The sequence below is a fragment of the Mirounga angustirostris genome, unplaced genomic scaffold (genome assembly GCF_029215605.1).
Source record: "Mirounga angustirostris isolate CCGP_5_RB_7025 unplaced genomic scaffold, mMirAng1.0.hap1 SCAF_1, whole genome shotgun sequence".
In the NCBI taxonomy this organism is placed as follows: domain Eukaryota; kingdom Metazoa; phylum Chordata; class Mammalia; order Carnivora; family Phocidae; genus Mirounga; species Mirounga angustirostris.
The window spans coordinates 213,650,014-213,933,768 of record NW_026991709.1 but is presented as its reverse complement, the minus strand read 5'-3'; the positions used below and the strand labels follow the sequence as shown (position 1 = coordinate 213,933,768).

Below are 283,755 nucleotides of genomic sequence, written 5' to 3'. Positions count from 1 at the left end.
TCTTGCAGGTGGGTGTCATTGGGCCTCCGCACTTCTGTTGGGACGTCATGGCAGCCCCACCGGGCTGAGAGACCAGCAGAACCCATGTCACAAGGACAAGTGCCCCACAGCCACGGCAGCCCCCACTCCCGCAGGAGCATCTGCTCAGCGCTCCCCAAGTCAGTTGCGTTTACTTTCAGTAAATGGAGTCACAGACAGACGTTTTTGTCAAGGCCCCCAGGTAGGTGCATGCTCACTCACACCTGCTGCCCCTCACTCACCCGCCCAGTGTTCTGGAATCTTCTGGCCTGAGGATTTAGGCTGCATGGGCACTGAGAGCACTGCAACTCCTCACCTCAGTTCCCGCCTCCCCACCACCCATCTCGGACCCCAGCGCCACCTCTCCAAAGCACATGCGCATTTCTCCTAATGCCTGCACCCGGGCTCTGCAGGGTCTCAGTCCCGGTTGCTTGTGGGAAATGGAGATCTCCGGAAGAGACTCCGCAGATGCCCAGAGCCCCACCCTTCAGACTCCTCCCAGCATGCAGCGCACCACATTGAGAACTGCGCCTCAGAGACACCTGGGATTGCCGCCTATGGGGAAGTACAGAAGTACGCAGGCGCATGTGGGTGGGGCGGACACGCGGAAAACGCTGCCCATGAGAAGAGGGAGGTGGAGTCCTCACCACTCAGGCTTCGGAGTGTGGTACCCCCTCGATTCTGCAGGGGTGCCTCTATGGCTGGGAGATGTGTGGGACGAGCTCCTGAGACCCCCAAGGCACCCACTGTCAGTGTCTTTGGGAGGTTGTTGGGGCCACCCAATGTGGATGGAGCAGGGTGTGGGGACACATGAAACCAGCATATGGAAGGGCTGCTGGGAGGACTGCAGTGCGGGACAGGGTGGCTGCCAATCTACAAGATCGACACCTTCGCTGCCCTCCCTGAGCTTCCATTTGGAAAGCAGTGACAAAAGGCCAAAGGAGTGATGAATGTGCTTCTCAAGAATCCTAAAGCAGCAGGAGGGGAGGGTGGGTGGGAATGGGGGAAGTGGGGGGCTGGAACATCATAACCCCAGCCATATCAGGTCTCTGACACTTCTTTTTCAGGTTCCTGTTTTGTGGGGTTTTTTTTCTTTTTAAGATTTTATTTATTTATTAGAGAGAGCATGTGCATGGGGAGGGGCAAAGGGAGAAGGAGAAGTAGGCTCCCTGCTGAGCAGGGAGCCCAGTGCCCAGGGTTCAATCCCAGGACCCTGGGATCATGACCTGAGCCAAAGGCAGATGCTTACCCACTGAGCCACCCAGGCGCCCTGAAGACTTTCTTGATCCTTTGTCAGTTGTATAAATTCTTTTCCTTCTCTGACCTTCCATTTCTATTTAATAAATGGCATATGTTGTCCAACATCTTGTTAATCGTGCAAATTTTGTAATTTATTGTAACTGTGTAAATAACTAGTCAGATTTTGCTTATGACATGCTGCAATAAGCACTTATTTTCATGTTCATAGGTCTGGCTTGTGTGGGTTGTGACAAGTGGTGGGTTTTCAGGAAGCTGAACTGGCTCTGATCCAAGTGTCCATTCTGGGACTGAAACTAAATGGATAGCCACCAGCTCAGGGAAGTTTCTTAATGATGAGCTACTAGAGGAATAGAGGAAAGCCAAATGCACAAATGTATTTCAGGGTTTCTCCCATAACATTTGTTGATCATAGCATTGACTTAAGCAAGTGACATGGTTCAACTGAAGGAGGAAAAATTGCAGTTTCAGTACCATGAGGACATGGCTAGATTGTTTCACAGGGGATTGAAAAATCTACCACACCATCTGAATATCCTTTTAGGAAAGAGATTGCATTAGACAGCATAATTATAGAGACAATACCAAAACTTCCTTTTGTAAGTAGTTTTTCATCATTTATTTTTATTTTATTTACTTTAAAAAAAAGATTTATTAAGAAAGAGCATGAGCAGGAGGAGCAGAGGGAGAGAAACTCTCAAGCAGACTCTGTTGAGTGTGGAGCCCGATGCAGGCTTGATCTTACCACCCTGAGACCATGACTTGAGCTAAAACCAAGAGTCAGGCACTTAACCAACTGTGCCACCGAGGTGCCTCCATCATTTATTTTTAATATTTTATTTTGTTAAATCCAAACTCTGTAAAAGTAGAGAGAATAGTTTAACAAAATCTGATATACCTGTTACCTGCCTTCAATAATTTTCCATCAGTTTTTTTTACAACACCCAGTTTCCTCTGGATAATTTTGAAGCAGTTCTCAGTATATCATTTCATTCTTAAATATTTTTTATTATGTTAATCACCATACATTACATCATTAGTTTTTGATCATCCTTAAATATATTTTTTTAAGATTTTATTTATTTATTTGAGACAGAGAGAATGAGAGAGAGCGAGCACATGAGAGGGGGGAGGGTCAGAGGGAGAAGCAGGCTCCCTGCCGAGCAGGTAGCCCGATGCGGGACTCGATCCAGAGACTCCAGGATCATGACCCGAGCCGAAGGCAGTCGCTTAACCAACTGAACCACCCAGGCGCCCCCATCCTTAAATATTTTTGAATGAATCCCTTAATATATTCAAATAAATAGGCAGTGGTCAATTTCCCTAATTGTCTACATAATTTTAAAACTTTTGGGGCGCCTGGGTGGCTCAGTCAGTTAAGCATCTGCCTTCGGCTCAGGTCATGATCCCAGGGTCCTGGGATCAAGCCCCGCATCAGGATCCTTGCTCAGCAGGGAGCCTGCTTCTCCCTCTCCCTCTACCTGCTACTCTGCCTGCTTGTGCTCTCTCTCTCTCTCTGTCAAATAAATAAATAAATAAATCTTTTTAAAAAACCCCAAAACTTCTGCTGTTGGATTGTTTGCATTGGGATCCAATAAGACCCATACATTTCAATTTACTATCTCCTTTATATCTGCAGTTCCCCTAGCATATATTTTTCTTTGTAATGGAATTTTTGAATATAATAAATCATGTAGAAATTTTCATACAGTGGGTCTTCTAATTGCATCTCCATGTTGATCTTCAACATCTTCTGTTCCTTATATTTGCAGATAATTGCAAGTTCACCCTACAGGTGTGACCATATTCAGGTCTGATATTTTGAGGAGAATAATTTAGATATTGAGTATTTCCAACAGGAGGTACATAGAATCTGGCGGTGTTGTATACATGAGACAAAGATGATCGCTGTATATTGGCCCTATGTGGTTTATTTCTTCATTGTGAACTAGTAGCTCAAGAGCCCACCTGTGCCAAACTCAAATTTTTACATATCCAGTTGTTTTAAACATTGCTCAAATAAGTAGGCTTTTAGCTATTTAGAGCCTGCTTACTTTTCATACCCCACAAAACTGTGCCCAACAGCTGCTGGCCATAAATGGGGTAATCCCTGTAGTTATAAAAGATCCAGGCTGCTGCTGCCCTTTGGATCTCTCTGATCCAAAGACTTCCATCTGGGCTACAGAGCAACATCACCCAAACATATAATAAGTTTCTTGATTCCCCTCTTCCCTGGGAGTTTTCTTGCATGCCTCCCCTTCTGAGTAGTAGCCCCTTTGCCATTGCCTCTGGATGGCCTCATGCTATGAGGGACTTTCCCTAGAGGCAAAACTTTCGGAGTATTGCCCAAGTAAAGCTCATATGTGCTACTGCTCTCTTGCTCATGCCCTTTGCCTGGATCAGCCTCAAAATCTCAAAAAGGAAGTGATTTATTTTTTTATGATGTAAGCGAGCCTTGATGACCATTACCTGGAGCATTTAAAACTCTTGTGAAGGGTTACTTGAAAAAGAAGGCATGTATTTCCAGAATGTAGGGCAGACCATGGAACTAGGTGGCTTAAACGTATTCTCACAGTTTTGGAGGCTAGATGCCTGAAATCATTGTGTCAGCAGGGCCATGCTTCTTCTGAGACTCTGTGTAGGATTGTTCTTTGTCCCTTCCTAGCCTCTGGTAGAAACCCTCAATCTTAGGCATTTCCTGCCTTGAGCTGCATCACTCCAACTTCTGCCTCCATCATTACATGGCATTCTCCCTGGGTGTCTTTCTTTTCATATGATATTATCCTCACTGTATAAGGACACAATTCATGTTGAGTTAGGACCCACTCTAATGACTTCTTAACTTGTAAAGACCCAATTTCTAAATAAGTTCATTTTTATTGGGCTGTTTCTCATTGCTTTGCCAAAATTCTTCATGTATTCTGGACACAAGTGTTTTATCAGCTATATGATTTGAGAATATTTTCTTGTCTGTGGCTTGTCTTTTTATTATTCTTATGGGGTCTTTAGGAAAGTAGTTTTAATTTGAATAAATTCCAACTTATTTTGTTCAATCTTGCTTTTGGTGTCATCTGTTAAAAAAACTTTGTCTAAATGAGGTCACAAAGAAATTCTTCCTTTTGTTTCATCTAGAAGTTTTATTGTTTCTATCTTGCATTTAAGTCTATTATAAATTTTGCGTTAATTTTTTATGAACAGTGAGGCAAGGGAATAAGAGTTTTTGTTTTGTTTTTATATATGGATATCTGATCCAACACCATTTGTTGAAAACACTACACTTTCTTTATTGAATTAGTTTGACACTTTTGTAAAAAATTAGTTGGCTTTAAATAAGTGTTTATTTCTGGACCCTGTATTCTTTTTCATTGATTTACCAGATTTAGGAAGGTATAGAAGTACAATTAATTTTTGCCTTTTGATCTTGTATCCTGAAACCTTGCTGAAGTTGTTTATCAGTTCCAGTTATTTTAGTGTACAAGATATTCTATGCACAAGATCATGCTATCTGCAAATAGACATAGTTTTAATTCTTCCTTTCTAATCTGGATGCCTTTTATTTTCTTGCCTGTCTTCTGTGGCTAGAACTTACTTCATTACAATGGTGAATACAAGTGGCAAAAGCAGACATATTTGTCTTGTTTCTGATGCTGGGGGAAAATCATTCAGTCTTTCAGTATTAGATATGATGTTAGTTTGGGATTTTTTTTGTATCAGGTTGAGGAAGTTCCCTTCTAGTCTTAGATTACTGAGTTTATTAGTTTACTGAGTGCTTTTATCATAAAGGGGTATTAGACTTCATCAAAGGTGCTTTTCCATGTCTGTTGAAATCATCATGTGGTTTTTTTAACCTTTATGATGTTGATATGGTGTATTATATTAATTTTTAATGTTAAGTCAATCCTGCATTCCTAGGGTAAATCCCACTTGGTAATGGTATATAATCTTTTTAAGGTGGTGCTGGATTTAGTTTGCTAACATTTTTGTTTATGATTTTTGTAATTTTGTCAAATTAAGCATTATAAATTTTTAGTCAGTATTACCAGTGCATAAATGTTTAGGCACTCTTCTTTCAAATAAATTTTATTTTTATATACTTCAACTTTTTGTCATTAAGATAACTTCTTATTAATAACAGTGAAAAATTAATGGTTTTGTCATTGCCCTCTAGAGAAAGACCACCAGGATCACACCTATAGTAAAAGGTGTTGGGTGTACTGAGTTCTAGGAATGCACCATTAATGACTGTGGGTTAAAACAGTGCTCAAAAAGACTTATATGACTTTTTTTTTTTTTTAAGATTTTATTTATTTATTTGAGAGAGAGAGAATGAGAGACAGAGAGCACGAGCGGGAAGAGGGTCAGAGGGAGAAGCAGACCCCCCGCTGAGCAGGGAGCCCGATGCGGGACTTGATCCCGGGACTCCAGGACCACGACCCGAGACGAAGGTAGCCGCTCAACCAACTGAGCCACCCAGGCACCCATGACTTCTGCTTGTATTACTTGATTTGGGTTATGTTCAAGGAAGTTGAGATTTGCTCTCTATTGGATGCTATCCGCAGCTGAATGTAATTTTATCATTGGGAATCTCAATAGTTGTTATCTAGAAGAAGAAGAATGGAACGGTGATAACACTAATTGTTAAAGAAGCGGCAGTCAGTTGTATTAGGAAGAGGGGAGTTTTTGGACTTTTTTTTTTCTTGAATTTTTACAGACTTGTTTAGAGTGCTTTTTTTTTTTTTCTTGATCCATCCTGGTCACCAAAAGGCATTGTTTAATGATGGTGTTGTGTGAAATTGTTTATTTTCAACAACAGAAGACTAGGCCTACCAATGAGCACCAGGCCAACTCTGGGTTGTCTGGGATGCTTAGATATACACGGAAATATGCACCAGACACTGTTTTTAGTATTTTTCATTAGAGTAACTCATTTTACATATAGAAATTTAGTTAATCCTCAGCAAACTCTATCAGTTAGGGCATTTATTATGTCCTTTTATGAGTTAACTGAGAAATATGTTTACATAAATTACCAGAGATCTCAAGAAGCAAAGGCATAATCAGTTTTCAAGCTCTTATTGCTCAGAGACCAAACATTTACTTGATGCTAATGTTCAGCATCCATATATGCCATGCACTCTACACTCAGCATTTAAACAACTATGGTCAAAGTAATCAATGTAGTCTATGTTGTTTTATGTTGAATGAAGAGGCATGAAACACACAGTGGTTGTTGCAGTCCTGGTACTTATGTTTCTGTGGGGAAAAAGTAATGGTTAACAAATGGTATAACTTAGGTTTATAAGAGGTTTGTGAGGTAAGGAAACAATGACAAGAGAGATAATAGAGAACGCAGAGAGGCTAGTGTGTAGTTTTTAATGTATAGGTAAGAAATTCATTGAAGGGAGCCTGGGTGGCTCGGTTGGTTAAGCGTCTGCCTTCAGCTCAGGTCATGATCCCAGGGTCCTGAGACCAAGTCATTCCAAGGTCCACAATTTTGAATACCATAATGTCTCATACTCTATCCTCTGTACTTGCCACCAATTTTGCCTCTCTGGGTTCAATCTTGACATTTTCTTCTATGTTATCTTACTTTCCACTAAGTATCTCTTCAGGTGTATGTAAATTGCTGGTACTTCATCCTTGGAGTTCTTAATTTTGCTGATCTATTCACAGTCATGTTTTCCATTTGTTCCTTTTAACTTTTTATATAAATGCAACAGGCATACCGAAAAATGAAAATATTATAAAACAGCTCACTGAATTGTTATAAAGTTAATGCACCCACATAATCAGCACCAGATCAAGAAGCAGAAAATTGCCAGCACCTGAAGCTCCATTTGTGCTCCCTTCTGGTCACTATCTTCAAAAGATAAGAACATGAATGAATTTCACCTAGTTTGTATTTTCTTTTTAAAATTTTTTTTTATTTTTTTATTTCTTAAATTTAAATTCAATGAATTAACATATAAAGTATTATTTGTTTCAGGAGTACAGGTCTCTGATTCATCAGTCTTATATAATACCCAGTGCTCATTACAACACATCTCCAATGTCCATCACCCAGTTACCCCATCCTCCCACCCCCCACCCCTCCAGCAACCCTGTTTGTTTCCTAAGATTAAGAGTCTCTTATGGTTTGTCTCCCTCTCTGGTTTCATCTTGTTTCCTTTTTTTTCCTCTCTTATCCTATGATCCTCTGCCTTGTTTCTTAAATTCCATGTATCAGTGAGATCATATAATTGTCTTTCTCTGATTGACTTATTTCGCTTAGCATAATACCCTCTAGTTCCATCCACATCATTGCAAATGGCAAGATTTCATATTTCTTTGATGGCTGCATAACTTTCCATTGTATATATATATATACCACATCTTTTTAAAAAAGATTTTATTTATTTATTTGAGAGAGAGCACGAGCAGGAGGAGGAGGAGGGGCAGAGGGAGAGGGAGAAGCAGACTCCCTGCTGAGCAGGGAGCCTGATGTGAGGCTCAACCCCAGGACCCTGGGATCATGACGTGAGCTGAAGGCAGACACTCAACTGACTGAGCCACCCAGGCACCCCTACATCTTCTTTATCCATTCATCTGTTGATGGACATCTCGGCTCTTTCCTTAGTTTGGCTATTGTGGACATTGCTGTTATAAACATTGGGGTGCAGGTGCCCCTTCAGATCACTACATTTGTATCTTTGGGGTAAATACCCAGTAGTGCAATTGCTGGGTCATAGGGTAGCTCTATTTTCAACTTTTGAGGAACCTCCATACTGTTTTCCAGAATGGCTGCACCAGTTTTCATTCCCACCAACAGTGTAAAAGAGTTCCCCTTTCTCTGCATCCTTGCCAACATCTGTTTTTTCCAGAGTTGTTAATTTTAGCCCTTCTGACAAAGGTGTAAGGTGTTAACTCATTGTGGTTTTGATTTGTATTTCTCTAATGCCGAGTGATGTTGAGCATTTTTTCATGTGTCTGTTGGGCATTTGTATGTCTTCTTTGGAGAAATATCTGTTCATGTCTTCTGCCCATTTCTTGACTGGATTATTTATTTTTTTGGTGTTGAGTTTAATAAGTTCTTTATAGATTTTGGATACTGGCCCTTTATCTGATAAGACACTTGCAAATATCTTCTCCCATTCCATAGGTTGCCTTTTAGTTTTGTTGACTATTTCCTTTGCTGTGCAAAAGCTTTTTATCTTAATGAAGTCCCAATAGTTCATTTTTGCTTTTGTTTCTCTTGCCTTTGGAGATGTGCCCCATTCTACTTTTCACAGGTGTAATTTCCATATGGATATATTTCTAGCACATTAGGGAAGAGAAAAAATGCAACAGTATTTTGCTTCATTAAAGAACAAATAAAGTCTAATCTGTCCATTTCTCCATGTTAATTTATGGTTTCATAGTGCTGCATAAATTAATGTGATTTGATAATCATTAGTATCTCATTTGATGCCTTACCACCCCACATCATCTCTGTCATCATACAAATGAAGATAGTTAAGCAAGGGAGCACAGTGTCTTTTCTGATTTCACATGGCTCCTAATAATAATGAAATTTGTCACTTTGAATGTCTAATATAGGCCACCACTATGCTGGGTATTGTTCAAAAACTTAAAACTCAGAATACTCTGTAAAGTAAGTATGCATGATTTTACAAATAAGACATCAAAACTTACACATAGGACTGGAAAGGCAATGTAGTGTTCCATTTATATGACATTCTTTGGAAAAAGGCAAAGGTATAGAGATTTAGAACAGATTAGGGATTAAGGGTGGGAGTGCTGACTACAAATGGGCACCATGAATTTTTTTGAGTGGTGATTAAGTGTTCTGTACCTTGACTGTTGTAGTACAATTGTGGAAAACTGATATAACTACACTTAAAATAATGAATTTTGATGTACATATATTGAAACTGAATTACTAAAAAATGAACAACCACCAAAAACCTCCTGCTTTCATATGCTAAGAGGAAATTTAAAATTCTCCTCAACCTTGATAGATACATATGCAACAAGACTTGTTTCCATCACGCTGGGATCACTCTTGGGAAGAATTATAGAACTTGGGAAGGATATATGCCTTATCAGGCCCTTTTTGGAAGCTGGTTAGAAAACAACCCCTAGGGCCTTACCTCACACACATACCTGGAGAGAAATAAGACCTCCTCTGGAATCTTTTATTTTATACCAGGGTCTTTGGGTCAGGCTTTGCTAGCAACGTCCTGGTTCCGAAATCTAAAGGTGGACCTCTCAGTTGTTCCCCAATAAGGACCCTGCTTGGGGACTCCTAACCCTTGGGCACCGGCATCGTGACTTTCCGGCTCTAAACTTGTCATCAAGCCAGTCCCATGCCTTCTCGCCGGGAAACCCCATTACTGATCCCGACATCCCTTGGGAACATTGGGGCAGCCCCATGTGGCCGTGAGGTGAGAGGTAAGAAGCAGATCACACATCGTGAGACCACACGACTCTCAACCATCGCCAACTCCTGCTGCCACATACCCATCTGCTCCTGACCCGCAAGCACGAACACAAAAGACCCTCTCAGGGTCACAAAGACGCCTATGGGCACTCACACCCATTGTCCCAGCCACTGACGCGACTTGTCTCCTAGCTCAGGTCCCACACTCTGAGCCTCCAAGTTACCGACTGCCCACCTTCGCGCCCTCCTTATCCGCAGCCTCCGGGGCGAGTCTTCGTGGCCGCCAGCCACGGCGCATGCGCACTTCTTCCTGCGTGGAGTTCCCCACGGCACAGAACCCATCCGGTTGGCCTATGGGAAATGTAGTTCCAAAAAGAGCCCCCCCCCCCAGCTCCGCCCCCTCAGATGTAGGGAGTCCAGCCACTCAGCCTTTTCCCAGCATGCAGCACGGGCCTCCGTCTAAAGCAGCTGCGTCCTGGAGACCCCTGGGAATCCGTCTTCGCTGAAGTGCGCAGGCGCACCCCCTCAGAGGTGGAGACAGCCAAAGGCGACCGAGGCGCGAGCGCAGACGCAAGTGGTGGGGGGCCCTCCCCTCCTTCCCCGACTCCAGCTTTTGGTACGCTGAGCGGCCGGATGTCGGGAGTTGGTGGCGGTTCGCCTGGTGGCCCTAGCTCCCGAGGCTTCCGTCCTCCCCCATCCCCTGTGCTCGGGCGGCGTGGACGGCCGGGGAAGGCCCCGGGGGTCCCACGGAGCCTCCGCGACGGGGCGATGAGGGGACTCCGCGGAGGACATGGTGGCCGAACGAGGGGCGGACGCCAGTGGCGCCCCGACTGGGCTGTGTGCGTCTGGAACCGGGGGCCTGTTCCTGGAAGACTCGCGGCGTCCGCGAGGGGCCTGACATCATCGCCGCCGTCGTGTCTGACCCCTGGGGCCCGGCCGGGGGCTCGGAATCGCCCTCCTTTAGTTCTCGGGCGGCCAGTGACGGCTCAGGAACACCCCTGTGCACCGGGATGGCCGACGGGCCTGCGTTTGGGTTTGGGGGCTTCTGCCTGTCGGGCGGGCGCGGAAACAGCCCCTTTACCCGAGCTCCGGTGGATGAGGCGCTCGTGACGCTCGTGCTCAGCCCCTGCGTTCGGCTGTGCGTTGGGCCTGGACGCTCGGTGAGTACTTCTCGGTGGTTCCGTGGAACACCGTCCTGCAAGTTCTGCAGTGAGCGGAACGGACAACGTACCGGCCCTGCCTTGAAGCTGACGTTCTAGGCCACGCGGCCCAGAAGGGAGGTGAGGGAAGCGCGCGGTGGGGGTGCTGGTGATTCCCGAGAAGACGAGACAGAGCTGGGGCAGGGGTGCGCGGGGAGCTGAGCTGCGTGCGCCAGGGCGAGAGGCGGGTGCCGCCTGTGGGCACGTGCCTGTGGCGTGTGCCTGGGGGGGCCCTGCGTGCCTCCCAGGGGCGGTCCCGCCTGTCTGGCGAGCCACGTGTGTGGGTCCTAATGAGGATGCTCCTGTTCCCGGGCGGGAGCGTCGGATCTCAGTGCGCGGCCCTACCGTTTGGGGGTCTCTAAGTGCTGCCCAGTCTGCGTGTAACGAGATACAACGGCCTGTCAGGTGCAGCTTTACAAGCGCGTGCTATCTAACCTCTAGGAGGTGCACAGTTATTTTATTACTAAACCGGAAGGCTTCCCAATTATTTTTATTAAGTTGGTGTGATTTTGATACTACATGAAACAGAAAGGTTGGGACCAAGCTAACTTTCTAGGTTTATTGAGTAATACCTGAAATACAATAAAATTCAGATATAAGTAAGTTTTGATACATGTATGTGTCCATGAAACCATGACTGTGATCATAATAATGAATGAGAAAACTCAGTTTGGGGGCGCCTGGGTGGCTCAGTTGGTTGAGCGACTGCCTTCGGCTCAGGTCATGATCCTGGAGTCCCGGAATCGAGTCCCGCGTCGGGCTCCCTGTTCTGCGGGGGGTCTGCTTCTCCCTCTGACCCTCCCCCTTCTCTTGCTCTCTTTCTCTCTCACTGTCTCTCAAATAAATAAATAAAATCTTAAAAAAGAAAACTCAGTTTTGAATGAGGAATAAGTCATAAATGGAATATTGGACAGTATAATTCCCAACTTATTAGATACCTATCAAGGACTGGAGCTCATTTCAGGGATAAAAATGAGCGCCTGGGTGGCTCAGTGGTTAAGCGTCTGCCTTCGGCTCGGGTCATGATCTCAGGGTCCTGGGATCGAGCCCCACATTGGGCTCCCTGCTCTGCGGGAAGCCTGCTTCTCCCTCTTCCACTCCCCCTGCTTGTGTTCCCTCTCTCACTGTGTCTCTGTCAAATAAACAAATAAAATCTTTTTAAAAAAATGTTTCCATGTTATAAAATGCAAATATCCCATCATATTTTACCAAGAAGATGCAGCAGGCATTGCTGCACAGTGGTAGAAATTATGGACACATTAACACATGGACAGTAACCAGTGGTTGTCTACAAGGGAATAATGAATCTTCTGGCAACTCCATGTATGATAAGCAACTTACTGAAGATTTACATGTGAAGGAAGAAGCTAGAACACTCTTAGAAGTTACAGCAAGATTTGATGACTTCAGAATATGGAGAGGTTTTTTTGTATAAGAGAAAAGAGTAAGCTACAAAGGAAGAGAATGAGAAATTAAACACAAACCTATAGACCACTGAAATGTAGAATAAAGGGAGTACAAAGGTAAACACAGTCTGGGAGACAATATTTGCAATACATACAAATGAAAAAGATTCATGTCTAGAGTATATAAAGATATCAGAAGAAACCAATAAACATACAAATGAATTAAAAGTAAGAAAATGACATAAATATTTCATAGATGAAAGACAAAAAGTGCTCAATATCATTGGTAATCAGTAAAAAGCAAGATGTAATCACAAGGCAATCCTGTTTCACATGTACTATAGAGGCAAATATTCAGCAATTGCAGTGTTGTCAAACGTGGAATAAATAAACGTATGCAAGAATAGTGGGAGAGTCAATTCACACATTTCATTGGTACTTCCTATAAATTTGAAATTATCCATAATCTCCAACTCAGTAATTTTTCTCCAATGTATAGAGAATTTGTTGTGCATGGTCATTTGGAAATTGAAACAGGAATGATAGGAGCAGCGTTTTTCACAAGAGGAAAACAAACGAAACAGCCCCAAAACCATAAACACTGGAATGGATGAGTAAATTGGGTGACCCCCAGCTTCAGATGCCTGCACATGTGAAAAAAGACCGAGGCAAAGAAACCAGTGATGACCATGTTCCTGGTAATTCTATTATTACCCTTTCATGAAAAGCTAAAAAAAAAAAAAAAAAAAAAAAAAAAAACCCACAAAAAATGGCAAAGTTAAACAAAACACTATTTAGTAATGAATAATAGATGGCAAAGCTATGAAGAATAACTATAAAGTTCCCAATAGTGGTCACATTAGGGAGTAGGAGGGAAATGAAGAAAGGTGGACACATTGGGAGTCTAATATCCGCCCAAAATCTATTGAGGATTATGTCCAATCTACAGGGTTTATACAGTATTAATATTTAAGCTTAATATAAGACATTTATGCAATGTTTTTGAAGTATGAGATACCACACTATAAAAATTTAAAGAATTATTTACATGTGAAAAAGGTACAATTTTAAAAATATTTGTTTTATCCTGTTATCTAACCGCCTATCTAGTTTTGGTTTCAGTCACTTTGGAGGTATTCACAAATCTTTTAACTGGGTCCATTTAACTTGCCTTTGTATTCATTTGAATAGCAAAAGATTGGGTATGGGGCCAGTTTCTAAAAAGAACTGGTTACACAATATTATAGCATCATATGAACCTTGCTATGAAAAGAGCTGCAGGAATTTATTTCCAATTGAATAGAATCAAAGCATATATCAGTGTGTAAACCATGTTACCTTAGTATGTCTAAGGGAAGAAAAAATGTAGTTGAAATTGCTTCTCTTTACATAAAGAAACTCTGATTGTATGTACAAAAACTAATAAAATTGAAATTTGGAGGGGCAAAGGGACATGAATGCTAGAGGGTGTGCTAGGAGAGAGTTTTAAGTGAGATTTCTAAATCTCAGACTGGTTCTTTAAAACTCGGTGTTCATTTAGGGGCACCTGATGGTGCAGTCAGTTAAGTGTGGGATTCTTGGTTTCAGCTCAGGTCATGATCTCAGGGTCCTGAGATTGAGCCCCTCCCCAGACTCCTGTGGAGTATGCTTGAGATTCTCTCTCCTTCTCCCTCTGCCCCTCCCCACCATGCGCTCTCTCTTTCTCAGATAAATAATCTTTAAAAAACTTGGTGTTCATTTATAACAAACAAAAGTAAATTAACCATATTTTATTTTTAATACTTTATAAATCAAATGAGTAATATATGTATTTTTAAGATTTTATTTATTTATCTGACAGAGCACAAGCACGGGGAGCGGCAGGCAGAGGGAGAGGGAGAAGCAGACTCCCCACTGATCAGTGAGCCCAATGCAGGGCTCGATCCCAGGACCCTGAGATAACCTGAGCCAAAGGCAGACGCCAAACTGACTGAGCCACCCAGGCGCCCCGAGTGTGTGTGTGTATATATATATATATGTGTGTGTGTGTGTGTGTATATTTTAAGATTTTGTTTATTGGACACAGAGAGACAGCGAGAGAGGGAACACAAGCAGAGGGAGTAGGAGAGGAAAAAGCAGGCTCCCCGCCGAGCAGGGAGCCGGATGGGGGGCTCGATCCCAGGACCCTGGGATCATGACCTGAGCCAAAAGCAGATGCTTAATGACTGAGCCACTCAGGTGCCTCCCGAGTAGTATATTTTTAATGAGAACCCTCTTTTGTACATGCTACGTCTCTGAGCACTAATTTTTATGAGAGTGGACAATACTTTTTAAAAACCATAGAACATGATTTCTTTCAACTTTGTAAATAAAATAAGCAATAGATTTCCCTTCCACTGGCTCTTAAGCTGGGAAGTATTTTCTGCACAGAGAAGCATATTAAATGCACTAGGAATTTTGACTCAATCTGTTAAGCATATTAAATTTCTGGGTCCATTCCAAATTTATTTAAGCTTTTGCTGTTTTCTTCTGTCAGTTAGGGTGCCTGAGGGATATCATAGCCGTTCACTATTCGAAGTCTCTAGGGACATACTAAAACATGGATCTGCAGTTAATTTCCCTTTAGTGTAAAACGTGAACCTGGGAATTCTAATAAACACATCTGGTAACTTGTGGTTGTTCTGGGAAAAGTTCCTGTGCCCAGGTTCAAGCTGCAGGGTTCAGATTTCCGGCAAGCATTGGCCCTCGTTGGCTGGACTTTGCGGATATAAAGCAGCAGGTGAGTGGGGTGGGGCAGCATAGGTAAGGCCTCAAACGGAGACAACCGCCGAACATCAAAACGTATCCAGACCCTGCACTGCACGTGCTGAAGTCACTGTCAAATACCTGTGTTCTTAAAGAGCGCAGACCCATGGATGACCTTGCGGTCCCAAGCCAACCTCTGGCCCCTGGAGGACACCAGGCCCTCCTGGCCTGTCCCGTCGTGTCCCAGCCCGGCCAGGCGCGGGCACCCCTCCTTCTCTGGACAAAGAGGTGTTGCTCCCAGGGGCAACGGGGTCTGGAGACAGGCGGCGCCACCGAGCTGCGGGAAGACCCGAAATCCTCAGGGAATTAGAGCTAGTTCTACGTGGGCACAGATGTCCCTGTCGTGAGCAGCCGGGAGAGGCCAGCCACGTGTGTTCCAGCTGTGCGGGATTATCCCATCAGGGGCCCTGGGGCAAGGGTGTTGGGCTGTCCAATTAGGAGGGCTGGGGCGGGGTTCGGAGCGCTATCCAATGAGGATCCGGGGGCTCGGAGCACCGTCCAATCAGAGCCGGGGGCGGGCGCGCTCCCCCCCTAGCGGCCTAGGCTCTCACTGCCTGAGGCACCAGTGTGCACCTGCCCCTTGGGGAGCAGGTGTCTTGAATCCGCATCGCTCTCACCCGCACGGGCCGCGGAGTCACCGCGAGGACGCCAGGAGAGCCAGGAGCGGGGCTGAGAGATGGTGAGCGTGCGGGGTCGGCCGACACCGGGAGGGGCTGGTTCGAATAGGCCGGTACAGGCTGGAGGTGGCCCGGCCCGGGTTCCTCCCCCCAGCCCCTGTCCAGGTTCTGACCCGCGTTTCCGCTCTTGGCTGCGGGGTGAGGTCCCCGCGTCCTGTCCCATCCGCGCGTGGGTCTGGGTTCTCAGAACTTCCTGGGGTGACCAGGGGAGCGGGACTGCTATCCACCCGGGGCTGGGGGGGTCTCAGTCCCGGGTCGGCTTCTCCCGGAGGACAGCCTTGGGGGGCGGGCGAGGAGTCCCGGGAGACCCGCTTAGGGCCCTGGCTCGGAGAGATCTCCTGGGAGGTCCTGGATCCCTAAGTGACCCCAGTTCCCTCCCCTGGAGGGACTTTAGTCGTCAGCCGGCAGATGCTGCTATTGAGGGAAGAAAAATGGTTCCTGCCCTCTGGGTTCTCACAGTGAAGGAAGCAAAACCAAAGAACAGAGACAACCCACCCGGTGAGCTAGTGCGGCAACCTGGAAAGCAAAATGCGCTGGAGACCTACGGTGGGACAGGAGCCTGTGCCCTTTGGGAGGGTGTCCCGGGAGCATTTCAGAGAACAGGTGGTGGGGGGGTGGGTGTCCCACGTGGTAGGATGGCCCTGCTTGACCCCTGAGTCATCTATGTCTGTGTTCCAGTTCTGCACTGCCCCTCCCTGGGTTTGTCACCTTCAAAAGATTTATTTGGCTATTCGAGCCTCAGATTTTTCAGTAAATGTAAATACATTTAACTAACAGACTTTGAAAGATTAGATGAAATATTTGCAAGGAAAGAGGGAGTGGTCAATTTCAGGGGGGGAAGAAAGATCTAGTCTTGCATTTGTTAAAAATTCTTTTGTGTCTTTTTTCTCTCCTGGAGCATGTGTGGTTAAGTTTCTCACATCTGTTGTTTTCTTTTTGGTGATGACTAATGGAATTCCAGAGCTTAGCCTGGAGAATGCTACTGGGGAAAAGAATCTAAGGGAAATAGAGAAACCCTCTGTCCCATTATGAATGCATACAAATGAGTGCATTTCCGCACACAAAACGTTTGGCATATTAGTTGGTGAATTACAAAGACTCACCAAAAATGTCAGTTATTTTTTGACAGGGTGGGGAATTTATGACTGCAGATAATTCTATTCTGCCTGGTATTATTGGACTTCAGAGATTCATGCTAAATCCCAACTACCTGGAGTGGGGATAGGGGCCCTGCCCAGTGACTCCAAGCTAAGTAAGGCCAGCCAAGCAACAGCAGAGGGAGGGAATGAAATGGTTTCTTTCTGGAGAGTCTCCTGTGCCTGTGTCCTGGGCTGCCCACACCATCTGGAGAAGGTGTGTGTGTGCCTAGAAAAGCTGCAGGGCACTAAAATGTGTGTGGCTGGTGGTGATGCCCTTTCTGAGGTTATGCTTGCCACTGCCTTGGGGATGTTTCTAAATAGTACATTTGGGGTGGGCATGCACAGAGGTGCACACTGAGAAAGTCTATCAAGGTCAGACTTAGAGAAAGACTCTTTTGGGGTCTGTCTCCTAGAGAAAGAGTTATGAATGTGGGGGTTCATTTGGGGTAGAGCCTTAAACTGACTCCAGCCAAGAATTTCCTGGCTACTGAGAATTGAAGCCTGGAGAGGGAGCATTCCCACACTGCAAGGTCGGGAGAGGCGGGTGTGTGGGGCTCCAGAGTTCATCCCTGTGTCTGCTCGGGTCTCCCTGCCCTCCATCACTGGAGACTGACCAACAGAAGGCTGGCATTTCTACAGTGAGGTTCTGGACCCCAAGCCTGTGAATGTGTCACCTTCTGAACATGGTGGGTTTTCTTTGCGAATAGTGGATAAGTGAGTGGCTTTATCTGAGCCAATGGAAATGTTTGGTTTTCTTCCCTTCTGATTTCTATATCTAATGTTGCTGCTGTGTAACTCCAGTCTCCCTAAACGTTTGGCCTTTTCATTTCCCTGTTTGAGTGTGTAAGACTTTTATTTTCTTGGGTGAGTAGAAATGGATTGAAAGATAAAATATAAGAGAAGAGAATTCTGGAAACATACAACATTTTTCTTCCTTCTTTGACAAGAGAAAGTCCAGATAGGAGATGGGTGTATTTAAACTCTCAGGTTAATTTTTCACTTTTTCAATAATTTTTATATCAGTGATTGTCTCTATAGAGTTATGAGATTTAAAATGTACTATTCCTAAAACAATTCTTATTTTAACTGATATGAGAAAAATTACCTTTGGATATGCAAATCCTTGAAAATCATAGTGCATTGAATGGGTTAGGTCCAAACCTCTAACGTGTGAAGTATTCTACTCATTTTTTGAAAATATTCCCCAGTTTGAGGGGCCCTTGGGGGTGCAGTTGGTTAAGTGTCTGACTCTTGGTGGCAGCTCAGGTCATGATCTCAGGGTTGTGAGACTGAGCCCCACATCCGGCTCTGAGTCAGGCTCTGAGCTCAGCATGGAATCTGCTTAAGATTCTCTCAATCCCCCTCTGCCACTCCTCCCATTCACTCTCTCTCAAATAAATAAATCTTAAAAAAAAAAAAAAAAAACAACTCCCCAGTTTAAGATAGAGTGGAAACAATGACGATGTCACCTGTCATTTTAGTTGTAAAGAGGTTTGAGATATTTTATTTTTCATGGTTTACACTTTCATAAACTTTAGTTTTCAGGGAATTGTTAACCTTAAAAATTAATGTCAGTTACTTTAACAGCAAAAATGGGGTTATTCGGGAATAGCAGAGAATTGCAATTTGGGACATGCAAGCTACAGCAAAACCATAGACATGTCCAACAAAAAAAGAAGAGGAACATTATTTTCTCTGAGTTTTGATGACAGTTTTTCTTGCTGAATTATAGGTGTAGTCAATTTCTTCTCTCTCCTTTTTTTTTTTTTTAAAGAATTCTCCATTCTTATTTTTTATTTTATTTTTTAAATTTTTGTAAGTAGGCTCTATGTCCAGTGCGGGGCTTAAACTCACAACCTTGAGATCGAGAGTCTTATACTGTACTGACTGAGCTAGCCAGACACCCTAGGGGTAGTCAATTTCTTATAGGAGATGCTGTGGACATCTCTTCCTGTCAGGGCCTGTAATTGATGGTTCTTTCCTGTAGAGATTCTTCTGTTGGAGTTTGTAATGGGCAGTTCTTGTAATCAAGGTGGAATGCTCCCCCTTCTGGCCTCCCAGCTCCATCTGATTTTTTTTTTTTCTGGGTTTTTCTTTCCTTTTTTCTTTTTTCATTTATTATTATTATTTTTTCTTCCAACTCCATTTTAGTGAGGCTTACCTTTATTAATTTTCACAGGATTAAATATTAAAATGATTTCCTGTGTGGAAAAGTGGTTCCCAAGTAAAAATAAAAACTATTAAAAAGCAAAATATAGAGGTGCCTGGGTGGCTCAGTTAAACATCAGACCCTTGGTTTCAGCTCAGGTCATGATCTCAGGGTTGTGGGATTGAGCCTTGTGTTGGGCTCTGTGCTCAGCGTGGAGTCAGTTTGAGATTCTCTCTCTTAAATAAATAAATAAATCTTTTTTAAAAAGCAAAATATAACTTATATAGATTTCTCTTTATGTAAAGTAAATAATGTATGCAAAGGTTTAAAAACCTTGCAAAACACTGAAAATCTAACATAAAACAACTCTCTGCCAGCGTATTCTGGTCCATGACAGTCCTACCCCAGCCACCCTCAGACAACCAGTTTTAATAATTTCTTGTGCATTTTTATCAGTGTTTCTTTCTATAAAAAGAAACAAAAGGCAAAGTTTTTCTTTTGTTATAGGAAAGGTAACATGATATACACAGGGCAACATACTTTTCTTATTTGTTCTAATGATAGTCCTGCAGAGCTTTTCCTATAATGTCAGTTGTCTTTGATTTTCAAGTTTATGCAACTAGTTCTCTTTAATTAGGCACTTGATCTGCATCTAATATTTTTCTACCAAGGTTTGTTAATCAAAACTGACTTTTTCATATTACATGGTAAGCAAACATAAGAAAAGTGTTATTTTCCAACCTTGATTAATGCTTTAACTTTTATGGTGAAATCTATCATATTTGGAATGCATGCAAAGTTTTATTGGACATCTAAAAACTAATCACGGTGTAAACATCTGTGAATTCACCACCTAGATTCATAAATGGGCTTTGGGTAGCTGTAAGAGTCTCCTGACATGATCCTCCCAGAACTCACCACTGTCTTGTCTCATCGATGACCACTGTTTGCTTCTTTGCTTAATATTCATACCTTTACCTTTTATGTTTTTGTTGTTGTTGTGTTGTTTTTTTTACTAAGCAGTGTTCTGCTTTGTTCTACTTCTTTGGGACGTTCAATAAATAAATATTAATGGAATTACACTGAAAAGGCTTTCCTATGGTTCTTTGCCATAGCGTGTTTTGTACATGCTACTATCTGAAAGCTGCATTCATTAAATTCTTCCATTCCAGTGCTTATGGGGTTTGGGTTTTTCAAGTTTGTTTTTCTGCTTTTGCGAAAAGTGCCACTCCTTTGAGTCTTGTTTCAGTGTCCAAGGTCAGATGTGTAGTACATTTGCCCACATATTGGAGGAAAATCTCTAGATTGTAGATCATGGCCAAGTTCAAATTTATGAGACAATTCCAATGAAGTGTACCAATTGATTTTCCAAACATGTGTGCATAACTGCTTATGTGTTCCATGTGACCATCAACACCTGAGATTATCTAATTTAGTAATTTTGCCCTTCTTGGTTTGAAATAGGATCTGTTTGAGATTTTATTTTTCTATTTGCTCATTACCAATGAGATTGACTCTTTTTTCATATGTGGTCTTACATCTTTTGTGATACATGTTTTAGTCATTTTCCTATCTTTTATTCATTTGTTTGACCATTCATTTTTATTCTGCACACATATTTTTATATTTGTATGTGTTGCAAATATCTTTATCTCAAATTGTCGTTTACCTTTTTGGTTTCTTAATTTTATTTTTTTAAGATTTATTTATTTATTTGAGGGGTGCCTGGGTGGCTAAGTCAGTTAAGCATCTGACTCTTGGTTTTGGCTGGGGTCATGATTGCGAGGTCCTGGGATTGAGCCCAATGTCAGGCTCCCTGCCCAGTGGGGAGTCTGCTTCTCCTTCTGCCTCTTCCCCTGCTTGTGCTCTCTCTCCCTCTCAAATAAATGAGTGAAATCTTTAAAGATTTATTTATTTATTTGAGAGAGAGAGAGTGGAGGTAGGGTCAGAGGGAGAGAGAGAGAATCTCAAGCACACTCCCCGCTGACCACAGAGCCCGACCCTGGCTCCATCTCACAACCCTGAGATCATGACCTGTGCTGAAACCAAGAGTTGGGCGCTTAACCAACTGCACCACCCAGGTCCTCCTGTCTTTCACATTTAAGTGGTTATTGTTTGTGGATTAGATGGGAATACAATGCATTTTTCTCAGTTGGATACCAATTTCTCCCTGCCCCATATATTACCATGTACATCATTTCTGCCACTGCTCTGTGATGCTTGTTCTGTCATTTATCAAATTTCCATTACATCGGGGTCTCTTTAGGAGTCTTTTCCTTTCCATTAATCTATTTGTTTATCCCTATACTAATAACATATTGCTCAGATTACTCAAATTCCTTGATGTATTTGAAGAGCCCCCCTACTTTGTTCTTAAAATTTTTTTGTCTTTTTTGGACATTTGTTCTTTCTATTAGGTTTGGAGAAGTTGTTTTTGTGAAGTCCTGGGAAATCAGGTCTGAGGATTTACTGGGATTTTATAAAGACTACAGGTTTCTTTTTGGGGAGCTGACATCTTGGTGACACTGAGTTCTTTCTAAGAACATGTCCCATCTTTCTATTATTTAATTCTACTTTGATATTATCCAATAAAGTTGAGGTTTTGGTCCATTAGAATCTTTTTATACCCTTCATTAGAATTCTTTATTATGTGTTAGCTTTTTTTAAAAAAAGCTTTATTGAGATATAATTTACATACTGTACAATTCACCAGTTTAAAGTGTACAATTCAGTGCTTTCTGTTTATTCACAGATATATGCAACCATCACCAGAGTCAACTTTAGTTCATTTTCATCACCTCGAAAGAAACCTCATACCCTTTATCTATCACCCTCCATCCTGCTTCCAGCCATAAATAACCACTAATGTACTTTTTGCCTCTTGAGAATTTCTTATTCTGGACATTTCATGAGAATGGAGTAACATACTTTGTAATTCTTTCTCCTACAAGTTCAAATCTATGGTTGAGTCCCTCTAGGGACATTTTTCAGTTATTGTGCTTTTTGACTCCAGAATTTTCACTTGGTTCATTAGAATAACTTCTCTTTATTGACATTATTTGGTGCATCATTGTTATCATATATTACTTTACATCTTTAATCATGATTTCCTTTAGTTCTTTGAACATATTTATAATAGTTACTTTGAAACCTTCTTCTGTTAAATCCAATATCTATTTGCTCTCATCAGTTTCTGTTGCCTGCTTATTTTTCTGCTGTAAGGATCACAATGTCCTTTTTTTTTTTCATGCCTTGTAATTTTTTGTTGGAAACTGGACACTATAGGTAATATATTTTAGCAACTTTGGGTACTAGCCCCTATCCTCTGGGGCCTGTGACTGTTGTTTATGTCTGCTTGGTGACTGGCCAGATTATTTTAGTCAAATCTATTTCACTCTCCTCCCAACCCCTTCAGTGCTCTTAAGCTCCACTAATGGTCCGCTGACTGCTTTATTGTTTTGAACCTGCCATGGTGCATACATTGCTCTATAGAATAATCCAGTCAAATTTGGACTCCTTTGAAGGAATAGTTTCACAGGTCAATGTTTGTTAGTTGTTCAGACCCTTGGAGGTTTCCTCCCCACCCTCCTCTTTCCCTGTTTCTCCCCTGCAAACAAGGTGGACTACAATTTTGCCTGTACCCTGAATCTCTTCCTTGTTGCCTTTCACTACAACTTGCACTGTTTTTGAGAGCACCCTTAGGCTTAAGATTCTCCATCTTCTGTTGTAAATGAAGTCAGTTCTTTGGCAAAAGGCCAGGACCTATCTCTTTTACAGCCTGCTTTTCCTCCTTGTCAAAATCTTTGAGCCAGGGAACTGCAGTGAGCTGGGGACAATGATACACTTCTTTCTGAGTGACACCCCACTTTAAGAGCTGAGCATTAAGTGGAGGAAGGGCAGTTGCCTGATGTCTTCTCAGCTTGCCTCTCTTGGATGTGGAGCCTCTGCCTTATGAGGCATAACAAGAGCAGTCAGGTCCCCAGTATTCTCATCAGCCCTGTACCCGCTGTAGATCCCACATTCCACAAGTGGGGGCTGGTGTTAGTAGAGAGCCCTCACCTGTCAACTGCTCTCGCTTGGAGCTTAAACTCAGTAACAACTAACTGGGGCAGGATGAGAAATGCTGACATCCTCCTCTGGCTAGGAGCTGTGGGGATAGGGAGCCCGTGGCTGCAGTCTGAAAAAGAAGTCTAGGGAGAGAGAGAGAGTAGTCTTGGTTCAAATACCAGACTGTTAACTTTTCTTACTGAATTCTCATAGAGTTTCTTGAATACCTGGTTCCTCAGCTGTATGCCCTGAGGACTATTTCCAGAGGCTTGAAATGATGGTTTTAAAAGTAATTTCAGGGCATCTGGGTGGCTCAGTTGGTTGGGCGACTGCCTTCGGCTCAGGTCATGATCCTGGAGCCCTGGGATCAAGTCCCACATCGGGCTCCCTGCTCAGCAGGAAGTCTGCTTCTCCCTCTGACCCTGCCCCCTCCCATGCTCTCATTCTCTCTCTCAAATAAATAAATAAATAAATAAATAAATAAAATCTTTTTTAAAAAAGTAATTTCACCAGTTTCACTGGGGAGCAGGTCCACAGGGTACCTCATATTGCCATACAGTTGTGTTCACTTTTTAATGTGAGTTTTCCAACTTAGTATTGTTATTAAATGGAAAGGTAATGAGTTTTATTTTCATCTTGTGTTTTTATTTTAGAATCTTGCTAAATCTTTTTGGTTCTTTTTGTTCTGTTTTGGTCCTATGCATATGCTTGTTGGTGCTAAGGATAACAATGATCTTTCTATTATTTTGTAATTCTGCATATTTGTTTATTTTCGGGTGGCACTGGATTGGATCTCTAGTACAGTGTTGACTAGGAGTGAGGCAATGGGAACCTAGTTTTGTACTTTTTTTGATAGAAAATAATGAACTTCACTCCATTTGTATGTTCCTTTTTGAATAATCTTTTTTTAACTATTCCCTTTATTGGGCTATGTATCTTACCATTGATTCCCCTACAGTATGAGTTTTTTTCATGTGTTTTCTATATTGCTTTCTATGATTCTTAAGATGATTTCAGGTAAATTGTATTAGTTGATTATAGAGTTTCATTGTAAAGTATAACATACATGCAGAAAAGTACATAAGACATATTGAACAGTCCATGGAAATCATAAAAAATAAACAGCTATGAAAGAAAATCCAGCCCTAGATCTAGAACAGTTCTTGACATTAGACACTCCACTGGAAGTGATTCCCTCCTCTCCAGATGTAACCAATATCTTGAATCCTGTGATGGTACTATCCATGCTTTTATCGCCTGTGTATGCATCATTAAATAAAGACACTCTAACTTTGGATGTTTTATAATGCATGTAAATGGAACCACAGTGTATATGCTACCTTATGTCAGACTTCTTTTAAAGTTATTTCATGGTCTTCTATGGAGTAATAATAAACCTTTACTGCTCTCTTGTATTCACTTGTAAGGATACGCAATTATTATTTATTAACTCTATTACTAGTGGTGATTTGGGTGTTTTCAGATTTTTGCCATTATGACCAGTGCTCCTAAAAACATTATTATACATGTATTTACTTGGATGTCTTATTCTTATTCCCATCTTGGTATACTCTATGGTGAATTTCTCTTTCTCTCCCCAAGAACTTAATCCACATAAGGCCTTCTACATCTCAGTTGATGGAAACTCCATTATTCCCGTTTCTATGGTGAGAAGTGATCAGTCATTAAATCTCCTCATTCTGTCTTGCCCCAACTTCAGTCCATCAGGAATCTGTAGCTCTTATCTATGCTTTCCCTGCACATTCCACTGTGAGCACCCAGGTTGACCCACCTTCTTCTCACCTGGTTATGGCTTTATTTTCCTTTTTTTTTTTTTTTAAAAAAAGATTTTATTTATTTATTTGACAGAGAGAGACACAGTGAGAGAGGGAACACCAGCAGGGGGAGTGGGAGAGGGAGAAGCAGGCATCCCGTGGAGCAGGGAGCCCGATGTGGGGCTCGATCCCAGGACCCTGAGATCATGACCTGAGCCGAAGGCAGACGCTTAATGACTGAGCCACCCAGGCACCCAATGGCTTTATTTTCCTATCAGGTGTTCTCGTCTCTACATCCATCCCCTGCAGTCTAGTCTCAGCATAAGTGATGGGTCATTAAAGCTATCAGAGGACATCACTCCTCTGTGCAAAAGCCTGAAGTAGTTCTGCATTTCTCACAGAGTCAGATCTGACTAGTTCCCCACAAGATGATATGCTCCACCTCCCATCACGCTCCACCATCCTTGACTGTTATTCCCCATCTCAATTTGCTCCAGTCTCTGGCAGTGTGTCTTAGCCCATTCAGGCTGCTATAATAAAATACCAAAAAGGGGCGCCTGGGTGGCTCAGTTGGTTAAAATACCAAAGAGTGGCCTATAAACAACAGAAATTTATTTCTCACAGGTACAGAGGCTGGGAAGTCCAAGATCAAGGCAACAGCATGCCTTGGATGGAATGAGCTGTTTTGGCATCTTATAACCTCAGTGTGTATGTGTGTTTACTAAAAATTAATGCACACCAACACCAAGGTTTATGAATGTGGATATTATGGAAAGGTCTAAGTTCTCATGTCTTCTTCCCGCCTTCTGAATTCTCATGTCTTCCTCTTTCCTCGTCTTTCTCAATACCGCTTCTGTCTCAAATTAAGGGGGCATAAAGTAAGAAAGAGTAGCAACTGATTCTGTGATAAATAATATATGTAAATAATACACGTATGAGTTAAAATTAGCATTTCTCCAGAAAAATGTCTTCTGGCACCCAGTTGGATTTGTGTATTTCGAATGGAGTACATCAAGACAAAGGGTCAGTTGGCCCACATTGTGAGTTGGGTTTCTACCTTGGGCCTCTCACTGTTGGTGAGAGGAAATGAAGGAAAAGCTCCTTCAGTGTGTTTTTATTTATCAGAATCTCATCAAGATTTGAACTTGTGGTTTATGCAGTGCTGAGAGATGTGGTAGGCAATAAGCAAAGAGATGAAATCATTTTTGTCATAAGGAATTGATACTCATAAAACAGCAGTATTTGTTTCATTTATATAGCATTTCTCTAATTTCTCCAAGTGTTTTGGACCATTCTAGACTCTGTGAAAAGGCAGGGATCACACAGGAAGGGCCACAGTAAAAATGGAGAGAGAGATAAGTTCAATGTGTTAATGTGTTAAGACTATGATACAGAGGGAGCCTGGGTGGTTCAGGTTGGTTAAGTGTCTGCCTTTGGCTCAGGTCATGATCTCGGGGTCCTGGGATCAAGCCCCACATCAGGCTCCTTGCTCAGGAGGGAGTCTGCTTCTCCCTCTCCCTTTGCCGCTCCCCCCTGCTTGTGCTTTCTCTCGTGCGCACACTCTCTCAAATAATAAATAAAATCTTTTTAAAAAGACAATGATACAGAAAATGAGTGTGGACATAGATTAGATGTGAAGAGACCAAAGAATCTTGTTTGAACTTCCTGTGAATTTGAGTCCACTTTCCCTGTGTTGTCAGTGTTGCCCACTCTCCTACAATGATGTGGTTTGTTTTAGGACTCAGTGGTCTTCGAGGATGTGGTTGTGGACTTCACCCAAGAGGAGCGGGCCCTGCTGAATCCTGCTCAGAGGAAACTCTACAAAGATGTGATGCTGGAAACCTTCAGGAACCTGGTCTCAATAGGTAAGGAGGCAGCAATCCTTCACTTAGTTATTTAGAGAGTAAGTATTTCTTATTCATTAAGCCTACTTCAAGATTTGGAATAAGAAGGAAAACACACTGATAAATAAAACAGGCATGATCACAGCTGTCATGGATCTAGAATCTAACAGTTTCTCTGTGACAGTAAAAGTCCAAATATTAACCTGTGTTTTTCTTTCTGTCTTCTTTAAAATACTTAGGGTCCTTCAGTGTCATTAGTCTGGGTATATATTCATGTGTCACTTTGTGGACATGGAGAAGTTTGTTGTTTGAAATCTTGTGGTTTTTCTGTTCATATTAAATCGCCTCCAGGGGCAACTGGGCAGCTCAGTTGGTTAAGTGTCTGCCTTTGTCTCAGGTCATGATACAGTCCTGGGATCAAGCCCCTGCACTGGGCTCCCTGATCCACAAGGGGCCTGCCTTTCCCTCTCCCTCTGCCTGCTGCTCCCCCTGCTTGTGCACATGTGCACTCTCTCTCTGTCAAATAAATAAATAAAATCTTAAAAAAAAAAATCGCCTCCGTTTTGACCTCTTGTGCCTCTTAATAATGAAGTTTTGAAACAGCTAAACTGTAGTTCTTTGCTCACAGGTGCCTTCCTTATAAGATTTATTCACTGTTCTGTTTTAGATGATGAGACTCAACTTAAAACCAATGGGTCCATTTCTCAGCAGGATATTTTTGGAGAAAAATTATCTAATGAACAGAAAATAGCAATGTTCACAAAAAATGATTTCTGGACCTCCCTTTTTCAAGAAAATTGGGAAGACCAGTGCATTGAAGATAAGCACAATAATGAGTGGAGACATTTGAGGTGAGTTGCACTTAGGAGAAAACACAATATTCCAGTAGAGAATCTTACTATTTCATGAAATTAAAAAACAAAAACAAAAAACTGATAAACCTTGTTCCAGAATTTGTTTATTCACAGACCATTTCCTCCTTTTTTTCCTTCATGTGACTCAGACATTGAGCATTTGAAAGATAGTTCAGTGGGAAACAATGATCAGGGAACCCTGTATGAGAAACACTGTTGTAGTAATGGGCTATGCTTTAAGCCCATTCCCAAAGCAGCTAGTTTATTACACTTTGAAATAATTCAAACAGGACAGAAAAGCTACATTTATGGGGCACCTGGGTGGCTCAGTTGGTTAAGCATCTGCCTTCAGCTCAGATCATAATCCCGGGGTCCTGGGACCAAGCCTCACATCAGGCTCCCTGCTCAGCGGGGAGTCTGCTTCTCCTTCTCTCTCTGCCCCTCCCCACTATGGTACTCTCTCTCTCTCTCAAATAAATCAATAAAATCTTTAGAAAAAGAAAGCCTACATTTATACAGAAAATGGTAGAAATATAATCCTAGCACTCATTAACAAATATTAATAAATTATGAATATACAAACCATTAATATTGTGCTCCCCCCCCCTTTTTTTTTGCAGAAGTCATATAGTGGAGAGACTCTGTGAAAGTAGCAAAGGTAATACATGTGGAGAAACTGTCAGCCGTATTCCAAATATTAAGCTATATAAGAAAACTCCTAGTGGAGTAAAACTGTATGAATGCAGTCAGTGTGGAAAAGTCTTCAGGCATCGTTCATCCCTTAAGAGGCACAAAAGGAGTCACACTGGACGCAAACTATATCAGTGTGAGGAATGTGGGAAAGCCTTCAGTTGTTCTTCATACCTAAGGAATCATGTGAAAACTCACAGTGGAGAGAAACCCTATGCATGTAAACTTTGTGGGAAAACATTTATTCGTTCCCATTCCCTCACTGGACATATAAGGAGTCACACTGGAGAGAAACCCTATGAGTGTAAGCAATGTGGGAAAGCCTTCAGTTGTCCTAAATCCTTTCGAGTACATGTGATGATGCATAATGGTGGGAAACCCTATGAATGTAAGCAGTGTGGAAAAGGCTTTAGCTGTCCCAAATCCTTTCGAGTACATATGATAATGCACACTGGAGAGAAACCTTATGAATGTAAGCAGTGTGGGAAAGCCTACTGTTGGCTCACATCCTTTCAGAGACATGTGAGAATTCACAATGGAGAAAAACCCTATAAATGTGAAAAATGTGGGAAAGCATTTGGTTGGCCCTCATCCTTACATAAACATGTCAGAATGCACACTGAAGAGAAACCCATAAATGCAAGCAATGTGGGAAAACTTTCAGTTGGCCCTCATGCTTCCAAAAATGTAAGAATTCCGACTGGAGAGAAACCCTATAAGTGTGAAAAGTGTGGGAAAACATTTGGTTGGTCTTCATCCTTACACAAACATAACAGAAAGCACACTGGAGAGAAACCCATAAATGCAAGCAATGTGGGAAAACTTTCAGTTGGCCCTCATGCTTCCAAAAATGTAAGAATGCAGACTAGAGAAAAACCTTATAAGTGTGAAAAATGTGGGAAAGCATTTGGTTGGTCCTCATCCTTACACAAACATGTCAAAAAACACAGTGGAGAGAAGCCTATAATTGTAAGCAATGCGGGAAAGCCTTCAAATGGCCCTCATCCTTACAAAACAATAAGGATGCAGACTAGAGAGAAACCTCATATATGTGAAAAGTGTGGGAAAACTTTCAGTTGTCCCAAATCCTTACATAGTCATGTGAGAACTCACAGTCAAAAGAAAACTTATAAGTAATGTGAGAAAACCTGATGCAAATTAACTCATCTAAAACAGTTTGGAAAATCCACACCAGAAGAGAAATCTTACAATAGTTACAAAGATGGTATTGCTCAGTATCTCATCCTTAATGGGACTTCTAGCAAGTGAATTTCCATATCTTTTTCAACTAAACATTGACATGAAAATTCTCAAGTATTCTAAGTACATATATATAGTACATGAATTTTGATATATTATGGGTTTTTTTCCCTTATGAATTTGGGTAATATTTCTGTTTCCATTTTGAAGTGTGATACAGCCATGGGTGATTTGATGTGTGTTTTGAATATGCATCAGGTTTAATTTTATATAGTTTTTAAAATTGTTTTATAAGTATGGAGACTTTAGACTAATGTAACATTGGTATTAGTTTAGATTTTCTTACTGGGGGCGCCTGAGTGGCTCAGCCGGTTAAGCGTCTGCCTTCGGCTCAGGTCATGATCCCAGGGTACTGGGATCGAGCCCCGCATTGGGCTCCCTGCTCCGCAGGAGGCCTCCTTCTCCCTCTCCCACTCCCCCTGCTCGTGTTCCCTCTCTCGCTGTGTCTCTCTCTGTCAAATAAATACATAAAATCTTAAAAAAAAAAAAGATTTTCTTACTGGCCCAGTGTGTTCCAATCTATCACTTTACCATTACATGTATTTCATTTTATTATCTTCCTGAGAGAACCTATGACTTTTAAAGTTGGCACTTCTTTGCTTACATAAAGTATGTATTCTCAACACCTTTTTTTTTTTTTTTGGCCAGAGTTTCATTATTCCATTTTGCTCACTTGCAGTTTTGTAAGTATGTAAGTTGGCAGAAATTTGTAGGTATGCAATGGTCTTGAAAGAGTATAGTTTCATATGAACTATTATTTCCATCTGTTGCTCTATACTCTGTCCTGGCTTCTGGTTAGGAAGTGGACAATACATTTGAATTAAAAAGAGAGAATGAAATCTAGAGGTGGAGATGGTTCTGTTGGATTGTGTTCTATCAACGTAGGTAAGGCTAGGAACTACATTTCCCAGGATGCCTCCTCTATATGGTTCCATGATAGAATTCTGTAAGAGCCCGGCTTGCAAGAGATCTAGAAGAAGCAATTTTCAGTTTATTGAGCCACCGCTATATAAGAGATAGATGCATAGGGACTTTGTGGGCACCATCTCCAGCTTATTTTCCTGATTGCTAGTCTTGCTGATCAAAAGTATCCTCAAAACAAATACCAACTGCGTGACTTCCATTTTGTCAGAGGGGTGGGCTTTCACAGACACCCTACCAGCTTTCCCATCATGGATGTACCTCCATGGTTAGATGTCCACAGCTTACATTTTCCTGAAAGCCCTATACTGTCCACCAGGCCACTGATTAGGATGTCATGGCTGTTGATATTATCTAGTGCTCTGACCGCTTTTCTCTAGATCTTAACATATTCAAATAATGTCTGAATTGTATGGTGAACGCCTCATTCTCTTATTAAGTCTCATGTTTCTGTGTTTCTAATTTCACTAGAACAGAGGAAATGGTGCATCCATAACAACATATGGGACTGTGTTTCCCTGCAGCATCATTGAGCCCCTGCCCTCAGTATTTCTGTGAAATAAATAAGCATTACTGACATACTGGGCAGGTTGTGTGGGTATTCTGTTATTCAGCACTGAATACAATCCCTCAGGATATGTTGTTATTAAGATTGAGTATGTATGGTTAGACACAATGTATATATTTTTGGTTGAACAAATGCTGTGTTTCTGAGAAATATTCTATTAACTGTTTTCATATGAGTTATGTACTTTATAAATGTATGTTTCTGAGAAATATCCTATTAACTGTTTTCAAATGTACTAATAAATGTCAATCTATTTAATTTACTGAAAAGATATAATATTGCAACTCTGAGCTGTCAAATCAACTTTGTAACTGTGAATTTAAGAATTATACATTCTGGGGCGCCTGGGTGGCTCAGTCGTTAAGTGTCTGCCTTCGGCTCAGGTCGTGATCCCAGGGTCCTGGGATCGAGCCCTGCATCGGGCTCCCTGCTCGGCGGGAAGCCTGCTTCTCCCTCTCCCGCTCCCCCTGCTTGTGTTCCCTCTCTTACTGTGTCTCTCTCTGTCAAATAAATAAATAAAATCTTTAAAAAAAAAAAAAGAATTATACATTCTGAGGCAATATTACCAGGTGCATACAAATTTAGGCATTTTTAATGCTAGTAAACTTTATTTTGTATATTGTTACAATTTTGTTAATATAATTTCTTATTCATAATAGTAAAAACGTAATAGTTTTAGCAATTTTATTAAGTAGTAAATAAGTCTAGCAAATGATATAAAAAGATTCTGATGAGAAAATATTTTAAACTTCGTTGGATAATATAAAAGCGAGTGAAGTAAAATATAAACTATGACAAGAGAGATAAAAGGGGATGAAGAATGAAACAGGCCTCAGTGAATGAGGATATCATCCACTCATGGATGCCTTAGATCCCTTCTGGAACTGTTCAAAAGTGTTAGTAAATAGTGGGTGGTGATACAGAAACATTCCTCCACTCATGGAATTAACAGTAATTATTTCCCATAAAAGTGAAGATATAGTTCAGCCACATTTTTCAATGGTTAAAAATTTTAGGGCATGTCATATATGTTTATGAGACTAGACATGGATATTTGGGATCAGACAGTTCATATGGATTTGGAACACATTGTATAGGTGTTTGTATTTAACATCCTTGTGAAATAATTTGAAATGGCCCCATGTATTTGGCATTATCATTTTGGGGCTCCTACCTATTGACCGAGATTTGTTCTGCAGAAAACCAGAGTTCCTCATAGTTTAAGGAAACTTTATGGTGGTGTTTCTTTTCTTTCTTTTCCTTTCTTTCTTTCCTCCCTCCCTCCCTCTTTCTTTTTTCTCTTTCTCTCTCTTTCTTTCTTTTTTGAACATTTAATGAGGCTGGGATGCACCATTCCTGGAAGTACTGCAATACCAGGTTGACACATGGAGTGGAAGGAGCGAGCTCCTATTCCATCTCCCTGTTCTAGTGCTCACTTCGGCAGCACATATACCATCTCCCTGTTCCAAAAATCCAATTTAATATATTGTCCTCAGATAGAGCACATATCAGATATTAAACTGATAAGAACAGATACTACACTTGATCTTAGCCAAAAGGCCAAGAAGTGATAGGAAGCTTTATGGTTATCCACACAGTTTTGTTTTTTTTTAAGATTTTTATTTATTTATTTGACAGAGACACAGCAAGAGAGGGAACACAAGCAGGGGGAGTGGGAGAGGGAAAAGCAGGCTTCCTGCCAAGTAGGGAGTCCAATACAGGGCTCGATCCCAGGACCCTGGGATCATGACCTGAGCCGAAGGCAGACACTTAACCACTGAGCCACCCAGGCGCCCCGATTATTCACGCAGTTCTAACCCCTCGACGAGCAGAGCGATATCTATGCAAGTCACCTATGATTTCCTAATAAAAGCAAAGAGAAGAGGTATGGGTGGTAAAAGGGAAAACTACCCAAGGAATAAGTGAAGTAAGCGCAGACTATGGACATCCTTTTGTGTGACATCCCAATTTATTAGACAACCTCACATAGGGAAAATTTTTAAAGATTTTATTTATTTGAGAGGGGGAGAGAGAGCCCATAGGCCAAGAGCAGGGGGAGGAGGAAGCAGACTCCCCGCTGAGCAGGGAGCCTGATGAAGGGCTCCATCCCAGGATGCCGAGATCATGATCTAAGCCGAAGGCAGACGCTTAACTGACTGAGCCACCTAGGTGCCCCTAGGGAAAATTTTAATAACCATTTATAGCAGGAGAATGTGTAAGCTTTTGTTTTAATAGTCCACAAAGCCCAAAATGTCCATTTTGCTTGTTACAGGTATTCTTTCCACATGCTTAGACTTCCAATACATATTAGGAAAGAAAAATATAATAGTATTGTGTTTAATTAAAAAGCAAATGAAGTCTGGTCTTCATCAGTTTCTCCATGTTAACTTTTTTTTTTTTAACGATTTTATTTATTTATTTGCGAGAGAGAATGAGAGAGAGCACGAGAGGGAGGAGGGTCAGAGGGAGAAGCAGACTCCCCACTGAGCAGGGAGCCCGATGTGGGACTCAATCCCGGGACTCCAGGATCATGACCTGAGCCGAAGGCAGCCGCTTAACTGACTGAGCCACCCAGGCGCCCTCTCCATGTTAACTCTTGTTTTCACAGCACAGCAGAGATTAGTGTTATTTCATGATCCTTATTACTTCATTTGATCACTTCTCTTAACATCCTTCCAATTGTACAAGTGACAGAAGTTAGGCCTGGAAGCAGGGTCCTGTGTTAAGCTTATGCACCCAATAATAGCGCATAATGATAATGGAGCCTCTCTATTTTGAAGGCCTAATGTGTGCCATCACCTGTACTGGGCACTGTTGGAAATTTGAAACCTCACAACAATTCTGGAGGACAAATATAATTACACGATTTTCAAAATGTAACATTAAATTTTTTTTTAAGATTTTATTTATTTATTTGACAGAGAGGGAGACACACTAAGAGAGGGAACACAAGCAGGGGGAGTGGGAGAGGAAGAAGCAGGCTTCCTGCCGAGCAGGGAGCCCGATGCGGGGCTCGATCCCAGGACCCCGGGATCATGACCTGAGCCGAAGGCAGACGCTTAATGACTGAACCACCCAGGCGCCCCTGTAACATTAAATTTTAAACACAGTATTCAAGGGGTACCTAGGTAACTCAGTTGGTTAAGCATCTGGCTTGTCTCAGGTCATGATCCCAGAGTCCTGGGATCAAGCCCCACCTTGGGCTCCCTGCTTGGGGAGGAGTCTGTTTCTCCCTCTCCCTCTGTCCCTCCCCCTGCTCCTCTCTCTTTCTCTCAAAATAAATATAATCTTTTAAAAAATAAAGAGAGTATTCAAGAGACTACGTTTTTGACATTCTGGAAAAAGTAAAGGTATAAGGAACTAGAATAGATTGGGGGGGGGAGGAAGTTTGCCTACAAATGGCCACTAAGAGGTTGTTTCCTTGGGAGGATGGAATGTTCTGTATTTTGACTATGGTGGTACAAGTAGGAATTTATGACAACCCACAGAAGTATACTTACAATGGCCAGTTTCACCTTTTAAAATAAACTATTGGAAAACAAAGAAACAAAAATACCTTATGAACTAAAGGGAAATTTAAACTCACCCACACCTTGATTTTTAGGTGAGTAACAACAGGGCTTTCCACCTCCTAGAGACTCGTGACCCATCAGGCCTTTCTTGGAACTCATCTGAAGTTAGCAAACACTCCAGGGCCACACCTGTCCACACCTCAGTCACATTACCTGAGGGAAGTGAGAGGGAACCAGCACTGTCTCTCTAGGTTTACACCACGTTCCTGGGGCCAAAACCCTGGAAATGCTGTGGCTTGAGATTTAAAAGTAATTCCAGAGCGTTCTCAAGGGGACCCTCGGGGTGGGGGCGCAGTGGGCACACACATTCAGTCCTGTCCTGAGGCCATCGGCAACTCAGTTCAGACTACCCGACATCTCGGGGCCAAACCCAACTCTGACCCGCACTGCTGCAAATCTTCGCTACTGACGAACACTGGAGGTGCTCCGCCATTCACTCCCCCGCAGAAATTCCACATGGCTGCGATGGGAGTCCGGGGGCGAGTGTGACACGGTGACTCACACTCACTCTCCAGAGCAACGGCTCCCCAGTGAACTCAGCACACTACTGCCCGCCAGGCAACCTCGACTTCGAACGGATCCGGCCTCAACACCTACCACGTGTGCGATGCACTCAGGCGGACGCGACGTCCACAGCCGTGCGCATGCGCACACCTCACACCCGCCGTTCTCACGTACTCGCCGAGCAGCGTCGTACATGCGCTGTCGACGCCGCGGGCTTCCTCCGTTCCAAACGCCTCAACGGCTCCAGGTCGAATCAGCAGAACCCTTCCCGCTGCACACCGTATTCACCTCCTGACCGCGAGCTAGCGCGGATCCCACGTCCTTGGCGGAAATAGTTTAGAGCAAGCGCCTCCTCGGAGCTCCCAACATGCAGCCGCGGAGACACCTGGGAGTTCTGAACTGGCTGGAGTGCGCAGGCGTAGGCTCCGGCCGCCGAGAACTCTCCTGTGGCAGAGCTGAGACCACAGGTCTTCCGGGAGCCGGAGAATGCGCAGTCGATGTCTGGGTGGGGCGGGGGCGCGGAGGAGCCCGCCCGCAAGTCCCGCCCCCACGCCTAGCCACCGGCTTCCGGTTTGGCTCCTCGGTCCCGGAAGTCGTCGCCTGTAGCCCGGAAACCCGATGCCCGAAGTTGAGAGACGCTGGCTTTCACCGGCGGGATGCGGTGAGTGCGCTGGGCTGCGCCCGCGGGCGGAAAGGCCGCAGCGTCGGGGGCGGGAGCCCACCCGGGGAGATCAGGGCGGGATGCGAACGCCTAGGGGAGCGCGGCAGAGAACCCTGCGGCCGAGCGGGAATGCGGGGGCGCAGCTACCCGCCGCCGGGCTTCGCGTGGAAAGCGGAGGAACGAAGTAGGAGCCCCCCTCCAGGTGGTAGGGGGTGAGGAGCCCTCTCCCAGCAGAACCCCACAGCACAGCGAGGCCCTGGAGGTTGTCGGCTCTTGACTGTCGGGGTCGCAGGCTCCTGGGTACCGGAGGCTGACGACACCACCACCCACCTCGGGTCGTGGAGACCAGCGAGGGTGGGTGCAGGCGGGCTTTGTGCACAGTGTGATCGCCTCTTCCCAGCAGGTCAGCCCAAGGATCCTTTGGGGATTCCTTTGGGGACCAGCGGAACCCTGTACTGTTCGGCGTGGGGAACAGAATCACTCCGGGCAGATCCAATGGATGTGAGCCCTTGAGTGTTGGGATAAATTGTAAAAGCCCCCTGGGGACAGTGTGTGTGTCTGCGTGAACCTGACCTTTCAGTAAGCATTTAGGCTTTGAACTGGGTGCTGTTGATCTCGAAGTGATCGAGACAGAGGGATCATCTCTTCCCACTTGGAGCTGAAATTCTAAGGACACCTGCGAGAAATACCAGGTGAATGGGACGGTGATAAGTTCTAAAGGGAAAAAGAAAGTAGGGGAAGGGTGCAGAGGGTCTGGGCTGTGTGGTGTCTCTTGGAGGTCAGTTAGGGTTCGTTCTTTCTTTCTTTCTTTCTTTTAAATTTTTTTAAAATTTATTTATTTGACAGAGAGAGACACAGTGAGAGAGGGAACACAAGCAGGGGGAGTGGGAGAGGGAGAAGCAGGCTCCCAGCTGAGCAGGGAGCCCAATGCGGGGCTCGATCCCAGGACCCCAGGATCACGACCCGAGCCGAAGGCAGCCGCTTAACAACTGAGCCACCCAGGCGCCCCAGGGTTCGTTATTTCTGAGTGTGTGTACCTTTATCCCAGGTTTCAAAATCTAGGTGATTGTGTCTGTCTCGGGGGCCACATGGGATATGGCTGGGATTGTCCGTGTGGCGGAGTTGTGTTCAGGCAAGAGTGTCTGTGAGTCTCCTGCATTACTTTGATGAAAACGGTTCTTCGTCTCTGTGTATGTTTCGCATTCTGTGTGTAATAACCTAATGTTGGCCATTTAGATTTCTTTGGAAAAAGTATTCAGTTCTCCCCATTTTTAAATTAGATTGTTTGTTTCTTATGCTATTGGGTTGTGTGAGTTCTTCATCAGATACATGAGTTGCAATTATTTTCTCCCATTCTGTTGGTTCCCTTTTCATTTTGTTGATGGAGAAAAGTTTACAGTAATTAAAAATACAACTGTCTCAACCACCTAACACCCATTAGGAGGCTACTTTAAAAAAAAAAAAACAAACCAGAAAATAACAACTGAAGATGTGGAGAAATTGGAAGTCTTGTGCACTGTGTGTAGGAAGGTGATGTGCAGTTGCTAAGGAAAGTAGTATAGCTGTCCTCAAAATATTAAAAATAGAATTACCGTATGATACAGCAATTGTACTTCTGAGTATATACCCAAAAGAACTGAAAGCAGGGACTAAGAGAGATATTTGTATATGCATGCTTATAGCAGCATTATTCATAATAGCTAAAGGATGGAAGCAACCCAGGTGTCCATCAATGGATGGATGGATAAATGAAATGTGGTGTATATATACTATGGAATATTATTCAGCCTTAAGGAAGGAAATTCTAATACATGCTACAAAATGGATACGTCTTGAAAACATTATGCTAAGTGAAATAAACCAGTCATAAAAAGACTGGTGCATAGTGGGTGCCAGTAGTGGGGTGGTGATGGGGGGCAATGGGGGAGTTCTTGTTAAATGGGTATAGAGTCTCAGTTTTGCAAGATGAAAACAGTTCTGGAGGTGGATGGTGCTGATAGTTGCACAACAGTGTGAATGTACTTGGTAACCCTGAACTGCACCCTTAAAAATGGTTAAGAGAGTAAATTTTATGTTGTGTATTTTACCACAATTTTAAAAACACGTAAGTATCTGAATTTAAGAATCAAATTCATGCTTCATACAATAATAGACTCCTCAGGAATGGAGGAAAGGGCATGTCATCTTATGCTAGAGTATTTGTTACCTGCTGCTGCATAATATCACTTTAAAACCTACAGGTTAAAAAACATTTATTTTGCTAACAAATCTGCTATTTGACCAAGACTGGGTATTGACCTGCTCCACTTCACCACCACACTAGAAGTAGTTGGAGTATACTTTTGGCCAACTAGTTTTTACAGTTCCTACTATCTCTTTTTATCTTGGAGATCATAGGGGACTTTACAGCAAATAGCAGTGTTGACACATAAAACATTACAGTATCAATTTTTATCCCTTTTAGCAAAAGTGCCCTTTTTAGTTCACCATTGGTAAATCTGGTCTTTATTCTGAAAGAAAATCAAAACCAAGTCATAAAAGACAAGGTTATTATCATTGGTTGGACTCTGAAAATCACCATTCATTGTCTTTTCCTATCTTATAAAACAGTGTTTCTTTAGTTTCATTTTCTGAGGTTTGAGGATATGCGTTATCAGTACTCCTTGATGGCAGAGAGCATCAGTCAGATTTCAGTAGAGGATGAAGCCAGTTCAGGTATCTCCAGGCAGCATATGTTTTTGGAGGCTTTAGGATGTTGCTTAGGCCAAGGCTGCTGCTGAGAAACACCTCCCCTTTGCACACATAAGGGACTTGTGTGCCCCTACAAAAGCCTCTACTTATGACCCTTGGGTTCTGCCAAATGTCTGCTAGTGTGCCTAATGCTCTTTTGGACAACAGGCTACTATTTTGTGCCATCTGGCTTTGGGATCACAGCAATTTTCCCACTTTTACATTCTTGTCTGTATGTGGACCTGAGCCAAGTCAACTTGGTGGCTTCATTCCATTTTTCTGAGAGCATTCCTAGCCATTAATGTGGGTCTGCTAGGTTGTGTGTTTATCTCTGTCCCTTAGGAATTTTATGTGGAAGTGAAATGTATCTAAATTGCCATATAATGCCCTACATATAACTTCTTTCCAAACAAACTAAAGATAAATGTGAAAACTTAAACAATTGAAGAAGAAACCATAGAGATCATCTTCATGAATTTGGAATAGGCAAAAATATCTTAAACAGAACACAAAAATAATCGTGGAGAATAGACTGTGCTATAGGTAAGAAGTATATATATTAAAAAAGACAACATTAGTAGAATAAAAGAGCAGCCCATAGAATGGAAAGAGGAACTTTCAATTTATATATCTGGCAAAGGACTTGTACCCAGAATATATTACATACCCCTACAAGTTAATAAGAAAAGTACAGGCAATGCAAAAGAAAATGAATCATTCACAAAGGAAGATATTCAAATAGCTAATATAGATTTAACTAAGCTATAATTAATGATAATAATAATATAGATGTATAACTAGAATAGGGATGTTCAATTTGGTTAGTCATCAGGAAAATGCAAATTAAAAGCACAGTGAGAGGGCACCTGGGTGGCTCAGTTGGTTAAGCGACTGCCTTCGGCTCAGGTCATGATCCTGGAGTCCCGGGATCGAGTCCCGCATAGGGCTCCCTGCTCAGCAGGGAGTCTGCTTCTCCCTCTCCCGCTCCCCCCTCTTGTGCTCTCTCTCTCTCTCAAATAAATAAAATCTTAAAAAAAAAAAAAAAGCACAGTGAGATACTAGTACATCCCAACCAGAGTTGATAACATGAATATATATAAAATACAGGTAGGAGAATGCCAGTGAAGATGTAGAGCAACTGGAATTCTCCCACACTTGTGGAGTGTAAGTTGATATAACCACTTTGGGAAAGTGTTTCCACTATCTACTAATGCTGAGAACATGCATTCCCTATGTCCCATGTGTATATATAGGTATATATCTCAAATAGAAATGCATATATACTTTTACCAAAAAGGTGCTTGCTAGAATGGCCAATGCATTACTATTTATAATAGCCCTAAATTGGGAACTACTCAGATATCCATCAACAATAGAATGGATATTGTGGGGTAATAACAGAATGAGAATCAAAACAAACAAACAAAAAAAACAACCAGAGACTGATTTACAGTGTTGCTTGGAAACCCAGATACATAAAAATACATGTTGTGCAATTCTAATTAAAGAAAATACAAATTAGCCACATGCAGAAGAATGAAACTGGACCATTTCCTTACACCATACACAAAAGTAGACTCAAAATGGATGAAAGGCCTAAATGTGAGACAGGAATCCATCAAAATCCTTGAGGAGAACACAAGCAGCAACCTCTTCAACCTTGCTCGTAGCAGCTTCTTGCTAGACCCGTCTCCAAAGGCAAGGGAAACAAAGGCAAAATTGAACTATTGGGACTTCATCAAGATAAAAAGCCTTTGCACAACAAAGGAAGTAGTCAACAAAACCAAAAGACAACTGACAGAATGGGAGAAGATATTTGCAAATGACGTATCAGATAAAGGGTTAGTGTCCAAAATCTATAAAGAACTTATTAAACTCAACACCCAAAGAACAAATAATCCAATCAAGAAATGGGCAGAAGACATGAACAGACATTTCTGCAGAGAAGACACACAAATGGCCAACAGACGTATGATAAAGTGCTCCACATCACTCGGCATCAGGGAAATACAAATCAAAATGACAATGAGATACCACCTCACACCAGTCAGAATGGCTAAAATTAACAAGTTAGGAAACAACAGATGTTGGCATTTATGATCTCACTATTATGTGGAATTTAAGAAACAAGGCAGAGGATCATAGGAGAAGAGAGGAAAAAATGAAACAAGACGAAACCAGAGAGGGAGACAAAACATAAGAGACTCTTAATCTTAGGAAACAAACTTAGGGTTGCTGGAGGGGAGGGGGGTAGGGTGTGGGGTAACTGGGTGATGGACATTGGAGAGGGTATGTGTTGTAATGAGCACTGGGTATTATATAAGACTGATGAATCACAGACCTCCTGAAACAAATAATACTTTATATGTTAATTCATTGAATTTAAATTTAAAAAATGAATAAATAATAAAAATTTTAAAAAAAGAAAATACAAACTAGGTGAAACTCATTCATGCTTTTATCTTTTGAGGATAGTGACCAGAAGGGAGCACAAATGGAACTTCAGTTGCTGGCAATTTTCTGTTTCTTGATCTGGTGCTGATTATGTGGGTGCATTAACTTTATAACAGTTCAGTGAGCTGTTTTATAATATGTTCATTTTTCTGTATGCCTGTTGCATTTATATAAAAAGTTAAAAGGAACAAATGGAAAACATGACTGAATATATCAGCAAAATTAAGAACTCCAAGGATGGGGGCGCCTGGGTGGCTCAGTTGGTTAAGCGACTGCCTTCGGCTCAGGTCATGATCCTGGAGTCCCAGGATCGAGTCCCACATCGGGCTCCCTGCTCAGCAGGGAGTCTGCCTCTCTCTCTGACCCTCCCCCCTCTCATGCTCTCTATCTCATTCTCTCTCTCAAATAAATAAATAAAATCTTTAAAAAAAAAAAAAAAGAACTCCAAGGATGAAGTACCAGCGATTTACATACACCTGAAGAGATACTTAGTGGAAAGTAAGATAGGGGCACCTGGGTGGCTCAGTCGTTAAGCGTCTGCCTTCAGCTCAGGTCATGATCCCAGTGTCCTGGGATCGAGCCCCGCATCAGGCTCTCTGCTCAGCAGGAAGCCTGCTTCTCCCTTTCCCACTCCCCCTGCTTGTGTTCCCTCTCTCACTGTTTCTCTCTCTGTCAAATAAATAAATAAATAATCTTAAAAAAAAAAAAAGTAAGATAGCATAGAAGAAAATGTCAAGGTTGAAGCCCAGAGAGGCAAAATTATGGACCTTGGAATGTGGCAAAAGGGAATAAAATTATACTTAATGGCAAAACTCAGTTCCAGTACCTATGTAAAATATCATTTAAATGTTCAAATGCTATCCAACTCCAGTAAACCCAACAGCTCACTCTGTCCTCCCCACTGGAATACAAAATCTTGCCTATGAAGAGCCTGGAGTACAGACTGTCCTACTTTCAGTAAACAAGTCAGTCCAGCAGGAAAATTCTTATTGTTCAGAATATCCTACTGCTCCATATACATTTTTCTTCTAAGGAGCCAGGTGACCAGTGCTGTTATTAAAATAGTTCTTCCTCAGAGGAAGAGGAGCTAAAAAGAAATGCATAATTTGTAGAGGAAAATAAACTGAGGAAAGGAAAACATTTAAGATTGAGACATAGCTTTGTAATATTTTATTTGATACACCAATTCATGATCACTTACTTCCAGCAGACTGAAGTGTAAAAATATCTAATATCCATAATATCTACAATGTCCATTACAATTTTGTGAAAGTCAAATGAGACAACATAATAAATGCATGGTAAACTAAAATGGTACATATCAACACATGAAAATGAGACATTAAATTTATATCTATGTGTTAATTGAAATGCCATGTACTCTAATGCTCCAGGACCATGTATAATCTATGAATGTAGTGTGGCTTCATTAAAAACCTGTATTTGAACCCAGGCAAACCTGTGACTTGGGCCTATGATCTTGAGTTAGTTGAATTACTCCTTTTAGTTTCAGTTTCATCATCTATAACTGGAGAAGGCGATAACTATCACTGATGGTATAGTGAGGTAAATTATGGAAATTGGTCCACAGAGTTGTTTCACAGAAGAGTTCAAAGGACTCAACTTTTTTGTAGAGTCATTTAAAGACATCATAGGTAGGATTGGGAAATTAATGACATTGGGAAAAGAAGTTTTGGCTACACTGGGCAGTGACTCCTCCATTACAAAAATTGCTCCAACCAGTGATACCTTCTGTTTGATGAAAATTCCAACATAAATGAAATTAAGTTAAAGCTACTCATGTTCTTGGGAACTTTTTACATTGTGAAACATGTATGGATACAACTGTAACACTGGAGAGAGGACATCAACCTATTTTTACCTGAGCTCTTTGAACTTTTCAGGACTTCACAGTGAGGATCATGTACCCAATAAATTACAGACTTGGGGCTACGAAAAGAATGGGAATCATTACCTATCAGGGAACAAACTGTGAACTCTCAGCATTCTCCACATATTCTACTTCTGTTTCAATGAGGAGCATCTAATGAAGGACATCGTAGACCGTGTAACTGGCATCCACAATGGTCCTGTGTAAAGGGTACAAAGGCATAATCCTCAAGGAAGCAGCCAGTGAACATTGCTCTAAAGCTTCATGGTCAAAACCAGAAAAAAATAGCACTGGAAACAGAAAGGCCATAATTCCCCCAAGGAAAAAAATCTGGGTATTTAGAAGGATCAGCTGTCTATAGAAATGTTTAAACCAGGAGTGTCATGGTTCAGACATGAAAAAGAGTCCCTTTGAAAATGGCATGAACTCTTTCTTGCTGGTAGGGAAATCCCACGATGCAGTCATAATCTACACCTCTCATATTGTGATAGTGTTCAATGCAGCTGTATGGAGCTTATTAGTGTACTAATGTCCCCATAAACAGCCAACATTGGTTGGTGAATCTATGACTCTGGAAGTGAAGTTCATTATCACAATGATTAGAATCACTCAGTAATTCAGGCATACTTGGTAAAGCTGTACAGATATCGCTCCTAACCATTTCCTCCCTTAAATCAAGAGAACCTGCTCATCTTTCATAACATCTGAGGCAAACAGCCCAGCCAGGTACAGCTAAAATGCAGTGATAATGCCATCATGCCCAGGGCCAAAGAAACACCCATGAAACCTATAAAATACAGAGATGAAAACTGACCTTTGGCAATCAGAAAGTGACAAAAATCACAGGTGATCTGAATGAAAAGGGAAAAGCAGGGTCCATTTTTCAACTACTGTTAATAATGCAGTGGGGAACATTGTAGGTAGTAACATCATCAGACAATCACCCATAAGAACTCCAGGAAAAATTTATAGAAGTTCAGGAGGGTGATTAGCAAAAAGAATTAAGGGAGAAAATGTTCCTATTTCATTATCTGTTTGTCTTCTAAGAGTTACCTGAAAAACTCAGGTAACTCCAGGTAACTCCAGGAAAGCAGTTTCCTGGAAGTCATTGTTACTTATTTAAATCAGTAATGCTTGCTTTTTCTGTTTTATCTCTTAACATCTCATCTCTAGCTTACATAAAGGGCTCCCCACATCAAGAATACAGTGTTTTCTAGTTGTTCCCTGGGAAAAGTGCATAGGTCTAGTTCCTCCATACACTGTTGAGCTGCAAGAGCATAGTACTGAGGATGGAGGGGGGGAAGATGGCAGAGGAGTAGGGGACCCTATTTCAACTGGTCCCCGGAATTGAGCTGGATATCTACCAGACCACTCTGAACACCCACAAAACCAGCCTGAGATGTAAGAAGATCTGAATCTCTACAAACAGAATATCACAGGTGGTTGGTTTTGAGGTACAAAGCAGGGAGCCGTGATTCCATGGGCAGATATCGGAGGTTAAATGGCAGCGGGAGGGTGCCTGGCCATGGGGATCCTACACTGCCGGTGAGTGACAGCCTCACACGCTGCAGACGGGGTGCAGACTCACAGACCAGTAGCGGCGGGGAAAGGACTTTAGGGCAGCCCCTGAGGTGGAAACCTGGAGCAGCAGGGTCGCACGCATGAACTGGGAGTGGCTGGTGGTTTTAGAAGCACAAAGGGCAGAGACGTGCTCCGACCTGGAGGCAGAACTGGGAGTGCTGTGGAGGGGCGCACAACCCAGTACGCTGCAGTTTATAGCAGCATGGACAGAAACGGAGACAGTGTGGCCTGGAGAGCTCACTGAAGAACAGACTGCGATCTCTCTGCTCTGAGGCAGAGGGTTGGAAACGGTCTCTTCTGCTCTGACTCACAGAAGAGACATGGAGAGCTGCCAGGGAAAGCTGCCAGAGAACAAAAGCCCCCAAAACTGATTTCTGCTGAGCCCATCCCCCACCACAGGGGTGCAGGGCAACTCCGCCCGAACAGGGTTGCCTGAGTAACAGTGTGGCAGGCCCCTCCTGCAGAAGACAGGCTGGGGAAACAAGAGGCCAGCAACCCTAAGGTCCCAAGAAAACAGGTGCATCTTGCTTGGGTTCTGGTCAATAATTTGGACTCTATACATTCCCTCAAACACCCATCAACAGAATGACTAGGAGGAGCCCCCAAAATAGAAAAGACTCAGAGATTATGACTTATGCTGCAGATTTACAAATGGATGCAGATATAACCAAGATGTTGGAGATGGATTTCAGGCTAGCAATTGTGAGGACAATGGCTAGAATGGAGAAATCAATTAATGGCAACATAGAGTCTCTAAGGGCAGAAATAAAAGGTGAATTGGCAGAACTTAAAAATGCTATCAATAAGATCCAATCCAATCTAGATAATCTAACAGCTAGGGTAACTGAGGCAGAAGAGAGAATAAGCAACCTGGAAGGCAATATAATAGATAAAAAGGGAAAAGGGCCAAGGAAAAACAACTCAGAATCCATGAAAATAGAATCAGAGAAATAAGTGACACCATGAAGCATTCCAATGCAGAATAATTGGAATCCCAGAGGGAGTGGAGAGAGAGAGAGGACTAGAAGATGTATTTGAGCAAATGGTAGCTGAGAACTTTCCTAATCTGGGGAATGAAACAAACATTCGAGTCCTAGAGGCAGAGAGGACCCCTCCTAATATCAAGGAAAACAGGCCAACACCCCGGCATGTAATAGTAAAACTTGCAAATCTTAGAACCAAGGAAACCATCTTAAAGGCAGTTAGGGGGAAGAGATTCCTTACGTACAGAAGGAGGAACATCAGAATAATGTCAGACCTATCCACAGAGACCTGGTAAGCCAGAAAGGCCTGGCAAGACATATTCAGGGTACTAAATGAGAAGAACATGCAGCCAAGAATACTTTATCGGCAAGGCTTTCATTTAGAATGGGTGGAGAGATGCAGAGTTTCCACGACCGGCAGAAACTGAAAGAATATGTGACCACTAAGCCGGCCCTGCAAGAAATATTAAGGGGGGTTCTATAAAAGGAGAAAGACCTCAAGAGTGATATACAACAGAAATTTACAGGGACAATCTATAAAAACAACGTCTTCACAGGCAACATGATGACAATTCATATCTTTCAATAATCACTCTCAACGTGAATGGCCTAAACGCTCCCATAAAACGGCACAGGGTTGCAGATTGGATAAAAAGACAGGACCCATCCATATGCTGTCTACAAGAGACTCATTTTGAACCTAAAGATATATCCAGACTGAAAGTGAAGGGATGGAGATCCATCTTCCATGCCAGCGGACCTCAAAAGAAAGCTGGGGTAGCAATTCTTATATCAGGCAAATTCGATTTTAAACTAAAGTCTATAATAAGAGACACAGAAGGACACTATATCACTCTTAAAGGGTCTATCCAACAAGAAGATCTAACAATTGTAAATATCTATGCCCCCAACATGGGAGCAGCCATCTATATAAGTCAACCGTTAACCAAAATAAAGAGTCATATTGATAACAATACGTTAATTGTAGGAGACCTCAATACTCCACTCTCAGCAATGGACAGATCATCTAAGCAGAAAATCAACAAGGAAACAAGAGCCTTGAATGATACATTGGACCAGATGGACCTCATAGATATTTACAGAACATTCCACCCTATAAAACAACAGAATACTCATTCTTTTTGAGCGCACATGGAACTTTCTCCAGAATAGACCATATACTGGGTCACAGATCAGGTCTCAACCGATACCAAAAGATTGAGATTATTCCCCGCATATTCTCAGACCACAATGCTCTAAAACTGGAACTCAATCACAAGAAAAAATTTGGCAGAAATTCAAACACTTGGAAGCTAAAGACCACTCTGCTCAAGAATGTTTGGGTCAACCAAGAAATCAAAGAAGAACTTAAACAATTCATGGAAATCAATGAGAACGAAAACACATTGGTCCAAAACCTATGGGATACTGCAAAGGCGGTCCTAAGGGGGAAATACATAGCCATCCCAGCCTCACTCAAAAAAATAGAAAAATCCCAAATTCACCAACTAACTCTACACCTTAAAAAACTACAGAAAAAGCAACAAATGACGCCTAAGCCATGGATTAGAAGAGAAATAATTAATATTAGAGCAGAAATCAATGAATTAGAAACCAGAAACACAGTAGATCAGATCAATGAAACTAGAAGTTGGTTCTTTGAAAGAATAAGATCGATAAACCACTGGCCAGACTTATCCAAAAGAAAAGAGAAAGGACCCAAATTAATAAAATTATGAATGAAAGGGGAGAGATCACGACTAACACCAAGGAAATAGAAACAATTATTAGAAATTATTATCAACAACTATATGCCAGTAAACTGAGCAATCTGGATGAAATGGAGGCCTTCCTGGAAACCTATAAGCTGCCAAGACTGAAACAGGAAGAAATTGACAACCTGAATAGTCCAATCACCAGTAACGAGATTGAAGCAGTGATCAAAAACCTCCCAAAAAACAAGAGTCCAGGGCCTGATGGATTCCCTGAGGAATTCTACCAAACATTCAAAGAAGAAATAATACCTATTCTACTGAAACTGTTTCAAAAAATAGAAACAGAAGGAAAACTTCCAAACTCATTCTATGAGGCCAGCATTACCTTAATCCCCAAACCAGGCAAAGACCCCCATCAAAAAGGAGAATTTCAGACTGATATCCCTGATGAATATGGATTCCAAAATCCTCAACAAAATCCTAGCTAATAGGATCCAATAATACATTAAAAGGATCATCCACCACGACCAAGTGGGATTTATCCCCGGGATGCAAGGGTGGTTCAACATTCGCAAATCAATCAATGTGATAGAACACATTAATAAGAGGAGGGAGAAGAACCATATGGTCCTCTCAATTGATGCAGAAAAAGCATTTGACAAAATACAACATCCTTTCCTGATTAAAACTCTCCCGAGTATAGGGATAGAGGGAACATTCCTCAAGTTCATAAAAATCCATCTATGAAAAACCCACAGCAAATATCATCCTCAATGGGGAAAAGCTGAGAGCCTTTCCCTTAAGATCAGGAACACGTCAAGGATGCCCACTCTTGCCACTGTTGTTCAACATAGTACTAGAAGTCCTAGCAACAGCAATCAGACAACAAAAAGAAATAAAAGGTATTCAAATTGGCAAAGAAGAAGTCAAACTCTCTCTTTTCGCAGACAACATGATACCTTATGTGGAAAACCCAAAAGACTCCACCCCCAAATTGCTGGAACTCATCCAGCAATTCAGTAATGTGGCAGGATACAAAATCAATGCACAGAAATCAGTTGCTTTCTTATACACTAACAACGCAACTGTAGAAAGAGAAATTAGAGAAATGATTCCATTTACAATAGCACCAAAAACCATAAGATACCTCAGAATAAACCTAACCAAAGAGGTAAAGGATCTATACTCTAGGAACTACAAAACACTCATGAAAGAAATTGAAGAAGACACAAAAAGATGGAAAAATATTCCATGCTCATGGATCGGAAGAATAAACATTGTTAAAATGTCTATGCTACCCAGAGCAATCTATACCTTCAATGCCATCCCGATCAAAATTCCAATGACATTTTTCAAAGTGCTGGAACAAACAATCCTAAAATTTGTATGGAATCAGAAAAGACCCCGAACTGCCAAGGAAATGTTGAAAAAGAAAAACAAAGCTGGGGGCATCACGTTGCCCGATTTCAAGCTATATTACAAAGCTGTGATCACCAAGACAGCATGGTACTGGCACAAAAACAGACATATAGGCCAGTGGAACAGAATAGAGAACCCAGATATGGACCCTCAACTCTATGGTCAAATAATCTTTGACAAAGCAGGAAAAAACATGCAATGGAAAAAAGACAGTCTCTTCAATAAATGGTGCTGGGAAAATTGGACAGCCACATGCAGAAGAATGAAACTCAACCATTCTCTAACACCATCACAAAGATGAACTCAAAGTGGATGAAAGACCTCAGTGTGAGACAGGAATCCATCAAAATCCTAGAGGAGAACATAGACAGTAACCTCTTTGAAATCAGCCACAGCAACTTCTTTCAAGATACATCTCCAAAAGCTAGTGAAACAAAAGCAAAAATGAACTTTTGGGACTTCATCAAGATAAAAAGCTTCTGCACAGCAAAGGAAACAGGCAACAAAACCAAGAGGCAACCCACAGAATGGGAGAAGATATTTGCAAATGACACTACAGATAAAGGGCTGGTATCCAAGATCTATAAAGAACTTCTCAAACTCAACACCCAAAAAACAAATAATCAAGTCAAAAAGTGGGCAGAAAATATGAAAAGACACTTCTCTGAAGAAGACATACAAATGGCTAACAGACACATGAAAAAATATTCATCATCATTAGCCATCAGGGAAATTCAAATCAAAACCACACTGAGATACCACCTCACACCAGTTAGAATGGCAAAAATGGACAGGGAAAGAAACAACAAATGTTGGAGAAGTTGTGGAGAAAGGGGAACCCTCGTACACTATTTGTAGGAATGCAAGTTGGTACAGCCACTTTGGAAACAGTGTGGAGGTTCCTCAAAAATTTAAAAATAGAGCTACCCTATGACCCAGCAATTGCACTACTGGGTATTTACCCCAAAGACACAGATGTAGTGAAAAGAAGGGCCATATGCACCCCAATGTTCATAGCAGCAATGTCCACAATAGCCAAACTGTGGAAAGAGCCGAGATGCCCTTCAACAGATGAATGGATAAAGAAAATGTGGTCCATATATGCAATGGAATATTACTCAGCCATCAGAAAAGATGAATACCCAACTTTTACATCAACATGGATGGGACTGGAGGAGATTATGCTAGGTGAAATAAGTCAAGCAGAGAAAGTCAGTTATATGGTTTCACTTATTTGTGGAACATAAGGAATAGCATGGAGGACATTAGGAGAAGGAAGGGAAAAATGGGGGGGGATTGGAGGGAGAGATGAATTATGAGAGACTATGGACTCTGAGAAACAGTGTTTTAGAGGGGAGGAGGGGGGATTGGTTAGCCCGGTGATGGGTATTAAGGAGGGCACGTATTGCATGGAGCACTGGGTGTTATACGAAAACAATGGACCGTGGATCACCACATCAAAAACCCGTGTTGTATGGTGACTAACGTAACATAATAAAATAAAAAAAAAAAAAGAATTGAGAACAATGAAAAAAGAGCATAGTACTGAGGAAACACTTCATCCCTTCCTCTCTTCAACCTACCTTCAAGTGCACCTGTGGGGATTTGTACAATTCCAATAGTGTCTTTCCTCCACCTACTCCAAATCTGTGCAAAAATGGCTGATGGCATTCCTAAAGTGATGGCCATGAACCTATTGTTTCTCATAGGTAAAATTGGGTAAAGTCTTGCCCCTTCCCGTAAGCCACATCAGGGTGCTCTCCAAGTTGCTTTGATTACCGTGGTAGGCATTGTAGTCATGATATCCTAAAATTGTGTGGTTTAACCAAAGGGGATTCCTATTGATCTCCTCAATGGCAGACACGAAGGCCAGAACATTGTTGTTGAATCCCCCTGCATTGAGGGAAGTGCGTTAGGAATCAGAGCCCATCCAGGGCTTTCTCAAAAAGAGAAACAACTTTATTCTTACCCATTCGCTATAGTAAGGTCCCAATTGGGGAATAGATTGTGCTCTACCCTTGGATGAAATCTTAAGCAGGTGCCACCAATTGGTTTCTTTTTAAAAGTCATTTTCAGGTCTTAAAAGTCCTTTGGCCACTTTGAGACATAGTGACTGCTGGGCCAGCTTAAGTACTCAAAACAGGGCCTGAGAGACTTCCCGTTGAAAGGAAGAACCAAACCAAATCAATGGAAAACCAACTATTTTATTTTTGTTTTTACCCCAAATATTTATCAATACATTAATCCATGATGTGATGTCAGAAAACACAACGATGAATATAATTGGAAGGAAGAAGCAAATATTGTTACTAGAGATGATAGCAATTTTTAAAAATATATATATAGAATCTTACAATATTTGTCCTTTTGTGACTGGCTTATTTTTTAAAAAAGATTGGTTGATTTGAGAGAAAGAGAGAGAGAAAGCACGAGCACAAGTGGGGGGCAGAGGCAGAGGGTGAGGAAGAACAGACTCTCCACTGAGCAGGGAGCTCAATGTGGGGCTTGATTCCAGGACCCTGAGATCATGACCTGATCTGAAGGCAGATGCTTAACCAACTGAGCCACCCAGGCACCCCGCAACTGGCTTATTTTATTTATCACAATATCCTTAAGGTTCATCCTTGTTGTAGCATGTGCCAGCATTTCCTTTCTTTTAAAGGCTGAATGACATTCTATTTTATTCTGTTATTTGAAACCTTGAGCATTCCCCAGGTGAAATTTAAAACTGGGCCCCATATAGAGGGCAAGGAGAGACCAAAGAAAGAGGCAGATCACTCTAGATTGGTTGTCAGGTTAAATAAACAAGGGAACTTACATATGAGGCTTGTCTTGGGTGGCCACAAAATAAGCAGGTCTCCACATTCATCCTTAAAAGTCTTTATAGAGGCCTTACCTGGGCTCAGTTACATACTCAGTCCAGATGGTCTCAACAACATCTTATTCTCTCAAGGCTGTATCCTTTACATTGCCAGTTGTCCAGTTGCCCAGGTTCAGCTTGAGGATCAACCAGTGGTCACATTCTCTTGATGACCTCCTCCAACAATACCATGTTTTTGGAGTTGATTTTTATATAAACTGTGAAATACCAAAGTTATATACACATGTAGGTTTGATTTGGGGCTTATTATTCTAGTCCACTAGCCAATGCCTATTTGATATGCCTATCCTTGCACCCATACCGTATCCATGTGCACTGTCTTAATTATTATGATTTTGTATAATTGCTGATATTTGATAGGACAAGTCCCTTGTCTTTGATTTTCTTTTTCAGAAGTGCCTTATTGTTTTTTCTTTATTGCATTATTGCCTTATATATATTTTGCAATCATTTTTTTCAATTCCCATAAAAAATTCTATTGCATTTTGTGTGAAATTTCTTTGATCTATAGATTAATCCTTAATCTATAGATTAAACAACTGACATCTTGATGATATTGAGTCTTTCTAGTCATGAATATGGTATATATATCTATTTATGTAAGTCTTTTAAACACATCTTAATAAGTTTTGTGACTTTGAGTGTTGCATATTTTTTGTTATATTTATCTCTAGGTACTTGGTATTTCTTAATTTACAGTGGTGCCTTCTCTTTATTTAAGCTTTTCAGTTGTTTACTGATAGTATAATGAAAACACAACTGACTTTTAAAGTATATTAATTTTATAACCAAATTGCCAAACTTTGTTTTTTCTAATTGTCTGTAGAATTTTTGTGTGTTTTCAATCTAAATCATGATATCACCTGCAAATAACAAATTTCATTTCTTCTTTTAAAGAGCTTATGTCTGTAATTTCTTTCTCTTATGTTATTACACTATCTAGAACTTTCAATACCCATTCAATAGAAGTAATTATAGTGAACATCGTGGTATTATTCTTTATTTTATTTTATTGAAATATAGTTGACATGTAACATTGTATTTGTTTAGGTGTACAACATAATGATTTCATATATGTATATAAAATCACTAAAATAAGTCTAATTAACATCCATCTCCACACATAGATTGGAATCAAACATTTTTTTCTTGTGATGAGAACTTTTAAGATCTACTCTCAGCAACTTTTAAATTTACAGTACAGTATTATTAACTATAGTCATCATGGTGTACAGGACGTCCCTATGACTTAGGGTGTGTGTGTGTGTGTGTATTCATTGATGCATCTCCAGCCCATAGCCCAGGATCTGGCACACAGGTGATCAAGAAGTACTTGTTAGATGATCCAGGTTTGGGATGCTTATACATTCACACACAAATAATGGGGCTTTTGTTCAAACCTCATAAAAGATGCATATCTACTTGCACTTTAAAAGTGGACAGTTCTCACTCCCTTCCTATGTGGCTACGTGGTGCTCCCCCCCCCCCCCGGCACCCAAGACAAATCACAAGTGAGTGTCTTTTAGCTGGCCCGGTGGGAAGGGACCTCACACTACTGAGTTCCCATTGTGCATGAAATTTGACTGAACCGGCCCCATCCCTAAGAAACTGTCAAGGGGGCATCACCACTACACGACAGGAGCCCGAGGTCCTGAAAGTCAAGGGCCAGTATCCCTTGTGAGGAATGCTCCTGCTCCAGCCGGTCACTCTGTTTTAAGGTTCTTCCACTGATGCGCCGCTCACTATCTGACGGAGTTTGGGATGTCCCTTTTGTTTCTAGCAGCGAACCGCCGGCAGACTGCGGAGTCTGTCGCCTCTTCAGCCGTCGTGTCCTCCTCTGGGTCTCTCCGAGTCAACTTGGCTGCGGTTCCCTTCGCACCTGGCGGGCTTTGCGCTCTTCAGCGGCCTCCCCCCGGCAGCCAGTCAGAGGAAGGGAGAAGGTTGAAGCTGAGCAATGGCCCGGAGCCCTTGCTGGGCACCGACCGGAAGCGGCGGCGAGTTCCCCGGGGCGGGGCTTTCTGCCACTTCCGGCCGGCCGTCTCTTCCGGGAGACCCGCGGGCGCCGCTTTGGCGGCGGGAAGTAGATCCCCCTGCGCGGGAATGCTCGGCCAAGGTCTGAGCTGGCAGCTGCTTCCGGGAACGGCTGGTCTGGAGCGGCGCGGTGTGTGCTGGGAGCAACCCGAGGGCCAGATCCTGGCCTTGGAGGCCCGTCTTTCTTTGAACTGCTTTTCCTAAGGGGCTGGGGACCCCCGGGGTGTGTCTCAGGAAGTGAGAGACCAGGGGCACTAAGGAGTGGGCTCTGCAGACCTCGCCTGGAGTCTGGGCACGACTAGGGAACCAGATGACGGTGCTGTGCTTCCGGACGTGGATTGCACGTGTGCGGCCCTGAGTCTCCGGGCGAGAGCCCGGCCAGGAGAGCGCGGGCTGTGGCGCAGGGCTGCGACTGCGCATGTGCGCACCTGCGCGGAGGGGCGAGGCGGGTGAGCCCGTGAAGTGGGTGTGGCAGCTGGGGGTTGGGCTGCTGAGCTGCTGGAGCTGGAGAGCCGTTTCTCCCACCAAGGGATGTGGACAGAGGGGTCAGCTTTCACTGACCCTTTTCTACTCCGTCTAACCTCACTGCTGTGTGGTGCTGCTCCAGGGAGGTATTTCCTAGATGGGGAGAGATGTGGATCTCCTAGTGAATTCTTACAGTAAAAAGCACAGAACTGGGTTTGGGATGGGGGTGCCAGAGCTGCGGTGGCCTCAAGGCAGACCCTGGATTATGATGCAGATGGCCAAAGATTGGAATCCTGCCCAGGAGAGCCCTCCTTGAGAATACTAGGTCTGCCTTTGTCTCAGACCCACGGTTCTCCCAGAGCTCAGATTTCCAGGACTCTGTAGGACAAACGCCGGGTCCTTTATGATGTGGGGCCATGGAGTGGACAGTCAAGAAAGAATTCTTGAGAATTTGCATGAATTTTCAGTGCATAAAGGAGTTTTTTATTAAGCACGGGGACAGGACCTGTTGGCAGAAAGCTGCACTGGGATTGCGAGGAGTGACTGATGATGTACTTTTTAGTTAGTGGGGTTTAAGGATAGCGTTAAGTCTCTAAGGTATTTGGAAGCAAGGCTTCCAGGACCTTGAGGGGCTAGCTGCTGTTATGATAAGGTTATTTACTACTGTCTAATAAAACATTAGTCATGAGACACTTCAGATGTGTCTTAGTGGGCCATATATTTGAAGGATGACTGCTAACATATCTTCTGGGTGTCGGGGGGTGAAGTTACAATAACCAGAGCAAAGCTACAGTGGTAAAACATTGAAGGAAGTCCTTGAGGGAGGTGTAGGAGTGTTACAGTCTTTATGCCTAAAGAATCCTGCCTGGAGACTGAGACACAGCAAAGTCTGGCCTTTGCACCCTTTTCTGCCATCACCTCCCTCTGGCCAAGTACCTGAGGTGAGGGCAAGCATGGCCCAGGGGGGTGTAACTATTTTCCAACTGGATTCCAAGAAAGGCCTGATGGCTCAAGATTCCTTCTTTCCTTTATCTGCCATTCTTTGTAACATTGTCCAGGAGGTGGACAGAATCGTTTTGCTTACCTAAAAATTAAGATTCTGGTGTTTGTTTTTTTTTTTTTTTTTTTTTAAGACTTTATTTATTTAGGAGAGAGTGAGAGAGAGCGGGGGTCGGGGGGAGATAGTACTCAAAAGGACATACTGTATTTGCCGCTCACCTTCATTTTTCTTAGGAAAAATCACCTCGCCAGCTACAGTTCTTTTCCTTGCATCTACTGGATCACCAAAAGCTTGCATAGATTTCATTCTGCTTATAGGAAAGGACATATGCTGGGGTAAAACTATGCAGATGATCCTATCCCTTTTTCAAACTAGGGACAACTTTTATGATTTCCAGGATACAAGTTCTGTTATTTGGACTATAATAGCATCAAAATGATAATGCCAAACATATAATGCAATTTACAATTTTTTTTTTTTTTTAGATTTTATTTATTTAACAGAGAAAGAGAGAAAGTACAAGCAGGGAGGAGCAGCAGGCAGAGGAAGAGGGAGAAGCAGACTCCCCGCTGAGCAGGGAGCCCAACATGGGGCTCAGTCCCAGGACCCTGCAATCATGACCTGAGCCGAAGGCAGACACTTTACTGACTGAGCCACCCAGGCGCCCCTACAATTCTTTGAAAAGAATTATAAACAGCCACATTCTCTAGCCCAGATACATGTGGACTCTGGTGACTGTTGAAATTCTCAATCATACAATTACATTCACTTCTTGTATCAAAAGTCCCCAAGAGCTTTCTCAGGCTTCATGATTCTCTCAAAGGACCAACAGGATTCAGAAGAGCCATTATACCATAATTATGGTAAAAGGATAGATTAAAATAAGCAAAGGGAAATAGCACATAGGGTGAATGAAGCCTAGGAGAAATCAGGTGCAAACTTTCAGTTGTCCTCTCTCAGTAGTGACATAGACAGCACTCTCAGCAATGATGTATGACTACACATGTGAAGTGTCGACAATCAGAGCTCACCCAACCTTGGTCTCCAGGGTTTTTACTGGGGGTCAGTCATGTAGCCATGTAACATCCACATAACTGAGCTTAGCTACTTAACCTCCAGCTTCCTTCCTCAGAGGTCATACTGGTACAGCATCATCTGTAGCCTCATGCATACAAAAGCAGGCATTCACTCTAAGTCACATTGTTAGCATAAACTACCCAAACTGATACAGTGTGGTCCAAGAATGTAGACTTACAAAACACTCTTATTAGGCAGAATGTTCCAAGGACTCAGAATTTATCTCCCAGGAGCTGGTCAAGGGCTAGTGTTTTCTTTGTAAAGTGCAGAATTTGAGTAACCAAAGCCTGCTGAATTAACATTCTACTCTACACTTTCTGACAGTGTCCAACCCAGTGCAAAGTCTACTTTTGTGATGCCCTCCCCCAAATCAACTGAAATAAATCCACTTCCTGTAGGTTCTTTCTACTATGCAATTTCTGAGATGTTCCATTGTTCCTCATGCTAAGCAGTCACCTATTGCAGGAATTTTGTTCAACTGCACATGTTTCTCATGAGTTCTGGCTGGTGGGCATTGACCTAGCCAATATATAAGTTTTTACCCTTACAAATGGATTAAGTTGTTTTAAAGGGGAAATTGCTTACCATTATAAGAATATGAAAATTCACATAAAAAAACTAAAATCTGGGGATGCCTGGGTGGCTCAGTTGGTTTAGCGTCTGCCTTCGGCTCAGGTCATGATCCCAAAGTCCTGGAATCAAGTCTGCATCAGGCTCCTTGCTCAGTGGGAGGCCTGCTTCTCCCTGGCCCTCTTCCTGCCCCTCCCCCTTCTTGATCCCTCTCTCTCTCTCTCTCTCTCTCTCCCCCTGACAAATAAATAAATAATCCTTTTTTAAAAACCCAAAAAACTAAAATGTGTCTTAGGGCCTCAGAATGTATGTTTAAAAAGACAAATTTATAGTATTGTTTTGACAGTCCATAATTGTATTGGAATACTGTAACATATCCTTTCAGTACATGAAAGATAATGTTTTAAATATACAGAAGATATAAAATCAGTTTTACTAGGATTCTTCCAAGAATTAAGTACCAAAAAATTGTTTGACCAAAGAGCACAAATTATTTTGCAAACATAAAAATTGTAAGTGAACACATATTATCATTTAGAGATCGCATTCAGCTGTAACAGAAAACTCCTACAATCTGCTTCATGTATTTATAAGGTACCTATTTCTCATATAGAATTGTCCAGAAACAAAAAGTACAGGGTAAATGCAACCACTTGACAATGCAATCAGGAAACAAAGTCCTTTGTGTTTTCTGACACAATTATAAATTTCAGAAGTTCCTGTGGAGTCAGGTACACAGGGCCACTGGACATATTACAGGAAAATGTTTACAACACAAATCCAACCTAACACAAATACGGTAAAATTGGAGAAATGAGGGAGTGTCAGGAAAGGTCACCAACCAAAAAACAAACAAATCAGTGGCCTGGGTGGATGTATTGGAGCTTGCAGGAAAGATCTAAATTATGGATATGTGAGAATGGAAGTGGATACATGACAGGAGAGCTATGGGAGATGCCTGTGGATGACACCAACTCTGATGAAGTCAAATAACTGATTTTTGGTTTGTAGACACTCCTGATTAATGGGCCCAGAAGGCAGGAAAATCTGCTAGAAACTGATGCTTACCAAGCTCTGATGCATACATTTTACTGTACAATAGTTCACAAAACTAAGTATGACATGTTCATTTCTGCCTTTCTGATCTCATACAAAGTTTGCCATCTTTACCATTTCTAATCTGGGACGATATGGGGAAAAGATTCTGGGAAATGTTCCCAGGCTTACCCACATTGATACATCACAATCTATCACAAAATAGCTACTCTAGCTTTTATCATAGTCAAAGCTCTGTATCCAATTCCCGCCAAGAGCTAAGGTGAGCAAAAATGAGCAAAAGAGGAAAGTAAGTCAGATGATGGTGTCTTCATTCAACAGCTTTACACTGAGGAATCTCTGCCAGAAAATAAAATATTGTGTCCACTACCTAGAAGAAATGCCAAACATACATTTTTTTTTTTAATACAAAAGACTGAGAACCTCAAAAATACTGTTTTTCTTAGAAAGGAGAAAAGAGAGATTAGATGTCTGGTATATAAATCCCAGTATGTGCAAGAAACAAAATTCCAATGACACCAAAGTATCATTATCATAATAACCACATGCTTGAAACCTAATGAAAATTAGAAATAAAATGGATCTAAAATCCCAAAGATTACATATTTAAAAATAACTTCAAAAGATCTACTGGTCCAAAGACTTATAGGATAAATAATTTCTATGTAAACAATTCATAATTAAAACACTGTATATCAAAAGGTATGTCTTGGCTGACCGGGTATATAGTGGGTAAAATGGTGGCCCCCCCAAAAGATATGTCCACTCTGAATCTGTGAGTGTGACTTTACTTGAAGAGTCCTTGCAGATGTAATAAGGATCTCAAGATGAGATCATCCTGGATTAGGGTGGGCACTGAATTCTATGACACATGTCCTTACAAAAAAAAGGGATCAAGCAGGTAGAAATGGTGATGTTAAGACAGGGCAGAAATTGGAATGTCTATAAGCCAAGGAACACTTAAGTGTTGTGGTAGCCACCAGAAGCTTGTAAAGTGGCATGGATCAAGTTCCTCCTCAGAAGGAAATATATTTTATATATATATTTTAAGATTTTATTTGACAGAGAGACAGAGAGAGAGGGAACACAGGCAGGGGGAGTGGGAGAGGGAGAAGCAGGCTTCCTGCAGAGCAGGGAGCCCAATGTGGGGCTTGATCCCAGGACCCTGGAACCATGACCTGAGGCAAAGGCAGACGTTTAGCAACTGAGCCACCCAGGTGCCTATATGTGTGTGTGTGTGTGTGTATACACACATACATATATATATACACACATCTATATATATACTTTTTTTTTTAATAGAGCATAAACGGGAGGAGGGGTAGGGAAACAGAGGGAGAGGGAGAGAATCTTAAGCAGGCTCCACACCCAGCATGGAGCTCCACATGGGGCTCAATCTCACAACTCTTGAGATCACGACCTGAGCCAAAATCAAGAGTTGGACGCTTAACCAACTTAGCCACCCAGGAGCCCCAGAAGGAACCAATCTTAATGACACCTTGATTTCCAACTTCTAGCCTCCAGATCTGGAAGAGAATAAATTTCTGTTTCTTTATCAACTTTGTGGCAATTTGTTGGGGCTGCCTTGGCAAAGTAATACTTAAAGGAGTATTTATCTCCTAAATGTATTTCTCAGAAAGAATTGTAAATAATGTGGGGCACCTGGGTGGCTCAGTCAGTTAAGTGTCTGCCTTCAGCACAGGTCATGATCCCAGGGTCCTGGGATCGAGCCCCGCATCGGGCTCCCTGCTCAGCGGGGAGCCTGCTTCTCCCTCTCCTGCTCCTCCTTCTTGTGCTTTCTCTCTGTCAAATATATAAAATCTTTAAAAAAAATTGTAAATAATGTGATAGGAGCCTATTTTAAGAATAAGGCACTAATAAAGCCAACAATATAAGATGCTTATAAAAATTTTCTAATAGTAAGCAATTTTTGTACACAATAAGTGATATTAATTTACATGGTTTTGCCACATTTACTGACATAGGGTTTCCCTCCTGTGGGAGTTCCTGTCTTTTTTTTTTTTTTTTAAGGATAGGGGATTACAGAAATCTTTCCCCACACTGCTTACATTTAGAGTTTCTCCCCACTGTGATTTCTCACATGTCTTTGTAGGGATGAGAGTCTACTGAAGATTTTACCACATTCCTTACACTTACAGGGTTTCTCTCTACTATGAGTTCTCAAATGTCCTCGAAATGATGATGACCAACTGAAAGCTTTCCCACATTGCTTACATATATAGGGTTTCTCTCCAGTGTGAATTCTCACATGTGTTCTAAAGTATGAGAGACTGCTGAGGCTTTCCCACATTCATTACATGCATACGGTTTTTCTCCTGTGTGAGTTCGCAGATGTCCCTTAAAGGATGAGGGGGAACTGAAGGATTTCTGGCACTGTTTACATTCATAAGGCTTTTCTCCAGAGTGTGTTCTCATGTGAATCCTAAGGTCAGAGGGCCAACTGTAGGCCTTCCCACATTCCACACATTTATAGGCTTTCTCTCCAGTGTGCATTCTTGCATGTATGATCAAGTAAAAAGAATGAAGAAAGGCTTTCCCACATTCCTTACATTCATAGGCTTTCTCTGCGCTGTGAACCTTCGCATGTTTTCTAAGAGACGAGGGAGAAGAGAATGATTTCTCACATTCTCTACAGGCATAGAGTTTCTCAACAGTATGAGTCTCCCTATGTGTCCAGAGGTTTGAGGGAGATCTGAAGGTTTTCCCACACTTTTCACATTCATAAGGCTTCTCTCCAGTGTGGATTCTTATATGGACCCTAAGTTTGGAGAAGTATATAAAGGCTTTTCCACATTCTTTACATGTATAGGGTTTCTTTTCAGTGTGAGCTCTTATGTGTGCTCTAAATGATGAGTAACAAATAAAAGTTTTCCCACATTCCTTACATTGATGGGGTTTCTGTCCATGTTGAGATGATGTTATGGGACTCTTTAGGGGTGTAGTATCCATGATGGCTTTTTCAAACATAATGTATTCACAGGAATTTACTCCAGTAGGAAGTCTCTTATGCACAATAAAATTTGAAATCTGATTGGTTTCTCCACATTGATTACTTCCATTATTTTCTGAGGGTATCCCCACCACATGACACCTGTTAAAAATAGGCATCATGTTACCAATGATTAGCTAACAATTCATTGATGGCTTTTAATGATTAATAGGATTACATTTTTACCATTTTCAGTGAATGTGTACATTTTCTGCCCTGTCAGAACTGTTCTAAAGTGGTATATAAGCTGAATGCTCTGACTGAGGGCTCAAGCCCTTGTACCATTTCAGTGTTTTTTACATACTGCATTTTGTTTCCTGATAGCTGTTTACAGTGGAACTGTCTCAAATAATCAACATGTGCACCACTTTTATAAAACTGGTAAAAATGCTCTGAATACCTAACATCTGATGTATACCTACATATGTACACAGACACATACATTACTATCATGGCATACTCAGACTCTCTCCTGAGACCTCCTTTCTCTCAAGTCTATGCCACTCACCTCGTACATGTCCCCGCGTTCTTGTGCTGATGTTCAATGCCAGGGCATTTCCAGTTTTCACCTACAATGAGGAACCAGGAATATTTCTTCTGAATCTTATTATATTCCATTCATGTCATATTTCTTCCCTAAACATATGCTATAGAGGATTCGACCTACTGATTTTCAGTGTCATAATATGAAAAATAGCAACAAAATTTACTTACTTTCTTTGGAAAGAACTGGTGAGATGAAGGCAAAAAAGATAAATTGGAAACATTCATTTCTTTTCAAATAGTGATCCAAAAATTAAACAAATATTATAAGGAAGAATGTACTTTTGAGCAAAAAAACACAACAAACTTTGAAGAGTTTTGTCTATGTCAGGACATTGACAACAATAAGGACAAGAGGTCAAAATGGTGGGCAATTTACTGGAAATGCTTCCATGAAGATTGAGACTTCTGGTGACATAAATGCCCTATTGTCAGAAAAGCAACATGGGAAGGAATTGGACAAAATGCACATGCTCAATACTAACTTTAAAAGAGAAAATATGGAAGGTTCTTCAGTGTGAACAAGGACCTTTGTGAGGATGGATGAAAAGTAAAAAAAAAAAAAAAAAAAAAAGACACTAAGATATCTGACAAAATTCAACTTCCTCAGGAAGAAGAGTAATTTTTTTTATTAATATTTCCAATTGTAATGCTTGCTCCTCTTAAGGCACAGAGTTATAATCCTTACAGAGGCTAAAAGCATTTAAGAGAGAAAGCGGTTCAAATATGTACAGTAGAAAGTTATTAGACTATATGCTCTAGTACTGTGACCATGTCTGTCTGTCTTCCTTAGCAATTAATTCCCATTGTTCAGCTCAAGTTTTGGAACAAGCTCAGTAGCTTGCAGGTAAGTGAAGGGGTGGAGCCATGCTTACCCAGTGAGGCCAGGTTCCTGCAGGTCTCCAGCATCACATCTTTGTAGAGCCTCCTCTGACCAGGATCCAGCAAAGCCCACTCCTCCGGGGTGAAGTCCACAACCACATCCTCAAAAACCACTGAGTCCTGAAACATCCCACAAATTCTGGTTCAACAAGGTACCATTCTCCACCAGTGTGTGCAGGAGGAAGGAGGAGGCTGACCGGGGAACCAGGACTTGATTCACAGCAAGCTGACACATAGTTCTGTGGCCCCCCATCTACTCTTGGGCTTTGTCATCCTATCTCCTCCCCTGTATTAAACACTCACATCCTCAGGGATGCCAGCTGGCCTTATAGATTTAACAGCATCTCTAATGATTTCATCCTGCCACAGTTTGTGACTGTTTTCACTCTTTCCCTCCATCCAAAGGGTCCAGAACAGTCCACAATATATTGGAGATATGAAAGAAATACTATACAAATAAAACAAGGATTTCCTCTTTAAAAACATCAGTTCCTGTGATGAAAAGGATTTCTTCTCTTTCTTCACTGTCCTCTACAGGCCTCAGCACATGAAGCCAACGTTGGACCTAGATGAGGTTTTTTGTTTTTGTTTTTGTTTTTGTTTTTAAAGATTTATTTATTTGAGAGAGAGAGAATGAGAGACAGAGAGCATGAGAGGGAGGAGGGTCAGAGGGAGAAGCAGACTCCCTGCCGAGCAGGGAGCCCGTTGCGGGACTCGATCCTGGGTCTCCAGGATCATGACCTGAGCCGAAGGCAGTCGCTTAACCAACTGAGCCACCCAGCTGCCCCGGACCTAGATGAAGTTTTAATGAATGAAAACATGTTGAGGGTCTGAGAGCATTTCCTGCTTTTCTGCTCACCAACAATTTGATTCTTAAGGGGTCTGCTTATGCCCAACCTTCAACCCAGGCCCTGAGATAGATATATTTCCTTGAACGCCAATGCACTATAAACTGGCAGGTCCACCTAGTGGAATAATATTCTTTTGAGAGGCATTAATATTTACTTATCTGTCTCCTGTTTTTCTATGAAACAGCAATCCTTCCCTTCCTACATTCTCTCTAGGAGACAGGCAGTGTACTGACAAACTGGAGCTAGGCAGGAGTTCAGACCTCACCACAGGGCCTGCATTCATGGTGTGGGTGCTGACAACCACCAGTTCTGGGTGATGGCTCTTCCTCAACACACAGACTGACATCCCAAGATGCCAGAACAGCCTTGTCTGTCCCAGAAAAGTGTGCCCTGGTTCTTTCTGCCTGTGAAGAAGCAGTTATGAGTTCCATGTAGAAGTGAATTAAGTGAAGTCCAGAAGGGTTTGCCTATGAATTTGCTGAGATCATAAAATTCATAAAGGATCAGGCAGCACTTTCCTCCAGAAATTTGTTCCCACTGTCTGAAAATCCAGAGGCACTGATTTATACACCAGCCTCTTGGGTCTCTACACACAATAAGCATTCCACACCCTTTGGCATGCAGACAAGCATAACTGCCCAGCCCCTGAACATGGATTCCATTGGCCTGCAGGATCCCCAGGAAGCCTGGTCTTTGAGAAAGTGCATCATTTCACTGGCTTCTGCGTGCAGAGGTGTGAATATAGGCTACCTCACTGCCATACAGGGGCTGCAATTTGCCTGAATAATAAACAGCAGCACAACTTGAAGGCTCCAGAATGGGAACACACTTCTTGTGAGGTCAGTAAGTAAAGCTGCACTGGGTCTCCTAGTTTCTCAGTACACTAGTGTCTAATGTTGTCTCACAACAAATTTTCATCCACAGACAAATTCAATCAACTCTTCCACTGCTGTGTGTCAGGTGATATTTTAAAGCCATCAAAGCCCACAACAGCCTCAAGTCAATCTTAACAATACAGTGTACTACTGAGCATCCCTGATGTGTGAAATACTTTACACAGAGATTTCCAACCATTAGCTTATTTGTTTCTCATAAAAATCTCCCAAGTAGATATTATAATCAGTATGGGGAAAGCTAAAAGGACAGTCAAGAACACACTCAATGTTACCCAATTTGAATGTTGTAAGTCGGCTTGCCTTCAAAGCCTAAAGTCCTAGTAGCTGCATTTCTGGACATACATACACCTTACGATAATATGATTATGGCTGTTATTCAACATGAGTAACAACCTAGAGCGGGGGTCAGAAAGCTGTATACAAAGGTCAGATAGTACATCATTTAGGCTTTTCCAGCCATGTGGTTTCTGTTGCAACATGCTCAGCTATGCCTTTGTTTAGGCGGTAATTCCTACTACATGCAGCTACAAAGGTAAAGTGCTTTTAAAAGAGGAAAATTCTGAACCACTTGTGTCTTAAATTCTCATGGGGGAGGAAAATAAGGAAATCTGCTATAATCTAGGTGAAGGGTAACCGCTCTAAATAAAATACAGACAGTGAAGGCATATGGAATGAGAAGGTGAGCGAGTCAAACTGGGACAGGGTAAAATCAAAACAGTAAAAGATCAACAGATCCATAAATCCAGAAAACAAACTCATGGATGCCAGAGGGGAAGGGGGTAGGAAGATGGGTGAAGAGGAGTGGGAGGTACAGGCTTCTAGAATAACTCATGGGGTTAGAAGGTACAGCATGGAAATATCGTCACTGGCATTGTAATAGCTTCATATGGTGACAGATGGTGGCTACACTTGTGAACATAACATAATGCATAGCATAGCATATAGACTTGTGGAATCACTATGTGGTAAACCTCAAATTAATGTAATGTTGTGTGTCAACTATACTTAAAAAACAAAACAAAAAAAACCCCATGGGGTGCCTGGGTGGCTCAGTCAGTTAAATGTCTGCCTTCAGCTCAGGTTGTGATCCTGGGGTCCTGGGATCGGGCCCCACACTGGGCTCCCTGCTCAGAGGGGAGTCTGTTTCCTCTGCCTCCCCCCCTCTTGTGCTCTCTCTGTTTGCTCACTCTCTCAAATAAATAAGTAAAAACCTTTAAAAACAACAACACAAAACAAAAACCCAAAACAATAAAATAACCATCTAAGTAACACTAAAAATTGAGACCTTGACTTGACTGTTGTTGTTTTTTGGCTTGATTTGTTTTTAAATACCACTGCATTTTTCAACTCTTAAGAATTAGAAACTGGGGCGCCTGGGTGGCTCAGTTGGTTAAGCGACTGCCTTCGGCTCAGGTCATGATCCTGGAGTCCCTGGATCGAGTCCCGCATCGGGCTCCCTGCTCGGCAGGGAGTCTGCTTCTCCCTCTGACCCTCCCCCCTCTCATGTGCTCTCTCTCATTCTCTCTCTCTGAAATAAATAAATAAAATCTTTTTTTTTTAAAGATTTTTTATTTATTTATTTGACAGAGACAGCGAGAGAGGGAACACAAGCAGGGGGAGTGGGAGAGGGAGAAGCAGGCTTCCCTCTGAGCAGAGAGCCTGATGTGGGGCTCGATCCCAGGATCCCGGGATCATGACCTGAGCCGAAGGCAGACGCTTAACGACTGAGCCACCCAGGCGCCCCAAATAAATAAAATCTTAAAAAAAAAAAAAAAGAATTAGAAACTGAATGTCACAATTTCACAAAGTCTCAGGAAAGATTTCAAGTGCTGGTCAACTTCACCATGTCCCAATGGAGAGACACTGGAATCAAATAAGTCTGGTCCAGGGGGCACTGGAATCAAAGTGCCCTGAGCCAAGAGCAGAAAGATCATCTGTATCAATGGGCTACAAATGAGCTGAAGGGTTTGAAAAAAGAGCAGCTGCATAAAAGAAGAAAGAGTAGAAAGAAACATCCAGGGCAAAATTAAAGATATAAAAAGAAGGGGCGCCTGGGTGGCTCAGTCGTTAAGCGTCTGCCTTCAGCTCAGGTCATGATCCCTGGTCAGGGTCCTGGGATCGAGCCCCGCATCGGGCTCCCTGCTCCACAGGAAGCCTGCTTCTCCCTCTCCCTCTCCCCCTGCTTGTGTTCCCTCTCTCGCTGTCTCTCTCTGGCAAATAAATTTAAAAAAAAAAAAGATATAAAAAGAAGGCTAAAGATATATCTCCTGAGGTGCTAGGGTTGCTGTGTGGGTGGGTTTTGGTGGCAAGCTCCTTTGGTGGGTGGCTTGCACTCACTAGGGCAGCACCTCAGAGACGATGGTGGAAGGAGATAATTGCAACACCATCCAGCTGGCTGCAGAGACTGCAAGTCTGGAAGAGCAGCTGCAGGGATGGGGAGAAGTGATGCTGATTGCTGATAAAGTCCTCAGATGGGAAAGAGCCTGGTTTTCACCTGCCATCATGGGTGTGGTTTCTTTGGTGTTTCTCTATCTAATATCTAGATCCATCTGTTCTGTCCGGTGTTTCCTGTTTTGTTATGTTTTTATGCTTGGCTGACTACCTTGTTCCCATTCTAGCTCCTAGAATTTTGGGCTCCAATAAATGGACCCTGAGCAACAGCAAAGATTCCATGAAATTTGTAGCAATCTGGTAAAAACTCGACGCAGAGGGGCACCTGGGTGGCTCAGTTGGTTAAGCGACTGCCTTCAGCTCAGGTCATGATCTCAGGGTCCTGGGATCGAGCCCCGCATCAGGCTCCCTGCTCAGCGCGAAGCCTGCTTCTCGCTTTCCCACTTCCCCTGCTTATGTTCCCTCTCTTGCTGTCTCTCTCTGTCAAATAAATAAATAAAATCTTAAAAAAAAAAAAAAAGACGCAGAGCTGTGGGCTGGTGGAAACGCCTCTTTACACTAAAGGAAGAAAAGCCTAAAATGTACTTCGTGACCATGATTGTTTCTCTTGCTGCAGTTGCTTGGGTGGGACAGCAAGTCCACAGCCTGCTGCTCACCTATCTGATAGTGACTTTCTTACTGTTGCTTCCTGGATTAAACCAGCATGGAATCATTTTGAAGGGGAAAAATAAAAAAAGCTGGAATCCTAAATATATATATACACACATTACTACCCTAAATAGAGTAATGAATAATGTGCATAATAAATCAAAACCAAGCTGCACACACATTTTATTTCAGGAATGCAAGAATGTCTAAAAATTGATCCATCAATTAGTACATTTTACTTTAAAAAAAAAAGAGGCGAATGATCTAACATTTTAAAATTCTGAGTACTGTAAGGGGCACCTTGGGTGGCTCAGTCGGTTAAGTGTCCAACTCTTGATTTTGGCTCAGGTCATTATCTAAGGGTTGTGGGATCCAGCCCCATGTCGGGCTCCACGCTCAGCGCAGAGTCCGCTTGTCCTTCTCTCTCCCTGCTTCTCTTCCTGCTCACAGGTTCTCTTTCTGATAAATATGTGAATAAATGAATAAAATCTCTAAAAATAAATAAGCAAAATTCTGAGTACTTCTCTAATATTCAGATGTTGAAAGTTTAAAGTTGCTTAAAGAAAATGAGAGTGTTTTTTTATTTTATTTTATTTTTTTAAGATTTTATTTATTTGACAGAGAGAGACAGCGAGAGAGGGAACACAAGCAGGGGGAATGGGAGAGGGAGAAGCAGGCTCCCCGCTGAGCAGGGACCTTGATATGCGGCTCAATCCCAGGAGGCTGGGATCATGACCTGAGCCAAAGGCAGATGCTTAATGACTGAGCCACCCAGCACCCCTAAAAGAGTGTATTAAAATATTAACAGAAAGAAAACAAAAATCCCAAATTGTTTTACAGGCCAGTTGTACTAAATACTAAAAGGATTAATAATTCTACCTGTAGAAAATAATTCCTTTTTCAGAGATATGCCAAGAGCAGAGCAATATAACTGGGGGGGGGGGGCGGGGAAGGGGTGAGGGGGAGGAGGTAAATATAACATTAACAAATATAAGTGCAAACGTCTATAAAAAAAAAACAACAAACCACACATTACTACCCTAAATAGAGTAATGAATAATGTGCATAATAAATCAAAACCAAGCTGCAAACTCATTTCAGGAATGCAAGAATGTCTAAAAATTGATCCATTAATTAGTACATTTTACTCCATTAATAGAAAATATAGAAAAATCAAAATTCATGTCCTTACATCTTAAGCAATGAGCGATATATTACTATTATTAATGTATAGCAACATTTAATACCCTGGAACTAGAAGGACATGGCTAATTGTGAAAGATGGTGCATGAAAACACCTACTGCAATGTTGAGTGAAAAATTTGTAGTAAAAAGAGTTCCCTTGTCAAGAAGGCAAGACACACAGTGTTCCTTATTGTACACTGAACTGGATGGAAGCCCTGGTGAATCACGAACAAGAAATGAAAGGCAAAATGATAGGAGAAGAAAAAGACTGAACTATCATCATGTGCAGATAAGATACTGCATATAAATATTCAAATAATTTACAGATGGTTAGTAATTAAAATCTCTACCTGCACTTCACAGAGACACCGGTTAAACGAATAATGCTCAAACATGAATTTACTTCTATGTACCAGTAACAGTATTCTTAAAGATACCATTTAAATCCGCCCAATACTGGATGCACAGTAATAAACCCAACAGAGGTTTTGCCTTTCAATCCAGAGACATACCAAGTCCATGGATCGGAAAGCTCAATTCGGTAAGACGTAAATCTACAGATTCGATGCGATCCCGACTCCTCCTCTGTCCTTGGACTTCAAGTGCTGACCCTGATCCTAGCTTTCCACATGGGAGAAACTCAGTCCGCGGGCACCGCAATCCATCCACCTCATGAAACGTCTCTCAGGTGCGCAGTGTGCCAGACCCTCTCTCCGTGTAAGGGACCTGACGGGGCGCCGGGACCCCCCACCCCCCGGCCGGGGGCGGACACACCCGGGACCGCGGAGCCTCGGGCCGCCTCCAGCCGGTTCGAGCCAGCCCCTCCGGATCTCGGCCGGGCCCCGCACACTCACCATCTCGCGGCCCCGATCCAGCCTCCCGGGCGCCCTGCCCGCGCCTCGGCGGCTCGGGCGGGCGAGAGCGGCGTGCACCGGACAGCCGGGGCCGCGCGGGGCAGGTGCTCGGGGGCCCGCGGCGCGCGGGGAGCGACGTCCCGCGCGGGCGCGATTGGGCAGTGCTGATTGGACAGCGCTCCGGGCGCTCCCTCTCCCGCGGCTCCGGATTCGACACTGCCCCTGGTCGCAGCGCCTCTGATTGGGCAATTTTCCCGTCTGCACCGCCCCGCAGTCTGAGTGACGGGCGGGGCGGAGGTCACGTGGCCGAGCTGGGCGGAAACGCTGCTCTGGCCTTCGGCTCTTTCCCTGCCTGGACTCCCCCGGGATCCGCGCTCGGAGCCGACACCGCTCGCCCCGCTTTGCGCCCGGCGTCTGTCCGCAGGGCGGCGCCCCGCCTGCGTCTTCCTCCTGGGCCGGGAGGTCCTGACTCGGTGTCCTCGCGGAGCGCCCGCTGCCCGGAGTGGGACAGGACGGGAGGGCTCGGGGTCTCCGGAGTCAGGGGTCGGCCCCGCGGCCTTGGGGGCCACCATCTCCCGAGTCAGGCGCCCCAAATCTGTTGGTTTTTAAAAATCTGTATTAACTAGGGCGCCTGGGTGGCTCAGTCGGGTAAGCGTCTGCCTTCCACTCAGGTCAGGATTCCGGGGTCCTGGGATCGAGCCCCGCATCGGGCTCCCTGCTCGGCGGGGAGGCTGCGTCTCCCTCTGACCCTCTCCCCTCTCATGTGCTCTCTTTCTCATTCTCTCAAATAAATAAATAAATAAATAAAATCTTTAAAAAAAAAATTTGTATTAACTACACTTAAAACACCTGAATCTGATTTGCTGCTTTAAGATTTCATTTCTGTCGTTTTAATATGTGATCAGGGTTTTTCCTGACAATGTTCCATTTATACTCTTTGTCCTTCCCTCGGTGGCTTTGTGGACAGTCTGTGTAGCGGCACCTCGGTTCCCAAGTCTCTGCATCCATAGGGATGATCAATATAAACGATAGGACCGAAGCAGGTGTGGAGGTTAGAGGTGATAGCTTTGCTTTCTTGAGGAAACTAAAGAGTCTTCAAACAACTATAAAAGTGTTAGAACTGGGGCGCCTGGGTGGCTCAGTCGGTTAAGCGTCTGCGTTCGGCTCAGGTCATGATCCCAGGGTCCTGGGATCGAGCCCCACATCCGGCTCCTGGCTCAGCAGGAAGCCTGCTTCTCCCTCTCTCTCTGCCTCTCCCGCTGTTCATGCACTCTCTCTCTCTGTATCTCTGTGTCTCAAATGAATAAATTTTTTTAAAAAAATTAAAAAGTTAATTCTTAAAAAAAAAACAAAACCTGTTAGAACTGATGAAAGAGTCAATTTAGTAGGGATGTCTGGGTGGCTCAGTTGGTGAAGCGTCTGCCCTCTGCTCGGGTCATGATCCGGGGGTCCTGGGACTGAGTCCCATATTGGGCTCCTTGCTCAGCTGGAAGGTTGCTTCTCCCTCTGCCCCTCCCCCTGCTCGTGGTCTCTCTCTCTCACTCTCTCAAATAAATAAAATGTTAAAAAGTCAATTTAGCAGATAATGTTAAATATTTACAATAGATGATGTATTATTGGACTAAAATTGCATTTTCATGATATATACACACATATGTAGGTATGTATAAAATATCGAGGAACAGGCTTAACCACGTGCAGGATCTGTGTAAGAACAATTACAAGTGTTTCCCGATGAAGTGACAGAGGTGTCATTTTCATGATACATAAGCAACTTTGTGGGATTGAAGACTTCTCAATGCAAAGATGCACATCTCTCTAAACACAGCCATAAAATTTAGAGAAATTTCCAATGAAGTTTTCATCAGGAACTTCTCTGTGCCTCATAATAAAATAATTCTAAAAGAATCTCTGAAAAGTGTGGGAACCTGGGTGGCTCAGTCGGTTAAGCCTCTGCCTTTGGCTCAGGTCATGATCCTGGGGTCCTGGGATCAAGTCCTGCACCTGCTTCTCCCTCTCCCTCTGCCCCTCCCCCTGGCTCATTCTCTCTCTCTCAAATAAATAAATAAATAAATAAATAAATAAATAAATAAATAAAATCTTAAAAATAAAAATCTCTGAAAAATAATGCAAGGAGTAGCTAGGCAAATATTGTAAATAAAGAATGAAGAGGGGCGCCTGGGTGGCTCAGTTGGTTAAGCGACTGCCTTCGGCTCAGGTCATGATCCTGGAGTCCTGGGATCGAGTCCCGCATCGGGCTCCCTGCTCGGCGGGGAGTCTGCTTCTCCCTCTGACCCTCCTCCCTCTCCTGCTTTCTGTCTCTCATTCTCTCTCTCTCAAATAAATAAATAAAATCTTAAAAAAATAAATAAAAATAAAAAAATAAAGAATGAAGAATTTTCTGATCAGATGTACCAATTAAAATAATGAATAAGTACAAATAATTGAAATGGTCTGTTGCCATTATAAGAGACCAATAGTTCCCAAGCAGGGCTGATTTTGCCCCTCAGGGACATATGGAAATATCTGGAGGCATTTTTGGGTCACTGCTGGGGATGTGGAAGAGCGAGTGATAAAAGCAACTAGTAAGTAGACACCAGGGATGCTGTAAACATCTTAAAATACACAGGATCGGCCCCCCACCAGAAGAATTATTTGACCCAAAACGTGAATAATGCCAATGTTGAGAAATTCTGCAACAGACAGAGAAGTCCTTGGAACTGTATAAACAGATGCAAGAATATAATAAAATATTGGGCACCTGGGTGGCTCAGTCAGTTTAGCCTCTGCCTTCGGCTCAGGTCATGATCCCAGGATCCTGGGATCGAGCTCCACATCAGGCTCCCTGCTCAGCGAGGAATCTGCTTCTCCCTCTCCCTCGGCAATGACCCCTGCTTGTGCGCACACTCTCTCTCTTCCAAATGAATGAATAAAATCTTTAAAAAAAAAGAATATAATAAAATATATAACTTATGGCAAGAGATGATTCAATCTATAGCCCTCTCTTCTAGTAAGAGGGCCAAATAAGTTCCAGATGGATTAAAAATTTAGACATAAGAAAACAAAAATCCTAAAAGAAAACACCAATATTTCTATATACTTAGGAAGTGAAATTCATGACATCCAAAGAAAAAATATAAATAAAATGATGATTATTTGAAAAATAAAAAGTTAAAATGTCTAATAGTGGAAGATGAAAGAAATACCAACTGGGAAATGTTTTTAATTATAGTAACAAAGGACACTATCATTTTTAAGAGCTCTTCTAAATCAAGTGCAAAATGTAGAAATCCGATAAAATGTGCAAAGGCTATGCACGGAAAGTTAGAAAAATTATAAATTACAAACACCTAATAAAAATGTGAGAATAGGGGCACCTGGGTGGCTCAGTTGGTTAAGTGACTGCCTTCGGCTCGGGTCATGATCCTGGAGTCCCTGGATCGAGTCCCGCATGGGGCTCCCTGCTCGGCAGGGAGTCTGCTTCTCCCTCTGACCCTCCCTTCTCTCATGTGCTCTCTCTCATTTTCTCTCTCTCAGATAAATAAATCTTTAAAAAATAAAAAAAAAATTTTTTTAATTTAAAAAAATGTGAGAATAGGTTAGTTCTTCAGGCCCAGAATGGATAATGGGAATAGATGTACATATTATCTAGCAAAATAGACGTTTTGATTTCCTAACTCATTCCTTGAGGTTTATTACTAGGGGAAGGTCAAAGGGATGCTTCTACAATTGCTCCTTAAGGTTGTAAAGCTGAAGTAGCACCTCATTCATGGAGGGTTTCAGATATTAGTACTGCCATCCAGATACTCAGAGATGCAGGTTGGTTTATTTATCACAGCTGTGTCTCAAATGTGGCATCTTTGCTGGTGCAGATGAACCAGGCTCCTGGCGTCTGACAGACAGCTGTTGGGTTAGCAAATGCTTTCTGCCCATTCCGCTAGTGGATACAGTCAGGATCAATTTCCCTTTATTTGGCAGGTACTTCAGTGTACTTGTCTGTGTTGTCTTCATGCTAGATCAATAGTCCTGATCTCTGTCCAGATAGAGTACAGACATGTGCATGTCTGACAGTGGGAACACAAGGGAAATGCAGGGAAAGCTTGTGAGCCTATTATGTTATTGAATTGTCCCATATATCCCATATCCAGTTTGTCCTATGATTAATATTTTATCTTATTTTAGCACAATTGTTAACAATTAATGAACAGTGTTGACACATAATTATTAATTAAAGTCCATGCTTTTTCATACTTCCTCAGTTTCCACCTGATGTCCTTTTTCTGTCACAGAACCCCATCTAAGACCCCATATGACATTTAGTCATCATGTCTCCCTAGGCTCCTCTGGGCTGTGACTTTCCTTTCCTTGTCTTTGATGACCTTGTTTTGAGGAGGACTGGGCAGGTATCTTGTAGAGTGTCCCTCTATTGAATATGACTGATATTTTTCTTCATGATTAGAGTGGGGTTTTGGGGTTTTGGGAGGAAGACCACAGAGGTAAAGTTTTAGCCATTTTCATCCCAGCATATCAAGAGTACATGCTACCAACATGACTTATCAAGGTCATTGACCTTGGTCACCTGGCTGAGGTGTGTTTGTCAGGTGTCTCCACTGTAAACTTAAAGCCCTTCCATCCTGTACTCTTTGGAAGCAAGTCACTTAGGCTTCACTTAGGAGTGGGGAGTTGTGGCTGAGGGCTTGAGTATCTAAATAAGTTTTCTTGAATTCTTCTGCCTAGAGTTTTGCCTATTTACCCCTTTATGTATTTATGCAATTAGTTATATCAATATGAACTCATGGATAATATACTTTGGGTTATAATCCAAAACTTCATTATATATTTGTTGCTCAAGTTTTTCCAGCTTTGGTCATGGGGGCCTCTTTTGTTTGGCTTCCCATATTCTTTTGACATGCCTCCAACTTTGTGGTTTGTTCTATAATTACTGGCTGTGCATGCTGCTCCAGGTTCTCCTCATCTTATGTATTTCTTGCCCCAGTCCTAGAATCAGTAACTTCTCCAGGGAGCCCTGATTCTTTCTATTGGAGAATGGTTTGAGAAACCAAAATCTGGGCACTGGGTGTGCTTATGGCTATTGGAGTGCCATTGGTTCTCGGCTATTATAACTTCTTATAATTACGTATATTTTGTATCATTTGCTATGTGTCTTCCTCTACCAGAAAGCTATACTTTGCTCTCTTATTAATACTCCCTTTTTGCTGTTTAACGATGTTTGTAATTTTGTTCTTGCTGTTGTTTTTGTACTTAGTACCTTTTTAAAGCACTTCATTCTGTATATTTTTCTTTATCTTTTTACTGTCTGATTTATCAGGTTGCTTTTGTATCCTTTAGTGTCTTCCCATTGCCTGTGCATCAGTGAGTTCTGTTACTTCCTTTTCTCATCTCCTTTCTCCCATTTTAGTTGCATTCTTTCTTCTTTGTCACGATCCATAACATTTGCACCAAGTCTTCTACTCCCTTTCCACCTTTGCTCTATTATTAGATGTATATTTATGTATTTTTAAAATGCTCACTATCAGTGCCTTGGATGAATTTTCTCAGATATCACTTGCTTAGATGAAGTTCATGCTCTAGTGGGTCACAAGAGGGGCCAAAGGGGACAGATTTCCCTAAGTTCCTGTAGGTTGAAGTGCTTTTCTGTAGCCTTGGTATTTGAAGGACTGCCTGGCTGGATATAGAATCCTTGGCTCACACTTACTTTCATTAAGTTGTTCTTGTAAAAATGGTGTCTCATTGTTGCCTTTTTTATATGTTAGTTGGAAACTCCTGATTCCAGTCTCTTTTGCTTTTGTAAGCTATTTGATCTTTCTTCTTATCCTTCTCCTTCTTCTCCTCCTCCTTCTTCTGCCTAGAGTCTTGGGGATTTAAATTTATCCTTGAAATCTAATGTTTTTTCTTGGCTATGTGTTGGAATTGATTGCTCGAGGTTAATTTACCCAATGGCCTTTTCAATTTGCAGATTCATGTCCTTTTCTATTTCTGGGAAATTTTTTATTCATTCTATCAGCTCTGTTCCATTGTTTATTTTTCTTCCTCAGGAATTCTGATAATGTGCATATTTTTTCTTGTCTTTCATTTCCACTACCTTCTCTTTGATCATTTTTATTTCCGTTTTTTAAATATCATTTTCATCTTTGTTTCTCAGCCTGTCTTCATTGAGACTATGAAAATCCTGTGTTTCCTCAAACTTCTTCTTTTAAGATTTTATTTTTAAGTTGTCTCTATACCCGATATGGAGCTTCAACTTACAACCCTGAGATCAAGAGTCCCATGTTCCATCGATTGAGCCAACCAGGCACCTCTCTTCAAACTATTCTCAATATTTATTGATGGCACTTGCCTGAATCCATTATGAGTATGACATGTATGAAGGGATTTTTCTAACACCATTATTTTTTTTCCATTCTTTTTTTATTGTATTTAATTTATTTATTTGAGAGAGAAAATGAGATAGAGCATGAGAGGGAGGAGGGTCAGAGGGAGAAGCAGACTCCCTGCTGAGCAGGGAGCCCGATGAGGGACTCAATCCCGGGACTCCAGGATCATGACCTGAGCTGAAGGCAGTCACTTAACCAACTGAGCCACCCAGGCGCCCTATTTTTTTTTTTTCCATTCTTTAGTTTGCTGTCTAGTGTGTAGAAAACCTTCCTTTTCCTCTATTTATTTATTCCTATTGGTTTTTGGCTCCTGGTTTCTTATATTATTCAATAGGCTGTTGCTTCCATTGTTGATTTTGACAATCAAAATTTTTCAAAACTTCCCAGTGGGAGCCCTTTCAAAATAGTTTTTATTTCTGGGGCACATGGCTGGCTCAGTCCGTAGAGCATGTGACTCTTGATTTGGGGTTGTGAATTCAAGCCCCACATTGGGCATAGACTTTACTAAAAAAAAAAAGAAAAAGTTTTTAATGTCATATCACTAGCAGAAGTAGTTAGGAAATAACTGTTCAGACATATCTCAAAGCTATTGCACGTTCAGTTCCAGACCACCACAATAAAGCAAATATTGCAATAAAGTGAGTTAAATTAATTTTTTGGTTTCCCAGTACATATTACAACTTATGTTTACACTACACTGTACTCTGTTAAGTGTGCAATAGCATTATGTCTAAAACAATATACATACCTTAATTAAAAATACCTTATTGCTAAAAATGCTAACCATAATCTGGGCTTTCAGCAAGTCATCACTTTTTGCTGCCAGAGGGTCTTTTCTTGATGTTGATGGCCGCTGACTGATCAGAGTGCTGACTGCTGGAGGTAGGTATGGGTGTGGCATCTTAGTATAAGACAATGAAGTTAGCCACATCACTTGACTCTTCCTCTCATGAATGATTTCTCTATAGCATGCAATGCTGTTTGATAGCATTTTACCCACAGTAGGACTTCCAAGATCGGGGTGGATCTTCTCAAATCCTGGTACTGCTTTAGCAACTAAGTTTATGTAATATTCTAAATCCTTTGTTGTTACTTCAACAGTCTTCACATCACTTCACCGGGAGCAGCTTCCATCTCAAGAAACCACCTTCTTTGCTCATCCATAAGAAGCAACTCCTCATCCATTCAAATTTTATCGTAAGATTGCAGCAATTCAAATGTTAAGAGTAATGAAGAAGTTTGAAATATTGTGAGAATTACCAAAATGTGGCACAGAGACATGAAATGACCAAATGCTGTTAGAAAAATGGCACCAACAGACTTGCTGAACACAGGGTTGCCACAGAACTTCAATTTGTAAAAACAATGTCTGCAAAGTGTGATAAAGCAAAGCAAAATAAAATGAGGTATGCCTATATATAATTAAATGCTTAACATACTCTTAGTTTGTTAGGGCTTCTTCCATAACAAAATAACACAGTCATAGGTGGCATAAAAGTAGTAATTTATTTCTTCACAGTCCTAGAGGCTGGAAGTCCAAGATCAAGGTATCCAAGGGCTGGTTTCTTCTGAGGCCCCTCCTTGGCCTGCAGATGGCTATTGTCCGTATCTTTACATGGTCATCTTTCTGTGTGTGTGTGTCCTTATCTCCTCTTTTTATAAGTACACAAGTCACATTGGATTAGGGCCCACCCTAATGGCTTCGTTTTAATGTAATCCCCTCATTCAAGGCCCTATCTGCAAACATAGTCACATTCTAAGGGCCTGGGGGTCAGAGCTTCAAATTTTGGGGGCGAACACAATTAAGTCCATAATATATTCTAATGAGGCATATAAAAAACCATAATGGGATAATAAAAACTTTCACTGATGTAGGAAATACGTTAGGGTTTGGAGCCGACAGCCAAGAAAGAATTCCTGAGACATCTTTGGTGCAAAAAGGTGGTTTTATTAAAGCACAGGGACAGGACCCTTGGGCAGAAAGAGCTGTACTGGGGCCATGAGGAGTGGCCCATGATATACTTTCAAGTTGGAAGGGGGTTAGGGATAGCATAAGTCTCTAAGGAATTTTGGAAGCAAGGTTTCCAGGACCTTGAGGGGGCTAGCTATTGTTGGGAAAGGGCATTTATTATTGTCTAATAAAAGCTGAGTCATGAGACCCTTCAGATGTATTTCGGTGGGTCATATGCTTGGGGGATGACTGCCAACATGTATCTTGGGGGGTTTAGAGATAAAGGAGGTTTCCAAAGGAATTTTTATATGTTAAAGTAGACTTACAGGATCCTGGAGATTGGACTGATTGCCTTTTGCCCTTAGCAGAGTATTAACATTGAGGCAGCTGAGTCCCTAGAGGAATGTCACTCTGCCTGTTTCAAGGACTTGTTAATGGGCTGTAAATAGTAAGGAAATTTAATAATTTCTCTTTTGCCTTTGTTTCCCACATCATTCCTCCCTGAACAATTTTGACCCTTAAATCTTTAAGGTTGCTAAGGGTGGAAGGTCTTGTCTCCTGTAATGTCGTCCTGCTGAATAGGGGCATAGAGATGTCTCTACCTATGGGTCAACATTGGTCAGTTGGGGCTTATATAGATATAGGAGTTACAAAAGGCAGAGGCAGTTGAATCCAAGGGAGATCGCATGGGTGGATCATCCCGAGTGGAAAGGATCATCTGTTGGCTTGAAGTTATGGCAGTGAGGGAGTCTCAGTACCAAGTGGAGAAACAAGGGAGAAAACAACAAAACATGACTAGTGTAACAAAAAGAAAAAGAAGCCCAAATAAGAGTCCTTTGATAGTTGAAGGAAATCTTCCAGTCCAGGAGTTTAACCAATCATTAAAGGAAAGAGAGGGATTATTTAAAGTGCCAATTTGGGGGCACCTGGGTGGCTCAGATGGTTAAGCGTCTGCCTTCGGCTCAGGTCATGATCCCAGGGTCCTGGGATCGAGCCCCGAGTCGGGCTCCCTGCTCCATAGGAAGCCCGCTTCTCCCCCTCCCTCTGCTTCTCCCCCTACTCATGTTCTCTCTCTCTCTCTCTCTCTCTCTATCTCTGTGTCTGGAATGAATAAATTTAAAAAAAAAATCTTTAGGGTGCCTGGGTGGCTCAGATGGTTAAGTGTCTGCCTTCGGCTCAGGTCATGATCCCAGGGTCCTGGGATCGAGTCCCGCATCGGGCTCCCTGCTAGGTGGGGAGCCTGCTTCTCCCTCTGCCTCTGCGTCTCTCTCTCTCTCTGACTCTGACTCTCATGAATAAATAAATAAAATATTAAAAAAATAAAATAAAAAATAAAATAAAAATCGTCAAAAAAAAAACACCCTTCCATGTGCCAAACAACATCATCCAGAGTCTGCTTCTCCCTCTGACCCCACCCCCTCTCATGCTGTATCTCATTCTCTCTCTCAAATAAATAAATAAAATCTTTAATAAATAAATAAATAAATATCTTAAACAAAAAAGAAGAAGAAGAAGAAGAAGAAGCTCTTTTTGTTGAAGGTCCAGCCTTAACAGTATCCTAATTATAAGAAATCACTGGGAAGTGGGAGAAGACTTGTCTCAAGAGGTAACAGCCTCCCCAAGTTCATCATCCAGTCCAGTTATAAGGAAAGTGGGGTCATCCATTATCTCCACAAGTCCATAGTTAACCCTATGGAGTGGGACATGCTCTGGCTTTTAAGGAACGATTTTGTCATCCCAGCCACACAGAATTGGTCAAGGTGATAGCTGAGTTATACAGTTGTTGGGGGAATCAATTCCATTTTTCAGTTGTTTAAATAAACATGTGCCCATGGGTTCCTGTTATTATCCCCACAGAATAAAAAGCACGAAGATTGTCTATATGAGCTATTGTGGCAATTTCTCTGAAGTTTACCTCAAGTTGTCTAGCTTAGGTAAACAACAAACATTTAGACAATCAGAGCTAGGATTTAACATCCACAAAGATCATTACTGAAACATAATTTTTCTCTCTAAAATAATCCTTATTTCCAGAGATAGCAAGAATCTGCTTTGCTGGAACTTTTTATGAGGAACCTAGATTGAACTTTTAGTAGCCTTTCCAGGCCAGAAGCCAATCCAAGTACTTGCCATCAGATATGCCTGCAATACCTGTAGATGTGGGCGAATTCCTCTTCTCGAGGTTCCCAAAGTATCCTGAGGTCCCTGGACCTGCCAGAAAGTGACATTCTTTACTCACCTGGGGAGGCTCCTGGGAATTCAGTAAGCAAGGTATCAGGCCAACATTTCCAAGGGGCTTTATGGCTCCATGGTTTATAAAGTAAACCTTAGTTCCTTAAAGCTGTTTGGTCATATCTGAGTCTACGCACATCTCTCAAATGTGACATTCCAATCAAAGCTCTGGTAAAATAACCAATGTTTCCAATGGTGTCCTGTTATAAGGAGAACAGATTCTTATTGAACTTATGCAAATGACTATGATTGCCACGGAAGAAAGAATACTTACTAAGACCTTTTGAATTTCAGAGGGTTCAGGAAGAGGGAAAAGTTAAATGCTTCAATTTGTTCACAAATGAATACTTTATCACATTTCTGTAAGTGATTGATATCTTAAGAGAAAATTTCCTTAATCTGGAAGGGCAAACAGCAGAGAAACAGGAATGTTTCAAACAAGAGTCACAAAACTATAATCATCCTTTTAGTTCATTTAGTCCCATGTTACTTATTCTTGTTTAATTTGAATGCAGCTTTTTTTTTTAGTAGTTCTGGAAATTCTTACCTATTTCAGTTTTATGATCTTAAAGATATTGAATACCTGTATTTGTCCTAAAAGTCCTTTATATGAACTTCCTTGAAGATGAAACTCATTTTGCAAGACAACAATGACAAAAACTCAGAAATGGACATTGTTAATGATCCGATATGAGAGTTCAGTATGTTGCAATTGACAAGGAAATTCAGTTATTTCTGTGACACATAACACTTCAATAATCAGAATATCAGGTGATGATTGTTGTAAGAAAGAACGTTAGGGTTCGAAGCCTATGGCCAAGAAAGAATTCTTGAGACGTCTCTGGTGCAAAAAGGTGATTTTATTAAAGCAGAGGGACAGGACCCATGGGCAGAAGGAGCTGTCCTGGGTCATAAGGACTGGCCCATTATATCTTTTTTATGAAGGATAGTTGGAAGGCAGGCTGGCAGGGACAAGCGACCCCTCCCCGCAAGAGGAAACCACCCTTAAAAGGATTTTACACCACCCTGGAAGGAGCCCTCCACCCTTTCCCATATGATAGATAGGTGACAAAAACCTGATTGGATGACAGGCACAGGGAAGGTTAATCAGATTAATACAGTCTGTCAACAAGCCCATAAAAACCCTAGACTTAGAACTTCTGGTGGCAACCCTTTCAGGTCCCCTCCCTCCTCTGGAGCTTTGTACTATTACTTTGCTATCAATAATAAACCTTGCTTGGTGCCTGGGTGGCCCAGTTGGTTGCTTCCACTCAGGTCATGATCTCAGCGGGGAGCCTGCTTCGCCCTCTCCCTTTGCCTGCCAAATAAATAAAATCTTTAAAAACGAACAAACAAACCTTGTTTTGCTTCCCACCATTCTATCTGGTCTACCTCTTCATTCTTCGAAGCAGCGTGACCAAGAACCATGGGTACCGATGGAGAAAAAAATCCTGTAACATTTTTAAGTTCGGAGGGGGTTAGGGATAGTGTAAGGTAGTAAGGAAATTTAATAATTTTTCTTCTGCCTTTGTTTCCCACATCAATGATGACCTTATACCAGAAGGTAACATACCAAACAAGCCTAATTAGTCAATGAAACTTCATTTACAATTTAAATCTTGGGGAAGTTTATTAAAACCTTAGAAAGTTTTAAATCACATGTCTAAATAGGATTACAGATCAATAAGGACCTAATAAAGGCAAAACATAGAACTGGTTTTTCTGGGTAGACAAAGAGAAAACAACCGTTTACATTTTCTTATCAAGAGCAGACCAACAATTCAAGGAAACTTTGTCTTTTTAACTGAGAGAAAGAAGACTTTTAATCTTATACCAGTGAACTTTAAAAAATCCATTCATTTCAATCTTAGTCTGTCCTGACCATACATAAAAATCCTTTACAGAGATTTCCCATCACAAACCTTCTGCAAGTCTCCTTTGCTTTCAGATTTTGTTCCAAACCATTCCTCCAAACAACCAGTCTTATTTAGGACAAAATCACCTTCTTTGGGGGCACCTGGGTGGTTCAGCCGGTTAAGCGTCTGCCTTCAGCTCAGGTCATGATCCCAGGGTCCTGGAATCGAGTCCCACATTGGGCTCCCTGCTCAGTGCGGAGCCTGCTTCTCCCTCTCCCTCTGCTGCTCTCCCTGCTTGTGCTCTCTAGCTCTCTCTCTGACAAATAAATAAATAAAATCTTTTTAAAAATTACCTTCTTTTGCTTTCAACAAAGATGCATTCCCATTCCTCATATCTTTCTTACACATACAGAGTTGTTTTTCTTATTTCCATCAATCTTAATTATATTTAGCAGAATTTTTTACTCTTTGAAACACCTTAGTCTCCAGTGAAAACTAAGTAGTAACCTACTGTGAACTGTTATACCAGAATTCTTTAGATGGCAATTTTATGAACCAATGAAGCACAAAGCATGTTTACCAACAGACCCAAATATCCTTAGTTTCTTTGCAATAAGAAATCAAAAGCACAGGGGCACCTGGGTGGCTCAATCGTTAAGCATCTGCCTTCCGCGCAGGTCATGGTCCCGGGGTCCCGGGATGGAGCCCCGCATCGGGCTCCCTGCTCAGCCGGGAGCCTGCTTCTCCCTCTCCCTCTCCCTCTGCTTGTGTTCCCTCTCTCGCTGTGTCTCTCCCTATCAAATAAATAAATAAAATCTAAAAAAAAAAAAAGTCAAAAGCACAAACCTACATTGAGTAATCAATGCTTAGGCACTATATCCTATTTGGAAAAGACCTACATTATCCAACAAATTCAATCCCACTTACCATCCAAACAAAATGTTAAGGTTTCAGGTTACCAAAGACTTCGAAAGCTAGCTTAACAATTACCCATGAAAACTTTGATGAGATGGACAATTAACCATCATTTTAGTCATCTTTTTGCTAACAAATTGCAGCAGAGATAATATGAGCTTATTTGACCCTCAGCAAACCTTGATAGAATAAAAGTTTCACATTTACTACTGTTAACTTTAAAGACATGTCTAGCTTAATTAAACCAACAAACTTAGTTTAAATACTGAATTTTGTTTCACCTGGATCCTTCCCATTGTCAATTTTTACCTGAGACACTGGTGGGGAAATCTGGAGTGGGTGGTGGTGTTAGGTCCAGGGCGTGCTCTCTCTTCTTGCTCCTTGACAGTGAGGGGAGAAGGAGCCCTGGTGCCTGAGGCACCGAGGATGGTACCAAAGCAAGATATCAGGCCGCCCCCAAGGTGGTGCAGAAACAGGAGGAGGCCAAGTGCTGCCAGAAGGCAGAGAAAGGGTTCCCAGTTCTAGAGCTCATCAGCTCCAACAGAAGAGCAGACGCCATGTTTTCCCGCCAACAAGGGGGAATAGGCAGTCCATGTCAGGCTAGAGAAGACAGGGAATTTCCCTGAAACAAACGGAGTTTCGGGGAATAGTCCTTAAAGTCCCCACCCCGAAGTAGACTAACCACAGTTGGCTCCAATTATAGCCATTAACCCAGGAAATGAGTGAGGGAGAAGCCCCCACATCTTTTAGGAAGAGAACAGTGAGAGAGTGAGTCAGTGTCCCCTTTGCTAGGGAGGGCCTGTGTTTCCTCTGGCAACCTGGGTTTATTTGGAGGAGGTCTATTTAGATAATTATCATCCAATATGTCAGGAGAGAGTTTACTAGACAGACACATTCGGGCAAACACATTCTGCCCTGTTTCCTGCAGAAGAGATCTAGCTGACAGATCCTACTGAGGCCATGCAGTATTACAGATCAGTCCTTTCCTAAATTTTGCAATCCAAATTGTTTCCAGTGTTTAAAAAGTTATCCCAAGAGATGGTCCTTGGGGACTGAAGAAGAAGCCTACTGAGGCCATGCTCCTGGAAAAGTAGAGAAAGTCCTTTACCAAAAATTCCTCCTGACTCTTGGGTGGCATCCCACACAGGATATGTCAGAGGTTCCGTGTGTCAAAAACGATCAGAGGCGTCCCTCAAACAAAAATTCACTATTGAGGGGCGCCTGGGTGGCTCAGGTGGTGAAGCGTCTGCTTTCGGCTCAGGTCCTGATCCCAGGGTCCTGGGATCAAGCCCCACATCGGGCTCCTGGCTCAGCGGGGAGCCTGCTTCTCCCTCTCCCACTCCCCCTGCTTGTGTTCCTTTCTTGCTGTGTCTCTCTCTGTCAAATAAATAAATAAAATCTTTTTAAAAAATTCACTATTGATCACCATCCTGCCTTACCATGAAGGCATTCCTGTCATAAAAGACCCTGTAGGAGGGATGCTGGTGTCCCTCCCCTTCCCCACCACATCCTAGGCTACAGATGGTTGCCTGGTAAATGGGCTGAAATACCATATCGTGCTGTCCCATACCCTGAAAGTCGTGTTTTGCCTTGCCATTTTTAACCCATGGAGAACACTAAAAAAGTTTTCCAAGGGGAAATTACCCAGTTTTAATTTAAGTTTTAACTTAAGTAGTTAGCAGAGGACATTGATGGACAGTAGTAAAGATAGAAATCCATCATGGTCTAAGCGACATTCCAACACATGTAGTCTTTCCAGCCATCTTCTCTAGGAAATGGCCCATGGTTGGGTTTTAATTCAATCAGGTACTGGTTTTGGCCAGCTCTGAGTGGAGGTCCCATGGCCAGATGCAGCTAGACCAGGGATGTGAAGGGGATCACATTAGACCAATGAGGAAGAAACCTCACATGGGAGTCTTAAGATTGGCAGCCGTCCTGGTGACTTAGGTGGCTGCCCCTGCCCAAGACAGACAATTTTGTATAAGGACAGGAATAAGGAGTATGTTAAAGTAGGCTTACAGGATCCTAGGGATCGGGCTAAGATTGCCTTTTGCCCTTAGCAAAGTATTAACATTGAGGCAGCTGAGTCCCTAGAGGAATGTCACTCTGTCTGTTTCAAGGACTTGTCAGTGGGCTGTAAATGGTAAGGAAATTTAATAATCTCTCTTCTGCCTTTGTTCCCCACATAATCATGAGTGACAACAAAGCCAACTGAAAAAAAAAAAAGAGACATGAATAATGCTCTTAAAAAAGAGAACTCAATGCTGCCATGATATCAGTTCCAAACAAATAGATCTATAGTTTTCATTAAATTTCATCAAAACCCCAGCAGGGATTTGTAGTACTTTACAAAAACTCTCTAAAATTTACATGGCAGAATAAGTACCCAGGAATACTGAGACGTTTCTAAAGAACAAGGTAGTAGACTTTCCTTAACACACATCAATTCTTTTTAAAATGCTGTAATTAGGACAGGATGGTATCGTCAGAGGGATGGACAAATAGGCTAGTGGAATAGAACAGAAAGCCCCGAATGTTTTGGAAGGCCCACCTATTTTTGGAAGGTGAATCTATGCTAAAGCAGACATTGCCAGGCAGTGGTAGAAATGACATTTTACGTGGGGGCAGTGAGGACTGATTATCTACAGGGGAATAAGGGATCTTCCTATCATCAGTGTCCTGTATGATAATCATTTCATTGCAGATTTAACTGTGATAGACAAAAGTGGAATAGTTTCAGAAGAAGTTATAAGAAACACTTTTATAACTTGAGTTGGGAGTCCCTTCTTAGAAGAAGAAAAAGTGTAAGCTACAAAGAGATTGGTCAACTCAATGCTATTAAAGTTAAGACCAGTCCATCAGCGTGTAGAATAAAAGGAATGAAAAGATAAGCCACAGTTTCAGAGGAGATATTTGCAGAATCAACGAATGAAGAAGGATCCACTTCCAGAGAATGTAAGCACAGTATGAAGATGGAAAGATGACTGAAAACTTTAACAGATGATGAAAGACAACCGAGGAAAAATGTTTGATCTTTTTAGCAATTAGTTAAAAATAATGTAAAGTCACAGAGATCCTTTTTCACATGCTCCACGGGCAAAAATTCACAAATTAGGTAACTGCAAGTGGATGGTCATAGGAAGTTAATGAAGACATATACATAATGGTAGGGTGTCAAATCACAGATTCCATTGGTATTTCTTTTTTTGTGTGTTTTTAAGATTTTATTTATTTATTTGACAGAGAGAGACACAGAGAGAGAGGGAACACAAGCAGGGGGAGTGGGAGAGGGAGGATGCAGGGTTCGATCCCAGGACCCTGGGATCACGACCTGAGCCGAAGGCAGATGCTTACCGACTGAGCCACCCAGGTGCCCCTCCATTGGTATTTCTTAGTAAATGTGAACATTATTGATGTGGCTTGGACTTTGTTGGGGTCCAGAGCTGACGGCCAAGAAAGAATTCTTGAGACATCTGTGGGGTAAACAGGTGATTTTATTAAAGCACAGACAGGACCTGAGGGCAGAAAGAGCAGCATTATAAGTATGAGGGGTGACTGATTACATACTTGGGAGTTGGGGGTGATAAGGAGAAAGGGAGGTTTCCGAAAGGACTTTGATATGCCAAAGAAGACTCACAAGATACTGGAGTCCTGACTATTGTCATGCTAAGGTTGTTTTTCCTTCTAGTGAGACATTAACGTTAAGACAGTTGGCAGCTTCCTGGAGGAATGTTGTTATAATCTGCCTATCTCAAGTATTTGTCAATGGGCTGTAGGTTATAAAGAAATTTGATTTTATTTACATTCCCTCTGCTTTTGTTTCCCACATCGCTACGGAGGGGAAGGTGATGCTAGGGCTCCAGGAAATCGAGTTTATGGGTCTCTGGAAGTTAGGCTATTGATAAGAATGTTTTTTCCTTGTAAAGTCACGGAAGACATTGGTAAGCTGGTGGAGACTCATGTCTTGCAGGACTGTGATCTCTGTCCATTAACCATTTAGTTTTTTTCCCCTTCCCTTAGTTTTAGGGCAGGCAGGAATGCCTGAGGAATGTCACACTTATCCCACCCGGGAGGGAGTCATGAGTTGGGGTGTGGGGTGGAGGAGGGTTGTTGTGGGGTGTCAGCTTGTGCTTTGCCCTAAGTTTCCTTCTGCTCCCTCATCAATTATCAATACCTACGGCACAGCAGTTTTTCTCCAGGATGTGGAAAATTTTTAAATCGTTCACACCTGGAGACAAAACCAAGCATGATTGTCGCAGCAAGAGTCCACAAGAAGTGAAAATAGTTTTTGAAAGAGCACATGCTCCAAAGAGCTGGGATGGAGGAGTTCGGTGGGTGACCAGGGCCTCAGACACTAGCAAGACAGACCAGGCTGAGGGGCCACAGAACAGACTTCCTTGTGTAATTCGGCTCTTTTCCTGAGAGTTCAAGAGTCAAAATTAAACCAAACTCCACTTCCTGATAATCAATAGGTGGTGAAGATATAACAAATAGGCACCACATGCAAGGGGGTGCTCCCCTGTAGGAGGGAGATGGGCTCAGGGTGGGAAACACCCGTGAGGTGGGGCCACAAGCGAATGGTCAAGAAAGAATTCTTGAGGGCGCCTGGGTGGCTCAGTCGGTTAAGCGACTGCCTTCGGCTCAGGTCGTGATCCTGGAGTCCCGGGATCGAGTCCCGCATTGGGCTCCCTGCTCGGCAGGGAGTCTGCTTCTCCCTCTGACCCTCCCCCATCTCATGTGCTCTCTCTCTCATTCTCTCTCTCAAATAAATAAATAAAATCTTTTTTTAAAAAAAGAAAAAAGAAAGAATTCTTGAGACATTTTCTGTGCAAAAAAGGTGCTTTTGTTATAGCACACAGACAGGACCCATGGGCAGGAAGAGCTGTGCTTTTGCTATATGAGGCTGGTGGTTATTTTTATTTATTTATTTATTTTTGACAGAGAGAGAGAGAGAGAGAGCAGGAATACAAGCAGGGGGAGTGGGAGAGGGAGAAGCAGGCTTCCCGCTGAGCAGGGAGCTGACACAGGACTCGATCCCAGGACCCTGAGATCATGACCTGAGCCAAAGGCAGACGCTTAACGACTGAGCCACCCAGGCGCCCTAGACCAGTGTACTTTTAATATCCATTCATTTCAACCTCAGTCCTGACCACACATAAAATTCTTTTCCAAAGCTTTCCCTTCACAAACCTTCTACAACTTTCTTTTTTTTTTTTTTTTAAGATTTTATTTATTTTATTTGACAGAGAGAGAGATTGCAAGAGCAGGAACACAAGCAGGGGGAGTGGGAGAGGGAGAAGCAGGCTTCCCGCCGCGCAGGGAGCCCGATGCGGGGCTCGATCCCAGGACCCCGGGATCATGACCCGAGCCGAAGGCAGATGCTTAACGACTGAGCCATCCAGGCGCCCCTACAACTTTCTTTCTCAATCAGATTTTGTCCTATGCCTTTTCTCTCCAGACAACCAGTCTCATTTTAGGACAAAATTACTTTCTTTTTCCCTCAACAAAATGTATTCCAGTTTCTTACACCTTTCCTACACATCTACTTTCCTACATACAGAGTTGTTTTCCTCATCATTTCCATCAGGCTTAATTACATTTATTAGAATTTTAACTCTTGGAAACCTTAGTCTCTGGTGAAACCTAACCAGTTGTGAGCAGTCGGTTACACCAGAATTCTTTAGATGGCAATGGCCTTTACAGCCAACTGTATCTGGTTGTTCTATCTGAGGAAGGGGGCTTTAAGGAATATTCCCAAGCAGCTGCCAAAACTCCTTTTGTTTCAGGGAAGTTGCCTGTCTTTTCTGGCCTGATGTGGACTGCCTATTTTCACTTTGGGGGAAAAACATGGTGTCTGCTCATCTGCCTGAGCTGAGGAGCTTTGGGCAGGGAATTCTCTTCCTCTGCCCTCTGGGCTTTTAGGCACCTCACCTCTTCTGCCCTGCCCCCCCACCCCCATTCCCCTCCTGTTTCTGCACTACCCTGGGTGTGGGCTGACTCTGGTACCATGCTCAGTGCTCCTTGCACGATTGGCTCTTGCTTCTTCCCTCGATGTCAAGGAGCCTAGAGCACCCCTCCCTGGACTTACATCCCCCAATTCAGATTTCCCCACTGGTGCCGCAGGTAAAAAATTGACGATGGGGAGCAGACTGATTTAAGCTTCTTAGTTTAATTAAGGTAGACCTGTCCACAGAGTTATCAGCATTAAACATAAAACTTATTCTACCAAGGTTTACTAAAGATCAAATAAGCTCATGTTATCTCTGTTGCAATTGGTCAGCAAAAAGATGACTTGAAATAATGGTTAATTTTGTCTGTCTCATAAAGTTCTCATGGGTGATTGTTAGGATAGATTTCAAAGTCTTTGGTAACCTGGAGCCTTGAAGTTTTGCTACGTTAGATGTCAAATTGGGTTAACTTGACTGGATATCTGCCTTTTCCAAATAACATAAAATACTAAAGCGTTGATTATTGAACATAGGTTTGTGCATTTGGCTTCTTATTGTAGAGAACCTGAGTATACTTGGGTCTGTTAGTAAATATGCTTTGTGCTTGACTGAAAGATTGTACTATGGGAAAACATATGTTTTTAGAAATTATGAAATTTATTTATAAATTTGCCATCTAAAGAATTCTGGTGTAACCGACTGCTCACAACTGGTTAGGTTTCACCAGAGACTAAGGTTTCCAAGAGTTAAAATTCTAATAAATGTAATTAAGCCTGATGGAAATGATGAGGAAAACAACTCTGTATGTAGGAAAGTAGATGTGTAGGAAAGGTATAAGAAACTGGAATACATTTTGTTGAGGGAAAAAGAAAGTAATTTTGTCCTAAAATGAGACTGGTTGTCTGGAGAGAAAAGGCATAGGACAAAATCTGATTGAGAAAGAAAGTTGTAGGGGCGCCTGGATGGCTCAGTCGTTAAGCATCTGCCTTCGGCTCGGGTCATGATCCCGGGGTCCTGGGATCGAGCCCCGCATCGGGCTCCCTGCGCGGCGGGAAGCCTGCTTCTCCCTCTCCCACTCCCCCTGCTTGTGTTCCTGCTCTTGCAATCTCTCTCTCTGTCAAATAAATAAATAAAATCTTTAAAAAAAAAAAAGAAAGTTGTAGAAGGTTTGTGAAGGGAAAGCTTTGGAAAAGAATTTTATGTGTGGTCAGGACTAAGGTTGAATATCATAGCCATTAACCCATGACATGAATGAGGGAGAAGCCCCCATGTACAAGAGTAACCTGGGTCTGTTAGGAGGAGGAACAGAGAGTCGATGTCCCCTTCCTTAGGGATGGCCTGTGTTTTCTACAGCAACCTGGGTTTATTAGGAGGAGGAGGCCTGTTTAGACAATCATCAAATAAATCAGGAGGGGTTCTACCACCCCGGTTACTGCACACATTCTGCAAGAGGCCCAAAGGCCAGGGTCCTGATTTAGGGCCATGCTGGGCTGAACGTGAGGTACCTCCATCCATTTGCCCTGTTTCCTGCAGAAGTGTTCTAGCTGATAGGTCATATTGAAGTTTAACGTCCCATTAATGGGCCATTTTTCCTTGTCTCCTAAGGATTAGTGAGGCCATGCAGTGTTACAGAAAATCAGTCCTTTCTTTCAATCTGAGTTGTTTCCAGTGGGTTAAAAGGCATTCCAAGGGAGATCTGTGGGAACTGAGAGAAGGTCCATTATCAAGAAGATCCCCCCTTGAATCCCAGGTGGCAACCCATGCAGGATATGTCAGAGGTTCCTGGTGTCAAAGTGACCAGAGCCGTCCCTCTAAGAAGCCGCTGTGAACACTGCCTTGCCCTGTAGGAGGGATGCTGGTGCCCCTCTGCTTCTCCATTGCATTCTAGACTAGAGAATGGGTGCCGGTGACCAGAGTGAAAGACCCTGCCATGAAGAACCTGCAGTTTTTAACCCATGGAAAACACCAGAAAAGTTTTACAAGGGGAAATTACCCAATGTTGTAATTTAAGTAGTCAATGGGGGCACTGATGAAAAATAGTAAAGAAAGAAATCCATCATGGTCTAAACAACGTTCCAACACATGTAGTCTTTACAGCCAACTTCCCTAGGAAACCATCCCCAGTGGGGTTTTAGTTCAATCAGGTACTGGTTTCGGCTGCCTCTAAGGTCTCCCAGCCAGACGTGGCTAGACCAGAGATGTGGAGGGGATCACATTAGCCCAATGAGGAGGAAACCTCAGATGGGAGTCTTAAGATTGGCAGCCGTGCTGGTGATGTAGGTGGCTGTCCCGTGCCCAAGACAGACAACTTTGTATAAGGACAGGAATAAAGAGAGGGCGTCAAGTTTCTGGGTCTTATTACCATTCCAGCCTGGGTACTAACTTCCAGCCAAAAGGTGGGCTTTCTCCTCCCCATAGAACAGCGCTGGGCTAGAGGATCACAGGCTAAGCAATCATCATGAGCATGTTCCAGTAAGACTGTACTCTTTGAAGAGCCCCTGGAGTGAAAGTAAAAGAAGAGAAGAGGGAGTAACTCACCAATTTTGCACCAAGATTCAAAGTCCAATGAGAAGACAGGCCCCACATTGGGTGCCAAGATGATGTGGGGCCATGAGCCAACGGTCAAGAAAGAATTCTTGAGACGTGTTTGGTGCAAAAAGGTGCTTTTATTTTAGCACAGGGACAGGACCCGTGGGCAGAAAGAGCTGAGCTTTGGCTATATGAGGTTGGCAGCAGCCTCATAGAGCCAAAGCTCAAGGGGGAGGTCATGCTCAGGAAGTATTAGATCACGAATGCCTTTTTCGAATTTCTACTCCTAAAACTACTTTTGCAAGATTTCTCTGGTGCTTATCATTCAGTTAGATATTAACTATGGTGCTTATCATTCAGTTCGAGATGTATAGGTAATCATGAGACCCTTTAAGAATATAGCAACCAGCACGTATTTGATCCTTATCAGAATGATGCAGGCTACATATAGGTCAGCCTTCTGGGCTATACGTGAACATTTTTCTGCTTCTATCCCTCACTACCAGGACACTAACAACTGCCTGAGTCTGTTCACAAATGTGGGGGACCCAGTCTAAAGAACGTTACCCACTTTTATTAAATTAAGCACAAAATACCTAACACATTCTTTTCTGAGAGTGACATAACGTCACAATAACCTTTAGCGAATTACCTAAGCATGTACAAATATACAATTTTTATCATATGACCCAGCAATTCCACTTCTGAGTCTATACCCAAAAGAACTGAAAACAGGGTTTTGAAGAGAGGAATTTATACACCCGGGTTCAAAGAAGCATTCTTTAGCTGTGCACAGGAACTTCAGACTCAGTTTCCCTATGGAGTAACCCCTTGTCCAGAGCAGAGGGGCACCCAGGCCAGTCCAGGCTGAGACAGGAGGGCCTGGTGTCCAGGGGGTCAGGGATTGGCCTGGGAGGGAGGCCACCGCTGGATCTGTGCTCTTTTATTGGGAGCTTCCTGGGTGTAATCTGAAAGCAGCCCCTGTATGCAGAGGGCAGAGAGAGACCCAAGAAAGAGGCAGGCCACTCAGCTTGGTAGGTGGCTGTTTTCCTAAGCAAAGGGAACTTACATACAAGGCTTATGTTGGGCGGTAGCAAGGTGAATGGGTCCCCTCACCCACCCACCAAAGCTTAGAAGTTTATAGAATGGCCCTTTGCACAGCCTCTGGGAGCAGGGCAGGCAAGCAGAACCCACATTCCAAGGACAGAAGAAGGGGTGCCTGAGTGCCTGCGTCTGGTTCATGGACCATTTGGAGGTCATGTCTTTTTTTTTTTTTAAGATTGTACTTATTTATTTGAGAGAGAGAGAGCACAAGCAGTGGGGAGGGGCAGAGGGAGAGGGAGAAGTACTCCCCACTGAGCAGGGAGCCCTGCATCCCAGGACCCCAAGCCGAAGGCAGACGCTTAACCACAGAGCCACCCAGGTGCCCCTGGAGGTCACGTCTTTTGGATGATTTCCCCCAACATCTTTGTTTAAGAACCAACACATTAACAGTGATGTCACCACCTGCAGTGAAGGCGCTGAAAGGAATCTATTTAAACTCCCCTCCCCCCACCCCCAGCCGCACTTACAGGCAAAACTCTGAGGCGTCTGCACTTGGCACCAACTCTGTGTTTTTCTAGGTCACGGTGCCCGACATTCTCAGTCAGAAAGGAGACCCCAGCTACAAAACCTACTCTTCTCTAGCCTGAGCACACCTGCTTCCCAGACGAGCCCTGTTCAGAGCCCCTGGGAAACCTGCCCCCTCCTGCTCCCCCTGCCAAGAACCAACACCCCCCCCCCCCATGGACACAGCTGCAATCCTGTCACACCCTTAAAAGGCCTGGCCCAGCCCGACAGGAACTCGGCCGACTTTCTCTAGGTGTCTGGCCCCTCTCTATCCTCCTTACAGAGTGAATCAACTCTTCCGTGTTTCTCTCCTCTCTCTGTACAATTCTTTGCCACCCATGTCACCAGCCCACCTAACAGGGATAGCATACCTTTTACACTTCAGAGTCCTTAAGGGACACACTCAAAAAGTGATCTAAAATAAATTTCTTTCCGGTGTAAAATGTCCTACTTGAACACTTTAGATACATCTCATGACTGTGGTTGTCGGAAGAGTTCCTGCTCCAGGGCCTGGGTGCTGTTAAAAATAAGACAAGACCAAAATGGAGTCCCTCATACTCAACTCCTGTCACCAAACCAAGAGTTAACTTGATTGCAGTTTCGGCCTCTCCCAGCAATGGAATCTTAAGCCCGTCCATCAGGAATGAGCTGGTCAGCAGTAGCGAGGTCTTCCGGCTGTTAGACCCCTGCCGGCCCGGAAAGGAAGGTGACCTGCCACGACCCATCATCCACTTTTTTTTTTTTTTAAGATTTTATTTATTTGTCAGAGAGAGAAAGCACAAGCAGGGGGACCGTCAAGCAGAGGGAGAAGCGGTCTCTCTCCCCATGTGGCACTCGATTCCAAGACCCTGGGATCATGATCTGAGCCAAAGGCAGACACTTAACCGACTGAGCCCCCCAGGTGTTCCCCCCCTTTTTTTAAGATCCCATCCACTTTTTGTCTAATATAACTTCCTGCTCCCACTCCTTGTGCCTGTAAAAGTCTTTCATTTTGTGCAGCTCCTCTGAGCTCCTTTCTATCGGCGAGATGGCACGCTGCCCGATTCGTGAATCATTGAATAAAGCCAACAAGAGGGGCATCCTGGGATTGAGTCCTGCAGTGGGCCCCCTGTTCAGCGGGGAGCCTGCTTCTCCCTCTGCCTGCCGCTCCTCCTGCTTGTGCCCTCGCTCTATCAAATAAATAAGTAAAATCTTAAAAAAAAAAAAAGCCCATTTAAGATCTTTAAAATGTATTCAGTTGGGGGCACCTGGGTGGCTCAGTCAGTGAAGCGTCCGACTCTTGATTTCAGCTCAGGTCATATCTCACGGTGGTGACATCAAGCCCCACGCTGGGCTGAGCAGTGGGTGTGGAGCCTCCTTAGGATTCTCTCACTCTCTCTCTCTCAAACTCTCTAAAAAAAAAAAGTATTCAGTTGAATTTTGCTTTTTTTTTTTTTTAAGTAGATTCCACACCTAGCATGGAGCCCAACGCGTGGCTTGTACTCACAACCCTGAGATCAAGACCTGAGCTGAGATCATGAGGCAGATGCTGAACTGACTGAGCCATCCAGGCACCCAGTTGAACTTTGCTTTTTAAATAGTTCCAACTTCCCATGAGCGCCAAGCTCTCCAGAAGCAGTGGGTTCTGATTTAAAATGCCTGTCTGTCTAATAACAAACAGAACTGTATTTGGTATAAGGAGAAACTTGACTCAAATAACAACAAACTGATCCAAGAGGTACAAGGATCTCAAATCAGACAGGAAGGGGCTTTTCTTTTCCACATAAGAAGGGGAAGTCAGACTGATAGGGGCGCCCAGCGGACTGCAGGGCCATCGTGGCTGGACACGACAGGGCCTCCTATGGTCAACCTGTTTTCATTCTCGGGAGAAATGGACTGATATGGGAAACAAAGACAGAAGAAAAATTATTAAATTTCCTTACTACTTACAGCCTGTTGACAAGTCCTTGAAACAGGCAGAGTGACATTCCTCTAGGGACTCAGCTGCTTTGATGTTAATACTTTGCTAAGGGCAAAAGGCAATCTTAGCCCAACCCCCAGGACCCTGTAAGCCTACTCTAACATATAAAAATTCCTTTGGAGGGCGCCTGGGTGGCTCAGTTGTTTAAGCGACTGCCTTCAGCTCAGGTCATGATCCCAGGGTCCTGGGATCAAGTCCCACATCGGGCTCCCTGCTCTGCGGGGAGCCTGCTTCTCCCTCTCCCACTCCCCCTGCTTGTGTTCCCTCTCTCGCTGTGTCTCTCTCTCTCAAATAAATAAATAAAATCTTTAAAAAAAAAAATTCCTTTGGAAACTTCCTTTATCTCTTACCCCTCCCCCCACCCTCCAAGATACATGTTGGCAATCATTCCCCAGCATATGACCCACCGATATATATCTGAAGGGTCTCATGACTGAGGGTTTACTAAACAGTAATAAATGACCTTCCCCAACAATAGATAGCCCCCTCAAGGTCCTGGAAACCTTGCTTCCAAGATTTGTTAGAGACTTACACTATCCCTGACCCCCTCCCAACTTGAAAGTATAAAATGGGCCACTCCTCATGACCCAGAGCAGCTCTTTCTGCCCATGGGTCCTGTCCCTGTGCTTTAATAAAACCACCTTTTTGCACCAAAGACGTCTCAAGAACTCTTTCTTGGCTGTTGGCAGGGGCGCCTGGGTGGCTCAGTCAGTTAAGCGTCTGGCTTTGGCTCAGGTCATGATCCCAGGGTCCTGGGATCGAGCCCCACGTTGGGCTCCCTGCTCGGTGGAGAGCCTGCTTCTCCCTCTCCCTTTGCCTGCCTCTCTGCTTACTTGTGCTCTCTATCTCTCTGTCAAATAAATAAATAAAATCGTAAAAAAAAAAAAATTCCTTCTTGGCCGTTGGCTTCAAACCCTAACATCTTTCCTACATCACAGACCAGGAGCTGGGTCCCAAGTCCCAGTGTTTCCGCAGTCCCAGAGGCAACCCAAACTTTAGGTCTCCTGAGTGGAGAGAGCCTGATAACTGTGGGGTAAGAAATGGGTTGCAGGGAACCCTTGGTCAAGCACCAGAGGCACAGAAGGGGAGGGTGAGGCTTCAGGGTATCCAAGGTCACAAGTCAAAACAGCGGGGCCCTTGCCTTGCATGCGGTGACGTCACTGCTGAGTGTCTTTGTTCTTAGAGGAAGGGCACAGGGCCGCGAGGACCTCATCCCCAGACTGACTCCCAACACCAGAAGTCACCAGGCCCTCCTGTCCTATTCAGGCCTGTCCCTTCTTGTCCCAGCTCCGGACAAGGGGCCGTTCTGCGGGGAAACTGAGCCAGGATTTCCCAGTCCGGGAGCAGGACCGCACAGGCCGGGAGGCTCTGAGCTGTGGGCAGCCGAGTCCGTGTGCTTGTCCGCAGCAGCATCCTGTCGCAGCAAGGAGGCCTGGCGGCGGGGGAGGCTGAGACCAGAACCCTGCACTTGTGGGCTCAGCCACGTGCCCCGCCTCTGCCTGTCTCTCAGGACCCACGGAGCACTATCCAATCAAGTCCGCCAGGGGCAGGGAGCCAGGAGCTTGGACCAAACCCAGCGCAGCCCATCGGGAGATGTGGGGCCGAGGTCCGAAGCTCTATCGGAAAACAGGTTCTAGCAGGGGAGCTCAGATTGATCAGGGTGCGGGGGCCCAGGACACCACCCAAAGGGGAGCACTCCCAGCCTCCTCTGAGTGGCTTTGGGTGGGTCTCGCCTTCATGTGCACCTGCCCTTGGGCCTCTCATGGGGGATGAGATGGTGAGTGCGTGGGCGGGGAGCCTGGGAGGGGCTGGTTCCCACCCAAATGGGCGGGTCGTTGGCCGTGGCTGTGGCCGCAGCCTGGGTCTCCTGATACCCTTAGGGGTCCCCACCCCAATCTCCGGCAGGAGCCAAGCTACTCATGCTGTTTGACAAGGTCCAAGTATGGGGGACGATCCTGAAAAACAGGAGACTCCACAGCTGGCTCCTGCTATTCTCTTTCATTTTGTTTGTGGCAATCTTTGTAATTGTGGGAATATTTTTGGGGTTTCATGATAAAGTGACTACTCATCTTAGTTAGGCCTATCTAAGCAATCATAATGAAACTAATTTCCTGCGCTATAGAACAAAATAACAAGACGGTCACGCTCTGTCTAGCACCTTTCTCTTTGCATACTGTTTTTTAGTTTCCGCGGAAGTCAGTAAAGGTCATGTTAATCATTACAAAGGAAAAATGAAAGAAGGCTATGTCTGTAATCCAGAAAATGATCTAAGATTATCTCGATAAATTGTAAAAAAACATAATCACATGTTACGAAAGTATGGAAAAACAAAAATATCCTAACATATAAATAAAGTTCCTCCGAGGCTGTCAGGAGGAGATGCTTGCAACCTGATCCTGTGTCTGCGTCTCCTCATTAACCGACGCCGTCCTTTCCTACGAGAGACCCACCCCGGCTGGAGCTGGACTCCGGCACTCCACCCTTGGCTGTGGGCTGGGGTCCCCACTTTCCCCAGGGGTCCGCGCTCTAATCCTTGGCCAGATGGCATCCGAGGGAGCAGAGGGCCACCAGCACTGCAGCCAGGGGTTGGGCGGGGGGTGGGTCTTGGAAGGACCTGCTGTAACTGAGCCGGAGGTAACGGAGGGAGACTCAAAAGACAAGTTGACCCATGTAAAGCCATTTTGGTTTTAGGCTAACCCTTAACCTAAAAGTTATCAGGTCATAAAAAGAGTCACAAGATCTGACTCAAGGAAAACCACAAGACCCCACTCCCTACAGCAGTGAAAGCCACAAAGCCTGGACATGCTCAAAATTGCTCCCTGTGGGTATCTCCACAACCCTAAGACAAAGGAAAAACCTCAGTGTGAATGAGGAGCCCAAAGTTAAAAAGGAAGCCCCTCGGGCGCCTGGGTGGCTCAGTCGTTAAGCGTCTGCCTTCAGCTCAGGTCATGGTCCCAGGGTCCTGGGATCGAGCCCCGCATCGGGGTCCCTGCTCAGTGGGAAGCCTGCTTCTCCATCTCCCACTCCCCCTGCTTGTGTTCCTGCTCTTGCTATCTCTCTCTCTCTCTGTCAAATAAATAAATAAATAAATAAAATCTTAAAAAAAAAAAAAGGAAGCCCCTCCCTGTAGGGCTACCTAATTAAAAAAACAAAAGGGGGGCACATGGGTGGCTTAGGTTGTGATCTCAGGGTCTTGGGATCGAGCCCCATGTGGGACTCCACACTCAACAGGGAGTCTGCTTGAGAGTCTCTCTCCCTCTCCCTCTGCCCCTCCCCCCAATAAATAAATAAATCTTAAAAACACACAAAGCCTTTGGTTAGAGGCAAAGGGAGGTCCTCTTTCCCATCTGGAAGGAGAGACCACCTCCTTTCTTACTTCTATACTTAGTAAATCCTTGTTCCTCTCTCTAAATGGCTTGCCCTTGAATTTTCTTTTTTTTTTAAGATTTTATTTATTTATTTAACAGAGAGATACACAACGAGAGAGGGAACACAAGCAGGGGAAGTGGGAGAGGGAGAAGCAGGCTTCCCACTGAGCAGGAAGCCTGATGCAGGGCTCGATCCCAGGACCCTGAGATCATGACCTGAGCCGAAGGCAGATGCTTAACAATTGAGCCACCCAGGTGCCCCTGCCCTTGAATTTCTTGCACAAAGACAAGAACCCTCTTGGTGAGAGACCTGAGGCCCTACTTCTCAGGGCCTTGCCCCTCTGGCATCATAACTGAACCCACATCCTTTTCCCCTTTGGCAGCAAGGCCAGTTACTGAGTCTTGGAGCATGCAGCCAGGACATAGTTTATTAGAGGTAGCCAAGCTACCAGAGAGGAAGCGGACTAAAGTCTGTCTCCCAAAGGGGCAGTAGAATATTTTGTCCATCAAAGGACCTTACCAGGGGAGTGATAAGACACCCACAAAATGGGAGAACATATTTGTAAATCACACATATGATAAGATTTTATTAACCAGAATACACAAACAACCCTTACATCTGAATAGCAAAACCTGTAAAAGCTTGGCTAAAAGTGAGCAAAACCTTCACTAGACATTTCTTTTAAGATGACACACAAATGTCTAATAAACGCATGAAAGGGTCCTCACCATCAAGGGGAATGCAAATCAAAACCACAATGAGATACCACTTCCCACTCCCTAGGATGGCTAGAATCCAGAATTCAGAAAACAAGGGTCAGTGAGGATGTGGGGAACTTGGACCCGTTGTGCATGGCTGGTGGGAATGTAAACTCGGGCAGCTGATGTGGGCAAAAGTCTGGTGGTTCCTCAAAAAGTTAAAACACATGGAACACTTCATCTAAAACTAATGATGTAATGTATGGGGATTAACATAAGAATAAAATTTAAAAAAAAAAGTTAAAACAGAATTACAATGGGACCCAAGTATCCCAGTCCTACCTAAATTGAAACAGATACATGTACATGAATGCGAGGTGCAAAACTATTCAAAAACCACAAAAGTGGGAAACGTCCTATTGGGCACCAATGCATGGATGGATGAACAGAGTGCAGCATATACATGGGATGGAGGATTATTCAGCCACAAAAGGGAATGAAGCAGGGACACATGCTGTACTATGAATGCATCTTGAAAATATGCTACGTGAAAGACATCAGATGCACAAGACCACAGAGCATGAGTGAACTTATATAAAATATGCACAATAGGCAAATCCATGGAGACATAAAGTATTTCATTGGTGGGCAGGAGGCATGGTTTCCTAGCTATTTTGGCCTTTAAATTCGTGTTGACAAATGTGGATATAATTCACATACCATAGCGCTCACACTTTTTTAAAAAGATTTTATTTATTTGTTTGTTTGTTCAAGAGAGGTAGTGAGAGAGAGCACACGAGCAGGAAGGAGAGGGAGAAGCAGGTTCCCTGCCGGCAGGGAGCCTGGTAGGGCTGGTCCAGGACTCTGAGATCATGACCTGAGCCCAAGGCAGACGTCTAACCGAAGGCGCCCCAGCACTTCCACTTTTTTTTTTTTTTTAAAGATTTTATTTATTTATTTGACAGAGAGAGAGACAATGAGAGAGAAAACACAAGCAGGGGGAGTGGGAGAGGGAGAAGCAGGCTTCCCGCAGAGCAGGGAGCCCGATGCGGGGCTCGACCCCAGGACCCTGAGATCATGACCTGAGCCGAAGGCAGACGCTTAACGACTGAGCCACCCAGGCGCCCCAACACACCCGAGTATTCTAATGTGTCCCACCTGTGGCCGTGCCCGGCTGGGGCCGCAGGGTCCCACGTCCCACGGGGGCGGCGGACAGGGGAACGTTTGTTTGGCTGACCTGAGGCTAGAGAAGTGGAGGGGAGGATGGGGGGCGGGGCCTCGCGGTGTCAAAGGGTCAGGTCCAAACCCAGCGAGACCGCGCCTTCCCTGCGATGACGTCACCGGTTCTGGAGATGTGCTTAAACACGGAACAGGTGCACTGTCCCTCGCCCCCGTGGCCACCACGGACATAAGGATCACCGGGCCCCTCTGCTCTGTCACATCCTGATGCGGCGCCGCACACGGGAGGCTCCGCGGAGAAACTGAGTCAGATTCCCGGGACAGAAGGAGGACGCAGGCGGGTCGGCCGGCCAGGAGCCCATTCTGTTGGGAGCCGAACTGCCGGCAGGCAGATGAGACACGCGGGGAGCGCCAGCCTGTCAGTCAGGACCCAGGAGGCGGGGCCTGGGAGATCTGCCCAATCGGGGACCACAGGGGCGGTGCCGGGATTACCGTCCAATCAGAACGTGAAGGGCCGCAGGCCGCCCTATCACGGTGCGGGGAGCGCGGTGTCCCGGAGAAACGCCCAATCAGGGCCACGGGGAGTTAACTCCGAAACCCCATCCAATCAGGCCTCAGAACCTGAAACATCGCCCAATCGGGGCGCGGGGCCTGTATACCATCCAATCAGGCCCGAGGGAGGGCCCTGGTGGCCTGGTAGGTGCGGCTCGCAGCCGGTGCCGGCCGCCGCGCTGCAGTCCCGAGCAGCCCGGGTGCGGCTGAGCGCGGCGGGGCGGACGCCGGGAGATCCGGGAGCGGGGCCCCGAGATGGTGAGCGCGGGGGCCGGAGGGGTGGCTCGAACCCGCCAGAGCGAAGTGGAAGCGGCCGCGGTGGGGGGCCTCCCCATGCCCGTGGGTCCGCAGCTGCGTCCTCGGCGGGTGGGACTGGGGAGGGAGGCAGCGACGAGGGGAGGGCGAGGCTGGGATTCGGGCGGGTGTGCAACCTAACGGGAGCCTGCTCCTTGGTCCGTTACAGGTAGAGACTAACCAGGTGAGTTGTCCCACGAAGGCAACTTGACTTGCAGCAGATGAGCAGACCTCAGGGAGTGACTCCAAGTGCGCTGCTCCCCTGCCGGGTGTGATGGGCTGCTTTGATTCAGGGTCAGGATGAATATTCAGAGGGGAGCTTGGGCATTGCCTGTAAAGGGGTTTTAGGATTTCTTTTCCTTTAGTGCCTGTGGTTCTTGGTCACGCCTTTTCGAAGAATGAGGAGGTAGATCAGAGGAAGAGTGGTGGGCAGCAAAGCAGTATTTATTGAGCAATAGTGTAAAGCTCCCAGAGAGGGTGGGGGATCTGAGAGGGTTGCCCTTGGAGTTTCTAAGTTTAGGGGTTTTTTAGGAACTCTTTGGCAGAACTATCTTAAGCAACCGGGGTGTGCCCAGTGGTGCCAGTCCGGGCTTTGATCACACATCTGTCTACCTGTGAGGTTAATGTTTAGGTGCTGATGGTCTTTTTGGGCTGACACCTGTGGGCTTATGTCTTAACTGCCTCTCCGTCGTGATGGTGACAAATGCTTTGTAGTTAATTGCTTCATTTGGGGACATTTTGCTGAAGTCATTTCTGCAAAGGCTGCAACACTGAATGCTGATGTGGTCCTGTCTAAGCTGCAAAACAGGATGTTAGTGTGGTTTTGTCTTAGCTGTCCCCGCTCCCTGTCTTCTCGTTGGGGACCCTGGCTCTGACTACCTGACTGTCCAACTAACTCCTGACACTAACTCCTAACAAAGGCAGGCATAAGGTTGCCCAGAGGTAGTTAGAAAGCATTTCTAGAACACCTGCACCCAAGCTGAGGGTAATGAAGCCAGTGCTCCGCTGGGGGACTGAGACTTCACATTTTAATCCCGCAGAGGTGACTCTTGGGAGTGGGGAAGAGGCCCTTGAAGGGCCTGCTCTGAGAGCCGGGATCCACTGCTTGGGGTTTGGGCTCTTATCTCGGGGAAGGAATGCAGGACTTCGCTTACTTTTGAAGCGGTGGTGAGAGATGTATTGTCTCTGATGCGGTTTGGCTCTTTCCAGGCCTGGTAGAGACGGTCTTTGTGATGTAATTTTGGAATGTAGGTCAGGTTTGGTGGGGTGATGTCCGGAGTCGAGGACCAAGAAAGAATTCTTGAGATGTCTTTGGTGCAAAATGGTGGTTTTATTAAAGCACGGGGACAGGACCAGTGGGCAGAAAGAGCTGCAGCCCAGGAGGTGTGAGGGGCAGCTGATTATATACTTGGGTGTTGGGGGAGGTGAGGAAAAGGGAGGTTTTTAAGAGAACTTTCTTTCTTTTTTTTTTTTTTTTTAATATATTTTTTAAAGATTTTACTTATTTGACAGAGAGAGACACAGCGAGAGAGGGAACACAAGCAGGGGGAGTGGGAGAGGGAGAAGCAGACTCCCTGTCGAGCAGGGAGCCCGATGTGGGGCTCGATCCCAGGACCCTGGGATCATGACCTGAGCCGAAGGCAGCTGCTTAACGACTGAGCCACCCAGGTGCCCCAAGAGAACTTTCAAATGCTAAGGAAGACCCTCAGGATACTGGAGGCCTAGCTGTTGTCAAGTTAAGGTTGGTTTTCCCTCTTGCAAGGCATTCACATTAAGACAGCTCATAGCTTCCTGGAGGAATGTCACACAGATCTCACCCAGGAGTAGCGGGGGGGAGGGCTTTGTCCTCAGCTAGCTGTCTGCACCCTCATCATTTCCCCCCTTGAACAGTTTTGACCCTTCAGTCTTTAAGTTTTGAATGTGGATGGTCTCATATGTAACTTCTTCCTGCTGAATAGGGGTATAGAAATGTTCCTACCTGTGGGTCCATATCGGTCCGTTGGGGAACATATAGGGGAGTTACTAAAGGGGGAGGCAGCTGAATCCAACGTGGACAACATATATGAAGCTCCTTTAGTAGAAACATTGTCTGTGGCCTGGATGCTCTGGTAGTGAAGGAGTCTTGGCACTGGGCAGAGAAACACCAGAAATGACAACAAAATAAGGTTAATGTTATAATGAGAAAGAGAAATTTGACTAAAAGATCTTTGATAGTTGACCTTTGATAATTTTCCTCCAGTCCAGGAGTTTAAAGCAATCACTAAAGGAAAGAGAGATCATTTAAAGCATCAGTTTGAATATTCATGTCAGTTAGAAACCCAGAAATATTTTCTTTTTTTTTTAAAGATTTTATTTATTTATTTGAGAGAGAGAATGAGAGAGAGAGAGCATGAGACGGGGGAGGGTCAGAGAGAGAAGCAGACCCCCCGCCGAGCAGGGAGCCCGATGCGGGACTCGATCCAGGGACTCCAGGATCATGACCTGAGCCGAAGGCAGTCGCTTAACCAACTGAGCCACCCAGGCGCCCCCCCAGAAATGTGTTCGTGGTAATCTGGAATGTATACACAGCATTCTGTCTTTATGATAGCACAAGCTCTACTTTGTGCGACAGTTAAAACATCTAATGCCATTCTATTTTGTAAAACTGCTTCACGCATTTGCATTACTTTAGTATTTAATAGAGAAATGCTACTTTGGGTGTTACTTAGGGCTCCTGTTATTATCCCCAAAGAATAACAAGCAAGAAGATTGTCTATACGTGAGCTGCTGTGGCAATTTTTCTGGTTTACCTCACGTTGTCTAGCTTAGGCAAACAACATTTAAGGATAATCAAAACTAGGATTTAATATCTGCAAAGGTGGGTTATTGAAGCATAGTTTTTCTATAAAATAACCCTCATTTCCAGAGATAGCCAAATCAAGACTAATTTGTTTGCGGAACAAGTCCAGTTTTAACAAACTTGGCTTAATTATTTACATAAGCTCAGCAAGAATGTTTGATCATATCTTTTAGAATCTGCTTTGCTAGAATCTGCTTATATTGAACTTTTAGTAGCCTCTCCAGGCCAGAAGCCAAGCCAAGCACTTGCCATCAGACATGTCTGCAATACCTGTAGATTTGGGCAAATTCCTCTTCTCGAGGTCCCCAAAGTATCCTGAGGTTCCTGCACCTGCCAGGAAGTGACATTCTTTACTCACCTGGGGAGGCTCCTGGGAATTCTGTAAGCAGGGTATCAGGCCAGCATTTCCAAGGGGCTTTATGGCTCAGCCCATGTTTCATAAAGTCAACCTCAGTTCCTTAAAGATGTTTGGTCATATCTGAGTCTATGCATGTCTCTCTCAAATATGACATTCCAGTCAAAGCCTTGGTAAAATAACCAATGTTTCCAATGGTGTCCTGTTACAAGGAGAACAGATTCTTACTGAATTTATGCAAATGACTCTGATTGCCAAGGAAGAAAGAATACTTAACTGGGATCTTTTGAATTTCAGAGGGTTCAGGTATGCTTTAATTTGTTTTATTATTATTTCTTTATATCACTGATGTCCTAAGAGAAAGGTCCCCTAGTCTGGAAGAGCAAATATTAGAGAACCAGGAATGTTTCAACCAAGAGTTACAAAAAAACTATAATCATTTTTCCCAATTCATTTAGTCCGTGTTACTATCCTTGTTTAGTTTGAATACAGCTTTAGTTAGTTCTGGAAATTCTTACCCATTTCAGTTTTATGATCTTAAAGATACTGAGTACCTGTATTTGTCCTAAAAGCCTTTTTTATGAATCTCCTTAAAGATGAACCATTTTACAAGAGAGTAAGAACAATAGCTATAAATGACAAAAGACTCAAAAATGGACATGGTTGCAGATCTGATGAGACATTACAATATGGCTGGCAAGGAAATCTGATTATTTCTGTGACACATAACACTTTAATAATCAAAATATTGAGTAATGGTCTTTTACCAGAACATAATAAAACTTTAGGAACTGTATATCATCTCTAGAATAGTTATAGCATTTACCCAAATGTAACCTAAGGCTTATTATTTGTTCAACAATGTTTCCAGAGTAACTTAACATACCAGGTAAAAAGGCCTAATGAGTTAAAGAGACTCCATTTACAATTTAAATTTTGGGAAAATTGTTTAAACCTTAGAAAGTTATAGCACATACCTGGATAGGATTACAGATCATTACAAAACTCAATTATTTTTTTTTTTAATTTAGCCAATATGACAATAAGAGATTCCAAAGGCAAAATGTAGGGTTACCTAGTTGTTAGCAAAACTTAGCTCTTTAATATTGAGAAGTTTTAACCAAGTAATCGAAGACCTGATAACCACAAAACATAGAAACTGGTTTTCTGGGCAGACAAAACAGAAAAAAAAACCTTTGTTTACATTTTCTTATTAGAAGCAGACCAGTAAATCAAGAAAACTTTTTTTTTTTTTTTAAGATTTTATTTATTTATTTGACAGAGAGTGAGAGCAGGAACACAAGCAGGGGGAGTGGGAGAGGGAGAAGCAGGCTTCCCGCTGAGCAGGGAGCCTGATGCGGGGCTCGATCCCAGGACTCCGGGATCATGACCTGAGCCGAAGTCAGTCGCTTAACCAACTGAGCCACCCAGGTCCCCCCCTCCCTGTCAATTTTTACCTGGGGTACCTGTGGGAAAATCTAAAGCTGGAGGTTTAAGTCCAGCAGAGCCTTCCAGGGGCAGGGGAAAGATGATGGGATGGAATAAAAGAGAGGTCATCTCGACTGTCTGCAGGAACAGAGGGGCCATGAAAGTAAGACACATCCTACAGTTTTTGTGGAGGTTGGGATTTGGGGGACAGTGCCATGAAGGCTTGCAAATATGGGACCTCTGACCATTTGGAGTGCTGGGAATAGAGGTCAAGCTAGAAATATTTATTTGCCAGAGCAAGCGTAGAAGCAAGCTTCCCACTGATCAGGGAGCCCGATGCGGGGCTCGATCCCAGGACCCCAGGGTCATGACCTGAGCTGAAGGCAGATGCTTAACTGACTAAGCCACCCAAGTGACCCTACACAAGGATTCTTTAGATGGCAAATTTATGGTTGTTAGGAAGTGCTTTTTTCTTTTTTCTTTTTTTTTTTTAAGATTTTATTTATTTATTTGACAGAGAGATAGCGAGAGCAGGAACACAAGCAGGGGGAGTGGGAGAGGGAGAAGCAGGCTTCCTGCCAAGCAGGGAGCCCGATGTGGGGCTTGATCCCAGGACCCTGGGATCACGACCTGAGCCGAAGGCAGACGCTTAACGACTGAGCCACCCAGGCGCCCCAGGAAGTGCTTTTTTCTTAGTATAGTTTCTCAATGAGGCTTGTCCTAAGGTTATTCTCTCTAAATGACCAGTCTCGTTTTAGGACAGAATTACTCTTTCACCAGGGTTCCATGGAGGGGCCGTACCCTTTGATCTGGGAGTTTGTACTGAGGAAACATCACATGAAAAGATGAGATGTTTTTCCTGAGGTATTGAGGGACAATTTTTTTTCCACTTTTTAAAAATACATCCCAAGGGTGAGTCCAAAGGGATAGCGGGGGTTTGCTCATAGTGGGAAAGCACTTCTGCCGATTCCCCAAGGGGCATCCCACCAAGGGGAATGGGCTCCAACTCAAGGTTATGATTTCAGTCAGGGCATCCACTGACCTGAGGAAGGACCAGACCTTACACGGGGTGACTGACCCTACTGGGGTGTCCCACTAAAGAGAAGGTCATGAGAAATAGCAATAGGAATCCCTGCTGGGGTGTCTCCTGCAACAGGGAGGGCTGGGCACTGGGTGGCTTTAATCTGGGTCCGAAAAAGGAAGGGAAGACTCACCACTCAGACGCACGGGAGCATGGAGGGCTGTAGATCAACGTGGCAGCTGGATACATGGGAGCAAAGGAATGAAGTGGGGGGTCCAAAGAAGCAAGGAGTCTGAGAGTCAGCCAGCATCAGGAAAGGACCCCAGCCACATCTGTAACATACGCAGATTAGCCCTGGACCAGCTGCCCTTGCCAACTGGACCACACATTGGGAACAGAGTGAGAACGCAAGGAAAGGGGTCCCTTCACCCTCTCAGATGTGGGCCAGAGACCTTCAGTTATCTGAAGAATACTCAGGTTAGACCTGCTGATGGCCAAAAAGAGAAAGGAGCGGGAGGGAAGAGTCCCCTCCCCAAGGGCAAGAGGGGAAATCCCTCACACTTTCAGGCAGGTGTGGTCCTGTGGGTTCCCTCTGGGGCTTCAGATCCTCATTGAGGAGTAACATCACCCAAAGGTCGTCAGTTCCCCAAGGAGTACTGGAGTCGGATCACTGAAGGAAAGTCCTGAGAAATTCCCGGAGAATGTGGGCAGAGCCCCAGCCCCGCAAGTCAGATGGTCCCTGTAAAGACCACCAAATGTGGGGCGCCTGGGTGACTCAGTTGGTTAAGTGTCTGCCGGAGTCCTGGGATCGAGCCCCGCATGGGGCTCCCTGCTCAGCGGGGAGTCTGCTTCTCCCTCTGCCCCTGACCCTGCTTGTACACGCTTTCTCTCCCTCTCTTTCTCTCTCAAATAAATAAATGAAATCTTAAAAAAAAAAAAAAAAAAAGACCACCAAATGTGGGGCAACCTGATCAGGTGGAGCTGACGGAAGGAGATAGAAGTTTATTGAATACACCACAAGGATTGGCAGGCAGGACAGCAGAGGAGAGTCTGTCTGCCACGAGGTGGTGATGAGGGGCTATAGTAATGGGGGATTGTGAAGGGATATGCAATCCTATGGAATTTTCCCTGTTTTGGTAACTGTGCATTACTTTGGTAAGAAGTCCATTGGTTACTTAGGGCCTCTGGCCATTTCCAGGTAGGTCACTTAATGAGCCTGTTAGCATTCAGCTGTGTAGTCACTGTGGGCCCTTTGCCTTGTTGCTTATCTTTCCAATCCTCAGGCCTGTTGCCTGAAAGCAGCCCCTACGTTATGTCGTTCCCCACCCCCCACCCCCCGTTTGCTAAAGTAACCCTGGGCTCTGTTACCATCAATCCCTCAGGGGCTCTTCTTCCTGTTGCCCTTCTCCTTGAATTCTGGGCACTGGGGTATATATTTGAGGCCCTGATGACTTCCATGATTCTTCCAGAACTGGAACTTCTCTTATGCACCAGGTGTGCCAGGTCCCTGGTCCCTGTGTCCATGCTCACAGTCCACCTGATCCAGGGAAGGGGTTGTGTCTGCTTCTGCCAGGATAGAGGGGACTGCACCAGGCTCCTTGACCTTGTTGCCTTCCAAGGAGGGATCTGCTCAAGTCAAGTGTCCACAACATTCCGAAATTCTGGTTCAAGTTCTTGGAGCTGACAAGGCTATAAATCTTTGATCAAGTCAAAGATGTGTTGTCTGGTTTTTGTGTTGCCTGAAAAAGTATTTCATTTTCCATTCTTTACCGTGCTGGTCTGCATAGATCTGCTCTGTGTCAGCAAAAATAGCCTATATTTGGGTGTATGTAAGTCTGTATCAGCCGTTGTCGTCTCCCTCTGCTTCGGGTTCCCAGCCCCTCCCATCACTGAATGCGCGGCAGCGGATGTGCTCGCGTGTTGTCACTTCCCACACGGGTGTGACTCAGGTCCTAGGAATGGAGTGTGGTTCCCTGCGTGTCACCCCCCCCCAATCCTCCCACGCACATGGGTGAGGAGGGAGCGTTGCTGCAATAGGATACGTGGGATGTTTCAGGACGCGGTGGTCTTCACGGATGTGGCTGTGTACTTCACCCCGGAAGAGTGGGCTTTGCTGGATCGTGGTCAGAGGAGGCTCTACAGAGATGTGATGCTGGAGACCTGCAGGAACCTGGCCTCGCTGGGTAAGGACGGCTCCACCCCTTCACTAGAGTTTTAGGGAATGAACGTTTCTTACAAGAGTTTGATCTTACTGGGGCGGAGGAATGGGAATATATTGAAGAAGAGACAGCCATGGTCCAAGCCTTCATGGAAACTACCTAGGGTCACATACCTTTTCTGTGAAAACAAAGTTTCATGTGTTAAATTGACTCTTCATTAGTCTTGGTCCAAGTCTGAGACTCCCTAATTTTATAGACGTGAATGTGGCCTCCAGTGTGACTCTGAGGGTGTGACCAGCACCTGCTTTATCCCTCCTTACTCATGTCTGACTGTCTTCCATTCCTCCCTCAAGAGATTGGCCCCAAATCATTGGGAATTGGGGTGATGACCAGTCTGGCTTTTTCAAGCTTGTGTTGTGTGGGGTATTGTGAAGATCTGGGGAGTCCATCACTTGCTGAGTATCAAGGAGAGAAGATGGTGGTGGCTCTTGGTGTCTTTCAAGGAACTTCCAAAAGGGAAGAAGTTGTAGGCATCTAAAGGTTGATATCCTTGGTTGAGGACCAGTTGGAACTTGATGGCCTGTAGCCTGGAGGAGACAAAGAATAGCAACATACTGATTAGTTTTGGTCCAAAGAGTAACATTAGGAGAACTCCTAGAGTGAGGGGAATAAAGGGAGTAAGGGTAAAATTGTAAGCACTTGTGGACAGATCACCCAGGAATGCAGGTGTTCCCTTGTTATTAAATCTTTTATTTTTAAGGCAGAGAGGGAAGTGAAGACCCTGGATGTAGGGATTAGTAACCATGGGCCAGTGGGTGAAGAAGACAGTTGAGTTATAAAAAGGAAACGATGGCTATGGCAAGCCCTATTTCTAATAAGATGACACAGGAAAAAAAAAAGAGAAGACTTGTAGGTCATGGAATCTTTTTGGAGAGTGATGTTAGATCTTTGAAGAGATCACAGGATAGGCATCCGTGGTATTTGCCAGGGGATGATTCCAGGGTTTGACTCTGGAGCAATGGATCCAGTCAGGGACTCCTGGTACCTTGATGGCTGTAGGGGAAGATAAAAGAACCAGGAAAAGCCCTTTCCACACAGGTTTTAGTTGGCATTTAGAGAAGCCCCCTTTTCAGACCTTGATTAGACTTTGTTCATTAGGTTCATATAGAGAAGGTGCCTCTTGTTGGATAGTGGAAACTATTAGGCTGTATTTTTTAAAACCTGTTGAAATTTGGATAAAGAGATAATATGACTTTGTATCCCTAGAGTCTCTGGCTCTACCAGGAGGTCTGTAGTAAGAAGGATTGCTCATAGAGGACTTCAAAAGGACTCAAACCCAGGGCCTCCTTGGGAGCTACATGACTACAGAGAAGGGAAATTGGCAGGGCTTCTTTCCAGTTCAGTGATGTTTTTTGTGTGAGTTTTTAAATAATACCTTTTAGGTAGTGGTTGGCCCTTTCCACCTTCCCAGAGGACTGTGGCTTTCAAACACAGTGAAGGTGGTATTTGATACCCAGTACTTTGGAGACAGATTGAACTATGGTGGCCACAACGGAAGAGTCCATTGTCACTCTGAAGTGACTTTGAGATGCCAAATTAGGGGATAATTTCATGCAGAAGTTTGTTGACTACTCAACTGCCCTTTCAGTCCATGTCGGGTATGCGTCTATCCACCCTCTGAAGGTGTCAAGAAGCATGAGAGGAGGTATTTGTATCCTCTGCCTGGTGGCATCTGAGTAAAAATCCATCTGCCAGTCTTCTCCAGGGTAGGATCCATACCTCTGTATTGGTTGGATTAATCGAGGTTGATGGACACCCTGGGTTGGTATATGTGTGAGGCAAGAGGAGGTTATTTGTTGAACCACCTGGGAAAGTCCTTTACCTTGAAACATTCTGGAAATGACAGTTTGTAAGGCATCTTGTCCTAAATAAGTAGAGTTATGAAGGGCTTTAATTAGTTTCCATTGGCAATTTTGAGGAATGGCCAATACTTGAGTGGGGGAGCAAATGAGCAAATTGTCCACATATTGAAGGGTAGTTCCCCCCTCAAGTTGTTAGTTTTGTGAATCCTTAGAGATGGCTTGGCCAAACAGATGGAGGGGATGCTCTCCCTGAGTCCCTGTGGGAGTATTGTCCAGGTAAGTCGTTGGGTGGGCCACAAGGGGTGGCCCATTCAGATGCAAACAGAAATTGGGATTGTTGAGCCAATGAGATGGAAAAGAAGGCATCTTTAAGGTCCAGGACCATAAACCCAGAGACTGTTTGGAGGAATGGTACCCAGGATGACATGCGGATTTGGCATGGTTGGGTTAGGGATGCAACAGCCTCATTAATGGCTCACAGGTCATGGACTAGGTGATAGCTGTTTCCTTTTTTTAACTGCTAGGATGGGAATGTTGTAGGGTGAAGTTGTGGGGATAAGAAGCCCATGTTTTAAGACTTGGCTCAGGTTGTGATCTCAGAGTTGTGAGATTGAGCCCCACATTTGGCTCTGCACTGGGCATGGAGTCTGCTTAAGATTCTCTCTAACCCTCCCCATCCCTCTCTCTTTCTCTCTCTCTCTCTCTCCCTCTCCCCCTTCCCTCTCCCTTCCTCCCTCCCTAAAAAATAATAATAAAATAAATCCTTAAGACTTTACCAAATACTATTAGAACTAACAAATGAATTTAGAAAAGTTGCAGAACACAAAATGAATATACCAAAATCTGTTGCTTTTCTTTCTCTTTCTTTCTTTCTTTCTTTCTTTCTTTCTTTCTTTCTTTCTTTTCTTTCTTTTTCTTTCTTTCTTTCTTTTTCTTTCTTTCTTTCTCTTTCTTTCTTCCTTTTTTCTTTTTTTTTTTTTAAGATTTTATTTATTTATTTGACAGAGAGAGATAGCGAGAGCAGCAGGAACACAAGCAAGGGGGAGTGGGAGAGGGAGAGGCAGGCTTCCCACCGAGCAGGGAGCCTGATGCAGGACTTGATCCCAGGACCCTGGGATCATGACCTGAGCCGAAGGCAGTTGCTTAATGACTGAGCCACTAGGCTCCCTCTCTCTTTCTTTCTTTCTCTCTCTCTCTCTTTCTCTTCCTTCCTTCCTTCCGTCCTTCCTTCCTTCGTAGGTTCCGTAGCCAGCATGAACCCAACATGGGGGCTTGAACTCATGACACTGAGCTGAGATGAGGAGTCAGATGCTTAACCGACTGAGCTACCCAGGCAACCCTCTGTTGCATTTTTTTTAAAATATTTTATTTATTTATTTGTCAGAGAGCACAAGCAGAGGGAGAAGAAGGCTCCCCGCTGAGCAAGGAGCCCAATGTGAGACTCGGTCCCAGGACCTTGGGATCATGACCTGACCCAAAGGCAGACACTTAACTGACTGAGCCACCTAGGCATCCCCCTCTGTTGCATTTCTGTGTCAGAAAGAGAAATTAGGAAAACAGTCCCATGTTCAATTCTTTCAAAAACAATAAAATGCTGTGAATAAATGTAACCAAAGAAGTTGAAAGACCTGTGCTCTGAAAGCTATAAGACATTTAATGAAGAAAATTGAAGATGGACATAGTAAATGGAAAGATAAACCTTTGTCATGCCTTATAAGTATTAATATTGTTTAAAAATGCTCAGACTTTGAAAAGCACTCTACATATTCAATGCAATCCATATTCTATACAATAGAAATAGTGTTTTTCAAAGAACTTTAGCAAAAAAACAAAACCTCTAAAATTTACATGGAAACAGAAAACATTGCACCTAAACAAAGCAGTGTTGAGGAAACATATTCAAGTTGAAGATACAACAACCCCAGATTTCAAACTGTACTACAAAACTGAAAAATCAAAACAGTATGACATTGGCACAAAAACAGACACATAAACCAAGGAAACAGAATAGAGTCCAGGATTAAACCCATGTTTATATGGTCAAATTATCTACAAAAAAAAAAGGAGTTGAGTATATACAATGGGGGAAAGACTGTCTCTTCAGGAACTGGTGTTAGGAAAATGAGACAGCTACTTGCAAAAGCATGAAACTACCTTATTACACCTTACACAAAAGTAAACTCTATGTGGAGTCCATACCCAAGTGTAAGACTTGACACCCTATACTTATTTTTTTTTTTAAGATTTTATTTATTTATTTATTTGACAGAGTGGGAGAGGGAGAAGGCTTCCCGCCAAGCAGGGAGCCCGATGCGGGGCTCGATTCCAGCATCCAGGGCTCATGACCTGAGCCGAAGGCAGAGGCTTAATGACTGAGCCACCCAGCCGCCCCTGAAACTGTATACTTCTTCAGACAGAACAGAGGCATTAAACTCATGGACATCAGCCTTAGCTATATTTTTGTGGAATTATCTCTTCAGGCCAGGGAAACAAAAGGAAAAATATAAAATGGGGTAGAGGAACATAATAGACATTTTCCCAAAGAAGATATAGAGATGGACACTAGGCACATGAAAAGCTGCTCAGTAACAATAATCATCAGGAAGTGCAAATCAAAACCACAATGAGATATCACCTCAAAGCAGCCAGATTGGCTGGTGTCAAAAAGATAAGAAATAACAAGTGTTGGTGAGAATGTGGAGAAAAGGCAACTCATCTTTGCTGGTGGGAAGGTACTTTGGTGCAGCCACCGTGTGGGAAAGAGTATGGAGTTTGCACAAAACAGTAAGCACAGAAGGACAGTATGGTCCTTAACTGCACTTCTGGGTGATTCACCTTAGAAAAAAACTAACACAAAAAGATACGTGCACGACCACGTTCACTGTGGCATTAGTTACAGTACTCAACATATGGAAGCAACCCATGTGTCCATTGACAGATGAATGGATAATAAAGATGTGGTATTCACATACAAGGGACTGTTACTCAGCCATATAAAAAGGGTAAAGTCTTGCCATTTGTGACAACATGGATGGACCTAGAGGGTATTCTTCCGAGTAAATAAGACAGAAAGACAAACACCATATTTTATTTATATGTATAGTCTAAGTAGCAAAGTGAACAAGCAATAAAAGGAAAATGGAAACGGACTTAAAAGTATAGAGAACAGGGGCACCTGGGTGGCTCAGTTGGTTAAGCGACTGCCTTCGGCTCAGGTCATGATCCTGGAGTCCCGGGATCGAGTCCCGCATCGGGCTCCCTGCTCGGCGGGGAGCCTGCTTCTCCCTCTGACCCTTCCCCCTCTCATGTGCTCTCTGTCTCTCTCATTCTCTCTGTCTCAAATAAATAAATAAAATCTTTAAAAAAAAAAAAGTATAGAGAACAAATTGGTGTTTACGAGATTGGAAGGGGATGGAGGGATAGGTGAAATAGATGAAGGGGATTAGTCAGTACAGAGTGACACTTTTTAAATAAGTTGTAGGGGTGGTGCCTAGGTGGATCAGTCGGTTAAACATCTGCCTCTTGATTTCAGCTCAGGTCATGATCTCAGGGTCATAAGATTGAGCCCCTCATCAGGCTGTGCACTCAGTGGAGATTCTGCTTGAAGATTCTCTCCCTCTGCCCTTCCCCCTCCCGAACTCTCTAGCTGTCTCTCAACATAATAAATAAATAAATCTTAAGTAAGTCACGGGAATGAAAAGTACAGCAGAGGGAATATGGTCAGTAATATTGTAGTAGTTTTTTATAGTGACATGTTAATTACACTTAGTGTGGTGAGCATTTTGTAATGTATATAATTGTTGAATCACTGTGTTTTACACCTGACGCTAATTGATGGCCAATATACTTCCACAAAAGAAAAGAAAGAAAGAGAGAGAGAGAAAGATAGAAAGAAAGAAAGAGAAAGGGAGAGAGAAAAGAAAGAAAAAAGCTCACACTCACCATCATCAATGAAATTGAACCCTAAAGTAAGAGCCCATCTTCCAGATTTCTTGTCACCCTCCAAATCCTTCCTCACGCTCGGCTGTTCTCCAGGGGCTGGGCAGCAGCCACACACACCATCCAGCCTCCCAGTGGCAGTTGGGGCAGTCCAGGCAGTCTTCACCAAGGGCCTCTGTGCCTTCAGAACATCCCAGCAACCCTCAGTTGGACCAGGTTCTGGAGAAGGGAACAGCATTTGGACATGTCCATTAGAAACATGACTCAGTTATGTTCAAGAAGGGTGATTTTGTCACTCACCTGGCTTCCAAGTTGGACCGTTCATTCATCCTCACCCACATTGCAAGCCTTTCTGTATTCCTCTTAACAGAGGTAGAGTGCGGGTGTATCTTGCCCAGGTCCTTTCTACTTTCCTTTTCTGATAATACTTATCTCCACATTAGTCTCCATCAATTTTGAAGTATTTCTGAGTAAACGGGCTGCCCTTCATACACTTTTCCTCTTACTGCCAAAGTCCCAAATCACTAGGGTCCTCAGAATTTTTCTTCGGTCACTTGTCCATTCTTCCTGATGAGCTTCATTTACATTTTGTGATGAGTATATGAATAGAAATCGACATATGGTCTATTTTCTTACCTTTAAACATCAGATCATTCCCAAGAAATTACATTATGCTACCAATTTTTGCAGTTTGTCCCAGTCAGGATAAAAGGAGTGCATCGAGGACTCAGCAGAATATTTTGCAGAATGAGTTACCCAGTGAAGAGAAAATAGTCGTATTTACAAGAAATGATTCGTGTTCTGTTTTTGGAGAAAACCGGAAATTTCATAGCAGTGGAGATCAGACCCAAACCCAGGAGGGGCATTTGAGGTGAGTGACACCCCTGCAGGAGAAGGGGATCAGGGCAGATTGTGAGACTAATTTGAAATTAGAGAATAGCTGAAAACATACTTCAACAATTGTATGGTCGGAATTTTCATACAACAAAGCTTTTATGAATGCATTCTAGATCCTGATCATCTGAAAAACAGTTCAGTTGGAAACAATGGTGAGAAAAACTATTATCTGAGAAACCTAGAGTGTTATGACTGTTTGAGTCCTCAGCCAGTGCATTAAGCTTGTTCCTCTTTGTTACCATGGAGACAGTGCCACAAACATGCCCATTCATTGAAAATGGCCATTATGTAAATAAGCATTAATAAACATCAATAGGTCATTAATAAAGAGTTTGGTTATAATCATTATTCCCTAACAGTGTGCCTTCCTATTTTGAACAGACATCATTTGGTGGAGCGTGTCTATGAAAGCAATGAAGGTAATCAATGTGGAGAAACCGTGAGGCAGATTACAAGTTTTGCTGTGCATGAGGATTGCCCTCCTGGAGAAAAATCCCATGAATGCACTAAGTGTAGAGAAGCCTTCACAGATGGTTCTTTCCCTGAGAACCCAGGAAGATCTCATCCTGGACACAAACCTAGTCCCTGTGAGGAATGTGGGCCAGCCTGTAGCTGTGTCTTGAGCTTTAGCCCTCATGTTGGCGCAGACCTTGTAGGGAAACCCTATGAATGTCAGGACACTGGGAGAGGATTGAAGAGAGAATTGAAGAGTCTCAGTAGTAAAAAGTCTTTAGAGTGCAAGAAGTGTGGAAAAGCTTTCACTCACACCTCATCCTTTCAGGGTCATGTGCGAGGTCACTGTGGACAGAGAGTCCATGCGTGTGATGTGTGTGGGAAAGCTTTTATGTATCACTCCTGTCTTACACGTCATGTGAGAACTCACACTGGAATGAAACCCAGTGATTGTACAGACTATGGGAAAGCCTACATTTGCCTCTCATACTCTCAAGATTACTCAAGTAATCAAACTGGGAAACGAATTTTTAGATGTGGGCAGTGTGGGAAAGCCTTCACTCGTCAGGCCTACCTTCTAGTGCATGTGAGGACACACACTGGGGAGAGACCCTATGAATGCCAGCAATGTGAGAAGACCTTCACAGATCGTGGAAATCTGCGAGAACATGTGAGAACACACACTGGGGAGAGACCCTATGAATGTCAGGAGTGTGGGAAGACCTTCAAGTATAACTCAGGCCTGCGAGCACACATGAGGGCACACACTGGGGAGAGACCCTATAAATGTCAGCACTGTGGGAAAGCCTTCACTGGTCACTATTCCCTTCTAGTACATGTGAGAACACACACAGGGGACAGGCCCTATGAATGTGTGGAGTGTGGGAAAACTTTCCAGAAGTGTGAACATTTTAAACGTCACATGACCACGCACAGCACAGTGAAACCCTATGAATGTAAGGAGTGTGGCAGAGCCTTCCGGGATCGCACAGACCTGCGAATACATATGAGGACACACACTGGGGAAAGACCCTATGAGTGTCAGCAATGTGGGAAGACCTTCAGACATCTTGGAAATCTACGAGGACATGTGAGAACGCACACTGGGGAGAGACCATATGAATGTCAGCAATGTGGGAAGACCTTCAGGTATAACTCAGACCTGCGAGAACACGTGAGGACACACACTGGGGAGAGACCCTATAAATGTCAGCAGTGTGGGAAAGCCTTCATTCGTCGCTACACCCTTCTAGTACATGTGAGAACACACACAGAGGGTGGACGCGTGGAATGTAAAGAGTGTGGGAAAGCATACAAGTTTCCCTCATCCCTTCGAGTGCATATGAAGAAACACACTGGGGAGAGACATTCACTAGTCACCGCTCCCTTCAAGAACACGTGAGGATGCGCAGTGGACAGTATCCCTTTGACTCTAAGGACTCTGGTAAGATCTTCCAGTGTCCCGTAGACCTGCAAGTACGTGTGATGACACTCACTAGAGCAGAACCCTAAGAATATCTGCACTGTGAGAAAGCCTTCCATTGCCCCTCTTCTCTTCGAGGACACATGTGAAAAGCACAGTGATGTGAAACCCTATGAACTTAAGAACCATGGAAAAGCCTTCAGGTACCTCATCAATCTGGGAGCACAGACACGATGCGGGAAAGCATTTATTCTCCCTTAAAATCGTTTTTAAAATGCCACCCAGTACACTGGAGATGAACCTGAATGGACATAATTTTGGGAAGACTTCCAGTATAGAACTTCATATATTGTTCATGAAAATTCTGACGGGACAGAAACCGTTTCATTGTTATAAACATGGTTTTGTTTTTGCAAGTGCCTCTTCCTTGATAGAGATGCGAAGTGTCTTAATTCCTAGTTCATGTCGCTGATGTGAACGCTAATGATGGTCAGTGTCCTTTGTCCTCTGCATCTTTACAACATATACTTTGTTATCTCAGACTTGGAGTAATCACATGGTTATGTGAAACATGTCTCTTTTCCATTACAATGTCTCTTAGAACCAGGGGTGATAAGAATGTGTCTGTTTGGGGTGGTGAGGATAATATAACTTTATATAATTTTAGAAAAAGATTTCTTGAATTATACATTCCAAATGTTCCCAGTGTATGATCATGACACAAGACTTGTACTGTTGAAAGTTCTTTTATGTTGTCTGTTGCAGATACTGGAGTTTCCTGATTCTATATCACCTCTTTTCAGTCTTTATTATTGAAAGATATATTTTCAGGGCACCTGGGTGGTGCAGTTGGTTAAGCATCCAACTCTTTGGTTTCAGCTCAGGTTGTGATCTCAGGGTTCTGAGATCAAGCCCTGCATCAGCTCTGTGCTCAGCTCGGAGTCTGCTTGAGATTCTCTCTTCCTCCCCTTCTGCCTCTCCCCCCTCTAAAACAAATAAATCTTAAATAAAAAAAGAAAGATATATTTTCACTTCAGTTCTCTCTTTTTATTGAACAGTTGTTAAAATTCTCTTACTGGTTTATCTTGTCTTATCTGGGACTAACTTTTGATGTCTGTGGTCTTTCTTCCAAATTGTGGCTTGGAAGAACATCCCTTTGCACTATATGTTTCAGGTTTGCCTGTTTATTTCCATGATCAGTGATTGTGCTAGAAATACCAGGGAGGTGCTTTCCTCTAGCCCCCAGGAGATCATGTCTGGAGTGCCCAATACCCTTAACATTAGCCAGAACACCTGGCTAAAAGTTGGCATCTGGTTAATTTTGGACGTAGGAGCCTCTTCAGTTTTATCCACATTGGAGGTAAAAACCCATCATCATTTCCACAATATAACAGTCCTGAGGTACCCGAAAGGCATACCAACTATTGGACTAAATGTTTGTAGTTTTACCCTTGGATAAGGTATATGGCCAAGTAAGAGTGTGTAACTCATCCTATTGGGTTGGCTGTCAAGGGGAAATGTACTGCTGCCTTAGGACCTTCAAAAGAATTTGCAGGGCGATTGGATGACTCAGTCGGTAGAGCGTGCAACTCTTGGTCTTGAGCCCCACACTGGGTATAGAGATAACTTAAAAAAATATATTATAAAATAAAATCATAAAGAATTTGGAATAGCATGCCCAAGTTGTTATTTACTATTTTCATCCTTTTTAAAAGACACATCAGTAAACTATGAAAACTCTTTATTGTTTAGAGGAGTGACATGTAAAATGCCATAGGAAGTCAAAACATGATGTGTCCACATTAAGCAGTCATGAGGGGTTTTGCCTGCATCCAAATGTCTGGTTCTAAGATCAGCTACCCTAAGTATTGATCTTGAGTTTGAGCAAACTGCAAAATTTGATACTTTCTGTCCCTTTAAGCCAAAAGTTTAACAGATAGATGGTGTCCTCCATTGAAGGGAAGCAGAGAATGAAATTATCTCCATATTGTAACAAAGTAGAAATGCAAAAAACTCTGTCACCCAGAGCAACCTTAGCGGTTTGTGAAAAGGAAGAAAATTCTCTGTGGGTCCCTGGGGCATGACTGTCCAGGGGTATTTCTGTGCTTCCAAGTGAAAGGAAAAACTGGCTACACTTACCAACTGGAATACTAAAAATGTACTGCATAGATGAATTACAGTGGAAAATTTGCTTTCAGTGGCGATGGATGTCAGCCCATTGGGTTAGGAACAACAGAGCGTGGAGGGATGAAAATGTTATTTATTGCTGAGAGGTCCTAGACAGATGTCCATTGTCAGCCATTGGGTTTTCTCAGGAGGGAAATGGTGTTACAGGGCATAGCGGAGGGGATCGTGAGACACTGAGGCTTTTAAACTTCTATCATGGTCTTGATGCCCTGAAGGGAATCTTTATTTATAGAGTATTGTCTTGTTCTGCCAAGAGATTTTGAAAGATATAATTTTATCTTGATCGGAGGTACACTGTGGATTCTGCCAGTATCAGCTGAACATGTTGCCCATAAAGAACAAGGTAGCTGATCCAATAGGAACCAACGACCAGTGTTCCCAGGCTCTGCTGTGGTGCCATCAGAGACCGAGGGTAGAAAAGAGGCCATGGGGTCGTGTCCTTCCCCTGGTGGATTATTTTGATCACTGCTGCCAAATTCTGGAATTATTTCCCCGTTTGAGGGAATCAAATTCTGGCATGATACTTTTCTAAGAGATGTCAGGTGCACACATGAATAGAGGAGAAGTAACTAAGGAGAAGGTATCTCTCCAAGGGCCTAGACGAAAAGAATAGGCTGAGAGACAGGAACCTGTGGAGATTTTTAAGAGGCCCCCACTGTTAGAGCTGTTTTAGTCCTTGTGGGCAGGGGCTGCTTTCCATCAGGGAGTTGGCCACCAGGAGTGTAGTTCTGCTGTTAACAAGGACAGAGACTCATTCCCAATGCGGAGGTGGTTACATCAGCTGCTTACGAGGGAGGACTGGGAAGAGCCCCTGGAGGTCCCTGGAGTCCCATCATTGGGAATGAGGAGGACATTGGAACAGCCAGCTGGAGGGATGCAGGTGCCTGGAGTGCTTGTTTGTAACCAAGTTTTTTTCACTGTCCTGGCTCTTTGCAATAATAGCAGAAAGTACAGGTTTTTAAAATCTCGTGTAGTGGGCTTTCATATGCCGTAAGTGAAAATTGGGAATTTATTGGTCTTTCATGTTAGTGACTCATCTAGGATGTGAAGAGCTTGTCTGTCAAAGTACCTAAATCTGGAGTGGACATAGATTCCCATACACCCTGGTTCCTTTTACCTAAAAGAGAAAGAGCTCAGTTCTGCCCATAAATAGAGTTAAGTGCATTCAGTACCTAAAGTTCATCGAGAATTTTTTTTTTTAGGATTTTATTTATTTACTTGAGAGAGAGAGAGCACAAGTCTGGGGGGACAGGCAGAGGGAGAGGGAGATGCAGACTCCCCACTGAGCAGGGTGACTGATAAGGGACTCAATCCCAGGACCCTGGGTTCATGACCTGAGCCAAACACAGACACTTAGCTGACTAAGCCACCCATGCACCCCCAGAATTTTCTTTAAGGACAATTTGGAGTCCATTATGATCATCATGAAAGGGTCCATCAGGTTTTTGCGTGCAAGTCTGGATTTTGTTCCACTCGACAGGCTTAAGGAAAGATCCTACAATTGCTCAGTAGTATTTCCAGTGAGTGATATAGCATCCCTGCAGAAACATGGGTTTCTGTTTCCCCGATACTTTCTTTAATGTTCCTGTGGGGCCAGCTTCATCCAGTGTGTGTCTGGCCCTCACCAAGAAGCACATGAGCTAACTGGTATAAATCTGAGAAACCAGGTTGGTAAGTTTGAATAACAAATTCTTCAGCACACCTACGGGGATACTTCATCACTTTGGGGAAAGTCTCGCTTGCAGTTCAGCCTTAGTCCAGGCAAGTTTATTAAACCCCAACCTTATTGGGGTTTATTAAGATCCCCATTGGGGTCCATTTTGATAGGTTCAGGAGAGGAAGGACTGGGGCGGGAAACAGAAAAAGGGAACTTTAGTGGGAGGATTCGAAAGACGGTGGGGGGTACACAGGAGGTGGGGAGAAAGCAGAGGGAGGAGAGGGCACTGGAGGCCTGGTCTGCACATCATGTGGCTGCCACCTGTCTGGAGACAAGATGGGGGAGGGGAAAGTGGCTCAGAAGCCATTTTGACACCTTTCAATGGTTTGTTTACTTCTGTTAATTGATTTTTGCAGAGAGCAACTTAAGATCCTGATAATGTTTGGAAACCAAAATTCCCATTAAAATAGGCATCCCATTTGCTTTTGACAATTTTAGAGCCATGGCTATCCAATTTGGGTTCTGTAAGAGTCAGTTTGGGGAGATCAGAAGTCTCCAGTAATGGCCATTGATGTTCTAAGTTACTTCTGATAAAGTTAGTCCATTTAATTAGAAATGTGCATGAGGAGAGACTGTACTTTTTAAACATAAAACCAGAGGGGTGCCCTCAAAGCATTGTTATGACTGGGATCCCATTTCTTGGGTTCTTTAGAACAAAAAGAAATTCCTAAAAACCACTGCTTCAATAGGAACAGGCTGTTCCCAAAAGGGCTTGGTCCAAAGGCCAGCACAGTTCCAGGCAGGAACAGTCTGATTCCACACTTTAGTTGGACCAAAGGCCAACACTTTTCCCACACGCAGTTTATGACACCAAGTAAGTAAACCTTAACTGTTGGTTATTTCACCAGCAAAAATGGGTTTATACATAATAATAAGAATTGCAAATAAGGACATGCAAGAAATGGCAAATCCGGGGCAAATCCAGAGAACAAAAGAGAGGCCACTCTTTTGCAGGAAAGGGGAGAGTTGGGAGGGGTTACTGTCAAGACGAAGTCAACTTGGGGAAACTGGTCTTTTGAAGATGGTGGCTTCTCATTGTTAGAGCTGTGACCGTCTCTCATTGGCTGAGCTGTGACTGTCTCTCATTGGCTGAGCTCTGACCATCTCTCATTGGCTGAGCTCTGTCTCTCCTTGGTTGAGCTGTGACTGTCTCTCATTGGCTGAGCTCTGACCATCTCTCATTGGCTGAGCTCTGTCTCTCCTTGGTTGAGCTGTGACTGTCTCTCATTGGCTGAGCTCTGACCATCTCTCATTGGCTGAGCTCTGTCTCTCCTTGGTTGACCTGTGACTGTCTCTCATTGGCTGAGCTCTGACCATCTCTCATTGGCTGAGCTCTGTCTCTCCTTGGTTGAGCTGTGACTGTCTCTCATTGGCTGAGCTCTGTCTCTCCTTGGTTGAGCTGTGACTGTCTCTCATTGGCTGAGCTCTGACCATCTCTCATTGGCTGAGCTGTCTCTCATTGGCTGGCCTGTTGCTGGGCGGAGTAAAGCTTTCTCACTGTGGCAGGGGAAGTGAAGCTGTGTCCACTTGAAGCTCTGTTCCTCTTGTGTGTACAGCTGACCAGGGGTTAGATAGGAGAGCACCCACTGCTGGTCTCCTGCCTTCATCTTAGCAAGGGTTCCCTTTAACAACCACCTTTATTCGTAAAAACTAGTCCATCCTAATGGAGAAACCCTTAATATTGCTTATGTAATGGCCTCAGACAAAGAACACCAGGAGTCATGGTCTTGCCGCTCAAAGAGTGAGTGAGGGGAGCCTGACACACGCATCTTCCCTACTTGTCGGTCAGTGACTAGAACAAACCGCATTCCTGGTGAGCTGAGTCTTAGCAGTGATGGGAATGACATGACTGGGTGCTCCAGACATAAAGTAAACCTTGAGAAAAATAATTTCAGGAAATGTTGCTTCTCATTGTTTGTTGTCCAGATAGCTCTGAGATGTTTACGTGAAAATCGATACCAGAACAAAAACATCCCCATATCTCACTTCCTCTTGCTACTAATTGTGCTAAATAACCACAGGACGTTTCTTCCCGTGATGGATGGGTAAGGGGTTGGTCATGCTTCACCCAGTGGTGTCTCCTTGTATTAATTCCAGTGGAGGAAAGATGGGCCGTGCCTTTCTCTTTCCTTCCGACCACTCACATTTCTGTTGATCTGCCCCCAGTTGACACAGGTCAGTTTCTATCTCCATCAGACGGCCCCCAGGGATGCTCCTCCTGTTCAGCACAATTCAGCACAATCCCCAGCAAGAAGGAATGAGGAGGAAGACATGTTTCCATGTCCTTGCCTGGTGCAAGTATGGTTGTATTTTGGGTGGAGCTGGTTGGGCTCCATGTCTGAGAGGGTTTGTAAGGTGAGCAGGCCCACTGGGACTTGGGGAAGGAATGTGGTAGTGTGAATGCACAATAAGGATACCTGTACAGTCTTTGCAGAGAGGAGTGCTTCTGTCTAATTATTCCAACCACTGTGGAATGGGATTTGCTCTCTACTGTCCTCAGTTCACCAATACGACCAGTGATCGTGTGGATCCCACACACTAGTAAGGGTTAATATAGGTGCACTGAACTGAAACAGCATGGAAGGTGTGCATCACAAGCACATTTCAATGTCACCACCAGTGGGAAACAGTCCATATGTGACATTTTCCATGGAACTCTCTTTCTCATAGCAGAACCATGAAATCCAATTTCAAATATTTTACAAATTGTTAACCCTTCCATGTACCCAGAGACCATTTTCCCTGTGATTTTATGGTTCTTTTGTTTCCAGTTCTCTTCAGAACCTGAGAGCGAAGTTTTGCAGGGGTGCCCACTTGATGCTTGTTTGTAGGCTCCGAATCTGCACCTGTTCTGTGTCCTTTAGTGCTTGGCCAGTCGTATGTGGCCAAACAAGGGACACAGGAAGGTCCAGGGAGACAGTGGATTGTACTCAGGTCCTAGAAGGACAGTCAGTGCTTGTAAAGAAGGGGTGACATTGGGGAACACCTGGGGAGCAAGCAGGAGTGGGAGGGTGGGAAGCAATGAGCATGAGGGCGTGGGCAAGTGCCTGCAGTGTCTAGATCAATGTGGAGTGTTATCGTTTGCTTTGAGCTGAGTGTGTGGCACACGAGGGAGCGAGGGAGGCTCAATATTTAGCACCTGACACTGAATATAGAGTCTGGGAAAGAAAGGCTCAACTTGAATCATGATCCTGACTTGGTTCCTTTCTTGCTCTGTGGCCTTTGGAAAATCACCTGCATCTGTAGGCCTCAGGTAGCTCATGCAAGGAGATAAAAACATTATCTACCTTATAGAGTTTGCTGAGGAGCAACTGGGTTTATCCATGCTGAGTTCCTTTATGGAGAACATTTAACGCAGTGCCGGATGTGAGTAAGCAAGATGTCAGTGTTCACATAGTAAATGAGAACGCAAACATAGCCTCAGACAGTGGAAGCTGGCCTGGAGCTCACTACTGGGCTATGGCTTTCTCTCACTGAGCAGAAACAATATCACCCACCTGTCCTCCGGCGAGGCACTTCCTTGTCTGTGGTGAGTCAGGGCACATGAAGACCGTGTCACGGTCATGTCAGTAAGGAGGCTAAAAAATAAAGTCCAATCTGTAAAAATCAGCAAATATTCCCTGCCTCTAGCTGATGTGCCTGGTGCCTCTCCGAGTTTCAGCTGCACTGCATTTTTCCTGCTCTCTAGATAAGAACTATTAAGTTCTTCGGGGCACCTGGGTGGCTCAGTTGGTTAAGCATCTGCCTTTGGCTCAGGTCATGATCCCAGGGTCCTGGGATCGAGCACTATATAGGGCTCCCTGCTCAGCAGGGAATCTGCTTCTCCCTCTCCCTCTGCCCCTCCCCTGTGCTCTTTCTCTTTCTTAAATAAATAAATAAAAATTTAAAAAAAAACTGTTAAAAAAGGACTACTAAGATCTTCAATCATAAAATTACAGGTACCTCCTGACAGCATCTAATCCAGAGTAAGGGAACACTTTATATGTCAGAACATGTCCTCATGCTGTACCTGTCACGATGTGTCCCTCACACCCACAGCTCTGCAGTCCTTCATGAGTTGTGTTCATCTGATGCTCTAAGCAGTATGTTTCTCTCTAACTGCAGGTGTGGTCCTGGTGATCATTGGCTGGAGGGCATTGGCCAAGTCATTATCTTACTCTTATTAATGTACTACAAGTTGCGTTAATGACAAAAGTCATTATATATATGAATTTTTTTAAATTGACCCAAAAGAAAAAAAAATCCATAAAATACTATGCACCTGGTACCATGACTAAGAATTCATGACTGTAGAATGTAGAATGTAGGGGCGCCTGGGTGGCTCAGTCGTTAAGCGTCTGCCTTCGGCTCGGGTCATGATCCCAGGGTCCTAGGATCGAGCCCCGCATCGGGCTCCCTGCTCGGCAGGAAGCCTGCTTCACCCTCTCCCACTCCCCCTGCTTGTGTTCCCTCTCTTGCTGTGTCTCTCTCTGTCGAATAAATAAATAAAACCTTTAAAAAAAAAAAAAAAGAATGTAGAATGCAATACTGTAGACAGTATTGACCAAGAATAATAATAGCAAGGCTGAATTTGACAACCCATAAGTGCAAAGAGACATGTTGATAAAATCTCTCAGCCAATGAAAAGTAAAGAGAGTTCCATTTGTTAATATACAAGTGATATTTAAACACAGTTTAAGAAGACTTTCCTGGGAAACATGCATAGAATCTTCTGTTTGAGGAAACCAATGCACATTGTTATTAATCTCATGGAACTGGAATAAGTCAACACCGATGACTTGGATTCAGCTCTGTGTAAATGGAGAACTCCCACATTCAGCCTGAGCAATGAGGAAGGTGTTCATTTCTCACATGGAAGGATGGAAGAGTACAGGGAGCAGAGGGTCAAAGTCCCATGTGCCTGTTAGCTTTGCCATTATATCTCTTGTCCTGAAATCAAGATCCCTGATCTCAAATTACTGAGAAGATGGGTGTTTGCTCTACAAATGAGATATTTTTTCCTTTTTAAAATATTTTTAAGAACTAAGCTCTCTGCTCAATGTGGGGCTCAAACTTATGAAACTGAGATCAAGAGTTGAATGCTCCACTGACTGAGCCAGTCTGGCACCTACAAATGCTATCTTATATCTTCTACAGATATGATAAGAGCTAGAGAAGAGGGGAGTCAAAGTACCAGAGAAAATCAACCATGACAGCCCAGCCTAAATCAGTGGCCTGAGGAACACAGTGGGGTTGCTGGAAAACCCAAAGCTGTGGATTGCTGGTGATAGAATCCCATCCTTGATGGGGGAGATTTTGGAGATAGAAGTGGAAGTCAGGACCGCTAAGAAATAGAAGGAAAAGGTTGGTTTTTGGTTTGGGTACATGCCTGACTGACAGGCTATTCATCAGAACGATGGGCTGCAATCTGTTGCCCAACAAGCTCCCACATATTGGTCCATCTGTATGGTGACCCCAACCCTAGACTAGGGCATCTTTACTTGTACTTTCTTTTTTTCTTTTTTTTTTTTTTAAGATTTTATTTATTTATTTGACAGAGAGAGACACAGCAAGAGAGGGAACACAAGCAGGGGGAGAGGGAGAGGGAGAAGCAGGCCTCCCACAGAGCAGGGAGCCCGATGCAGGGCTCGATCCCAGGACCCCGGGATCATGACCTGAGCTGAAGGCAGACGCTTAATGACCGAGCCACCCAGGTGCCCCTTTACTTGTACTTTCAATACTCATGCAAGTTAGGCCACTGGTGAATTGTCACCTAGAATCATCAAGATGGGAATTCTGGGAAATATGCCTGTTGGCCTTATCCACAATGAAATCACACAATTCAGCAGAACTATAATTATCTATGTGTGCATTCATTGACCTTTCACACTCCCATGAAAAAATGTAGTACAGTGAAAGGATTAAAGGAAAATGTACTTGGAGATAATATATATATTCAGAAATATACATGTATATATAGTCTAAAATATGTATGTATATTTCAGAGACATATATGCATATGTGGTTGGAAGGACTAAGAAATCAAACCAGGAACAATTTCAGTTAATACTGCTACTTGATACCTAAATTGATGATAAGATCTATGCAGTACAAGCATACACATACTCTGGGCTCAGTATTGGCCCCCCAAATTTCATGCCAAATGGAACCTCAGAACACACCCTCATCTAGAAATAAAGTGGACACACAGGTAATGAAGATGAGACCATACAGGATTAGGGTAGGTCTTGATCCAGCGATGGGTATCCTCATAAAACTGGGAAATTTGGACACAGAGACCTGCACTGAAGACAGACAGGGTTTGACCATGTGAGACAGAAGCAGGGAGTGGCATGATGTGTCTACCTGCCAAAGAATGCAAAGGATTGTTGGCAACTGCCTGAAGCTGGGAGAGAAGCCTGGGACAGATCCTCCTTCAGAGCCTCCAGAAGGAACCAACCTTGCAGACAACTTGATCTCAGGCTTCCAGCCTCCTCAATTGTGACACAACAAATGTCTGTCGTTTCTGCCGCCCAGCGTGTGGCACTTTGTTATGGCAGCCCCAGGAGACGAATGCAGTTCTCAGGGAGGGAGGGTGCCTTGGATATCCGAAGAACAGCTGGAGGCCAGGGTGCCCACAGCAGAATGAGAGGGGGAGAAGGAACAGCAGAGGGAGAGGAGAATGATGGGGTTGGGTCGCATGCGCTGGCTGGACAAGAAGACTGACTTTGGTGGTGGGTGGCCTGGACCCTCAAGATGAGCTGATGAGGCAGCCTCACAGGATCCGTCTGTTACCATGACAACAGGCACTAGGATGGTGATGTCGGCCAAGGTGGTGGATCAGACTGGGTTGGTAGCAGTGACAGTGATGTGGAGGTTGGACCCCAGGTACAATTGAAGTTAGAGCCATCAGAATTTCGTTGCTGGGTGGTGGGCTGAGAGAGAGAGAGAGTGTCAAGGGACACTCCATTATTTTGTTCGGGAAAAACTGGCATGAGGGAGATGCATCAGCTGATATGTAGGTCTTCACACATGGAGAAGGTTTTGGTGGAGTGGCAGGAGAGCACCTTGAAGCCTGTTGAGTTGGAGATGAGATAGCTAACACGAAAGGAGAGGATAAGCTCTTCACAATGTTAATCAATTTCACTATAATTCAAAACAAATTTGAAAAGTAACTTATAAGAAACATTGGTTTTACAAGCAAAAAATATGGAATCACTAGGATAGCTGCAAACAGTTGAATCAACCCAGGAAAATGGTTGAGTCCTAGAAGGGCTGCACAGCTGAATACAAAAATGAATGATGGGTAAGGTACGGAAGACCAAGCATATTTGAACAAAGGAGGTTTGATATAGAATGGCATGAACCTTTTGACTCCTTTTTACATGCAATATAAAACAAGAACAAGTGTGCACACAGGTGATGAAAATAAGGGACCAAAAGGAAAGGAAGTTATTGGTGTCTTTCGGGGCACAGGGTGTGTTTTCTGACAGGACATCAGCCCAGGTAGGATGTGGGCTGTCACCACCTCTTTCTTGTCCGTGTTGTGATGTCATGTATGTTTATTTTGTTATATTTCTGTCAAATGTACATGTCATGCGTTTTTCTGCATGTATAATTTACAGGAGAATGTCATGGAATGAATATAACTCACCTCAATGCCACCTTTTATTTTATTTTTTTAATTTTTATTTTATTTTTAAAATTATTTATTTTGGGAGAGTGGGGAGGGGCAGAGGGAGAGAGAAAGAGGGAATTTTGAGCAGACTCTGCACTGATCTCAGAGCCCAACACAGGGCTCGATCTCCCAACCCTGAGATCATGACCTGAGCCAAAATCAAGAGTTGGATGCTTAACCAACTGAGCCACCCAGGCACTCCCCAATGCCACATTTTAAATAACCTATCTAAAATTATCTTAGTAGGCAGAGAAAGAGCATTTTGTAGTATCCAACATTCACAGTATGACAAATACACTTACTAATTTAGGAATACATGAGAACTCTCAAATCCTCTTGGAGGGCATCTCTAAAATGTGGTTTATGAAAGAATGCACTCGTATGTGTTTAGAGTCACTTGTTCAGTAGAATTCTATACACATCATGAAAACCCAGCACTCTGGTCCCCTTCAGCAGGATTGTAGATCTCCCAGCCAGAACTAGGACATGTCAGTGTAAGAGTTACATTAAGAAAAAAGGAACTTGGGGCGCCTGGGTGGCTCAGTCGTTAAGCATCTGCCTTTGGCTCAGGTCACGATCCCGGGGTCCTGGGATCGAGCCCAGCGTGGGGCTCCCTGCTCAGCGGGAAGCCTGCTTCTCCCTCTCCCACTCCCTCTGCTTGTGTTCCCTCTCTCACTGTGTCTCTCTCTGTCAAATAAATAAATAAAATCTTAAAAAAAGAGAGAGAAAGAAAAAAGGAACTTGTCCTGTTTCATAGCCAAAGCCAATGTGTATATAGAACCTCAAGCTTATCACAGTAATTAAAAAAAAAAAAAGATAATTAACAGGTTTTGAGGATGTGTTCAGGATGTCCTTCCATTTTCATTTCTAATCACTATCAAAAAATAGTATTTAAAGCATAACATGTATAAAAGTCTAAATAAGTTATTCAAGTATCAAATAAGCTTTATGAAGAGGGAGAACCTAACGTGAAAACTGTACAATTATATTCATTGACATCAAAAAAGACCAAAACAAATGCAAATCTGGTGCATATTCCAAGAAATGAAAATCAGTGTTGCCATGATGTGCATAATTGCCAAATAGCTGAATCATTTTAATAGAATTCAATCAATATTATAACCAATTTTTCCCTGGAACTCTGTCGCATCCTGATGGGGCGCCGCTCAAGGGAAGCTCCGCGGAGAAACCGAGTCAGATTCCCGGGGAGAAGGAGGACGCTGGTGGGTTAGCGGGCCAGGAGCATCTTGCGCTGGGAAACAACCTCCCGGCAGGCGGATGAGACGCGTGTGTAGCGCCAGCCTGTCAGTCAGGATTCAGGAGGCGAGGTCTCGGAGATCTGCCCAATCCGGGACCACAGGGGCGGTGCCGGGACTGCTGTCCAATCAGAACGCGAAGGGCCGCAGGCTGTCCTATCACGGTGCGGGGAGCTCGGTGTCCTGGAGCAATATCCAATCAGGGTCGCGGGGAGTCTCTGTATTACCAATCACGTCGCAGGACCTGAAGCAACGACCAATCGGAGCGCGGGGGTGCGCACCGCGGTGAAAGGCTCATCCTCCGGAAACTGTCCAATCGGGCCTGGGGGCGGGGGCGGGGGGCGGATCCCACCCCCGTGGACCTGTGTCCGCGCCCGCCGCCGGCTAGTGCTCACCTGCCCGGAGCTGGCCCAGGTGTGGTGTGCGCGGGGAGCCCACGTGCCCAGGCTGCCGTGCCGCGTGGAGGAGTCCTGCAGAGCTCGGAGCGGAGCCGCGAGATGGTGAGTCGCGGGCCCGGGCGAGACCGGGAGGGGCTCGGTCCAACCAGCCGCGTCCGGCTGGAGGTGGCGGCGGGGCCGGGTCTCCCAACCCGGGGGTCCCCTCCGGAGTCTCCGCCCTCGGTCGCGGGGTGGGGTTCCTGCGTCCTGTGCCCTCTCCTCGTGGGTGTCCCGGTGGTCCCACCCGATAACCTGTGGTGGGCCGTGGTTTCCGGCGTCCTGTCACATCCCCGCGTGTGGGCCCTGCGGTCCCGTCCCTAGTATCTGCCGTGGCCGCGGGGTGGGGTCCTGACATCCTGTCCCCTCCCCCCGTGGAGGTTCCCCGGGTCCCGTCCTGATTCTCTGACGTGGACCATGGGGTGGGGTTCCGGTATCCCGGTCATATGCTCGCATGGGTTCCTGGGGTCCGGAGGGTTCCATCCTGAGCCTCCACTCTCGGGTACGGGTTGGGGTCCTGGGGTCCAGGTGTGATGATGACCTGGGGGTTCCCTGAAGCCAGCCTGTCACAGGAGGGGCTGTGTGTGGCTCAGGCTGAAGGCAGGTCCACCACGTTCAGGGTCTGGAGGAAGGAGAGAAGCCAGACCAACGTGGAAGCAGCAAGCGTTTTGTGCCCATGGGTCCGTGGGGACAAGCAGCTGAGCGAATCGTGGATGAGGCACAGAGTGTGGATTGGGGGGGTCTGTGCCCGGCCCTGGGGTGGATGAACAAGGGGGACTTCTTGTGAGTCCTATCTTGGTGGAATGGGGAAGGGGCCCTTTTTGCAGCCTGCTGTTTTCCAGGCCCCAACAGGGTGGGGGAGGGAGTGCCTTTCACCTCCACGGATGCTTGCCCAGGAGCACAGGACTCAGGTGGAGCCTGCCTGTCACTGACCCCGGGGGCAGCATGTCCCTGTCTAGCTCAGCACTGACAGCTCTCTCTTAGGCAGCCTCACGTTCAGCAGATGGAAGATGACTGAATGCTTTCTGCCTCCTTCCTTCCCCTTCAGCGTGGAGGGTGGTCAGTGGGTCATGTCTTCCTTTTCCTGCTGACTCGTGTTATTCTGGGGCTTATCCGGAGAATGTCCGCTGGGGGGAAAGTGTCTCAGTACAGAGACTGTCCCTGGTCATTAGGCTTGGGGGGAATATGCACGGCCCACCTTCTTGCCAGGTGACCCCAGTGTTGCAAGCACTGAAGACTTTTGCACCACATTTGCAGGGGTAAGATTTTCATATGCTAGTGGGGGAGCAGCTCCCGGTGTGCTGCCCGCCAGCACGGCTGGGCTGCTTCTTTGCATTTGCAGCTCTGCTTGTTTCCCTCAGCAAGCAGCGTGTGGCTTGATTTTGCCTCTGTTGAACTTGCCCTAGTGAACGGTACAGTGTAATTAATCATTTACCGTCCCGGGTGTAGTGTGGCTCCTCAGCCCGGGTTTGTGTCCTCGTGTAGGCGTCCGCAGGTCGGGTCACAGTTTACTCCGCCTTTCTCGTGCTTCTGTGCCTTGGGGTATTTCACATACGGTGCGGTTTTTGGTTGGTCACTGCTACTTCATTCATTCTTACTTTTGCTTCCAAGTGCAAAATGCAACTTAATATTTCTACACTTGAGAGAAAAACTGTGGGATTGGAGATTATGGGTAACTTCAATTTACTAGGAAGGGATGGGGGCCTGTATGAAATGTCATGCCCTCTCTTTCCCCCATCTGTGCCTATGTGTTTAATCCTTCCATGTGATGTCAGCACCTAGAAATGCCTACTGTATTTTTTCTCATCCAATGGGTGAGCCAGGGTCTCCCCCTTATTATGTATAATTCTGACTTCTTATAACTGAGGCTGAGCATGTGGGGTTTCATCTTGTGTGGAAGAGTTTCCTGGCATATTCCCACCTCTACTTTGTGTATTGATTTATGTGTTCTTTACATACCCTGGACATGAGTCCTTTGTTATTTTTAGGTAGTGAAGGCATTTTCTCCTGGAGGGTGGTTTACCTTTTCACTCTCTTTACTCAGTGCTACTGAATGGACTCCTCTGAATTTTAAGAGGATCGTGATCGTCAGTGCCTTCCTTTGTAACTTATTCTTTTTCCCTTTATATTAGAAAACTTTGTAATAGCAAATCCTAGAACACTTGTGTTTACCTCCTTCTGCAAGTGTTCTGCTTGTAAAATCTGCATTACAGAGATGCCTGTTTCTCCTAGGGATGCCTGGGTGGCTCAGTCGGTTAAGCGTCTGCCTTCAGCTCAGGTCATGATTCCAGGATCCTGGGATCGAGCCCTACGTAGGGCTCCCGGCTCAGCAGAGAGTCTGCTTCTCCCTCTCCCTCTGCCTGCCTCTCTGCCTACTTGTGCTCTTTCTCTGTCAAATAAATAAATAAAATCTTTAAAAAAAATTGTTTCTTCTACATGAAATTGGTATGAAAGACATTCATCATCTCCCCTAGCTAACCTCTGGCACCACCTTCTGTGGGAAAATATCCAGCATTTCCACCACTGGGCGGAGCCTGCCGGGGCAGAGCCTGCCGGAGTGGGCGGTGCCTGCAGGGACTGGGCGGTGCCTGCAGGGACTGGGCGGAGCCTGCCAGGGCAGAGCTTGCTGGGACTGGGCGGTGCCTGTGGGAGGGCACTGGGCGGAGCCTGCCTTACTGGGCGGTGCCTGCCAGGACTGGGAGGAGCCTGTGCACCCTCTTCACGGAGGCCTATCTCAGTGGCTTCCATTCTTATCCACTGGTCCCTCTCTCTGCTCTTGTATACCAGCCTGATTCGGTTGTTATTCACATGCCTTGATATGTTTTAGGGAAAGTCTCTTCCCCTTGTTCTGTAGAAAACTTGGCTATTCATAGACATTTGCCTTCAATTTCAGTTTTTTGATGTTGTTTTTCATAAATTCAAAACTACAAAGCCCGACCTGGTTTGGGATTTCGTGGAACGTCATTAAAAGTCTGGAGTTGCAGGGCGCCTGGGTGGCTCAGTCGTTGAGTGTCTGCCTTCCGCTCAGGTCATGATCCCACATCGGCTCCCTGCTCCACGAGAAGCCTGCTTCCCCCTCTCCCCCTGCTTGTGTTCCCTCTCTCGCTGTGTCTCTCTCTGTCAAATAAATAAATAAATAATAAAAATCTTTAAAAAGTCTGGAGTTGCTGTCCTGGTGGTCGGTTTTCTTTCAGAGAACACGCACCACCCTTCCATTTCTGCCTTTCCACTCCGATGTCATCCAGGAGCATTTTAGGATGTTTCCTTTACGACCCTTTTATGTTTGTATTTGACACTGTATTTGGAAAGCCTACGGTTCTCCTACGTCTTTCCACTTTTACACAGAACACTTCAGTTCTGACACTTCTGGTTACCGGATATGCCGCTGTTTCCCCCACACCGATCAACTGTCTGCAGCGCTATCTGGGTGTCCTACGATCTAACTCAATTCTGACACTTTCCGCCTGGAGACAGCATCAGACCCCACACGCTGGGGTTCAGTCCCATAAGACTGCCTCCCTTCCATAAGCCTATTGCAGATCCTAGAGCCCAGTCACCCACAACCGTCCGACTTGGCTACAAGTCAGAGGTTCGCACGACCCCCTCCTTGGATTTAGTTGCTAGAGCTGCTCACAGAACTAAGGGACCAAACACTTAACAGTTACCAGTTTATTAAGGAATATGATAAACAGTACAAATGAACAGCCACATGAAGAGGTACATAGGGGGAGGGCCACGAGCACAGGAGCTTCCCTCCCTGTGGAGTTGGGGTGCATCATCCTCCTGTGTGAATCAGATCACCTAGCTGGATGCTTTCTGCACCCCATACTATTGGAATTTTAGAGGCATCCTCACCTAGGCATGGTCAGTGATTAACTATGACCCTAGACCCTCTCCTGAGACTAGAGGGATGTGGTGTGGGGCTGAAAATTCCAAGCTTGTGGTCATGGCTTGATCTTTCTGGTGACCAGCCCCTGCCACAAGCCACCCAGAGTCACCTCATTAACATAAAAGATGCTCCTAGTGCTCTTATGACTTCATAATTTACAAGGATTTCAGGAGCTCTGTGCTAAGAACTGGGGGCAGAGACCAATATATATATTTTTCTCTTACCTCACAGACATACTTTAGGACTTTAAAAATGTGTAATAAATTGAAAAGTTGTCATTAAAATTAGTTACATATATTCTAGGTTAGATTCTAAAATTTTTCTTTATTATTTTTTAATTTTAATCACCTGGTATTCATCACACTTGCCTCCTTAATCCCCATCCCCTATTTCCCCCATCCCCCACCCACATCCCCTCTGGTAACCATCAGTTTTTTCTCTATGGTTAAAAGTCTGTTTCTTGGTTTGTCTCTCTCTCTCTTTTTTCCCCCTTCGTTTTGTTTCTTAAATTCCACATGACCGAGATCATATGGTATTTGCCTTTCTCTGACTTATTTCACTTAGCATAATATTCTCCAGCTCCATTCATGTTGTTGCAAATGGCAAGATTTCATTCCTTTTTATGGCTGAGTAATAGTCCATTGTATATATACACCATATCTTCTTTATCCATTCATCAGTTGATCGATACCTGGGCTCTTTCTCTATCTTGGCTATTGAAAATAATGCTACAGTGGGGCGCCTGGGTGGCTCAGTCGGTTAAGCCGCTGCCTTTGGCTCGGGTCATGATCCCAGCATCCTGGGGTCAAGCCCCACGTCTGGCTCCCTGCTCAGGGGAGAGCCTGCTTCTCCCTCTCTCTCTGCCTGCCGCTCTGCCTACTTGTGCTCTTTCTCTGTCTCTCTGTCAAATAAGTAAATAAAATCTTTTAAAAAAAAAGAAAATGCTGCAGTAAACATCAGGGTGCATACATCCCTTTGAATTAGTGTTTTTGTATTTTGGGGGTACATACCTAGTAGTACAATCGCTGGATCGTAGGGTAGCTCTAATTTTAACTTTCTGAGAAAACTCCATACTGTTTTCCAGAGTGGCTGCACCAGTTTGCATTCCCACCAATAGTGCAAGAGGGTTCCCCTTTCTCCATATCCTCACCAACACCTGTTGTTTCCTGTGTTATTGATTTTAGCCATTCTGACAGGTGTGAGGTGATACCCATCTTGTTTTGATTTATATTTCCCTGTTGATGAGGGATGTTGAGCCTCTTTTCATGTGTCTGTTGGCCATCTGTAGGTCTTCTTTGGAGAAATGTTTGTTCATGTCTTCTGTCCATTTTTAAGTTAATTTAATTATTTAGAGACAGAGAGCGCAAGTGGGGGTGGGGAGGGAGAGAGAATCTTAAGCAGGCACCATGCCCAGCCGGAAGGTGATGTGGGGCTCCATCTCATGACCTTGAGACCATGACCTGAGCCAAAATCAAGAGGCTTAACCGACTGAGCCACCCAGGCGCCACTGCCCATTTTTTAGTTGGATTGTTTTTTGCATGTTGTTTTATATCTCCTATATATATTTTGGATACTAACCTTTTATGGGTCATTTGCAAATATATTCTCCCATATGTGCAGAAGCTTTTTATTTCAGTGTAGTGCCAGTAGTTTATTTTTGCTTTTATTTCCCTTGCCTCCAGAGACATACCTAGAAAGAAGTTGCTGTGGCTGATGTCAGAGAAATTAGAGTAGGCTATTAGTAGTTAAGTTTTAGGGGAGTCAAAAGATATATATGGATTTTTAACTATGCAGAGGGTTGGTGCCCCTAATCCCTGCGTTGTTCAAGGTCAACTATACTCATTAAGTTTCCAAGTTCTGGGGGTCAGGTAGGGAGAAAAAAAAAAATTTTTTTTCCATATTGTAATTAGACTAATGTGAATCTGCCCCTGGTCCCAGCAGAAACCAGGGAACTGGAGAGCAGAGCCTCAGAAGGACAACAGTCCCATCTCGGTCACCAAATTTGCAACTGAACTAACATGATTTTGCTTCTTGGTGACTCATAGATAGAAACTGCACCAGGTGAGTTGTTACACAAAGGAAACTTTATTTGCAGCAAATAAGGAGATCACAGGGAATACCTTCCAAATCTGTGACTCCCTGAGCAAGGGTGGATGGGTTCCTTTTGTTTAGGATTAGGGTAGATATATATATATATATATTTTTTTTAAGATTTTATTTATTTGACAGAGAGAGACATAGAGAGAGAGGGAACACAAGCAGGGGGAGTGGGAGAGGGAGAAGCAGGCTTCCCGCCGAGCAGGGAGCCCGATGCAGGGCTCGATCCCAGGACCCTGGGATCATGACCTGAGCCGAAGGCAGACGCTTAATGACTGAGCCACCCAGGTGCCCCAGGGTAGATATATTTTTTAAAGATTTTATTTATTTATTTGAGAGAGAGAGGGAGCACACAAGTGGGGGCGGGGGGCACAGAGGGAGAGGGAGAAGCAGACTCCCCAATGAGCAAGGAGCCCAGATCCCAGGACCCTGAGATCATGACCTGAGGCGAAGTCAGAAGCTTACTGACTGAAACACCCAGGCACCCTTAGGGTGGATATTTCAATAGGGAAATCATATGTAGAAGCAGGCATAAGGTCGTATGTGCACCCTAAGGCCACATGCCTATACATACATTGTATGTTATGTAAATGAGACTTGTGCCCCTCCTTGGGTGGAGATTTTAATATTCTAATGAAGTAAAGGTAATTGTCGGGTATTCCAGAGGTCACTCTTTGGTCCATCTGTGCAGGTGTGAGGGGTTTAGCTCAAACTGGTCTGGGGCCACTAGAGGTCTTCATGGCAGTCACTACCACCTGAGGGGTGGTTTGGGGTTTCATTTGTCTGAGTGAAGAGATAAGCCAGAAAGAAGAACTTAAGGAAGGTAGTGAGTACAACCTGGTGGGCAGTAGAGGTGTCAGGGCTTGGGGTCTAGTTGGTGACATTATTTGTTTGCAAAGGTATATTTTAGCTTCAGAGAAAGTTTCTATCTGGAATAGCAAACATTAAACAGTAATGTTTCAAACAAGAGTCATAAAAACTATAATTATCGTTCTCCGTTCATTCAGTCCCATGTTATTCTTGTTCTGTTTGAATCTGGTTTTCCCGCTAGTTTCATTAATGCTCACAAGTTCAGTTCCGTGATCCTAAGGTTATCAGAAACCTGTCTTGTCAAAAGTCCTTTCCATGAATCTCCTTGAAAATTAAGTACTTTTGTAAAAGCATCAGAACAAAACAATAGCTGTAAATTACAAAAGATAAAAAAATGGCCATGGATCTGATAAGAGTTCATGGTAATGTAGCGGACACAGAGATTTGGTTATTTCTGTGACACTAAACACTTCAGTAACTAGAATTACAAGTGATAACATACCAGGACATATCAGATTTCTAGGAGATTCATATAATTTCTAGAACATTTATGTATCCACACAAATACAGCCTAAAGAAAGCTTAGTATTCCTTCTTATTTGACAGAGTTTCCCATGTAATTTAATGTATCCAATAAGCCTAATTAGTTTAACATAACAAATCCTCTGGAATGTTCTAGGGACCCTTCAGGGGAAATCCCAAGTTTTCTTCCAGGTCAAGAGACTTCATTTAAAATTTGATTTTGGGAAGTTTGTCTGAAACATCAAAAGGAGTTTTAAAGCACTTGGTCAAATAGGGCCTTAGGTCACACTGTGAAACAGCACTTTGGTTATGAAACAAAGTGATAATAAAATATTAAAAAGCCAAATACAAAAGGTTACATGGTTATTAGCAAAACTTAACTTTTAATATTGAAAAGATTCAGTTTTGGGGCACCTGGGTGGCTGAGTCAGTTAAGCATCTGCCTTCAGCTCAGGTCATGATCCCAGGGTCCTGGGATCAAGCCAGCATTGAACTCCCTGATCAGCAGGGAGTCTGCTTCTCCCTCTCCCTCTGCCCCTCCCCAACTTGTGCGTGCTCACTCACGTGCTCTCTCTCTCAAAAGTAAATAAAATCTTAAAATAAAATTAAATTTAAAAAGCTGTGTGACCTAAGTAAGATACTTAACTTCTCTGGCTTGATCTCACAGAGCTCTTCCACAAATTAATTTTGGCAATACCATCCAGAGGTAGAAAAATACCATACAACACATATATAGGCATATAGGAATGGATGCAGACAGAAACCTTAGAGTCCCCAAGTTTAGTGGAGAAGGTGTTTCATTTGTCCAATTTCCAATTACTTCCTCTCTCTTTTTCTCTCTCCTTTTCTGTGATGAGAAACATCTCCCTAAAGTTTGTATTTCAGGGAATGGCCTTTAGATCCTAGAGAAAATGTGGGTGGATAGTCTACATTACAGAGGCACAGAGCAAGTATCCAAGTTTCTCCAAGGACTTTGGTTTCTCGGGACAATACTTTACAAGCCTTTTGAGATAAAGAGGGGAGGTTTTGAGGTTGGTCAAAAGGACAGGTTGAAGGACTTTGATTTGTTTCTGGACAATTCTGCGGCCATTTTCTAGTTTTGCAAAGATTTTAAAGATTGCATTGCAACTAAAATGACATCATAGGTTTATGTACCATCCAACTACATTATCCTCAATTTACTTCTTTCCCTCTGTGTACCTAGTTTTATTTTAGCTTAGGAGAGAAAACCTACTTTCCTATCAGACTCAAAATATGACCAATGTGGCCAAACTTTTGACTAAAGAGCTACTTAAAAACAAAATTCTTTTAAATATTTTGTCAATTTTCAGCCAAGAGAAACAGTAAACACTGCTGGCATTATTGAAGAACCTATCCCCCCTCCCAGGGAGGATGCAAAGGTTACTGCCTCCCCAAGATACAGAGTCATTCCCAAAGATAGCTATAAGGAAGAACTGACAACCTGCATGTCCCAAGCAGGCAGCTAAAATGATCCAAGCAAGAAAGCAACAGCTATCCCTGGGAGAGAAAGGATCAATAACCAGTGGGTCTGGATTTGGAAAGGAGGGGGCATAATGGACTTTCATTTTCCTCTCCTACCTGCCCCTGAACATTAGCCTTCTGCTGGTCATTTGTGGGAGAGCCTAGGAGAAATTCTGGTCATCTGTTTCTTCTCTGATGACAGGGAGGGGATTTGTGAATAGCCATTCATCTTTCTAATTCTTCTCTAAATTTGGTATAATCTGCTGAAAAGATCTGCTGCTGTCCAAGGGACAAGAATTCTTTGTCTGGGGGCCTAGGAGAGAACCACAAAGACCAGAAGCTGGCAAGCGCTGTCAGCCCTGGTGCTTCTGACTTCCAGCATTTACATGAGCACCTGCATACCCTAGGCCTAGAGAATGAAGAGAAGCTAAGACAGGCATATGGGGCCGGATTTTGAGAAGGGGAATTTACACTGAGTTTAATTTTTGTTCTAATCTCTGTTCTTTCATCTTGTTAAGGGAGTCCCTAAGGCTAGTCATTACATTTCTTTGTGCTAGGACTCTCCACAGGTGCCAATAAATAAATTGTTTAAGATGACAACTCTCTAATTTTTTTTATTCTTCTCTCAAATATAGCCAATTCAAAGGAACCATCATCTAGCCATTGATGAGTAGGATCATCAATAGCAGTTCAAACCATTAAGCCTTTTTGTGGCCCAAAGAGGCCTCACACAAGAGACTATGAAATATGCAGCACTCATAAGATCCAGAACGTTCACTCCCAGAGATAGTCTAAGAAAGCAAAGACCTTCATTGCTTAGGCAATAAGGATGGTGTAGTCCGATTTCCCATGAGAACATGAGACACCTCCAGTCACAAACCCCCTAAGCTGTGACACTGGGCAGGCGCTCACCCACAAAGTAATGAAGAATGAAATAACGAAGTCCCATTATGGATTGGGACACTTTATGACATTTCCCCCCGAGAGTTGGCATGGCCAAATAAAAAGTGCTGCTTGGAACCCCAGCCTATTCAACTGGATGCCAAGGTGCACCCCATTAAGTGCACTTTCCAGATGGTGGGGACCCAGAGCAAATGTTCTCACTGGTCACAAAGCCATGTTCTCAAGATATAGAACAAGACAAGAGTTTTTCTTATGTGCACATTAATAGCTTTAGCTAAGCCTTGGGTCTCTCAGAGCCAAAAGAATACTTTCTCCTCTTTTTTACCCATCAATTTTGTGGCTTTGGCTTCAGCAACAGCCTTTACCTCATGTGCATGTTAACCCAAAGCCACGTTTGTCTAAAAAAATACTGGTCTGTTGAGAACTATGAACTACCCAGTCTGTGAAGCTGGCTTGAACAATAGGCTTATATGCTGTGTTCTGCCCTGTGGTTTCCTTTCTAATGACAAACAACACAACAAAGTACGACCATCTCTGAGAGAAAAAGGACCACTAGAGTTGCTAAACCCAGGGAACTAGTTTCACTGATATTTTTTCCTGCTAATCTAAATTTAGAGAAGAAAAAAAGAAGGGGGGACTCTCACCACTGCTTCCACTGGACTGTGCAGAAAGACATGCAAGACTCTTGACGTAAGAATTCTTACTTTTTGCCAACTCTTGTCAGACATCCCAGGATCTTTCTATTGCAACAGCTTTGGGGGTGAGCCATGTCTAGTTGGTGAGGTCCAGTGGGCTTGCCAAAAGTGGTGGGGAGGAAAATTTTAACTGTACCATTAAAGGTTCTTCTGGCTGGTCTGAGAATTACATTGACATGAGATCAATTAGTAAGGGGAAATCAAACTTAATTTTGTAACATATTGAAACCCAACATACAAGAAAAGTTCAAAGACAGGTAAAATGAGGTATTTATGCCCTCCTGAGCATAGGAATAGGATAGGGACCTGGGGCTTCAAAGGGAGGAGGGCAATTCACAGGCTAATAAGAAGAGCAGATGTTTGTTAATCAGACATTTGCCCTGCCATACAGATGAGTCACTCAGATAAAAAAATTTTTTTAAAGATTTTATTTATTTATTTGAGAGAGAGAGAATGAGAGAGAGCGAGTACATGAGAGGGGGGAGGGTCAGAGGGAGAAGCAGACTCCCTGCCGAGCAGGGAGCCCGATGCGGGATTCGATCCAGGGACTCCAGGATCATGACCTGAGCCAAAGGCAGTCACTTAACCAACTGAGCCACCCAGGCGCCCCACTCAGATAAAATTTATCTCTGGTAATAACTCTTATTCTGGGAAAGACCCCCAACTTGGATTTTCCTAGGTAGTTAAGGGAGGGACAAAAGTTTCTCTTGAACCTGCAGGGTCTCAGTTGCCTTCAGCTCAAAATAGTCCACATGCCAAAGTAGCATGTTTTGGGGAGATTTGATCTGAACCCCTCAGGAGTAAAACATGTTGGGTAAATCTAGAACAGCAAAATAGGGGCCCTGAGCCTTTGGGATGTCCTCTATCATCTCTTTAACATCAGGAATGGGAGAATAAATGGCGAGAACCTACACATCTAAGATTCCATAGTCAGTTGTTGAAGACCATTCATTGCCACCCAGTTTTAACCTGGCAGATAGGCTATTACAGTGTGAGGTAGGTGGTAGGCTAATGACCCCAGGATTTAGCATATTTCTAATGATGGACGAAGGCCCTCTGTATCTTGCTCCAGCTGACACCATACTGCATTTACTGTTTGCATTGGCCGAGGCAGTTGATAATGCCATTTGACATTCCCTAGGGATGATTAAAAGCACGACCCATAAAAACTGTGGTGCCAGCTGTGATACTGTTAAGTCAGCATTTGTTACATGGAGTCCTAGGGTTTCTAATGAAGAGTCCCGGTTCTGCAAAATTCCACAGGGGAACTGAAGTAGAATTTATCACCACAGTCCTGGAAGTGGTACATGGCATGCTTGAGGGGCCAGGTGGGAGGTCACTTCAGGTGCAAAGCAGAGTGTCTCCAGTAGAGAGAATTTAGTTAGGTCATGTTTCATGATACACTCTGACCACCTCTGCCTTTTGTTGGGTCGTGTGATCCCTTCACACTTACTGTGATCATCATTGTGGTTGTCCTGTGTCCCCATTCACTCTTGCTGTCTTGTGCCTTTGTTTGCTTTATTTATTTATTTATTTATTTATTTATTTATTTATTTATTTATTTATTTATCAGAGAGAGAGCACAAGCAGGGGGGTGGCAGGCAGAGGGAGAAGCAGGCTCCCCACTGAGCAAGGAGCCTGAGGTAGGACTTGACCCCAGGACCCTGGGATCATGACCTGAGCCGAAGGCAGACGCTTAACCGACTGAGCCACCCAGGCGTCCCTGTCTCGTGCCTTTATTCCTATACTCCTCTACTACTTTGTTTTGCATTAATATTTTCCAGTAAAGCATTTCAATTAGTTTAATTACATTTTTAAGTATTTTTTTCCTTTTTTTTTAATTGGTTGCTTTAGGGTTACCAAATACACTTTATCAGATCAGCTTAGATTTATGATTGTTTAATCCCAGCGAGGTACAGAAATTTTGCTCCTGTGTAGTTTTATTCCCCCCCCTTATAAGGCATTATTTCTCTATATGTTACAGCTATTAATGTTACAAAGCCAACAATGCATATTTTAATTAATGCCTTATCATCTTGAATCATTTCCACCCCTTTTCCATTACAGTTTTGCTCCTACCCACCTCCTTTGTGCTTTTATTGGGAATCAGTTACAGCATAAGTTTTATATACCCAACAATACATTATAAACACTATTTTACACCATTACCTTCGAAATCAGTTAAGAAAATGAAGGAGAAGAGGGCGCCTGGGTGGCTCAGTTGGTTAAGCGACTGCCTTTGGCTCAGGTCATGATCCTGGAGTCCCTGGATTGAGTCCTGCATCCCTCTGACCCTCCCGACCCTCCCCCCCTCATGTGCTCTCTCTCTCAGTCTCTCTCTCTCAAATACATAAATAAAATCTTTAAAAAAAAAATGAAGGAGAAGAATACGCATTTATGTCATTACCTTTGCCCTTGTTCTTTATTTTTTCATGTGGATTCAGCTTTCCTTCTGGGAGCAATTGCTATCAGTTTTTTGTTTTTGTTTGTTTGTTTTTCAAGTTTTAATTTTAAATTCCTGTTAACATACAGTGTAATATTAGTTTCAAGTATATAATTTAGTAATTCATCACTTACAACACCCATCACCTATTTCCCCCATCCCCCACCCACCTCCTGTCTTCTGGTAACCGTCAGTTTATTCTCTACAGTTAAGAGTCTGCTTCCTGGTTTGTCGCTCTTCCCCCACCCCCATGTTCATCTGTTGTTGTTGTTGTTGTTTTTCCTTAAATTCCACATGAGTGAAATCATATGGTATTTGTCTTTCTTTGACTTATTTTGCTTAGCATAAACACTCTAGCTCCATCTACATTGTTGCAAATGGCAAGATTTGATTCTTTTTTATGGCTAAGTAATATTCCATTGTATATAAATACCACATCTTATTTATCCACTCATCAGTCGATGGATATTTATGCTCTTTCCATAATTTGGATATTGTTGGTAATGCTGCTATAAACATCGGAGTACATTTATCCCTTCAAATCTGTATCTTTGTATCCTTTGGGTAAATACCTATTAGTGCAATTGCTAGGTCATAGGGTAGTTCTCTTTTTTATTTTTAAGGAACTCCATGCTGTTTTCCAGAGTGGCTGCACCAGCTCAGATTCCCATCAACAGTGTAAGAGGGTTCCCCCTTCTCCACATCCTTGCCAACACTTGTGTTTCCTGTGTTAATTTCAGCCATTCTGACAGGTGTGAGGTGATAGCTCATTATAGTTTTGATTTGCATTTCTCTGATGAGTGATGTTGAACATTTCTTCATGTGTCTGTTAGCCATCTGTATGTCTTCTTTGGGAAAATGTCTACTCATGTCTTCTGCCCATTTTTTAAACTGCATTATTTATTTTGTGGGTGTTGAGTTTTTAAATTCTTTCTATACTTTGGGTACTAACCCTTTCTTTATCAGATAAATCATTTGCAAATATCTTCTCCCATTCCAGAGGTTGCCTGTTAGTTTTGTTGATTGTTTCCTTTGCTGTGCAGAAGCATTTTATCTTAATGAATTTCCAATAGTTTATTTTCGATTGTGTTTCCCTTGCCTCGGCAGACATATCTAGTAAAAAGTTGTTGCAACTGAGGTCAAAGAGGTTGTTCCCTGTGTTCTCCTCTAGAATTTTGATGGTTTCCTGTCTCATATTTAGGTCTTTCATCCATTTTGACTTTATTTTTGTGTATGGTGTTAAGAAAGTGGTCCAGTTTCATTCTTCTGATGTGGTTGTCCAGTTTTCCCAGCACCATTTGTTGAAGAGGCTGTCTTTTTTCCATTGGATATTCTTTCCTGCTTTGTTGATGATTAGTTGACCAGATAGCTGTGGGTTGATTTCTGGGTTTTCTATTCTGTTCCATTGAGCTATGTGTCTGTTTTTGTGCCAGTACCATAGTGTTGTGATGACTACTGCTTTGCAATATAGCTTAAAGTCAGGAATTGTGATGCCTCCTGCTTTTCCTTTCTTTTTCAGGATTGCTTTGGCTATTCGGGGTCTTTTGTGGTTCCATACAAATTTTAGCACTATTTGTTCTAGCTCTGTGAAAAATGCTGGTGGTATTTTGATAGGAATTGCATTAAATGTGTAGATTGCTTTGGGTAGTATAGACATTTTAGCAATGTTTGTTCTTCTAATCCATGTTCCATTTCTTTGTGTCATCTTCAATTTCTTTCATTACTGTTTTATAGTTTTCAGAGTACAGATCTTTTACCTCTTTGGTTAGGTTTATTCCACAGTATCTTATGGTTTTTGGTGCAATTGTAAATAGGATACATTCCTTGATTTCTCTTTCTGATGCTTCATTATTGGTGTATAGAAGTGCAGTAGATTTCTGTACATTGATTTTGTTTCCTGCGATTTTACTGAATTTGTGTATCAGTTCTAACAATTTTTTTGGTGGAGTTTTTTGGGTTTTCTATATAGAGTATCATGTCATCTGCGAATAGTGAAAATTTTACTTTCTTTGTGCCAATTTGAATGCCTTTTATTTCTTTTTGATGTCTGACTGCTGAGGCTAGAACTTCCATCACTATGTTAAATAACTGGTGAGAGTAGACATTCCTGCCTTGTTCCCAATTGTAGACGAAAAGCTCTCAGACTTTCCCCATTGAGGATGATATTAGCTGTGGTCTTTTCATATATGGCCTTTATTATGTTCAGGTATGTTCCCTCTAACCCTACTTTGTTGAAGGATTTTATCTTGAATGAATGCTGTATTTTGTCAAATGCTTTTTCTGCATCTATTGAAAGGATCATATGGTTCCTATCCTTTCTTTTATTAATGTGGTGTATCACGTTGATTGATTTGTAAATATTGAAACACTCTTGAAGCCCAGGAATGAACCCCAATGGATTGCAATGAATGATTCTTTTAGTACTGTTAAATTTGATTTGCTAGTATTTTGTTAAGAAGTTTTGCATCCTTGTTCATCAGGGATATTGGCCTGTAGTTATCTTTTTTAGTGGAATCTTTGTCTGGTTTTGGAATCAGGGTAATGCTGGCCTTGTAGAATGAGTTAGAAAGTTTTCCTTCCCTTCCAGTTTGGGAAGAATAGGTATTAACTCTTTAAATGTTTGGTAGAATTCACCTGGGAGGCCATCTGGCCCTGGACTTTTGTTTCTTGTGAGATTTTTGATTAGTGATTAAATTTCTTTGCTGGTTATGGGTCTGTTCAAGTTTTCTATTTCTTCCTTCTTTTTTTTAATTTTAATTTTAATTTTTTAAAAAGATTTTATTTATTTGAGAGAGAGAGAATGAGAGACAGAGAGCACGAGAGGGAAGAGGGTCAGAGGGAGAAGCAGACCCCTTGCTGAGCAGGGAGCCTGATGTGGGACTCGATCCCGGGACTCCAGGATCATGACCTGAGCCGAAGGCAGTCACTTAACCAGCTGAGGCACCCAGGCGCCCTCTATTTCTTCCTGTTTCAGTTTTGGTAGTTTATATGTTTCTAGGAATTTACCCATTTCTTCCAGATTGTCCAATTTGGTGACATATTTCTTTTCTCTCATTTATGATTTTATTTATTTGAGTCATTTTTTTTTTCTTTTTGATACATCTGGCTAGGGGGTTATCAATTTTATTAGTTTTTTCAGAGAATCAGCTCCTGGTTTCATTGAACCTTTCCACTGTTTTGTTTGTTTGTTTTTAGTTTCTGTATTATTTATTTCTGCTCTAATCTTTATTATTTCCCTTCTTCTGCTAGCTTTAGGCTTCATTTGTAGTTCTTTTTCTAGCTCCCTTAGGTGTAAGATTAGGTTGTTTTTCTCTGAGGTTTTTCTTGCTTCTTGAGGTAGGCCTGTATTGCTAGAGACTTTCCTCTTATGACCACTTTTGCTGCATCCCAACGGTTTTGGACTGTTGTGTTTTCAGTTTGTTTCCATGGATTTTTAAATTTTCTTCTTTAATTTCCTGGTTGACCCATTCATTCTTTGGTAGGATGTTCTTTAGCCTCCATGTATTTGTGGTCTTTCCAATTTTTTTCTTGTGGTTGACTCCACGTTTCATAGTGTTGTGTTCATAAAACATGCATGGTATGATCTCAGTCTTTTTGTAATTGTTGAGGCCTGATATGTGACCTGCTCTGGAGAATGTTGTATGTACACTCAAAAGGAATGCGTATTCTGCTACTTTAGGATGAAATGTTCTGAATATATCTGTTAAGTCCATCTGGTCCAGTGTGTCCTTCAAAGCTATTGTTTACTTGTTGATTTTCTGCTTAGATGATCTGTCCATTTCTGTAAGTGGGGTGTTAAAGTCCCCTACTATTATTGTATTATTATCGATGAGTTCCTTTATGTTATTAATTGTTTTATACATTTAGGTACTCCCAAGTTGAGGGCATAAATATTTACAATTATTAGATCTTCTCATTGGGTATTCCCCTTTATTATGATATAGTGCCCTTCTTTATCTCTTGTTACAGTCTTTGGTTTAAAATCTAGTTTGTCTGATTTAGGTATTGCTACTCTGGCTTTCTTTTGATGTTGTTAGCATGATAAATGTTTCTCCATCCCCTTACTTTCAATCTGCAGGTCTCTTTACATCTAAAATTAGTCTCTTGTAGGCAGCATATGGGGTTTTGTTTTTTTATCCATTCTGACACCCTGTCTTTGATTGGAGCCTTTAGTCCCCTTAAGTTCAGCATAATAATTGATAGATATGTATTTAATGCCATTTTATTACTTGTTTTATCATTATTTCTGGAGATTTTTCTCTGTTCCTTTCTAGTCTTTGTTATATAGGGTTTGTTTTTTTACCACTGAATAAGTCCTCTTTAATATTTCTTGCAGGGCTCGTTTAGTGGTCATGAACTCCTTTAGTTTTTGTTTGTCTGGCAAATTCTTTCTCTCTCCTATTTTGAATTATAGCCTTGCTGCATAGAGTATTCTGGGCGGCAGATTTTTCCCATTCAGCACATTGAATATATCCTGCCACTGTCTTCTGGCTTCCCAAGTTTCTGTGGAGAGGTCAGCTGCTACCCTTATTTGTCTTCCCTTGTAAGTTAGGGACTTCCTTTGTCTTGCTGCTTTCAGGATTTTTTATCATTGTATTTTACAAACTTAAATACAATATGTCTTGTTGTTAGCCTACTTTTGTTGGGAGTTCTCTGTACCTCCTGGATTTGGATATCTGTTTCCTTACCCAGCTTAGGGAAGTTTTCAGCTATTATTTCTTCACATAAATTCTCTGCCCCTTTTTCTGCCTCTTCTTCTGGGACTCGTATGATATGAATGTTATTATGTTTGATGGAGTCACTGAGTTCCCTAAGTCTACTTTCATGATCCATCATTCTTTCTCTATTTTGTACAGCTTCATTATTTTAAATAATTTTATCTTCTAGGTCAATTATTCATTCCTCGGTTTCTTCCATTTTTGTGGTCATTACATCCACTTGGTTTCAGATCTCACGTATAGCATTTTTTATTTCAGTCTGACTGGTTTCTAGCTCTTTTTTTTTTTAAGATTTTATTTATTTATTTGAGAGAGAGAATGAGACAGAGAGAGAGAGCATGAGGGGGGAGGAGGGTCAGAGGGAGAAGCAGACTCCCTGCTGAGCAGGGAGCCTGATGCGGGACTCAATCCCGGGACTCCAGGATCATGACCTGAGCCGACGGCAGTCACTTAACCAACTGAGCCACCCAGGCGCCCTAGCTCTTATATCTGTGGTGTCTCCCTGATGTCTTCCATGCTTTTCCCAAGCCCAGCTAGTATCCTTATGATTGTTGTTTTAAATTCAGCATCAAGCATATTACTTATATCTGTTTCAATTAGATCCCTGGCCATGACCTTTTCTTGTTCTTTCTTTTGGGATGAATTCCTCTGTATTGGTATTTTGTCTAGGTGTCTGTCTTCTTCTGTGTATTAGGAAGCCTGTTATGTTTCCTGCTTCTGAGAGTAATGGTTTTATGAAGAGGTCATATAATGTTGAGGGCCTAGTGCTTCAGGAATTGTCTCTGGTATGTGCCATGTGCACTCACTGTTGTGTTTTGGCTGCTCTGTCCCTCAGTTCAGTCATCTACAGAGGCCTCCTTGCCTGCAGTGGGGCAGTTTGGACCTTAGCCAGCGTTGGGTGAGATTTAACTAGGTGTGCTCTGGTCTGCTTGTTAAATGAGACCTGATGCTATTTCCACTAGACCTGAAGCTTTGCACAAACTATTGTCAGTAGGCAGTGTGTGTGTGTGTGTGTGTGTGTGTGTGTGTGTGTGTGTTGGGGGGTGTATGCTGGCCTTCTGGGGAAGGGGCCTGCTGTGCTGGTCCTTAGGCACACTTGCCTGAGAAAAGCAGTACCTGCAGAGTGCAGGGAAGCAGGACTTGGTATAAGCAGATTAAATCAGTGTTGGTGCTGTGCTGTTTACTGAAGTTGGTTTATGCTAAGGGGCAGGGTAGGGAAATGGCACCAGCCAGCTCCTTTGTCCCCTGAGAGGGGAGTCCATGCTTGCTGCTCTCAGGGAAGCCCTCCAAGAAGAGTGAACAATTTCCCCTCATGTATCCTAGGTGTTTTTCAGATTGCCATTCTCAAACTGTGTCCATGTTAATTGTCTGCCTGGAGTAGTGCAATGTACTTTGGGCTCTACACCAGCCAAGCTGTCTGATTTTTTTAAAACTCCAGACTTCAGGGACCTGGTGTGGTGGGGACCTGTGCTGGTCCTCTGGGAAAGGATCTCACTGTGCTGGGATTGATGCTGGTTTGATCCTGAAAGGCTGTCACACCAGTGTGGGATTATGAGCAAGCAGGCTAAACAGCCAGTGTCCAGCTTAGCTGCCCTCAGCAAGTGTCTCTGCTCCTATACTAAGAGGCAGGAGAGGGAAATGGCACCTGCAGCCTCTTTTGTCCCCTGAGAGGCAACTCTGCGAATGTCTTCTCTCACAGATGCACTTCAAAAAGAGTGAACAGTCTCTCCCTGTGCCTGTTAGATGATCTTCAGATCGTGCTGTCTACCCTGGGATTTTTTGCATGCCTTCAGTGCAGGAGTAGGGCAGCACTCTTAGGGCTCTATCCCAGTCAAGCCTGCCAACTTCTTTAAGTCCAGTCTTTGAGCTACACTGGTTGCAAAAACTCATGAAAATCAGCCCCTCTCATTTTCCAAGCCAATGGCGTTGGGGAAGTGTTCTCCTTGTGCATTCCCACGTGTTCCTGTCTCACTTTTCTTTGCAACCATGGCTCCCTTACCTTTGTAGCACCTGTGATCCGTCTCCCCCAGACTACATCTCCGCACCTCCTACCTTCCTCAGGGTGGCCTCTTTTCTCCCTGTACTTGTGCAGTTGCTTCTCTCAGCCTGCAGGTCGATTTCTTGAGTACTCAGGATGATTTGATACTATCTAGCTGTGCTCTATGGATGAGGCAGGACTGGAATCCTCCTACTATGTTGTCATCTAAGCTCCCTGCCTCAATTCCTATCAGTTTAAAGAATTTTCTTAGTATTTTCTTATATTGTGCTTCTCCTGGGGAAAAAAATTATCGGGTTTTGTTATCTGGAAATGTGTTCATTTTGCCTTCACTTTAAAAAGTAGCTTTTGGGATATAGGTTCTTTATTGGGAGTTGCTCGTTCTCTCAGCACTCCGAATACATTACCCCATTACCTCTGACTTCTGCTATCTCTGCTGAGAATTAGCTCTTGTCTTATTGTGGTTCCCTTCTAGTTGACAGGTTTTTCTCTTGCTGCTTTCATGATTTCTCCTCATCTCTGGCTTCCACAGTTTTCATTATGATGTATCTGTTCGGGGGTCTCTTTGTGGTTTTATTCTTTGGAGTCCATTGAGCATCTGGATGTGTAGCTGATTTTCAATAAATTTAGGATGTTTTTAGTCATTATTTCTTGAGTATTTGTTCTGTTCCTTCCTCTCCCATTCCTCATTCTCGTACTGCCAGCACATGTGTGTTGGTACACTAAACGGTACCCTACATTTCTTCTATCTTCATTTTTATTCTCTCTGTTCTTCAGATTGCATAACCAGCCTGTCTTCACGTTCACTAGTTCTATATCTTGGCAGTTTCAATCTACTGATAGCCCCCATAGTGAATTACTTTATGACTCAGGGAGTTGATGGTGCTCTGTGTCAGGGGTCTCCAAGACCAACCTCAGGTATGAAGACTCACTACAAGGGCTCACAGAAATATTTATTCCACAGAAGGACTTAGTTCAGAAAAGCTCTTACACACAGTGCTCCAGCTGACTATGGGGAAAAGGTCTGTATTGAAATTAGTGAATAGAAAAGGAACAGAAAGCAGAATCCAGGAGAAACCAGGATCAAGCTCCAAGTCATCCCCTCTCAATGCAGTTGTACATTCAGAGCTTAATGTGTGACAACTTTTATGAAATATTTCTAGCCAGGGGAGCTCACCCAGGTCTTTTTATTGAGGGTTAGTCATGGGCACTCCTGTGTGACTGGTCTTAGCTTCTCAGCATCCAGCTTCTCTAGAAGTCTGATACAGTATGTCACAGGGTCCAAGGCCCCACCTATATACACAGACACTCTTATCAGTCCATGTATTCTGAGGGCTTGCAGATTTCCTCCCAGGAGTTGGTCAAGGGCTAGTCCTAAAGAATATTCAGGGTTTGGACAATTAAGATCTGTTACCCTTTTACTGCATACTTTCCAACAGAAGTATTTATTTAATGTGCATAGCATATCTCTCTGGGTCCAGCTGATAGAAAGGAGTAAGACGAGAGTCGTCATGGTAAATATAGCGTTAAGGTTGACTCCTTAGTGGTGCAGGTAAGCCTATTAGAGTCAGAGCACATATTGTGAGACCAGAGGATCTGATTTGAACTTCCTATGAATTGAGTTTAGGTCCCCAGTGCTTTCAACTCACCCTTCCTCCTGCACACATTCATATGTTTCAGGACTCGGTGGTCTTTGAGGATGTGGCTGTGGACTTCACCCTGGAGGAGTGGGCTTTGCTGGATTCTATGCAGAAGAACCTCTACAGAGATGTGATGCTAGAAACTTTCCAGAACCTGGTCTCAGTGGGTAAGGATGGCTTCAGGCCTTCACTTAGTCATCTAATAAACAAGTATCTCTTGTCAGTGCTTTTCCACAATTTGAAATGTGGAAAAGAAATACACTGGTAAGTAAGACAGACATTGTCACAGCCATCACGGACCTACAATCTAATAATGTCTCCATGACAGTGGAAATGTGTCCCTTAAACTGAGGTTTTATTTTTGTCTTGGTTCAAAGACTAGAAACTCCTTTGGCTTCATTAGTGGGGGATTGGCTTCATGTGTTGTTCTGGTTCAGAGAGAGGTTTCTTGGAAAACTTTTGATAGTCGTTAGTAAATTGCCTACCATTTTGACCCTACCATTTTGACCCCTCCTGCCTGCCATCCATGAAGTCCTGAAAGCACTAAAGTCCTCAAAGTCGTTCTTTACTCATAAGTTCCTTCTTCCTTTAATATGTTCATTCACCTTTTTGTTTGTTTCAGATTATGAAACACTGCTTAAAGCCAGTGGGTTGGTTTCTCAACAGGATATGCATGAGGAAAAAAAATCTAATGAACAGAAAATGGCAAAATTCACAAGAAATCGTTCTTGTGCCTACATTTTAGAAAAAAATTGCGAAGACCATAGCATTGAAGATCAGCATGGAAACCATGCAAGACATCTGAGGTGAGTTGTGTTCACAAGATAAAGAAGTACTAATCCCAGGACAGAGTTTTGGTAGGTCATGAAATTTAAAAAACTAAAAACACAGCTCCAAATCTATTTGAGAGAGAGAGGACAAGTGGGTTGGGGTGCGGGGGGGAGGTAGAGAGGGAGAGGACTAAGCAGACTCCCTGCTGAGCAGGGAGCATGACACAGGGCTTGATCCCAGGACACTGAGATCATGACCTGAGCTGAAGGCAGACAGTTAACTGACTGAGCCACCCAGGTGCCCCCAAATCTATTTAGAATTCTAAGAAAGTTTTTTTTTTTAATTCTTATGTTAATCCCCATACATTACATCATTAATTTTAGATGAAGTGTTCCATGATTCATTGTTTGTGCATAACACCCAGTGCTCCATGCAGAATGTGCCCTCCTCAATACCCACCACCAGGCTAACCCATCCTCCCACCCCCCTCCCTCTAAGAAAGTTTTTAAAATCTTGATTGAGACATTGAGTGTTTAAGCATAATTCAGTTAGACACTTTTAGGAAGTCCCCATACATGATAAACAGTATGAACAGTGAACATGATAGAGGTCACTTCTAGGGCATTAGTTAACTCTAAGACAATCCACAGAGAGTAGAAAAACTTCCTGTCTACTAAAATGCAGTTAGTCATCTGGCTCTAATACTTATTAGTTGCTAATAATAAATCATTAATAAACATAACATTGATAAAGTGTTTCTGACTTTTAACAGAAATCCTGTGACAGGCAGATTCTGTGAAGGTAATGAAAAAAATCAGCACAGAGAAATGTGCAGCCAGTTTCCCCATTTTAATTTCTGCAAGAATGTTTCTACTGGAGTAAAACTCTATGAATGTACCAAGTGTGGAAAAGGCTTCATGCATCTTTCTTCCCTTAAGAGGCACGTCAGATCTCACACTGGACAAAAACCATATCCGTGTCAAGAATGCAAGCAGGCTTGCGTTTGTCATGCACACCTAAGAACTCACGCTGGAGAGAAGCCCTATGGATGTAAATTATGTGGGAAAACCTTTCCTTATTTCTACTCCCTCACTGAACATATCAGGATTCACACTCCAGAGAAAAACTGAATGCAAGCAATGTGGGAAAACCTTCCACGAGTTCTCCAGTCTTACTAGACACATGAAAACTCACACTGTGGAAAAGCCATATAAGTGTAAGGAACGTGGGAAAGCCTTCATTTATCCCTCAATCTTTCAAAGACACACGGTAACACACACTGGGGAGAAGCCCTATGAATGTAAGTTATGTGGAAAAGCCTTTCACCATTCTTACTCCCTTACTCAACATATGAAGATTCACACGTCAGAGAAAACCTACGAATGCAAGCAATGTGGGAAAACCTTCCACGAGTTCTCCAGTTTTACTGGGCATGTGCGTACTCACACTGGAGAAAAGCCATACAAGTGTAAGGAATGTGGGAAAGTCTTTATTTATCCCTCAGTCTTTCAAAGGCACATGATAACACACACTGGAGAGAAGCCCTATACATGCAAACAGTGTGGGAAAACCTTCAGTTATCCCCAGTCTTTCCAAAGACATGAAAAGGCTCACACTGGAGAAAAGCCGTATGAATGTAAGGAATGTGGGAAAGCCTTCAGTTGGCCTGAAACCTTCCGAGGACATGTGAGGATGCACACTGGGGAGAAGCTGTATAATTGTGAGCACTGTGGGAAAGCTTTCAGTTCCCCCAAGTCCTTCCAGGGGCATGTGAGGACCCACACTGGAGAGAAACCTTATGAGTGTAAACAGTGTGGAAGAGCCTTCAGTTGGCCCTCAACCTTTCGAGAACATGTGAGAATTCACACTGAAGAGAAACTGTATAAATGTGAGAATTGTGGGAGAGCCTTCACTTCTTCCAGATCCTTTCAAGGCCACATGCGCACCCACACTGGAGAGAAGCCTTATGCATGTGCACGATGTGGGAAAGCCTTTAGTTGGTCCTCGTCCTTACAAAAGCATGTGAGGTTGCACACTGGAGAGAAACCCCATAAATGCAAGCAATGTGGGAAAGCCTTCAAGTGGCCTTCATCCTTTCGAAACCATGTGAGAATGCACACTGGGTAGCAGCTCCAGAAATGCATGTAATATTTGAGTTAGGTCATGCTTTCTAGGGAGAAATTCCATAATTGTAAGTAATGTTGGAAAATCTTACACTAATTCATGTATCATATTCCAGGAAGGAAATATAGAAGTTATAAATATGGCACTGTTTGTCACTACCTCATTTAAAAATGGACCCCTAAATAGTGAATTTCCAGTTCTTTCACAAATAAGTGTTCATATGAGAAATAATTCTCTAAGTCTTTCAGGTAGAGTGCAGGAGTTTAAAAAGTGGGGTGTTTTGGGGTTTTTTTTCCTATTTTTTCAGTTAATACCATTTTCTTTCTTGGTAGTTTATTTGAGCCATAGTAATTTGAAGTGTGCTTTTAATGTGACAGAAAGTTTAACTCTTACATAGTGTGTTGTAGTGTAAGTGCTTGACATCGAGCTTCAGATTTTAATGTAGGGGCCTGACCGTAGTCATTTGACTGCTGGGGCATCTACCTGAAAGACCTCTGTCTGGAATAAACATTGTTGGCTATAGAATACGGCTGCCAGCAGAACAGCTAGATACAGAACCAGGCCACCCTCCACCAATGAAGTTCCTAATAAATAATAAACCTGCAAAACCCTAGGCAGCCCACCTTTGTCCCCAACATACATAGAACACCAGGTCTGCATTCTCTACTCACAGCCTTGCTGTGTGGCCCCAGGCGTACTGTGTACTTCCCAGGACTTGGGAGTAATAAACCTTGTTCTTCTGAGTTCCATGATGGCTCTTGCTAAGGTGCGTCTTACAATAAGAACCACAGGGAACAGTCCAGTCACAACATTGGGTCTGGATGGGGTCAGGTCTGTGGGGCCTCACCACAAGCAGTGTGGCCCAGGTGAGCACACCTAGGCTTTCCTAGCTGATGGGATCACCACTGACCCGCTGAGATGAACAAAACAGTAGTCTTTCTGTATCATTAGAATAACAGGACTTGGGTCATTTTGCAGTTTTCTTACTGTTCTAGAAGGGCACATAGTGGATATCACCTATATATTTCTTTCTTCTTACTGAAATACTCGTTTAATGTAAAAAATTGTAAGTATGCAAAACTCTACAAAGAGTGATCTTTATCTCCTGCAGTTTGCTCTTTTCCTTGCTTCTGCATGTGACTTGGACAGCAAGCTTTGAATTAAGAATAGAGACTATGACATAATGAAACATATAGAGAGATGGTTATACCAGATTTCATTATGGAAATGTGGGTAAGGCTGGGAATTCAACTTTCCTAAATGTCTTTCCTGTATACTTCCAGGTTAACATTCATTAGTTGACAAATTTTCATGAGACATAGAAAGCAGAATGGACACTGCCTTCTAGACCATTACACTAATTCCTGCCCCTTTTAATCAAGAGTCCCCTCAAAACAGACAGCAAGCACTTGACTTTCATTCTCTCAAACCTAACCTGTCATTATCTCCATGTCCTCCACCGACATGGATACTAAAAAATGTTTTTTTTTTTACTTTTCACTCGGGATATATTAAAATATCCCATTGCAATTACAGAGCGTGAAACCAATGTTATAATTTTGCCAATTTAGGCACCATTCATATAGTCAGTGTTAACAGGTTTGTATGGATTCATGTATTTTTCTTTCTGGTTTTTTAATGTACTTAAAACTTCCGACATTAACATGATTTCATATTCATTCATGATAGTAAAAACTTATTTTGTCAATGTAATCTAGCCAAAGACCACCAGGACCATGCCTGCAGTCAAGGGGAGTGGGTAGGTTATGCTACTGCAGCGGGACACTCACTCACCAGGAAGGTTTGCAGGATGCATCAGAGTGTTTTAAGAGACTGACCAGTTTGGGGTTTCTGTGATTTGGAGGAGCACTGAGTGATGTGAGGTTTGCTCTGGATTGGCTACTTAGGTCTGGTTGGTAATCTTCATAGTTCTTATTTGGAAGAGACAAAATTGAGTGGAACAGCGTCGCCTGAGTGGCTCAGTTGGTTAAGCAGCTGCCTTCAGCTCAGGTTATGATCCCAGGATCCTGGGATCAAGTCCCGCATTGGGTTCTCTGCTCAGTGGGGAGCCTGCTTCTCCCTCTCCCTCTGCTGCTGCTCCCTCTGCTTGCGCACTCTCTCTCTCTGACAAATAAATAAAATCTTTTTTTAAAAAAAGGAAAAAAAATAGACAAACTTGGCTTCATGAAAATTTAAAATTCTGTGCATCAAAAGACAGTATCAACACAGTAAAATGTCAACTCACAGAATGGGAGAAAATACCTGCAAATCCACATACTTGATGATATTAATATCCAGAATAAGAATATATACAGAATGTCTAAAATGCAACAACCCCAAAAAACCAAGCCTGATTCAAAATTAATAAATGACTTCAATAGACATTCTCTAAAGAATATATATGAGGAATTTGAGAAACAAGACAGAGGATTTTAGGGGAAGGGAGGGAAAAATGAAACAAGATGAAACTGGAGGGGGAGACAAACCATGAGACTCTTAATCTCAGGAAACAAACTGAGGGTTGCTGGAGTGGAGCGGGGTAGGAAGGATGGGGTGGCTGGGTGATGGACATTGGGGAGGGTATGTACTATGGTGAGTGCTGTGAATTGTGTAAGACTGATGAATCACAGACCTGTACCCCTGAAACAAGTAATACATTATATGTTAATGTTAAAAAGAATATATGTACATGTACAATAAGCACATTAAAAAATACATGACATCATTAATCATTAGGGAAATGCAAATCAAAACTACAATCTGATACCACCTCAAACACAATGGGATGGCTTCTTATTTTTTTATTCTTATGTTAATCCCCATACATTACATCATTAGTTTTAGATGTAGTGTTCCATGATTCATTGTTTGTGCATGGTGCTCCATGCAGAACGTGCCCTCCTCAATATCCATCACCAGGCTAACCCATCCTCCCACCCCCCTCCCCTCTAGAACCCTCAGTTTGTTTTTCAGAGTCCATCGTCTCTCATGGTTCGTCTACCCCTCCAATTTCCCCTGCTTCATTCTTCCCCTCCTGCTACCTCCTTCTTCTTCTTCTTTTTTTTCCTTAACATATATTGCATTATTTGGTTCAGAGGTACAGATCTGAGATTCAACAGTCTTGCACAATTCACAGTGCTTACCAGAGCACATACCCTCCCCAGTGTCTATCACCCAGTCACCCCATCCCTCCCACCCCACCCCCCACTCCAGCAACCCTCAGTTTGTTTCCTGTGATTAAGAATTCCTCATATCAGTGAGGTCATATGATACATGTCTTTCTCTGTTTGACTTATTTCACTCAACATAATACCCTCCAGTTCCATCCACGTTGTTGCAAATGGCAAGATCTCATTCCTTTTGATGGCTGCATAATATTCCAACACAATGGGATGGCTTCTAACAACAAAACAAAGCAAACCAGAAAACAAGTGTTGATGAGGATGTGGAGAAATAGGAACACTTGTGCACTGTCGATAAAATGGTAAAGCCGCTGTTCAAAATACTATGGTAGTTCCTCAAAAATTTAAAAAAGAATTACCATTTGATCCAGCAATTCCACTTCTGGGTATATACCCAACAGAATTAAGAGCAGAGTCTTGAAGAGATACTGGTACACCTGTTTGTATCAGCATTATCCACAATGCCTAAAATGTGTAAGCAACTCACATGTCCACTAATGGATGAATAGATAAGCCAAATGGAGTACATACATACAATGGAATATTTTTCAGCCTTAAAAAGTAAGGAAATTTTCATGTGTAATGAGACAGATGGATCTTGAGAATATTATCCTAAGTGAAATAAACCAATTAGAAAGAGGCAAATACCATATGATTCCATGTGTATGAGGGACTAAGAGTTGTCACACTTATACAGACAGTAAAATGGTGGGAGCCAGGGTCTGGGGGGAGGGGAGGGAGGGGAGTCAGCGTTTAGTGGAAACAGTTTCAGTTTTACAAGATGAAGAGTTCTGGAGATGGATGGTGGTGATTGTTGCACAACAGTGTGAATGTATTTAATACTTCTGAACTTTACACTTAAAAATAATATGATCATTTTATGTGTATTTTACTGTAAAAACTGGGGGAAAGTAGGCTGACGGGCATAATAAAACTGTACATACCCATGACCTGCTTTTACCACATTTCTATCAGGTTTTATGTCCAGTTCACCCCACTGATTTTTCACCAGATAATTTTGAAGAAACTCCCAGATACTACTATTTAATCCATGAATATTCCGGAATGTAACTTTTTAGCATAACCCAAAGGCCATTATCACACCTAAAAATAAAGTTTTCCCTTAATACATTCCAATGAACATGTATAGCAATTTCGCTAATCATCTCCATAAGTACATAAGATCTATACATACCAATTTATTGAAATTTCTTTTATCTGATAAGGGTCTAGAATTCAGAATAAAAAAGCTTTCAATTCAACACGCCAACCCTGTTCAAAAATGTTCAATCCATTTGGTCATTTATGAAATGCAAATCAAAACCACAATGAGATATCACTTCATACCAACCATGATGGCTACTGTTTAATAAGAAATGAAAAATAGGTTTCAGCAAAGATGTAGAGAAACAGGAACCCTTATACACTGCTGGTTGGAATGTAAACGGTGCAGCCACTGTGGAAAAATGTAGTGGTTTCTCAGAGTTAATCACAGAGTTACCATATGACCCAGAAATTCCACTCCTGGGTGTGTACCTTTGTGAAAATAAAAGGAAACCTCCTTTAGCATAAAGCTGGGAGCAGCAGGGGCGCTCACACCCTACCATCTCTCAATGGTAGACCAAATGGGGATACAGGGACCTTGAGTGCAGACACTTTACCCCCAGCTGGAGTGAGACAATTTTCCTCCACCCTAGCAACAGCTCAGCCAATGAGAAACCACTACACTGGAACTCCATTTACTCCCATGGACTTTATCTTAGAATAGCCCCTCCCAACTTCTCTGCACTTGCATATGGTTTGCCGTACCTGGCTTGTCCCTAATTGCAATTCCCTGCTATTTCCAAATAAACCCACTGTTTTGCTGGTAAAATAGCTAGCACTTGTATTTTTTAAGGTTCCATTATTTGGTGATCAGAAGTGGGACCCAGAAGACCCCTAATGACTCCGAGGCTGGTGAGCAAACAGGTACCAGAACTCACAGAGCCGAGAAGGCTCAATGCTTTCTCACCCACAGGAGAGGTTGACAGTAAGTTTTCTTCTGGATTTTGAGCTCTGCTCTCCTTGTGTCTGACCTCTCCAGGCTTTCTTCAGGATCCTCAGGTTTTACCGCCTTGTCCTTTCTTGGAGTACTTGTAGCAGATGGAGGTTGGTAACAACGTGATTTGTTGCTCGGAGATCCTAGACAAACTACCCAATTGGGTTTTGCCACAGGTAAAATAAGGGTATTACAGGGACTAGTGCAAAGGATAATGAGCCCTGAGCCTTAGATGGTTTGATGCCTTGAAGAGCTGTTTTATTTATGGGGTACTGATTAATTCTGGGAAGAACTATTTTTTAAGACATTTATTTGAGAGAGAAGCACGGAGTGGGAGGGGCAGAGGGAAAGGGAGAGAGACTCTAAAGACGACTGTGCTGAGCGCAGAGCCAGACCTGGGGCTCCATCTCACAACCCTGAGATCACGACCTGAGCCAAAACCAAAAGTCAGTCACCTAACCGATTGTGCCACCCAAGTGCCCCTTCTAGGGAGAACTTTTGAGGGGTCTATTTGAATCTTGATGGGAGGCGCACCATGGATTCCGTCAGTATCCGTTGAAGATTTTGCCCAGAAAGGATGGTGGCTGATCTCATAAGAACAAATGATCAGTGTCCCCAGACTGTAATAGTGTGTCAGATATGGAGCAAATAAAGGACGTTGAAGCATCATTTAACCCCCCTTGTTGGTGACTGTGATTACTACTGTCAAATTCTAGAATTATTCCCCCTCTGAGAGAAAGAAATCCCAGCGTGATACTTTTCTAAGCAATGTCAGGTGCATAGGAATAGAGAACTAAGGAGAAGGGAGTGAAAGAGCATAGGGAAGGGGCAGAGAGGGAGAAGGAGATTCCCCGCTGAGCAGGGAGCCCAATGCAGGGCTGGATCTCAGGATCCTGGGATCATAACCTGAGTCAAAGGCAGATGCTTAACCAACTGAGCCACCCAGGTGCCCCGAAGAACTTAATAGTTCTTATCTAGAGAGCAGGAAAAATGCAGTGCAGCTGAAACTCGGAGAGGCACCAGGCACATCAGCTAGAGGCAGGGAATATTTGCTGATTTTTACAGATTGGACTTCATTTTTTAGCCTCCTTACTGACATGACCGCGACACGGTCTTCATGTGCCCTGACTCACCACAGACAAGGAAGTGCCTCGCCGGAGGACAGGTGGGTGATATTGTTTCTGCTCAGTGAGAGAAAGCCACAGCCCAGTAGTGAGCTCCAGGCCAGCTTCCACCGTCTGAGGCTATGTTTGCGTTCTCATTTACTATGTGAACACTGACATCTTGCTTACTCACATCCGGCACTGCATTAAATGTTCTCCATAAAGGAACTCAGCATGGATAAACCCAGTTGCTCCTCAGCAAACTCTATAAGGTAGATAATGTTTTTATCTCCTTGCATGAGCTACCTGAGGCCTACAGATGCAGGTGATTTTCCAAAGGCCACAGAGCAAGAAAGGAACCAAGTCAGGATCATGATTCAAATTGAGCCTTTCTTTCCCAGACTCTATATTCAGTGTCAGGTGCTAAATATTGAGCCTCCCTCGCTCCCTCGTGTGCCACACACTCAGCTCAAAGCAAACGATGACACTCCACATTGATCTAGACACTGCAGGCACTTGCCCACGCCCTCATGCTCATTGCTTCCCACCCTCCCACTCCTGCTTGCTCCCCAGGTGTTCCCCAACATCACCCCTTCTTTACAAGCACTGACTGTCCTTCTAGGACCTGAGTACAATCCACTGTCTCCCTGGACCTTCCTGTGTCCCTTGTTTGGCCACATACGACTGGCCAACCACTAAAGGACACAGAACAGGTGCAGATTCGGAGCCTACAAACAAGCATCAAGTGGGCACCCCTGCAAAACTTCGCTCTCAGGTTCTGAAGAGAACTGGAAACAAAAGAACCATAAAATCACAGGGAAAATGATCTCTGGGTACATGGAAGGGTTAACAATTTGTAAAATATTTGAAATTGGATTTCATGGTTCTGCTATGAGAAAGAGAGTTCCATGGAAAATGTCACATATGGACTGTTTCCCACTGGTGGTGACATTGAAATGTGCTTGTGATGCACACCTTCCATGCTGTTTCAGTTCAGTGCACCTATATTAACCCTTACTAGTGTGTGGGATCCACACGATCACTGGTCGTATTGGTGAACTGAGGACAGTAGAGAGCAAATCCCATTCCACAGTGGTTGGAATAATTAGACAGAAGCACTCCTCTCTGCAAAAACTGTACAGGTATCCTTATTGTGCATTCACACTACCACATTCCTTCCCCAAGTCCCAGTGGGCCTGCTCACCTTACAAACCCTCTCAGACATGGAGCCCAACCAGCTCCACCCAAAATACAACCATACTTGCACCAGGCCCAGGGCCAGAGGAGCATCCCTGGGGGCCATCTGATGGAGATAGAAACTGACCTGTGTCAACTGGGGGCAGATCAACAGAAGCGTGAGTGGTCGGAAGGAAAGAGAAAGGCACGGCCCATCTTTCCTCCACTGGAATTAATACAAGGAGACACCACTGGGTGAAGCATGACCAACCCCTTACCCATCCATCACAGCAAGAAACGTCCTGTTCAGCACAATTCAGCACAATCCCCAGCAAGAAGGAATGAGGAGGAAGGACATGTTTCCATTCTGGTATGGACTTTCATGTAAATGTCTCAGAGCTATTTGGACAATAAACATTGAGAAGCAGCATTCCCAATTTCCTCAGGGCAGTTATGCCTGGAGCACCGAGTTGTAAGTCATTCCCACAACTAAGACTCACCTCACCACAAATGTGGTTTGTTTCGTTGTTGACAAATAGGGAAGATACATGTGTCTGGCTCCCTCTCCCACACTCTTGAGCTGCAAGACCATGACTCCTGGTGTTCTTTGTCAGAGACCACTACATAGGCAACATTAAGGGTTTCACCATTGGGAGTAATTTCTTTAAAAAGACTTATTTGAGAGAGAGAGAAAGAGAGCATGAGGTGGGGAGGAGCAGAGGGAGAGGAAGAAATTTTAGCAGACTCCATGCTCAGCATGAAGCCCAACTCAGGGCTTGATCCTACGACCCTGAGATCACAACCCTAGCTGAAACCAAGAATTGGAACTGAACCGACTGCACCACCCAGTTGCCCCAGGAGTAAGTCATTTTAATGAGACAGTGGTAGCAGCTGCATGGGTATTGAAGAAACACCGATCAGAAGGAAAATGTCAAATGTTTATGTACTTAGTCCTATTAACCCAGAATAAGTATTTCCAAAAAACTGACACAACTAGAAGAAAGTTAATCCTCTAGAATGGGATATTTTAAAAGAACTCAGTTGTGAGGGGCAACTGGGCTGCTGAGTCAGTTAAGCATCTGCCTTCAGCTCAGGTCATGATCTCAGGGTCCTGGAATTGAGCCCTGCATCAGGCTCCCTGCTTAGTGGGGAGTCTGCTTCTCCCCCTTCCAGTCATCCTGCTCATGCTCACTTTCTCACTCAAAATCTTTAAAACAAATAATAAAAGAACTAAGTTGTGAAACATAAAACATAAAAGAACTAAGTTGTGAAACATAAAACATAATATCATTTGCAGGTATGCAAACAGATTTGAAAACCTCAGTAATGTGGTTTCCATGAAGCAATGTAGAGAACCACATTTGACAAAACAAACAAAACCATTGTTTTGAATCACATATTAAAAATAAAAAACCACTGGGAAATCACATTTAACAGAAAGGAATTACATTTAACAACAGAAAGTAATTAAGCATACTGGATTTATCTCTTAGATAGCAGTCAGCTATAGGGGAAAATTCCCACAAACTGCCATACACTCACAAGTGCTTATTCCAATTATGGAAACATCCAGAAGGAAGAAATACAGGGTCAGTGCAACCAGGGAAGCAGTTTTCCTGCATTTGAGGCTGTAGCATTAAATCTGTCAGAGGGGGAGGCAGGACACAGATCTATCCTGAGAGAGACAAGATGCTTAGCACAGAAATCATGTATTAGGAAAAGCATGGGAGATCCCTACACACGATAGCCTGAAGAGGTGGCCTCATGGACACAAAGAGCCACAGGGCAAAGCAAGGAACTGTATGGACCTGAAAACCAAGACCATCCGTCACAGGAGAGGTTGTGGAAAAGTCTCTGGAGTATGCTACTTAACAAAAACTAACGTCAAACTTGTGCTAGGTTGGGGGCCATTCCAAACGACAGATCAGAAGTCAGGAAAATGTGCTGTGACCCAGGCCAACATGGGTCCCCTGGCATCTGTCTCCTGCTGGAAAATCATGGCTTCTTCACGCAGTTTCTTTCCTCAGGGCCTTCATTTCAGAACCGCACAGAGAAGGACTCTGAGACATATGGTCTCCTGCCTCACCATGCTCACAAAGAAATCCAGTAGAACCAGTCAGATGCTAGCTTTCATCTTCACACCACAAGGTTTCTCTTCTTAACACGTCATGACTGATGAACAACCAAGAGGAAGGGCGATCAGCAGAGGTCAAAATATGAACATAATCGGAGGAGACTGTCCTCTCTCAACATCCCTGCACATTTACTAATTTCTGTGTGGAGCACAGGTGTGGTATACAGCAGCAACAAGCAAATGTGAAGATACATCACTCAATCATAAAGACTGGAAGGAAGGGTAGATACCGAGTTGGAATTTCCAGTATCCACAACAGAGGACAAGATATATTTACAAATCACTTATCACCCCTGAGGCCCAAAGACATTGTAATGGAAATGAGATAAGTTTTATATAACTATACAATCTTTTCATGTGTGAGATAATGAAATATATTTCATACAAAGGGCACATAGAGGAATATTTTATCTTAGGTGTTCCTCTCAGCAACACACAGTGGAAATAAATACAACAGAGATCCCTGTTATGGACGAGGCACTTATAAGGCACAACTATGTTTATAACAAATAAAAGACTGCTGTCCAGCCCTGAGTTTTTATGTACAAAATATATGAGGTGCTATACCTGAAGGTTTTCCAACATTCTTTACGTTCATAAGGTTTCCTGCCAGTGTGTCTGATTGGCTTTACAAGATTTTAAGGACAAATGAAGGCTTTCCCACAGTCCTTGTATTCAGAGTTTCTCCGCAGTGTGAGTCCTCACGTGGGCTCGCAGGTTTGTGGGGTACCTGAAGGCTTTCCCACACTGCTGACATTCATAGGGTCTCTCCCCAGTGTGAGTCCTCACGTGGGCTCGCAGGTTTGCAGGATACCTAAAGGCTTTCCCACACTGCTGACATTCATACGGTCTCTCCCCAGTGTGAGTCCTCACATGGACCCGCAGGTTTGCCCGACACCTGTAGGCTTTCCCGCACTGCTGACATTCATAGGGTCTCTCCCCAGTGTGAGTCCTCACGTGTGCCCGCAGGTTTACTGGATACCAGAAGGCTTTCCCACACTCCTTGCATTCGTAGGGTTTCACCCCGTTGTGCTTTCTCACGTGGACTTGAAGGGAGGAGTGACAGCTGAAGGCTTTCCCACAGTGCGGACATTCATAGGGTCTCTCCTCAGTGTGTGTCTTCACGTGTGCTCGCAGGTTGGCTGGGTACCAGAAGGCTTTGCCACACTGCTGACATTCATAGGGTTTCTCTTCACTGTGCGTTCGCACGTGTTTCTGTAAGGACGAGGACCACCGGAAGGCTTTCCCGCATTGTGCACACTCGTAACGTTTCTCCAAACTGTGCGCCCTCACGTGTCCTTGAAGGGAGGAGTGACGAGTGAAGGCTTTCCCACACTGCTGACACTCAAAGGGCCTCTCCCCAGTGTGCGTCCTCACGTGTTCCTGCAGTGATGTCGAGCTGCTGTATGCTTTTCCGCACTCCTTACACTCGTAGGGCTTCACTCCACTGTGCATCCTCACATGTCTCTGGAAGTATCGAGGATGTCTGAAAGCCTTCCCACACTGCTGACATTCGTAGGGTCTCTCTTCGCTGTGTGTTCTGACATGTTCTCGAAGAGATAAGGAACAACTGTAGGCTTTCCCACATAACGTACATTCATAGGGTTTCAGTCCACTGTGCGTTCTCACGTGTCTTCTGAAGTATTTGGGACAACTGAAGGCTTTCCCACATTGCTGACACAGGTACGGTCTCTCTCCAGTGTGTGTCATCATGTGTCCTTGCAAGGACGCAGGATACTTGAATGTCTTCCCACACTGCTTACATTCATAGGGTTTCTCACCACTGTGTGTTCTCACATGTTCTCGGAAATACGAGAGGCAGCTGTAGGCTTTCCCACACTCCACACATTCATAGGGTCTCTCCCCAGTGTGAGTTCTCACGTGACGTGTAAGGTAGGACTGATACATAAAAGCTTTCCCACACACATCACACGCATGGACTCTCTGTCCACAGTGACCCTTTACATGACCCTGAAAGGATGAGGTGCAAGTGAACGCTTTTCCACACTTCTTGCACTCTAAAGACTTTTTACTACCGAGACTCTTCAAGTCTCTTTTTGATCTCCCAGTGTCCTGATGTTCATAGGGTTTCTCTACAAGGTCTGTGTCCACGTGAGTGCTGAGCCTCGAGACACAGCTACAGGCCGGCCCACATTCTTCACAGGGACTAGGTTTGTGTCCAGGCTGAGATCTTTGTGGATTCTCAGGGAAAGAACCATCTATGAAGGCTTCTCTACACTTAGCACATTCACAGGATTTGTCTCCAGTAGGACAATCCTCATGCACACTAAGACTTGTAATCTGGTTTATGGTATCTCCACATTGATTATCTTCATTGCTTTCACAGACACGCTCCACCAAATGATTTCTGTTCAAAATAGGAAGGCACACTGTTAGGGAATAATGATTATAACCAAACTCTTTATTAATGATCTACCGATGCTAAGTAATGATTATCTGACTACAAAATGACCATTTCCAAGGAATGGGCATGTTTGGGGCACCGTCTACACTGCTATAACGTAGAAGAAGCTAAATGCTCAAAACAAGGGCCCAGTAATAGCCATAACTGTCAGCGTTTCTTACACGTGGGTTTTCCTGATAAATGTTTTGAACTGAATTATATTTCTGATGATCAGTACTACACCACATCTATGAAGATATTGTGTTGTGTAATTCCAACTACACAACTGTTTTTTGTTTTTGTTTTAAAGATTTTATTTATTTATTTGACAGAGAGAGAGAGACAGCAAGAGAGGGAACCTGCAGGCAGGGGGAGTGGGAGAGGGAGAAGCAGGCTTCCTGCTGAGCAGGGAGCCCGATACGGGGCTCGATCCCAGGACCCTGGGATCATGACCTGAGCTGAAGGCAGACGCTCAACGACTGAGCCACCCAGGCGCCCCCCAACTACACAATTGTTCAGCTAGGTTTATACCTTTATACCTTCTTCAATTTCAAGTTATTCTAACATTTGCCAAGATCCCCATTTCTCCTATGGGAGAGAGAGGCACTCACCTCAAACACCTCTCCTGGGATTGGGACCGATCTCCAATGTGATGAAACACCCAGTTTTCTCCAAAAAGAGCCCAGGAATCGTTTCTTATAAATCTTACTATTTTGTCTTCACTGGATAGTTCACTCTCCAAAATATTCAGCTGAGTCCCTGATCCACAAGGCTTAACTTGAATGCAACAATCTGCAAGAATTGGGAGCAATTTAATTTTGGGGGAATGATCTGATGTTTAAAGGTAAGAAAATTAAGAAAATTAAGACCATATGTGGATTTCTACTCATATACTGATCCCAAATGTATATTAAGTTCATCAGGAAGAATGAACATGTGACCAGAAAAATTCTAAGGACCCTAGTGATTTGGGACTTAGGCAGTAAGAGGGAAAGTGTATGAAAAGGCAGCCCGTTTACTCAGAAATACTTCAAAATCGATGGAGACTAATGTGGAGATAGTATTATCAGAAAAGCAAACTAGGAAGGAAATGGGCAAGATACAAACATCCACACACTACCTCATAAAGGAATACAGAAAAGCTTCCCACATGAGTGTGGATGGTTGAAAAGTCCGACAGGGAGGCCAGGTAAATGACAAACATCACACTTCTCAAACAAGGACTGAGTCATGTTCCTAATGGACATGTGCAAATGGCATTCCCTTCTCCAGACCCTGGTCCAACCGAGGGTAGCTGGACTGTCCTGAAGGCACCAAGGCCCTCGGTTAAGCCACCTGCCACTGGGGTCAGATGGTATAGGTGTGTGGCTGAACAGCTCAGCAGGAGGGAGGATTTTAAGGGCAACAAGCAATCTGGAAAATGGGCTGTTAATTTGGTCTTCAAGGTCATTGAAGATGACGAAGTGTGAGATTAATTACAGCATGATTACCATGAGAAATGTGTATTAACTGCAGTGCATCTTCCACAGAAATGAAAACCACAAAGCAGCACTCACTGCCCCAGAGCAACACTGGAGAACATCCTCACACTGATAAAATTAGACAGTCTCAGACTTTGATCCAGAGCCATAGTCAACTTATTACATGAAACTTTGTTTTCACCAGCAAAGGTATGTGACCCTAGGTAGTTTCCATGAAGGCTTGGACCATGGCTGTCTCTTCTTCAATATATTCCCATTCCTCCGCCCCAGTAAGATTAAATTCATAAGAAACGTTCATTCCCTAAAACTCTAGTGAAGGGGTGGAGCCGTCCTTACCCAGCGAGGCCAGGTTCCTGCAGGTCTCCAGCATCACATCTCTGTAGAGCCTCCTCTGACCACGATCCAGCAAAGCCCACTCTTCCGGGGTGAAGTACACAGCCACATCCGCGAAGACCACCGCGTCCTGAAACATCCCACGTATCCTATTGCAGCAACGCTCCCTCCTCACCCATGTGCGTGGGAGGATTGGGGAGGGGGGGCGGTGACACGCAGGGAGCGTGAGTCACATCCTAGGACCTGAGTCACATCCGTGTGGGAAGTGACAACACGCGAGCACATCCGCTGCCACGCATTCAGTGATGGGAGGGGCTGGGAACCCGAAGCAGAGGGAGATGACAACGGCTGATACAGACTTACATACACCCAAATATAGGCTATTTTTGCTGACTCAGAGCAGATCTGAGCACTCCAGTACAGTAAAGAATGGAAAATGAAATCCTTATTCAAACAACACAAAATCAGACAACAAACACATCTTTGACTTGATCAAAGATTTATAGCCTTGTCAGCTCCAAGAACTTGAACCAGAATGTCAGGATGTTGTGGACACTTGACTTAAGCAGATCTCTCCTTGGAAGGCAACAAGGTCAAGGAGGCTGGTGCAGTCCCCTCTATCCCCGCAGAGGCAGACACAACCCTTTCCCTGGATCAGGTGGACTGTGAGCATGGACACGGACCAGGGACCTGGCACACCTGGTGCGTAAGAGTTATTTCAGTTCTGGAAGAATCATGGAAGTCATCAGGGCCTCAAATATATACCTCAGAGCCCAGAATTCAAGGAGAAGGGCACCAGGAAGAAGAGCCCCTGAGGGACTGATGGTAACAAACAGCCACTGGTGACTTTAACAGAGAAAGAAAACAAGGCTAATCCATATCTTTAGAGCAACAAGGGATGACACCACACTCATGAAATACAGAGTTCAAAAAATTACTTTTTTCAAAAAATCAGATTTTCTAAACAAAAACTGTGTTCTCAAAACTTAGTGAAAAAAAAAATCCCATATGCCAACCATATCACTTAATAGGAAGGTAAATTCTACTTCAACTGTGGTTATAACTGGGGTCTGCGTATCACACACCTGGTAAGTCCTGTATCTTAAATATGTTTTAAAAATCCATATGACAACCATGAAAAATAAAAGACAACAATATAAAGAAAAATAATATGATCAAATCATGGGGAAAGAATATGAGCAGATACTTTTCTACAGAAGATATGCAAGTGGCCAATAGGTTCAGGAAAAGATGCTAGATGTTAGTTATCAGGAAAATGGACCTCAAACTATAAGCAGATACCCCTTCAGACCCACTAGAATGGCTACAAAGAAACAAGTGCTGGTGAGGATGTGAGGAAGGGGAAACTCTCATGCATTTCTGCTGCTGGGGATGGAAAATGGTGCAGCCATTTGGAGGTGTCTGGTGCATCCTCAAAATGAGTAACGTCGAGTTACCGTGCAATACAGCAATTCCACTCCTAATATTGATCTACCCAAGACAAGTGAAGATGAGCACCAACACCAACACTAATTTCCATATACTCTCAGCAGCTTGATTCATAATAGCCAGCAAGTGAAAACCACCCAAAGGCCCACCAACTCTTTGAAAATGAATAAAGGAGACATGACTCAAATAGAATTAGAAGGCCACAGGGGGAGCTCCCACCAGTACCACTCATTCTCCACTGCACTCAACAGCAAGAGACAACCTTGGACACATTACTGCCCCAGCAGGAGAAAGGAAGGAAAGTTTCCTCCTCCCCTGCAACAGCCCAGCCAATAAGAGACAGTCACAGCCCACCCTATGAGAAGACACTAGGGGTAGAACCCCAAGTTTGCTCCAGTGGATATCGTTTGGAACAGCCCCTCCCAACATCCCCTCTCCACTATAAAAGAGAGGTCCTCCCTTTGTTCTCCAGACCTGCCTGTGCTTTTACGTAACAGAATTGCAAATCTCCAGGCACCTGGTTGGCTCAGTTCATTAAGCATCTGCCTTTGGCTCAGGTCATGATCCCAGAGTCCTGGGACTGAGTCCCGAATTGGGCTCCTTGCTCAGCGGGGAGCCTGCCTCTCCCTCTGCCTCTTTCTCTCTCCTCTCTCTGACGAATAAATAAAATCTAAAAAAAAAAAAAAAGAATTGCAAATCTCTGCTATTACTAAATAAACCCATTTTTGCTAGTAAAATAACTGACAGGTTTACATTTAACCCACTGAGCCACCCAGGCATCCCTGGCAGGTTTACTTTTAAAGTTAACATTACATGATCATCGGTCTTTCCACAACTATTACAAATCAACTCCAAATTGTCTTTAAAGAAAATTCTGGTCTTCCTGTAGATGTGGAATCCACCCAGGTAGCATTTAAGTCTATGTTTATTAAAGAGCAGAACCAGTGTCTTTTTCCTTTAGTTAAAAGGACCAGGATAGAATGTGAAAATATGTCCACTGCAGATATAATCTGGCAAACCATCCACACACATCCTAGATGAGTCACCTAAAATAAAAACCGCTAAAATTATTTTATTTATTTTTTTATTTTTTTAAGTAGGCTCTAAGCCCAAGGTGGGGCTTGAACTCACGACCCTGAGATCGAGAGCTGCACACTCTACTGACTGAGCCAATCAGGTGCCTCAAGACCACTAAAATTCCTAATTCTCAATTCTGGCAAATGGAGGTTCCTAAACAAAACTCAAACCTGACTCTTCTCCTCTTCTTGCAGAGGACCAGGACACTGGAAAAAAGATCACTACCAACTTAAACACGCCCACATCTCTATCCCTGCAGCCAGACTTCCCAAATTCCTCTTCATTCCCAATGATCGAGCTCCAGGGAACCACAGGGGCCCTTCCCAGTCTTCCCTTGTAATCAGCTCAAAGAAACCACTCTCCACACTGGGAATGAATCTCTGTCCTTGTTGACACGTGTCCAACCCCTTGCTGTACAGCAGCCCCCACCTAGGAGGACTACAATATAAATAGTAGGGTTCCCTAACAAACCTCAGTAGGTTCCTGTATCTGAACCCACTGCCTTTTGTCTAGGTCCTTTGAGATATACACCATTTTCTACTTAGTTCCTATGGCTCTATTCATTTAATTGGGTGGATATTTTTTAAACAAGTGTCTTTGTCCTAAAAAGGGGAAATAATTCTAGAATTTGATAACAGTAATCAACACAGCCAATCAAAGAAAATAAATGACCCTTCCAAATCTTTCATCTCTTCCATCTCTGACACACTATAGTGGGGTCTGGGGACACTGATCATTTGTCTTGGTTGGATCACCTACCATCCTCTTCCTGGGCAAAAACCTCAACTAATATTGGTAGAGTCCACAGTGTGACTCCCATCAAGGTTAAAATAGATCTCTCAAAGCATCTCCCCAAAATTAATCAATACCCTATAAATAAAGAAGCTCTTTAAGGCATCAAGCCCATAGTAGAAAATTACAAGCCTCAGAGGCCCATCATCCCATACACTAGTCCCTGTTTTTACGTTGGAGAAAACCCAATGGCTGAAGATGGAGGTTTGTCTAGAACCTCTGAGCAATATATACCATTGTTAACCCTTGGGACCCTGTTCTTCCTAACTCCCATATGCTACTGATTCAGTTCCTACTGTATGCAAATTCCAGGAGGAATACATGACTCCAGGTTTTTACCAATAGAATAAAAAAAACTTTCCCCAAGTCTGAAAATTGCCAATATTCAACTGGCTATTTTCAGACCTAGGGTCCTGGTTTAGAACCGTCATACAATTTGGATTTTCATGTTACCTTTGCTTTCATAGTTATTACCTGTCAAAACATTGTAAAAGTGATGTATCCAGCAAGGAGATAATCTCCAGAGCTTACCATCTTGATAAATAGGGACCAGAGATGAGAAGTGCCTGAGACTGCTTCCTTCTAATATTTCTCGTTACTCAAATATGGCCTTAACTGGTTTCCAACTGCTATGCACTTTCCCTAGGATGTGTGACATCACTACCAGGAAAGGTCTTTCCTGGCACCAAGAAACAAAACCACTAAACATGGAAAACTGACTCATAATCAGTGACGCATTTGAGAAAAGATCTCTATCAAAAGTGGGAAATGTAAAAATTAATATAGGGAAACCTTGCTAAGAATGGACTCAGGAGGGGCGACTGGGTGGCTCATTCAGTTAAGGCTCCGACTCTTGATTTCAACTCAGGCCATGATCTCAGGGTTGTAAGATCAAGACCTGAGTCAGGCTCCACACTTAGCAGGGAGTCTGCCTGAGAATTGTCTCACCCTCTCCCTGTGCCCCTCCCCTGTCCGTGCTCTCCCTCTCTAAAATAAATAAATTTTTAAAAGAAGAAGAATGACGGAGTCAGAAGACCAGCAGTGGAGCTTCCACACGCTACCATGCATGGTCAACTGCAGAAGCAACAGCAAGAGAAGGACCTTGCAGTTGAAGCGGATACGACTTTACTATGACGACACGAGGAAGATTATTTCCCCACATGGCAACAACCCAGCCAATGAGGGACAGTCACAACTCAGCCAATGGGAAGCAACGACACTTCCAAGCCCAGTTTGCTCCAATGGGCTTTCTGTTTATAACAGCCCCTCTTCAAGGCCCAGTTTCCTCTGTGAAAGAGCCTCCTCTCCTCTGCTCTCCATCTTGCCTGTGGTCTCACTGTGGCTGCTTTTCGGAGTTGTAATTCTCAAGCCCATTTTCACTGGCAAATTTAATGACAGTTTTACTTTAACTCATTTCAGTAAGCAAGATGGAGTATATTCATAAAATGGAGTATTATTCGGCAATGAGCAGAACGAAGTACTGATCCAGGACACAGACCAATGGACCTGAGAACAGTCACAGGCTTCACAAAGACCACACATGGCATGATAAAAGAAGCGATCAATAGAATGATAAAAGAAGCAATCAATAGAATGATAAAAGAAGTGATCAATAGAATGATAAAAGCGATCAATAGAATGATAAAAGCGATCAATAGAATGATAAAAGCGATCAATAGAATGATAAAAGAAGCGATCAATAGAATGATAAAAGAAGCAATCAATAGAATGATAAAAGCGATCAATAGAATGATAAAAGAAGCAATCAATAGAATGATAAAAGAAGCGATCAATAGAATGATAAAAGCGATCAATAGAATGATAAAAGAAGCGATCAATAGAATGATAAAAGAAGCAATCAATAGAATGATAAAAGTGATCAATAGAATGATAAAAGCGATCAATAGAATGATAAAAGCGATCAATAGAATGATAAAAGAAGCGATCAATAGAATGATAAAAGAAGCGATCAATAGAGAGAACGATTAATAAGTCGTCTAGAAGCCAGGGCTGGGAAGCACTAGAATGTGGAGTGACTACCAGTAGGACACAAATTTTCTTTATGGAATTACTAAAATACTTTAAAATGAGAATGTGAAGATGGTTGAGTAATTCCGTCAATACAATAAATGCCATCAAACTTTATATTTTAAACAGATAAAATTCACGGTATGTGATCCACACCTCAGTTAGAGCTATTTAAAAAAATAGTTATAGAGGGGCGCCTAGGTGGCTCAGTGGGTTAAGTGTCGAACTCTTGATCTGGCTCAGTCTTGATCTCAGGGCCATGGGATCAAGCCCCACATCTGACTCCGTGATCAGCAGAGTCTGCTTGAGATTCCGCCCTCTCCTGCCTCCCCTCCCCCTACTCACATATGCTCTCTCTCTAAAAAAAAAAAAGTCATAAAAGCTAAAAATATATCCCCCTTAATCTTTTGGCAACTTTACTCAAAAACAATAGATTTTAGGCAAATAAGAAGTATGAAAAAGAAACTATGAAAAAGAAACAAAATTACAATTTCAGAGATTAAGCAGATTGAGAGATATTATAAACTAGCTGTGGGAAAAGGTTTTTTTAGATTTTTTTTTATTTATTTGAGAGAGAGAGAGAGAGTACAAGTGGGGGAGGAGCAGAGAGAGAGAGAGAAGCAGACCCCACGCTGAGTGCAGAGCCCAATCCCACAACCCTGAGATCACAACCTGAACTAAACCAAGAGTCATATGCTCAACCAACTGAGCCACGCAGGCGCCCCGATTTTTTTTTTTTAAGTAGGCACCATGCCCAGCATGGTGACCGACATGGGGCTGGAACTCATGACCCTGAGAGCAAGACCTGAGCTGAGATCTAAAACACACTTAACCAAATGAGCCACCCAGGTGCCCCACCGGAAAAGATGTTTTAGAATAGAGGGAAAGGAATAAATGTATACAAATTGGTAACATACCTGAGATGATGCAAGGTAACAGAACATCTAAGGACGTCCTTGTCATTAAGGAAAGGAAATCAGTAGATTCATATATCCCCACACTCTAAAGGCATCTCAAATGGTGCGTAGGCCAGGTACCAAGCATTTAAACATCGGTGGTTCCCAATTGTAAAGAGGGATCACAGAGTATTACCAAGATGGGAAAAGGACAATTCAAACAATATTAAAAGGCAATATTCATAAATACAAAGGCAAAAGTCTGTTTAGAAGGAAATCTTGTATAGGTAACATTAGAAGACAAAACCAAGTCTGTTTTATTCTAGAAATGGACTGGATATTGACTCTTCAATGAGTATAATTTGCCCCACTAATGGAAACAGGACACATGAACTACAGGCTTCCAATCCATTCGTGCGGAGGACATGCCTGTCTCATGTCACGGCACATTAATGACGACTGACTTAGAGACCAGATGGAAACATGCACCACCAGGAAAAAAATGTGTCTGAACGAAACCAAGAGCCAACTCCCCATGTGACCGGTCTCCTCCGAGATCAGGAACCAGAAGCTAAGGAGGCATATATACAATTCTACACCTGTGAAGGCCTGGCCAGTGCGGCAACAGAAAACAAGGAATTGGTGAAAGATTTACAAAGGGAAAGGTAAACTTCATTATCAGCAGCTGATCAGATTTAGTGTCTAGAAATCCCAGAATCCTAAGACAAAATTATAAAAATGTATAGGCGAGCCTAGCCCACAACCTAAGTGTTGTTTGCATCTGGGAGGGACAGTTACTGGAGAAGCACCCGTCCCATGGATCCTGCGACATTCCGAAGTGGGATCGTCAGAGCCCATCAGGTCAGAAACAAGATGAGAACAACTTTCAAAACTGCAGAATCGTACGCCAGCAGATAAAAGGGACCAGCACAGAGCGCGTCCTGAGAACGGGCCGTGTTGATGGGGTGCAGCCTCATAAGGCAACACTTACACTCTTCCTTCTTCCGTGCTGCGGACACCTGTTCCTCCCGCTCTATCTCCTCCGTGTGTGCCTCCTCCACCTCCCCAGAGAACGCTTTCCTTCTGTCACCTCTGTCACCAGACCCACAGAGTTCCGTGCGACACCAGCTGAGGGTTGTACACGGAAACTCACCCTGAGGCTACTGACCCGGAGGCAGGGTCGGATCCCACAGGTAAGCGCTCAGCCCCACGAGACTGCCCCCACCCAAACACACACACACCGACCAGCAGATCAGGTTCCCACACTTTCTCCTGGGGTTCCAGTGATTTGCTGGGAGGGCTCACAGAACTCGGGGAAACACTTACTTATGTTTTCCAGTGTAGGAAAGGATGGATAAAGGATACAGATGAGCAGCCAGACCGAGAGAGGCATAGAGGGAGGTATAGGGCAGGGGTGTGGAGTGTCCATACTTTCTCTGGGTGCCCCACCCTCCCTGCACCCCGCATTGTGTTCATAAACCCCCTTCTCTTAGGATTTTTATGGAGGCTTCACCCCGTTGGCATGATGGACCATTAGCTCCACTTTCAGCCCATCCCCTTCTTAAGAGAACGGGGGCAGGACAGAAGTTCCAGCTTCTAATCACCGCAGGTCTTTCCGGTGAACGGCCCCCACCAGGAGCCATCCAGGAGCCCACCCAGATGCAACAAAAGATGCTCCTATCCCCCAGCAAGTGACAAGGGCTTCGGGAGCCCTGTATCAGGAACCGGGGGCAGAGACTGGTATGTACTTCTAGTCTCACCAGCCCATACACACAACTGGTGCTAAAGGCGAGGAATGTCATCAGACCTGGAGATGAGGAAAGAGAGACCATGAGTAAACCAGGCTCAACATCTCTCGGGATCCTTCCCTGGTCTGGAGGGGGCTTCCTGTCAAACACAGTGTAGGTCATTTCTCAGGCAAGAAACATTGAGAGCTCACGGTTCATGAAGAGATGCGATTGTATTAGATTATTTTCACAAACCTGCCTTAATAAAAGGTGAATGTGTCACTCTACTGCATTTTTTGCGAAGCCTGTTGAGCTCTGAAAATGGACAAATATGGGGAATAATACACAACCAGTGTTAACTTATAAGATCTTATTTTAGTGGATGTGGTAAGTTTTCAAAGATAGATCAAGTCCCTTCCAATCACTCGTCTCAATGGAGCAAAATACTAAGTGAACAACCATTCTACTACGTTTTCCAAGTTTCCAATTAATGGAGTTCTCGTGTTACATAAAGCCTTCATCTTGTCTTCCTCTTGATCCCTGAAGCACAAACTGCTTCAGAGAAGGTGAACCAGCAGTTGGAGCTTTGTATATAATCCTCCTTGTAGCTCCTTTTTAGTCTTCAACGGTGAACTGCTTCTCTGTACTGAACAGGTACGGGTCTATACTTGTCTCTTGTTTGGGTCAAGGTGCACATGCTCATGAGAGCTTTCACAGTATGTGGAACCGGAGAATATACCAACCAGTCTGCCGAACACATTTGAGAATGCTGGTTCCTGTTTAACACATGTCCCTGCTGCATATAGCAGGATGGGAGCAACAGACGCCTTCACACGTCACTGCACTGTTAGAGACAATGAGTTTAATAACTCCCTCTTTATCTTCTCCTCTGTGTTTTTAGTTGTTAGATAAGTTAGCTTTTTTTTTTTTTTTTTTTTTTTTTAAGATTTTATTTATTGACAGAGAGAGACACAGCGAGAGAGGGAACACAAGCAGGGGGAGTGGGAGAGGGAGAAATAGGCTCCCGGCTGAGCAGGGAGCCCAATGCAGGGCTCGATCCCGGGACCCTGGGATCATGACCTGAGATGAAGGCAGACACTTAATGACTGAGCCACCCAGGCGCCCCCAAGTTAGCTTTTTCTAAATGGATTAACATGAAACCACATTTCAAGTCTTATTTCTTTTTCTTTTTTTTTTTTCCCCAGGGAAAAGTGCGAACACAGTCCCCCACTTTTCAGGGTCTTTTCAAGCATCCAAATGTACTTCTCACCCTGAGCAACTAACTGGTAATGATAGACACAGACATCTCTCTACTGCTGAAATGTAGTACATGCTTGATTTTTTACAATCACTTGTAAAGAAAACTAATGATGTCGTTTTAGCTAGAAAATATTCTAACTGAAAAACATTTTTCCTTTACTCATAAGTCAAATGATTATGTAGATCGCACCCAAAAAGAATAGAAAGATAATCACTGACTCAGATTTTTAGTAAGTTTCCAGAATGCAAACTCCTAAATCTCAGGGTACACTTAATCACTAGAAACAAGAGTTGAAAATTAAATATTAAAAAGAGACTTTTTAAAAAAAGATTTTAGGGGCACCTGGGTGGCTCAGACGGTTAAGCATCTGCCTTCGGCTCAGGTCATGATCTCAGGGTCCTGGGATCAAGCCCCGCATCGGGCTCCCTGTTCCAGCAGGGAGTCTGCTTCTCCCTCTCTCTCTGCTGTTCCCCCTGCTTGTGCTCTCTCTGTCAAAAATAAATAAAATCTTTTAAAAAATAAAAAATAAAAAATAAATAAAAAAAGATTTTATTTAAGAGAGAGGGAAGAGCATGAGTGGGTGGGAGGGGCAGAGGGAGCGGTAAAAGCAGATTCCCCACTGAGCAGGGAACCTGAGGCAGGGTTCGATCCCAGACCCTGAGCTGAAGGCAGACGCTTAACTGACTGAGCTCTCCAGGCGCCCCTAAAAAGAGACTTTTTAACATTAACCTTTATAACTGCTATTAAACTAATTGTCCTTATGTCCAAAAATATGTCTAATGGAGGATATAAGCTGATTTAATGGAAAACCTACAGAACATTATTCAATGACACATAGTGTAAGGAAATAAATGGAGAGATGCCACATATCTGCCAAAATGAGACGGTAAGGCCAATTCTCCCAAAAGGTCAAGAGTCTTAAGAAAATTTCATTAAATCTACACAACCAGGTTTGTCTGGGATTTTTGTTCATCCTGTTCCATTTGAACTTAAGAGACACTACTTTTTTTGTATTTATTTTTATTTTTATTTAAGGTTTTATTTATTTACTTAAGCGTGAGAGCACGACCCAGGTTGGGAAGGCATAGAGGGAGAGGGACGAGCAGACTCCCTGCTGAACACAGAGCCCGATGCAGGACTTGGTCCCAGGACCCTGAGATCATGACACTTAACCCACTCAGCCACCCAGCGCCCCCTCTTTTTTTCATTTTTCTTACACATTTTATTTTAAGTAATCTCTGTGCCCAACGCAGCTCCAACTTAGAGCCCCAAGACCAAAGTCACATGCCCTACCGACTGAGCCAGCCAAGCACTACTTCCTACACTGAAATGTAAGGAACATTTCTAAGAACGGTGGAGACATGTCACAGAACACACTGGTGGGATTTTACCTAACAGACATCAGAGCTTTTTAAAGTATGTCAGTATGAAAATACAAGAAAACCTCATTTAAAATAGAGTAGAGAGGCGGGCAGGGGAAGCGCTCAATCCCTGAAGTTCAAGAGCAGCACCTTGCAAGTCTACACTTTAGGTACATTACTGCCCCAGGAGAAGGATGCAGGAAGGTTTCCTCCTGACCCGGCAACAGCCTGACCAATGACATGGTCACAGCTCAGCCAATGAGAGATGGTCACAGGCCAGCCAATGAGAGACAGTCACAGCTCAGCCAATGACATGATCACAGCTCAGCCAATGAGAGACAGTCACAGCTCAGCCAATGACATGGTCACAGCTCAGCCAATGAGAGATGGTCACAGGCAAGCCAATGAGAGACAGTCACAGCTCAGCCAATGACATGGTCACAGCTCAGCCAATGAGAGACAGTCACAGCTCAGCCAATGAGAGACGGTCACAGGCCAGCCAACGAGAAACAGTCACAGCTCAGCCAATGACACAGTCACAGGCCAGCCAATGAGACAGTCACAGCTCAGCCAATGACATGGTCACAGCTCAGCCTATGAGACAGTCACAGCTCAGCCAATGACATGGTCACAGCTCAGCCAATGAGAGACGGTCACAGGCCAGCCTATGAGAAACAGTCACAGCTCAGCCAATGACACAGTCACAGGCCAGCCAATGAGAGACAGTCACAGCTCAGCCAATGACACGGTCACAGCTCAGCCAATGAGATGGTCACAGCCCAGCCAGTGAGAAACCAAGACACAGTGAACCCCCAGTTTGCTCCAATGGACATTTTCTTTGGAACAGCCCCTCCCCAACCCTCCTCTCCTCTATAAAAGAGCTTCCCTCCCCAGACTTGCCTGTGGTTTGGTCCCATATTACAATTCTTGCTATTCCCAGATGAACCCATTTTTCCAGGAAAAATAACTGACGGTTTTTATTTTTAACATCAATGTTACTTGGTGACCATGCATGGACCCAGAGAAGACCCCACCTCTCCAAGCTGCTGAGCAAACAGGTGCGGGTCCCACAGAGCCCACTGCGCTCACTGCTTTCTCCCCCACCCTGAGCTGGAGGGCAAGTTTTGTCCTGGGATCAGAGCCCTGCTCCCCGTCTGAGCTCTGCAGGGTCTACAGGGACCTGGGTTAGGGGCTTGTTCTTTCTGAGATGACTCACTGGCTTTTGTTCCCCTCCTTTTCAGAACTGGACTGTTCCTCTCGGATCTGTGCCTGCTGGAAATGCGCTGGCCTTGGTCTGATTTCTTCTGTAAGGACCAGTAATTAGAAATTTTTATTCTCGTCTAGACAAAACCACTAAGAATGGATTCCAGTCATCAAAGTGCCATGAGGGGCGCCCACCGGGGACCCTGGCCAGTTTTAGGTTTCAAAACCATGGTTGTGGTGCACCTGGGCAGCTCAGTTTAAGCAGCCAAATCTTGATTTTGGCTCAGGCCATGAGATCAAGGCCCAGGTAAGGCTCCGCGCTGGGCATGGGGTCTCCCTAAGACTCTTCCTCTCCCTCTGCCCCTCCCCTCCCCGACCGTGGCCTGCTAGCAAGCTTTCTCTTAAAAACAAAAAACACAGTCTCTCCTAAAATGCATTGCTAATAATTTAACCAAATGAACTAAATGTAATTTAAAACTACAATGGCCTTTATGGGGAACTTCCGATCTCGATCTCCACAAACTTGTTTTATTGATAACTGAATTAGGAAGTCATAATTCTAAAACACTGAATACGATACATATTTTAATCGGTAGCTCAAGACTTGCAAATATTTTCAGGAAGCTAAGTGTGCCTCCTTACAAAAGACTATTTGAAATTAACTGAGGCAAACAACTGAAAGAAGACAAACGGCTTCTGAAGCATGTTTTTCTTCTGCCCAGCTTCACGGTCAGGTCTGCAGACTCCACGGGAGCTGCCCTGCCTGGGGCCCTGCCTCCAACCACCTCCCTCCACACTCTCTGCTGACCTTCCCTTTTCTTCTGACCCTGCCCTTGCTCCCTCCTTACCTCAGCCTATTAAAGCCCAGCCTCCTTAAAGATAAGGCTTCTCAAGATCTAAACCCCCAAATGTCTCATGTTCCCTGGACCGAGGCAGAAGCGTCCTGAGCGACTGAGGACCCCCATAATCTTGCTGAAGAACGTAACACAGCGTTTCAACCTACCAACCTGGTTTCCCAGATTTATACAAATTATTCCACAGGCGTGTTGCTGAGGGCCAGGCCACACGTGGGGTGACACGGACCCAGGAGAGAGGAACAGACGCCTCACTTCTGGAAAGACACTACAGCACTCGCTGGAAATCCCCATGGAGCAATTACAGAAGCTTTTCCTAACACTCCGGATTGACAACATCCAGTCCTCCACACGGAAGCCTGGTGAACCTGCGCGTGGCGATCACAAGGGGCTCCAGCTTGTCTCCGATGCAACTTGGGGTCTGTCTTCACATGCGGAGTCTACCCAGGCAGCAGCTGACGGGCTGAGCCGGGATCGTTCTTTTTACTTAAAAGCACCAGGATGGAACGGGAAACCACGTCCACCGTGCATGTAGTTACTCTAGGAAACTAGCTCACTCACACCCCACAAGAAAGAAAGTCAGCTGAAATTCTTAATTTTCACCTCTGGCAACTGAAGGCCCCTAACAAACCAAATGCCTACTGGTTTGCCCTATTCCTGCAAAGAGCCACAACGGCTGAGCCAAGACTTACCTGCAGCCCTCCTGCCGGCCATTCCCACTCCCTCCTCCTTCCCAGCGGCTGCGCTCCACGGACCACAGCGGCTCTTTCCCAAATTCCCTCTTGATGGGCTCGGAGAAAACTCTCTCCACATGGGGAAGGGCTCTCTCTGTCCTTGTGGACCCTGGAGCTACACTCTTGGTGTCAAGCAGCCCCCGCCTCAGGGAGCTCACATCGCTCCCATAGTGGGGGGGGGGGTCTCTCATGAACCTCAACAGGTCCCCGCCTCTGACCCCGTTCCCCTGGGTCTGGACCCTGGGACACAGACACATTTTCACGTGGACTCCTGTACCTCTGCTCACTTACTGCTCTCATTCCTCAGAAAGGATCATGCAGGACTTCCTTCTCCCACAAAGGGAAAGTAATTCTAGAACTGGATGAAGGGACTCAACCTAATCGGGAATAAAATGCCCCTTCAACATGGTTTTTTATCCCTTGGCACCCTGCTGTTCCCAGCTCCCACACACTCCTGACATCCATTTGCACTGAAAGCAAACTTTCAACGTGATGAAACTCCACAGTGCAGGACGCCTGGGTGGCTCAGTTGGTTAAGTGACTGCCTTTGGCTCAGGTCATGATCCTGGAGTCCCGGGATCAAGTCCCGCATCGGGCTCCCTGCTCGGCGGAGAGGCTGCTTCTCCCTCTGACCCTCCCCCCCTCTCATGTGCTTTCTCTCTCTCTCACTCTCTCTCTCTCAAATAAATAAAATCTTTAAAAAAAAAAAAGAAACTCCACAGTGCATTTCTCGTATTCCAGTTGATGAGGACGGCCAGTATGAAAGGAGCAGAAATACACCTGGGCACTCAGGCCCCGGGCTGCACAGTCGTTCTGGCTTCTCTGGAATCTCCGAAGCCAATCTGGGTGACGGACAGCTTTTGCGGGCTCCACTTTGTTAGGATACGTGGATGATTTCATCCTCCGCCCCCTTCTCAGACCTCTTCACAGGAACACAGAATCCACCTGTTACAGCTTTTTGCCTTCAGAGGCCATCAGGATCGCCATGTAGGGCATCTGATCCGGGAACAGTCACTACATGTGGACCCACATGAAGCCCCCATGACGGCTGAATGCTGACAGCTCACCTTCTTTTTTTCTTCATTTCAATTTTGTTAGTTAACGTACAGTGCGGTATTGGTTTCTGGAGCAGAATGCAGGATTCGTCACTTACATACAACACATCGTGCTCATCCCTGCAAGTGCCGTCCTTAATCCCCATCCAGCCCCTCTCCCACCTCCCCCATCGATCCTCAGTTCCTTCTCTACTGTTAAGAGTCACTTACAGCTTGTTCCTCTCTCCAGCCCTTTTTTCCTCCCCCTTCCCATATGTGCCTCCGTTTTCTTTCTTAAATTCCACGAGTGAGACCATACAGTATTTGTCATGCTCTGACTTATCTCAATTAGCATAATACATTCCAGCACCATCGATGTCCTTGCAAATGACACGATCTCATTCTTTCTGATGGCCGAGTGACATTCCGTTGTGTGGGGACACGCCACTTGTCCCTCCGCTCATCAGTCAAGACACTAGAGCTGTCCCCTCCTGTGGCTGTTGTAGATGCTGCTGCTGTTAAGCACAGGGGTGCACGTGCCCCTTCAATCGTAGTTTTGTACCCTTTGGGTAAATACCCAGAGGTACAGTTGCTGGGTCCCCACCCCCACAGAATAGGGTAGTTCTAGTTTCCACTTTTGGGGGAAGCCCAGGCCGTTCCCCAGATCAGCGGCGCCGAAGCCTTCTCTGCAGACAGGCCGCTGCTTGTCCTGTGGCTGCAGTTCTCTGAGGAAACACTGTCCCCCCCGGGGAACGGCTCTCACACGTCAGAGGGATCGGGGCGCCCATGTTACCAGCCAGGGGCTTCACCAGCTCCGCTGTGTGTGGTCGGGTTTACGCGCTCGCCGTGCGCACCACGCAGTCTGCGGGCTTCGGGGCACACACTCCAGTCACTACTGATACTCAACGGACAGACTGTGGAGCGATCCCGCCCAAACACCGCGTCCAGAAGCCCTGCGGTCGGTCCTCCTAAACCTCACAGCCTCCCCCGGAGCTCCTACACTCCCACCACGGAGCTCCCCCAGGACGTCCGAGGCACTGGCCCCGGCCGCCTTTGACCTTCGGCTGCCAAAACGAGATGGACTTCAATCCTGGGAAAGACTGGGGGCTTCTCTGCAAAACCACCATGCTTTGGGAGAGCAATGCTCACGGCGCCCGCCCAGGGGAGGAAGACGTCAGCAGGACCCCAGCCACCTGGAGAGGTCGTCCCCAAAGAGTCACCTCCAGGTTCTCTCCAACCTCGCTGGAAGGCCCCTGTCAGGATCTGCCCCCCGACCCTTATGTGGCCACACTCCAGGGAAGGGGCTCCTGGCTGCAGGGGACACATCTAGACTCACAGCCCACCCTGCCTGGCCCTGCACACCGTGTGCGGACGGGACAGTAAAGATTTCCCGGAACGGCGGCCGACGACATCTGAGCCCCAGGCTCCCCGAGACGTCCGGCCCTGGCCTGGGTTCCCGAGCCTCACGGTCGCGTCTCCTCTCCTTCACGGAGACACAGGGCCCTTGTCTGCATGCACAGCATCCTCGCGGGAGGGGGACCTCTTCTTGGGGTTCTGGCCTTTCAGGAACAGGCCCGTGAGGATCCCGTGACAAATTCATCGTTCTCCTGCCTTTTCTCAAGTGTCAGAGGCTCTGAAATCACAAGTCTTTCCCTCACCTGAACGATTAACCCAAATTCACTGTCTCTCAATACACAACCTTACAGGCTGTCTTACTGGATAACATTTGGTTCCAACAGTTCTGTTGAAAAGAGCATCTTTCAAAACATCTTTGAAGTTCTGCTATTTTTGCAAAAACTTCACCCGCTGAGCCCGTGTTCTGACCCGCACTGTCTCTTCCCAAATGCCCCGGCCTGTTCTCTCCCGGAGGTCCCGCAGGATCCACGATGCTGTTCTCACGCTCGCCTGCAGCAGGGACCTCCAGGAGGCACACAGGGCCGCAGTTTGCCTCCACGGCGAGAACGTTCCTCCCCAGGTTGGAACAGGGGCCAATAAACACTTCAGTGGGCTGCCTGCACACCTAGGGTCCTGGATTCTATCCATTTTGTCATTTGGAATTGTCTCGTTACTTCTGATTGTATGTTAAAGTTTTGTAATTTATTGCCTATGAATTTGAGAAAACGATGCACATAATAAGTACACCCTCTGCAATCTCACACTCCTGATGAACACGGACTGGACGGCAAGCGCCTGAGAGTTTCTCCCTCCCGTCCTTCCTTGCTACTCAGGTGTGGCCTTCGCTGGTTTCCACTGCTATGCACGTTCCCTCCCACACAACACACAACAACCAGACATCCTTCCTGGCGCTGAGGGACAAACCCACTAAGTATGGCAAACCCGCCGCTTACTCAGAGATGCTTCCAAGGAAAGGTTTTGGTCAAATGGAGGAAATGTAGAAATGCACACAAGGAAAGCTCATCTGGGATGGAGTGGGGGGCCAGCAGGGCCGCCCTCGGGTCCTTACCGGGGGGGTGCCCAGCAGGAAGCCCAGCACCCTGCAAGTCTACACTACTTTCCCTGGGATTTCACCACCCCAGCAGGAGGCAGCCAGCCTCCCCCTCCCACCACCACCCAGCCAGGGAGGAGCCCCTGGGCTTCCAACTCCCAATTTCCACCAAGACCTCTGTGTTTCCATAGCCACCCCAGCCCCTGCTCTCCTCTGTAAGAGAGCCTTCCTCCCCTCTGGTCTCCAGATTGCCTGTGGTTTTGTGACCTTACACGTCCAGAATTGCAATTCTCTGCTATTCCAGAATAAACTCAGTTCTGTGGCAAAATAACTGACCATTTTAATTTTAAACTTACTAGTAATCAGAACAGTTGGCATTAACAGAGGGATGGACAAATACCCTGTCAGAAAACCGTGGAATGCAGGCACAGCCCCCTGATTTCGGGAAGGGAAGCAGGTGTCATGGGGCAGGGGCAGCGATGGGGACACTTGGGCGCAGGGCCAGGGAGGACTGCTTATCTACAGGGGAATAAGGAATCATTTCCCTTGTCAAGTTCATGGACCAGAACCGAGTCGTGTGGATTTCAATGTCATGGAAACAAGGAGAACACACAGGAGCAAGATCCAGCAGGCGTGTGTATGACCTGAGTGATGGAAGAGGTTTCTCATGGAACAAAAGTAGGGTGATCTACACAGGAAGGACGGGCAAGTGCAAGTGTATTGCAAATGTGAAGAGTCCAGGCACGCGGACAACGGAGAGGAACGACAACCCCTGGCCTGGGCAAAACACCATCAATACACAGAAATGAAACAGCACGGAGATCCACAGTGCGTGAAGAAAACAGAAGAAATCAGGAAGCAGACAGGCGGGTTACAGGTGACAGGAGGCTGGAAACGCTTCCATAGAAGGCGGAACCCCACAGAGGCCAATGCTCCACCCAGGGGGCAGCAGAGAAACCCATGTGTGACCCCAAGCAGATGCCGAGTCCCGCACCCGAGCTGGACAAAGTGAAGCCAGATAATAGCTCCCAGCGCCGGACGGACAGGCATCAGCCCTGACGGGGGACGCACACACTGCATGTGCAGTTGCTGGTCAGTTTTCACTTCCGCGCCATCTACGATACGCAATCCCCCAGCGCGCAAGTATTTACTGTGGATTCACACCTAGTCGAGACAGACTACGGCAGCAGAGCCGGCAGCGGCAGAGGATGGACGTGGGGACCCCGCGCCCCCCAAGGCCCGGAATGGAGAGGTCACTGTGTGACCCGAGCACCAGGCACCTGCCCAAGGGAGACACGAGGGCTGAGCAACCACACGGCAGCCGTGACTTGAATGGGGGCACCGCTGACATTCTCCGACGGCACCTGCCACGGGGAAAGTCACATGACACGCCGATGGCGGTGACGACCACCATCAAGCTGCCATCAGCAAGGGGCAGGGCACTGGCCCCCCTGGGGGCAGCACAGGGGCGGATGCTAACGGCCAAGAATGTAAAGAACCTCCCCCACGAATATGGCCCGAAGACAAAAGTCCCGTCGCCCACACGGACTCACCCCGCTTGCAAGAGCCTCTCCGGACACAGGCGGGAGGAGCAGTGAGCGTGAGCCAGTGGGGACCAGCAGCCGGCTGCGCCCACACAGCACAAGAAACCCCCCGGCAGAGGGTCAGGCCGGGTCGCGAGATGGGGGCCAAGCTCTCCCTGCTGACACCAGCCCAGGACGGCCACTTCCAGGGAAGGAGGGAGGGGACCCTGAGCTCCCGGGGACGAACCCTGTGGCTCCACACACCCTGCCCTCCCCCCTCGGTGTGGAAATGGCCCCTCCTCCAAGGCCCCAATTCTCACCAGGGAGGAAACCCTCCGAGTTCGGTTCTGACCCCTAGAAGCTCTGCATTCGTCAACCCTTCCAACAGCACTTGATCCCAAGGAGCCTTCCCTGTGTCTGACCTTCACAGACTTCCTTCCTCAGTTTCCACAAATCCCACTTAGCTCCACCAACTCCACGGCTGATGCCAAACCAATGATCGGGGCCCAGCCCCTGGGCGGCCCCAGCTCACGCCCCAGCTGCGGTGTCTCTCCTGTTGCATGCTTTGGGGCTTCTCTGGGCAGCAACAGCACCTTCTGCAGGGTCCTCGGGGCTGGAGGCCGCCTGCAGGGGAGCAAGACCCCACTGGTCCTTCCTTCACCTCCCACCAGGCCCAGCTTCAGGTGCGGCTTGTCCCCAGCCCAGGTGAGGCACCTGCTTCCAGCACCCTGGGTCATTTAAATAGAACAAAGACCCCAACCTAGAGTGTGAAGGACAACGTGCAGAATCCCTCCTTCCACCCTGTGCTCAAGGACCAAGTCGGAAGGGAAGTTCCTGGGCAAGTTTACGGTTTTCAATATATGAAAACTGTTTATCCTTTTCACCAAACAGGTACTTTACTCTCATGATAACAAATCATATGTCGAATTGATCACGTCTCAGATTACAAAATCTCTATGTATCTCTGACCATCAGTTATTAACCAGAAGTGGGTCAGGATCACATGGTGTCCCAACTCTGGACCCTGCATGGAACACTCACTAGCATTTGGATGAATCCTTTAATCCGCACCTCCACCCACCCAGCATGAAGGTGGGGAACTCCGTGCATATTCCCCCCAATCCTAATGAACAGGGACAGTCTCTGTACTGAGACACTTTTCCCCCAGCGGACGTTCTCTGGATAAGCCCCAGAATAACACAAGTCAGCAGGAAAAGGAAGACATGACCCACTGACCACCCTCCACGCTGAAGGGGAAGGAAGGAGGCAGAAAGCATTCAGTCATCTTCCATCTGCTGAACGTGAGGCTGCCTAAGAGAGAGCTGTCAGTGCTGAGCTAGACAGGGACATGCTGCCCCCGGGGTCAGTGACAGGCAGGCTCCACCTGAGTCCTGTGCTCCTGGGCAAGCATCCGTGGAGGTGAAAGGCACTGCCTCCCCCACCCTGTTGGGGCCTGGAAAACAGCAGGCTGCAAAAAGGGCCCCTTCCCCATTCCACCAAGATAGGACTCACAGGAAGTCCCCTTTGTTCATCCACCCCAGGGCCGGGCACAGACCCCCCCAATCCACACTCTGTGCCTCATCCACGATTCGCTCAGCTGCTTGTCCCCACGGACCCACGGGCACAAAACACTTGCTGCTTCCACGTTGGTCTGGCTTCTCTCCTTCCTCCAGACCCTGAACGTGGTGGACCTGCCTTCAGCCTGAGCCACACACAGCCCCTCCTGTGACAGGCTGGCTTCAGGGAACCCCCAGGTCATCATCATACCTCGTCATGCCTGCTTTTCCTTATTCCTCTCTAGAAAAGAAAAACCCCCTTTTACACAACTCTTGAGACACTTGCAGATCTTATTATGCTCACAGTGGTGGCCCTACTGATGTAGTCCCCTGCCCCTAATGCAACAGCCTTCTGCCCCTAGCGCCACAGTCCCTGCCCCCCAGCCTTTGCCCTCATTCTTCTCAATACCAGCCTCTCCCCGCTAAATTCGCATGTTTCACTGGACACTGGTGTGACCCAACTGTGCAGCACCATCCCTTTCCCGCCCACACTGTACCCCGACTTTGCCTCCCCATCCCCACCTGGTCCCAACAGGTACCGAGATGCAGAACAAGCCACTGCCCACCTGGGCAAAGGAAGCTCTGAGCACACGGAGGCCATTCCTCTCAAACCACCTTTCTGCCACTGTTCCTCTTAAAGCAAAGCCCTGTTTCTGTTTGGAGGTGCCAGAGGGTCTCCGAGACTCGTCTCTCCTGCTGCAGTCTTTGGAATGTTAAAAACAAGACAACAGACCCCAAATGGAGTCCCTCGTACTCAGCTCCTTGTCACCAAACCAAGAGTTAACTTGATTGCAGTTTCGGCCTCTCCCAGCAATGGAATCTTAAACCCGTCCATCAGGAATGAGCTGGTCAGCAGTAGCGAGGTCGTCCGGCTGCTAGACCCCTGCCGGCCCGGAAAGGAAGGTGACCTGCCACGACCCATCATCCACTTTTTCTCCATTTTAACTTCCTGCTCCCGCTCCTGGGGCCTGTAAAAGTCTTTCATCTTGTGCAGCTCCTCCGAGCTCCTTTCCATCCTCGAGATGGCACGCTGCCCGATTCGTGAATCACTGAATAAAGCCCATTACTCAGCTGAATGTTGTTTTTTCGGCAGGAACAAAGTGTCCTTAACCAAGTACGGATTTGATATTATCTGTCCGGTGGGGGGGTCCCTACGTCAGCCGCCCCCCTCCTGCACCCCAGCCCTTGACCGACTGCGCTGGGGTCCTCCCACCTTCCCTCGGACCCCCACCCAGGCGAGGAGACGGCTCGGGACCGGGGAGGGGGGAAGGCACAGGACGCTGCGACTCCGCCCCCGGCCGAGGGCTCGCGCTGGGGTCGGGACCCCCAGGGGCGGGGCCGCCCGGGCCGGGGCCACCTCCAGCCGGTTCCGGCCGGTTCGAAGCGGCCCCTCCGGGCTCCGCCCGAACCCGCGCACTCACCATCTCGCGGCCCCGCTCGGGGCTCTCCCTGCGTTCAGTCCGCGGCTGTGCGACCCGGGCCGCTGAGACCGAGAAGGACGGGACACCAGCGTCCGCGCGGGGCAGGTGCGCACCGGCGCCCGGGCAGCAGGGCAGCGATGGGCACGCGACTGGAGCGCGCCCTCCCCCGACCTGATTGGACGGCGCCCCGGGACATCCGCCCTGATTGGACGACGCTCCGGGCCCCTGCTCCTGATTGGCTAGCCTCCCGGGCACCGCCCCCGGAGCCGGAGCTTGCGGTTAACCACGGACTGGGCTTCCGCGCCTCGGCACCGCCCCCGCGGCCCCTGATTGGACAATCCTCCCAGACCCTGCCCCCTGTGTCCTGAGTGACAAGCCGTTCAGACACACGTGGCCTAATGGCCCGGGCTCAGAGTAGAATCCTCTCCTAGCACCCGGGCCTCTGGGCGCCTGCGTCTTCCTCTTGGACCGTGAAGTCTTGACTCAGTTTATCCGCGGAGCTCCCCTTGTTGGGGCCTTGGACAGGAGGGGGCAGAGGAAGGAGCCGGTGAAGCCTAGGGTCAAGGGTTGGCCTGGGGGCAAGGTCAGGGCTTAGGTGGGCCTTTTGTTTAAGAACAATGATCCTCGGGGCGCCTGGGTGGCTCAGATGGTTAAGCGTCTGCCTTCGGCTCAGGTCATGATCCTGGAGTCCTGGGATCGAGCCCCGCATCGGGCTCCCTGCTCGGCGGGGAGCCTGCTTCTCCCTCTCCCTCTGCCTCTCTCCCTGCTCATGCTCTCTCCCTCTCTCTCTCTCTCTGTATCTCTGTGTCTCAAATGAATAAATTAAAAAATCTTTAAAAAAAAAAGAACAATGATCCTCAACAATGACGTCACTGCGTGCTGGGACGGGTCGGTGGGTTTTGACCTGTCACCTTTCACAGCGAGAGGCCCCCACCTCTTTCCTGTCCCCGTCCCCACCTCGGGGGCTTGAGGTCGGCAAACCCCCCCCTCCCCACCCCAGGGAAGTGGGACCCCAGCTCCCCAGCCTGGCACAGGACCCCAATCAGCAGAGCCACAATGTGAAAGGTTAGAATTCTCAGATGTGCCTTTTCCTCTTTACAGTCAAGACCACAAGAATATAAAGCAACTAAAAGCATTTATTTGGGAGGTCTTAGGCATTGCAATCTGGGAGACACAGAGTCAAAATCCAAAGTGTGCTCCGTATGGCTGGCAAGGAGCGCAGGCTTATAAAGGCGAAAAAATACAAGGTTACATAAGTTGTTTTGAAGGAATTACGATTGGTGCTGGCTGAGTTTGAACTCTCTCATACGTGATTGGCTATTCGACTAACAGGCATTACATTATCTCTATTTCAGTCCCCAGTAGGAAGATGTGTTCCAGGAGCTGGTCCAATGGGGATCGACAAAAGTCAAAAGTTCATGGTGTTCTGAACATTGAAACAGGAGATGTGCATAAGACCTGCTTCCTCAGTGTCCTTCCGACTTTTTTTTGAGTGACTCTTTTTTTTTTTTTAAGATTTGATTTATTTATTTGACAGAGAGAGACACAGCGAGAGAGGGAACACAAGCAGGGGGAGTGGGAGAGGGAGAAACATGCTTCCCGCTGAGCAGGGAGCTGGACACGGGGCTCGATCCCGGGACCCTGGGACCATGACCTGAGCCGAAGGCAGACGCTTAACGACTGAGCCACCCAGGCGCCCCTTGAGTGACTCTTTTAGGGATGCCTTCTTCATTTTAAATCTTCCTCACACCCTACAAGGAAATGTTTTTAGATCTGTCTCTGAGTGTATCTCTAGGGAATTTTGCAATATAAAAAGGCTGTGATATCTTGAAGGCAATTGAATTCCTATTTTAACTGATTTAAAAGCCATAAAGGCTGAAATACATTTATGTTGGACCCGAAACTCTCAATACACCAGAAGCAGCATTTAATATGACCGCTCATTTCGAAAATATCTCCCAGTTTTGGATAGACAAGTACAAACTCCAGTATCATGGACCATTTTACCTACAAACATAATTATAAAAATTCATTTTCTCGGGGCGCCTGGGTGGCTCAGTCGTTAAGCGTCTGCCTTCGGCTCAGGCCATGGTCCCAGACTCCTGGGATCAAGCCCCGCATCGGGCTCCCTGCTCCGCGGGAAGCCTGCTCTCCCTCTCCTGCTCCCCCTGCTTGTGTTCCTCCTCTCGCTGTATCTCTCTCTGTCAAATAAAATCTTAAAAAAAAAAAAAAAAATTTTTTTTAATTCATTTTCTCTATTTTGCAAAAAGGTGGTATTCGCTTTCATAAAAATGAGTGTTCTGGGGCGTTAAAAACAAAATCCATCTCCGTGAATTTGAATATGTAATTGGCTTTATTTAATGATTCATGAATCAGGCAACATCCGATCTTAGCAGATGGAAAGGAGCTCCAAGGAGCTGTAAAATAGAAAAAGGCTTTTATAGGCAGGAGGGGACAGGAAAGGAAGTTTCTAGCAACAGCTGGATTGTTTCAGGCAAGGTCACCTTCCTTTGGAGGGAAGGGGTCTACCCGGCAGGTTATCTAACTGGGCAATCACAGTGACTGGGAGAGGCCAAAACTGCATCAATTAGGTGTTAAGTCTCAGTGTGCTGATGTGGGACTTGGCACCAGTCACTCTATTTGGGGTCTGTTGTTTCTTTTCTAACAAGAGGAACATATTGGAGAAACGATTTCTTATGTAGAAAAGTGACTTCCAATTAAAAATAAATCACATTTGAATTATAAACTATTTAAACATGTTTTCTTTGTGTTAATAATGACTGTCACATATAAAAAGAAAATCAGCCTGAGATTTAGAAATCTAAGACTTGCTGGGGGCATGTCCTTCAGCAATTGGGTTTCTTGTACATCTGGTCAGTGTTTAGGTAAAAAGTAACAAGTTGACTACCCGTTTTGTTTTCTTTGTTATAAAAAAAAGTAACACCGTGTACACATTGCAATACACTTTGCTTTTTTGGTTCAATTAAAAATAAATCCTACAGCTAGAAATTTATGAACCAGTTCTAAGTATACGCCGGGCTTATTTCCAAACGCTGGCTACTCAAATATTGCTCTCTGTTGGGGAAATATAATTGAAAACAAAACCTCCTGCCAACCCAGAAAACCCCTCAAAAAGCTAAGAGAGAAAGAAAACAGTTTATTTCCAAATCAGCACTAAACCAGAATGTGACCTGCATCCCAGGCAGTCCTCTAAGGGATTGCAAAGACAGAAAGAAATTTCTCCCACAGACACAGCCAAGCAGGGGCGAGTCATGACATACATGGTCTCAAGCGGAGCCATCACCAGTCTTCCTGGGACAGAAACCAACAGCCTTGGTCATACAATCGTGCCTCCTCCAGCCACCTGGGAACCGGGTGACCCTCTGTATTAGTTCATCAGCTTTATGCAAGGAAAAAAAACAAACTTATCTTTATGACAGGTAGTTTTGCAACTGAGAGAGGGGCCCCCACAGCAGGTTAAGCTCCTACCCTCCCCCCCACAATCTGGAGAAACCCTCCCCCCGCCCCCCATGATTGCTTTTCAAAGGGTTAGCTACCAGCAAAGACTTCTGGTGAGAAAGCAAGAAGGTGCTTTCCTTAGCTTTTATGGAGGTTTACTTACGTTTCAAAGGATAGAGAAAGGGTTTATAAACACAAGTTCTCTAAAGAAAATGCTCCCCAAAAAAGGGGGAGGGGGAGAAATCTGTTTCCTTATTTTCAAAAGGGAGAATGAAAACTCTTCCTCTGGATGTGATTTGCCCTTACACCTATAAACAAAGTAAATGTCAAGGGACCCGCTGTAAAAAGCTTGAGACCCACTTCCAAACTAAGTGTGAAATCAAAACTGGGAGATGGGAGCACCTGGGTGGCTCAGTCTGTTGAGCATCCGCCTTAGGCCTTCAGCTCAGGTCATGATCCCAGGGTCCTGGGATGGAGTCCCGCATCAGGCTCCTGGCTCAGGGGTGAGCCTACTTCTCCCTCTGTTGCTCCCCCCACCCCCCTGCTTGTGCTCAGTCTCTCCGACAAAAAAAAAAAAAAAAAAAAAAGAGTGGTGCCTGGGTGGCTCAGTTGACTAAGCGTCTGCCTTTGGCTCAGGTCATGATCTCAGGATCCTGGGATCGAGTCCCGTGTCGGGCTCCTGGCTCAGCAGGGAGTCTGCTTCTCCCTCTGCCTCTGCCCCTCCCCCCACTTGTGCTCTCTGGCTCTCTCTACCTTTCTGTCAAATAAATAAATAAAATATTAAAAAAAAAACTCTAAAAATAATCTACATAGACAACACTTCATTATCACCATTAACAAAACGATCATTTCTTTGTATCTAGTCCAAATCTATATTTACTTTAATTATCCCCCAAATGTTCTTTATAGATGGTTGTCCTAACCAAGATCCAACACAAGCCATGTGTTGCATGGCTTCTTATTTTGTAAATATTATACCCTAAAAGTGACTTTATTTTGGGGGTGTGCAGTTCTATAAATCTTAGCATCCGTATAGTGTTACGGGAATAAATTGTGTCCCACCTTCTTTTTTTTTTTTTTTAAGATTTTATTTATTTATTTGAGACAGAGAGAATGAGAGACGGAGAGCATGAGAGGGAGGAGGGTCAGAGGGAGAAGCAGACTCCCTGCCGAGCAGGGAGCCCGATGCGGGACTCGATCCCGGGACTCCAGGATCATGACCTGAGCCAAAGGCAGTCGCTTAACCAACTGAGCCACCCAGGCGCCCTGTGTCCCACCTTCTACTTATATGTGGAAGTCCTGACTTCCAGGACCTCAGAAGGTGACAGTACTTGGAGACGGGGTCTCTAAAGAGGTAATTAAGGTACAACAAGGTCATGGGATGGGCCCTACGCCCATCTGACTGGTGTCCTTATGAGAAGAGATTAGAGGAACACCTGGGTGGCTCAGTCGGTTAAGCATCTGCCTTTGGCTCTGGTCATGATCATAGGGTCCTGGAATCGAGCCCCGCACCTGGGGAGTCTGCTTCTCCCTCTCCCCACCCTCCCCCCATGCTCTGTCTCACTCTCTCATGCTCTCTCTCTCTCAAATAAATAAAATCTTTTTTAAAAAAGAAGAAGAAGAAATTAGACACACACAGAGGGACGTCCAGGTGAGGATTTGGGGAGAAGACAGCCGTCCGCACACCACCAATGAGAGTCGTCTTGAAGGAACAACTTTGCCAACACCTTGAACTCAGACTTCCCGGCTTCACAACTGTGAGGGCATCAATTTGTTGTTTCAGCCACCTAGCCCGTGGGATTTTGTGACAGCAGCCCAAGCAAAAGGGTACAGTAGTAATCGAGACCGTGTTTAAAAAACAAAACAGGGCGTCTGGCTGGCTCTGGCGGCTGAGTCTGCGACTCTTAATCTCGGGGTCGTGAGTTCAGGCCCAACGCTGGGCACAGATCTTATTTAAAAATTTAAAAAAAGGGCTCCTGGGTGGCTCAGTCGGTTAAGAGACTGCCTTCGGCTCAGGTCATGATCCTGGAGTCCCAGGATGGAGTCCCACATCGGGCTCCCTGCTCAGCAGGGAGTCTGCTTCTCCCTCTGACCCTCCTCCCTCTCATGCTCTCTGTCTCTCATTGTCTCTCTCGCAAATAAATAAAAATCTTAAAAAAAAAAAATAAAAAAAAAAAAACCAGTCTTGGCTGTTTTCGAAACATGGGTTTTATTATTGTTCAGGTGTGATGAGGCCAGCAGTTCAGCCAGTGACGGGCACTGAAAAGTCGGCTTGTCTGTCTGTCTGTCTGGAATGTGGTATTATCGTCAGGTGCGGGACCCACGACTCAGCAGTGAACGCCCTGAGAAACTATCACCACCCCAGTCTGCTCGCCATCCGTCACCACAGACCTACGATGAGAAGGTCGTCCGTCACTCGCGGCTCTGGACCACCCACGGCCACTCAGGGAAGCACCAGCGGCCATTGGGAGGACAGGGAGAAAGGGGGAAGTGTGGGCAAGTGTTTATTGTGGTTCCATCGGGAAGAAAGAGGCGAGGCAGGGATGCAGGCTGAGGACGGGCTAGCGTGAATAAGTGCGCTAGTCTGGGGTGTAGGGGCTACCCGTACTTGCATTGGTCCTTGGGCCTGGGGTGTCAGAGCAGGGGGACAGTGGCCCGAGAGTGAAAGCCCCATGGAGGAGGGGGTGGGGGCAGGCTCTGAATTGGCTGGTTTGCACATAAAAGGTGTGCTCTGAGCAAGCTGTTTCCCCGCGTCCGGGACCCCCGAGGGGCCCCAGATGTGGAAGCATCAGAATACGGAAAATCAAAGGCATACGTTGGTGAGGATGGGGAGAAATCGGAGTGGCTGCCCAGGGTTGGTGGGAAGGGAAAGGGTGCAGTGGCTGTGGAAATGTCCAGTGGTTCCTTAAGCAGTTAGACATAAAATGACCCTGTGACCCAGCGATTCCAGGGGTAGGTATACACCCCCAGGAGCTGGAAACGGGGTTCCAAGAGATACTTGTACATCAGTGTCCATTGCAGCGTGATTCACAAGCAGAAGATGAATGAGGGGACGCGCACAACGCGGCCACCACCCCGGGATCGGCAGTCAGCCGCGAACAGGAGCCCAGGCCCCAACTCTGCTCCCACCTGTAGAGGCCCCAGGCCCAAAGCTCCTTCCCCGATGGTCGGTCACAGCTCCTGCTTCTCCCCCTGCCCCTGCATCTTCGGAATCATTCCGACGAGCCAAGCTCATCCTCCCCAGGAACCGGGGTGGCCCCCGCATCACTGCGAAGCCCGCCTCCTGCAGCCCCTGGGGTCACTCTGTCCCCGAGTGCGTCCCCCGCGTGGCCCAAGGGGCCTGTGGTATCCTGCTCCCCCAGGCTGTGAGTCCATGTGACCAATAAATGGCTTCGGGTCTCGTCTGCCCAGTGTTGGGTGCTGTGTGTTGGCTGTCCCCGTGACCTTGGGGTGGGGGTCCCTCGCTCACCAATGGGTCAGAGGGAAGCAATGAGAACAGATGGTATCTCACGATGCCTGTGTATTCCTCTGGACCAGCCGACTCTGTGCACAACGATGGATGAGACCACGATGGGTCATCCTCATGCCCTCAGCACAGGGAGAGCGGGGTCAATGCATGAGGGGGCATTACAAGTGGAAAACAGGGCCGCCTGGTGGCTCAGTCCCCTGAGCACGTTTGTCCCAAGGGGTGTGCGGTGACCCCCGCTCTGGAGCTCCGCGCTCCTTCCAGGGGCTCCCCGCCCCACACGTGCCCCCGCTGCATCTGCTGACGAAGGGCGAATGGTGGCCCCAGGGTCCCCACCCGCTGTTCGTAGGGCGCCGTGGGCCTGCACCCCACCTGTGCTCTGGGGCGAAGCTCCCCAGCGCGGCTTGCGCAGGATGGTTCGCCGGGAGGATCCATCACGCTCGACTATCCCAGGGCTTGGCTTTTGGATCACCATTTACTCCTGATTTCTCTTCCAGAGACTCATTCAGTGCAAGGAATGTTGTGGAAATGTCTACTTGTGGGAATGTTCCAGAAAAAGATGTCTGAGTTAGGTTTACGGTGGAGCTGGCAAAGGCCGGCGTGCGGGCCAAATCCCACCCACTGCCTACTTCGGTGGAAGCTGCGCTGGAACACAGCCCGGCCCTTCCTCAGGGACTGGCTGTGGCTGATCTCGGGGTGCAGTGGCAGAGCCAAGTGGCTGCCCCAGAAAACGCCGCAGAAAGCCAGACGGAGGGACCAGCAGGCCTCTGACAGGAGAAGTTTCTGCTCGCTTCCTCCCAGTTCATACTTTACACAGACTTTTTCCCGAGATACAATACGTCTGGATCAAAAGCCATGTCTCTCGCATATCTCTCCTGCTCCTTTGCTTCCTCCCTACCTTCTGGTACTGACTTCTCCAACAGCAGAGGATAGGACCTGCCCCATTGTGAATCTTACCATTTGCATGCCATGGAACATCTTTTCTCCCAAAATACACCATTTAGAAGTTGGCTTCTTGTTTGTTTGCTTTTTTTTTTCTAAGCAAACTCTCTGCACCCAATGTGGGGCTCAAACTTACGACCCTGAGATCAAGAGTCTCATGCTCCACTGACTGATCCGGCCGGGCGCCCCTGGCTCCTTGATTTTAAGTTGTTTCCTCCACTCTAAAATAAAATAGACAAACATATATATATATTTAAGGTCTTAGAAAAAAAGATACAACACTTAACAATAAAAAGATCAAAACAGGGGCACCAGGATGGCTCAGTTGGTTGGGTGTCCAACTCTTGGCTTCGGCTCAGGTCGTGATCTCAGGGTCCTGGGATCCAGCCCCGTGTCAGGCTCCCTGCTCAGCGGGGCATCTGCTTGAGATTCTCTCCCTCTTCCCCTCCCTCAGCTCATGTGCTTGCCTCTCACTCTCTTTCAAATAAATAAACCTTCAAAAATTTTGTAAAATAAAAAGACCCAAACAAATGAAAAATGGACAACAGATTTTAATAGATATTTCTCCTAAGAAGACATACAAATCGCTAATAAGCAGATGAAGAGATGCTCAGCGTCACTATTCATTAGGGAAATGCACAATTATAACAACACACCACTCCACACCCCCTGGGATGGGTATTATCAAAAAGACCGATGATGACAAGTGCTGACCAGGACACGGAGACGTTGGAGCGCTCTGTACACCGCAGCTGTGAATGTATAAATGGTGCAACCCTTTGGGAGACATTCTTTCTGCATAGAAAGTCGGACGTGGAGTTACGACACGATCCAGCAAGTCCACTCCCAGATATATACCCACTAGAATTCCAAGCCAGGACCCAGGAGGAATGAAAACATGTCTGCGCGAAAACGTGTTCATGCCTGTTCGCAGCGGCATGTTCACCACAGCCCGAAAGCTGAAACAACCCAAATGGCCATCAGCTAATGCATAAACAAACGTGTCCCTCCATACACTGGAACGTTATTCAGCCATAAAAAGGGAGTGAACATTGATAAAAGCAAGCCTTATTAAAATGGAGGCCAGCAGGGGGCGCCCTCGTCCCTACCCTGGTCCCCCAGGCCGACCAGGGAGGAAGCCCAGCACCCTGCTGGGACCTCACTGCCCCAGCAACAGCCCAGCCAATGAGATGTGGCCACAGCTCAGCCAATGAGAGATGGTCACAGCCCAGCCAATGAGAGATGGTCACAGCCCAGCCAGTGAGAGACAGTCATAGGCCAGCCAATGAGAGATGGCCACAGCTCAGCCAATGAGAGACACTCACAGCCCAGCCAATGAGAGACAGTCACAACTCAGTCAATGAGAAGCCACGCCATGTGGAATCCCGTTTGCTCCAATGGGCATTTTCTTTGGAACAGCCCCGCCCATGTCCCCTTCTCTATAAAAGAGTGGTCCTCCCTTCCTTCTCCAGACTTACCTGTGGCTTGGTTGTGGCTTATGTGTCCCATATTACGGTTCTCCGTTATTCCCAGATGAACCCATTTTTCCTGGAAAAATAACTGGCGAAGTTTTTTGTAAGATTTTATTTATTTATGTTGAGAGAGGGAGAGAGAAAGAGCACAAGCAGGGGGTAGGGGCAGAGGGAGAGGTCAGGAGCAGACTCCCCGGCGAGCAGGGAGCCCACATGGGCTCCATCCCAGCACCCTGGGATCAACACCCCAGCAGAAGGCAGATGCTTAACTGTCTGAGCCACCCAGGCACCCAAGGTCAACATTCCTTGGTCATCATGCATGGACCCAGAGAAGATCCCACCTCTCCAAGCTGCTGAGCAAACAGGTGCGGGTCCCACAGAGCCCACTGCGCTCACTGCTTTCTCCCCCACCCTGAGCTGGAGGGCAAGTTTTGTCCTGGGATCAGAGCCCCGCTCCCTGACTGCACTCTGCAGGGTCTACAGGGACCTGAGTTAGGGGCTTCTCCTCTCTGACACTACTCATTGGGCTTTTGTTCCCCTCCTTTTCAGAATTGGACTGTTCCTCTCAGATCTGCGCCCTTTGGAAATGCGCTGGCCTTTGGTCTGACTCCTGTTGAAACGGTGTTCTTCGGGACATTTTCCTTTTTCTTCTAGAGAAAACCCTCTAAGAAATGGGATCTCAGTCATCAAAATGCTTTTTGGGCATCACCTCCTTCTTTCAGTTGTAAAAACTGGGCCCCCTGCTCATGTGCCTGTCTAATTAAGTGGACTGAACCAAAAGAGACCTAAAACTTCAGTGGTCCTTCTGGGGACCTTTCCGTCTCCCCAAACTTGTTTTACTCAAAATTAAGTGAGAAAGTTGTGGTTGCAAAACAACAACAAACCAATAACAAAAACTGAATGGATGCCCACTTTAACTAGTACCTGAGGCTTCCCAGCATTTTCAGGATTCTAGCTTTGGCTCTTTGCAAATTACTGGTTCTAAAATAACTGCGGAGGGGGCGCCTGGGTAGCTCAGTCGGTTAAGCGGCTGCCTTCAGCTCGGGTCATAATCCCAGGGTCTTGAAATCGAGCCCCACGTCCAGCTCCCTGTTTGGTGGAGAGCCTGCTTCTCACTCTCCCTCTGCCTTTCTCCCCAACTTGTGCTCTCTCTCTCTCAAATAGATAAATAAAATCTTTAAAAAAAATTAAAAAAAAGTGGGGCACCTGGGTGGCTCAGTCTTAAGCGTCTGCCTTCGGCTCAGGTCATGATCCCGAGGTCCTGGGATCGAGCCCCGCATCGGGCTCCCTGCTCCACGGGAAGCCTGCTTCTCCCTCTCCCACTCCCCCTGCTTGTGTTCCCTCTCTCGCTGTGTCTCTCTCTGTCAAATAAATAAAATCTTAAAAAAAAAAAAAAAGAATTAAGAGGATTGCTTTTAAAAAAATAAAATAAAGTAACTGTGGCCAAAGATAAATAAATAACTGTGGCCAAAAAACCATCGAAAGGTGTTTGATACCTCTACCCCATCCCCACCTCCTGTGTACCCCACCCTCATCCTAATCGTTTCCCTGAATGTCCCTTTTCCTCTGAATTTTGCCCCGATCCTTCCTTTCCTGAACCTGTTAAAATGGGTCCCTTTACAGTTAAGTCTTCTCAGGATCCCATCAAACCCCATGTTTCTTATGTCCCCTGGACTAAGGCCAAATTTTGAGCCATAAAGTGTTTCCTAAAGTGACTGAGGATCCCCATAGGTTTTGTGAAGAATTTAACATAGTTATTCAAACCTACAAACCTGGTTTCTCAGATTTATATCAACTAGTCCACATGCTTATTGGCGAGGGTCAAGCCACACACGGGACGAAGCCAGCCCGATTGCAGCTCCCTGAAAGGGACTTAAATAAGCAAACTCCTAACCTTTGGCAAATGTTAGAACACTTGCTGGAAATCTCCAAGAAATTAAAGTAGCTTCTCCTAAGCCAGCTGAATGCAACAGACCTCAGGCTTGCACAGAACCTGCTCTGAGAGTCTGACAGTCAACTTCAAATTGTCCTCCAAAGGACTTTTGGTCCTCCTATAGACACTGATCCAGCCAGGTAGCATTTAAATCTATGTTTATTAAGGGGCTAAACTGGGATCTTCTCCTTTAGTTAAAAGGACCCTCCGCTGACAAAACGAGATAGACTTCAATGTTGGAAGAGACTGATGGCTTCTATTCAAAACAACCATGGTTTGGGAGAGCAATCTTCACGGCGCCCCCCCAGGGGAGGAAGACGTCAGCAGGACCCCAGCCACCTGGAGAGGTCGTCCCCTGAAAAGACACTTCCAGGTTCTGGGATCTGGCCAGCTGCCCAACTCTGGGCCTGGGAAGGAGGCGCCTCCATCTTTGGGGAAAAGGAAGGTCCTTTTGAGGAAGGAGGTTTTGATTCTCCACTCACCTGTGACCAACTCCAGAGAAACCAGCAACCTTCCATCTTCTGCGTTCCCCTCGTGGGGATGCACAAGGTGCCAGGCGGGCGGGGACGGAGGGGCCATGCAGCCCCCATCCTCCCCTAGTCCTCGAGGGTGCCACACTCAGGGCCTGCATGGCCCATGGAGGGGCCGCAACATCCCCATTTTGCAGATTAGCTCAGAGTGATCTGGCTGCTGACTAGGCCAGGGTGGCCAATGAACTCAGGAATGGGGTTCTGGGATTGCCCCCCCCCCCGAAAACTCCCTCCCCATCTCAGACACCAGTGGGCGGGGCACTGGGGCCTTCCTCCAGCCAGCCTCGGGCATGACCATGAAGCATCCACCACCGTGTGATGGGACGGTGCCCACGCGCCCACACCACCAAGACTAGCGACCCTCCAGGGGCACCAATCCGGGGACATCGGCAGCGGATCGCTGCTGGGCTGAGCAGTGGCAATTCAGGAATGCCACCCATCATCCCATGGCCCCTCTGGGGAGTGAGCTTTCTGGAGGCCCGTCTGAACCGTTAACACTGACCTACGGCGTCAATCAGACACCAACCTCCGACCCTTCCCCATCCCGGGGAAGGAGGCTTAATGTGAAAGCCACTTGACCTTGAAAATGGAGCAGAGCCTTGTTAACGAGGCACCACCACCTCTGAGCAGTGACGCGGTCATGGGGGTGACAGCCGGGCAGGTGAGCTCATTAAATTTTCGTCATGAGCCACTGCAATTAGTCATCTCGGGCCACTAAAACGGATACCACAGACAGAGCAGCCTGAACAGCAGACGCCTGCTGTCCTGGTTCTGGAGGCCAGGAGTCCGAGCCCCAGGGGTGGGCGGGGCTGGCTTTCTAGACGTCCCCCACCCCCACCCCAGCTGGTGAACGGCCCCTCCCGCGCCTCCCCGCACCCCTGCCCCAGGAGTCAAGGTGTCCCCTAACCCCTTTTTCTTCTAAGGACACCGGTCAGATTGGATGGGCGCCCACACTAACCACCTCATTTTACCATAATCACTCTTTAAAGACCCTTTCTCCAAATAAGGCCACACTCCGAGGCCCTGGGGGTCAGGGTTTCCACGTAGGAATTGTGGGGGACACATTTCAGCTCGTAAGCCCTGCAAAGGGGAGACTCTGATTTTGACTCAAGAATGAGAGGCGCTGGTTGGATAAGAAGCCAGCCCAGTCATCAAAATGCTTTTTGGGCATCACCTCCTTCTTTCAGTTGTATGGGAGGCATAAATCCAGGTCTGTCCAGACACGGGTCGTGGCTTCGCCTCCTGCGGCAGGTCCAGGTCCTGCTGGGGTGGGAGACTGGCACACAGACTTTCCCCATCTGAGAAGTGGGCCCTGTCTCAGTCCTTTCCGGCTGCCATCACAGAATACCACAGACCTGTCTCGTGGTTCTGGGGGCTGGAGCAGTTCAAGGTCAAGGCACTGGTGGACTCGGAGTCTGGTGAGGGCCCACTTCCGAGTCCCTGGATGCCCATCGCGGTGCGGTGGGAGGTGTGAGTGAGCTCTCTGGGATCACTTAGAGGAGGTGTTAATCCCTCTCCTGGGGGCCCCACCCTCCTGACACCCCCACACTGGGGGTCATGTTTCAACACAGGCATGTAGGGGGGACCCAAACCTTCAGACCACAGCAGATACTAAGCGTGGATGTGAAAGGATCAAAGCAATGAGAGTTTACAGTTGCACAAACACTGCACTGAAGGGCCGGAGAGAATAAATTTCATCCTGACCACACGCGGGATACAACGCAGCACGGTGAATCGGTGAGAATCCACGCGGATGCACGTGGTACTGGATTCGTAAGAAATATGCGTTGTGGGGGCACCTGGGTGGCTCTGTCCGTGAAGCGTCTGCCTTTGGCTCAGGTCATGGTCCCGGGGTCCTGAGTTCAAGCCCCACGTCAGGTGTACAGAGGACTTAAATATATATTTAGGTGACCAAAACATATTCCTCATATATATGTGGTCTTGTCCATAGCTTGTGGCCCACAGCTCCTAAAACCCTTGGAATTTCCTAGAAGGTTGATTTTGTTGTCTTGTTATGCTAAGGAGGTGACTTTTGGAAAGCCCTTATGTGACCTTAGGATGGGGATAGCTGCCAGGAGAACTTTCAGTCCCACCCCACCTATCTCAACCTGGGGGGGGCGAGGGCGGGGGTGGGAGTTGTGCTGGAGGCTGAGGCAGCCAAAGCGTACGACTTAGTCAATCAGGGTGACGTCATGAAGCCTCCAAGAAAACCCGGGACGACAGGTTTTTGGCATTTTTATTGTGACAGCTTTCTCCCGTGGGAGCCAGAACGTTCCCACGTGCTGCTGAGCAGGTCCCGAGCTGAGCTCTGCAGGGACAGAAGCTCCTTTGTTTGGGACCTCGCCCTACGCACCTCATCTCTTCATGTGGCTGATGATTCAGTCTTGCACAAATCGGGAAACATGCTTCTCTGAGTTCTGTGTAAATTAATGGAACCTGAGGAAGAGGTGGTGGACCCGGCTGGGGTCTGAGAGCTGCTCGGGGTTATGGGGGACCAGCCCCTCCCCACATGGCAATTGGGCCCAGGAACCCTAAATGAATGTGGAAAAGTATCCAGGTGGGAGAACAAAGAGAGACCTCTCTTTGGCCCCAGGAGGGCCTTCGACAGCCGCCCCCCACCCTCCAGCCTCCATGCCAGGGACCCTTTCCTGCCTTAGGTCTTGAGCCGGTCTGCAAGGAGCACAAAGGCCGCCACCCCACGCCCTCGGGGAGCAGGAGACCTGGTCCCGGCCAATCCCGAAGGCTCTCCCACCCTGCTTCTGCTGCTCTCCTCGGGGCAGCCTCTCCCAGCTGCTGTGAGCAACTTCCTGTCTGGTCTCTGTCACGTACCCCTCCCCTGACCCACTCCACTCCTCCCTCTGGCCCTGAGTCCCAGCCTCAAACCTGCAACATCCAGGGTCCCACCATCCCCGACAGGGAGGACCCGGTGCTCCGTCCTCCATGCCCACCCTGCCTTGTCATCACCTGAGTTTCCCCTCCACTGTGTGAAACGGTAGGTTCAACTGCCAAGCCTCTGCTACCTGAGCCCGCGACCTTCCTGGAACCAGGGTCTCTGCAGAGGTCATTAGTTAGGAGGACATCAGATGGGAGAGGGCAAGCCTCTATCCAGTGCCTGGTGTCCTTACCAGACCCAGGACGGCCAGCAGCCAGCCCAAGAGAGGAAAGGCAGGAAGGACCCTCCCCAACCCCGGAGCCTTCAGAGGAAGCATGGCCCCACAACACGTGGATCCGAGACCCACCACCTCCAGAACTGGGACAGGCTAAGTTCCTTTGCTCCACACCATCCCGGTCAGTGGGCCTTCCCATGCCCAGACCATGCGTCTTCCTACCCAGAACCCCCAGCCAACACCCTTGTCCCCCAGCCATGCCCTCCCTTCCTGGCACACAGACCACCTGAAAGGCCCCGACTGTCAACCGCGGGCTCACAAGTGCGATCCACACCCACCCCAGCAGCCTGGGCTCCACCACCTGCACCTGCACCTGCCCCCGCCCCCGGGGCCCCCAGGATCCAGGAGAGACAGAACCGACGGCCAGACTTCACTCAAATCAAAACCTCCGGGTGTGTGGGACGGACACTGAGAGAGGAAAGACAGGCTGGAGACTGGAGGATATGCTTGTGGAACATACGTATTGATAGAGGACGTGTTTCTGAAAACACACAAAGAATCCTTAAGGCTCAGCAACAAGAAAACAAGTGATTCCATCACCAACGGGCAGAGGATCCGAACAGACTCCTCGCCAACAATGCATCGAGGGCAAAGAGCACATGGAAAGATGCTCCCCCTCCCACGTCATCGGGGACATGGGAGTGAAAGCATTAAGGAGCCACCAGCCCCGGCCGGCCAGAATGCCCCATATCCGGACACCGCCGCTGGGCCCAAGTGCCAGCAAGGAGATGGTTCAGCAGCAAGGCTGGCCGGCCACTCCTCAGTCACTGATGACTTCTGACACAACTGAACACGCTCCTAGCCCACGATCCAGCCATCGTGCTCCTCGGCGTTTACCCGAAGGAGTTGAAAACACGTCCGCACAAAAACCTCATGCATGGATGCTTACAGCAGGTTTATGCATAGCTGCCAAACTCTGGAACAGTCAAGATGTCCCTCGGTAGGTAAGTGGATAAATGAACTGTGGGACAGTTAGACGAGGGAATATTACTCAGCACCGAAAAGCCATGAAAAGACACGGCAGAATCTCAAATGCATATCACTCAGTGAACGAAGCCAGTCCAGAAAGGTTAATGCTACGATTCCAACTCTACGACATTCTGGAAAAGGCAAAACTATGAAGACAGCACGGAAATCGGCGGTTGTGGGGGGGTGGGGGGGGTCAGTGAGAAGGAAGGGATGTGTGGACAGGCAGAGGACAGGGACGTGGAGGGCACTGAAGCAGATACAACACGTCATTACACATCTGTCCAAACCCATGGAATACAGCGCTGTGAACCCTAACGTCCACAATGGACTTCAGTTAATAATCTATCGATATCGGCTCACCACCCATGGTAACAAATGTACCAGGAATGCAAGATGTTCACGACAGAGGAAAGGCAGGGTAGGGCCTATGAAGAAAACAGTACCTTCTGCTCAAATTTTCTCTAAATCTAAAACCACTCTAAAACATAAAGTCTACTGGGGCGCCTGGGTGGCTCAGTCGTTAGGCGTCTGCCTTCGGCTCAGGTCATGATCCCGGGGTCCTGGGATCGAGCCCCGCATCGGACTCTCTGCTCAGCGGGGAGCCTGCTTCTCCCTCTGCCTCTGCCCCTGCCCCTGCTTGTGCTCTCTCTCTCACAAATAAGTAAAATCTTAAAAAAAATAAAGTCTATTAATTTAAACAAAAATTCAAACACAATTAAGATTATATTAGAGGTGCCTAGGTGGCTCAGTTGGTTAAGCGTCCAACTCTTGATTTCGGCTCAGGTCAGGATCTCAGGGTCGTGAGATCGAGCCCCGTGTCAGGCTCTGAGCTGAGTAGTTGGTTTGGGATTCTCTCCCTCTACCCCTCCCCCCACCCACTTGCACTTGCACACTCTCTCTCAAAAAAAAGAAAAAAAGATATTATACATACTGCTTTGTAACATTTTTATTTAACAATACAACATTTTCGGGGCGCCTGGCTGGCTAGGTCAGTGGAACATGAAACTCTTGATCTCGGAGTTATGAGTTCAAGCCCCATGTTGGGTGTAGAGATGACTTAAAAATAAAATCTTTAGGGGCGCCTGGGTGGCTCAGTCGTTAAGCGTCTGCCTTTGGCTCAGGTCATGATCCCAGGCTCCTGGGATCGAGCCCTGCATCGGGCTCCCTGCTCCGCGGGAAGCCTGCTTCTCCCTCTCCCTCTCCCCGTTTGTGTTCCCTCTCTCGCTGTGTCTCTCTCTGTCAAATAAATAAGATCTTTTAAAAAATTAAAAAAAATAAAAACTTTAAACAATACATTTTCCTGTGTTGTCAGATAATCTACAATATAATTTATTTTTATTTTTTTATTTTTATTTTTATTTTTTTTAAAGATTTTATTTATTTATTTGAGAGAGAGAGAATGAGAGAGAGAGAACACATGAGAGGGGATAGGGTCGGAGGACGAAGCAGACTCCCTGCCGAGCAGGGAGCCCGATGCGGGACTCGATCCAGGGACTCCAGGATCATGACCTGAGCCGAAGGCAGTCGCTTAACCAACTGAGCCACCCAGGCGCCCCTACAATATAATTTTAATGACTGGTTCATAGTTTTAAAAGAGGATAGCTATATGAAGGACAATACCATTTGCATTTAGGTAAGCTCTCCAAAACCACTCAGAAGCTCCATACGCGCTGTTCAAGGATGAGGGCACAAGAGGTAAAAGTAATGACATGACCTGGAAAAATACACAAGCATAATAAACACTGCATACCCCTGGGAAGGGAGGAAGGGGTTCCAGAGAGAGCTTCAAACACAAACTTTACATTTCTATGCATCAGAAACGCCCGGGTTACATTTTATTAAATCTGGATGGCAAATATAGGGAATTTATTATATTAGCCTCTGAGCTGCCCTTTGTTTGAACTACTTCACACTAAACAAGAAATAACATGCAGATGGAAGGAAGTATTTTAAATGCCCTGAACACAAGATTCAAGAATTAAACTGGCATTTGCAAATAATTTTGTGATGAAAATTCACCACTGATAATGATGAGGATTTGCCATCTGTCGGGATTTGCTCTGTGCCCTTCTGCACGTGCCAGACGACTATAACGATCCCAGCTGCACAGATACAATGCCTACCACGTGCGGAAACTGCCGGAAGTCCTTATGAATTAGCCCCGGTCAATGCCTCCCCAGGCAAAGCCCACCAGGAACACACCTGTGGCTCAGCACAGCAGTTTATCACTCCTGGTGGCCAGAGAAAACACACAGCATTGCAAACCGTGGGATGGCGCAGTAAGAGGGTGCTAGGAAGGACTTACCACAGGGTTTAAACTTAGGTTTGGGAATACTGAGGAAGGCTTGAGAGAGCCAGGCTTTGCTTGGGATTTTGGGTGCTGCCCCGAAGCTGGAGTAATTCTGTGATGGCCTATCTCATCTACAGGAAGGGGAGGCTGTGACTGACAAAGCAGCAGCCCTCACTCCCACCAGCGGGGAGAGGGATGGGATGATCTTTGCTGTGATTCCAGCAGTCTGCCTTCTAATAAGGGGTTACAGAATGTTCTGTGTTTGTCCCGATCCATAAGGATCAAAGGGTGGCTTCACCTGATGTTGACAGCCTGTTAGAGTGTTTATGCTCATCAGGAGAACATTTCTGCCCAGCTGTGCCCAGGTGGGTTCCCCAACCTCAGAGGCTCCCTCTCTGCTTCTTACTCATTTAATCACCACCACGACCTAAGAGGCAGGTATTAGTTACTGTGAAGCCCATGGTACAGCTGAAACACGGCCAGAGAGGTCACGTCGCTTGCCCAAAGTCACACGGCTAACAGGTGGCAGTGGTGGGGTTTGATTTCCATCACCTGGTTCCAAAATCCAGGTCCTCACCCACCCCGACAACCTGCCCATCACTCAGCGTTTCAAGGTTTGGGCCTGACCAGCTCTTCACCACCGCCTGTCTCAGCCTCTGCTTGGTCTTGACCAAGACTTGATTCAGGCTTTTGTCATTCCCGCAGGACCCTGCACTTGTCCCCAGCCCTGCGCAAGCACTAAAAAAGTGGACCCTAGCCGCGCTATCAGCTTCCCCCGGGCATCGGCCGAACACGGCCAGGCTTCACTGCCCACCGCCCCAGAAAAGGTTCTGCTCATCTCTGCCTCCCCCGCCTGCTCTAAAGCTCTTTCGGTTTAATTCTGAGACGCCTGCAGCTGTCTGAGATTTCTGCAATGATCGCTCTTCCGCATGAGGTCTCTCCCTACGTCCGGACAGGTACCCAACAGCAACAGGGATTCGCGAGGGCCAGCGCCTGCTGCACGCCGGCCCCGCAACGCCTCCGGGCCTCCCCGAGGGAGGGACAGCGACTCACCCGCCCTGGCGGAGGGCGCCCGGGGCCGGCGCGCCCGCGAAGCCCCGTCTGGAGGGAGCGTTGGGGGTCCCGGGCTCCTGGGACGGACCGCGCGGCGCCCCCAACGCGGGTCCCCGCGGCCCACTGGCCTCCGGAGCCTCCTCCGCGGGCTCGCACCGGGGCTCGCCGCCAAAAAGACCCGTCCTGCTGCCCCGAGAGCCCCGCCCCACCCTTCGCTCGGCCTCTGCCCGTACCGCCCCGCCGAGCGCCGGGCCGGGGGACACTGGAGCCACCGGCAGTCCCGGCCGCCTCGCGGGCAGGAACTTCCGCTTCCGGCTCCGGGGCCGGAAGAGGTGAGGCTTTCGGGGATCGGGATAGGCGGAACCTCAGAGCTGGGCGGGGCGGGCCGCGTCCTCCAATCACCGGGCGGAAACACGCTAGTCCCCGCCTACCAGGAGCGCCTTTGGGCTCAGGACCGAATCCGACATCTAGGGCGTGTCTGGGGAAACAAAACGGCCCGTGGGCGTGGCTAGAATATGTTCTAAGGGCGTGGCTTGTGACCTGACTCCTCCTCTGGGCGTGGCTGTGGGCGTGGCCTCCTGGTGTTAGGTGACCGGCCTTTAGAATTTTTCTTTTCTTTTTTTTTTAAGATTTTATTTATTTATTTGACAGAGAGAGAGAGCACAAGCAGGGGGAGCAGCAGAGGGAGAGGGAGAAGCAGGCTCCCCGCTGAGCAGGGATCCCGTCGTGGGGCTCGATCCCAGGACCCTGGGATCATGACCTGAGCGGAAGGCAGATGCTTAACCAACTGAGCCACCCAGGCGCCCCTTAGAATTTTTCCTATGGCCTTTTAATTTTTTTTAAATGAAAGTGGGATCATTTCCTACACACTATTTCTGCAATTAACTTTTCTTAATAAATAGTACAATATGATAATAAATAGTACAATATGAAAATAGTACAACAAACCAACACAGAGGTATCACTTTAAAGTTAATGGATTTTTTGTGGCAATCCATTGTCAATAAAAAGTCCCTCTCAATGCAAATACTGGTCCCCCAGAACCCTTCCTAAAGACACTGTTACCAGCGCTTTGCGTAACCTTCCAAAGATGTTCTGTGTATGCACGAGCAAAAATGAATATACATATTCCCCTAATAAAAACACTTGACCCTTGAGCAACATGGGGGTTAGGGGCTCTGACGTCCCACATAGTTGAAAATTTGTGTGTCACTTTTGACTCCCCAAAAATTTAACTAATAATCGCCCACTGTTGACCAGAAACCCTACTGATAACACAAAGAGATGATTAACACATATTTAGTATGCTATATGTATTATAGACCATATTCTTACAATAAAGTAAGCTAGAGAAAAAAATATTAATATCATAAGGAAAATACATTTACACTTCGGCACTGTGTTTATTTTAAAAATCTACATATGAGTGGACCTGCACAGTTCAAACTCATGTTGTTCAAGGGTCAACTGTGCTCATCAAGCATCTTCTATTACCCAGACTGTTCTCTGCACTGGGGGATAGAGTAAATGACCACAAAAATTCCTGCCTTCATCCTTCTTAGATTCCAGTGGGGAGCAACAACAACAAAAAAACCCCATATTAATAAATAGCATATGTAATAAATATAATAATATATCCCAATGTGAACAGGGAGTGACTGTGAGTGCCTGCCCCTTTTGCTGCCTCCCTCAAGCCCTGAAAAGCTGTTAGAGTCCCATCACTCCCAGGAAAGCCCCTACCCTGTCCCCCTGCCCCCTACACACTCCCTACACTCCCCACTTCCCCGTCTGGGGACCAGCCCCAGCCTCTTCCAGGTTCTAGGCAGGATGCCGGGGGCTGACCCAAGGTGCTGAAGGAGAGGCTGGGGCAGGCCTGGGGTTATGCTTACATATTCAAGAAAGTGAAGACAATCCACAGCCTAGGAGCAAATATTTGCAAATTACATACCTGACAAGGGAATTATACCTAGAATACATAAAGAACTCCCACAACTCAATAAAAGGATAAGTCATCCAATAAAAGGAGGCAAAGGATGTGAATAACATTTCTCCCAGGAAGATATCCAGAGGGCCAATTAGCACATGAAAAGATGCTGAACATCATCAGCCACCAGGAAAATGCAAATCAAAACCACAAGGAGGGGGCACCTGGGTGGCTCAGTTGGTTGGGCCTCTGCCTTTGGCTCAGGTCATGATCTCCGGGTCCTGGGATCGAGCTCCGAGTCAGGTTCCCTGCTCAAAGGGGAGTTGACTTCTCCCTCTCCCTCTGTGATCTCTCTCACTCTCTCTCAAGTAAATAAAATATTTTTTAAAAATCCACAAGGAGATATCACTTTGCACTTGCTAGGATGGTTACAATCAAAAAGACAGACAGTAACAAGTGTCTACAATGATGTGGAAAATCAGAATCTTCACTCACTGCTAGTGGGAATGTTAAATTGCATAGCTACTGTGGGAAAGTCTGGCGGCTCCTCACATGACGAAACATAGTCTCCATATGACCCAGCCATTCTACCCGTAGGATTGTTGGAAAACACAGTTTATGAGTAAGTTTTAAAGATCTTATTGGCTTTATTTAATGACTCATGAATGGGGCAACATGTCACCTTAGCAAACAGAAAGGAGCTCCGGAGAGCTGTACAAAATGGAAGGTTTTCATAGACAGAGGGAGAGAGACACAAGGAGGTATTGGCAGAGTGGACTGGTTTCAGGCGAGGTCACCTTTCAGGGACACAAGGGGTCCATCAGCTGCCTGGCGGAGCTTATGTTCCTGGGAGAGGCTGAACTGCAGTTTGGTCAACTGTTACTCCTCTGTTTGGTGACATGGGCTTGGCACAAGTGACTCCGTTTTGGTCCTGCTGTCTCTTTAACAGCATCTAACAAAAGAACTGAAACAGTTTCAAAAGGATACTTGTACACAAATGTTCACAGTAGCATTACTCACAATGGCCCAAATGTCCACGGGCAGCTGAATGTATGAACAAAATATGGCCCAACCACGCCCTGGAATATCATCCAGGCTTTTTTTTTTTTTTTTTTTTTTTAAGATTTTATTTGAGAGAGAGAGACAGCAAGAGAGAGCATGAGCAGGGAGGGGGAGCACAAGAAGGGAGCGGCAGAGGGAAAGGGAGAAGCAGGCTCCCCGCTGAGCAGGGAGCCCAGATGCAGGACCCGATCCCAGGACCCCGGGATCGTGACCTGAGCCGAAGGCAGACGCTTAACCAACTGAGCCACCCAGGTGCCCGTCATTCAGTCTTAAAAAGATATAAAGCACTGATACACGCTACAATGTGGATGAACCTTGAAAACTTTATGAAAGAAGCCCGTCACAAGAGACCACATATTGTATGACTCTATTCATATGAAATATCCCAAAGAGGGAAATCTCTAGACACAAAATAGATGAGTGGTTGCTTAGGGCTGGGGGTGGGGGACAGGGAGACAGTATGGTGGTAGCTAAAGAGTACAGAGCTTCTTTTGGAAGTGATGAAAATATTCTAATATTGTATTCACGATTGTGCAATTCTGTGGATGCTAAAAGCCACTGGATTTTACACTTTTTATTTCAGTAAAGCCATTTAAAAAAAACCACATACACTGAACTCTAAAATACAATTTTTTGAAATGGCCTCATGTTGCTCCCACGCAGGACAGCACACGCTGCTGAAAGAAACACCACAAAAATCACAGCTTGCGGGGAACAGAGAATTGCAAGAATGAATTCTGAGAAATAACTGGAAAAAAATAAACGTGCATAAAAATGACAGAAGAATCAAATCTTCTTGACAAGGGAGTTCTGCAAAACCCGGCCAGGGAATCTTGCCATAGAAAGCAGCTTCAAAAGAGACCGGGGTTTCGGTGAATAATTTGAACAGCCACACCAGTGACAACTGAGTCGACCCTTGCAGGTGACCATGAACTCCAGAGTGATGGTACTTCCACGTCTTGGCCAACATTGGGTAAAAACAGCTCTTCTCAGGCCCTGCAGGCTGCTCCACGGGCAGTCTTATTGCAATGAAATTTAAATTTCATTGCAATTTAAAATACACACTAACTGTCTCCCTGGGCTTAAAGGACATAGGATTGTATGTGCGGAGCTCTGAAAATCCATAAAAGCAACTGGAGGTTTTGGTGGCTTTTTAGCGGCTTGACTAAGTGACTAGGGACTGGTGTGGAAGGAGCCTTGCTTTTCACAAGCACCATCTGGGACTGTACTTTGCCCCATTGTTCTCAAGGAGAATATGCTCACACAGCTGCACAAGTCATATAAGTGTTCCGGAGAAATCGAGATTTGTAAACATTCAGCTCCCAAATACACAGAGCAGCCAAACTGTGCGGTTTCTCCCCTGGACCCCTCCCACAGCTGCCCGCAGGATTCCGGAGCAAGGATGGGCGGTATGTGCAAAAGTAAAACACTGACAAAACAGACTAAAACACCACCACCAAGAAAACGGTTAAATAAGTCACGGTATGCACAGGGCAGCGGTAAGGACCTAATCACACCTCCGTGTATAGCTGGTACTCGACCAAGTCTGAGTTTGCCCTCCAGGGACATTGGCAAGGTCTGGAGACATTTCTGGTTGTCACCAATGGGATTGCTCCTAGCCTCTGGGCCAGTGAGGCAGTGAGTTTGAGAAACCCTGATGTATATATAATCAACACTAAATCTGATGGACATTAAGGAGGGAGCCCGACGCAGGGCTTGATCCCAGGACCCTGGGACCAGGACCTGAGCCGAAGGCAGACTTCTAGCGACTGAGCCTCCCAGGCGCCCCTATCAGTACTGTTTTTATTTTTTATGTACTGTTTTGTGTACTGTTTATCTGTACAAACATTTGTAGCAAATATGGGTACAGGTTAAAATTATTTATCACCTCTGTACTTTTGCTTGGAAATTATTCGTGAAAATGAAACTAATAGTCTAGCTGCCTCGTTGAGATTAAGGAAATAACCTGGATCTGAGGAAATGAACCTGGATCTGGAAAACCACTTCTCCATGAAAATTCATCAATAATAGAATAATATTAATAACAATGATATATGCCTGGTGAATGTCTGTCTACTCCACGCAAACAGGGCATCTCAGGGTGGGCACATTGAACACTGGGGGCGCCGTCCTGCTCACCGGAGGGTGCTGAGCTGCATCTCCAGCTTCCGACCACCCAACGCGAGCAGCAACACCCCACTAACCCAGGCGTCACCACCACTGTATCTTCCAACATTGTCAAATGTCACCTGGGGATAAAAGCGTCCTCAGGGTGGGAATCCCTGGTCTCACTGGACCCTCTATTTGGGTCAAAGCCCACGGTCATAACCACTTGTCATTCTGCTACGTGAAGTCAGGGGTCTACGACTGGAATATGAGGATGCCCATGATGATGAGCTGACATTATTAACAATAACCAACACTTTACACAGCACTCGTTAACCTGCCCGGTGCAGGTACCGTCATGCACTTTCATTTCACAGATGTGGCATCTGAGGCTCTGAAGGGCTCGGCAAATTGCGTGGTGTCACCGGAGAACCCATTAAGGCTTGGGGCCAGGACTGGAGCCCAAGGCTGGCGCCCAGCGAGCACAACGTCTCAGTGCCCTGGATACGAGCGGTAGGAAAAACCAACGGAGAAAAGTAAGTCCCTGCCCCGACATTCAGAGGCCGGAGAGGACAGAGGCAGTAAGGCCAGCTGCAAAATTAGCAGAAACCTTTCTCCGGCTGGAGCCATCCCCCCCTTTGACTCGCCGGACACTCTGCCCGTTAAGAAGGAAGCGTCCCTCTCTCGCCTGGACGATCTGATTCCCTTGGACACCCGGGAAGCGGGCTGCATTTCCCACCAGGTGCGGAGGCTCAGCTAAGGGGTCTCCGCACACAGCCACCCACATCTCTCCCGTCTTTGTGGTTCCCAAGGAAACGGGACCTGGCTCCACCTCGCGGCCCATTCGCGACGCTGCCCCTCCGCACGCGGCCCTGCTCCGCTCCGAGCCCACGGAAGCCAGGCTGCATTCACGCCGCACCCACACCGGCCCCTTCCCCAGCCTGGGCTCCGCCGGGCCCCAGCGCCCCGGGGGTCCTGCCCCAGGGGCCTCCCCCCAGGCTGGACCCCGCCCCTTGACCCAGCCCCGGCCGTCCAGCAGAGACGGGGCCGGGCCCCGCAGTGGACACAGAAACGTCCACCCCCGGGAAAGGCGAACGTGCGCAGAGGACCACCGCCGCCGCCGCCGGCCGAGGCCGGATCAGCGCTTCCGCTTCCGGTGCGGGGGCTGCCGGGAGCGGAAAAGAAGGCAAGCCTGGGTCTCTGGATTGGTGGAGCCTCAACGATGGGAGGGGCGAGCTGCGTCCTCCAATCGTCGAGCAGATAGGTGCTAGCTCCCCCCGCCCTCTGGAGCGCGATTGGGTCCAGTCCCCGGATCCACCGCCTTAGGGCCTGTCTGAAGCCAGAATGACACTCGCTGTGGGCGTGGTTGAGACTGGAACCGCCCCTAGGGCGTGGCTAGAGGCCGAACGAGACCCAGGGGTGCGGTTGGGGGCGTGGCCACTGAGCAATCCCTGAGCCCCCCGTTACTTTGGCAATAAATGCTTATTTCCCCCACACTTCCCGCCTGCCAACAGAGTCCCGTGAAAACATATTCACATCATCGGAATGTTTCTCCCTGGAATGTCTTTTAATTCTTCCACAATTGGGGTCTTTGTGCGGTTCTCTCCACATGCTGTTTTTCCTCCTAGTGGGTGTGGTACCCGGTCCTGGCCACTGGATGGCGACCTGGTTCACATTTTCACGTTTGTGCGTCTTCGGTTGCACCGGGTAGATCAGGAAAAATGCCTGTGGGTCCCTCCAGTGCGTACTCGGGAGGCATCTTCTACCCCAGGCTCGGTTCTCTGCACTGGGGTATATGGCAGTAAACGAACACAGTAATTGCCCTCATCCTTCTTAGATTGCAGTTGAGAGGGCCAAAATCGTTAACCATGTTAATAAATGGCTTATATAATAAATATAATATATCCCAGTGTGGACGGGGCAGTGACTGCTCCCTGCCCCAGGCCCTGCACAGCTGTTTGAGTCCCATCACTCCCAGGGAAGCCCCCACCCTAGCCCACACACTCCCCACACCCCCCACTTCCCCGTCTGGGGACCGGCCCCAGCCTTTTCCAGGTTCCAGGCTGGATGCTTCTGCTGGGGGTGGGGGGCTGGCCCAGGGTGCCTGGGGACTCTGTGGGAAGCTCCTGGCTATGAGCTGCCATCTCAGGCACCTGCAGAAGCTCAGATGTGTTACGGATGGTGGCTGGGATGTGCGGGGACAGCTGGTTACAATTACGTTAAATCGACAGGCTCAATTGAAGGCCAACTGAAAATTCGTACAGATCTTCTTTTTAAGAACATGCCTGTCTATTCACAACCAGTGAGTCCATCACAATATAGTGTATGCAAATCAGTTTTGAGCCAATCGTAGACCTGAGAGTAGGAGCTGAAACTCTACACATCTCTAAGAAAACCCAGGAGAAATATCTTCGTGACCTTGGGCCAGGCAATTATTTCTTAGTACGCAAAATGTGACAAATACAAAGAAAAGATCAAGTGGGTCATTAAATATTATTTAAATATTTGCTCTTTGAAAGCTACTTTGACGCAAACAAGGAGACAAGCGACGACAAGGAGAAAATATTTGCGAATATTGCGAAACATATCCTGACGAAGTGTTTCTAGAATATAGAAGAATTATTTCAAGGGAGAAAAAGCGTGACCACAAGAGGGCGCCCCTCATTCTCAAAAACCAGTTCGCTGAAGTATTTCAGGATAAAGGGGCACATGGTATTGGCATGTATTGGCATGCCATGGTATTGGCACGTCCACTGTGATGCTATTTTCCTATGTCTCTTTTTTTAATTGAAATTTTTACTGGGAGAATGGCGATTCACCTGCAGTTGTAAGAAATAGTGCAGAGAGATGTGCATATACACACACCACACACACACATACATGAGGTCTTAGTACTATTCTTGCATAAGTTTGAAATGATATCAAAATAAAAAGCTACCCAAAACTCGTCTCCTTGTTTGTACTATCAAATATGTAGATAGCCAGCGAATGATCAAAGAATAACGGGTGAGCGATTCTAATTGTCTGCAACCATTTCCTTTCGTTCTTTTGCCTGTGTCTGGCTTTATTGCTGTTTTTCAAGAACATAGCAGGTAAGATCATTCCTTCCAAGAATTTTAGAATGGCTTCTTTGCAGTTGAAAACAGTGGGTCCCAAACGAAGCCATTTCCCTGAGTCACCTGGACCCGTTCCTTTTTGTTTTTCATCCTGAATTTTATCCTCACCTTTATTTCTGTAAAGCTGATTGGACGATAACAGGGAAAGATCATTCCACAAGGTCACCGCTTGGAAGCTGCAGCCCACAGATTCTTCCGTTTAGCCTCTCATGGTATTGGCACGTCCACTGTGATGCTATTTTCCTATGTCTCTTTTTTTAATTGAAATTTTTACTGGGAGAATGGCAATTCACCTGCAGTTGTAAGAAATAGTGCAGAGGGATCCCGGCTACATTTTGCTCACTTTTTCTCTAGTGGTAACAGTTTGCAAAAGTAGAGTTCAACGTCACAACCACAAGGATCTCCCATAATACCCTTTTATATTCACGCCCACCTCCGTCCTGTCTCTCAGGCCACCCTATCCCACCAGGAAGCTTTCTAAAAAGATGCTCACTCTCTGAAGAATCCCTAATTTCTGCTCCCCCACCTGCTGGGCTGGGGCTCAGAAATCTGCATGTTTACAACAAAGATCCCAGGGCTGGGACAGGAGAGGAACAGGAGCCTGGACCATCCAGTCCTGCCTGCAAGCCAGGAGGCACTCGGAAGAATGCTGCGGCGTGTCAGAAAAGCAGAGAAGTCAGCTTGAAATCCGGCCAAATCTAGACAATGGGACCATCCAAATAATGGAGAATGATGAATTATAAGCCATTTTAAAAAATGGGACTCTATGGGTCCACACCAATAATAACTAGATTCACAGGAGAAAAGGGAAGGCTCTCACATACAGCCAAATACCAAGGGCCCAGTGGCAAATGTGGGGGCGTGCTCGGGGTACAAAGACTGCTTCAGGCAAGAAGCATCCACCATAATAGCTTCTGGAATGGTTTCCAACGATTCTTGCCTCCGAGTGTCTAAATTAATATACTGTTGTCCAACAGTGAAATTGGTGTGAAAACAAGATAAGGGGATTAGAAGGTGCCTCCTCAGGCTGAGATAGGGTGCAGTTTCATGTGGGTGGGGGTCAGGGAAGGCCACTCTGAGGAGGTGACATTGAGCTAAAATAGGAAGTACTTGAGGGAGTGAGTCACAATGCAGTCAAGGAGAAGAGTGTTCCAGATGGGCAGACAGCCCATGCAAAGGTCCTGTGGTAGCCTGTGAGGAAAAGCAGAAGGTCCGTGTGAATGGAGTGAAGGGACTGTAACCCGGGATTAATCAGCAGGGTGGTAAAGACTGCAGGGCTTTCAAAAGCCCTCTGAAGACTTTGGTTCTGAGTCCAAGGGAGAGCCGTGGGAGGAGATTGGGCAGGGGAGGGACAGGATTCCACTCAATGTTTAAAGGATTGTCCAGCTCTTTATTAGAAATATATTGTAAGGAGGGGCGCCTGGGTGGCTCAGTCAGTTGGGCGACTGCCTTCGGCTCAGGTCATGATCCCAGGGTCCTAGATCAAGTCCCATGTCGGGCTCCCTGCTCAGTGGGGAGTCTGCTTCTCCCTCTGTCTGCCGCTCTCCCTGCTTGTGCTCTCTCTCTCTCTCTCTATTTGACAGCCAGATGCGGGACTTGATCCCAGGACCCCAAGATCATGACCTGAGCCGAAGTCAGTTGCCCAATCGACTGAGCCACCCAGGTGCCCAATAAATAAAATCTTAAAAAAAAAAAAAAACATATTGTAAAAATGTGGATTCCTGGGCCCCACTGCCGATCTCTTGTGTCAGAAACTCGGGGGGGGGGGGTTGGGGCTCAGTGATCTGTGTTTCAACAAATCCCCCCACCCCCGAGCTATCCTGGTGCCCACCAGTCTGAGAACCACTGACTTAGAGATGAGTGGCTGAGGCCAAGGAACCCCACTGAGGACCCAGTGGTGACAGCAATTTTCCATTTGAAATCTTTGGGGTCTGTTTTGTGTTTAGAAGCAATGCATCAGTGTAGTTCTTTGGAGGGACGTTTTTAAAAAGTGTCAATAGAGGGGGTGGCTGGGTGGCTCAGTTGTTAAGCCTCTGCCTTCAGCTCTGGTCATGCTCCCAGGGTCCTGGGATCGAGCCACGCATCGGGCTCCCTGCTCAGCGGGAAGCCTGCTTCTCCCTCTCCCACTCCCCCTGCTTGTGTTCCCTCTCTTACTGTGTCTCTCTCTGGCAAATAAATAAATAAAATATTTTTTTAAGTGTCAATAGAGAGTAATAATGGAAAGATGGATAAACAGAGAGACCCCCTGAAGGGAGAGGTCCTCATCCATCACAAGGACCCACAGGGCTGGGGCATCCCAGACCCACCGGACTCTGAGCCTGGCATCCAATCTGAGGATGGGCAGAAATGAAGCTCAAACTCAGGCTTGGAGCAGGAGAGCCTGGAGCCGGATGAGGGCCAGCTGGCCACCAGAAGACCCTTCTGAGAAGGAAGACGTTCCTGCCACCGGGAATCCCCTCATTTAGAAGTTTTCCCACTGAGAGCATGTGGAGCAACTCTGGGCCTCAGACACAGCTGGTGGGAATGCAAGACAGTGTCCCCACTTTGGGAAAAAGCCTGGAAGCTCCAGAAAAAGGTAGACACATTCCGTATCTACCCAAGAGGAATGAGAGCACATGCCAACACACACACCTGTTCGTGGACGTTCACCGCAGCTGTGTTCACGACCACCCAAACTGCAAACAGCCAAACCTCCACCAAGGGCCCAAGAGAAACAAAGTGGGGGCCACTCACCCAAATGAAATACTCAGCTGCAGCAAACAGGAACCGAGCACCGATACACGCAAAAAACACAGGTGAACCTCAAAAGATGACGTTCGGTGAAAGAAGCCAGACACAAAAGACGTGTATTTATTATAAGCCCATGTATATGATGTTTCTAGAAAAGGAGATACTCCCAGGGAGAGAAAGCTAGGGATGGGAGGGAGGGGTCGATTCACAACGGACCAGAGGGACACTTCCCGGGTGATGCAAATGTTCCAATATTCGGCTGTGGCGATGGTTGTGCAACTGGACAAATTTACTAAAGATCCTGGAACTGCGTGGGGTTTTGAAAGGGGTGACCTCACGGTAGGGAAAGGACACCGCGAGGGCGCTGTAATAAAACATTTCGCCAGCAGAGGGCGCCAGAGACCATAAGTTCAACTCTGAACGGGCCTCGGGGTCGGGTCTAATGGGGACCCACATTCCCCTCTTTCCACCTCCTGGAGGCGATGAACTGGACCCTCAGGGGGACGTCTGTGGCCTCGCCCTGCCTTGGGGGTCCCATTGGGATGACTTCACTGGAAATAAGAATGGGCCACCCGGGAGTGTGCTGGGAAGCCCGCGGCAGCCCAATGCACCCAATGAACCAACCGTGGTCACTTTCGGCCCTAAATGTAGATGAGCTGGCTGGTTGGGCAAGTCTCTTAACTCCGTGTCAGGAAGCGTTGATGCTGGGACCTGATCCAGGTCACATCTCCTCCCCAAGTCCCGGAGGAAGGCTCCTTTTGAGGCGAAGTGTAAATTGGGACGAACGTGTACTTTGGGATGGATGTGACAAAGGGCTACTTTGGACCCCGCAACTAAAACACAGACCTGGGGAAAATAAGCACGAAAAAGGCCCATGGATGGACGCATGTGTTACCCACTCAGCCATCCTGCTATCCACGCCTGCGCACATACACACACACACACGCACATGCACACACACGACAAAGAAGAATTAAGTCAAACAACAACAAAGCACCGGGTGGTGAGTAGGATTAGGGTCAAGGGAGACAGAGTGACAAGACGGGGCCTTGCTGAGGTTTTCAAATCGACTTCTGGATGGCACAACACATTCACTGGGAAGGGAGACAGAGAAGCTGAAAGGTGGACAGCTGCTCATCAGCCCCCCTAAAAGTGATCCAGCAAAGCTACCTCCAGATTCCTGACCACCAGAACCTGTGTGAGATGATAAATGCTTATCGTCTAAGCCACTAACTTTGGGAACAACTTGTTACGCAGCAGTAGCTAACTAATACATCTGGGTTTCTTCAGGAGCGAGAGCCAGGTCCAGGAGCTCCAAAAGGCCACTTCTGGAATGGATGCACGTTCCTCCAAGCTCGGGTCCACAGGGGGTCCCACCTAATGCTGCGACGTGGGCAGTTCAATGGCAGGAACCTAATTTAGATCTGGGCATTACGGTGTCAGGGTTACAAGGGTATATCCCACAGCAAGATGACCGGGGTTCAAACATTAGCTTAGCCACTCAGTTGCTCTGTGACCCTGGGGACGAGAGTTAACCTCTTTGGATTCATGGCAGATCGAGTTGAGGTCATACTGGAGTAGGGTGGCCCTAAATCCAATGACTGGTGTCCTATAAGAAGAGGGGAATTTGGACACAGACACACACCAGGAGAAGCCCATGTGAGGACTGACACAAAGATTGGAGGGATGTGTCTAGAGCCTCCAGAGGGAGCACAGCCCTGCCTACACCTGGGTTTTGGACTTCTGGCCTCCAGAACACGATGGAATAGATTTCTGTTGTTTAAAGCCACTGGGCATGGGGTCATTTGTGACAGCAGCCCTGGAAATGAATACGAGCCTCTCTCCACCAGATGGCAGAAGGCAGACTTCAATCAATTCCGGGTAATTCAATAAATTCACTTTTCCTGGGACTAGGTCTAAACTCAAGGGCATTCCAGTGCCCTCTGAGGGTGGGGCAGCTGAGGGGCATCCTACCCTTGAGCATCTATCACCCAGCGCAGCCACAGTCTTTGGAGGGTCCCTGTCCTTTCGCCGCTTGGTCATTCATCCACTGACTGGACACCAGGGTCCTTCTACCTACAGGCTTTCTGCAGCCGCTCCTTCCCCTCCGTCGCTCCCCCACAGGGCCACTGGCATGTCCTGGGGCGGGGGGAGAGAATGGGAGCAGGGGATTGAAAGTGGTCACCCCCTCCCTGCTGCCACTTCCCCGTGGTCACTCCACAGCCCCCTCTGCACCCCAGGCTTTCCCTTGAGCCATCTGCCTGGCCTACACCCAAGCCAAGTAACCCTGGGCCTCTGGGGGCCTGGGTCTGAGGTCACCAGGGCCTGCCAGGGAATTCCAAAGCTTTGGAAATGCAAACCCCTTCTTCTAGACCTGGGGCTTCCAAGTCAACCACAACAACTTAAAAGCCAAGAAGGAAATCTTTGCTGCCTCCCCTCCTCTCTGCTGTGCCCTCAGCCCTTCCAGAGGGCTCAGGGACGGCTGCGTCCCTGCGGGCCAGACTGGGGGACATGGGGGACAGCGAAAGGAAGGGCAGGGCCCACCATCCCGGCTCGAACCCCACCCGCCTGCAGGCTTCCAAAGGAGAGAGTAGAATGGTTCCTTGTGAAATGCTTCTGACCTCTGCGTGGACCTAGACCTCAGACCTGTCCTGTCCACTGGAACTTCCCGCCAGGATGGGAATGTTCTTGGTTTGCACTGTCCCGTGGGGATGGTCATCCCCAGACACGTGTGGCTGCAGAGCGATTGACATGCGGACAGTGAGCCTGAGGAACTGAGTTTTTAATTCTATTTCATTTTCATGTGTTTTAATTTAAATAGCCACAGGTACCCAGTGGGTACCGTGTGAGACAGACAGCCTTGGGTAAACTGGTGTGCCCAGCAACCACGAAAGGAAGAGAGCCAAGCTCGCAGAGGGAGGCAAATTAGCAGGCTGGCCCATAAATAAAATACGCTTCAATTAAGGGCCAGTGGAGGGATCACGGGTGAAAACCTGTTTTGTTTTGTTTTGTTTTTGCGGTGCACACGTGGCAGTCCTCACTTTCCCCTCCATACACCAGCCACAAAGCCCAAGTTGTGTGTTTACATTATAACCTCAGGGGACTGTGCATCCCAAGATCTGAACCCCCAAGTGTGCCCCTCCCCATACAAAGCACAGCAAGGGCCAGCAGAGTGTCCTCTCCCTTCTGTGGATGCCAAGCCAGCATACCTACCAGGGTAGGCCCTGTGGCCGGTACAAGAATGTCTGAGAACCCCATCAGCAGTACGTGAATTTTGAACACAGCAGGACTTACAGCCACTGAGCTTACAACAAGATTAGTGCCAATTCAAACCATGTTTGGAGAAAAATTAAATAAGGAAGGGAGAAGGGGGGTGGTGGTGCTGGAAGTTCATTTTTAAAAGGGATGAGGGGAGGCCTGTGGAAGTGGGGAGCTCTGAGCTCTGACCACGGAAGGAGGGAACAAGCCAGTGGCTGTCAGGGGGAGACTATTCCTGGTAGAAGAGGGAATGGTTAGTGCAAAGGTCCTGGGGTGGGCAGGACGATGGCACACCTCCACCGCACACCTTCAGTAGGCCTTGCAAACTGGGCCAGAGCACAACTCTAGAATCCTACAACTCCTACAACCCCCACCCCTTATCCTTCTCTCATCCCAGGCCTGCAATACCCACCACTCCTTCCTACCCTGGCCTTGAACCTGGACAAATTGTACCAGCTTCAAGGCCTCTGCAGTCCCTGCTTTTGGTTCTCAGATCCTGGGCTTAGGGGACAGTTGGGAAAATTCATCGACATAAATACAGAGCCCAGGGCTTGGTGCCGGATGAAAAGGCGCTGTTAAGTTTTCCCCATTAAAGGGGCTTAAAGCTTCGTTTGAACTGCGTTATTAATATTGAGGAAAATGTTATTAGCCCCTATCTAAGGATTGGAATGAGTGCTAAGGAGTCTGCCTTCATTCCCAGCCCCACCCCTAGCCCCAAGCCACGCCGGGGCACGGCTTAAAATGATCATGCTTTTCACTAAACAATGCAACTACAGGCCATCCAGCCCCTTCCCAGGTTGCACCCTCTGACCCCAAGCCCTTCTAAATATCCTCGCCCCACTCTGGACCCCAAACTGCCTGCGGCTCTGCACGCTGCCTTTCCCCAGAGCGGTACCGCAAGGGTTAAGCGAAGGCGCCGGGCGCGCTGATTGACAGCCCGGCCGGCGGCTGGGGCGAGCTGGCCAATCAGCGATAGCGGCCGCGACCCACGTGGGAAAGCGGCCTCGCGATTGGCCAGTGCCTGCAGCGGCCGCCCGCGGAGAACGAGCCCACGTGCAGCTGCTGCTCGTTCATTGATCGTCCTCGTGGTGCAGGTGGCGGCGGGGCGGGGCGGGGCCGGGGCGGGCGGGGGCGTGGTCGGGGCGGGCAGGGGCGGGGCCCGACGGGTCAAAGGGCCCCGGGAGGAGGGGAGATGTGGAGGGGTGGTTCATTCAGGGCCTGAACTTGGTTGACCTGCCGCAGTTTCCTCCTTGCTGTCCTGGGCCTCCATCCTAAGGGAGGTGAGGAGGCAGGCGGGTCTCCTGGAGGACCCCAGCGTCCCCCCGGGTTGGAGAGGAGGCTGGAAGGCCGTTGAGGGGCAGAAGCGAGGCAAAGAAGGGGCTTAGTGCCGCAGGAGGGACTGGGGTGGAGAGAGGTCCCTTTCCTCCGGTCTGAGAAATTCTGCTAATTCACCTGGCCAACTCTTACTCATCCTTCAAAACCCCTTCCCAGTGATCTTCACCCATGCTTTAGGAAATTATCTCAAAACTAAGGTTGAATTTTACCGTCCTTCCCTGGGGTCCCCCAGCGGTGACAGCTCCTGGCAGGGAGTGTAAATATTGGCACCATCTCCCCTCTACCTCGTGGCATGATGTCCCTGGGTGGAGCCCACTATTAGTTGGGGCAGCCGGAGGCACTGGAGTTTGACAAATGAAGAGGGTATAGGGCATGCATTGGGGTGCTGGAAGTCAGGGAGGGGGCTGGGGATCCAGGACTGGGTCCTGGAGGGGAGGCGGGGAGCGGGGTGGGGTTGGCTCTGTCCCTGGCTGCCAGGCCTTCTGCCCTCTCTCCTTATTATTTTAGCGTCCCTGGATAAAGTCCTTGGGCCTCCCGCCTGAAGATGACCTCTTGGGGCCATCTCAGCCCCCAGAAGCGCCCTCCAAGGATGAGGAGGGTCCCAGGAACTTTGGTGAGGAGGGCATTAATCCCTGTGGGTAGAGGGAAGAGCCTGGAAGCTGGGCTCAAACCTCACTGTGCTACTCCTGATGGAGGGACACGGGCAGGTGGCCAGGCCTTTTGACCAGGGCCTCCAGCCCATCATACCTACCGACAGGTGCGGAGGCACTTTCTGTTTAAATTAAACTTGCTTCTCATCACCCAGCTGATAAAACACATGACTGCATCATCCCTGGTTAACATTTTACAGGCGGAAGCCCCCCTCCTCCAGAGTCGACCCTTTTCAGTAGTTGAGGCCGGGTGGGCAAACTTTCTCTCTCAAGGGCTCTCCAGAGAGTCCATATTTGAGACCTTAGGCCAGGAGGCAAATTGGAAGATACTCTGTGGGGACTTAAGTAATCAGAGAGAGCAAATTCCCTTCAGGTTTCAGGAGGTCCCAGCCCACCCCCGGGGGGGCTGATTGGAGATAAGGCCTGAGGGTGGGAGAACGGGAGGCTGGGGTTGTCTACAGTCTCCCGTGACCTTCCCAGGCTCCTTCTGAACTGAACTATCGCGGTGTCCTGGATCAGCTCCGGCAAGAGTTCCCCAGGTGAGGGCGACTCTCAGGGGCTGGAGGTCCCGCTGTGGCCCACAGAGGGAGGGAGAGCGTCCCCTCTGGTCTCTTGGGGGGCCCAGAAACCCCTGGCCCAGAAGACAGAACTAGGAATGAGGGAGCCCGAAGCAAAACGAAAACCACTGGTACCAATCCTGGCCTTCATTTTAAATTTTCGAGTTGTCCTTGTTTTAGTGTGAATTTACTTGCATTGATTATATGTTTAAAAACACTGCACTAAAATGGCATCTCTGACGCCGCCTTGGGTGGCTCCTTGGGGTGGGGGGGCCCTGGCCAGGCGGGGGCGGGGCTGGTTCCGGGGAGGGGTCTTGAGGGCTCTGTGCGCTTTCCTTCCCCTCAGGTTCCCCGCTCACCTGACGGCGCAGGTGGAGAGCGTGTGCTCGGCGGTGAGCCACACCGGGCGGCCCTGGGCAGCCCCCAGACAGCCTGGAGGGGCTGTTGCCTTTGGCCTCGGGAGCCGGGTTTGGGGACACCTTCTCCTCCACTTGTTTCTGCTTCCTTTGGGCGAGCGAGGTCACCCGTGCAGGCCGGCTTCTTCAAGAGCGTTCTTCCTCATGAGTACTAACCTTGCTGCAAAAGTTAGAAATTCCGTACTTACAGGAAGCGTTTCTGTGGCTGACAGCTCATCGTTGAGGGATGGGTAACAGGAGTCCCTGCTTGTGAGGAGCGTAGGTGCTATGTGGTGCTGTCTTCTAGAACTTTCTGCAGTGATGGGAATGTTCTATAGCAACATTGCCCAATATGGCACCCGCCGGCCACATGTGGCTATTGAGAACTTGTGAGGAACTGAATTTGTAACTTAATTAAATTTAAATAGCCACACCTGACTAGCGGCTAGCTCCATGGACAGGGCACCCCTAGGGGGAAGAGAGAGACGAGTAAGTAGAGAAACGGGATTCACAAAATGTAGACATTATAAAGAAGACAGACGATGGTGGGGTGGACATGAGTAAAGATTTTGCTCTAAGATAGTCAGGAAAAGCTTCTTGGAAGAAGTGATGTTCATGGGGAGATAGGGAAGATACGGAGGTTCTACCTTCCCTGAGAGAGCAAGGAAGGGCATTCCGGGCAGAGTGCACAGCCTGTGCAAAGGCCCTGGGGCAGGACTGGGCTTGGTGTGTTGGAGGAATGAGTGAGGAGGCCCTGTGGTTGTAGCAGAGGGAGGAGAGGAGGGAAGGGATGGGGGCGGGTGTGCAGTGGTTATGGGGAGTCTTTGAACTCCACATCGAGAATGAAATCCAAGGGCCTCCCTAATTAGCTTCCACTCTGTATGGTAGGTGGTATCACCTTTGATGAGTGTAGTGACCAGAGAGGTCGAGCAGCTTGTCTGGGGCCACACAGTTGGGGAGAAGCTTGCACAGCACTCGACTCCTCACTCTTGTCCACCTCTGTCGGCCACCTCCCACCACCTCCCAGTGTGATCCCTGCTGTTCTCTTGCAGCTCCAGAAGATCCGGCAGGGTCTCCATGAGCATCACAAGCAGGTGAGTGAGTAACCAGGAGCTGGGGTATGGCTGCCCCTCCTTGAAAGGCAGTAAAATATAGGGAGAGAGGCCATGACAGGGCCAGGTGGTGGGGCCCCGTGGGGATGGGTGGGGAGGGCTTTTATCCGAAGGAGGTGGGAGCTCTGGAGGGCTGTGGGCAGAGGGGGGCAGGACCTGACCTGGGATTTCCCAGGGATCAGTGGATCCGGCCCCCCCCCAAACACACACACACAAACACACACACCTTCCGGGTGTGTCTCCCACCCTCTTGGAGGCTCGTCCTTCCTGGCCCGCTCCCGGTCCCTGCGTGGCTCACAGGAGGCCAGGGGCCTTTCCAGCACGTTGCAGGTCAGTTGCTTCCGCTATGAAGGGCCTGTTATGTGCCAGGCGCACCCGGGTTCCGGCCTTCCATGTGTCTGAGCGTTCTCGGGGGCCTGGATCACACGTGAGCGGGGGCGGGGGGGGCAGGTCTGCACAGGGGCCCAGGCTCCCAGCACAGGGCGCCTTGCCCAAGCTGAAGCACGTCTTCCACTCCCGCCTGTCCTCCCGCCACCTGGCCCCTTTCTCCTGGGTGCTGGCAGGATTCTCTGCCTGTACCAGATGTGAGTGGCAGAAGGCCAGGGCCGTGTCTGCAACTCAGCAGGGCCCCGGGGTGGGCAGTGCGGGGGACCGGGAGAGACGGATCCAGAGTGAGGGGGGCCAGGAAGCAGCCAGAACACGGTTATTCATTCAACAGATATTTATCCATCACCTTCTTGCCCATGCTCTTGTAGGCGCCAGGGAAATTGCAAAGAAGGACACAGACAAACCTCTGCCCTCGGGGTGACGGGAGCTTGGTAAACAGAAGTGTCCGATGGTGAGGGCTGGGCAAGGTGCAGGGATGGATTAGAGCAGCCCGAGGGGACACGCGGGAAAGGGTGGGAGTGGCAAGGCTTGCTGAGAAGGTGACATTTGGGCAAACTCTTGAAGGAGATCAGAGAGGGAGTGCAGCTGTCTGGGATGGGAGGAACAGAGGGTACAGCCCATGCAAAGGTCCTGGGGCAAGACAGTGCCTGGTGTGTTGGAGGGACAGAGAGGAGACCCCTGTGGTTGGAGCAGTGAGGTGGGGAGGGCAAGGAGGGGACAGGGCAGGTCCTGTGGCATCTTGGGGGCCCTGGAGAGGACTTGGGCTGAAGTGGGAGCCCTGGAGGGCTGTGGGCAGAGGGAGGGGGAACCTGAGTCGTGCTCATGGGCGCCCTCTGGAGGAGAGGCTCTGGGCGCAGAGCAGGAGAACAGGACCATCTGGGTGAGGTGTGGTGGGGAGAACTGATCAGATTGTGGATTCAGGGGTGATCCCAACATAAGGATGTGAGGGGGGTCTTGCCCAAGAGAGTTGCTGTTCAACCCATGGGCCTTGCTGGCCCTGGAGTCCCGCCGAGACTCCCCTCCGTCCTCTCCCCTCCGTCCTCTCCCCTCCGTCCTCTCCCCTCCCTCTGGGCTCCCGGTTTTCCCAGCCTCCCTGCTGTGCATTGAAAATCCCCCCGCGGCCGCCGCCCAGCCCACGCTGCGCTCTCCCCAGGGAGGGCCAGCTAGCAGGCAGGAGGGAGCAGCGCTTTTCATGCTGAGTGCATTCAAGTGCCAGTAAATTGCGCATTAACGAGCCGGGCGAATTGGGGAAGGCTCCCCTGGGTCTGTGCTGCTGGGAGGCCCAGCTGGGAAACCCATCACCGGCGGCTGCCGCAGGAGGTGTGGGCTCAGAGAGGGGGTCCCCGCTGCCCGGCCCCTCCCTCGCCATTCTGCCTGCCTGCCTGCCAATGGAAGCAGGTAAACACTGCCTGGCCCCTGTTCCTCCTGACTTGGGGAAATTGGCTTTGCTTCTCTGGGCCTCTGTTTTCCCATCTGCAAAATGGGAATGCCAGGAGCTCCTGGGAGCTAGGACTGGCCACAGTTGGCACGGACGCTGCATTGCTTTATTCCTTCTTTCTTTGTGAATCAGGATGTTTTCCCAGGATTGGGGAGTTTGCCTTGGGCCAGAGCACTCTGGGGAGCTTCTTGGGGTCCACCACGGAGGGGCGTGCATCGATGAGGCCCAAGGGCGCTGCTTGGGGCGCGCAGACCAAAGACCAGACCCGGGCTGTCTTCTCTGGTGGCCACGGGACACGTGTGCCACCTTAAAACAAGTGGCACGAGCCACATTTCAAGTGCTCAGCAGCCACGTGAAGCCAGCAGCTACTGCATTAGACAGGCAGGCCTAGAACATTCCTGCTGTCACTAAATAGAGCTGCACGCATGCATGTTCCCGTGGAGCTCCCCATCAGCCCCAGAAGCTGGGTCTCTCCATTCTGAATTTCTGGGGACACTGGCCAGGAGGCTCCCATCTCACCGGGTCTGCCCTCAGCCTGGACGCCGGGCCCGCGCTAGGGACCCCTGTTCTTGGCGCCTGTGACATCCACGTTGGCGGCCACTGGCCCGACGTGGCTGTTGAGCACCTGAGTGGCACTGGAGAAATCGCATTTTTCACTGGACTTCGCTTTATATTTAATAGCCGTCTGTGGCTGGTTGTTGGTCTCGAGGACGGAGTATGTCTCCTAAAAGGACAGGCAGATGCCTGTTGGTCAGGTGGAAGAAGGGAACTTAGATCTCTCAGGCCCTTCCAGGCCCGTAGAAACTGTTCACTTCGATTTGGAATAGTCACGTGGCGTGGTTTTTAAGTATAACAAAGGACCGTGACCCTCCCACGGGGGTCCCCTATTGTCCTGCTGCCCGCCCTCCTCCCTAAGAGGTGATCACTGGTTTCTGAGCATCCTCCCAACACTTAAGCAAATTCAGGTGTCCCCACACAGGAACGTAGCTACCCACGAATTTGCTTCTTGAGGCCGTTTTAAGCAGAGTGGTGTTGAGGCTTTAGTTTTCTTTCTTCCTTATTTTAATTTTTTTAAAGATTTTATTTATTTGAGAGAGAACACAAGCAGAGGGGAGGGACAGAAAGAGGGAGAAGCAGACTCCCCACTAAGCAGGGAGCCAGATATGGGGCTCGATCCCAGGACCCTGAGATCATGACCTGAGCCGAAGGCAGATGCTTAACCAACTGAGCCCCCCAGGTGCCTTGTGGCTTTAGTTTTCAAACCTCCTAAGAAAAGCAACTGGGAGGGGAACCCAGATTGGACCCTGCTTTCTACCACTTGATGCTGATGATCAGCCTTCAGGGTTGGGCTGTGGAGTTCTGGGTACGAAGAACTTGCTTTACGCTCTGTGTAGTGGGGGGGGGGGGGCTCTGCATTATCACGAATCCACCCCAAAACCTTCAAAGCAGGCTGTGTATCCCCATTTCACACACTGGGAACCCGGCTTGCAGGAGGAGGTCTGCACCCAGGCTGTCGGATGACAAAGGCTGAGCTGGGATGTGTCCTCTCCCCACCGCCCGCCCTCCCCGTCTAGGCAGAGAACTTCCTGCGGACCATGGAGACCTGGAGCCGACCGCTGGGCTTCCAGCCTGGGGAGGTGGGTGCCTGGGCCCTGGAGGGGGGAGGGGACCAGCTCAGAGCTGCCCCTCACACCCCTGGGCTTTGCAATACAGGCGAGCCTGGGCACCTCTGGGGAGCAGGCCGACCCGGACTCCTGGGGGCCGATCAGCCCGGAGGCTTCCCCGCACCCAGTGGCCAAGACCCCACAGCCCTCCGGGCTCCAGGGGCCACCCTTCGAAGACGTCCTGGCTGCGAGGTCCTCAGACTGGCTCCGGCAGCCCTCCGGAGCCGACGCCGCCCCCGTCTCCCAGCTGGACACGCAGCCCCCCTGGGACTCCGAGCCCCGGTTTTGGCAGGATGTTCTGACGGAGCAACTCTGGCAGATCTTTGCGGGGACCCACAAGAAGGACCAGCTGCGACGCAGGAGTGAGTCTGCCTGCAGGTGGGGGATGGGGGCGGCCTGGGGCTGTGTCTGGCGAACCGTTGAATCCTGTTGTTCTACTGGCTCCCCGTCTGTTGTATCAGCGACAGAGCAGGCGCCAGGCCTGGTGAGTCACTCTGCGGCACCTGGAGGGGGGGGCCCTCGGGTCGGGTTGTCCGGCTTCCTGTGGGGTCAGTCCACGGCTTCCACCCCGGCTTCCCTTAGAGGACTCAGGCCTGGGGACTTGGGGCTGTTGACGAGTTTGTCTACACTGCCTGGGCCTCCCCAAGGTTTTCTGGGTCTAAGACCGACCCTGGGCAGGTCCTTTGGTCTGACCTGATCGCCCCGATTCCTGTGGGCAGGAGAGCCAGGACCCAGGACCACACGACTTGGGACTGGAACCAAGCGAAAACACTTTGGGTAATCCTGGTGAGGGGGCGGGGGGGCAGGGAGCCTGCTCCCAGGAGCCCACACCTGCCACTCATCTGTCTCTTCTCCAACCAGTGCCCAGCCCACCTGCGCCCTCCCCCAGCTCCCCCGAGGGCTCCCGAGAAGGGAGCGCAGAGCCAGGCCCGGACGCAGAGGGGATGCTCTCCCCCCGTGTGGCCCAGGTGAGGCCCCATCCTCAGTGTCAGCCTCCATGAAGGCTGAGAGGGCCGGGGCAGAGGGAGCTGACATGGCTCTGCGTGATCTTGGTCCTACCGCAGGAACCTGCTGGGAGAGCCTATCCATTCCTGAAGCCCATGTAAGTCTCTATGTTGTCCCTCTTGTCTGTACTTCTGTCCCTGTCAGAGAAGGGACTGGAGGTGCGGGTGTGTCTTCCCCTCCCCCACCACCCTGCTACTGTGCTCGATACCCAGAGCTGAGGGGACTGGGTAGTTACCATCAGGCTAGCATCACTGTCCCTCCCCACATAACTAGCTCTAGGTTCCAGGGATTTGGGGAAAGAACTCCCATGGAAAGGTGTTAGAGCTAGATACAGGCTTGTGGTCGGAGGCTGGGGGAGCCCAGAGGGGGACGAGAAGGCTTTCCTGGACGGAAGGGGCATAATGGTTAGGATTTTGATGGATGAGTAGGAGTTTGCTAGGATGGGACAAAGCATTCCAGGTGGAGGGGAGTGATGTTTGGTTCTAGGAGAGGGAGAATACTGGAAAGGACGTGGGCAGCCCCTGGGGGGAAGCCCGTGTAGTAGGGAAACCAGGCCTGAGCGAGAACTCCCACATCTGAAGAAGAATGAAGCTCCTCAGGCTTGAGGGGGGCCCCCTGTGGGCAGAGAGGCTCCCAGGTAGGCCGGTGACCCCGAGGCCTCCCCTCCCAAGATGCTGGGACCCTGAGGACTTCGAGGACACGTGCAAGAGACCAGACGCCTTGCCGGGGCAATCCAAGAAGGCGGCCATCCCACACGGAGCGGAGAAGATGCGGACGCTAAGGCATGGGGAGCCAGTGCTGGCCACGGCCGTCAGCAGCTTCACGCGACATGCGTTCACCTGCGGCCGGGGCGGCGTCAAAGTGTGGAGCCTGGTGGGCCAGGGGCTAGAGGACCAGTATCCTGAGAGCCACCTGCGGGTACAGGTCGGGGAGGGGCTGGCCCTGGGGGCGGGGCTCTTGGGAGCAGAGCTCCCGCAGCAGAGGACATTCAGCTGCATCCACGCCCGCCCCAGACCCGCCAGGCCTACCTGCGCACCTGCCTGCTGGCCCCGACCAGCACGACCCTGCTGACGGGCGGCCACAACCTGGCCAGCGTGAGCGTGTGGGACCTGACCGCGCCCTCCCTGCGTGTGAGCAACGAGCTGCCCTGTGCAGGCCTCACCTGCCAGGCCCTGGCCTTCGGCCCCGAGGACACCCTGGCCTTCGCTGGCTTCACGGACGGCACAGTCAGGATCTGGGACCTGCGGGACCGGAGCATTGTCAGGTGAGGCCTAGGGCTGGGTGGGCTCATCCTGAAAGCCCCTTCCCACCGCAGGCCCTGAGCAGGGATCCAGCAGTCCCAAGGCTAAAAGCCCCTTGACTGCTTAAATTTGCATTTGAGAGTGTTGGGGGCCTGAGTTCAGATTCTGACTGGGTTTCTTCAAAGCCCAGTCATGGTACTTGTTGTCAGCCTCAGTTTCCCCATCTGTCACCTGGGTGTGATTGCGTAGGTGGTATTCCTGGGGCTTGGGCTCAGAGTCTCAGCCCTGACCCCTTCCACACACCCCTTCTGGTCAGGGACCTGCAGGGCCCCCCGAATGGAGCCAAGAGCATTGCTATCAAAGACCAGAACATCTGGACGGGGGGGCTAGACACCTGCCTGCGGTGCTGGGATCTGAGGACCCCCGGGGAGCCCCTGGAATACCAATTCGAGTCTCAGGTGTGTGGCCTGGGATGGGCCTTGGGCTAGAGAAGGAGGTGGATGTTGCGGGGCGGGGGGGGAAGGCGGTAGTAGGACCCCACGTCTGATCGGTGCTGGCAGGAATAGGGTCATGAGAAATGTCCTCTCCCCCCACCCCACCGGGCCCCGATAACATTGGACACTTGCATACTCTGTATCGGGTGCCCATGCCCCATTTAGTCCCTTAAGGTAAAGAGGACCAACCCACTTTACAGATGAGCAGACTGAGGTCCAGAGGTGTGAGGTTGCTTGTCAGGGCCTCGAAGCCAGGAAGCTGGAAGGAGGTCAGCCCCCAGGGTGGGTCCCTGTGCCCCTGACCACCTCTCAGGCCCGGCTGGGACCTGACCGGCCTCTTCCCTGCTGCCCACTCCCCAGATAATGAGTCTGTCCCCCAGTCCCCAGGAGGATTGGGTTCTGGTGGGCACAGCCAATGGGCAACAGTGGCTGCAGCCCACCCGAGGGGGCCAGAAGCACATGGTGGGGTGTAAGGACAGCACCATCCTGGGTCTCAAGTTCTCTCCACTCGGTGAGTGGCCAAGAGGGGGCGGGGGAGTCCCCTGTGGCCCCCAGCCTTCCACAGGGTCCTGTCCCACCCTTCCTGACCACCCCCCCCATCACCCTTCATCAGCAGAAACTCTCAGTGATGCTGTCCATGGGGGTATAAGGGAGGTGGGGGGCTACCTCTGTGCCCCAGGTCCCCAGGGGCCCTGCCCTCAGCTGCCAGATTTCCCACCACCCAGTCTCCTCCCCATCCCAGGCCAGTGGTGGGTGAGCGTTGGGATGGACGACCTGGTCAGCATCTACGGCATGCCCGCGGGGACCATGGTGTTCCAGGTACCACTGTGGGCCAGGCACGGGGCGGGGCGGGGGGGCAGCGCTCGGCTCCGGGTGCTGAGTGCAGGGGTCCTGAGAGGGACCAGGCTTGAACTGACGGGCAGAGGGTAGGGGTGGGTGAGCCCCCTCAGCTTATACTGGCCTTCCACCTTCCCAGGTACCTGAGACCTCCTCCATCCTGTGCTGTGATGTGTCCCCCAACAACCGCCTGATCATCACCGGGTCCAAGGACCACGCCTCGGTGTACCAGATCACCTACTGAGGGGCTTGGCATGGTCCTCCTGACTCAGGATCATTTTTTGTTTTTGTTTTTTTTTTTTTGTTCTTTTCCTCAAGGTGGAGGCTTTGTGGTGGAGGGGTGTGGTGGGTGGGCCGGGTTTCCTTCCCATTGCACATGTAGTAAAGCAATTGGAAAAAAGCAGAGTGGATCTGTCCTCTTCTGTCCCCCGCCTGTCTTGTAGAAGTTTGGAAGGACTTTGACCAGCTGGGTCTCCCAGCCTCGAGTCCACAAGCACTGAGAATCTCCTCAAAGCCACTGACCCCCTATTGGGAGTGGGGGTGGATATGGACCCCTTCCTCCTGTTCCCTCATCTCCCAGAGAGGGGTTTCCCATCCAGGGATGGGTTCCCCCACCCTTCCCAAGACACCCTGGTGCATCTCACCTGAGGATGAACCCAGCCCCCAGGGGACATTAGTGGACATGACTTTGGGGGGGTATGCCTGGCATCAAGCGAGTGGGGGCCAGGGAGGCCACTCGGCCCTCCACTGCCCAGGACGCCCCCACAGAGAGTGATGGGTCCCGGTGTGAGCAGTGCCGGGCGGGGAGAGGGTAGTCGACAGCAATCGCCCCTTGGCTGGCTTCTCATCCACCCTCTTCGTGCCTGGGGGCTCTCACGACAGCTTTGCTCACCCTGTCCCTCCAGGATAAGCGTCCCAGAAGGTGCCGGCCTGTCTGCTTTCCTTACCCAAAGAATTATCCTCGCCCCAAAAAGTGCCTCCAAGACTCCAGCTGGGTCTGACTTGTTTTCCCCGAGGGGCCCGGCCATCTCCGTCCAGGAGATTCCCAGCAGCACCCCGGCTTCACCCCCAGCCCCTCCACAGCTGCCCACGGGAGCTTCCAGAACGTCGACCTGATTATACGGCCCCGCCCCAGGCTGGCCCCCCACCCCCAGGCTGACTCCCCTCCCACCCTGCCCCCGGTTTGCTCCACACCCACCCCGCCCCCAGGCTGGCCCCGCCCCTGCCTGGCCCCGCCCCCGGGCTGGCCCACCTTCCGTAGGCTCTCTCTGCTTCAGTCTGGGCTGGAGGCCTTGTTCTCCCTGGAGCTGAGGAGGAGCAGAGGAGGAGTACCCTGCCCGCCTGGTTTCCACCTGGCCTCGCTCCTCACCTCCAAGCCTTTGCACATGCTGTTCCCTCTGTACCCACACAGTCTTGCATCACACCCCCACGAAATGGCTGTTTCTCCTTGTCAGCTCTCAGTTTACCGTCCCCTCCTCTGGGACTGTGGTGTTTGCTCAGCACCTTAGGGTGGGCAATGCGTCCTCGTGCACCAGGCTCTCAGGAATTATCCGTGGGTCAAAGGCAAGCACCCCAAAGAGCTATGTGCGCCACTGTATTCCCCAAGCCATTGTACGTGGGCAGCGTCTTGGGATGATTCTGTCCAAAGGGCTGGCGGTAAAAGAGACCCAGGCAGCTCTGGGGCCAGAGCACCAAAGGCCTGTGTGACTTCGTCACCCCTGCGACGTTGGACCCCGAAGCTACATGTTGTGATGGCAGAAACTCCACCATCCTGGAGCCCCGAGTGTCTACCGGGAGCCGAGCCCCACCAGCCAGGGGCACACAGGTGAGCGATCAGTGCCTGTTGTTCAGTCACTGAGGTCCGCGGGCGGCTGGTGACGTGGGTCACTTAAGCCGTGCTCCCCGGTACCACCCCTGCCGCCCGCAGCCGACCCGGCACTAGTTCATGCAGGACGAACTCCTTCATTGTCCAGAAAAGGCACAGGAGGCTGAGAAAAGGAAAGCCACATACCCGCAGCTACACAGCCCTCCCGCAGGAACGGTGCCCAAGAAAAGCAACAGTCCTGGTTCTCCAGCCCAGTACAGAAAGGCAGTTGCGATAAATACATTTATTTCCCCGAAGTCCACCTGCCCGTCCAGCCCCATGTCCAGCAAGGGAAGATGGGAGGGAGTCAGCCAGAGGGCAGACGAGACTTAGCACTCACAGGTATGAATGGAGAGGGGGGTGTCGGGGTCTCTGTCCGGGATGCCCCTCCCCTAGGAGCCGGGCCAAGGGTGCAGGAAGATGGGGGGTCTCAGTAGACCACCTCGTACACGGTGGCCTTCTTGTCCCCTGAGCCTGTCACAATGTACTTATTATTTCCGGAGATGTCACAGCTCAGCACGGAGGATGATTCCTTGGACTATGGACAGGGATGGGGGGAGGGAAAAAAGGGGGAGGTGAGACGGGGCCTTGCACAACGTTCAGAGGGAAGAGGCAGGGCAACTGGGGAGTGCCTGCCCCAAAGGATGAGCCTGTGGTCAAGGCTGGGGCTGAGACAGGACTCGGGATTGGGGAGCCCGCAGTGGGGGGCCAGGACTCTCCCAGTCGGGGGGCAGATGATGGGGGAAGGAGGGTGACACATTTTTCCAGAGGGAGGTCTGCTGGAATCGAGCCTCTGGACAGTGACAGTGCTCCTGGGAAGGGCAGGACCTCTGTGCTCCTGACACCAAGAGGGACGGAACTGAAGCCCTGCCCTTTCGTAGGCAGCTCAGAGAGAGTGTGCGATAGGCATGAGGCCGCACAGCACAGCGGAGGGCTAGCTAAGGCTACTGCACAACGACCTACAGCAGCAAATCTTTCCTGTAAAGGGCCCAGCGAGTTCTCTGGCTTTGCCAAAGGCCCGGATAAGTCTCGAGCCAACAAGTCCAGAAGCCAAATAAATCTATGTCACATGATTCTCCTTTTGTTTTCCTGCCCTTAAAAAATGTAGACATCCCCCCATACCCATTAGGATGGCTATGACCAAAAAGGACACAGTAAGAAGTGTCGGTGAGGATGGGGAGAATTTTGAACCCGCGTGCGCTGCTGGTGGGGTGGAGAATTGGAAAAACAGTCTGGTAGTTTGTCCCAAGGTTACACAGTTATCAGCAATTCCACTCCAAGACATCTGCCCGAGAGAGATGAACACGTGCCCACAGCAGCAGGATTCACAACGGCCAAAACGTGGAAGCAACCCACGTTTCCATCAACAGGTAGATGGGTAAGCACAATGCAGCCCATCTATACTAGAGGATATGATCCAGCCTTAGGAAGGAAGGGACCCCGACACCTGCCACGATGCGGAGGGACCCCCAGGACACCGGGCTCAGTGAGAGGAGCCAGACCCCAAAGGACACATCCCGCAGGACCCCACTCCCAGGAGGTCCCCAGAGGAGTCCCATCCACAGAGACAGAGGAGAGGGTGGGAGCCAGGGCTGGGGCAGGGGGTGGGGAGTCCGTGCTTCATGGGGACAGAGTCTCCATGTGGGGAGATGGAAAGTTCTGGAGACAGAGGGTGGGGGTGGTCTCAGGACAGGGTGAGTGTGCCTCATGCCGCTGAACAGTATACTTAAAAATGGCTAAGATGGTAAGTTTTATATGTTTTTAAAAAATTAAATACACACACACACACACGAAGAACCCAGGCTGCAGGCAGGTACGGCCTTAGGGCCACAGTGTGCAGACCCTGCTTTAGTAGCTTGCTGGCTGGGGTGGGGGGGGGGGGCACTTGGAGGTCCCTGGGGAAGTTCCACGGTTTACCCACCAGTGCAGCCACCCTGGGGCCCCTGTTCGCACGGCGTCCTGCCCTGCCCTGCCCTGCGGTACCTGGAAAATGCTGGCTCCATACGGTGTCCTCCAGGCGTTGAGCAGGTTGTCTTTCCCAGTGCTCACAAACCAGCGCCCTGGGGAAGGGGGGGTGGGGGAGTTCTAGGAGGGAGGAACTGAAGATGGGGGGGTGCTGGCCTCTCCCTTCCTGGCACCTCTGCTCTCACAAGGGAAACACTGGGCCCGAGGGGGCTCCATCTGGACTTCGAGAAGGGGGAGTCCCCAGGAAAGGGCTGCCAGATAAAATCTGGGATGTCCGGTTACCTTCGAATCTCAGAAAAACCATAAATCACTTTTAGTACAGATGCACCATGAGTGTTTCATGATTTATTATTAATTTTTAGTATATGGGTGTCCCGTGCAATACTCGGGACATACTTATACTAAAAATCGTTTGGGTCTTTTTTTTTTTAAGTGTAAGTATATCTCATGCACTAGTTAGGATATATTTGCATGAACAAACGAGTGGCTTTTAGTGTAAGTATGTCCCAATGCAATACTTGGGAAAAACTTACACTAACAAAGGATCTGCTAAGATTCAAATTCCACCGGGCATCCCGTGTTTTGTCGTGTGGGTTGTTTGTGGTGTGCTGTGTTTTGGCAGCCCCATCCCAGCGCCCTGGAGCCCTGCCCAGCCCGAAGACCCACCGCAGGAGGCGAATTTGAGGGCGAGCACACAGCTCTCGTGAAGGTGCAGCTGGTACTTCTCGGGCTTGCGGACATGTAGCACCTCCACGTTGCTGCTCTCCATGCCGACCGCCAGCCAGTCCTGGTTGGGGCAGTGGCCCAGGGAGAAGATCTGGGGGGTGCAGAGGGAAGAGGGGAGATCAGAACCCCCTTCAGATGGTGGAGGATGCCCGGGGGGCGGGGGGAAGAGGAGAGGCCCAGCGCTCTCCCCCGAGGCAGCCCCGCACGAAGAGGCAGCTGGCCCAGGGCCTGGAACACAGCAGGCAACTGCATGTCGAATCATTAATATTAATCAGAATTACACGGAACCCTGGGGCCTCACATCCATTATCCCGTCTGAACGCACAACAGCTCTGGGAGGGAGGGAAGAGGGAAGAGCGTGAAGCCGGGTGAGGACAGTCACCCCCCCCCCGTGAGCAGATGGTGGAAGGCAAGCTGAGACCCCGGCTCGCTCAAGGTCACAGATCCGTGAAGGATCGGGCCTTCGGACTCCCAGCTTGGAGCTCTCCCCGCTTGCCAACACCTCCTCTGACTTTGATCTGAAAGGGCTCGGTGGCCTCACCGTGCCATGCCCCAGCCCGAGGGAGGCATAGTTCCACCCGAAACTTCTCAAAGTCTTACTGCCAGGACACGTGTGGAAAGAACCATAAATTGAGAGCAGAGAGAAGACTGGGAGGTTTTTTACATGTTCTCTCCTTGGCCATACAGAAGTGTTCCTGTATACAGACAGGAGGCCCAGCAGGATGGGAGACACTCACCATGGGATCCCCAGAGAACAACCCATCTAAGTTTCAGGGACAAGGGACAGACAACTATATCCACCTGCACCCCTGACTTCCTTATCAAAGAAATTTTAAGCTAAAGAGAAGGTAGAATAGAAAGAGTTTGGGAGTTAGCTACCCACAGGCTTCAAGGAAGGGGGCAAAATGGAGATGGGTTTTGAAGGATGAGCAGGTAGGAGTTCACCAATTTGTCAAAAGGAAGGGAAAAGCATGTCAGCTGGAGGGAACCATCAGTGGAGAGATGTGTGGCACATCTAGAGGTGTGGCAGGGCATGGTGTGTGTGAGAATAGAGCGTGGGGGTCTTAAGTGTCAGGCCAGAGAGCTCACACCCTGCCCCCAAGGCAGAGGGAAAGAGGATCTAGGTGACGCTGCTCAGCCCTGAGGAGCCCTCTGGTTCTGTTCAGCCCCTTCACTACATCCTTCAGTCTGGACTCGCACAATGCCCTCAACAGAGACCCCTGTCCAACTCCCATGTCAACCTCTACCTGTCCCCCCAGATCACTGGCTCCCCCATGGTGAGTCCGAGGGGGTGGTCAGGAACTCTCAGTAGGGTCAAGAGATTGAAGGTCCGGAGGAGAAACGAAGGAATGGGAGAGTGGCTCCGCACAAGCATCTGGAAAGGCGATCTGAGGGTCTTAGTAGGCCCACAGCTTACTAGGAATCAGTTCCTTTATGCTTCCCTGTATCTGTCCCTGGAGAATTAAGGGGGAAGCCTGCGGATGCGTCCGAAGGACAAAAACGACGGGCAGACAGCAGGTACTTGGTCCCACTCAGCCCATGGAAGTGAGTGCCTTGGGTGGAGAGGAGGGGTCTCCGGATGCCCGAACCTTCTAGGGCCCTCCCAGCAGACGCAGTGCCGCACCTGGGAGCTGAAGTCGTGCTGCTGCAGCTGGCGGCCCTCCCGCAGGTCCCAGCAGCGCACCGTGTTGTCCAGGCCCCCGGTCCAGAGCCGAGTGCCGTAGTCGGAAATGTCGATGCAGCTGGCACCGTCCGTGTGGCCCTGGAACTGCCTGCGGGGAGAAGGGCCCCGGCGACCGTCGTGGGGCGGGGCCCTCCCACGCCCCTCCTCCGCCCCCCCCAGCCTACGGGCCAAGGGGGCGGCGGCCGCCCACCTGACCATGGTCTGGTTCTGCAGGTCCCAGACCACGATGTTGCCGTCGCTGCAGCAGGAAAAGCAGACCTTGGCGTCGGGGCTGACGGCCAGAGCGTAGCAGGCGGGGGCCGAGGAGGTGAGCTCCGCCTTGATGCGCGGGGTGGGCGCCGCCAGGTCCCAGATGGACAAGGTGCTGGCCTCGCCGCCCACGATTAGACTCCGGCCGTCGGGCAGCAGCTTGCAGGAACGAATGTAGTTGTCCCGGTTCTGGGACGGAAGAGAAGCAAGCGTGTAGGGCCCGCCCTCCGGACCCGGCCTCCCCGCGCCCGGCGCCAGCTCCCGGCTCCGAGGCTGCGAGCCCCGCCCCCGCCGGACAAGCCCCGCCCCCGCCGGACAAGCCCCGCCCCGCCGTCCTCCAAGCCCCGCCCCGCCCTCACCAGGCAGTCGAGCTGCGCCACCGGCGTCTTGGCGCCCGGCTGCCCCACGTCCCACACTTTCACGCAGCCCTTGCCGCCCGTGTACACGTGCTGCGTGGAGCCGCTGATGGTGACGGCGCAGACCACCTCGCCGTGCGCCAGCGTGTGCAGCTGCCGCGCGTGCCGCGGGATGCCGGCGCCCACGAGCGCGTCCGAGGGGAAGGGCACCGGCTGCATCTGCCCGTCGGCAGACACGTGGAAGGAGTAGGCCCTGCGCCGGAGGAGCAGGAGGAGGGCCGTGACGCGCGGGGAGGGGACCGCCGCGCCCCCCCCCCGGGGCAGGGAGGTGCCTTCCCCGGCCCGGTGCCCCCATGCGTTTGGGGAAGGAACCCCATGATCACAGGTGACCCGGCAGTCAGCGTGGTACAGAAGAGGAGGGGGTCCTGGCCCTAGCCCGGATCACAGGTGACCCGGCAGTCAGCGTGGTACAGAAGAGGAGGGGGTCCTGGCCCTAGCCCGGCGCCCCGCCCCGTGCCTGGTAAGCAAGCACTGAGTAAATGCTGAGTGGAGAGGATCCATCCAGGGAGATGCCACGCCGGGAGAGCTCCGGAGAATGGGACCCAGTAGTAACACCAGCCACATGTGGCCGATTATATTTAAATACATTTACAACTTCAGTTCCTCAGTGGCAAAAGCCACAGGCGGCCGATGGCGATGGCAATCACTGGACAGCGGTAGGTCCAGAACATTCCCCATCGCGGCAGAAAGTTCCTGGGTTCTTGAGGCTGGGTCCATCTCTGGGTCCATGCACTGTGGGCTGTGCAGCAGTATCCCTGTCCCCCACCCACTGGGGGCCACATGTGGGTGTGACAACTAAAAATATCACCAGACATGCCAAATGTCCTGGGGTGGGGGTGGGGAAGGCAAAATGCCCCTCCCCCCTCGTTGAGAAACAGTGGTCTACATTTTGCTTGTTACACACCGCTCTCTCCAGAGAGCTCCTCAAGGAGAACTTCTGGAAATGCAGCAGGGAACCTCAGCCCCCACCCCACAACGTAAGCACCTGACAGGAGGCAGGGAGCCCCGAGCCAATACTCACGGCTTTCCGCCAGGGATAGTGGGCAGGGAGGAGGAGATGGATGACCCTCGGAGATGAGGATGACACTCGAATGCCATCTGTCAAAAATGCCAGAGGGGGTGTCACAGGGCAGGTGACTCAAGCCCACCTGTGCCTTCCCCCAGGCTCATCTGCCATATTTCTCTGTTTCTCAGAGGATCCCCCCTCTGTCCATCAGCCCCTCCCCAAGAGGCCGGAGATGCCTGGTCCTCCACCCACACTGCAGCTAGGAGAGCAGAGGTTTTCACTTGCGGGACCCCAAAGCCTCTGCCCAGGGAATCCTAGAATCCCAGAGTCGGAAGGACCCTGAAGAGTCTTTCTGACCTGCTCTAGGGCGAGAGTTGGCAAACTATGGCCCCCTGCTCGTTTTTGTAAATAAAGTTTTATTAGTACACAGCCACACCGGTTCATTTATATGTTGTCTATGCTGGCTTGGAGCTATGAAGGCAGAGGTCCAACTGGTCCAAAGCCAAAAGTAGTTACTGCCTGGGCTCCTGCAGAAAATATTTGCTGACCTCTTTTCTACAACGTCCCTCACAAGTGCCCACCCCGCCTGGGGTCTGGCATGTCCCCAGTGACAGCATTTTCTTCCCTCTGGAGGCACCCTGGTCCACTTCAGGGCGGCTCACTCTATCAGCCATCTGTCCCCGCACTGCCCTCTGGGGCCCACACAGCCCCTGTCTGCTCCCAGCCTCTGCCCCAGCTCAGGGGTCTCATGCCCCACTCCTTCAACTCCTTCTCATGAGACCTCACTTCCAGTCCTCTCCCCAGGCTAGTCCTTCATCTGCAGTCTACTACAATCATTGCAGTCTCTTAAAACTCAGGGCTACCAACTGGACGCCCTCTGCCAGGAGGCTGAATGGGACTCTCAGCCCCATGGCTGGGGCTCTCTGCCCCTTACAATGCAACATACTTACTGTTGCTTCTTCCAGTTATAGGTGCTTATTTGCATTACGCTTGTGGGCTACTGAGACCCTCAGATCACCTTCCGACAGGCACATGCACTTGCCAAGCCGGGTTCCCAACCCTTTCCCTTGTCTCTCCTTATGTAAGTGGTTTCTCCTCCTGGCCCCCAGCCCCTGTGCCCTGCTGGTGCCCCCACGCCGAGGACTCACCATGGGGGACCGTCCATACACTACAGAGCCGCTGACTTGGGGGGACAGGTGGAGGCTAACGTAGGAGCTGGGCACAGAGAGGTCCCCATTAAGGGCGCTGTGGGAGCTCAGGCTGAAGGATGTGGTGAAGGGACTGGACAGTGTCAGGGGGCTCCTCAGGGCTGAGTGAGAAGAGACAAAGATAGGTCTTCAGACACCTTGGACCCAGATCCAGCCTTCCACGGCCTTGGCTGGTCATTGGGGCTGCTGTGGTCTGGGCCAGCATCCACCACACCCTTTCAAGTTTCCAGATGTTTGAGAATAGTTCCCTCTGGCTGACATGGGTTCCCTTTCCTTCCTCAGCCGCTGAACTCCTACTCACCCTTCAAAACCTAGACCCAATGTCCAGCAATATCTCAGGAACATCCCTGAGCCTCCTCACCACACCCCTAGCCTCTAACCTTGCCCATTTTGGTTCCCTCCCTCTACCCTAGCCACGATCACACAGGGCTAGGAGTTTTGGGGTCTGGGTCTCCTTCCCCACCATCTGGGAGCTCCTCGAGGGCAGGTTCCAGGGCTGATTTCTTTTTGGGACCCCAGGACCAGCACAGGGGCCATAAGACAGAAAAGGAGAACATGTCATCCCCACATTAATGATGGGGAACCTGAAGCTCAGAAAGGTTGAGTCACTTGCCCAAGGTCACACAGCTGATGAGTATCCAAGGCTGGCCTCAACCCCAAGGTTGTCTGACTCCAAAGCCTGTCCGCTTTAGTGCCTGTCCGAGTGCACTAGGCTAAAGCTCTTGAGTAAATCATTTCCCCTCTGGGCCTCAGTTTCCCCACCTGTCAAGCCAAGACAGCGAGGAGACCGAAGCCCAGGGTGAGTCAGCACTGGGCTCAGAGTCCTGGAAAGGCCAAGGCCATGCCAGACCTGGATTCAAACCTCCTGCTTTCCCCACTCCCTACCATTTTCTAGAACCCTCCCCTCCAAGAGACCTGTTCTGACAGGCCCCAGCAGACGCTCACCAACACTGTCCGTGCAAGGTGCTGGCTTGGCAGCAAGCTGGCGGAGGTGACCGGCTGAGCTGGGCCCGGGGGTGGACGCATCCTGGGGCGGGGAGGAGTCGCAGGACTTGGGGGCAGGAGTGCTGGCGGGAAGCTCGTTCTGGGGAGAAAGGTCAGGACTGATCACCCCCTGGCACCTGGCACCTGGCAGCCCACGAACTGGTGAGAAACTAGGTGGGAGAAGGGAGCAGGTACATCCATGCTAGGCCAGGGCTCGGGGGAGGTGCCCGCACGCCAAGCAGCGCCTTCGGGGGTGGCGTGCTCCCCCCCCCCCCCCCCCCCCCCCCGCCGCTGATCCCCTGAGCATGGGGACAGGCGAGGGTCTGCACACGGGGAGCGCCAGGCGGGTGCCTGAGCAGGAGGGAGCACAGCAGGGCAGGACCCTGCGCGAGTATAGTAAGGCACGCGATGCGATACACGGTCAGGAGTGCGGTGTAGACTGGCCTTGAGCAGGAGCACGCCTGCAGGGAGCGGGCTTGCAAGAGAAGGCCGCAGGAAGTCGGGAGGCTGTCCTGTCCTTTGGGGCCGAGGAGTGGGAAACTCGTGGGGAGGGAGAGCACGCGGTGCCCGCCACACGCGCACGCCCACGAGGGGGAGTGGGAGGCGACCACGTGGGACAGGGAGGCCTTGGGGGCGCTTCTCTGGGAGAACAGAGCTGCCCCTCCCCCTCTGGTCTCCTGAAGTGGAGGAGGTCACCGAAGATGCCTTGGGAGCCCCAGCCTCTGCGGTCGCCATGGCAACCTGCTGGGAGGGGAGGCCTGGAAACCGACGCACTCTCTGGGTAAGTGCAGGGGAGGGGTCTGGGGAAGGTTTGGGGAGGGAGGGTCGGGACAAATGGAGCCCAACTGTGAACGCCCAGGGGGGAGAAGCTCTTCGGGGGTTCCTACACCCGGCACTGAGAAAGTTGTTCCCATAGTAATCCTCTTGCCTTTCGGGGACAGGGATGACAGCTCAGGTGGGGCTGGTGCATCCCCAGTGCCTCTCAAAGGCTTTAACACTTGAGGGGCTGGAGTCGGCCTCGGCCTCGGCCTCGAGAGCCTGCATCCTACAGCTCACTGTGTTCATCTCCAAGGGGCTTCCTATTTCTTGCAAGAGATGCTTGGCTTCTCCACAAGATGGTGAGTGGTCTTTTCTTATGTATTTAGGTTCCCCAGAGCCAGTCCACTTGGGAAAAACGCTTGGGTAGAGTAGAGGCGGTGTTCAGGAAGGTGGCAAAGAATCAGAGCCTGGCTGGTTTCTCCCCACTCCACACCTAATGTGGTTGCACCTGTTTCCAGGTCCCCAGGATGAATAAAGTGAGTTTCAAGGCCTCCCCTACTCCTTACCAGGACAAGCTCCTTGGCTCTGGGGAGCGGGGAGCCGAGGCTGGAGGCCAAGGAGGCCGGGCTGTCCACAAGGTCCCGACGGGCAGGGACGCAGATGGGTGCCTTTCCACACGGGGTGGTAGCTGGGCTGGGGGGCTCCGAGGGTTGGTCCTGGGTTTGAGGAGGTGACGTTAAGTGGAGATGAAGTGGGCGAAGAAGGAGAGCCTCTCTCTATACCCCTCCCAAGCCCCATCCCACACTCCAAACCGGGCACCTACGATCCACCTTGGGAGGATTATGACGCCCCTGCCGCCATGCCTTACTTTACTCATCTGTACAATGGGACTGACAGTACCCACTCCTTAAGCACACACAGCGACTACTATGTAAGGGCTTTTGTTGTCCCCCACTGAACAGATGGGGAAAAGTGAGACCAGGGAAGGCAGCATAGTCCCCCAGTCGCACAGTGAGCCAGGGCCTGAAGCCACTTCTGCTGCCCATCCCGTGTCCTCTGGGCCTCAGTTTCCCCACCTGCGCTACAGAGAGGAGGTCGGCTTGAGGTGTCCCCCTCTCCCCTACTCCCATGCCACCCTCATCCCAGCCTTCAACAGAGAGGGGGCCAGGACCCCCCTTCCCTCTGGGCCCCCCAACACTCTGGAAAACCTACCGCTCGCTGTGCCCAGACCTCTGAGTCCCGGAAGTCAGAGGCTGGACCCCGACTCACCTCGTCCACCACCAGGTTGTAATCGCTCTTGTCTTCGTCACTCTCCTGGGGGGACACGGGGGAGAGAGCTTACCCTGGCCATGCCCCTGCCTCCACGTCCCCTTACTCATCCTCAGGAGGTGGGGCATACACCAGCCCCAATCTGATCAGGATTCTGGGGCTCCAGAGGCCCCTTTGCTTGGTTCAGAAAGAAGGTTGCCATTTGCTCAGGTGCAAAGGGGGATTTGGGAGGGTGGGTGGGTCCCTCATGGAGGAAAATGAGGGGGATGGAGCTGAGTACCCAAGACTTGCTGTGGGGCCCTGAGTGCCTCCCAGCCCTCCCTGGGTCTGTTTCCTGCTCTGTGCAGTGAGGGGACAGCCAGAGACCAGGAGTCATCCAGACCTCCCTCCTGGCTCTTACTCCACAGAGTCAATCAACCTCTCAGGATTGTCCGTCTCATCTACCCATCTGCCCACCCCCATCCCCATGGCCTAGCAGAGACCTCATCCCCGCCTTAGCCTCCTGGACTTCGGCCTTGCCCCCTCCAAGTAGTCCTCCAAGCTTGCCCCAGAGGGATTTTCTTAACACCTGTCCCCACATCTGTTCTACCTCCTTCTGTGGCTCCCCATCACCCTTGGGAGGAACAATGTTGTCTGGGGCTGCCCTCTGGTCTAGCTGAAAAGCAAGGGAAGACCAAAGCCTGCAGCCTGAAGGCCAAATCTTCCCAGCAGGGAGGCATTTCTTTGACCCCCCCCCCATCCCCAATTTTCTTCTTTAAAACAAAATGAGTTGCTGACACGTATAGAACAGCTGTTATGATTGTTGAAGACTAAAGGCATCTCTGAGAAACAGAAGGATTGGCCAATACTGGGCCTGCCAGGAGGCTGGGACCAGGTTAAGGCCGTTCCTGTGGATGAGACAGGTGCTTCCCCACCAGCCACAGTCCCAGCCCCCACTTTCAGCCTGGCCCCTGGGGTGCCAGAGGCAGAAACTACAGGTACAGTGCTCCTCCAGTGAGGGAGGGGGTCCCGGCCCTGGAGAAGGGGAAATTCTAGATGGCTGAGCCATAGCCAGGAGGTAGGAAAACAGATGCCTGGTCCAGAAGCTACAGAGACAGAGCAACTAGAGCTGGGCCTGGCCCCATAGGGGCTCTTCTGGTTGCTCAGTGCTCCCTGGGCAATGGGGAGCTACGGAAGGCTGTAGAATGAGAGTCATGGCCAGAGCTGGGCTCTGGAAGGCTCTGAGGAGCACGGCTGGGGGCCCACTCCAGTCTTCTGCTTGCCCCCCACTTACATAAGGTCCTGACAGATCCTTGTCCTCAGCTCGCTGCTTCCCACTGCTCCCCAGGCCACCCGGTCGCTCCTCTTCCACCACACTCTCAGGGGGTGAGGGGGATGCGCTCTGCAGAGAGACAAGGCCGGGTGGGACAAAGGGTCAGGGTCCTGGGGCCCCAGACTCCATCCTGGCCCAGCTAAGACTGAGGGTCCCCAACACAGTTATTAGGATCTATGCCTCAAGCTTCCCATCTGGGAAATGGGACCTTCCAAGGGCAGACTCGATGCTAAGTCCTTGGCCTCACAGCAAGCTTGTGGGCAAATGATGGTTAATCCCATTGTACAGACAGGGAAACTGAGCCTAAGGGAAGACAGGGCTGTACAGTGAATTAGGGGCCGAGACAGGACTCAAAACCAGCCCACACATGCCAACAATATGACCTTTGAAGGTCAAAGCCTGGGTGAGCAGGCACAAAGAACCCCCCTGCCCCCCAGCATCAACCTGCCTGTGGGCCCTTAAACAGTTTGCTCCTTCCCTGGGACTCAGTCTCCCATCTGTACAGAGAGGCTGCCCCATGCAGTGATTTCTCAAGCACTTCTGTTGTGGGATCAATTCTTCAACTGAGATTTTATCTCGAAGCCCAATGTGATGGGCAGATAAGAAATCCAGCCTGGAGAGCTGCCTGGCTATATGCAAACACACAAAGGAGGAAGCAAAGTCCCGTTGGGACGATGGGGCAGCTGGGAAAGAAAGCATGCTGCAGAAAGCGCAACCACAGAAGCGAAAACCACGCAGCCATTTAAAAAAGAAAGTAGAAATCTTTAAAAAAAAAAAAGTGGGAGGTGGGGTGGGACGCCTGGCCGGCTCAGTCAGCAGAGCCTGCGACTCCTGACCTCAGGATGCTAAGTTCGAGCCCCACATTCGGTGTAGAGATTACTTAAAAAAAAAGAAAGATGGGCGCCTGGGTGGCTCAGATGGTTGAACCTCTGCCTTCGGCTCAGGTCATGGTCCCAGGGTCCTGGGATCGAGCCCCGCGTCGGGCTCCCTGCTCGGCGGGAAGCCTGCTTCTCCCTCTGCCTCTACCGTTCCCCCTGCTTATGCTCTGTCAAATAAATAAATAAAATCTTCAAAAAAAAAAAAAAAAGGAAAGAAAGTTGAGATGTGACAGCATGGAAAGATGGCCACAATGTATCACCAAAGTAAAAAAGCAAGCAGGGAGAGAGGCAGATGCCTTGGCATTTCTCTGAGACCTTGGGCAAGTCGCCGCACCTGTCTGCATCTGTGTTCTCATCTGTAAAATGGGGATGGGAACAGCACCCACCTCAATGGCTGCTGGGAAGACCCAGTGAGCCGTGGGACGCTTGGCCTAAGCCAGCGCCCGGGCCGCGGTGAGTGCTCACTGTTCTCTCTGGAGTAACCAGCCCATGTGTGTGCAGATACAGAAACCCATGTGATATACCAGGGTCTCTCCCCTCAGCACTGTGGGCCCACCACGGGAATGCTGGGGGGCTGAGCATCATCCCGGGCCCCACCCCCTCGATGTCAGGTGCTCCGCCAGCCACAGATGTCCCCACACATGGCCTGGTGTCCCCCCGGGGGTAGAATCTCTCATTTGACCACCACTCTTTCCTCGTATCAAGTGCGTTCCCACCACAGAGCAGCTCCTGTGTAGAATCTGTCTCGGGGGGGGGGGGGGGGCATGCCAGACACCGGGGAGAAGTTTGGAAGGAGGCGCCTCAAACTGACGACAGGAGTCATTTTAGGAAAGGGGACTTGGATGGGGGGTGGGCAGTGGCTCAGGGCAAGAGCCAGGAGAGCCATGGTCCCTTTACTGGGTCGAACAGGGTCCCTCAAAGTTACGTGTCCAGCCAGAAGCTCAGAATGGGACCTTATCTGAAAATAGGGTCTTTGCAGAAGTAATTTGTTTCACTGAGTGCATACTGGATCGGGGTGGGACCTAGTGCAATAGGACTTAAAAAGGGTGGGACACACAAGACACACAGGGGAGAAGCCACGTGAGGATGGAAGTAGAGACGGAGTGATGCAGCCACGAGCCAAGGAGCCCCAAGGATGGCCAGACGCCACTAGAAGCTGAAAGAGCCAAGGAAGCATCCTTCCCAGAAACGCTGGAGGGAGCCGCCCCGCTCACACCTCCATTTCAGATTTCTAGACTCCAGAACCGGGAGAGAATAAATGTGTGTTGTTATAAGCCATGCAGGGTGCACTAATTTGTTCTAGCAACCCCAGGAAACAAACACGGTCCGTTTTCTACAGGAAAACCATCTACAGAGATCGTTCTCTGTAGGAATTGTCTCGTATTAAACAAGTAAACAAACAGGGCCAGTCGGCAACTGGCAACGTTTATCAAAAATGTCATCTCTGCCTCAAAAGAGGCATTTACAGGAGCGTATGCTATGGACAGTCTCTTATCCGACCCAAAGGTGTTCCTGTGAAGATGTCCACCAGGGCATTGTTTATCGCAGTGAGAAAGGGAGAAATGGTCTCCGACACATACTGTTAAACGAGCAAGACACAGAGCGGGGACATAAACTGCTGCCACTGGTCCACTTGGCCTTGAACGTGTGCGAACATACAGACGCGCATGCGCATGCGCACACCCAGAACAGCGCCGGCCGGTAGCACGCAGGGAAGCTGAGTCACCTCCGGGGGTTGCACCGTGTGCAGTTTCCTGCATTCGATACTCTATTTTATACAACCCTTTACCGTTGGGGGAGTCTGGTATAAGGGTGCCCGGGGCTTCCCTGTACTTTTCTTTGCAACCTCCAGTGCATTTATAATTGTCCCCAAACTAAACAATTTTTAAAGAAATTACACACGGGCATTTCTTGGATGGATGATGGATACATTAATGAATGGAGGGCTGGGTGGAATGCATTTATTTATTCAATCGCCAAAAAAAAGCTCAAGCTGGAAAACTCTCGACAAATCTCTAGCCTGATGGGCATCTCCCACAACCAAAAGGCTTCAGGCGACCCAGCTGAAAAACCAGATATGGGTCTTGTTCTGAGGACCCTATCAGCTCAGAACCACCAGCTTCAGCCACATGCGAATAGCAAGCAAACATCACACAAGTTCCTGGATGCCCTTCAACTTACCCTGCTCGGGGCTCTCTCCACTGGAGGTTGGGAGTGAGGCAAAGGGAGAGAGAAGAAAAGATGAGGGTTTCGTAGCCCATGGTGCCAGAGGGCGCACCCCTCCAGAGTTTCTAGAGCCCTGTCCCCAGCTCAGAACCTCCCTTCTCCTTCCAACACCCTTGCAAAGGAATGGGTTGTTCCTCCCCTGAACCATTCAAATAGATGCCCAGAGACGGGCAGTAACTCGCCCAAGAACACACAGCCAGTGGGGGAGTAAAGTTGACCCCCAGGGCCCTGCAGTCCCCATCATTCACTCCCTCACACTTCAGTGAATTTGGTGCTCTGGACAGGGTGGCCTGCCAGTTCCCCCTCCCCACCGTCCCCCTGGCCAGTGCCACCCTGTGCTGCCCGCTCACCTCTGGGTCCCTCAGCCTCCCCACCTGCCCGGTCTTCCTTGGCGGCCGCAGCCAGCTGAGCCTGGGCGGCCAGTGCTCCGGACAGGGCCAGCAGCCCCGTGGCACCGCTGCCCACCAAGCCAGCAGGGCGAGGGGTGAGGGGCACAGGGGGGGCATGGTGGGACAGCGGCTGGAGCTGCTGCTGCTGGAGAGAGGAGAGGTGGGCCAGGGCCAGGCCGCAGCCCAGCGGTGCCCCTGGCCCACGAGGCCGCCCAGAGCCAGCACAGGCTCTGGGCAGAGGGGGCACCCCAGAGTCTGCGGGGAGGCCAGAGCCCAGGCCAGCTGCCCACCCGGCACCCCCAGCCAGCTTTAGCACCTACTGGGTGCCAGGGCCCTGGGGGTGGGGTCTCCCCAGGGCAGGGGAGCGGCAGGGGGGACTCACCCCGATGAGGCTGTTCAGCTCCCCCACGGTCACCTGCTTGGCCCGCTCCATGGCCTGTAGCACCTGCTGTTGATGCTGGGAGATGGGGGTACGGGGAAGGGGGTGCTCGGGCTCCCTGTCTGCTGGCCGTCCCCATCTGCCCAGGCAGTGCCCTCTGAGGCCCCAGCTCCCCCTCCCCCCTCATCCTTGTCCCCAGCACTTGCTATTTCTCTTCTCTCTCTCCCTTTCCATTTTAAATGTGAGGCAAACACAAAGACAAAGAAACAAAGCATATACGGGGCAGTGAAAACTAGTAATTATAAATCGGGGTTTGATCGATCAGGATCTCCCTGGGCACTGTGGACATCAGGGCGGGTCATTCTCTGGGGGGCGTCCTGGGTGCTGTGGGGGGCTGAGCGGCATCCCTGGCCCCCACCCACTCCATGCCAGGAGCACCGCCAGGCCTGATGACCACAGACGTCCCAAACATTGCCAAGCGTGCCCTGGGGACACCTTCCCCCCCAGCAAAGAACCACGGTCTAAATCAGCACCCAGCTAAACACCCCCGGGTCAAAAAGTAGAAATTGGCAGCTTGGAGAAGCCTCAGTGTCTCTGCCCATCTATGGTCCTTCTTCCTGCCTCTCTCTGCCTCAAGCAATGAGAAAACCTCCTCTCCGCACATTGTTGGATAAGGAAGCCACCGGCCACACGTGGCCACTGAGCACTTGAAATGTGGCCGGTGCAAGTGAAGAACGAAAGGTTTCATTTAATTTAGGACAAATGTCAGTAGAAACTTAATGTAATATATTTACATCGAAATATAGATGAATGTATATTTAAGGGACCACACGTGGCCAGTGGCTCCTGTGGGAACAGACGATATGCGGCTGTTTATCCACACTCCCGAGCTCGGGAATTTGGGCTGCATTCCCACCGAGGACGTGTCAGATGCTACTGGGAAGCTCTGTGTGTGGCACACGCGTGTGTAAGTGTGTCAAGGCCGAGGGTTGGTAAATGTTCTCTGTAAAGGGTCACACAGTGAATATTTTCAGAGTTGCAGGCCTGAAGTTCCCTGTGGCAGCTTTTCTATCTGCCCTTTGATCAGGAATGCTACCATAGAGATCCGTACATGAATGGGCATGACGGCATACCAATAAAACTTTATTTACAAAACAGGCAGAGGGTGGGATTTGGCCCTCCGGCTATAGTTTGCTGACTCCTGGCCTAGAATGGAGTCGCTGGGGCACATGTGTGTGTCTTTATTCACTTCCTAGTCTTTTCATCCTCCTTTCTTCCCAGGTTGCCCTTCTCACCACAGCCACCTTGTCCTCACCCTCGGCTTCAGACACGATCTCTACAGTCTCAGTCCAGCCAGGACATCCCTCCATCCCAAGCTTCCAGAAAATCTCAGATTCAGTGGGGTCCAATGCAAGATGAGCATCTCTCCTGGTTTTGTTCCCCAACACAACTAGGGCCCCCCATTTATCCACCCTGCAATGGAACCTGCCCTCATGTCTCTTACGGACAGAATGCTCCAGACAGAAGCAGGGACAGCTGATGTCAAGGTCCTGAGGCTGGCAGGTACTTGGAGAATTCTTATAAGAGTTAACTTTTTTTTTTTTAAGATTCAGAGAGGTGTTCATACTGCTTTATTATGTCATCTGTCCTGGTTCTACTTTTTTAAAATTATTATTGTGGTTACAGATACGTAAGAGTTGCCATCATAACCATTTCTAAGTGCACAGCTCAGCAGCATAAAGCACACTCACACTGTCATGCAACCACCCCCATCATCCATCTCCAGAACTTTCCATCTCCCCAAACTGAGGCCTTGTCCCCACAAAACACTGACTCCCCATCTCCTCCCTCAGCTCCTGGCTCCCACCCTCTGCTCTCTGTCTGTGTGGATGATGGGTCTCCTCTAGGGACCTCCTGGGAGAGGAACGGACAGTATTTGTCCTTTGGTGACTAGCTTATTTCACTGAGCACACAGAAGAGCTAACGTTTACTGGGTGCTTACTGAGCACCCAGTATCACCCTGGCATGTGTCCGCTTGTCTAAACATCACCACAAAGGCACAGACAAGGCAAGCAGCCAAGGGCACGTGGCCAGGATTCGGACCCAGGCAACCTGGTGGAGCCCCCACTCCTCACCCTCAGCCACCCCCTCCTTCCATCCCTGAAGCCCCTGCTCCAGCCCGGTACCCCCCAGGCCACCCAGCGGAACCAGTGCCCGCCACACTGAGCCGGCCCCCCTCCCCCAGCCCTCCAGCTCCCCTCTGCCCCAGCAGGCCCACTCACCTCCTGCGTCAGGAAGGGGATAATCTGAGCACAGATACCACTGAGGCGCTTCACAATCTCGGCCTGGCAGGAAACAAGGGGGAGGAAGCTTGGAGGGGGGACCCTCCATCCAGACCCTCAACTTCAGACGTAATAAGCCTTGGCAAAGCCTGGGAGGTAGGGGGCTGTCACCAGCAGGTGCAAACGGGGGACGCTGCAGCCAGCGAGGCAGAGGTTCGGGGCAGACCGATGGGCTGCCGAGGAAGCGGTCTGCTGAGCGGATGACCAGGGCAGCCATGAGCCGGAAGGCGAGGACGGATCCACCAGCCACCAGACACAATCAACAGATTCCCAGGAAGCAGCCACACAGACGCCCCACTCAGATGGGCTACTCAGAAGCTTGGGGGTCATCATAAACAAAGGAGTGGCCCTCACAGGCTGTCTCTCCTGGGCACAGGCTCTCTCTGGGTCCCCTCTGCAACCTGGACCACTGCCAGGCAGAGACCCCAGTGCACCACACTCCGGGGAAGGGCTTTGTGGTGGTGGGCTCATAAAAAGAAATAGTATTTTGCTCTTTGTCCCCAGTTCCTGGCACAGAGCCCCTAAAACTCTTGGGATTTCTCAGTGATGGGTAAGGGATGGGAGGGGGTGGCTTTTGCTGCTCTCAGTAAGCCCCTTTCAGCCATACCTGCATTTGTTAGAGAGATGGAGGTCGAGCTAATCACCAATGGCCGATGATTTTGATGATTTAATCAATCAGGCCTATGCAATGAAAGCTCCATAAAAACCCCTTAGAGAGTTGGTGGAGAGCTTTGGGTGGGTCAAAGTATGGAGGTGCTGGGAGGGTGGTGCACCCAGGGAGGCCACGGATGCTCTGCGCCCCCACCCAGGGCTCCCCCTCCACCCCTCTTCCGTCTGGCTGTTCCTGAGCTCCATCCTTTCTAATAAGGAGGTAACCTAGTAAGTCAACAGTTTTCCTGAGTTTTGGGGACTGTTTGGGCAAATTATCAAACCCGAGGTGGGGATTATGGGAACCCTCAATTTATATATAGTTGGGTGGTCAGAAGTTTGGGCCGGAGACCCAGACTTTTGTTTGGTATCTGAAACAGGGGTAGTCCAGTGGGGCTGAGCCCTGAAGCTGGGGTCTGCACTGACTCCAGGAAGACAGTGTCAGAATCAGGCTGAACTGCAGAACGTTTGCTGGTGTCGGGGTTGGAGAATCGGTCGGTGTTCAGAAACCCACATGTTTGGTGTCAGAAGAATGGGGAGTGGAGTGGAGACAATGTGGTTTTACTTGCAGGTTTCACTGGGGACAGGGTCTGGGCCAGGGGTGCCCCACAGAGGCCGAACAGAGGGCAGTGGCGTGGGGAAGGGGGCAGGTATGGCATATGCAGCTGTGTGTGGGGTCAGCCTATGCTCTGCTTCTACCTGGGTTAGAGGGGTGCTAGATAGGGTTCCCACTGGGAGGGTGGAGGCTGAGCCCTAGCACCTGCCTGCCACCCTGTTAGACGGTCTATTTCATGCACTCACGGGACCACGCCCTACTCCAGGCAGATCAGCCCCCTCCAGCCCACACCAGAGCCAGCAGAGCCCACACATACCCAGAAAGGCAAACCCAGGCCGCCCACACTCTCAGCCCACCCCCCTCCTCTTCCCACCCACCAGGAAGCCCCCCCCCCTTGTTTTAGGCTCCACCCATTGTTTTGATATTCTGAGGGACAGAATCTAAGAGTCCATCAACCTCACAATCTCACAATCTTTCAGGGCCCCTCTTATCTATCAGAGAACCTTGAGGTCAGTGTCAGGTTCTCGGGGTTAATCTTTTCTTTTAAGGAGGTTCTGTGCCCAGCGTGGAGCCCAACGTGGGGTTGAACTCATGACCCTGAGATCAAGACCTGAGCTGAGAATCAAGAGTCAGATGCTTAACCGACTGAGCCACTGGGGCGCCCCATCTCGGGGCTGCTCTTGACAACTGGAGTCAATTTCAGAACCTTCTGGTCTAACTTAGAACCTTGAATCCCACGCAGAAGCTGACAAGAGTCTCAGAACCTCAGAGCATTAGGGCCCATCTCACATCCTTCAAAGCATCAACAGAAGCTTGAGGTCCATCTCAGACCATCAGGATCCATCTCCAAACATCAGACTCTCTGGGCTGAAAGGGACCTCCAGGACTGTCTGGCCGGCCCCCTCCCAGGGACAGGAGTTGCCTCCACTGCCTCCTGTCCTGGCTGCCAACCTCTGGGACAAGCCCTCCTTGACAGAGACACCTGGCTCCTGCCCACTTCTTGCCTCTCTGCTGGACCATGTCTCTGGAAGTACAGAATTGTTTTCCTGTTGTGAGGCTGCAATCTGGCCCCCTGGTCCCAGAGATTTCGGGATGAGACCCCTGCTCCCTGGGTCTGCTTTGCTCCAGACTGCTTGAGTGCTGGTCTCTCTCACAGCCTCCAGACCCTCACCCTTCCTAGTGGACACTCTGACCCCCAACACACAGTTACCTGCTTGTGCATTTCAATGTTGAGCCCGTAGGACATCTCATAGTACTGCAAAGGAAAAGCCAATTGGGAACGTCTACTGGGCCAGTGGATGCTGGGTCTTCCAGGAGCCCCGAGGCTGGGGGAATCACAGCAGGGCACAGAGCCTCACAGCCCCAGGGGAGCCCAGAGGGGAAAACCAGAGGAGGAAGCAGGGAGGGGGGCAGGAGGAGGTGCCCAGAGACCATGGCCCCTCAAAGATGCCCATGGGGAGAGGGGACATCCTTGTCTCATTGTTTGCAAGAGTTGGGAGGGCCCTCATAAAGACAGCCTGGAATCCCAACCAGCCCAATTTACAGATAGGGAAAATGAGGCCCAGAGTGGCAGGGTGAGTAGGGTTTCACACCCCTAGCGCTTTTACTCACAGCTGAGTCCTCCTCCCCACTGCCCAGTCCTGGCAATAATGAGCCCCTCACCATGACATAATGTCGTTGCATTTCTGTCTTCTCACTGGCCAGCTTCTCACATTCCAGCTTGAGGCTGGGAAGGAGACGGGGCATGCGGATCCCACTCAGCCCTGCCTCTACCACCACCCCATCCCCACCGCACCCCCCACCCCGAAAGACGAAAGACGCAGGGACACCCCATCTGAGCCACTTTCCAAAGTGATGGGTTTGGCTCTTTCCCCTCTCCCCACTTCCTTATCCTCACCCCACCTCCTGGTCCCAGTCCCTTCCTACGCCTTCTCAGGCTCAAAGTGTCCCAGTACTGGGTGTCCCCATCCACCTCACCTGCCTTCCACCTGGAAGCCCTCCCTCTCCCCTGGAGTGGGGGGCAGGCTCCCTCCTCCCGGCACCCTGGAGGCCCCGCCCCCGCCTGGCTGCGCCCCGGGGCCCCCAGCGGCCAGCCCCTCTCCCCGGGGCTCCCAGGTGAGCTCCCAGGTGAGCTCCCGGGTCCCCCGGGGCTGGGCGCCCCCGCCCCCCCTCACCTGTGGTACTGAGCCTGGAGAAACTGGAATTCCTCTTTGATGCGGTCGCAGATCTCCAAGATCGAGAACTTGAAGGGCTGGCCGGACTGAAGCGGGGTCTGGGGGGGACGGCGGGGTCTGAGCTCCCGGACGCCCGCGCCCCCACCCCGCGCAGCCCGGGCCCCCCACTCACCGGGTGCCTCCCCTGGGGGTACATCCTGCCGATCCGGAAGCCCCCCGCGCCGCCGGAGCCCGACGATCCCGAGGGGGGGCGGTGGGGGGGTGGCGAGGCGGCGACGGGGCTGGGGTGGGCGCCACCCGGAGAAAGGAAGAGGGGGCGCGGCGGCGCGGGGCCGGGACCCCGGAGCGCCCGCGCCCCCCCGAGCGCGCGCGGGGGGCGGGGACGCGGGGGGCGCGGGCCGGGCGGGGGGCGCGCGGGGCCGGCGCGGAAGGTCGCGCGAGCCGCGGCCGGGTGTCGGCGGAGGCGCGGGCGGCGGGCCCCGCGCGGAGCCGCCTCCCTCCGGCGGGGCTCGGCCGGGAGCCGCGGGCAGAGCCGCCTTAAGGTGGCGCCGCCGCCCCCGGCCCGCCCACCCGGCCCGCCCGCTGCGCCCCCGCCGCCTCGGGCCGGCGCCCCCCGGAGCCCACCCCGCTCCCCTGGCCGGCGACCGGTGGGGAAACTGAGGCTCGCGCCCGGTCCTCCCCCCCCCGCCCCGAACGTCGCCCCCTCCCTCCCAGAGGGCCCAAGAGAGAGAAGCAAGGCAGCCGAGAAATACCTAGGGGCCCACTGTGGGGAGCAGCGTGGTGGGGAGGGGGCAGTTCGGGGTCAGAAATGGCCTTTCTGAGGGAGTGGGCTAAGACTTAGGGATCTGGAGGAGGCCGGGATCCCTGCCTCCGACCGGGGAATAGCCCAGTGCGGACACCTGAGGAGGGAGGGACGGAGCCCTAGCCCCCTCTGGGTCTCACTATTCTCATCTGTAAAATGGCAGAGGCAGGGGCTATTTTTAAATGAGATGGTACCTGGACAGCCCTCAGCCTGGCCGGGCACAGAGCAAACTGCCAGAGACCGGACTTGATGCCCCCCTTGCAGACTGGGCTGTCTCCCCTCTCAGACTGAGCTCCTAGAAGGCTGAGTTCCCACTGAGAATGGCCAACTGAATCCCTGCCTTCAGACTGAGGTCTCTGAAGACACGGACTCCACTCCCACCATAGACCACAGACATCCAGGGAGCTTTTCTTTTTTAAGATTTTATTTATTTGACAGAGAGAGACACAGTGAGAGAGGTTCGGAACACAAGCAAGGGGAGTGGGAGAGGGAGAAGCAGGCTTTCCGCGGAGCAGGGAGCCCGATGCGGGGCTCGATCCCAGGACCCTGAGATCATGACCTGAGCCGAAGGCAGACGCTTAACGGCTGAGCCACCCAGGCGCCCCCCCAGGGAGCATTTCTTACACTTACCTGGAAGGTGGGACGTTCTCATTCCAATCTCGCTTATGAAAAACCTCAGGTCCTTTGTTAAGTCAATCAACAAGCATGTACTGAGCACCTCCTGTGGACCAGATACAGCTCTAGGCACTGGGGCACAGCAGAGAACAAAATAGAGAGAGAGACCCTTGCCTTGTATTATTAATGCCTGTGTCTGTGTCAGGAGGTCAGGGAGCAAAGTGTACGAAACCCTACTGAACTGAACTGGAAGGACTTACCTCCCAGCCAACAGATACTTATTGAACATCTATTACATGCCAGGCATCCTTCCAGGTTCCAGGAATGTAAGGGTGAGTGAAGGAGAACTGATTCCTGCCTTCTCTGCGCTCTGGGGACAAGACAAGATCACAGCTTGGTAATTATGCAACTATTTGTGTGTACAAAGGAGGAGTTTGGGGAGCAGTGACAGAGATCAACGAGAGGAACCTACTTATCTGGGGTGTCTGGGAGAGGCCTCGTTGTAGAGGTTTACCTAGGAGATGAGACCTGAAGGATGGGAGGGCAGGGAGAGAAAGAGAGATCCTGAGGACAAAGATATGTGTGTGTACTGGAGTATTCAGTGGCTCCCCGTGGTCATCAAAATAAAATACAAACGCTTCCCTCTTCCCACAAGGCCCTGCACAAACCTCCCTCCCTGCCCTTCCCTCCCTGATCCCAACTGCCTTCATCTTCACCCTCATCCCCTCTGCTTCAGACACCCTGGCCTCTTAACTGTTTTCCCAACAGCCCAGATAGGGGTCTGCCTCAGGGCTTTTGCATTTACCGTTCCCTCTGTCTGGAATACTGTTCCCTTGCTTCGCTTCCTTCAAGTCTCAGCTCAAATGTCACCTCCTAAGAAAGCCCCCTCCTGGCCACCAGTTTAAGCAGTGCTCGCTAGCTTCCTCAAAACACTGTATCCTGTTCTCTCTCCTTCTAGGTCCCACCAGTTTGTTCCCTTTTGTTTTGACATGATCATGTTCCTCTGTGGGTTGTTATATTCGATATATGTCTCACTCACTAGGCTGTGTGGGGACAGATCCTGTCTCTTGCAGAGCCTGGTATACAGTAAATGCTCAATAAATGAATAGGCAGTGAGTGCAGGAGAGGAGAAGAAACAGCTGATCCAGCTGAAGCCAGAAATCACTGGCTACACTCCTGCTGGGAACTTCTAAGAAACCCGAGTTCCACCGGTCTACAATGCCAGGAATTCCAAGTTGGGGGGGGGGGGGTGGTGTCTGTGAAGTCCTAATTCCAAAACCTTTCCAGGAAGTGCCATGCCTCCCCTGGATGTCCCCCAGGTCGCTAGATGGAGCACCTTCTCCCAGACCTGTTCCTCACCCTGCCAGGCCCCACAGTCCATCCTTCTCCCCCAAGACAGAGCATCAACCTAGCCTCTTCTCTCCCCTTCACCTGCCAAGCAATCCTGCTCCCTATCCCCTCAGCGCCCCCCCTCCAGACTGTGTCAGCTCTTCATCCTCTCCCCTCTGAGCTCAAGCCACCTACCTCCCCCATCCGGACAGCTTTTACTCTTGTCACCTTTTGTGAGTCTGGCCCTCCCTCACTTAGAACCTTCCCATGGCTCCCTGTGGCCCTGGGAACAAACCCCCAGATCCTCAGGCTAGCATCAGACCCCCTCACCACCTGGCCTGGCCTGGCTTCACCTCCTTCCACCCATTCCCATACTCTCTCTGCTCCAGCCGCACCAGTCACTGTTATCACCTACTCCGTGTCCTCTCCCACTTCTGGGCTTTTGCTTGCGTGGTTACCTCTTCCTGGAATTCCCTCCTGCTCCTTTTCTGCCTGGAGAAAATCCATTTCTTCAAGGCCCAGCCCCAAAGCATCTCCTGCAGGCATCTCCTCCAAAAGGTATCTCTACACATAGTGAGCACAGGCTCTTCAGGTAGGTATTTATTCTATAAGCCATCCTCATGCTGGAAGACGCTGGGCTCCTAGATAGGGCCCAGCCCCAGGATGGGGGAGTGGGGGGCAGAATTAAGCACTCGCTCCCAGGCCCAGGGCCCAGGTAGTCAGCAGGACAGAGGGAGCACCTGGAGGGGGACAGAGACTCTGCCTGGTGAGTCCAGAGGAGGCTTCCTGGAGGAGGGGACCTTTACCCAACAGGCTTTAGATGTTTCCACCAGGCATATTCCACGGGGGCGGGGGGGGGGGGGGCGGATACAGATTTGTGGATTGCCTGAGAAGCCACAAGACCCCCCCCCCCACACACACACATACACACGATGGTGTATGTAAGATATGCCAGGAAGGAGAAGACGGTTTGCTCTGAGCACCGGCTTTGGGAGCAGCTTTGAGAGTTTGGGGAGACTCAGTTGAGAGCAGGCTGTGAGATGAGACCCTCAGGCAGCCTATGACTCCATACCCCGCTGAAATGCCACATGCAGCCAGAGCAGGGGGCGGGGCGGGGGGGGTGAGTTACAGTCTGGGCAGTCTAGCACAACCTTCTCATTACCCCCCCCCCCCCCAGAAGGCTTCGCCCAGCCAACTCTGCCGGCCAGGGCTTCACGCCCCACGTCTCTAGGCCTCAGTTTCCCCACCTGCAGAATCCGGGAAGAAGCTGCAAAATGGGGGAAGGAGCTTAGCTTCTGATCTCTCAGCTCCCCCAGTACAGAAAGGCTCAGCCCCGGTTCCTGGCTGGGTTTTTATGATGTGGATTTTTTTTTTTTTTTTTAAAGGAAAAAGCTGAGAAGCAGCGCTGGGACCCCAGATTGCTCAGACCACCTTAAATCAGCCTCGCCGCCTCAGCTACTGTGGAAATTCCTTTCTCCGCGGTGGTTGGCTGGGTGCGCCAGCCAATCCTCCCGCGGCGCTCCCACATGGGTCCGTGACATCACAGGGGCGCTGGCCAATGGAGATCCAGAAACCCGCAACCAATGGCAGGAGGCACTAGGATGGGCTAGGCCAATCAGAAGGCTGCCATTGGGGTATGGAGAGTGGGGCTCCCCCTCCCCGAGAGACGCTGAGAGCCTCGTGGCCGCCAGAACTCAGTCCTGTTGAGGGGGTGCGTGGGGGGGGGGGGATCCAGTTCGATTAGTATCTGGAAACCCGGAGTAGCGAGCCACCCCCTGAGCCTGGCGGGCCTCTCCTTAAAAGCAGGAGTCCCTTGCCCCACATACTACCTTGCAAAAGCTCGGCCAGCTGGCGGGCCGACTAGCCGCCTTTCGCCCTATTTCACAGATAGGTAAACCGAGGTAGACTTTAAATCACGCTGGACGCCTCCCACCCCCGGGAATCCCCGGGAAGAGCTGAGACTCTCACCCGGGCCTGGAGGCCCCTAGCACGCGTCAGTTTTTGTCCCCCAGGTCAGATGGGGGAGGGATAAAACGACGTGTAGGCGGAGGGGAGGGAGGTGCTCTTTCCCGTGCCTCAGTTTCTCCGAACGCAAACGCGAGAGGAGGGGGAGCGGGCTTCTCGGAAAGACTACGATCCCCAGAAGCTCTCGCGCGGCGCCCGGCACGGCTGTCAATCAAAGTAACGTGGGTCCCTCTCCGGGCCAGCGCTCCCCCGCCCGCCGCCTCTCTCCCGCCCGCTCCCGCTCCCTCCCCGCCGGCTCCGGGCCCGGCGCGGTATAATTACAGCCCATTGATCCGACCCGGGCCGGGAAAGCGGCTCCCTCGGGGAGGCCAAGCCTTTGGCTTCCGACTTCGCCAACCTCTGCCTACTGCCCCCCCGCCCCCAGCCGAGCTGCTGGGCCACCAGCCAGGCCTGTCCCCTCCTGCCGGCCAGGGCTCTCGGGTGACCTCTGAGCCTCTGTTCCTGCCAAGGTTGGCGGCGAGCCCCCGTCAGAAGAGTCACACACGTTTTCTTCCACCTGGGAACATGGGGAGCCCTCCCCGGGGTTCTAGCGCCCCCCACCGTGACCTTAAGACTCTTGCGGGCTTCTCTCTGGGCCTCAGTTTACTCACCTGTGTAGTGAGATGGTTGGACAAGACTTGTTCGCGAAACCAATGCTCTCGGCTGTCCCGTCTGTGAGCAGCCAGGCTAGGCCATGCTGGGGATTCAAGGAGGGGTTCCCAAGTTTGGAAAAGCAGGGGAGACCAAGCAGAACCCTCTCAGCCCCCTGTAGTCAGGGCAGGAGGGACCAGGACTGTCCGCAGGGTGGCAGAGACAGAGCAGGAGTGAGGCCGCTGCTTGGAAAGTTGGGAAGGCTTCCTAGATGTCAAATGGGGGTGTTGACGCTGGGGTTGTGCAGAATGCATAGGAGTTGCCTCATCTGAGCAGTGCATTTATACCACCCTAACCCAAAGGAGACTCAGAGCAAAGCTGGGGCAATGTTAAATCTTCCCCTGGGATTGAGGAGTCCTGGGCTCTGACTCCTCACCTTGCTGGGTGGACCTCTGACCATGCCCAGGCTGTGAAGTGGGGGGAGGGAGAGTCAGGAGAGAAAAGAAGGGGCCACAGTGAGTCCACGATGGCCCCGCAGGTTTCCTCATCTGGAAGCTGGGGTCGATGACAGAATCTTCCAATAAATGAAGGCTGATCAAGTATTTAAAATAACTCCTAGAAAATGCTCTGGGGGGGGTGTAGCCACTGATGGCCCAAAGGCCCTCTCTCCCACCCTGGCTTCACACTTCACAGGGGGACTCTGCATGCACTCTCCCTTCCTCCCCCATCTTTGATCACTCATTGAAATGGCTCAGTCAGTAGAGCGTGTGACTCTTCTTAATCTCGGGGTCCTGAGTTCAGGCCCCATGTTGGGCATAGAGATTTACTTTAAAATAAACTATACATATATATATATATAGATGATCAGATCCCATCCTTCCTCTGCTCAAGAATCTTCCAGAGCCCCCCATCACCCTCAGAATAAAATCCAAACTTCTCCCTCTGTCTACTACCGTCCCCTCCCTGTCCTCATCTCCTCCCTCTTTCCCCCTCGCCCACTTCCCTCCAGCCTCTCACGCCTCTTGATTGTTCCGCTAAGAGACCAGGCAAGGTCCTGCCCCAGGACTTTAGTATGGGCTATTTCCTTTGCCTGGCCCATGGCCGACTCTTCTCCCTCTTCCAGTCTTGGCCCGAACATCACATCCTAGTGAGGCCTGGTCTGGCTAGCCTTACAGCAGCCCTCAACCTTCCTACTTGGTCAGCCCCCCTCATTTTATTTCCTTCAGTAAAGCCTCATCCCTCTCTGAACACTTACTGATTATTTCAGTGCCTGCTCCATATATTGGTTGGGAGGATAAAGAGGCAAGCCTAGGGAGGGGCTCCATTTATAACCTAGCTTGCAGGGATCCATGGCCACCTGACGTCACACTTTCCTTGGAGGCCTGGGTTCAAATCCGACCTGGCGGCTGTGTCACACCGTGATTCTGTAAACAAGGGGAATGATAGAAACTTCATCCTGTGGTCATAGGATCAAACGGCTGGACAGGTGAACTGGCCTTGCCTGTTATAACCGTGTGCGCGTGCGCAAGGGGAAACGGGCGGGAGCCAGTACAAAAAGGCAACCTGTATTTTGGGAGCTCCAGGTCATTCCCCCTATCCCAGACCCCACCCCCCCCACACCCACTCCATCCCAAGTCCCGGCCTCACCCTCTCCACGGCCCCCACCTCGCACCTTGCCAGCATCCTGGTGAACCCCACCTCCTGGTGAGCGCTGCCTCCATCCCTGCTCTTGGGGGGTTCCTCCCTGGACCCCAGATTCGCCCCAGTCCCCAGTAGGCATCGCACAGATGTGTGTGGAACAGACTGAGTGGGCATTTTGGATCTTCTTTTTCCGGCCTCTGGTTTGCTGTGAGACCTTTCATTCCTGTCTGGGCCTCAGTCTTCTCATCTTGTCAAGGGGCTGACAACCCTACCTCCCGCAGCCATGATTGCTGGGCCGCCTGGATTATTCCCTTGACCTGGTGTCTGATGCTCACAACAGGCCTACAAAGTAGGGGATGCAAGCCTGGCAGCTGCTTCTGGGCTCTTGCCCTCACCCTTCTCTCTGCCTGAAGTCTCCCACCCTTCCTCCCCCTACCTGTCTTCCCAGCAGGCTCCTGTCATCCAGGTCTCAGCTCAGATGTCACCTCCACGGAGAGAGGCCTCCTGTCATTCTCTGTCTCCTGCCCCTGTTGGATTTTTCTTTGTAGCATTTGACTGTTGTCTGAATTATCTTATTTGCTGGTTTATTTGTTATCTGTCTTCCCTAGACACTGTGGGCTCCATGAGGGTCAAGAGGAGCTCCATCTTGGGTCCCTGGGCACCCACCACAGAGCCCCGTACACAGCGGGCATCCAGTAAATGCCCGTGCCCAGTCGGTCTGGCTTGGGAGCCGGTGGAGCGGAGGCAGCCCAGCCTAGAGACGCCCAGGAACCTGCCCAAGGTCACACAGCACCAGCGCTTGGGATAAGGCTCACAGCCGTGCTGTTCAGGGGCCCCAGGGCCACCCCCCTCCCCGCCGCCCAGGTCGGCCAGACCTAGTGCCCGGCTGCCCGCCGCCGAGGCCGGGAAACCCACCATTAACCACGCGGGCCGGGTCAGCGCGTTACCCAACAGGCCCGGTCAGGCCCAGCAGGGCACAGGGAGCGCGGGCCCCGCCCCTCCCTGGGGCCGGGATCAGGAGGCGGGGAGGGGAGGGGAGGGGAGGGGAGGGGAGGGGAGGAGGAGAGAGTGGGGTGCGGGGAGGAGGCAACACTGGGGACAGGGGGAGGCGGGGGAGGAGGCGGAGGGTGGGCGGGAGGGGACGGGTGAAGGGGGAGGAGAAGGAAGGGGCGGAGGGGCGGGGGAGAAGGGGTGGGGGGACGGAGGGTCAAGGGCGGGGGGCAGGGGCGGGCTTGCAGGCCTGGCCGGCGCCCAGCAACGTGGCCCAGGGGCTGGGGTAGGTGGAACAGGCCTGTGCGGAGAGGTGGGGGGGGGGGGGCATTGAGGGCGGGGGCGGCTGCGAGGCGGGGATGGCGGGGAGGGGACACAGAGCGGGGGGCACACGGGGAGAGTAGGAGGGAGAGATAGAGAGGGAGGAGAGAGAGCTCTAGAAAGACCTCGAAGGACGGTGGGGGGCGGGGCGGGGGAGAGAGAGACGGGAGACAGAGACTCTGGGACACCCAGAGCCAAGGGCAGAGACAGAGCGAAGGGCAAAGGTAGTGGGAGGGACCCTGGGGGGGGGGGGGGTCCCTGGCGGGCAGGGTGTTTTGGGTGCATGGGTTCCTTCCTGCAGCTCCTAATGTCAGAAAGCATCTGTAGAGGACACAGCCTCCTCCGGAGCCCCTGCCTCTGTCTTCCCTCCAGCCTGGGCCCTCCGTGTCCCTGGGTGTGCCCCTCCTCTGCTCAAACACCTGCCATGGCTCCCAGGCTGGCAGGCAGGCCCCGGAGGAGGCGGCTGGCTTCTCTGCCATTTTCTCTCTTGCTCCCTAAATCTTCACTGAACACCTACTGCGTGCCAGGCGCAATGCTAAGCCCCGAGATTTCAGTAATGACCAAATCGGACCAAATCCCTTTTGTCACGGAACTCAGAGTTGGGGGGGAAAGGGAGAACAAGGGAATATCTGTTGACTTAAGTTGTGTGCAGTGATTGATGCTGTGACGATAAAGCAAGCAGGAGAGGGGGTGTTGGTGGTGGTGATGGCAGCGGGTGATGGCTCTGGGGACAGTGTCTTCCAGGCAGAGGGAAAGGCCCTGAGGTGCTCCCAGGCTTGGTCACCCCCAGGCACGGAAAAGAGGCCAAGAATGGTTAGGCTGAAGGCCTCCACAAGGGAGGGGGGCAGTGCCTCAAGGAGCATCCCTACCTCTCACACCCTCCTCAGCCCAGCGCCCCCCCCCCCCCCGCTGTACCCTGACCTGCCTGCACCCCCATCCTCTCGAAGCCCTCCCCTCCAGCACTGGCTCCAGAAGCTTTCTCTTTCTCTTCAACAAAATGGCTCTAAGATCCTGGACCCTGTCGTTTGGGCCTTCCTACATCAGGATCCAGGTTCCTGGCTGTGTACTCTTGGGCAAGTCACTACCTGTCTCGAGCCTCAGTTTCTTTATTTGCAAATTGGTCCTTCCTTTCCAGGTCTTTTCATGAAGTACCTGAGAGATGGGGCGCCTGGCTGGCTCAGTCGGAAAAGCATGTGACTCTTGATCCCTGGGCTGGTAGGTGTGAGCCCCACGTTCGGTGCAGAGATGAATAACAATAAATAAATAAATGTCAAAAAAAAAGAAGAAGAAGAAGAAGGAATTAACAGAGACTAGTCCAAACCTTTAGCCAAGGTTGGGACCGTAACGGAAGTTCAGATCGTAGCTGTTTATGATTTCTATTATCCTTATGACTCGCTTGGCCTTCCTGATTATTTCTGGTTGCTCCTAGTGGGGCCAAGAGCTCCTTTAGCTGTGGCCAGGTGACCTGCCATGGCATGGCGCTGCCTTGTTTTGTGGCCTTGACAATTTGCTGCAGTTTTGCGGTCTGCAAAATGGGCAGAGTGACGTCATTTACAGGTCCCCGACTCCACCATCGGCCGGGCTTCTTTCTGCTTCTCCCCCAAGACTGTGTCCAAGCTGCCAACACCCAGAGGACTCAGGAAGGAGGAAGGCAGCAGGTGTACCTGGCCAGCCTGGACTGTGGCCATTTCATGCATCATGCGGGGAGTTCCAGCTCAAACCAGAAGGAGGAGGGAGAGGGCTAGCTCTCTGGGGCTGGGGTGCTCTCAGACCCAGGAGTCAGTGGAGGTACAGAGGGGTGTATGGGGACAGGGGCTGGGTCCGGCTCAGACCACTGGGGCCTGTGGGATTCTCCAACACTGAGGACATTAGGACCATTGTATGGACAGGAAATGGAGGCACAGAGTGGCCGGGCGGGGTGTGTGTGTGTGTGTGTGTGTGTGTGTGTGTGTGCTCACACCCCTGATGCATACAGATCCCCCTGCTAAAAAGACTCTTCTCTTCTCAAAAGGAGAGTGGTGGGAGAAGGGGAGGAGCTTTGGAGAAGGAGCAGGGACCCCCTGAAGGGATGGTGTCTGAGGGGGGGTGAGGTAGTCAGAAATGGGTGGGTTCATCCCATCCCCGCTGCTCCCCCGCTCCTCAAGTCCTGTGCCCAAAGAGCTAGGGGCATGGCCCTCCTCCCTCTCCTCCCTGGGCCCCCTCCTCGAGTTTCTCCGCCCCTCCCTCTCAGCTCCCTTCCCCCTCCCTAGTGTTTCTCCCGCGCTCCACCTTCCCTCCTCCCCATCCTCACCCTCCTCCCGTCCCCCTCTTACCTCCTTCCCCCCTCCTCTTCCTTCTCCCCCTAACCTCCTCCCCTCCCTTCCCTCCATTTTCTCCTCCTCCTCCTCTCCCCCCCGCTTCTGCCCAACCTCCTCCACCCCTCCATTCTCTCCTCCTCCCTACCCCTTCACCCCCTCTCTCGTCTTCCTCCTCCCTCTCCCCCCTCCTAGCCCCCTCCCTCCTCTCCCCACTCCCCCTGCATTCTCTCTCACCGCCCCCTCCTCTTCTCCTCCCTCCTCTCTTCAGCCCCCTGCACTCTCCCCTCCGCCCCCTCCGCCCCCTCCGCCCCCTCCTCCCGCCTCATTAGGCGCGGCCGCGGCGCGGGGCCCATTAGCGGATCAATTAGCCGAGGTCGCCGGCGGCGCGGTCGTTAAGCGCGGGAGGCCGCGGCGGGGAGGGGGCTCGGGAAGCGGCCCTTCTGCCCACCGGCTCCGCGGCCGCGATCGCGCACCCCCGAGACCTTCCCGTCATCCTGCCCCACCGGGGGCTCCTGGACCCTCCGCAAACCCTCGGGGGACCCAGCCCCGCAGGCGGGATTGGGGGGAGGGGCTCCGAGGCCCGGAGGAAGACCCCCGAGGTCACAGGCCTTCCGTGGCTGGGCAGGGCGCCCCTTCTCCGGAGAAGACCCCTGGTTTGGGGGTGCCGGGTTTGTGAACCCCCCCCCCCACGGCGCCCTTCATCTGCCAGCAACATCAGTAATAATAACATCAGCTGACAGCTTGTGAGCCCTTGCAGGCTTCCTGCTAATTCTCGGGAACAATTTCCCAGAAACTGAGGTCAGACAAGTGACTTCACTTGCCTCAAATCACTAGTTAGGGTCTGAGACGGGTACAAACTCAGGTCTGCCCTCAATAAATTTGCTAACATTTATTGAGTTGCTTCTATGAGCAAATTAAAAAAAAAAAAAAAAGGCAGCCAACACTCCCCATCCCTTGCTCTCTATCAACACATTCTGGATTTTCCTGGTTATCTGTCTATTCCAGCCAGAGGGCAGGAATTTATGTCTTCTGTGTCCCTGGGGCTCCGAGTAGGTCCCAATAAATGAATGAACGTGCGAGTCTCTGCTAGAAGCATTTCCACGGATTAAATAATATGATCTTCATAATAAGGGCTTGTTCTGAGATCCTACCCATTTTACAGATAGGGAATCCAAGATCCGAAGGGGTGAAGCCACTTGTCTAGACTATCCAGCTGTGAGAGCGAGAGCCAGGATTTAAATCGAGGCTGGAGGCCCCCATCATGCCTGTCTGGGCCTCAGTCTTCTCATCTTGCCAAGGGGCTGACAACCCTACCTCCCCTGGCCATGATTGCTGGGCCGCCTGGATTATTCCTTGCAACCATCATGTGACATATTAATATGTTGCTTGTGCGGGACCTGGGTGGAGGGGCCACAGACCCCTGCTTTGGGGTAGGGTCGGGGGAGGACTTGAGAAAACTGACATCTGGAAGTCTTGGAGGATTACTACCCTGGGAAGGGGGGAAAAAAGAGGGAGAACACTGTTCCAGACAGAGAGAACAGCACGTGCAAAGGCCTCTAGGCAAGGAACAGCAAGATGGTGCAGTCTGGCTGCAGCCTGCTGGAGTCATTGGAGGGGTGGGTAGTAGGACCAGCTGCCATGGAGGCCCCCCAAATCTATTTTTTATGATTTTTTTTTAAATTGTGAAATGTAACACACAAAAGAGGGCACAGATTGTAAGTGAACAATTTGATGATTACAGAGTGAACACACTCATGTCATCAGCCCCCAAGTTAAGAAATGGAACTTGAGCCCCCTCTGCCCCTCCCCCACCCTCTCCCAAGGGTGACCCCATGACACCTGACACTGTAGGTCACTTGGGCTTGATTTTGTTCCTTATATAAATGGAATCACTCTGTATTTACGCTTTTGTCCCTGGCTTTTGTTCAGTGTGCCTTGCGCAAGATGCGGGGTGTTGAGTCGAGTGGTGACTCGTACTTTTTTCGCACCTTTTCGTGGCTGCATTGTGTTTCCCAGGCATGATGATGTCACAGCTTAGCCATTCTGCTGTCGATGGGCAGTGGGTAGCTTCCGGTTGGGGGAAGTGGGGAGGAAGGACAGCAACTCTGAACACCCTTGTCCATGCCTTTGTGGAGGTTGGGAGCAGCTCGGCTCTGGGGGTGGGGACCCAGGAGGGGACTTGCTGGGTGCCAGATTGCCTTCCAGGTGGGTACAACACTTGGCATTGTAACATTTTCGCTCCCCAAGTGTCCTGGGTGAGTTTGGGTTTTCAGCACAAGGATAAATGCTAGGCAGGGAGGGACTCCCATCACACGGGCTTTTGAGAGGGCTTTTGAGAGGTGCCATGGCGGAGGGCTGGGACCCAGCGGGAGGCTGGTGGGACCACCCAATCATGCTCCCCCCTCCTCTCTTTCCTCAGGGACATGAGCCGTTTCCCCAGAGGTAATCCAGCCGCCCCCCCCCCCCCCCGTGCCCTTGGTCCACCTTGGGAACCTGCTAGATTGGGGGGCAGGTGAGAATTTTTTGGACTTCAAAAGCCCCCCAGGTGCCGGTCCCTGAGGGTAAGGAACTCTATGCTGCCCCACCCTGCCTCATCCTCAGCCTCGCCCCATATCCTGGGTGGGCAGCCTGAAGCCTCTTGGCCCAGGTGCCAGGTTCACTCTGGGAATCTCCTTTCCTTCTGGCTCCCTGGGTGGTCCAGCTGGGGCGTGGCAGGGAGACCTTCCAGAGGTCCTCCAAGGGTCAGGTTCAGCTGGGGGTGGTCCTGTGTTCTCAGATCTGGAAAAAGGGTCTCTGTGGGTATGCAACGGAGATGGATTCTACAGTCTCAAAATCTGTCTCTAAGAGAAAAGAACGCCACTTAGGAGCCCTCTGGCCTGGGGATCAGAAGTCAGCTCTGCTCAACTTCAAGCACCTGGGCCTGGCTGTGTGACCTACAGCCTCCAGCTGACCCTCTCTGGTCTATGCATCAAGTTGGGGAGACAGCCCACGCTGGCAAGCCGGACTCCCCCTCCCCCACCCACCCAACCCTCACTATCCCGTCCTGGAAGGAGGCGGGAGCTCAGTCGTGAGGGAAGCCCCCTCCTCCCGTGGGAAGGGGGGCACCGCCGCGGCCCCGCAACACAGAGGCAGGAACAAGGCAACCAACCTTCTCACATCTTTATTTGAAAGGCACAGCTAAGCCCACCCTCGATACAGCATTCTCCCTTCTCTCCGCAGCGATCAAACGACTGAACACAACAGAAGCTGACAGTCTAAAAGGCTATATACAGACACAGGTGTGGGTGTTGCTTGTTTTTTTAAAACATTTTTGTCTTTTTTTTTTTTTTAAATATCCCTTTTCTTAAAAGACAAGCTAGTATACTGGAAAAAGGAAAAAAATAAAATAAAAACCAAGACAACTTGAGTACCCTCATCTTTATTCGGGAAGGGGAGAAAGGGAATTCTGGGACGCCCGCCCCCCACTCCTCCCCCCTGCTCCTGGCTAAGCTCACTCTTTCTGCCCCCTCTCTGGCAGGCGCGGGGAGAGGACAGGTGGGCGTGGGCTCTGGAACTAGCAGAGGAGGTGAGTGAGGCGGGAGGGACGTGGGGTGCCCAGGGCAGGAAGGGGCAGCTAGCGTGGTGTCTGCATGCAGTGCAGGGTGGGAGGCTGGGGGCGTGCGCCCTGAGGGGCCCGGCGGGCCGGCGGTCAGGGGCACGGTTGCGGAACGGGGCAGTGCAGGGGTGCGGGGCTTCTGAGGCTTTGCTGTCTTCTGACCTGGCCTCCCATTTGTGCCTCCAGGCCTCAGCTTGCCTCCTGGGTGGAATGAGCAGGTGTCCGCCTGCTCAGGCTGCAGGGGAGGAGGAGGAGGGAGGAAGGAGAGGAGGAGGAGGAGGGAGGCCGGGAGCCGGGGGTGTGAGCGAAGCTAGGGGTGGCGCACAGGCAGGGCTAGGACCCCAGCAGGCGGCTACCATAAATACTACCAAGTTCAGCCAATCCCAAGCTATACTGTGTCTTGCGCTAAACATTCCTCTCTCTCCGTGTCTGTCTCCCCTTTGTCCCCCCCACCCTCCCCGACCCGGCCGCCCGCTAATCCGACTTCTCGCCGTCATCCTCCTGGTGGGTGTCACCGTCGTGCCCATTCTTGTCTTCCTTGGAGAGGTGGGCCTGGGAGCCCAGCGCGGACAGCGAGAGAAGGCCGGTGCCGGCGCTGACGGCGGGCAGCGCGGGCGGCTGCAGCCCCACAGGCAACGGGGTCAGGGGCAGGGCCAGAGCCTGCAGCTGGGACAGCTGATGGGCTTGGAGCTGCTGCTGCAGGGCAGACGGGAGGGAAGCATGAGCTGCCTGGCCCACCTGCCCGCCTACCTGCCCGCCCGCCCAAGACCCAGACGTACCCGGATGATGGAGTTCAGCTCAGGAGCGGTGACCTGCTTAGCCCTCTCGATGGCTCCCAAGACCTGCTGCTGGTGCTGGAAGGGGGGTGGGGTAAAGAGAGGAGCCAGGTGCTATATGCCCTGATCTCTGTGGGGGTTTGAGCCACAGAGCCCAGGGGAAGGCACCCCCCGCCATGGCTTTCCATCCCATCAGAAAACCCCTCCCCTCCAGCCGCTTCTGTTCACCAAGTGGGATTCGCAGAAGACCCGAAGGGGTTGGTGCCAGATACTTAAGAAAACGCCACTGGGTGAGTCTAAGAGAAACCCTGGATTGTGACCTATTCAATGCGATACGCCAAGAAGTAAATGTACAGTGCACAACCTGGCCAACTGTACAGGGAAGTCTTGATCCTAAGAGCTCACAGACTGTGCTCTGAGATCTGCTAACCCAAGCTCCTCTCCTTCTACAGCTGGGGAAGGCCCAGTGGATTCTGGCCGTGCTGGGGTATGAGTCTAGGTTCAGGGCAATCCCTCCCTGGGGCAATTTACCATCCAAACCCCAGCCCTCCCTACGAGTCCATCTCTCCTGCCATCAGATGCTACACTCTGCCAATCTCTCTTTCTGCCTTGCCTACCAGGAAGCCCCTGTCATGAAAGGAAAGCACAAGCCTAGGTCTTCAGGGCCCCAAGAACCCCCTTCTCTAGGGTTTTCATAGTGTCCTTCTGGAATTGTCCCTGAGCATGCAGGTCACCCGAAGGGCCCCAAGATAAAGTCAGGGATTAAAGAGGAAATGATGAAAGATCGACAGGAAACCTGGCAGAGAGCAGGAATGGCAGTGGTGGGGAATGCGGAGTGGGCCCCAAACCAAGAGTCTTAAAATCCCAAAAAGCAAAAGCAAGAGCTCAGCGCATGGCTCCCCAGGGTGCGTGTGTCCACGGGTCCATGTGTCCATCTGTGTTGCACCTGTGCGTGTCTGTCTGTCTGTCTGCATACATGAGCTGAATGCCTTCCCTGTACACACCCCCTCTGGTTTCTGGCCTGAGGCCACCCACAGGGCCTGGCAGACAAATCTCAAGAGGGTTAAAGGCAGAAGCAAAAAGGGAAAAAAAAAAATCTTGGTGTAGTCTTTGGCATATCTGACATTTTTACCCGTGAAATGACTCACTCAGGCTGGGAATTCCACAGCGGGCTGAGGCCCCTCCCTCCACCGCCCTGCACCCCTGGGGTTTCTCCAAGCTGGGGATTCTTCTGTGTCTGGGAGGTCCAGAGAGGGAGGGTGTGCACTCTGGGCATCCAACAGCTGCTGCCCCAGAGCATGGGGGGGCGGGGGGGGGCAGGCCCTGTGGCAAGTTCACGGTCCAACTACCACCTCCTCCCTGCAGCCCCCGGGGAGCCACTCACCTCTTGGGAAAGGTAGGGTAGGACCTGGGCACAAATCCCATTCAGCCTCTTGACGATTTCAGCCTGCAACACACAGAGGCTTCAGTCCAGGGCAGGCAGCAGGGGGCAGGTGCAGACCAGTCCCAGGAGGCCTGTGAGGTTCTACCCAAGAGGAGGCCAACTCTGCCCAGGGTCAGATCAACACCTCCAGACTATGGGCCCCCGGTCAGCAGCCAAGGTGGGATCTAAGGCTGGCTCTCAGCTCCGCAGCTAACAGGGAAGGCTCAGGACCGATTCCAGGCTGGGGGGGGGCTGGGGGGGGCTGGAGGGGGAGGGGCCAGGGCGCCACCAACATCATTACTTTTATGACATCCCTGATACCGGCCTACTCAGGGCACAGATGGCCAAAGCAAGGCCAGAGGGCAAGGGGCAATCCTGGGGTTCGCAGTGTGCTGGCTTGTCACCCTCCCCCACTGTCAGAAAGGGGAGTCAATGGGGTGGGGGGTGGTAGGTTGCGGGGGAGGTCTCTGCCTCTCCCCTCAGGGAGATAAACCTCCCAGGGAGCACTGAGAAGGAACAGGGGGAGGGGCTCAGAAGGTAACAGGATCAGGTATGGAGGCCTGATCAGACTTGGTGCGCAGCCAAGAGGCTGGGCCCACCTGTCTGGGGTTGCGGGGGGGGCGGCGGGGGGGGGCGGGCGTACCTGCTTGTGCATCTCAATGTTCAAGCCGTAGGACATCTCGTAGTACTGCATGGTTGGGAGACAGAGAGAAATGGGGTTGGGCTGGGGGGTGTGCCAGGGGGACAGACGGACACACACACACGGTGGGGAGCACGAGGGCAGGTGGGAGGCGCCCACACCGGGAGCAGAAGCCCAGGCACCTGGTGGAGCTGCTTGCCGGGAGCTGGGGGAGCTTCAGGGCCCCAGCCAGGCCTGGCTCCCCTGGTTTCTGGAAAAATTATCCAGCCCTCTCTCCAACACACATACATTCCAGGACTCCTAATCTTTTATCTTTATGTGTCTTGTCTGCGGGTGGCCCCAGACTCCAGGGAAGTTTGCCTTCCTGGGTATAAATAATCAGGATAAACAGAGCCTGCTGGGTCTGGCTCTGGGGTCAGTAGCCCCCCTCCTCACGCCCCAGATCTGACCCTGCCTCCTCCCCTCCTCTAAAGCCCCTCACGGCTCCCCATCATCCCTGGGGGTGGGGCAGGGGAAGCCAAGTTCATTCCCAGGACTTCCCATGGTTTCTTCTCCTCTGCCCAGCAAGCTCCTACTCATTCTTCAAGACCCTAGCTGCAATGCCCTATCCTCCATGTGGCCTTCCTCAGGCAGTGTGCCCCCCTCTGGAATCCCCCTGTCCTGGGTCGCTCCCTCTGCCCCAGCCCTCTAGGGCCAGGAGGGTCGGTGTCTGGCTCTGCCTCATCGACAGCCTGGGAGAGCTGGGCTCTGGGCTGGACCAAGGCAGGGGCTTTTTGATGTAGAAACTGCCACCTGGTGGGTAGGGATCCCAGCAAGTGATTCTGGCAAAGCGCAGAGACCGGGTCTCAGATGTCAGGCAAAGAATGCGGTGTCACCCCTTCCCTCCCTCCAACCTCAAAGGATGTCAGCTTCCTGCTTGAGCCCCCCCCCCCCCCCCCTGCCAGGAGTCCTCCTTCTGAAGCTTGGACAAGGAGGGGTTAAGGCTGGGATGCTGGAACTCTGGGGGCAGGGAGGGGAACTGTGGGGGCAGGGAGGGATCCGGCAGCTCCCCCAGCCAGTTCCTGGCTTTGGCTTACACAGCAGCAGCCTCCTCTGTTGCCAAGGACAGCCGGGGGACCTGGCAGGCCCAGGCTGCAACCCGGTGGTTTGGCACCTGGGCCAATGCCTGGGCCGGCAGCCAGGCCAGCAAGGCGGCCTCAGCCAGGCCCCAGGGGCCAGCTGAATGCAGAGCAGACCCCGAATCCTCGTCCATCCCCCAGGAGGTCGCCAGGGTTCAGGCAGCTGCCAGGGGTGGAGGAGGGTCTGGGGTCGCCCCTCCCCTGCCCTGCCCAACTGGGAGGCCAGCTTACCATCACATAATGACGCTGCATCTCTGACTTCTCGCTGGCCAGCTTGTCACATTCCAGCTTCAGGCTGAAAAAGAACAAGGGGAGAGGGACCAGGGGCTGGGCTGAGGTCCCCCACTGTGCGGGGGGCACCCAGAGCTTTGGTGGGGCAGAAGGACGTCCTCCTCTGTGAAGTTGGGGCAGAGGGGGGTGGAGCTCAGGCTCCCTAACTGTAAAACGAGGATCATGAAATCACCCTCATAGATCTGATGGCAGAGAAAGTAATGGGTAATAATATAGATAACAAAAGGCGGAGCAAACACACGGACTGTGGGTCAGCCAGGGACTCAAAGAAACTTTTCCCTGTCCGGAGACTCGATGAGATCGGTAATATTTGTGTCACCCTCATTTCATCGATGATGCAACGGATGCCCAGAGAGGTTGAGTAACGCTCAAGGTCACACAGCCAGAAAGCGGGCTTCAGAGGCCACAGTCCCGATCCCTGGGGAAAACTATCCAGCCAGGGAGGAAGGAACAGAAAACACAAAAGGGCAGAGAGGGTGGAGGGTGGAGGGCTGGCTGGCAGGGCTCTGGGTTGGACTCACCAAGGAATCTCAAAGGGGGCCCAGGCCCTCTTGTAAACCTTGCTTTCACTAGGGGGTAAAAGTTCCACTGCTGGGTAACAGAGATGGTGAGCCGGTTATCCACTGCCCTCTCTCAGGCTCTCCCAGCAGGGTTGAGCTTAGGGCATTTCTCAAAGCCCACCCACCCCTGTCCCCAGTGAGGAGGGCAGAGAAAGACCTAGAAAGCTGACAGCACAGACACAGGCCACATGCACTGGATTCAAAGTTCACCCTGCTCCCTTGATGCTGTGTGGCTCTAGGCAAACCCCTCTACCTCTCTGGGCCTTGGTCTCTGCATCGCCAAGTACCAAACTCCCAGGGTGGGGTGGTGAGAAGGAAATGGATTAAGACAAGAGAAGCTTCTGGAACAGTGCCTGGTATACAGTAAACACCCAATAAATGCTTGATCTTACGGTCCTCCCAGGAGCCTGGCGTTTCCCCCCACCAAACTGTGACTTGTACGCCCAGATTCAGAGATGAGCCATGGTTTGGGTGCCTATGCCCCCCACCCCCCCGGAGTTTGTTTTCTCTCATTTTCTTTAAAAAACGCTATTTGTTGACACCATTTAAAAAAACAAAACAAAACAGGCAATTTCACTCCAAACTCTGAATTTCTGGCCCTTCTTGAGGGTCTGGCAAATCTTGTGTGCACCCCCAATGTGGCAGGACCCCTCACTGTAGCCAGGCCTGCCAAGCCAAGTCCCTAAACGATCGGGGAACCAGAACAAAGTTGCTGGGGCCTGCCTTTCAATGGCCTGTGCTTCAGTTTCCCTGTCTGAAAAATGGGCACAATAACAGGAAAATGGGGAAGATTGAACAACAGGATGTCGGCTCAGTATTTAGCACGTGTGGAGCATGGAAAGTACCCCCAAAAGGTGAAGTTTTTGAAAATATATCTATACATCTATATCTATTTCTCTTCTTGGAGAAAACCCAGGATCCTTCTTGGAACACTTCTGTGCAGGCAAACTGAGGTCCAGAGAGGGCCCAAGGCCCTGCTGGGATTTGTGACAGTGACCAAAGACTCCCTTCTGATTCCCAGGCAAAGCCCCCCCCCCCCCTCTGTAACAGCGCCTTGACAATCTGCATTCTTCAACCCAGAGATTGGCTGCAAATCTCAGTTTGCCACTTCTCTGCTGTGCATCCCCAGAAAATCTCTAACCTCTCTGGGTTTAAATTTCTTTAACTGTGAGATGAAGATAGTACCAGGTCCTTCCCCTTAGATCCTGCACTTGGCAAGCCCCTTACAATGTTAGAACATTAAATTCTGGAGGAAGAGCCACCTTTGAGAATCTGTTAGGACGCTAGGAACTCCTTCTCCAAAACTAAGCAGAAAGAGATAGAACAGGCTACAGAATGTTTTCTTTTGGGAGAGGCGAGGTAGAGGATCCATCCCCCACCTTCTTGGGAGGTCTTTTATCCAAAGGGGATGGGGGTGGGGATGGGGAGAGGGACTCTGAAGCCACACAGATAGTTGAGTCTCTGGGCAAATAATTTAACTTTTTGTGCCTCAGTGTTCTTACCTGTGAAATGGGCTGTCTTGACGTCTACATGAGTTTAATATTAGAAAAGTGCTCACGACAGCGCCTACCACATATAGGACGCTCTCTACCTACATTTTTTTTTCAAATATATGTAAGTAGCAGTGGCCACAACCTTCCCTCCAGGCCTGGGTGGGGGGGCTCCACCATCCACCCTGCAGGGCCTCCGGCCCCCCGCTCACCTGTGGTACTGAGCCTGCAGCAGCTGAAACTCGTCTTTTATGCGGTCGCAGGAGTCTGAGGTGGTGAATTTGAGTTGCTGGGGTAGGTGAGACGAGCCCTGTGGGGAGGGGGGGCGGCCCCGGTCAGGGCCAGGCGGGGCGGGGCGACCCCCGAGGCAGCCGGCCCGGCGGCGCAGCTGCAGCGCACCCCCCCCCCCCCGCCCCACTTCCCGGGCCCGTGTTTACAGCCCTGGCGCGGCCCCCGCCCTCGCTTCCTGCCCCCGCCTCTCCCGGGGGAAGGCGAGGGGGTGGGTGCGCCCGGAGCCGCCTCGTTCCCCGCCACCCCCAGGCTGTGGGGGTGCGTTTTAAGGTCCGCCCTTGGTGGGGGGCAGCGTGCGCCCTCTGCCGCCCCTCCAATGCGCCGTGGGGGGGGTGTGCACATCCGAGAGCCCCAACTGCCTCTGCGAGGGGGGAGAAGGAGTCCTGGAGTCCCCCTCCCCAAGTTGGTGGGGGCGCAAGTCCTCCTTGCAAAGTCCCTTTGGGGAAGGGGCCTCTCCCAGCGCCCGAAATTACCCGGGGGGGCCCTCCACCCCAGATTCCCAGCACCCTTCTTCCCCGCCACGCTCTTCCGGGAGGGGTGCGCCTCGGATTCCCCCCCAATCCCAGGCCCCAAAACCAGCCCCGGTGCTCGAGGTGCCCGGTGGGGCTCCCCGGGTGCCCCAGGCCCGAGGCCAAGGCCATCCGAGGCCCGCCTGGCTGGGTTGGGGTGGAGGGGGGGGGAAGCATGCCCCACGGGCTGGGGGAGGGGGGAATCCGGGCCGGGAGCTAGAGGGGACCGGGTCTAGGAACTAGGGGGAGAAACCGGGTCGGGAGCTGGGAGAGAGACCCGGACCTCCGGGGGTGTGGGGGGAGCCTGGGTGGTGGGGGCGGGGGAGTAGCTCTGGGCCGGGAGCTGGAGGGGACCCGGCCCAGGAGTTGGGGGAGGCGCCGAGCAGGGAGCTGGCTGGGGGGGGTAGTGGGGGGAGAACGGCCCGGCCGGGAACCCGGTGGGGGGGGACGGATGGCCCGTCTGGGAACTGGGGTGCCAGGCGCCGATCTGGGGGAGGTGCGCGGGGCCGGGCCCCGGGCGGGGGTGGGGAGGAATGGCCCGCATGAGAACTGGGGGTGCCAGGCGCGGACCTGGGGGATGCCGGGCCCGGGGCCGGGGGTGGGGGAGGCGCCGGGCCGGCGGGCCCCGCTTACCGAATGCCTGCTTTGTGGAAACATCATGTCAGTCGCGGCGGGGGGCGCGGGCTGCGCCCGGGCTGTGCGCCCCGGCTCGGGAGGCTCGGGGCGCCGGGCGGCCGCGCCTTTGTCCCGGCGCCGATCGGCAGCTCCCGGGGCCGCCGCCGCCGCCGCCTCCCGCGCCCGGCCTCGCCCGCTTCCTGCGCCCCCTCCCCGCGCGCCCGGCCCCGGCGCGCCCCGGGCCCCGCTTCCTGCGCGCCCGGCGCCCCTCCCCGCCCCTCCCCGCCGCCCGCCTCCCCGCACGCCCGGCCGCCGCTCCTATTGTCTAATGGCGGCGACGCCGGCAGTGGCCGCGGCCTCGGCTGCGCGGAGGCTCCGGCTCCACCTGCTGCCGCCGCCGCCGCCGCCGCCGCTGCTGCTTCCCGGGCCCCGTGCGCGCCGCCGAGGGGGGCGCGCGCCCGGGGAGGCCTGCGGATCCCCACCCAGCCCGCCTCCCGGCCGGCCGGCGCGGTGACCTTGGGCACGGCGCGCCCCGCCCCGCCCCGGGGCCGCGGCCCCTCCCGGCGGGGTGGCCCGGGCCGCCGCCGGGCCTCGGTTTCCCCATCTGGCAGAGAAAGGGCCCGGCCGCCCCCATCTAGACCGCCGACTCTGTCATGGCGCGACCTGGACGCGGGCCAGGGACATGCTCTGTAACCTTGGCTCACGGGCTGTTTTCTCTCGGAGCCTCGGTTTCCTCTTCTGTAGGAAGGCCGAGGTAATCCCGCCGACCTCATGGGAGCCATCCCTTCAACGCACATTGATTGAGCGCCTACTGTGTGCCAGGCCCTGCTCCAGGACCCGCGGGTGGGTTGGGGGTGGGGGGTACAAAGCCCCAGCCCTGGCGGAGATGACATGAGACAGACGGACAAATGCACGAGCCCAAATCCCTGGCAGGTCAGCCGGTGGTGACCGCTATGGGGCAAATGAAGCAGCAGGGAGAGTCGGGGGGAAGCGCCGGGGTAAGGTTTTAAACAGGACGGTCAGAGAGGCCTCCTGGACCTGAAGGTGAGAGAGCCCTGCTCGGGGTGGGGGCGGGGGTGGCTTAGTCAAGGAGGCGGGGGAATAGCAAGTGCAAGGGCCCTGAGGCAGCACCGAGCCTGGCACTGCAGAGGCAGAGCCAGCAGCTTAATGCGTTCACCCAGGGGCCCTGCACTCAGAAGGGCCTGTGCTTGGGTTCATGACCTGCTGTTGTGGTCTGGAAATTCCTAATAGTTTTTGAACAAGAGGTCTCACAATTTTGTTCTACATTGGGCCGAGCAAATTCTGTAGCTGGTGCCAGGCGCATGACGGATGATGCAGGGCCTTGGGGGCTGGGGAGAGACTTGGGCTTTTACTGCAAGGGAGGCTGGGAGGTGGGAGCCCTGGACGGGGGAGGGCCGGCCTAACTGGGATTTTGATAGGATCTCTCTTGCTGCCATGTGGAGAACAGGCCCCAAAGAAGCTGGTGAAGTAATGCACAGTTAACCCGGCAAGTGCTAAATGCAGTCTCTTAATTACCACCACCATCATTATCAACTATGCAGCTTGCCTCTCTGGATGTGTATGATTTCTTTGGGCCTTGGGTTTTCCCAACCTGTAAAACGGAGAGTTCGGACCCCAGACACCTTTCCTGGGCAGATGAAAGGCCAGACAAGTATAAGATGAATAAGCAAAATGTAAGGTTCCTCCTGTTCCCCCCCCCCCCCCGCCCGCCAGAAAAACACAAAACCCTTCAAGATAAATGCTGCTTTAATGTTTTTTAAAATAAAAAGTCATACCAAAAAAAATTCATGCTGAGCAGAATATCAGTGTGTTAAATAAAAATGGTATCTGATGGGGCCAGAGATGAGTAAGGAAAATGTGGGTCCCCCTCGTCCTGATGCTATAAGAAAAAAAGGAACACCTTTTTGGAAAATTCTTCAATATTCCTGTCGGGTTCTGGAACACGCAGACCCCACTCATCGTATCAGAGTCCCCGATGCAGATGGGCTATAGAATTTTTGGGCAAGGCAAAATGAAAATGCAGTGTCTCTTATTGAAAAATTATTAGGAATTTAGGAACTTCAAGATGTTGACAACACAGCATTAAGCTGAGTTCAGGTCCTATGGGACACCATGAGCCCCACACCAGACACCCTTTCTCCTGGGAAGCCGCCTGTGTCTGAGCCTGATCTAGTATTCAGGCATTTGGGGATCAAACACTCCCATTTTAGCAGACCCCAGGCTTGGCTGGCAGGGGCAGAGCTGGACAAGAGAGACGCCCCCCACCCCAGCCCAGTGGGGTCAGGGCTGGGCCTTTCAGCAGGCAGAGAAGCCCAGAATTGTGTCCCAGACCATGAATAAAAATCGACCAACCAAACTGTATATGTTTTTACTATGTGCCATGCTGGGCTTTAAGGATTTTAGCCTTAGGTATTATGACCATTTGAAAGATGGGGAAATTAAGGCACCATGAGGTGAAGTGACCTGGCCAAAGTTACACAGCTGGAAGGTGGCAGGGCCAGGATGTAAAATCAGGTTCTTGGGCCTTTAACCACTATGTGACACAGCCCCTCCAGGTAGGCCATGAAGGCAGCATGGGGGGGTAGGTCGGAGAGGGCCAGGAGCCTTGAGGAAGCAGGACCCTGCCTTCTGGACTGCGACATTGGCATTTTATGTGGAGGGCACTAGGGAGCCATGGGAGGTTTTAGAGCAGAGTTTCTCAGTCAGCCTCTGTACTCCTGACATTCTGGCCTAGATCATTCTCTGTGAGGGCCCATCCTGGGCACTGTGGGGTGTTGAGCCGCATCTCGGGCCCCCACTCGCTCCGTGCCAGGAGCACCTCCCTGCCCAGTCTTGATGAGTGTCCCTGGGGGCCAGATCGTCCCCAGCTGAGAAGCCCTGGCTTAGAGCAGCATACAGGGTCTGCCAGGTAAAAGGCTCTGCTGGTTGCCGGAATGGAGGAAGGCAAGGTGGGAGGCCGGGAGACGGGGTGGGGTGCTCACACTACAGTTCAGGAGAGGGGTAGGCCGGTCTGGGCCACCGCATGGAGGAGCGGTGGGTGAGGGAAAGGCGGGGAGGATGCCACAGCCTGGGACGGAACGGTCTTGACTAGATAGTTAATATGCGGGATTGGGGCTTTCGAGGATCTTACCATCGGGCAGCACCCCTGTACATCCCTCAGCTCCCACCCATCCCCGACTCTGGGCCCGCATCCTGGTGTTTCCCCTTCCCCGGGGTTCTCAGGGCCATATCTGGGAGCAAGGCAGGGCAGGGATCTGTCTCATGGATCCAACCGTCTGAGACCAGCCTCGCAGCCTGCTTACAAATGAGCGCTGGGCCCCACGGCCTCCGGGGCAGAGCCAGGCACTGGCTGGTGCATGATGGATGGGCTGCAGGGCCATTAATCACAGGCGGGGGAGGAAACAGGTGGCCACCGGCGGCTTGGCTGGGGACCTCCCTCTGGTAGGCCCAGTGGAGCTGGGGCCTCAGCTGTCCAGCTCTGGGTTTGAGCCTCTGGCCTGCCACAGCCTGGCTGGGTGACTTGGGGGCAGTGTGACATTCCCACCCTGCACCTCGTCCCCCCTACCCGCCCCCAACTGGAGCTCTTCCTCCTTCCTTCCCTCAGTAAGTATCGACTGCACCTACTCTGTGCCGAGGAGGATTCTAAGTGGAGGTTTAGGGAGCTAAGGAGGATGAAAATCCCTCCTCTTGCAGAGCTAACAGGCTTTAAAAACTTGACTCAAGTCCTGTCTGTCCTCTGCCCGCAGCCCTCCAGGGCTCCCACCTCCCTGGAGTAAAGGCCCGAATCCTCCCCGAGGCCCCCAAGGCCCTGCTTGAACTTCGAAGTCTCTCTCCCTCGCTCACTCTGCTCCAGCCAATCGGGCCTTCTTGCTGTTCCTCCAACACACCAGGCCCGGACCCGTCCCAGGGCCTTTGCATGGGATACTTCCTCTGCTCTGATAGGCATCCCCAAATGCCATTTTGGCTAATTCTTTCCTTTCCTTCCAGGCTTGGCTTAAAGGTCACCTTCTCAATGAGACCTCGTTGTGACTTCCTTGCTTCATTCTGGCAGGGCTGGGACTAGGATAAGTGCAGTTTTGAGTGAGGCACTTTCTTCAGGCATAGAGTTTAAGGGGGTACCAAGAATCTCCGATAACACGAGACACACTGTTTTAGTGCAAACTGTTTTTCTTAATTGCGGTAAAATACACGTAAAATTCACCATTAGAGACATTTAATCCATTCACCATGTTGTGCAATGATCATTTCTACCTAGTTCCAGCACATTCTGTCACCCCCAAAAGAAACCCCATCCCTATCAGGGTCACTCCGCGTCTTCCCTGCCCGCAGCCCTGGGCCCCCACGAGCCCCCTTCCCGTCCGTGGATGAGCCTGTTCTGGACATGTCACCCAGGTGGACTCACACACCACGTGGCCTTCTGTGTCTGGTTCCCTCCCTGAGCGTCGTGGGCTCGGGGTCCGTCCCCGGGGCCGTGCGTGTGGGCGCCTCACTCCTGTTCCTGGCGAAGAGACGCTCCCGTCGGTGGTGGACCGTGTGTGTGTGTATCTGTTCATCTGTTGGTGTTTCCACTTCGGGGCCCCCGTGAATCCTGCTGCTGTGAACATTTGTCTATGTCTTTATGTGGATGAATAATTTCATTTCTCTCGGATATACATGCAGAAGTGGAATTGCTGGGTCACCATGGTAATTCTGCTTCATTTGTGAGGAACTGCTAACCTGTTTCCCGCAGCGGGGCCCTGTCTCACATCCTATCCCACCCCCCAGCAGGGCAGGCGGGTTTCGATTTCTCCACGTCTTTGCCAAAGCTTGCTGTTGTCCTCTTTTTTTTTTTTAATTTTTAAAAAGATTTTATTTATTTATTTGACACAGAGAGAGAGAGAGCACAAGCAGGGGGAGTGGGAGAGGGAGACTCCCCGCTGAGCAGGGAGCCGGATGCA

At 48.1% G+C, this 283,755-nt stretch overlaps 9 protein-coding genes, 3 long non-coding RNA genes and 1 pseudogene across 33 annotated transcripts in view; 6 read left to right on the top strand and 7 right to left on the bottom strand.

Moving 5' to 3' along the window:
• The window catches only part of LOC123834274 (zinc finger protein 555), an 18,811-nt gene extending 17,813 nt beyond the window's left edge, over positions 1 to 998 (top strand). For both annotated transcript variants that reach the window (XM_045863383.3, XM_064574474.1), the window contains exon 5: positions 9 to 998. The gene's annotated coding sequence lies outside the window, so the exon portion shown is untranslated. The remainder of the gene's footprint in view (positions 1 to 8) is intronic.
• LOC123834268 (zinc finger protein 77-like) overlaps positions 1 to 68,851 on the bottom strand; it is an 81,727-nt gene extending 12,876 nt beyond the window's left edge. Inside the window, exons 1-4 of one of the 3 annotated variants that reach the window (XM_054505050.2) lie at positions 68,516 to 68,851; positions 62,026 to 62,152; positions 61,116 to 61,176; positions 59,727 to 60,709 (exon numbers count right to left, since the gene is read on the bottom strand). In XM_054505050.2, the coding sequence (XP_054361025.2) occupies positions 59,863 to 60,709; positions 61,116 to 61,176; positions 62,026 to 62,152; positions 68,516 to 68,524 (1,044 nt within the window). In that variant the 5' untranslated portion in view covers positions 68,525 to 68,851 and the 3' untranslated portion in view covers positions 59,727 to 59,862. Of the gene's footprint in view, positions 1 to 54,999; positions 57,968 to 59,726; positions 60,710 to 61,115; positions 61,177 to 62,025; positions 62,153 to 68,515 lie in introns of those variants that run through there. The other 2 variants (XM_064574833.1, XR_006788426.3) reach the window with 2 other exon arrangements.
• LOC123834257 (zinc finger protein 556-like) lies at positions 10,218 to 76,660 on the top strand. Of its 2 annotated transcripts, XM_064574810.1 has the most exons (5): positions 10,218 to 10,854; positions 26,609 to 26,735; positions 27,382 to 27,565; positions 28,189 to 28,226; positions 76,354 to 76,660. In XM_064574810.1, exons 1-5 carry the CDS (start codon positions 10,705 to 10,707, stop codon positions 76,416 to 76,418), a joined length of 564 nt encoding a protein of 187 aa, XP_064430880.1. In that variant the 5' UTR covers positions 10,218 to 10,704; the 3' UTR covers positions 76,419 to 76,660. The 2 variants fall into 2 exon arrangements, with proteins under 2 accessions (XP_064430880.1, XP_064430879.1); XM_064574809.1 differs by lacking the exons at positions 10,218 to 10,854; positions 76,354 to 76,660 and having other exon boundaries at positions 26,672 to 26,735; positions 27,423 to 27,565; positions 28,189 to 32,664.
• Positions 32,348 to 32,579, bottom strand: LOC123835092 (U2 spliceosomal RNA; annotated as a pseudogene).
• Positions 76,661 to 100,155: 23,495 nt separating the features above from the next.
• LOC123834252 (zinc finger protein 77-like) lies at positions 100,156 to 118,445 on the top strand. 3 transcript variants are annotated; one of them, XM_045863339.3, is made up of 4 exons: positions 100,156 to 100,307; positions 108,043 to 108,169; positions 114,637 to 114,817; positions 115,225 to 118,443. In XM_045863339.3, exons 1-4 carry the CDS (start codon positions 100,305 to 100,307, stop codon positions 116,696 to 116,698), a joined length of 1,785 nt encoding a protein of 594 aa, XP_045719295.1. In that variant the 5' UTR covers positions 100,156 to 100,304; the 3' UTR covers positions 116,699 to 118,443. The 3 variants fall into 3 exon arrangements, with proteins under 3 accessions (XP_045719295.1, XP_064430455.1, XP_045719294.2); XM_064574385.1 differs by lacking the exon at positions 100,156 to 100,307 and adding an exon at positions 101,868 to 102,084 and having other exon boundaries at positions 115,225 to 118,445; XM_045863338.3 differs by lacking the exon at positions 100,156 to 100,307 and having other exon boundaries at positions 106,971 to 108,169; positions 115,225 to 118,445.
• An 11,157-nt stretch (positions 118,446 to 129,602) lies between these two features.
• On the top strand, positions 129,603 to 158,400 carry LOC123834255 (zinc finger protein 555-like). The gene is given in 5 exon segments (XM_045863344.3): positions 129,603 to 130,036; positions 151,206 to 151,332; positions 151,788 to 151,971; positions 152,709 to 153,062; positions 153,064 to 158,400. Coding segments are annotated over 5 exon segments (1,668 nt in total). The 5' UTR covers positions 129,603 to 130,033; the 3' UTR covers positions 154,064 to 158,400.
• Positions 158,401 to 159,513: 1,113 nt separating this feature from the next.
• Positions 159,514 to 189,431, bottom strand: LOC123834249 (zinc finger protein 77). Of its 4 annotated transcripts, XM_064574493.1 has the most exons (5): positions 189,274 to 189,415; positions 188,419 to 188,735; positions 167,915 to 168,041; positions 166,709 to 166,889; positions 159,514 to 166,061 (listed from the first exon to the last, which is right to left on the bottom strand). In XM_064574493.1, exons 3-5 carry the CDS (start codon positions 167,946 to 167,948, stop codon positions 164,369 to 164,371), a joined length of 1,908 nt encoding a protein of 635 aa, XP_064430563.1. In that variant the 5' UTR covers positions 167,949 to 168,041; positions 188,419 to 188,735; positions 189,274 to 189,415; the 3' UTR covers positions 159,514 to 164,368. The 4 variants fall into 4 exon arrangements, with proteins under 4 accessions (XP_064430563.1, XP_064430560.1, XP_064430561.1 ...); XM_064574490.1 differs by lacking the exon at positions 188,419 to 188,735 and having other exon boundaries at positions 189,274 to 189,431; XM_064574491.1 differs by lacking the exon at positions 189,274 to 189,415 and having other exon boundaries at positions 188,419 to 189,227.
• On the top strand, positions 177,087 to 180,883 carry LOC135362060 (uncharacterized). 2 transcript variants are annotated; one of them, XR_010406365.1, is made up of 3 exons: positions 177,087 to 177,166; positions 179,744 to 180,012; positions 180,747 to 180,883. It is a non-coding gene; the product is annotated as an uncharacterized LOC135362060 (long non-coding RNA). The 2 variants fall into 2 exon arrangements; XR_010406360.1 differs by lacking the exon at positions 177,087 to 177,166 and adding an exon at positions 179,433 to 179,560.
• Positions 189,432 to 197,375: 7,944 nt separating the features above from the next.
• Positions 197,376 to 209,225, bottom strand: LOC135362055 (uncharacterized). Of its 3 annotated transcripts, none has more exons than XR_010406353.1 (4): positions 201,028 to 209,225; positions 199,819 to 199,991; positions 198,619 to 198,700; positions 197,376 to 198,099 (listed from the first exon to the last, which is right to left on the bottom strand). It is a non-coding gene; the product is annotated as an uncharacterized LOC135362055 (long non-coding RNA). The 3 variants fall into 3 exon arrangements; XR_010406355.1 differs by having other exon boundaries at positions 197,376 to 197,935; XR_010406351.1 differs by having other exon boundaries at positions 197,376 to 198,700.
• Positions 209,226 to 230,124: 20,899 nt separating this feature from the next.
• TLE6 (TLE family member 6, subcortical maternal complex member) lies at positions 230,125 to 234,256 on the top strand. The gene is made up of 11 exons (XM_064593538.1): positions 230,125 to 230,261; positions 230,338 to 230,982; positions 231,014 to 231,065; positions 231,150 to 231,256; positions 231,353 to 231,390; positions 231,965 to 232,217; positions 232,307 to 232,557; positions 232,851 to 232,992; positions 233,389 to 233,539; positions 233,771 to 233,847; positions 234,005 to 234,256. Exons 1-11 carry the CDS (start codon positions 230,220 to 230,222, stop codon positions 234,107 to 234,109), a joined length of 1,863 nt encoding a protein of 620 aa, XP_064449608.1. The 5' UTR covers positions 230,125 to 230,219; the 3' UTR covers positions 234,110 to 234,256.
• Positions 234,257 to 235,954: 1,698 nt separating this feature from the next.
• Positions 235,955 to 257,236, bottom strand: TLE2 (TLE family member 2, transcriptional corepressor). 10 transcript variants are annotated; one of them, XM_064574311.1, is made up of 20 exons: positions 257,072 to 257,236; positions 256,900 to 256,997; positions 256,388 to 256,451; positions 255,936 to 255,980; positions 253,462 to 253,524; positions 251,183 to 251,257; positions 250,762 to 250,945; positions 250,367 to 250,386; positions 247,269 to 247,376; positions 245,939 to 246,040; positions 245,293 to 245,442; positions 243,929 to 244,067; positions 242,924 to 243,084; positions 241,791 to 241,867; positions 240,713 to 240,962; positions 240,295 to 240,542; positions 240,045 to 240,192; positions 238,361 to 238,511; positions 237,713 to 237,789; positions 235,955 to 236,267 (listed from the first exon to the last, which is right to left on the bottom strand). In XM_064574311.1, the coding sequence occupies exons 1-20, from the start codon at positions 257,093 to 257,095 to the stop codon at positions 236,160 to 236,162; spliced, it is 2,292 nt and encodes a 763-aa protein (XP_064430381.1). In that variant the 5' UTR covers positions 257,096 to 257,236; the 3' UTR covers positions 235,955 to 236,159. The 10 variants fall into 10 exon arrangements, with proteins under 10 accessions (XP_064430381.1, XP_045719286.1, XP_064430386.1 ...); XM_045863330.3 differs by having other exon boundaries at positions 245,996 to 246,040; XM_064574316.1 differs by having other exon boundaries at positions 250,762 to 250,942.
• A 4,795-nt stretch (positions 257,237 to 262,031) lies between these two features.
• On the bottom strand, positions 262,032 to 264,824 carry LOC123834273 (uncharacterized). Its single transcript, XR_006788427.2, has 3 exons — positions 264,797 to 264,824; positions 263,496 to 263,664; positions 262,032 to 262,346 (listed from the first exon to the last, which is right to left on the bottom strand). It is a non-coding gene; the product is annotated as an uncharacterized LOC123834273 (long non-coding RNA).
• A 6,067-nt stretch (positions 264,825 to 270,891) lies between these two features.
• TLE5 (TLE family member 5, transcriptional modulator) lies at positions 270,892 to 279,022 on the bottom strand. The gene is made up of 7 exons (XM_045863378.3): positions 278,816 to 279,022; positions 277,595 to 277,692; positions 275,273 to 275,336; positions 273,927 to 273,971; positions 273,245 to 273,307; positions 271,864 to 271,938; positions 270,892 to 271,780 (listed from the first exon to the last, which is right to left on the bottom strand). The coding sequence occupies exons 1-7, from the start codon at positions 278,840 to 278,842 to the stop codon at positions 271,559 to 271,561; spliced, it is 594 nt and encodes a 197-aa protein (XP_045719334.1). The 5' UTR covers positions 278,843 to 279,022; the 3' UTR covers positions 270,892 to 271,558.
• Between the last annotated feature and the right edge of the window lie 4,733 nt (positions 279,023 to 283,755).

Coding starts and splice junctions, on each gene's coding strand:
- TLE5 (XM_045863378.3), bottom strand. CDS start 278,842: ATGATGTTTCCACAAAGCAGGCATTCG. Junction 277,693..278,815: donor TTCCACAAAGCAGGCATTCG/GTAAGCGGGGCC, acceptor CCCTCCCCACAG/GGCTCGTCTCACCTACCCCA. Junction 271,939..273,244: donor TACCCTACCTTTCCCAAGAG/GTGAGTGGCTCC, acceptor CCCCCCTTCCAG/CACCAGCAGCAGGTCTTGGG.
- LOC123834249 (XM_045863332.3), bottom strand. CDS start 168,050: ATGTTTCAGGACGCGGTGGTCTTCGCGGATGTGGCTGTGTACTTCACC. Junction 166,890..167,914: donor CAGGAACCTGGCCTCGCTGG/GTAAGGACGGCT, acceptor CAATTCTTGCAG/ATTGTTGCATTCAAGTTAAG. Junction 166,062..166,708: donor TCCCAGGAGAGGTGTTTGAG/GTGAGTGCCTCT, acceptor TATTTTGAACAG/AAATCATTTGGTGGAGCGTG.
- LOC123834252 (XM_045863338.3), top strand. CDS start 107,701: ATGTGTTGTCTGGTTTTTGTGTTGCCTGAAAAAGTATTTCATTTTCCA. Junction 108,170..114,636: donor CAGGAACCTGGCCTCGCTGG/GTAAGGACGGCT, acceptor CAATTTTTGCAG/TTTGTCCCAGTCAGGATAAA. Junction 114,818..115,224: donor ACCCAGGAGGGGCATTTGAG/GTGAGTGACACC, acceptor TATTTTGAACAG/ACATCATTTGGTGGAGCGTG.
- TLE6 (XM_064593538.1), top strand. CDS start 230,220: ATGGAGACCTGGAGCCGACCGCTGGGCTTCCAGCCTGGGGAG. Junction 232,558..232,850: donor CGGGACCGGAGCATTGTCAG/GTGAGGCCTAGG, acceptor CCTTCTGGTCAG/GGACCTGCAGGGCCCCCCGA. Junction 233,540..233,770: donor TCTCAAGTTCTCTCCACTCG/GTGAGTGGCCAA, acceptor TCCCCATCCCAG/GCCAGTGGTGGGTGAGCGTT.
- TLE2 (XM_064574311.1), bottom strand. CDS start 257,095: ATGTACCCCCAGGGGAGGCACCCG. Junction 250,387..250,761: donor GGAGGCTGAGGGACCCAGAG/GTGAGCGGGCAG, acceptor CCCAACCTCCAG/TGGAGAGAGCCCCGAGCAGG. Junction 240,193..240,294: donor CAGAACCAGACCATGGTCAG/GTGGGCGGCCGC, acceptor TTCTCCCCGCAG/GCAGTTCCAGGGCCACACGG.
- LOC123834257 (XM_064574809.1), top strand. CDS start 27,468: ATGTTCACAAAAAATGATTTCTGGACCTCCCTTTTTCAAGAAAATTGG. Junction 27,566..28,188: donor AATGAGTGGAGACATTTGAG/GTGAGTTGCACT, acceptor TTTTTTTTGCAG/AAGTCATATAGTGGAGAGAC.